The sequence below is a fragment of the Cuculus canorus genome, chromosome 1 (genome assembly GCF_017976375.1).
Source record: "Cuculus canorus isolate bCucCan1 chromosome 1, bCucCan1.pri, whole genome shotgun sequence".
In the NCBI taxonomy this organism is placed as follows: Eukaryota; Metazoa; Chordata; class Aves; order Cuculiformes; family Cuculidae; genus Cuculus; species Cuculus canorus.
In genome coordinates, this window is record NC_071401.1 from 203,913,077 (window position 1) to 204,201,434 (window position 288,358).

At 42.1% G+C, this 288,358-nt stretch overlaps 1 protein-coding gene across 5 annotated transcripts; it reads left to right on the top strand.

Annotated features, from left to right (window-relative positions):
* Positions 1-9,008: 9,008 nt before the first annotated feature.
* Positions 9,009-131,237, top strand: SFMBT2 (Scm like with four mbt domains 2). 5 transcript variants are annotated; one of them, XM_054055060.1, is made up of 21 exons: positions 9,009-9,085; positions 24,222-24,379; positions 28,845-28,939; positions 32,270-32,510; positions 60,452-60,540; positions 63,782-64,028; positions 68,409-68,506; positions 82,769-82,870; positions 83,537-83,684; positions 88,848-88,930; positions 92,788-92,914; positions 99,297-99,410; positions 100,710-100,752; positions 101,300-101,370; positions 102,530-102,669; positions 110,644-110,753; positions 119,296-119,471; positions 121,003-121,175; positions 123,107-123,355; positions 123,514-123,642; positions 125,512-131,237. In XM_054055060.1, exons 2-21 carry the CDS (start codon positions 24,274-24,276, stop codon positions 125,650-125,652), a joined length of 2,682 nt encoding a protein of 893 aa, XP_053911035.1. In that variant the 5' UTR covers positions 9,009-9,085; positions 24,222-24,273; the 3' UTR covers positions 125,653-131,237. The 5 variants fall into 5 exon arrangements, with proteins under 5 accessions (XP_053911035.1, XP_053911018.1, XP_009567279.2 ...); XM_054055043.1 differs by lacking the exon at positions 9,009-9,085 and adding an exon at positions 9,242-9,334; XM_009568984.2 differs by lacking the exon at positions 9,009-9,085 and adding an exon at positions 9,672-9,784.
* The last annotated feature ends 157,121 nt before the right edge of the window (positions 131,238-288,358 follow it).

A 288,358-nucleotide genomic window follows, 5' to 3' on the forward strand; every position in this document is an offset into this window, starting at 1 on the left:
ATGGCATTGGAGAACTGTGTAGGACAAAGGGAGTTAAATTTACCATGGGTCATACTGCCTACAGAGGAAAATCCTTCAAACAGTCTCTGAACACACTCAGGTTTCACCTCACAGGGAACTGGTTTGTTTGATCCAAAAGAAAACCTGGGAGAGAATTAATATTTATTGTGTGTAGCTGGTCAAAATTTACAGGGTAAAAGCAGCAGCTACAAGCTGGAAAAGTATTTCTCTTTTTCACAGCACAACAGAGACCATGGAAAAGTAGGGCTAGCCTGAATGTCAGAAGCTGCTCCTGCCCTGCCTCTTGGCTTTGAGGCAGGTTTTAGGAGATGGCCAGATGTGCATATTGGCCAACTGGAAAACAGGTGGACAAGAAACACAATCCAGAGATCCCACTGTCATTCTTGGCCTCCAGCCTTGCCAGTTAATTAAATCAAAAGGGAAGTTGCAATACAGTTGAACTACACAAAATCTATGTCTTATTAAATGTCACTAGTTCTCACTGACCACCTCCCATGCCATGCTTTAGGTTATCAGGTCAGAGCATAGAATCATAGAATAGTTAGGGTTGGAAGGGACCTTAAATATCATCTAGTTCCAACCCCCCTGCCATGGGCAGGGACATCCCACTAAATCCAACCTGGCCTTGAACGCCTCCAGGGATCAATTCAAGGCCAGGTTGGATGGGGCCTTGGGCAGATATAAATCGTAGAATCATGGAATGGTTTGGGTTGCAAGGGACCTTAAAGATTACCTAATTCCAACCCCCGTGCCATGGGCAGGGACACCTCCCACCAGACCAGGCTGCTCAAGACCCCGTCCAACCTGGCCTTGAGCATTTCCAGGGATGGGGCAGCCACAACTTCCCTGGGCAACCTGTGCCAGAGCCTCACCACTCTTGTGGTGAAGAATTCCTTCCTAATGTCTAATCTAAACCTTCCCCCTCCTCCAAACCAGACGGGTTGACTCACATGGCACAGCTGGGTGACTGCAACCATCTTTTTCTGCTGGCACCGTGGGCTCTGGATGAGGATGTCTGCATATAGCTAAAATCCAGCTTTTTTTCCCATGATCTTTCCTGGGTCTTTGGGTGGGTTATTGGAGAGTGCATTCTTCATTTTGCCTACTGGAGTCCAGCAAAACACAAATCACTTTTTACTGTGGGGGTACACAGGAAGGAGCTCTGTGCCTGAGGCTGAGGTTGTATTTCATCTCTCTTACAGGGATTTCTGGGCAGCCAGGATGAGTGCTGCGGATTTTCACCCTCTCTGGCTGCCTGACACGTGGCAGCAGCTACATTTTTTTTTCAACCTTGAATTTTTCAGGTTTGGCTGTGACTTTGTGACAGACACCAGAGCTGAGACTCTGCATGATTTCAGAGTGACTGCGAATTTCAAGTACAGCAGATGCTGCTATCAGACCAAATCTACTAAGGCTTCGTAAAAGCCTGGGGATGCTTGAATGTAACCAGGCATGTCCTGGGCAGGCTTATTGAGAGTCCAAAAGCATCAGAGAGAGTATCAATGTCATAATAAAAGTAGAGAATCTGAGAAACTGCCTTGAACAAAGATGATTGCCTAGAAAGTGGGGTCACTTCCACAGCTGATTGCAGCCTTTTGTGTTTCTTAAAGATGATCCTATGTTCTTGAAACCTATTGTTTGCAAAAGAATATCAAAGAATTATTTAAATTCTTAAACGTCTCTATGGACCTGCCTTTTAATTTGCCTGGATTTCAGCCTCCTACCTGTACAGTGATTCATTTCTAAAGGCAAGATTTTGAGGGAAGCAAGGATTATTCCTTCCTTTAGGTCCAAGCAGCACTGGAGCAGAATTGGGCTCTTGCTGCAAACGTCTTTTGCTGTATTTGGCACTGAAACAAAATCCACGTGCTTTGGTTCCCCAACAGCCCACAGAGAGCTCCAGGGCACAATGAAAGGCAAGTCCCAAACTGCTAACTCTGTGTAGGGACCTGCGATGGATGACCTCTACTGCGTATCCTCCAGCTTCAAATGAGAATGAGAAAACATCCCACTTAACAGGGGTGTACTTTATTTTCTGTTAAGAAAAAAATCCACCTATAGGGCTTGAAGCTGATGTGAGTCGTCATAACTGCTACCTTCCTCATCTTCATGGTCCTCTCAAGTCCTGCACATCTCAACGAGCCGCCCAGCAGCAAGCCTTTGCCAAGACTGAGGGAGAGGAAAAGCTGGAGAGCAGAAATCACCACGCTGCAGCTGAGGATTATCTCCACATGCATGTTGGCCAGGAATATTAGTTTTTAAAATCTTTCTTTTCAAGAAACCGCATTTTTAAGGTTTGTGGGTTATCAGAGGTGCGGGCAAGACCCATGAGCACATGAAGTTTTTAGAAAGATGTGGCTTCAGGAATATTTCAAAGATGTTTTTTCACTATCTCAGGAGCAAGAGGATGTGGCACAGCTGCAGAGTGGAGAAGAGGGATGTAATAGCAGAAGGGCTGCAGGATTTGCTTTGGAGCAAAAGGCTCACGGGGCTGACAAGGCTCAATTACAAGGTAAGAGATACTGACATTTTTCAGCAGTGAATCTTCCAGCAGTTCATAAAGCTGAGGCATTGCTCTTCCCTCCTTTTTAAAGAAGGGGAAACTGAGGCACAGAGACCATCTCTTATCAGCGGTCAGCCAGGGTGTAGTATCAGTCTAGAGTAAAAGCAAGGTCACCTGTAGGTAGGACATGAACTACTGAAGGGGCATGGTAGGAAATGAGGCAAAAAACCCCTACTTCATGAGAAAAAGCTCCATTTCCTTCTTTATTTATTAACCCACAGACATGCTTAGCTTGACAGAGTCCTAGTAAGGAAAATATTTATACACCTTCCCTCCTGATCCCTGGACTGAGATACTCAGTCCTGAGCTCATTATGACCTTAAATATGTTACCTATTACCTTCAATGGCATATTGTAGACTCCTCCACTCATAGGCATGCTTATTAGATGCACTTAGTAATCTGGCAGTGAAGAAATAGAAGGGTCAGCTTCTTCAAACTGAAATAAAAAATCAACTATGCTCATAGGGGCAGATGGAGATCAAGCTGAATACAATGTACATTTACACCATTGTGGAAGCCAGGACCTTTATCTGCAATTAGTGACATTTCATTCTTCATCTTCCTCCTTAACACAGAAGGAGCTATTAAAAGAATAAAAGCCATCCATAACCCATTTCACAGTCAGATTTCGAGAGATGCTTCAAAATATGTAATTTTCTTATTTGTTTTGTAAATAAAAAAATACACATTTATGTCCATTTAATTCTTCACTGTTATTTTGGGGGTGATGATGAACAGGGGCTGGAAAGAGAGAAGAGAAAGTCAAATGCACAATTACGTTTTATTATGAGAGCTGTAACACCTGAGAGTAATTTTGGCCATTACCTTCTGTCCTCTGCATCCACTCTTCCAGGTTTTGAGCAGCTTGTTAGAAATTACAAAGGGCAGATGATCGTCAGAGAAACTTGAACACAAAGCATATTATGAATGGGCTTTTGGGCTGTAGTGGGAATGCGCCAGGGCAATTCTGCCCACAACTGACCTGCTCATAGATCGATTCAGTACCAAAACCATGGAGGTTCTTTGGCGAGCTTTCAAGTCTGCTATGGAAGCAGGGCACATGGAGAGCCAGAATGGCTCAATATTTTTGATAATACGGTACAAAATTCACTCAACGCACAGCACCTACCCTAATCCTCCACCAGGGTGCTGCAGCAGTGATGGAGAATCCAGATGCGAGGCACAATTTATGTTTTTTAATAAGATATGAGCTCCTGGTCATCCTTGTCAGTTAGAAGTTTTGGTTGTGTTCTGCCATTGTGGAGACTCCTGTACTAAAGGGTGAGAAAGGAAATGGAGAAATGACTTGTTTAGCATTATAAAGTCGAGCAGAAACACCCTTGAAAGTTGAAGCTATAACCGTGTTGTGCTACTCCACTAAATAAACCAGGAGGTGTTTCCTGCTGAGGAAAAAGCCTGCAAACAATCAAAATAAATAAGGAAGCTGTTAATAAATGGCAGAAATGAGCTCGTTCTTGATATGAGAGTGATCTCTGCCATAGTGCAGGCATGATCAATAAGACTCATAGCTATGAGCCTCCGTATTGAACCTCATCGCTGTGATTTATTGGATACAACATGTGCTTCCTTTTCATTTATTGCTAAGGTGGAAGAGCTATTGTTTAGCACTGAGGCCAAGCATTCTAGGCATTCTTGAGCTGCAAATGTGATGCACTGACTTAGATTTTCCAGCTAATGTTAAAGCTAGTCATTGCCTCTCTGCTGAGTACTTACAACCCCTGTCCTGCGATTTTTAGTCAACAGACAATAAAAATAAAATTTGCTAAGCAAGTTGTAATGAAGACTGTTTTGGACTGTGGAGTTGTTGTGTGAATCTCCACATGCTGTGTGTGTCCTGGGCGGGGATCTGCAGGTCAGCTGGCACCGACAGCTCCCGTTTGAGAGGTTTTGATCACTTTGCCATGGTATCGCTTGAACTGCTGCAGGAGAAGGAGTACAGCAAGGGACCAGCTTTTTACCCCTGCAACCACTGCACACAGGGCTGGGGCTGTCAAGGAAGAGATGCAAAACGATGTGAGACCATAACCCTGTGAGCATTTTATGAATCCCAAGCCAGTAATTTCATCTCTCTTCACAGCATTTAAAAAGCAGGACTTTTACTGTGAAGCGTGACAAGGGAGTTTAAATTTTGGATTAACTTCACTTATGCTAATCTCTTCTTTAGATCATGCCTTAAACACCTGCCTTCAAAGCGCTCTGCACTCAACAGCAAATTGGACGAAAAAAGCTATCTGCAAAACTCAGCATAACTGTAGTATCGCTCTCCAGGAGATGGCACTGTGAAACTAGTCTTTCAGTATCCTAATGCCAAATTCCAGGGATCAACTTCTCTCTGAATGAGGGCTGATGAACAAAAAGAAGACAAAGGTGTGTTAGCCCTGGCCCCAAGACACAGTGCCAGCCTCAGCTGCCATGAAAAAAGGATCTTATGGTGTTTTCTCCTCTTGTACAGACTGAGTATAAGGTGGGTTGAATGCTTACACTTACAAGCTGAACTCTTTGTTGCATGGAAGGGAGAACATGTAGCTAGCTTCACTAGGAGCCCAGGATCAGTCCCACAGAGAAGAGATGTCAGAAGAATAAGTAACAAGAGCTGCACTTGGCAGTGGAGATGGCTGCTGCTGATGTCCCATTGCTGTCCTCCCTGACACCAAGCTCCTGTTGACAGTCCCCCTGCTCCAGCTGACTCTAACCTCTAACCACCCCCAAATAATCCACCAGTGCCAGCTGCACATCCTTGCCCCTTTTTGCAGTGCAGTGTAACTTGATGGCAACATCCTAAAGCAGGCAGATATCTCCCCAAAGTGGAGCCCTTTTGAGTATAAACCTGTCTGCTACCAATTAGCTTCTGGCCAGTTTGATAGCATTTATCACAGATGAACCTCCAGAACATGGGTTTTGCCATTTTACCTATAGAAAGCTTAGCTCAGATCCTACCAATTGCACTATCTGCAAGGTTAGTGGCATTCCCTGCTCATTGCAGGGGCGTTGGACTAGATGACCTTTAAGGGTCCCTTCCAACTCAAACCGTTCTATAATTCTATGATTCTATTTGCTGAAGGTTATGAACATATCTAGGCACTGTGTGCGAATAAGGATCCCATCTGAGCCCCATGTTAAGCTTGTGGAGCACTCCTGAGTCCTGAGGCAGCTGGGCCAGAAATAGATACACAAATGCACACCCATCTACAACTCCTATAATGTCCCCCAGAGCATTTATCTTTTTGAGCCAGCAGAAAAGAGAGAAATTTGGACTGTAAATGCTGTAACATCTGTGTGTGCATTTGCTTGTCTTTCTTTGTGTAGAGGATCTTTTACATCCCACCTCTCCTCCAATAAGCCGAACTTGGTGAAGATGACAGCCTGGAAAATGGGAGAGTCTATCTCGGAGATCACGAACTGCTGATATCTGATCTAAAGTAATGGGATTGGCTGAATTTCACTGGGTTGGACATGTTTCTCTTGTTCAGCTGTGGAAAACTTGGGGTGTGAACAATTATATCCTTTGAGAGTAACCATGAGAGGCAAGGGCAGACAGATGGTCATCGCAGCTTAGGTACTTGGTGCTCGGGTAAAACCCCCTTTTTATCAGTGCTGTTTGCATAAAAGTGTTTCTGTTAAAAATAACTGCAACAAAATTCAGATGAGAAACTCTCAACTTGAAATACAAAAGTTTTGGTATCACATTCCTGCCAACAGATGTGGCATTAAGCAGCATGGATAGCAGTGAAATGAACGCAGCCAAGTTGCTTTTGATCAGTTCAAGATGCATCCCTGAGGACACAGTGTCACTGAGACTAAAACTGGAGCTAAGCTCAGTGTGGTTTTTTTCACCAGGGATGCAATACATGTTGTATCTTGGGAAACTATACTGGTACAATTCAGTATTTCTCAAAGTGCCTTGTTTTTTTCCCAGTGATGGTCTAAAATCTAGTATAAAAACAGAATCTCTCAGCTATCACTGCAGTTCATGTCCACTAAACCAATTCGTATTCTCAGCTACGAGCAAGATCCAAAGTCTTTGCTGCTAACAGGAGCCGTTACAGTCATTTTCAGATCACACCTGATAAAAATCTGCACCTTTTCATTCATATCTGAAAGTCATATTGTAGCAGCCACTTAGAAAAAATTCCAAAGGGATTTTCTTCTTCAGCCTTGATTATTTTTGAGTTTTTTAAATCCACCTCTTTGGATACCATCCACAGAGCTAATTTGGATCACAAACTCTTTGTACAAGGATAATCCTTTCTTCTATATCGCTATGTATGGGGGCAAAAGCACTGTCAGTGCTTCAGAAATAGTCTCTAAATAGAAATAAAAGAGGGCAGAACAAAGAAAATCAAGGCCGAGAGGGAAGAAGAAGCTCCAGAGAGGTCAGTGGAACTGAAGCTCCTGCGCTTAAGTCTGAGTGGATATACAGCAAAACGGCATCTGGTGTTAATGGAAAGGAAACAGAGAAATATCTGAAACACTGTGAGAGCCTCTGTGCCTGTGTCCCTAAGCTGGATGGTGGTAGTGTTACCTGCCACCAGCTTTAGCTAGAAATATGCTGCAGCAAGAGGAATCTCAGTGTAACCTTATTTAAAGCAGGTTAAAAGGAGCAAGAACACTGACATCATGTTTGCAGAGCATCTTCCGTTCAAAAAGTATGTTGAAAATCTGAAATGTCACCATGCTGAAAATGTCAACCACTTCCACGATCATCTGGAGAAATGAGACTTCAACACTTCCCTGGCATCTGTTGGGTTTTCGGTCTTGTTTTGAAGTTCTGACAGTGCTCCCTTGCTGTTTTGAAATCCCATCCAACCCAAAGCCCGAAAAGTAGGAACTGCTTGATTTGTATGTCTTAAAGGAACTGCTGCAGCAGGAGTGGCTGAACCCATCTCCATGACCTTTCAGAGATAGACTGTGAATGGCAAGAAGGTGGATTGTAGTGAAGAAATGCACTGTCTGCAATATTTGCTCTTTTCTCCAGTCCTTAGTGTCTTCTCCACCAATGTATTCTAGAAAAAAACCTCACAGCCTTCTTCATCTCTACTGCTCTCCTTAGTCCTCTTCTTGCACAAACCCCCTGTTTGTGCAAGGATATGTGGAGAGTGGAAGATAAAGAGGGTGGGGAGGTACAGCAATGAAATCCCAGCAAGAACCAGTGCAAAGGGTGATTGAACTGGGACAGAGGAGAGCTGGGGTTACATTTGGGAAATCACTGCCACTGCTTTGCCACGTCCTGAGGTGCGAGACTATTCCTTCCTACAGCACTCCCCTGCTCCTGCAAGGAGGGGTGCTCACAAGATCCCTTGGAAACTTCAAATCTCGGCTCAGAAATGACCAGAGAATAGAACGTGGAGACAGCAATTGCTTCTGAGACTGTGGGGTGAGATGCAAACGTCTTAGAATTGCTAGGTTGGAAAAAACCTTTGAGATCATTAAGCCCAACTGCCCACTACTAAATCATATCCATAAGCACTTCATAACGTAACAGCCTGGGCATGGGGGCAGACACAGCAGTGTATGGGGTGAATTTCACTGTGGAAAGGAGAAAACCCAGGAGAAAACCCGCAGCAGCGATGCCCCTCCTCTCCCTTCACCTCCAGACCTGTTGAATGTGTGTGTGGTGCACCAGCCCCATCCCTGAAGGTGCTCCAAATGCACTTGAGGATGCTCCAAATGCACCCTCCTGCATTCTCAGCCCTGTCAGGGATGCGGCCCCTGTCTCCCTGCAAGAAGAACGGAGTTAGGGCTTCAAAATCCCACCCCCCTCAGGGCTGCAAGAGTAAAATTTCTGCAAAATAGCCCCACAGCCCCACTGCTGAGAAACCCGAGTGGGGAAAGCTCCGGGCACCACTGCTCAGGGCATCCCGAATAAACCCGGCTGCAGGGGATGGTTTTATCCCCATCCCACCCTGGGGGATTTTTCTGGCATCCTTGGGGGGGGAGGGGGAGGGCAGGAAAATTCAGGGCGTGGGTCATGGGCGATGGTGTCTGGTCAGACTCCCCAGCCCTGCATCAGAGGTGATTTTCTCGAAAGGGAAGCAAAAAGAATCAGGGGAAAAAAAAAATAGAAAGGAAAAAATCCCGCAGTGTGGCTGTACGTGCAAACACCCCCGCACAAGCACAGCCGCACACACCGGCATTTCACCGCAATTCCGCCGTGAATCCCCTGAAACCCCTAAAGAAAGAAAGAACCATCAAATAACCCAACGAGCAAAGGGCAGAAAGTTGTGCGGGTGCCTGCGGGGGGAGAGAGGGAGGGCTGCACACCAGTTGATTTTGCATCTTCCCTTGTGCCTTCGCCTGCTTTTTGCTTTAAATGTATTTTCTGCAACAGAGAATTGGACATTAGGAAAAAAATTAATCACCAAAAGGGTTATCAAGCACTGGAAGGAGCTGCCCGGGGGGGTGGTGGAGCCCCCATCCTTGGAGGTGTTTAAAAGACGGGTGGATGAAGTGCTCAGGGGTGTGATTTAGGAGTGGACAGGTACGGTTGGGCTTGATGATATCTCAAAAGGTCTTTTCCAACCTAAGGATTCTGTGATTCAATGAATAAACAGGTAACGCAGCAAGCGGAGGGGACGGGCGAACTGGAAAGGATGCGGTGTCTGTTTGCTTCCCTTTCTTTTCTCCATCTCCCTCCCTGGAAGTTTCTCCGCCGCACGAAATAAGGAGAGAAACCGAAATAAAAGGTTGGGGAAAGAGAAAAACCGGAGCCACAGCTCGCGCTTTGCTGGTATTTTCTCTCCCTTTTTTTATGCGAATTTATGGTATTTTCTCCCTTTTACGCTCGGGCGCTGTTATCGCTCCTCGCTGAAACCGCGGGCATCGATTTCACGAGTGGATTTCGACCGATTTTTGAGTCTATTTCCAAGGCTCGGGGGGGAGGGGGGGGCAGAACTGGGGCGATGGGTGGTTGGGATGTGATTTTTTTTTTTTTAAATTTGGTTTTTTTTTTTTTTTTTGGAAACTGCTGAAAAAGGTCTCCGAAGGAGTTGGCTGCTAAATTAAATGGGGGGGGGGGGGGGGGAAAGAAAGCCCTAAAAAAGAGTGTCAGGCATGCGCAATGCGCGGATGCCATATTGGAATCGGGCGCAGGGAGCGATCGGCTCCGCGCAGCGCAGCGCAACGCGGGGGCTCGGGAAAAAAAGGGGAAAACACCCCTAAAAAAGCCAAACTCACCCAGGTAAGGCACCGCGCCCGGCAGTTCTCCCTCCCTACTGCCATCTCCCTTCATTTTATTTATTGGATTGGGTGGAAAGAGTCGCTTTTCTCCTTGCAAGGTTTATGAAAAAGCTTTTTCGTCGAAAACATAGCAGAAAAAAGAGATGTGTGGGGTTTTATTTTATTTTTTTTATTTTATTTTTTTTTTTTGCCTTGCTAACAAAGGGGAAAAACCAGGTTGGAGTTGTCGGGAAGTGTTGTGGCGGTCGGGGCAGGGTCCCCCCCGCGGGAGATGCTGCTCCCGGCGCTGCATCCCGGGCAGGGCTCGGCGAGTTCTCACGGGCAGGGTTTGCCGTGCCCCTGAATTAACTGCAGGCGGGCAGGGGTTTTCTTTTTATCAGCCTGTCGCGGTTAGATGCTTTCATTTCTTCCCCCACCTTTTTGCTCTGTTTTTCTCTCTCTGTTGTTCCCCCCCCCCGCCCCCCCTTCTTTAAGTAACGCCTATCGTTTTGCTGCTTTCCTGGTATCAAATGTTCCTGCGACCCTCCTTTCAGATTTCCCAGGAAAGAGTTATTTTGGGTGTGCGGGTGGGTTTCTTCTGAAGCGGGAGGGAAGAAGGGAGAAAGGAAAAAAAAAAAAAAAACCAACTAGGGGAAGAAAAGAAAAGAAAGCGATCAGCTGTGCCAAAATGTGCAGCCCCTGATCTCTGCATATTTTCCCGTAGCGCTCCCGAACTGCGGTAAATGAATATTTATAACGCTTGTCAGTTCAACATGGCGGGTTAAGGTGTCTTTAAAAAAAACTGGAAATAAACATTTTGGAGAGGAGGGAAAGAGGAAAGGCGAGGTGCCACACGTTTGGTTAAACTCTCTTTTGTTGCTCGGAGGTGAATTAAAGGCGAAGGGAAGGGGATGGGTTCCGTCCTCGGGGTCCCCCCCCTGCTCCCCGCAGGACTCACTCACTGGTGGGCAGAGTAGAAGGCATTTGTGTGTGTGTGATGGGAAGAAAGGGCACGAGGACTTGGGAGCCCGATTTGCCTTTGAATGCCAAAATTTCAGAAAGGGGGGAAAGCAAACGCTGAGAGACACAGGGATGGTTTATTTTGCGTTAACGTTAGGCATGTCCTGTTGACGAGATGTCCTGTTGGAGCTGTCAAACCTTTCCCTGCTTTCCTCGGCTCGGGGATGTGTTGTTTTTTTCTTTCCCCATACCCCGTTTTTTAGCCAAAACGCTCGGAAATTGCTCCGCGTGGAAATCGGGGCTGAAAAAACCAACCGATTTTCGTACCGCAACGAGCGTCTCTTTTGCAGAGACACCCTAAAAAGCCAACGACAGCGGAGACGGCGAATCGCAGCTTTTGCAAAGCGAGCAAATGAGAGTTCGCGAGGAGTTTGCAAGGAGTTGTTTGTGCCCTTTGCAGCTGCAAATGTGTTTTCCAGGGGAATGGAGGAGCGAGGCAGCCTCAAAGGCAGGAGAAACTTCTTGTTCCCGTGCGAGGAGCATTTCATTGCTGCTGTTCTGGGATTGTTTCGCCGTGGTTGCAAAATGTTAACTTCGGAGCATCTGTGTTTTGTAGCTATGGGAGGTGATGGGAAGCTTCAGCATCACAGGCTGGCAGCGCTGGGGGTGGATGAGCCAGGATCCGGGAGGATGGATCCTGGGGGGAAAAGAGCTGATTTGCCTGCCCATTTCCCTGCATCTCTTGGAGATGCTCTCCAGAAACCCACCATGCTTTCATTTAGGAGGAGGGGTTAAAGGTGCTGTTTGCGTGCTTTGTCACACAGGTTGAAGTTTCTCCTTCTAAAAGGGCTCTGCTCCATCTCCCTACTCCATTTTCCTGCCCCCCCTCCCCCCCCAACCCCTTCTTCCTCTCCAGTCCCTGCCAAGACCAAGCTTTGCCAGCTAACTCACACAGGATATGGTGGCAGGGAGGGGGACAGAGGAGAAGACTGAGAAGATTGTGATTTCTTACCAAAATAGTCGAAAACAGCTTTAATTTTAAGCAGAGTGGCTTGGGAGGCAGCTGTCAAACAGTGATGGGACTTGGGTGGCCAAACGCAAGAGCTACGGTGGAGGTAGTGTCAGCCTGTGGAGTTTTCTGTGGGGTTGGAAGGGACAGAGCCCTTGCAAAATGAAAGCAGTATCCCCTGTGCATCTCTCTATTGCCAAGTTTGCTGCCCCTTGGACAGGACAGGTTTTAAAATCAGCTTGCGCTTCTGGTGATCCTTGGGGATGCGTAGCAGAGAGACCTGGTGTCTGAGCAGAAAAGCAGCTTCTCCTGGTTGCGTGCTGCGGTTGTGGTGATGGAGAGGGTACAAAGGACCTCTGTACCTGTCCCTCCCCTCTTCCCTCACTTCGCTTTTTTTTCTTTGCCTTGGAGGGATCTGCTTAAAAATGGAAAAAACCAGCCTAAAATGGTTCTTTCCTTGCAAACTGCACTTTCTGATGGGAACACCTCACTTTGCATCAGTATTACCTGTTCCACATTCCCCAGCCAAGATGGGGTGCTCCCCACACCCCGTGTCCTTGACTCTTTACCAGCCAGGGGACACCCGCATCAGCCAAAGGGAACCACTTTGCTCCCTCGTCTTTGCTCTGATTTCCCTTAAGGAGTGGGGTCCTGTCACTGCACGAGGTGTGTGGACACTCCTACTGCTGCACCAGTGAAGGTGCTTTAGGTTTAGCTCTGCTCACACCCTACAGACCTCCTCTGAGGACTTTTTTTCCTGCAGTGCTGGGGATTGCTGCCCAGAATTTAGTGCAATTTGCTTTTCCTCCCAAGAACCCTTTAGGTACAAATAAATTTGATTTCCTTTGCTGGGGGCAAAGGAGGAGAAGGCGCAGCAGGTTTTCTCTCAGGGTGGATTGCCTGTATGAGTAGGGATGCAAGCGGCTTTTTTTTCTCTCCAACAGATTATTTATGGAAGGGAAAAAGTATTCTCACAAGTCTAATAACTTCAGTGCTTATAAAGGATTAGGTCCTAATAACTCCTCTGATAAGATGGAGGCTCAGTGTAATCTGTTACTAAGTGAAATCTAAAAGCTATTTAAATAGATACTGCGAAGAGCTATCAAGAGACTAGTACATCGCAAACAACATGGAGATACCTTTTAACTGATTTTAGGGAGTGCAGGGGTAGTGGAATGGTAGTTGCATCACAAGCAAGACAGTATAATTTCATTTATATATTGAGAAAACATTTACAAATATTCAATATATGTTTTAAGGATGTTGCAGAGGTGGAGTGTGTTTCACACAGATGTGAGAACGTCTGTAGAGAACAGTATATAGCTATATATATTTATATCACTATGAATGATAATTGGCTGGACAAACAGTTGATGCTTTAATGGAGCATTTATTAAAAGTTTATGGTAGTGGTACTAGAAATAGAATAAACACTGCAACTGTCAGCTGTTTGGGGATGCTTTTCCCCCCACCCTTGACTTGTGCTACTGGCCTATTACATACATATATGTATTTGGAGTCACTGTTTCTGGCTGTTTTGCAGCCCTGAGGTTGCTGGCCTGATAATAATGAGAGCATCAGTGAGGGGATGTGACATTACCTTGAAGGATGTGATAGAGAAGGTGCTTTCTTGTTTCTTTAAGGACTTTTTGTGGGTGTGTGATAAAGACTTTTTGTGGAAGGATGTGATGGAGAAGGTGCTGTCTTATTTCTTTAAGGACTTTTTGTTGGTGTGTGATAAGAGGAGGTGTGGAGAGAAGGGTATGGAGAGGGGGTTCTCAAGAGTGGTGGGTGAAGGAGGTGACTATGTCCAAGTAACTAAGTAAAGGAGCTGTGGAAAGGCCCCAAACCTGGGACAAGTAGCCAGAACATGAAGCAGTGGAGCCAGAGGAGTGTTTCTGGAGGTGCACAGAGAAAATTAATGTGGCGACCACAGGGCCCACGTTTTAGAGGATCTGAAGGCAGTGGAGATGTCAGAGGTATTTTATTACGGTGAATACTGGTACAGACTATATCAGCTGCTGCAACAGGTTCCTCCGTGCTGAAAATGAAATGCAGTCGCTGTTGTTAATAGCGATGCTATTTGAAATTACTGAGTTTGTTCAGTCATCATAATGTGCTGGTCCCTGGGAATGGTTGTTTTTCTAGGATTAGAGTAGCTGATGGAACCTTGTCAATATTTAAATCTTGTGATTTGAAACTGTCGATCTTTGCACAAGAGTCATCTCTGATGAAACCAGTCAAATCCATCCTACGGGTTTTCTGCCAGAAGACTCCTCTTTATATTTTCTGTGTTTCAGGTATGACTCCTACAGTGATTAAAAGTGTTTGGGTTTGCAGGGGAATGCAGAAAGATGAGCAAAGACTCTGTCACTGACATTTTAAATAACTCCTTAAAGAGTTTATTTTGAGATTGGCCTTTTGCATGACTTAACCAAAGCATTCTTGAGAGGGCTGGTTTGGAAAATGTGTTCACAGTTACTCCATTTTTATGAATCAGAAGCATTTGCTCAAAAATTAAATAGTAATAAAAAGAAAGGATAAAAACCCCAAGCAGTTCTTGACAGCTGACCGAGAGATCGTTTCTAAGTAGGTGTGAGTCCTAAAAATGGTATTTGCAGAATCCTTGCTATTTTTACTGTCACTGATGATTCTTGCTTTCGTGATTAATACTCTTAACATAACTGGGTGACTTGTGCAAGGGAGTACTGTTTTCTTGAGTAAAGTCCTGAAACCCAGTTTTTATTTAGTGGAAAGTTTTGCGGTTATTTGCTTGGCCAGGAAGATTAATTCCCTCCACTAAAATCTAGGAGGTGACATTATCTTTGCTCCTGCAGCATAGGAGATCAGATGATTATTGAGCATCCTTAGACTTAACTAAAGAGCAGCTAAGTCCCTTGCCTGGACTAGTGGGTGGAAAACAGTAGCTTTCTTGGATGTATTAGAAGTGTCCCTTTAAAGATAGGACAAGAAAAAGATGTATTTAATTGTTTCTTGGAAGGTGTTTTGGGTAAGGTGCAGGTGTAAGACCAGACTCCACAATGCACCATTGTATGGGTGATGGTGGGGGATTAAACTTGAATGTCCTGGAGCAGCCCACCTGTTCACCATGGCATCTCTTTAGAGGCCACTTGTAGAATGAAAGAGAATCCAGTTTGCTTTTTTTCTTAGAGAAATCTGGTGGAATTGGCCCTGTAAATGTGACTTGCAGGACTCTTGAATTAAAATCTGTTGTGGAATTTAGTTCTGGATAGACCTTGGCAGGGGTCTGCTGGCTGCCCTCACATGCCCTTGGGAAAGGGAAGGGTCCACCTCTTCCTGCTGTTGTTTCTTTTTTTTTTCCCTTTGGCAAATCCTGCCAGTCAGTGAAGCTGCTTCTGGATGTAAAGTGCTGAGAGAGATCTAAGTGTGTGTAGGACTAAGCTCAAATGCTGATCAGCTGTGCTGTTTAAAATGAACCAAACAGTGCCAAGACCTAAAATTTCATTTTTCCTGAAAAGTGTTGGAATCAGATGGCAGATGTTTCCTGGTTTTCAGGTTGCATCTTGTATGTTTTTTGGAAAATGGCTCTGCCTGCTGCAAAGCACGGCGAGATCGAAGGCAGAACTGATAGCCCTGGGCGATGAGAGTTTTGACTGATGAGGAACATCTGAATTGGGCCCTAAATTAGGTCCATGAAAACAGCGTTTTGCGTTTCTCGCTGGATGACTTCTGTTGCTTGGCTGTTCAGGCGGTCTGACTGTTCGTATTTTTTCAATCCACGTGGCTGGTGTTTGGAGATGATAAGCATCAGATGAGATGTTTCAGCAGCTGTGAGTGTGAGTTACCCACCTAAAAAGCTTCCTCGTTTCAGCTCTATTTCAAACATGGAGATGTGAGAACACAGGATGTTGCAGATGGTTGATGTTGCTGCCATACTTCTTCCCTGCAGTTTTTTTGTCTATTGTAGAGGGCGTTAGTGATGTTGGTTTGGTCGTCTTCGTGGCCCTGATTTGGCTGAGAGCTTTAGAAGATGCTTAGTCTTAAATATGCCATATTCCCAAAGTGGTTGGTGTACGTTTGGTTGTTACCATGGGTAGAAGTGCTTTACTAAAGAAGAGCTTCATCATAGAAATAGCCTTTTGGATCACAGAGAAGGTGACAGCCACCTGATAGGTGACAGAGCAGCTAGAAATGGGACAGGTTAGTATCAGGAGACCTCCCCCTCCCTGGCCTGGCAACTTACGCTGACATTTATATCTATGCAAAGAGGATGTAAAATATCAGTGCTGTGACAGGAGGGGATTTTAGAGCTGCTTGGGATGAGCATCAGTAATGCAAGCGCAGGGCAGAGGCACCTGCTTGCCTTGCCTGGCTGTTCGTGGCAGCGCTGGGGAATAGTTTGGGGCTGGATTCTGTTGTCGGCATCCAAATCTGGGAGGTTCCCCCAGCCAGCTGAAAGGAGTATTGAGGACAGGATCGTACCATGCACATGTGCTGTGTGGGATGCTTCAGATAGGAACATCCAGGGTTAGCAGGGGCGATGGCAGGGGTAGAGGTGTGGCAGCAATTCCTTATCACTCTTTGTTATAGAACATCCAGCTCGATTGAGAGAAGGGAAATGTAATGAAAAAGTGCTTTTAATTACAGAGGTTTGATCTAGTTCTCAGCGATGTCTATGACAGAGGTTTGCTTGTAAGTCGCTCTCTGGGTCCTTAGGCTATATTTACACACAGGGCAGCTAAAAGTGGAATGTGTACCTAAGTCAGACATCTGTGTGCTTGCATGTCATTCATCTCTCTCTCTGTTCCCCTTTTTTTTTTCCCTTTTTTTTTTTTCCCCTTTCCTAATACTGCAAGGCTTTTCACTGTAAACAAGTTAGTTTCTCTAATTAGGTTTATTTTACTTTCCCTTGTCTTAGTTTACTGCTCTTTATCTCTGTGTGTATCCTTGACTCTGTGGTGTGATCAGAAAATTGTCTTGTGCAGCAGATCTGTCTCTGCCGGCGTAAGAAGCGTGAGGCATTCAGCAACCAGTGTGAGGAGAGAGGAGAGCAAGGACCTGCTGAGATACAGAGGGCTGTTACCACTTTGCATTATCCCTTTTCCACCCAGTGTCTTCAGAGAAGTTTGCTTGCTGTCCTTCTTCCCCTTTGGGATGGACAATCCAGACCCTCCCTGCTCTGATGGTTCCTCTAATTTCTCTTTTTTGCATGTTCTCCCTCAAGGCTTAGTAATTTATTTCCTGTGCTGGTGCACAAATAATACCAATGCTTGACTTCAAGAGCAGAAAGAGCAGTCCTGTTGACTGTCGGGAACAGGAGGGCTGGAAGGGACCTTCATGGTACAGACCATCTGTTACTCCAGGGCAGGATTAGCTATACCAAGATCTGCTTCTGGACAGATCATCATCCTAACTCCGTTAGAAATGGAGTCCGTGTGCCCTTGCCACCACGTATTCTGCTTCTTCACCAGATTCATATAATCATAGTATAATTTGGGTTGGAAGAGAACTTGAAGATCAACCAGTTCCAACCCCCCTGCCATGGGCAGGGACACTGTCCACTGGATCAGGTTGCTCAAAGCGTCATCCATCCTGTCTTGAACGCTTCCAGGGATGGGGCGTCCACAGCTTCTCTGATCAACCTGTTCTAGTGCCTTACCATCCTAACAGTAAAAAATTTCTTCCCAATATTTAGTGTAAATCTCCCCTCTTCCAGCTTAAAACCGTTCCCCTCATCCTATCCCTGCACTTCCTGATAAAGAGCCCCTCCCCAGCTTTCCTGTAGGCCCTCTCTTAAGTACTGGGAGGCTGCAATAAGGTCTTCCTGCAGCCTTCTCTTCTCTAGGCTGAACAACCCAAACTCTCTCAGCCTGTCATTCATTATATGTTAACTATTTTCTTTCTCATGCCCAAATCAAATGCCCCCTCCTGCAGTTTAAACCCAGGCCTTCCTGTTTGATCCACCAAGAACATGGAATACAGATTAAACTCTTTTCTCCATTCATCTGTCTTTTATATATTTGTATATTGTGAACGTAGCTAGTTCTCCAGATTAGATGGGATTTGTTTCTTCCACCCCAGAGTACATCTGAAGCCACGCAGCCCTGTTCAAAGCAGTAATTTGCCCCTAATGAAATCCTGTGGGGAGTTCAATATGAAAGAGAAATTGTCACTTGATGTAAGTGAAAACATTTGGTCAGGGAAGCTCTCAAATAAATAACAATAATAAAAAAAAAACAAGACAGGAATTTAGAAGAAGTGATCCTCAAAAGGTTTCCAACTGGTACTTTGTCTCAGAAGAGGGGCAGGCTCTTTCTCTAGGAGGTGAAAGCTGTTCCTTGATGAGTTCAATAGCCCTTCCAAATGAACCTCCGTTTGCTTTGTGCAGATGCTCAGGGGGTATAACTATTGTGGCAGGCTGCCACTAGCAATCCTGCATGAGGTATGGTTTTATTTAGGGACCTCTGTCTGGAGGAGCAGACTTTCTTCTCAACAACAGTGTTACTCGTGGGCATCCTCGTGTTAAATGCAGTGGGATGATTTGCAGCATTGCCTGTGAAGTAGCTTTTTTGGGGAAATTTTGACCGCATTTGTTGCCTTACATTGCCTACATGCTTTTGGAGGTGATCTCTCAGTCTTGAAGAAGGTCACCTGCATTGGTTACCTCACCTCCTGGAGTACATTGAGGATAATTTCTTAGTCCAGCTGATAGAGACCCCCACCCAAAGAGATGCAATACTGGACCTTACGGTCACCAATACAAGCGAACTCATCAGTGACGTTAGGATCGGAGGCAGCCTGGGCTGAAGTGATCATGCACTGGTGGAATTCAAGGTCCGGAGGGATATGGGACAGGTGAGGAGTATAGTCAGGACACTAAATTTCAGGAAAGCAGACTTGCAGCTCCTCAAGGAATTACTCGGTAGGACCCTCTGGGACATGGTCCTCTGAGACAGTGGAACAGAGCTGGAAAACATTTAAGGATGCTTTCCATAAAGTGCAAGAGCGCGCAGTCTCCATATGTAGAAAATTGGGCAGGAAAGGGAGGAGACCGGCATAGCTGAGTTGAGACATGCTGGTTAAAGTAAAAAAGAACAGGGAACTGCACAGGCAGTGCAAGCAGGGACAGGGAACCTGGGACGTGTATAGAGACGCTGCCTGGTTGTGTAGGGATGAAGTGGGGAAGGCCAAGGCACAGCTGGAGCTGAACTTGGCAAGGGAGGTAAAGACTGATAAGAAGGGCTTTTACAGGTATGTCAATGGAAAGAGGAAGGTCAAAGATAACCTACCTCCACTGATAGTTGGAAATGGGGATCACCTATGAACAGATGAGGAGAAGGCTGAGGTACTTAACAACCTTTTTGGCTCAGTCTTCACTAATAACTGCTCTTCTCGCCCCTCCTGGGTCACAAGACAGCAAGATGGTGATCAGGGGGTAGACCCCCTCCCACAGTAGAGGAGGATCAGGTTTGTGACCACCTGAGGAACCTGAACACATACAAGTCTTACAACAGGAAAGGGAAAAAAAGCTGTTGGAACGGGTCCAGAGGAGGCTATGAATATGATCAGAGGACTGGAGCACCTTCACTACGAGGACAGGCTGAGAGAGTTGGGCTTGTTCAGGCTGGAGAAGAGAAGGCTCAGAGGAGATCTTTTAGCAACCTTCCAGTACCTGAAGGAGGCCTATAGGAAAGCTGGAGAGGGGCTATTCATAAAGGCTTGTGGGGATAGGATGAGGGGGAACGGGTATAAACTGGAGAGGGGCAGATTTAGACTGGACATTAGGAAGAGATCTCTCACTATGAGAGTGGTGAGACACTGGCACGGGTTGCCCAGGAGGTTGTGGCTGCCCTATCTGTGGAGGTGTTCAAGCCCAGGTTGGATGAGGCCTTGGGCAGCCTGATCCAGTGGGATGTCCCTGCCCATGGCAGGGGGGTTGGAACTAGATAATGTTTAAAGACCTTTCCAATCCTAACTGTTCTGTGATTCTGTGATTAAAGGAAGGAATAGAGATCCAGACTTCCAGACCTAGAAGGAACACTATTGACTTGACTTGAGCTATAAAAATCAGAGATTGGCTGTGTTGTTATTTTCAGTGTAGTTATCCGGAAAGCTGATCTTAGTGTTTGCTGGGGCCAGGATCCACTGAGACATGGGTAGCTCCAGGCTAGAAGGCAATGGAGGCAACCAGAAGGGCTGCAGGAGCACAGTGTTGGATCAGACTCTCTCGATGAAGAGCAGAGTCCCAAAAGGAAAAGGAAATGCTCTGGAGAAGAGTGCTTGAGGGTGGGCAGGATATCAGCTTGGTATTTTTTGCCTTGACTCGCAGGTGATGCCTGGTCTTATATTGTGTCCTATTGGAGAGACAATACCTTAATGGGTCACCTGAGAAGGGAGAGAAAAGTTCAAGATCAGCCTTGTGGCAGCCAACTCTTGTGCGTCCTAGGTTTGGTGCCATGGGGCTGAGTTCCTGTTCACGCTGCTCCACAGACAGGGCCAGTACCATATGGCATCTGGGCACCTCACTTCTTCAGTTTGTATGCTGGTAAATTTGGGTGTCTGAAACTTCAGCAGGTGCTGTGCAAGTACAGGCACCTCCTGAAGACTGCTTCTCTCCTCTGAACTTTGAGTGTGTGACTTAGACCACACAAATCGTCCTTTCTCTTGGTTAGCTGCAAATAATGGACTGGATGAGGCAAATGCCACCTGAGATGGGTAGGATTGGTAGGCATGGTTTCTTGTAGTGCTGTTTCGCGAGGGCTGGCTCTACTGGAAAACCTCGAGGTGAAGTCAAGAATGGAGTCTGAAACCAAGGAATTTCCCCCCTTCCCTGCTCCCTTAAATGCATTTCATAATGTTTTTCTTTGCCTAGTGCACTGTCACCTGGAGCCTCTTTTGCTGTTGTTTACAAGCTGGCAATGTGGCTTGTGGCCCTTAATTTGGTTTCTGGTGGATAGATGTTTCTTCAGACTGATAGAGAAATTGGAGTACAGTGGTGTTCGCTGCTTGTTTAACGAGAGTGATTGCAGACCAGTTAGCGTGCAACTGTTAACAGTATGGCTGGGGACTCTGTTTGAAGTGTTAATTAGCAGAAAATAATAAGAAATGAGAAATTAATACCCTATGTCAGCTTTCTTTGCTGGTTAGTTATATCAACACCAAGACTGAGAGCTATCGTGAAGCCTGTGTTTGCATAAGAGCTTGGTCTCGTTGTTGCATAGTAGTGGGGAAATACTTAAACGCTTCCCTACCACAAAAGCTAAACTAGTCATTTCCAAAGTAAGAAGATAAACTGTAGCCTCTGCCAGATCGAGTCTTCTTGGGATGTGGATGCTCTTGACGTGGCATTTCAAAACCAAGAAGTTGTAGCTTAAGCAAAAATTGCATTAAAATAGAGTTAAACAAAAATGCTGATGACGTTGCTGAATCTCGCTGAGAGATTCTGCATTGCCCCCTTTTAATCAAAGTAGACCCAAGCCCAGCCCCAGATGTCACCACTGAGGATGGACCCCAGCAGTGCTGTAAGCACTTTGGATAGGTTCCTGCTGTTTTTCCCATCCCATTTTCAATTTCTCATAGCAAATTCCCTGACGTGGGAAAACAGGCTGTTCTCACAGATCTGGTGGCAGATTTGAGTCTTGACTGCATAAGAAACAACAAATACTGTTGTCATCTGATTGGACACATTCAGCTTTTTATCAGCTCATCATAGGAGCATCACAAGATTTAACTATGTTACCAAGAGTCTTATCATTCTTCTTGGTATTATTACCCCTGAGTTCTGTTAAAGGTGATCGATTTATTGTATTGTTTGAATTGATCTCCCTGTTTCTCTTCATCTTTTGATGTTTTTTTCAATAGACCTAGATTACCTTCCATCATTGTCTGGTCCTAGGCAAAAATTAAAACAGCTGAATCCACCCCAGGTTTAGCTTCAGCAGGCACCTCCCCTCTGCTCACATTTGACAAGCTTGATCTAAAATCTTGATACTTAACCAATTAATTATTAATGATATTTATGGAAGTATTCTCTACCAAAGGAGGTGTGTTTTTTGACTTTGAGTAGACTGATTGCTTCTAGTTTCGCAGTTAATTGAAACTTATTATACACTGGGGATAAGTGATACATATGTTCTGAGGTTAGGTACTCTCAAAATACTCATAGTGTGTAATACACTTAATTCATTAACTAGTCTCATGTCAACAAAGGGTAAAGATGAAGTGCTGTAGTGGCCATTGCAGTGGGGAAGTGATAATTATTATTTATGGAGAGCTAGAAGTATACTAAGCGCTTTGCGAAAAGACCAGCGAACATGATGCTCTCAATTGGTTTATTATCTCCTCTTTAAAAAGTATGTTTTCTCTGCATTAGCATGTTCTTTTATGGTGGGGAACATGAATTGCTGATGATCTAACTTAGCGCAACCAACCTTCAGTTGGGGGTTGCACCACTTGCCTTGATAATTTTCTTCTACCAGTGATGCTTTGTGAAACACCCATGGTTTTTAGCATGGTTTAATTGCAGTCACCACGATGCTATTGTGCTCCAGCAGACAGTTCCGCAGTGTGGATATCACGCTTAAACTTGATGTGCTTCTTGTCTTTCTCAGTTCCTCCTATAACTGTTTGTATATGGCCTTTTCCTCCTTACAGTTTTCATTGGAACAGCCTTAAAAACTGGGAACAAAAAAATCTACGACAGAGCACTCTCCCTCTTTCTATTTTATAACCACCATATCTGAGCTTTCTGAATATGCTCTCTGAGTAGTAAAAGTTGAAAAAAATCCCATAATATTTTTATAATCTTATTACCTCCTGCTTTGCCTGGCTTCTGGCAGTAAATTTTTTTCCTTCTTTTAGTCATGCTTCTTGCAGGGCATTTGAGGTCTGTGCTGCCAGCATAGTCCTCTCTGTCATGAAAGTCTTGGATTCATCCACTAATAGGGAAGACCAGTCTTCCACATTGTATAGTCTGGACACACCTGTCTTTGCTTTACCATATCTTGAATGAACATCTGGTTCCCTTTGTGCCTATAACCTGAGCTCTTGGTTTCTCTTTTCCAGTCCTCCTTTGACATCTCGTAATTCATCACCATCTCGGAGAGTTTTACTGCAAAGCTCACTCTGGAGTTCTTTTTAATCTACTCCTAAGGGTGTCTCTCTGGCTATTGCCTGTCTGGTGGCTTACTGTAGCTAGAAATATAGTTCTCATTTAGCCTGGTGTCTGTTTCAAGATCTAGTCAGTATGTATTCGCTTTCTCATATTATTTTTCATCTCTATGTATTTTTATTTCACACTGTATTTACTATGGTCATTCGCTCTAGAAGGATCTCCCCTGCCAACATAACCCGATCAACACCTGAGTTCATATTTGCCACCCTGCATGGTACTTACTGGTGCAGTTACCTTAGGTGAGTGTTCTTTCAAAAAAACAAGGGTATCCGCATTTTGCATGCAGAACTTTATTTTCTAGAGCTATTCCAGTCTCTCCCAAGTATTTTCACTTCAGTGTTCCCTCTGTTTCATTATCACAAATCTCCCCCTTTGGAATTTTAAATCTTTATGGAGTACCATATATCTCACATGGTGCTGCCATCAAAAAGTTGCAAGTCAAGGGCTGGACTACTCTTTTTTTTTTTTTTAACGTGGCTTTTGCCACCTTATGGGCTTATCCTTCCCTCTCTGTTGGTGGTACAGGGAGATGGACTGGACTTGGAGATACACCTGAGTAGTACGTTCAGTTGTGGAGTCCTCAGCACAGGAAGGACATGGATCTGATATCAGCTCCAGAGGAGGCTGCTAAGTTGATCAGAGGGCTGGAACACCTCTCATACGAGGACAGGCTGAGAGAATTTGGATTGTTCAGCCTGAAGAAGAAAAGACTCTGGGGAGACCTTATAGCGGCCTTCCAGTACTTAAGGGGGTGACAGGAAAGCTGGGAAAGGACTCTTTATCAGGGAGTGCAGGAATAGGGCAAGAAGGAATGGTTTAAAGCTGAAAGAGGGGAGATTTAAATTCATTATTAGGAAGAAATTCTTTAGTGTTGGGGTGGCGAGGCACTGGCACAGGTTGCCTGGAGAAGTTGTGGATGCTCCATCCCTGGATGCGTTCAAGACCGGTTTGGATGAGGCTTTGACCAGCCTGGTCTAGTGGAAGGTGGGGTTGGAACTGGGTGATCTTTAAGGCCCCTTCCAACCCAAACCATTCTGTGATTCTGTACAAACCTTGTGGATGCTGTTCATTACTGCGTTGTCTTCTCTGTTGTTGTTATTGCTGTATTGCTGTTATGATATTATTGCCACTAAGACCTTACGTTGTTGTTTCTCATCCAACTCGTAACTTCACCTTGGAGGAGAGAGCCGGATGGGTTGCAATCTATGTGGGATAACTTGAAAACCATTAGGAAAGGCTGAGAGGAAAGGGTTGGTGTAGGTAGAACAAATCACTCTTTTTCTTTGGTTTTTTTTTTGTTTGTTTGTTTTGTTTTTCTTTTAACTCGTCCTCTAGGTACTCCCTGCTGCAGGATGAATTAGGAAGGCAAGGCCTTTCCTCGTGAACCATGGAGACAAGGTCGTCATTCATCGCTACCATGCAAGAGACGCAACATCTCTCCCCAGAGAAGGGTCAGAGCCCGGCCAATGGCAACAGGGAGCAGTTTGATTCAGGTGAGCTCTCCTTCACACCGATGGGTTTTCCTCACTGTTACAGCTGATCACCGGTGGGGACAGCCATGTTGTCAGGTGAACGTTGGGGATGGTTGTACAGCTTGAAGACCTTTTTGTTTAGTCTTATGGATTAAACTGTGTCCCATGGTTGATGAGTTGGGAAATTTGAGTTTTTCTTCTTCTGAATCTCTTCTATAGTGTGTAGCAGCTATTCAAAATGTGAACAAAAAGTAATAGAAAACCTTTCCCAGGGCATCATGTTGTGTTCTTTCTGTTTCACTAACATTTTTTATTTTGTTGGAGTTTTGTGGTTAAAGAGAGGAAATCAACATTCAGAAATTACAGCATTTCTCCTTTGTTTTGATATTTCACCCCCATTTTCTCCAGATTTTTTTTTTTGAGTGCTTCAAGCGAGAGGGCTTCACAAACAATAGATCTGCCAGTGGAGAGCTGGTTGCATGTTGTTCTTGGGCTCGTGGGTATGACTGGATGCTCTGTAATGCTCTGGGGTGGACACCTGAAGGCGATGATTCACCGCTCTAATTTTGGGCATCATCATGGTAGATACAGAAGAGTAAGTGCTAGCTTCTGGTGATTTCTTCTGGAATTAGGTGCTTTAACTCCCATATCTGGTCTTAACAGGAAGAGACTGTATCTATTGTGAAGCTGCACATTGTGGGTAGGCCAAATCTACTTTCTTTCTGATTTCAAAATGAGAGACCTCTTGCACACCCTCTGCTGCCCATCACACCCTGGACTGAGTCAATCATCTCAGTGACCCAGCAGAAAGGTAATCCAGAAAAAAAAAGTCAGTACTTTTCTGCCAGCAATGTGTGTTGAACTGGCTGGAGGAAGAGGGAGGGCCAGAGCACGTGCTGGTGGGAATGAGACTTCTCCCAGTGGCATTGAATTGTTAATTTGGCTCAGCAATAACTTCATCATTGCTCTGTGTTTGCACAGGAGAGCTCAGCTGATGTACTTGTGGAAAACACTGAACTATCAGTCAGTTAATGTATACAATAAGGTTTGGTTTTGTGCTGTGGTCCTTGTATTGGTGCTCATATGCTTCAGTGCTTTTCCGGAGCTTGCTTCCATCTTTTAAGAGCTATTCTTGACAAAAGGATCCTGAGATGTAAATGGCAGAGGGAAGCGTGTACTTGCTTGTTTTCCTCCCAAAGGGCTGCCTAAAGTGTATTTCCATGGAAATAGATGCCCTCACCAGGGGTGAACCACTGATTCAACACTACTCAGATGTAACAGTAGCAATCTAGCGATGACTCTTCAAAAACTCTTCATACTTAGCCTTCAGTATCTTTTGTATCTTTTCTCTCCAGTGGTAGAAGGAAGGTGTACAGCAGTGTAAGACCACGTGAGTTAAACCATGAACAGTGGTCCTTGAGGTGACTTTGTAAACTTTTTAGGGTGAGTATGAGCTTTCTTGCACAGCCCCTTGAGGGATCTTCATGACTCTCCCAAGGCCATGCTGGGGGTTTGTGGTTGATTAGGTTACACGAGCCCCTGCTCCACCCCTCAGCTCCTGCTTGGTGGGCTCACTGCTTAAGCATATCAGTTCTCTGTTCACTGAAAAAGTCATGAAGGCATCTATGTGCTATAAATAAGATGGCTAAGCAGTTGTCAGTGAAGTCTGAGAAAAATCTGTGTTTCTGGAGCCACAAGTTTTGTGTCTTTTATCCTCTTTATTTCTCATAACCAAACACCCTAGGAGGCTGTTAACAGCTGGAACAGTTGCATTTTTGTAGTGTCAATGCCTGAGCACTTTAAAGCCATTGAGAGGCTCACAGATAATGACTTGTTGATTTTATTTGCCATCTTGGGCTTGTTTATACATCACCATATTGTAGGCGAGCCAGCCTCGACTCTTTTATTAAGAGAGAGCACTGAGCCTAAGTACCAATAATTGAAAAGGGAGTTGATATGTAGAATAGGCCTAATGCCAAATTTGTCATCTCACAGGGCGCTCTGTGAAATGCTGGCACCTGGGGGTTTGCAGCTCTCCAGCAGAGTCAAGACTTTGTTCTTGGAGTGCGTGACTTGAGGAGCGATGAACAGATCACCTTTGTGATAACTGCTTCTCGGCTGGGCACAATCTTTGTTGTATATTGAGAGACTTTACATTTTTCTATCTGCATTTTAATCAGGGAATCTCCAGGCAATTGAGTGAGATTGGCGAGGGGTGTCCTCAGCATTAAGGCTTTTCTGATGGATGAGGACATTTATGAACAGCTCTGTTACGCACAGAGTTAGGGTTGGATCCCTTTAGGTGGGTCTCATCCCATGGCCATGCAATCTCATGCTGGATGGCCCCTTGCCAGATTTCTAGAAGGGAATGAAGTCCAAAAAAAACCACTTCGGAAACTTACGTCCCCTTCAAAATTCTTTGTGATAAAACGAAGCAAAATAAAACACTGATACAGTGATAAATGAGTACTCTGACATTATTTTTACAGACCTTGTAAAAGTAATTTCCTGATAAAGTCTGCAGATAAAACACAGTAGAGAAGTCAGACTTGTGTCAGAGTGAAATGGATTGACAGAGAGACAGCTGCAGCTCTCGCGCTCCCTCCCTCTGGGGTCTTAAAGCCTCTCTGTATGGGTTTAGAAAGAAGAAATTTGGGTGTTACTTTCTTAAAACGGGTGCAATTTTTGTTTTGCTGGACTGTATGTGAAGGAACCTGCCAGTGGGACTGTGGAAACAATGGGGTCAGTGAGTCATGTTGGCACGTGGCAGAGGATTATGAAGTACAGGAGGACTTGTTGTATCCATAACTAGCATCTGTAATGTTAACATAAATAACGTGCTGTTGGCAAATTCTGGAGAAGATTTTGTCACCTTGGAGACATTGCTCCCTACTAAGGCTTGGGGTTATGTACTGAACTGCCTAAAAAAACCCTCCTTCCACAGCTCTGTGGAATAACTCCTGCCCTTAAGGCAACTGTGGAAAGCTGGAGAACAGGAGAGACTTGTCTGGACTCACTCAGCAGATTCGAGCAAAATATAATAGTGAAAACTGAGAATATACAGAGAGCATTTTGGGCTGAGGGAAATGCTTCATGCTCTGAAGTATCTGAGCAAAAGAGAAGAGAAAACATTCTGTACTGAATGTGCATATTTTCAGGCTGCAATCATGGAGTTGGGTTATTTCTTCTTACTGAGTTCAAATGTCATCTGGTAGCCACTTTATCATGGGAGTAAATGTTGATTCACATCTTCATATTTAAGCAGGTTAATTGGGTTTAAGGCAGTGAGTCTGACTTTAGATGATGCAGCAGCGTGAAAGGTGTTTAACAGCAATGACAGCTGAGCACTCCTCTTTGAACTCCCAGGCAGATCTCTATCCTTGATCATCTCTGTCTCAAAACCCCTCTTCTGATCCACCTTTTCCCCTTCACTGATGTATGTCGGGCTCCACAGGCAGCAAATAAAACCAATGTCTTCCCCTTTTAATAATGAGAGATTCCTATTGCACGACATAATTTTCTGGTCTTGAAAACTGGGGACCTGTAGCAATAATTGCAATAAATTAACCCTGCAGTTTTCTTCATAAAACTGTCTGGGGAGGTTTCTTAATTCAGTTTGTCATGAGTCACTTTAATTACATCATGACCATGCTGATGAATGTTTGGGCAGGTAAGGGTCTGGCGGAGTTTGCCTGATAAATGCTTATTGCAAAGAGCTCATTGCTAGACTGCAAATATTTTTGCTCTGAGGTTGAAAGTGGGTTTGTGAGATTGCTTGGGACTAAATGAAAACTATCAGATTCGGCTTATTTTCTGTAAGTGAAAGAAGATTTATTTTTAATTGTTGCTGTGATGGTTTGAGGCCTCAACTCTGCTCTATTCTGTCCAGCTATAAAAAAAACCAAGGAGTAGTAATGCCAAGTCCTTCACTGTGGGGAAGGATCCTGTTGGGTAATGGTGCAGATGGGGCAAGCATGAAATGGGGCAAGGAGAGTTGGAGGGAGCAAGAAGGCAGTAGTGATCTGCAAACACTGCTCAGCCAACAGAACTTCTAACATTATCCCCAAGGCACTGCTGTAATTAATAGAGTAGGATGACCTGGTTTTGGGGAATAAGCAAGGCCATTGCACCCTTGCCATAGCAGACAGGCAGCCACCTCGCTTGCAGCAAGAGGCATCAAATACAGAATAAAAGAGCACAATTGCCTGTTGCAGTATGATGGGTTTGTTCCCTGACTGCTGTGAAAGCAGAGCCATTTCTGTTTTCAAAGTGTTGGCTGTTAAAGTCCCAAAGTCTGCTGAAAGCATAGTAAAGATTTGGTCAAACTAGAAAAGCACAGATCTTTAAAACAAAATGTTTTCCTTAGTGTTGATGTTTATACTGGTTGCTATTGTCACCCTGAACTCTTTGACACAACTTTTGCCTTCTTTGGCTGTGTTTTAGACTGCTTTTCTTTCTTTCTTTCTTTTTTTTGCCTTTTGAACAGATGAGGGCTCCAGCATTGAGGATGCAGACTTCAACTGGGACGAGTACCTGGAGGAAACAGGAGCCAGCGCAGCTCCCCACACCTCCTTCAAACATGTATGTGCTTTGTCTGAGCTTTGTTCATATTGAGTGGGTTCCTTCTTCTGGTTTTCAGGGGTCCTTGGAAAACTGAAGTGGGTTCTGACCATTCTGGGGAGAAATTGTCCCTCTGTATCAGGCAAGCTGAGTAGGTATGGCTCCTGGCTGGTGTTAGGTGAACTTGGTTGTTTGCACCATTTGCAATCATAGCTCGGAGTGCTGTGTCTATGCCACTGCCTTATCCTCTGCCTTGGATTCAAATTTTCCATTTTTTAGTGTTTCCAATGCTTTCCTTTTGCTATTAATGCATTTTTTTCTCTTAATCTGTGTTGTCTTCTCTGTTCATTGGTGTCTCTCCTAATCTCACTAGAGTGCCTTATTTCTCCAAAGCTGTCCTCTTATTGTGAGATTTACTGACTAGCAGGGTCACTCAGCAGTAGAGTCCAGCATGGCTTGTAGGAAATCTCTTAACCTTCTGCATGGAGATGCTGTCTCAGGAGCATGAGAACCAAGTAGTTAGGTAGATGATGTTTTTCCTGGGTAAATGTGTCTTATACAGACAGTCATGGTAGTTAGAGCGTGGTCTGTGTCTGTGGTCCCTCTTAGCACAAATAGCATTCAAAGTCTCTGAAATCTTGACTGATTAAGAAAATTGGAGCAAGCTTTGAAGAAAGGACCCGGTCTGTTGTTGTTTGTGACCAGCTTCTCCATCCACCACCAGTGGTTCAATCTGTTCAGCTCCACTTGTATGATGTAGCATGAAGACATGGAACAGAAATTAAGCTGCTGTGTCAGTTCTTCATCACAGTCAGGGATGTGCATATGTGGCCATGTTGGTAGATCTTTTCCAGGACATCTTTTGTCATTCAGCCACAAGACCGTGCTGTCAGAGATGTTGAGACCTAGTGTGAAGGTGTTCTGATGCTTTCATCTAAGTAAAGCCACAAGTCATGATGGCTCTCTGTCCTCAGCTTCGATTCCCATGAGGATGCTGCTGCTTAGCCTCCTACCTGACCCATCAGATACAGGTAGCAGCCTGTTCTACTGCAGATGCTCATCAGTTTGGTTAGCTCTTGTCCTAGCTTCACGTGGCTGATCTGTGTGCTCTGGAGGATGTGAACATCTTCAGGAGGAAGAAAGGATTTTTAGTTGTGATGCTCTAGGCTGCCTTACACTGAGTCCGTTTGCTAGCAGAGATGCCCTTTGGAAACAGTGTAGTTGTGCTGTAGTGAGAGGGAAGCTTCTGAAAGAAACTTGCTAACTTTATAAGTAGTCTCTATTTGGGTCACTGCATTCATGCTGTTAAACCACCTCTGCCTTCAGGTGGTTCCTTGCCTTGTTTTGAAGGGGTAAGTATATGCAGTGATGAAAAGCCTCTTTTCCATCTACATCTGGAAAAATAATACAATCCTCCATCCTGTATTTTACATCCATTTTAACAACAATAGAGTAATGCTGGACAAAGGACTATAGGAAGAATTGGAGAGCAATGTTGAAGTTTTATTGTAGAGTTCATCCCTGGTCCAGCCGCTGTTTGGAGAGAGCATTTTATTCCAGGTTTCTACTTGGGACTCTATCCCAGATCCAAGGGAAAAGTTTGTGCTTCATGAAGCTATGAAGGATATCTTTACGTGCATGGAGATGCCAACTTCGTCCTGCTTATCCTGCTCCATTGCAAGGTCTCACAGTACCTCAATCCTAAGACTGTCAGTGTGAGACAAGTTTGTGCTCAAAACCGTCATTAGTGAGTAAGCTTCATAATCAGAAATTTGATCCTCGAAATAACCTGGGTTGGCCAGGAACCTGGAAGCTGTCAGAAAAATTATGTTGTTTCTCTCTGTTCCCTCTTTGTGTGATTTCCAGTCACAAGTCAGGGACTTCCAGAATACCGCTTTGGTCTTTATTTGTGTTGAGTTGAAGGACAAAAATGACAAATGAATGTGTATCCTGGATTATTTATGAGGACCCTCAGCATCACAAGAGCTAAGATCCTTTTTTGTGACTAAAGTCACAAAAAGTACTGTCACAGACCTCTTCCATCTGCAAAGGTCCATTCCAGCCTAAACTATTCTGTGAATCCAAGCATTGATGCTTCTGGAAGTGTCCACACAAGCAGAGGCATATGGAGTGCTGTTAACTGCAGATAATAAATCACTTTGTCTGGGAAACACTTGTATCATAAGCTGGAGTGGGATGGTTGAAGGAGTACTGCTGACATCCCAGAGGATCTCAATGTTTTCTCTGCAACTCTGTATCCTGAAGTCTGAGAAGTCCTCAAGTGGCTGAGTAGACCATATTGTATTTATCTTTGTGAAGAAAAGAGGCATTTTAATGTGTCATTTAAATGAGAGGTTAATCAGAGACAGGCTTAAACCCAGCTTTGTAATCTTCTGGTTTCAGCAGGAGATAAGGTACTAGGAAACAGGTAAGAACTTGTCCTAAAGCCATCTCGTAGGGAATACCAGGCTACATTTTTTATGGTCTTCTGAAGACAAGGCTGACACCTGAACCAGTGAACTGGCATCCACCTCTTCTCTGTCAACAACAGCTGAAGACATCTCACTGGTCCTTGGAATATATGTTGTGATGTGCCTACAGTAGACCTTGGTGTTAACTGCAGTCCATGCAGTGTCCTGGAAGGGATGCGCTGACATCTCCATTGGCCAAAGGGAAGTTACCTGTCACTGATGATATAGATGGAAATGACATCTCCGTCAGGTGTCAGGAAGTGACCCGAACCATTTGTTTCTTTCAGTGATGGGTCATACCTTATTTATTGGGGTGCTAGGAAAGTGAATCGGTTGAGGGTTTAGCTGCTGAGGATGGGTTTAGTGGAAATACTCTCCTTTGTCTGCCTGGTACAGCATTCACCCTGATGCTTGCCAAGCCTCAAGAGGTGCTTCAGTGTTGTTATATGACTAATGTAGTTAGACTTAACTCCTAGGCATGCTTAGTACCTGCCCTTCTTCCTTACATGTGTCCTGTGATTTGCCTGATGGAGCTATGCAGTTGGAAATGCAACCTGCTCTTAGTTATACTGTCTTTTTCCTATTAGTGAGATTTATGATGTGAAGATGGGTACCAGTTCTCTCTTAGATGTGGTGCATCTGAGGTTGCTGCTGCTGGAGAGCCACTTTAGAGCATGTGGGACCTTGCATAGTGAGATTTATGCCAATGAATTAGGAATGGCCCTATGATGTTGTGAAGATGATCGGATTAAGGAGTGCAATCAACTCAAGTCCTATCCTAGAGCTGCTCTTTTAAGGGCAGCATTGTGTTGTTTGGCTGCGGAAGGGAATCTCCCTGTAAAGAAGAAAAGGTAACACTATCCCTTTCTCATTTTGTAAGGTTGAAATCAGCCTTCAAAGCAGTTTCCAACCAGGGATGAAATTGGAAGTGGCCAACAAAAGCAATCCGGACACATATTGGGTAGCTACGATCATTACAACATGTGGACAGCTCTTACTGCTTCGTTACTGTGGCTATGGAGATGACCGCAGGGCGGATTTCTGGTGTGACGTGATGACAGCAGATCTTCACCCCGTTGGCTGGTGTACACAGAATAACAAGGTCCTGATGCCTCCAGATGGTGAGTTCTGTGTTTTGTTATGGTGTTGCTCTAGTATTGCGTTTGTGGTTAATCTCCAGACTTGCAGTTGATCTGGAGTGAGTACTGCAAATCCTCAGCTGGTGTTGAATGGTGCAGTCAGGGTCAAGTCCCCATGGGTCAGTGGGTGATACTGTTTGCCAGTTGGCCTCTAGCAAAGATGCTTTTGCTCTCTTTGGTAACAACAGAAGGCATTTCTGTAGGAAGCTGTCTTAACAAGGAGACTCACTGCTAAATTGAAAAGACCACGAATTTTGGTTAGGGGAGAAGATTGTCCTATTCTTGTACGAAAGAGGGCTGAAATTCATAATGAGAATAAACTGAAATAAGCAAGATCAGTGTAGGTTTTACCAAAACCAGAAGTTGGCTGTGCACTCAAGTCTATTGGCCTGAAAATTTAAAACCTTCCCTTGACAAATTCTTGCAGCTTTTAATGCCAAGGGTAGATAGACACCATTAAAGATAGCAAAATTTGGTCATCATAGGTTAAGGCATGTCCTAATTATCAGCAATGAAGTGTATAAAACCTGAATGCAAGAACAGTATGTTACTCAGTGACCCCTGTGGAACAGTTTGTTAATAATACATTTTGATCCCCAGTGTTAAGAAAAATGTGGAGTTGTTTTGGGCTGCATACAGCAATGGGATAGCTGTGTATCCTTACTACTACAGAGACAGAGCTCCAAGCAGAGGCATACTTGTCAATGCTATGCATATGTGTTCCCTCCATGTTATCCTATTTGCTCTGAATTAGGGGAAGAAGAGGTGAATATTTAGCCTCCAGCTTCTCATGCATTTAAGAAAAGTCCCGTTTAGGGATTCTACTGCTGAAGTTACTCTTTTCCTTTCTGTTGCATGTGACCACTGAAAAAAAGTCTATCTGCCATTTGTGTACCAAGTGTGATTTCTCCAGGTGTAGGTGTTGCCTGACTTCCTTCCCACTGAAGTGAGCTGTGACACCGTCTTTGAATCACAGCTGAAATGAGATTGTTACTGTCTTGCACGTGCTGAACTCTAAGCTAAACTTATCTTTTTGTTTTAGTATGTGTCTTTTGAATAAACAGAGGATTGAAATCTTGAAGACAAACATGGTGAAGAAATCTGTTGGCTTAGCACTAGTAAATCAAACTGGTGTGAGAAAGGTTAGGGATTTTATTTTATTAGTCTCTTAAACTGTCTGGTATTATGTAGATTATATTCAGTGTTACCAGAAAGGTGTACAAGTGCAATAAACTAAATCTCAAAATGCCAGGGTCAAGAGGTAAGAGATCTTATCGACTGTTGGAATAGAAAAGAATGATTATTTTATAACCAGGGGCAACTACTTTTCATGGAAATGTTGGAACTTAATCTTTTGGTTGTGACTATTTCTTGTGAATTGTCTCGCTTGAATGACTGCAAATGTGCAGTGTGTCATACTTCCTTTCTCCTCTGGCTGGGTGATGTAGCTGTATAGCAGAGTCTTATATTTGAGTAACTGCCCTGTTTTGTTTTGGTTTTTTTTCCCTCCCACCTCCATTGTCAGGGAATAAACTCTATTGAATGTGTCTTAGTGTAGTTTTCAGAAAGAATAAATTAAGGTTGTAATTTCAAGAGAGATGTAAGCATTTAAGAGCTTGAGTCGTGTTTTGGAATGAGGCATCTAAAATGCCCAGGAGGATCTGAGCCTTCAGTACTTCTCTCACTTGGAAAAGAGAGAGGTCCTAAATGTGCTCCTAGATTGCAGAGCTCCTCTGGGTCTTTTTGCACAGTGTTCAAAGATGGGTTTTCACAAGGTTGTAGCCCCCACTGGGACATCCCAGGGAAGAAGTTGAATTTTCAAGAGTGCCTCTCGTCTTCTTTAGGGAGATCTGAGCTCTGACTGGCTTTTAAAAGTAACTTGTGAGGGTTAGATTTATTGTACGCAGACATCTGGAGTTTGTGTTACGCTTAATTGCTTTGCTGATCGGTGAATGTATCTTAATAAGCCAAACTTCATTGCAATGCTGAGAATTTTAGTTGGTGAAGCTTGCAGGATCAGACTTTGCATTGGTGATAGAGAAAGTGATATTCTCCATGAGTTATGTGGAGGTTTTTTTCCTTTTTAGCATTGCACACTATTTTATTGTCAAGCTTTTGGAAGAAATGAAAGCCTGATTCTGCACATCTTAATTACAATGAAGATATCTGTTGACAAGACCGTGCAAACAGCATGGGCAGGACCAATTATATTTTGTTAGGATTTGATATTAATCGGAATGTGGAGACTTTGGCTAAAAAGCAGATTTGCCAAGAAGGACTTATTTAACAGGCAGAATACCAGCACTGGGACAATGCTCTGTTTCTGCTTACGAATCAGATTGGACTGATGAGCGCTTTTCTTATCAATGTGATGCCAGACAAGAATGGTGCAGGGTGATAGGATGAATAATTTCATTAAATGGGAGAGAGATGAGAAAAAGTGAGCCAGTTCAGTTTAGTAAATCAATAGAACTTGATTTAATGTGCAGCACACACAGAGCTTTTAAGAAGCAGCTGCCAAATAATTATTTTTTATGATCCCAATAGAAGGGAGTCATTTAATTTACAGACTGTTACATGATTATTTATTGGGTGACGTTAGTATTGCATCACGGTGCTTGTGAGCATAATGTCAAGTCATGTTATGTCCTCTCATGACATTACGGTGCAGTGCTCTAGAATAGGACTGCTCAAGCCAAATACTTGACTTTGCAATAAAATGTATTGGCTTATGAAAGGATGGTGTGAGTACGTGTGTGTCTGTGGGCTTCACCCTCCACCCTCTCCTCTCCTGCGGAAAGTCACAGGGATAAAATTGTAGTTACTCAAGCTTTGCCATTAATTATAGTTTTCTCATTACAAATCGGTGTGTAATTTGAATTGCAAACTCAACTATCCTGGCAGAATAGATCAGTTTACCATTCAAAGCAAAATGAAAATTATTTAAATTAGTTAATATAGAACTCATTTGAATGAATTGGATGTTTATTCATGAACTAGCTGAGGCAAGTGTGAAGCTGTCCTTATGGTCTGTAGCTTTGGCACTGATCAGCTCTAAAGTCACATCCTGGGACAGAGTTTTCTATTTTATTGCACATTAACTGTGGTGTAGACCAGTGGGTATCTACTGCCTGATGTTGCTGAGTGTGAAATTTTCATCCTTTCTGACAAGGTCCCTAGCAATTATAATTCATATGAGGAAGAACAACCTGCTTCACAGTTCTTTGACAGTGGCAAAGCTGTGGTGGTAGTGTAGGATTTGTTTTACTATAGGGATGGAATGTAACACAAACTTTCCGTCAGTTAGTTAAAATTTACCCATTGTAGAAATTTACCCATTAGCCTGCATAGAAACAGGGACAGCCTTTATCCCTTCTGATGTCTTAACCAAGTGGTGTCCTCCTCAGCACAGAGCAAATGCATTTGTTTTTCAACATCCTCCATCCTTTGGGATGTTTTACACGTTGAGCATTAAAAATTGAAGCCTAACTAAACTTTCCCTTACGATCAATTCCTCTAACTGTGAAAGGAAAAGAGGTCTCTTACCTCCTTTAACCTGTTATTTCCATGTGCTGTTTTCTTTTGTTGATGACAGTTGAGTTCAGGAACACATTTACTGTCGGATAGAAGAGCAGCGTGGAGAACCTGACAAGCGTAGTAGCTAAATTATGCATTGTGAACCATGTGGAGAGCAGGAACGTCTTTTGATTGACACTTGGGTGGTTTTGTACAGATTGCAGATTTACAGCTGAGCCAACAGAGCTGAATCTCTCCTGGCGCTATCTGGGATGCGCTAAAGATGCTGGACGACAAGATTATTGTGTACACTTGTAATTGCCACGGTGGTTCTGCTTTAATGTTATTGACAGATGGAAATTCAAATAGGGCATTGCTGTCTGCAGATCCATGCGGTAAACTTGAGTCTGTTCACCATGTAAACCAGGAGACAGAGGAGACTGGAGATGCAAGGAAATACAGCAGGGAGAAAAACAGGTCTAGATTTTGATTTTACAATTAACCGGTACAGATGGGAAAACCTCTCAACACCATCTATCCTTGATTTGGTGATCAAGGTGATCAATTGTAATCCGATTACATGTAGGAAAGCAGCCTTTACTTCTCTGTTACACAAATATGAAGAAGGTTAAAGCTGAAAAACCTGATCCTGGGTTGAAGTAAGTTTCCCTTGCATGGTGCTGAGCTATAAGGTGAAATATTCTGTTAAGAGTAGTGGAGTTAAAGCGTTTTGCTCACCCAGACTTCCTGCAAGGGCAAACATCATCATTTGGTCACTATTTGAAATAGGTTTTTATGTGTCACTTTGTGCCTAGATCCAGGCCAAAGGAGCAGAATTTTACTCAAATTCCAAGTGAGATTCCTTATTTTGGGCAGAGTATGGATGAAAAAAGAGATGAGAGCTGTGCACAGCAAACTGGGTTGCCTTCAAATGACAACTTGTGGTGATGGTTTTTTTGGTTGTTTTTAAAATATATATATATATATATATATATATATATAATTATCTGAATCTATCAAAGAGCCAAATACCACTCTTTGACATCAGGGGCGTGAGAAAGGGAAGAATTGGATTTGATTTGCCATGTCAAAACTTCTGGCATCAGGACTTACCAGATTCTGCATAGTCCAGAGATGGTCAGCTCTGTTGCACAGCCTATTTTTGTGCGAGATGTCAGATTAATAGATAGGTAAAAGGAATAATTTAACTTTAAGTTATTCCATTTTTTTCATTTTGTTAGTGCTCATGTGAAATCATTGGTGGATGTAGTAGGTAGATGCTGGGGCTGGGCTGCAGCAGAAAGGATTGAGAGAAAATGGGTCACAAGATAGGAACAGGAGCAGTAAGGGGGAGATGGTGAGGCAGGAGCAAAGAGAAAAGCAACCCTTGAGCAGTTACTTCCTACTTGAGGTGTGGATTTGGTGTCATTCAGATCATTCAGGTGCACAGGAGACTTGTTTGAGGGGCACATCTTAGGATAGTGGTGGAAATGTGGCCCAAGCACTCGCCTTTCAGCGTTGTTCTTGAAGGTCACTTGTGTCTGCAAAGCATGTCCACAGGTTCTTCAAAAAGCAACACAGAAATAATGTTTCTGAAAATAGATGAGGGCCTCCAGAGCTTCTCTTTCAGAAAATCATGGATGTTTTTCTCTTTCAGTGATCATGGATGTTTTTCTTTTAACCAAAGCCAAGTATCCCCTGGTGTTCTCATCCCAGAGGAAATAAAATGTAAACTGTGCCTGCGGGTCTGTGATTACAGTGCAGGTAGAGGGATCAGATGGGCAGGGTGGACTTTTCCATTTGTCTTTGTGAGGAGTTGGCTTTCCTTCCCTGACTTATCTGAGATGAGTTTGCTTTTCTGCTGGTGTAATTGAGAGCAGATCTGCCCCCCGTTTAGCTCTTTTGCTGAAGGCTCACCTGAAATATTACTTCCTAAGAGCTTGGGGCTTGAGAAAATCAGTAGGTGTTCACTGAGCTTGTGCTGTTTTACATCAGCTAAGCACTGGGCCCTCGAGCCAAGTAAAAGGAAACTTGGAAATCTTTGGCAGATTGTACTCTCAAAGTCTGTGGATATTCCTAAAGCAGGATACAGATTTTTTTTGTACCTTATTGGCCCAATCCTTATCTTCTTATCAAAACCTTCCATCAAAACCAAGTTTAGACTAACCTGATGTAAAAAGGTGGCATTTTTTCTATTTTGAATACTGCAAATGAGTCCTAGTACAGTGTTTTATGTGTGCTTTTCAAGTTGACTTTAGCAGAGTATTAATTATGCTGGGGTGACGTTAGCATAAATAACTAGTCAGCAAATAAATGTCAATTAAATATTCTGTTAGCATAGTAGGCATCTTTGTGCATTGGCGTAGAACATTTAGCGGATTATACTTAATGAGCATATGAAAAATAGCATTTTATATCTTTGCTCTCCTAATGATGACAGAGGGGAGGAGAGGAGGCAGAAATAACGCTAGCTTTGGCTAACGTGCCTGGGGTGTTTGGGTTGAAAGCTGCCCTAGCAGGAGCAATGCCCGTTGACTCCCTTTCCTCTTGGGAGCTGGCAGCAGCTGGAAATTACTAGAGCGTATCATGGCTCGGCATCTCCGCACTTGGCCCCATGTAGCCCCTCACAAGGAGAAAATATTTTCGTTACAGCACCCACGGGAGTTTTTCCCTCTCTTCCTTGACATGATGCAGATGGCTCAGTCTAGGATATGAAAATTCAAGAGTTAGCCCATTTCTCATGCTACATCAGGATAATGTTGCCTTAGAGCAAGTGCACAGGAGGGCCGTGAAGATGATCCGAGGGCTGGAGCGCCTCCCATACGACAACAGGCTGAGAGTTGGCGTTGTTCAGCCTAGAGAAGGAAAGGCTCCAGGGGGACCTTATGGTGGCCTTCCAGTACTTCCAGGGGACTACAGGAAAGCTGGGGAGGTCTCTTTATCAGAGAGTGCGGGGACGGGGTAAGGGGGAACAGTTTTAAGCTGAAAGAGGGGAGATATTAGAAAGACGTGTTTTGCTGTGGGGGATGTTGAGGCAGTGGCACAGGTTGCCCACAGAAGCTGTGGATGCCCCATCTCTGGAGGTGTTCAAGGCCATGTTGGATGAGGTTATGAGGTTTTGAGCAACCTGATTGATTGTCCCTGCCTATGGCAAGAGGCTTGGAACTGGATAATCTTTATGGTCCTTTCCAACCCAAATAATTCTATTATACTGTGGTTTTATATGACCAGGGAAATGGTCTTTTTACTACTGTATGAAATTGCAAACCTTTTGCATGTACTGCTGACTTTAGTTACTTTTTAAAGACTTAGTATTGCTAAGTAAGGCCCTTATAGGGTAAACTGAGCGTAACTGGCCCCCACGTGTCTTATGGGAATGTAAGTAGTTGTTGAGCTACTGTGCAAATGTGGTACAGCCTGGCCAGTGGGACAAGCTTTACTAAAAATTTGACTTGTAGATTTAATCAAATATAGAGTTTTTTAGCATCTCCATGTCTACTGGGCTTGAGGTCAACCTTTTCCATTTTGATTTTCCTTTTAATATAATTTTTCAGGTCTAGAGGGGTGATTGCAGAGAGCCTTGTAAGGATGAGATAATGGCAGGTTTACAAGGTGATCTTGGGAGTAAATGATTTATCCTGGTGTTCCTGTTGTAAAACTCAGACAAAGAAACACTGTGTGAGTGGGAAATGTGAGGTGTGCGCTGGTCTGGCTTTATCAGGCTGTTGTGAGTGATGGAGGCTGTTGAGGGGAAAAAAATCAAGGCTTGGTTGAACATAGGTCCTTTTGTTTCAGGTTTTTCAGGAGTATGGTGGAGGTGGTACTTAGGGAGCATACCTCACATGAAGCTCCCACCCTTGGCTCTGCAATGACTCTGTGGTTTAGGTACGTGGTGGTTGGTACTGTCAGGCTTTTTGCTGAGAGTAATACTTCTCCTGGGTTGAAGCCACATCAGCTGGGATCACTCTTTGTGCTTCTCTGTTGAGTTTTTGGTGGAACTGGCTTAGAAAGGTGTTTCTCCTCTTCAAAAGAAGAAAAAAGGTCACTGTTTTTCCTCTCAAAAATGTCAGAACAGTTGTTTCTGGGATTAAATACTCAAAGCGTTTGGAGATGCAGCAGTGCCTTATGGGATTCATATGTGGGTGTTCATCCCTCCTTGCCCGTTATCTTGGATTAGATTTCTCTAGCAAGGGTCTGGTTGCTCTTTGTGGAGTCAACGTGAGATGTCTCCTTCTTGATGCTCCATGAGGTGCTCTTGTGCCTGGGGTACGCAGCGCCTGCTGAGGGTCAGGCATTTGCAAAACCAAAGCTATGCAAGATGGTTTAGGTTTCCTGTTAAAAAAAAGCCTAAAGATTGCACATGAAGTAGGCTCTTTTTATTAAAAGCAAGAAAAGAACACACTTTAATCAAAACCTAATTTTCCTGTAGGAAGCCATTTCAGCGGAAACATAGCTAGCAAGCCTAGTTTCCAGGGATAACGGCATTTGCTTATTCTGTGTTTGTATTTATTTATGCTCTCGAACAAATGGAGTAAGGGAAGCAGGAGCAAGCTTGACCAGACAACCTGTGGCCCAGCACGGCAGGGATTCACACAGTGATTGTGGCCACTAAAACTGAGCAGGACCCTGCAGCACCCCTAAAATGTATGCTCAGCATCCATTTTTGGGGTGCTTTTTTTATTGCTCAGGATTATTTGAGGATTATTGGACGTGTACCCAGATTAGGTATCAATGCAACTTCTTAGAGAGGCGATAGTGTCAATGGTGCAGTTTTCCCTGCGCAGTCCTAGTGCAAATCCTGGATTTTTGCACACTTTTGTGTGGAAAGTATTTTTATTTATATTCTTAAGTATAACCTATTCTCATTCTTGTACTGGACTGAGCTATACAGTCAGTAAAGCTAGTATAACAATTTGACATAGTTTTACAGCTAACACAGAGGATAATATAGAGCTGTTTACACTAGCGTGTTATTAACCCAACTTTTGGAGCATGGGTTTAGTCTGTAGACTGGCTGACAGCCAAGGAAGGGTTCAAGAAGGGATTTCACCGCTGGAGTGAGGTTTGACAACACATGGCTCAGACATACCGATACTGAAATGAATGCACTTTCTGACTGCTTTTTCCCTTGCTTCAGTTGACTGTCCTGACTTTTATTTCCTTGTATTGCTACCGGCACATGGTGCCGTCCTACATGAATGAATGCTGCTGCCATTCCCATAGCAGGAACACAGTAAAGCAACAGTGTCGTTTGCAGCACTGTAATGGTCCCTTTTGGGTGGTACAGGGAAGTCTGAACTATTTTAACTACAAGTATCCTGTTATTGTGTACAAGCAACAGTGGAGCTGAGGATCAGGCTTCTTGTAATGAAAACTGAAAGCCTAATCCTTTTATAAACAATCTGGAGGGGAATGGAGGTGGGGGAACAACAAGAAGTGATTTTCCTGGACTTTGACAAGTTATAAATATATCCCGAGTGAAACCAATAGTGTAGAGCTTTATGAAAGATTTAATGAATAAATATTTCATGCCCACATGGTGCTTCTTCAGTAACGCATGCTGTTCGTAAAAAGCAATAAACAAAAAACCTCCTTCAGGGTTTGTTTGGGCTTTTAAATTAAACTAATTTAATCAACTTTTTCAGTCAAGCTTGATATTAGTTAATTTCTATACACGGTACTGTACTCAGATCTGTTTGTTTTCTCCTGATACCTGTTCTCCTCTTTGGAGGATGCTTGAATATCAAAGGGTGATGTGTTTCATCCTGCCCTTATGATGCACATCTGGATTTTCAAGGCAGAGAACACATTCTGACTTTCTCCTTATCCTACAGCTTGAAGAGTCAGCCATCCTCTACTATCACAGTTGTAGGTGTTATGGGACCCTAGGTGAGGTTTTCATTATCCAGCAAAGAGATCACTTGAGCATGATGAGAGTTTCTCAGTGCAAGCAAGCAGGCATCATTTGGGTTTTGGAAGTCTTCAGCACTCAATTTGATGCTGATTGAAGGATCAGAACTAAGCAAAAGTGCCCTGAAGTGTGGCCTCGTGTGGACAGCAAGGCTTGCTTACTTCTGCCATGGATTGCTGCACAGATTTGTGCAGGGAGTTTGCAATGCTCCTCCAGCTCAGGCTGTGGGCATGGGTGCAGTAGGGCTATTGCTTTATGGTTGGCTGTCACAGCAAATGGCTAGGAGGTGATCATGATAGGTATTAACTGTCCGTGTCTTTTCAGAGCTTTAAAAAAACCCTGAGACCCCTGATTTTCCCTGGGGAACAGCAGGACTGCATCCAATTGATTTATTTTCTCAGCAGGACCATACAAGTGAAGAGCAAATAAGACACAGTCGGGAGGTAAAGACAAGGGTGATCAGAGGAGTAAAGCTAACTGTGGGAGTGCATCAGTGGCTATGGCTCCAGAATGAGCTGAGGATCTGCTCAAACTTGGACACCGACGCACTTTTGCTGGGCTGGACGCAGGTGCATGGAATGGGGCATTTCTCAGCTTCTTTGCCATGAAAAGGAGTAAAAGTGGGTTTTTTTGGGGTTTTTTTGTCTGCTTCCCCCCAGCCACTGATCTGGAACCACTTTGTTTTTCTACTGGGCAGCTTTGGGAACTGAAATGTTTTCCTCCTGACTGGCTGCAGTACATCCCAGTGAGGTTTGTACCACACTATGGGCAGTGACAAAAAAGATTGCATCAGGAACTGCAGAAGTTTTGATTCATCGAATGCTTTAGGTTGGAAGGGACCTTTGCAAGTCCAACCTCCCTGCAGGAGCAGTGACGTCTTTAACTAGATGAGGTTGCTCAGAGCCCCCATCCAACCTGACTTTGAATGTTTGCAGGGATGGGGCCTCCAATACCTCCCTGGGCAACCTGTTCCAGTGTCTCACCACTGTTTACTCTTTGTCCTGTTTCAATAGGCTTTGCTACATTCTGTCTCCATCTTTCCTATAGGCCCCCTTTAAGTACTGGAAAGCCAATATATGGTCTCCCCAGAGCCTTCTTTGATTGTCCAAACCCACGTAGACCTGTATTTTTTTGGGGTTTGTTTTTTTTTTTTTTTGTGTTAGGCAATACATGAGATTATGTCTATATAGATCAAACCCCAAGCTTTTTGCACGGCCAAAAATCTGTGGCAAAGGCTGATGCTGCAATCCTTGCGGTAGTGCTGAGCTGCCATAGTTCATTGATCCAGCCCAGAGCGTTGGCAGAACCTATTTCTGCTGCAGCTCCTGACCTCCTGCAAGGAAAACATGTTTCAGTGGGACTCAAGCTCCATTTGGGATGCTCAAAGGGCTTAAAATGAGCAGTTGAGACCCCACGGTTTTACCTTCTGCTGCTTGCAATTCTGGTCACAGTCCGCAGGATAACACTGCAGCCGCTGCTGTGACTAAACCATTGGTTTTGGAGCTGACATTTAGTACAAGTTGTGCTGGAGGAACAAAGATGGGGGGGAAAGGAGTAATTGCAGTTTGAGGCAGGGACTGTGAATGAGAATCTATGTTTCCGAGGAAATATTGCAGGAGAAGGCTGTAAGCAAACATCGAGCTTTTCTGTGAATAGAGATTTCCTGAAATTCCGTTATTGTTTAGCAGCAGGTGAAATGGGGTGGACTTTTGGAAGGTGACTTTGAGACCACGTCAAGTGAAAACTCTGTCTGACAATTGTTGCAGAAAAACTCTTCTATCCATTGCACAAACTAGCAAAATCCTCCTCTGGAGGCATTAAAATGCTAGTGTATGGAAGGATGTAGGTTATTTTACAGTTAAAGCCCTAAAGAGGCTTGTAATAAAAAATGTGATTGAAAAGACAATAAGTTTTAGAAGTATTGACTGTGGGCCTCTGCGTTGAGCCACCATTTGACATTGACCGCTGTTGGTGCAAATCATATGAATACAGAACAATATGTGTAGCAGTTGAGATCTGTGACTTAGTGAGTTGTCACTGAGGAACAAAGTCCTTATTTGAGCAAAGATCTGTGAGCTGTGCGCCTCAGTCACGACTGTGGCACTCTCCACGCTTTGATTATCCAGCAGTGCCTGTTTGGAGTTGTTCTTCCATACTTGCACACCTCCTGGGGAATATCCTCTGTAGCTATGGAGCTAGAAGGCCCGCAGACCATAGGAAAATGGGACCTTGAAAGCATAACACTGAATGCAAACTGCTCTTTTTTTGACATGGTCAACTTAACTGATGTCCAGCTGAGTGCTTTTTTTTTTGTACAGTATGCTTTAGAAATAATGTTTGAGGGATTATAAGTAGCCGTTCATAGTAATTGCATATCATTTCCTTTCCCAGTCTCCTGTGATTTTCCCCAGAGTAGTTTTGGAATGGAAATGACATCTCTACTGTATGACTAGACCTAGGTAATAATATAATAAGTAAAACATTGATAGACTTAAATAATTCACCATTGGAAGTATCTGTGGAGACTTAAAAAGCCCTTACTATTCATATTCTACGTTAAGCACAGTTTTCAGTCTTGATATCAGAAAAGGAGGTGCTGTAGGAGCTGAGAAGGGTGAATAGCACAAGGATATGTTTCTGCAGTGGACCTTTTTTGATGTGGTTGAAGTGATGAGTGGCATTCCGTAGGGGTTGATATCGTGACCGATACAGTTCATCTTTTCTAGCAACATGGACAGTGGGATCGGGTGCATCCTAAGCAAGTTTGCTGATGACAGGAATCTGTGTGGTGTGGGCCACACACTGGAAGGAAGGGATGCCATTTAAAGTGACCTTGACAGGCTTGAGAGGTGGACCCACTTCATGAACTTCATGAAGTTTAAAAGACTCTCTTTGGAGTGAGTTCAGAGGGAGGGCCACAAAAATCATCAGTGGGTTGGACACTTCTATGAAGAAAGGCTGAGAGAGTTGGGGTTGTTCAGCTTGGGAAAGAGAAGGGTCCGGTGAGACCTCATGGCAGCCTTCTGGTGCTTAAAGGGGTCCTACAGGAAATCTGCAGAGGGACTTTTTACAATGGTATGTAGCGATAGGACAAGGAGTAATGGCTTTAAACTGGAAGAAGCCAGATTTAGATTAGATGTAAGGAAGAAAATTTTTACAATGAGGGTGATCAGGCACTGGAAGACGCCCAGGGAAGTTGTAGATGCCCCCTTCCTGGAAGTGTTCAAGGCCAGGCTGAGCAACCTGATTCAGTGGAAGGTGTCCATGCCCATGCCAAGGTAATTGGAACTGGATGATCTTTGAAGTCTCTTCCAACCCAGACTATCCTGTGATTCTATGAAGATTAAGATATGTCTCGTAGAGCTGAGAAGATATGAGAAGATTTGGCGTTTTTAAAGCAAGGACAAGTCAATGAGGCTGCTGAAATGCCTTCGGCAGAGGGTTCCTTCAGGTGCACCTATGGACACCTCAGATTTTGCTTGTGAGGAGCATGCGTATAGTGAGCTTGGGAAGCTGCTAGTGGCAGATGCATGTACCAGCATGGTCCTGAGCCAGCTGTGACTTACACTTGATTTTTCCTTCATTATGTATGATAATGTGGGCTCCCAATTGCCGTGGAAAGGGGACTTGCTTCCTGAAGCAGACCATATGTTCCTGGAGCCTGTGGAGTTAGCTGTTATGCGGTGCAGAGATTTAAGTGATGGTCCTACAAAGCATTTTCCTGATCACAATTAAAAATAAATTCCTCTAACCCAGATTTCAGATTCTGTGTGAGTTCTGGCTCTTTTGCGTGACACTGGAAGGCTTCTTCTGAATTCCAGAATGATTTGGTTTTATGTCTGTGTATGTGCTCTCATTTCTATTTGATTTTGGTTACAAAATCAAACGAAAAAAGCCAACAAGCAAATAAGCTTAAGGGCATGCTAAAACCCTTCCCGATTAATAGTTTATTTTGTGTTGTAAGGCCGAGCATCCACCTCCTGCGATTTTAGCAAAAAACCCCCACACAGTCACTGTTGGAAATAGATGAAGGAGAAAGGGGAAAGTCAGCATTTTCGTGTCATCATGTAAAAATGCAGCTACTTCCTAAAGTGCTGGACTTAATTTAGAAGATGTGTCCAGGGAAAACTTAGCCAAACTCAGGAAGCCATTCTCCTATGTATTGTACAAGTTTTACTCTGAAGGCTGTGCCATGATGAGGACAGAAGCTCAAGAGAAATCCTGTAATTCTCCTGTGCTAAGGAATACTGGCAAGGTTACTGAGTAGTCTCTGTCCATGTGAGGCATCTACAGCTTGGACATTTGAGTACTGATCCTGTCTTTTCCATAGGGTCTTCTTTGCTTTGAGCCATTCAGCTGTTGTTTTTGAACTTCTCAGACTGGGCGTCAGGAGGTGGCTCCATTTGGAAACTCTCTTTCCTTTAGAACATCTACAACATTTATTTTGAAACAAAGAAGACAAAAAAGCTTGGAGGAAACATTCTGTGCTGAAGATCATAGAACCATAGAACCATAGAATGGTTTGGGTCAGAAGGGACCTTAAAGATCATCTCGTTCCACCCCCTTGCCACAGGCAGGGACACCTCCCACTGGATCAGGTTGCTCAAAGCCTCATCCAACCTGGCCTTGAATAGCTGCAGTGATGGTGCATCAGTGACTTCTCTGGGCAATCTGTGCCAGTGTGTGACCACCCTCACAGTAAAACTTTCTAATATCTAGTCTAAATCTTCCCTCACTCAACTTAAAGCTGTTCCCCCTCATCCTGTCCCTGCAGTCCTGATAAAGAGCCCCTCCCCAACTTTCCTGTAGCCCCCATTTAAGCACTGGCAGGCTGCTTCCTTTGCTTGGTTTAGCAGGGAAGGTAGTTAGATTCGTCAGAGCATCATTGGCTCTGTTCAATATATACCAGTGTGATGAAGCTAAGGTTTTAGAATTTGAAGGAGGTTTGGAGTATTGTGGAAAATCTGCTGGCACGTCAGATCCTGCAACACATTGTTATTCTCATTTCAGATGATGCCTTGCATGATGTTCTGTGTCAATCTCTGATTCAGACCTTAACTCTTCAAAGTTTCGGGGATTTTCTTGATCCTGGGATTTATAGTTCAAGCCCTTTTCTAGTTTCAATTAAGGAAAACACGTTTAGCAAGCACAAAATGAGCCTTGATGGACTATTTCTTTGATGGTGTTGCGATGCTGATTATGAATTTACATCTTATGCTTAGGATGTTAAGCACCTCGTGGGGCCTGGCTGTGCTCAGACCGTACCATTAATTTCAGAAAGGATGTGTGATGAATGTTCATAAGGACCCTCTAGGTTCTGATTTGTGGCGCGTACGTCATCACATAGCTGAGATGCCCCAAAATGATTAAATTGGATTGGTCATTAGCAGCTGGCAAGACAATTCTGATTAATTACAGGGCGCACTACAAAGTGCAAAATGATTTTATTCTTTGTAAATCTATGTTTCTACGTCATGGGTTGTCAGAACGTGAAGTCTTGGTGAATGAGGTTTGTTGGCTATTTCTGTGACAATTTAGGAGTGTGCTGGCTAACTCTTGCATCATGGTTAGATTTCCAGTAGTGTCCAAAGCTCTGTGCATAAGCAGTGAGATTTGGAGAGAACCACCGGCAGATCCTTAGATTGCACCTAGTGCATCCTGATTTGCTGCTTGTATCTTGCAGCGCTGTTGCTCTCCAACTTGAGCACTGTGACCCCAAGCCTCCTACCTGAGTCCTGCATGGATTTTTCCACAAGATATCCCTCTGTCTCTCATCTCTGAAATGTGGCTTTGCCTTTGTGTGGTGTGTCCGGGCTGAAATTAGTAATGGCTTACTTTTTCTTTCAAATCGGTGCTTGTGTCTGCAAAAGAAGGCACAGTTTGAGACTGCCAGTCTGTGGCTGCATAGCCAGGGACATATTTCACCTATTTGTAGCTATAGCATCTAATAATCTCAGATAATGTGAGACTGGGTGCTTAAATTTTAGGTAGGTTATGCAGGGTGAGGTGAATCTGGACTTGTAGTGTTTGTGTAAGAGCAGAAAAGATAAAAAAGATGTGCTTTGGGCTATTCTTTAGGTCTCACAGGGAGCTGGTGAATTTGATAATAGGAAAAAACCCTATAACCATTATCCAAAATTTGCATCCTTCTGTACTCTTAATTGGTATTTCCCATTAGAGCTAGAGCTAGTCCAAGAAGGACTTGTCTTAATTATTCTTCTCTAATGTATTAAACAAAATGATGTATTAAACAATACAAAGCATCATCCCCACTAATTCTCATCTTTTGGTAGAAGATGGAAAATAAAGAAAACCCAAACCCAGAATGGATTTTTGGACATCACATCTCCCTACATGTGTTCTGTGTTTTGCTGCTTTTGTTGATAGTGGATATTTGCTGTAAACTGTTGGAATTTGCAGGGAAAAAAGGTAATTGTGCAGTGAACTGGTTTATGGTTTATGTAAGAACATAGTGCTGTTGTAAATTTGTTGCATTTTACAGAGCTGTCTCAGAAGAATAGCCTTCAGAAAGCGACCGCGGGATTTAGAAGTGAGAAAAGGTATGTGAGATAAGTATGTGAGATAATTGGATAGAGCTTGAAGGCGTGAGGTCAGAGCCTTGGGCACAATATTTATACTGCAATGACATCCCCTTACAAAATGGCCCATAACTTTTAGATGTTGTTATGCCACAGAATCCATTTGGGGCTGGCCTGTGAGATCCCAAATAGACAGAGCGTAAAGGTGCCTCTTGTGTCTGTCTGAAAAGGCGAGCCAAGGGGAGAGTGTTTGGTGTTTGGATCAGGGTAAGATAACCTGTAGACCTCTTTCCTCCACTAGCTCCGTGTTCTAGCATGAGAGATCTAGTGAAAGACCCCGATGCTAATTCACAACAGCTATTGACATGGTCCAGTGTGTGCCCAGTGGTGGTCAGACATACTAATTCAGGGTGTAAGCCAAGCTGATGGCTATATTGCAATAGTTCTGACTGTAGTTCTGCATGCTAGCTTGGAAAGGGATTTGTCCAGGAATTATTGCATTTTGCTTTGTAGACACATCTTTTCTTCCTCTTTCTATGTTTCTCTTCTGGAACTAGTACACATGGAGCATATGAAGTGTGATACATAGGCTTTACTAGGGTAATGATGGGCAAGCAGCATGCACGCATCCTCCCAGATGGCTTTTGAAGCTTTTGAATCAGGATCCTTTACGAGGACAGGCTGAGAGAGTTGAGATTGTTCAGCCTGGAAAAGGAAAGGCTCTGGGGAGACCTTTTAGCAGCCTTCCGGTACTTAAAGGGGGCCTGCAGGAAAACTGCAGGGAGAGAGGGCTGTATATCAGGGATTGCAAGGGTAGAACAAGAAGGATAATGGTATTAAGCTGAAAGAGGAGAGATTTAGATTAGATATTAGGAAGAAATATTTTCCTGTGAGGGGGGTGAGGCACAGGAACAGATTGCCCAGAGAAGTTGTGGCTGCCCCATCTTTAGAGGTGTTCAAGACCAGGTTGGATGAGGCTTTGAACAACCTGATCCAGTGGAAGGTGTCATTGCCTGTGGCTGAGGAGTTGGAACTGGATGATCTTTAATGTTCCTTGCAACCCAAACCATTCTATGATTCATGATTCTGTGATTTTACATAGTGTCTGTGCATCTCTGTCTACCTGCAATAGCAAATCTCTGTGCCTGCAATGATGACTAAATGTTTTTTACTCAGAGGGGCTAAAGCATGGAGCAAAAATAGCTTAGCAGCTCCCTGCCATGAGTGGTTTTGTGCAGGGAGTCTGGTGTATATACCCATGTCAACGTATGATGTATAACCAATATCCTGTAGGCACACTCTTGAGGTCTGTGACCTGGGCTGCTTCTAGCCCTTTGGTTAAGGTGCTCATTTTGCCTGGAAAACAGAGCTCTTGCAATTTTATTATTGGAGTTTTTTTAATCTCGATGGTATAAAAATAGATTTAGAAATTACAATCAAAATACCAGGTTTCCCCCTCCTTGAGTGCTCCCAAATTGCTGGTTTGACAAGGCAGTCATTAAGACTCCTGGATCTAAAGACTGGGAGTTTGAGCTCTCATCGCACATGATACACCTCTTCTGCGCACTGAGCATGGTGCTTAATGCAAGCAGAGTTAAAAATAATCAAGGAATGTACGTGGAGGCTTGGGGTTAAGTGACGAGAGCCGTGGAGTTTGGATCCTCATTTTCACAGTGAGCCGTCACCCTAATGGACATTGATACTAATGACGGGGGAACCCCTATGGTTATATGGTTTGTTCAGAGCTCTCAAACCCTGGGCGCTGCCTGGCTGCAGAAATACCTTTCAGGAATTCTATCTGTGTGTGTACACATCTGAGACCATTTAAGTCATCCATTCCTGCTTAATTTCCAAGACTGCTGTTCATAAAAATGGAATTTACTTACGTTGTACCTAGAATTGAATTGGACAGAGAGCAGTGTTATTGCTCTGTGTAAGAAGTGTACAATCTCTGTTTAAGGGAGAATGAAAATAAGAAGTTTTGGAGAAGTAGAAACTGCTTGCTGTGAGTGAAACACCTTTGTAGTTATATAAGCAAGATTCCTCTTAATTTATTGTGTAGGTAACGCAGAATAAAATTTCCCCCTTTTTACCGTGTTGGATTCTATAGCAAAATCAGAATAATAAGCTTTTATTCATGCCTACAGATACAAGAGAACAGATGACTGACCCAAGTTTGTGTCTGGAGGATCTTTTGTGTTCCCAAGTGGCCAGGCAGCTGCATTTCCCAATTCATGGGAGTATAATTGTGGGGGTTTGCATTGTTTGGTACCTAATCTGGATGACAAGGTTTCACAATTGTGTTCCAGGTGAAATTAATGTAAAAACACTTCAAAAAATAGGGTTACACATGGTCCATGCTCTGAAAAGTTGAATGTCCATCCCGGAATATTGAGGCTGGCTGGCTTCAGGTGACTGTAGTTGTGTTGAGGGTATCAGATGAATAAAGTTGTTTGCATCCCTATAAGACCAAGGGCTGGAAGAGATGATTTTCCCTCACCTCTTGCTGTCTCCCACCTTCATCTTGCCCTCCCTCTGTCCCAGTTCCTGTACTCCCAAAGGAGAACAGATCTTGGTGGTCCCTGGCTGTGCTTTCCTAAAGTCTTCTTACAGCAGAGAGATGTGACAGGTGCAAACAGAGCTGATAAATTCTCTGCTGTTCTTTATCTACATAATCTGATTGTAATTGATAGATAATGCCACCAAGATAGAGCAGACGCTTTTCCCATTATCAACACACCTCTCCTTTTTATCCCTTTTTTTTTAGTTTTAAATAATCCACTGCAAGTAGAGTATTGACTTTAACTGAAGGGAAGTAATTAATCACAGTACTTATGAGTAGATCATTTACTGCAGCTTGCAGGCAGGATGGGTACCTGAGGCTGTTGTACTCAGTCAATCAGGGTGGATTGGTATGGGTTAATGGCACCTGGGTCACCACGTTGTTGGGATTTATTAGCCAAATTTCTTTCCTGATCCTGGGCAGTTTAACTTAGAAGCAGAAAGCAGCGGCAGCTGGGTCTCAAGAAGAGTGTGTTTGTTTCTATAATGTTGGTTTTGGGGTGAAGACAATGACACCAAGCTGTGCGAGGTGGTCAGTACGCTGGCAGGAAGGGATCTCATCCAGAGGGACCTAGACAGACTTGAGAGGTGGGCTGGTGCGAACCCCGTGAAGTTCAACAAGGCCAAATACAAGGTCCTGCACCTGGGCCAGAGCAATCCCAAGCACAAATACAGGCTGGCGAGAGAATGGATTGAGAGGAACCCTGAAGAGAAGGACTTGGGAGGGCAGGTGGATGAGAAGCTCAACGTGAGTCAGCAGTGTGCACTTGCAGCCCAGAAAGCCAACTCCATCTTGCGCTGCGTCAGAAATGTGACCAGCAGGTCGAGGAAGGTGATTCTGTCCCTCTGCTCTCATGAGACCTCACTTGGAGTACCGTGTTCCGTTCTGGAGTTCTCAGCACAGGAAGGACAGGAATTTATTAGAGCAGGTCCAGAGGAGGGCCACGAAGATGATCAGGAGGCTGCAGTATTGCCCATGTTAGGACAGGCTGAGAGAATTGTTCAGCCTGGAGAAGATAAGGTGCTAGGGAGACCTTATAGTTGCCTTCCAGTACTTAAAGGAGGCCTACGGGAAAGCTGAGGAGGGGGATTTTTATCAGTTAATGATAGGATGAAGGGTAATGATTTTAAGCTGAAAGAGGGGAGACTTAGATTAGATATTAGGAAGAAATTCTCTACTGTGAGGGTGGTGTGGCACTGGCACAGGTTGCCCAGGGAAGCTGTTGGTGCCCAATCCCTGGAAGTGTTCAGGACCAGGTTGAATGGAGCTTTGAGCAGCCTAGTCCAGTGAGAGGTGTCCTTGACCATGGCAGGGGGTTGGAACTGGATGATCTTTAAGGTCCCTCCCAACCCAAACCACGCTATGATTCTCTAAGACACGTGAACCTACTGCATGGAATTGCCTTAGCAATTGCTGGTGGTGACCCTCCTGACAGTTATTTCTTGTTTGGCAGTGAGTCTTTCCAGGCTTCCTGAGCTGCGGTGAGTTAATGTAGGGGATTTCTGCAGGATTTTGCATCATTTAAAAAAAAATATCTTTCCTGTAATAGCGTCCACTCAACTTTGCTGCCCACAGACACACCCTTTGCTCCCATAGCATCCTGCATCCATGTACTGTTTCACTCATATTTCCCACAGCTGAGATGGAGCCGTAGCACAGTCTAGAGCGAGCTTCAAGAAATGAAACACAACTCTGAAACCACACTTGCTTTTTTATTGTTAAAAAGATAACAGTTAATTAAGGACTGGAGAAACCCGAGGGGATTAGTGTGCATGTCAGTGAAGGACTCTAAGAATGTTAGACAGTAAAGTCTCCTGTGAACAGTGAGACAATTTCTTTTGCACGTTAACTTCCTTGTTTTGACTGAGAGGGGGTTAAGTGGATCATTTCTGGACACCTTGAATGGCACGAGGAAGGATAACTGTTCCATTCTACTGAAATCCAGTGTAATTGCATAAAAAAACTGTAAGAGAATTCTTCAGGAGCAAACCTAATGCGTGTTGTCATGCTTTGCTCAATTTTTACTTCTCTTTTTTTCTAATCAAAGGATGCTCTTGCATGCATTATTGAGTATGCAAAGATTCAAGTCTGCGCATTTGCCCTTTCTTGAGCCGTGACCATAAAACATGTACAGCATGGGTAGTCTCCTCTTAGGAAGAGGATCTAGGTATTTTAGGCAGCCTGAAAAAACACAGGTCATCAAATGTTTTGAAGACAAAAAAATCATGTAGAATATTCTTATTAGATGAAGCAGCTTATGTGGGCTGAAAAAATAACATTAATTTGAATTTTACACATTTTCAATTACATTTATTTAAGATTATTAGGTAATTAACGGTTGTAAGAGCTAGTGGATTAATTGATAACTTAAAGCAGCATCTCACAGTGTGCAAGAGCTACTCATTCTCCTACAGCTATCACACTTCCTTCTAGCATCTGTTTATTAGGCTGAGGTAAGTTCATATGAATGGGACCACACTGTACTGCTGACTCCAGGAGTGTATTTTGAGCATGTGTATTCTTTGATGCACAGTTTCTTATAGCTTCTGCTTTCCATGAAAATTCTCTCTCTGTATAGTATTTCCTTTGAAGGCTTTCCAGATTTGAGACAGGTGTCTAGAAAGGGATGTCTGAACTCTGAAGTTACTATCTCTTGATATTTATGGCTGCATCATTAGGAAATCAGAGTAACAGCTTTTGATGCAACTTTTTCTGTTCTTTTTTTTTTCCACTGCATTTTTGTTATTTTGTGATCCCATTCAACTGCAGAACTCTGCTGGTGTGAGAACAGAAGATTGTTTGAAGCTTTAAGTAAGGAAGTCATTTGAAGCCACATTTGGCTTTTTCCAGGCAGCGCATAAAAGAACCCAAAAGGAACAGTCATTTTAACAGAAAATGGCATTGTCATTAAGTAGCTTTTTAATTATTATCATTATTGATTAATTTTATTTTGGAAATGACTAATGGGCAATGTACTAGGCATTTTTTGGTATGCAGCAGAGGGTGTTCCCTGCCCTGAAGGACTTGGGAGAGGTTCAAAAGCAGCATAATCACAGCCTCAGCCCTTTTGCACAGTCAGATCCTGGAGCCAGGACATCACTTACACCCCTGTCCCATTGCCACTTCCAGTCTGGTTCACAAGGGTATGTACAGTTCAGCAAGCCAAATGAAAATGTTTGGATTCGACTGTTTTCTGTCAAAATGCTGTTTTATCAAAATGGAAATATTTTGTGAGAACGTGTCAGTTTTGACAAATTGTTTTGATGGGTGAAGTCTAAACAAATTGTTTTAGCATTCTATGTTATTTTGATATAAAGACATCTCATTTTGACTCTGTCATTTAGACCTTTATAGCATAGTTATAACATTTTTATGTAGTGTTTTATAACATAAAAATATTGCATCAAATGTCTTATAACCTTCAAATTAAAAGACAATATCAATATTGTATATCTTTGCAGCATGCTATGTATAAGCTTTTGAAAATCTTGAATTACATGTTTAGAAAAATTATTTTTCTATGAGAACCTATTTGATTGTATTTCATAATTAAGAGAGAAGAATTGTGCAAGTCCTATCCATCTATAAGGCCTCATGTTAACTTCTTTTGTTCTTTCCAATCCTAGGGAGGGGTTAATTTTTAATAAGAATATTTGCCACTATGAGTGTTGCCACTTAGCAGATCTATCCCAAAGATTTAAAACCATTTTATAAAGCTACTTAAGATAGTGCTCTTTACGTATGAAAAAACTGAAACTCTCTTGTTTAGAGGTCGGTGGGGTCCAGTGAGGCGTCTACAGCAGAGGTGTTGACAGGTTGCTGGTAATCTTGGGTTATTATAAAATAAAACAACATGAAAGCCAGTTTTTTACAGTGATTTTTTTTTTAAAGTAGAGACAAAAATGAATACAATCTGATATTATGACTTGTCCTTGGGCCCTGTTACTGGTGGCAGCAGGTCCCATCCTCTTGGATGAGCTAATGTTAGGTTGTCCTCATGCTTGCAAACTTGCACTCAGCGTGTGCACATGGTAGGTAGATAGATGGACCTTATGGCTGGAAAGGGCAAGGGTATGTAAAGGTGTTTCTGAGGAGTAGCTTATATAGGTGCTGTAAACCCATAAAGTATTTGTGCTATTCTTTGTTTCTTTTATGGAATCATAGAATGGTTTGGGTCAGAAGGAACCTTAAAGATCATCCAGTTCCAACCCCCCTGCCATGGGCAGGGGCACGTCCCACAGGATCATGTTGCTCAAAGCCTCATCCAACCTGGCCTTGAACACCTTCAGGGATTGGACACTAACAATTTCTCTGGGCAACCTGTTCCAGTGCCTCACCAATGCATGGTGAATGCTGTAGTTCAAATTCCTGTCTTGCTGTGTTCTTTCCATTGCCTTTCAGGTTTCAAGGGTTTTCGTGTGCTTTGCGATATACTGTTCTTACAACAAAACAAATAAAAGAAAATGAGGATTTTTATATAAACCTATGACCCTGGGAGAAGTGGCTTTAAGAAAAACAGCAACTAATAGGAGACTAGATAAAATCCGCAGAGTTGGTAATGTGATAATGGTATCTCATATTCGTTGAATGAAGCGCCTTCAGTGCTTTCATGGGACCGTAAATGTTCTTTTAATCTCTTATTTCTATAGAGAGGCAAATAAATCTGAACCCATTATATGCTGTGGCTGAGGCAGGGCGCAGAAGATTTACAGGATCACAGGGGCAGACGGTGGTGCACTGAGAATGAAGCCACTGTCTTGGTTCTCAGGCATATATTAAGGGGGTTACAAGGATGCGGTGATGCAGGGTGTAGAGTACTCTGGCCTTTTTTGACCACTGCTTGCATAGTCTTCATGGTCAGCGTGCACAGTGCATGGGGAAGGGGTTGGGTTTGAATCATAGAATTATAGCACTGTGGAATGGTTTGGGGTTGGAAGGGGCCTTAAAGACCATCCAGTTCCAACCACCTTTCCGTGGGAGCCGTGGGCAGGGACACCTTCCACTAGACCAGGTTGCTCAGCTGAAAACTTGGAGCACAGTGAGTGGTGCTAATGGTGCTTTGCATATCAACCAGGGGTTGCAGGAGCTCCTGGTCCTCAGCTACTGCCGTGGTGCCCAAGTTTGGAATTGTCAGGCCGAGCCACAACTCGGAGTTGTTTGCTTGGGAAAATGAGATGAATGAGTAAAAGTGACAAAATGGTGGGGAGTTGAAAGGGGAGAGAGGAATGGGAGTCAAAAGAAGTTTGGGGCAGGGTTAATCGAGTAGAGAAAGAAGTGGAAAGAATTATTATTATTTGAGGAATGTTGGTTGCAATCCATTTTTTGATGGAGCTTGGTTTTATAACCTGTATCATGACTTCTGTGGAAGTAAATAGGATCTTAATGTGGATGAGTCCTTTTCATTTGTGCTTTAAGAATCTGCTCTAGTATCTGCCAAACTAGAAGCTGCTCTCTGAAGTGAATATTTTTTATTGAAAGAGGTAGGAGGGCTTTATATTTTCCTCCAGAAGACACAAAAGTAGTGTACTGCAAAGACTGCAGTGGAGCAGGGATTCTTGGTTTTTCCTTTTGCAGGTGTGGATAATTCTTCCAAGCTTGATTAGGAAGAGGCAAAGCCTTGGCTTAGCCTCAACCTGCCCAGCCCAAAGCCAAGTCTGGGAGTTGGTACACCGCTACAACTGCCTCTCAGAACCGTGGAGAGAAATGTAGGACCTTTCTCAGGTCTTTTTATGGTGATCTAGATCCAGGTGGATTTTCCTCTCAGTTCTTTTAGTCCTGAGTGAATGCAGTCTGAAGCAAAGCTGTTGGCTCTGCTGTGGATACACCTTGGCCCAGCAGCATGCAGATTTGGCTTCTGTTTTGGGCTGCTTTGCTTTATGGCAGGTGGTTCAGTGGCATTTTTATGCCAAGAAGATGCTTTAAAGCCTTTGGCCTTGGAGCTGCAGAGGTGCAAAACCAACCATCCACACCAGCTCTGAGATGAACTGATCCAAAGGGAACAGGTACATTTGCATACACAAGCAGCAGCTCCAAATGGGGCTGTGCTGTTGCCTGCTAAACCTGGAAAGAAAAGCAGTTATGAGAGCATTGGTGTTTTGGGAGCATTGCTTCGTATGATGCCTGCCTTGTCTTTGGGCTGTACTGTGTCTAATTTGGTGCAAGCTCCGACTGATGCTTTTAACATTTTGCCTGGTCCTCAAGAATACTTTTGCTGATATTGTGGTGATTAAGATTCACTTCATTACTACTAAAAATCAATATTTGCATTGCAGTGCCTTGAAGTGTAGTACTGAGAAGCTCGATTGTGCTCAACAGGCACAGAAAAAAGTGCAAATCCCTGTTCCTAAAACTTTCAGTGCAATCTGTTCTCTCCCATAGGTTTACACAGTCCCTTTATCGACACTACAAAAGAAAAATAAAATAAAGCAAACTCTCATGTATTAAGTTTGTTTTGGGGAGGATAGCTCTGAAACCATTTAGAAACTGACTGGAAGTAGGTTGTTTTTTCAGCTGTGTCTGCTTAGGCTGAAAACAAAAGTCACCTTGGCACTTTGCAAGCCCGTAATCGGAATTTGAATGTGGAGAGGAGTTCTGTCTTACTTAATTGTCAAAAAGCTGTGAGATGACAAGAAATTTTGGTTTTGAGAGGCATTAGAAGGGGAACTGAGTGACAGACAGCAGGACCTGTGAATCAGGCACCATTAAGGCATCTCAGATTGGGCATCTGGAAATGGAGGCTCCTGAAATCTGTTGTCAACTTGGAAAATCCTACTTTTTTTCCCTCTGTCCTGCCAGATTTGAAAGTTCGAGTTGTGTTCTTTTTATCACATTTGTCATTCCTTAGTAATGAAGCTCTGGCATTCAGAATTTCGCTGACAACTTTGTGGGTATGAGCCAAAATGAAGTTCAACTTGCACCTTTCTCTGATGCACCCAGTGCCGTTCTCAGCAGGAGGCAGAAGTCTGAATGAGAAGGAACCCAGTCTCATTCATTGTGGCAGTTACTATCTTCTCGCTGATGCAAAAATTAAGCTTGTTTTCTTTATCTTAATGTAGGTGGGGAGGAACTGGGAAGGTGTATGCAACAGGAATATTCAAAGTACCATGTATGCACCATTTCTTCTCAGGCTGTTCCTTCATCTTAAATAATGTCAAGATCATAAATCTCTGGGAAATCAGGTAAAATCAGTACTGCAAAAGACTTAGAGCAGTTCTAGGCTATCTTAGGTTTTAGTTTATAGAGGCTCAAGGCCAGCGTTTTAAAATTCATTAATTTTAACTATATCTAAATACACTTTCAGCGTAATTTAGATCCAGAAATTTAAAGTATAGTTCAAGGCACGTTGGGGGAATTGGCTTTTGGGAAAGGAGCATAACGTAGAAACATGGTACAGTTCTCTGGGCATGGCTTCTTTCTCTGTGGCCAGCTGTATGGATTGCATAAAGTATTTAGGTTATAAGCTGAGTATGGACTGGAGTCCAAGTTTGCCAAGCACTCGTGCTGGAAGCAAGCCCAGCCATGAGCATGTTTTGTGGCAATGTCATATAACTGTACTTGGGCAAACCTAGTGGTCTGTCTTTGCATTTCTTTGTTCACTTTTTTTGGCAGCAGATGGTGCGTTTTGAGAAGGCTCAGGTTTAATCTCCTGCCTGGAGGTAGCAATAGCAGTATTTCGCTTCCAGTACCTAAAGGGGGTCTTTAGGAAAGCTGGGGAGGGGCTCTTGATCAGGCAGTGCAGGGATTGAATGACAGATAATAGTTTTAAGCTGAAAGATGGGAGATTTAAAATGAAATATCAGAAAGAAATGTTTTACTGTTAGGGTGGTGAGGCGCTGGAACAGGTTGCCCAGAGAAACTGTGGATGCCCCATCCCTGGAGATATTCAAGACCAGGTTGGACCGGGCTTTGAGTAACCTGATCCAGTGGAAAATGTCCCTGCCCATGGCTGGGGGGTTGGAACTGGACGGTCTGTAATGTCCCTTCCAACCTAAACCATTCTGTTTGTGCTCACATTGCTGTTTGCACTTGCTTTCTGAAGCCCTCCTGCTGTAACCCCTGCGACTGTACCTTCTCGGAGGTCCCACAGCTGAGGCTCTGCATTGTCAAGGTATTATGGTAGCTGAAACCCATCTCTGGGAAAGGCTTAGAAGTCACAGGCACAGAGCTTGTAAAACATTTAGAAATCCCACCCTCATCTGTGTGAAAGCACGAAGTGCTTCAGATTGGGTTTCTCTTGGTTGACTAACGTAGTATTTCCCTAATGTATGGAGCAAAAGACTTAGCTTCCTTTGAGCAAAACGTGGGGGCTAGTATTGTTTAATTATTTTGGATCTACGGGGTTAATTACATCCGTTTCTGAGCTCCCCTGGGGGACAGTGGTCTTTAAACTGACATGGATCCTTTTGTTCAGATTAAATGTTTTCATTTTCAAATGCTTGTGATTTTTTCCTTCTATAGGTGTTGCTGTGCTAGCAGCAACACAACTATATCACTGTTGGTTATCTCATGCATAAGTAAGATTTTTTTGGGACAGAAAACTGTTTCTGATGTAATTTTAATTCCCACTTACAGGCAGGTGGAATGAAAATCTGGTTTCTCGGTTTCTGAATGCAAATGCACAATGCATTTGAAGAGGCAACTGAATCCCTTAAGCTGAGTTTTGTTGAATTGCCTTTTGAGGCCCAGTTTTACTGATTTCAACAAGAATTGAACCATAATTTGAGTCCCAGAGGCAACATTTATATATTTCAGTTGAGATCTTATGAAACTGTGTGGATACAGATCCCTAAAGTAACACATGCTTACAGTATTTAGCACAGAATTTATTCAAACATCTTTTTGAAATTAAATAGATGTTCCTGATAAATCCTTTTAAGTCTTTCTTCTTACAGGTGTATTGACTTGGTATCTGACATATGATGTTCTCAGGGTTGATTTTTTTTGTGCTTTGTAGGGGACAAACAGCTGGAGTTTCTGTTGTCCTGTCAAGGAACTGAAAGTTTGCACAGCTTTTTTTTTCCCCCTGAGATCATTAGTGAACATACAAAGGGAGGTTATAAATTATATCTGAGCCTTTATGGTAAGCAGGAAATGAGTAGTTACACAAGCAGTGACCAGTTTTGAATGGGAGAGATGGAGGTGATAAGCCAGGATGGTGTAAATCGCTGTCAATGGCTATAGCGGAGCAGCACCTTCCCTTATTTTTGGATATAACTATGTGCATGGGTTACCCAAGGAACTGGACAACAAACCAGCTTTTCTCCTGGTCTGAGTTGAAATTGTATCCAAAACTTTAGAGCTGGTAAACCCGGAGGAGATGTCTCTAAAATACGTATTGCAAGTCCATTGCAGTCTGCTGTGCTAAGCGTGTCTTTTCTTTCCTCGCCCTCCCCAGCAATCAAAGAGAAATACACGGACTGGACGGAGTTTCTCATACATGATTTGACTGGCGCCCGGACTGCACCTGCAAATTTACTGGAAGGCGTATGTATTAGATTGCAGTTTCTATCTGATATGATGTCACACTGTACGTGTTGCAGCAGTGTTTGTGCTCCTGATGTTTAGGACTGTGTGCTTGCAGGGTCTGTGTGCAGGCGGCAGGGTCTGATCTAGTGCTGGCCAAAAGTCAGTGGCAACATTGCCTGGATTCTGCTGGCTCTTCTTCTCCCCCTGTGATGGATAGTTTGTTTAGTCTTCAAGCTGGAGGGTGGTGCTTAGAATGTTGGGTGCTCAAAAAAGGCTCGGTGGTGGAGGAGAGCACAGACAAAGTCCATAGGGAAGAGGGCACAGCCCTTCAGTGCCCTGTTGGGTCCACCAAACTGGTGACCTGAGATTTCAAGTCAGGACACAGGTTGGAGAAGCTTTAGTAGGTCATTGTGAACACTGCCAAGTTTATTTGTATATGGAAGTAGCTCCCCCAAGGACATTCCGTCCACCTAAACACAGATTTAGCAGGAAAGTTGGGTGAGGTGGCTACAGCCATTGGTAGGCAAGAGAGAAGACAGGTCTATTTGGTTAAATGTACCCATATGACCAAGAGCCCTGTTTGTGCGGTATATTTACTTGGTGACTTGCACCTGAGGCAACCTCAACTTACCTTGTGATCCTGGGCAAAAATCCTGTAGGTTCACCTTGAAACTATGGGAGCAGGGCACCTTCTCCATTGGGACCTGCCCTGCTCTTGTGTGGATATTGTGTGAGCATTTGGAGAGGTCACAGCCCATCTGCAGGAGATGATTTTATCTGCCTGTCTGTATTTAGTCTGAGTGTGAAGGCAAGCAGGTTGTTTACCTTTGTGTAAGTGCTCATAGAATTATAGAATGCTTTGGTTTGGAAGGGCCATTTACAGGTCATCTAGTCTAATCCCCCTGCGTGAGCAGGGACATCTTCTAGATCAGGTTGCTTAGAGCCCCATCCAACCTAGCCTTGAATGTCTCCAGGGATGGAACATTTACCACCTCTCTGGGAAACTTGTTCCAGTGATTCACCACTGTCTCATGTTGGCTTTTTGGAAGCAAGTATGCATCCAGGCACCATTTTTGATCATTTTGTCCCTGGTCACTCCCACCTGCATCCTATTTCCACATGCCTGTGCAGTATGAGTTGCCTGGCAGGGAGGATTAGTAGTGTGTACCATCAAGGATTCCTCCCCTCGCCCCAATCTATTAGGTGAACAGCCCTTGCATGGCCAAAATAATGTACATCTTCATGTCTCCTGCATCTCTGTTCCTGGACCGCTCCCCGGTGGCATGCGTTAACAGCACTTGTGTGTCCAACACCCATCTCTGGTGTGTGCCAATGCCACTGTGGACCTCTCCTTCCCATTCCAAAGGCAAAGAGAGGCAGCCCCAGGCAGAATTGCAGAGAGACAAAACATTGCATTGACTTGAAACAGTTTCTGACCCCTTTTGTGGTGTTTTTTGTAATATATGTGCTTATAGTGCTGTCTGTGTCATGCAACGTATGTAACGCCCTGTCGACAGATTTGCTTTTTGTGAGTGCTGCAGATTGTTGTTGTACTGTTAAATCAATATGTAGTGATATGTTTTTTTAACCTGCTAGCTATGCATATAAAGAGTTCTTGCGTTATTGTTATTGTAAATGTTAATATTTCATGCAAGCCTGTTATTAATCTTAGCCATTCAGTTCTCAGGGGCAAGTGACAACCCATTGGCTTAAAATTTAGCACACAAATCAGAGAAGCAATATTCGCTTCTTTTTTTACAGCCAGGGATTTATTATAATAAGTTAAATCACTACACCATCGTTTCATATTAAAGAATGTTTTGTTGCAATGAAGCAATTGTATGAAAGGAAAAACCCATTAAAGTAGATTTCTATTATAATATTAAATTCTGACACTGCATTTTGCCATGAAATAATATTTGAAGAGATTATTCAGGTGCTTGTAGCTTACGCTGTAGAGGAGGTGGCAAATACATTGTTCTAAGAAGTATCTGTTAATCATAGAGCTGAGTAACACTGTACATATAAGGTTATAGTTAATTTTAATTACATTTTTGACCAAATTCTCATTCTGTTGGCAGCATTTTTGGCTTGAGAGAGATGTACTCAAAATCGGTTTTATTTTCAAAATTCAGTATGTAAGAGAACTTTTTTGAAAAATAAGGCTTTTCTTCTCTCTCTTTTTTATTTTTTCCTAGCCACTTGTAGAAAGAACCATCCCGGACTTTCTCTGATTTACAGAATTAATATTTTAAAAAAAACAGTGAAAGGTTTATATTGTTTAATTAAGTAGGAGGGGGACAAAAACATAGGACAAAATAAGTCCTTGTTTTTAATATGTTTTGGTGGTGCTTAGCATATTCTTCGGGGACCAATGCTCCCAACTCTTGGGGTATGTTTTAGTGCTACTCTTAAAGCCCTGGAATTGGGAAATCGTGAAAGAATTGGAACTTGCATTTAAAAGAAAAAACAAATCTCACTGTTACACTAGTGGAGAAAAGCTCAACAACACAGAGGTGCTTACAATCACAAAACACAACACTAAGCCTCAAAGGTATCGTTCTGCAAAGCATCTCATGGTTTTTTAATGCCTGCGGTTGGCAGCTTTGCAGGTGTAAAATTAAGCACATGTCTAAATGGGTGCAAAACTGCCATTGCAGAAAATGCTGTGAGTAAGCAAACAATATCCTTTAAACATAGAATTTGTTGGGCATGGTGGCTTTGGACCCAAGGACACTTAAGCTGATGGGAAGGGACCATTGGCTTTGGAGTAACCACCATGGACTCTTACAGCTGTGGGAGTGAAGAGTAATTTTCTCTGCATGCCATTAGGAACAAAATAAAGCCTTTGGTGGTGCTTAAAGCAGTCTTTTAGGTAAACACTGGTGTCCAGTCCTGTGATTGGTTCTTTTGAGCTGCAATCAATGAGAATTTGGTTTGAAATACTCCAGTATAACTGCACTCCGAGTTGTTCAGAAGCATCTTAAGTTGGATGTGCCATATGAGCTGTTCCACCTTTTATTATTCTTTTTTGTTGTTGTTGATGATGTCAGTTGAGAAATTAGCACAACTGTTGTTTTCTGTTTTACTTCTGAATTTGCACTTGGAAGACATTGGGTAAAATAGAAGAAGAACAGACTGTTTGCTGATCGCTTGGATGATGGTGTGAAAAACAAAAATAATCTTCTGCTGTCATCTGTTTCCTTGAGAAGTCTTCAAATAAAGTTTAAAATAAGGAGTTTTGCTTCTATTCAAACAGCCTCTGCGAGGAAAAAACCCTGTAGACCTCATTACAGTTGATTCCTTAATAGAGCTGCAGGATTCCCAGAATCCCTTTCAGTACTGGATAGTTAGTGTGGTTGAAAATGTTGGAGGAAGATTACGCCTTCGCTATGTGGGATTGGAGGAGACTGAATCCTATGACCAGTGGTTGTTTTACTTGGATTGCAGACTTCGACCAGTCGGTTGGTGTCAAGAGAATAAATACAGAATGGACCCACCTGCAGGTAAAGAGCCTCCTTAAAAATGCTATTTCCCTTTGTGACTTTTACTGGTGTTTTGAGATACTTGTGCAGCCCTTTTCTTCTTCTCTAGCATTCACATTGCTTTGACAGTAGTTTCTTGCTGTAACACAGATGGCATGTGAGAGCCATCTAATTTAGGTTCAAAATGGGTCAAGTAAACTGTACTGCATTTATTTAATAAATTTGGTTTAGCATAGCTCACTCCTGGAAGGAAGCAGTGTCCAATAAAAGCAGCTTTGTGCCACGTTCCCTCAAAAGGCAGAGCTGATGGAGTGGTCCAAGCATGTGCCTGCTAGCCTAGCCCTTTTCACTGGTGTTTTAATGGCCAAGTCTTCCTGGCCATACTGTAGGTATCTTGGTGGAGGCTTCATTGGGAGCCAGTCTGCCACTGTCCAGATCAACTTGTAAGTGATGCCTCTCAGCATATACCAGACTCCATGTGCTTTCCCCTCCCAAAACCAAATACCTCTTGTCTGTTTGTCTTACCATGGCCGCACAGATTTCTCTTTGGTAGTGGTAGAGCTCCATGAAATTTCCCGGGTCTGGAGAAAGTATTTTGGGACTGTCATGGTCCCTCTAACACAGGTCTTTTGTATTCTGCTGTAATGTTGCTGTATATCTGCCTGGGTCTTGGGTCTAAATTGTGATCTCAAATGCTTTTTGGAAGCATGTGGTTTTCTTCACTGATAGGTAGGAATCAATGTTTCCTGTCACTTCTTAATTAGATGGGAGTGATGGAGCGCATGAATACCACTCACTCTGCTGTTTTAAAGAGTATTTGTGTTGCAGAGAAACACTTTCATTGACTGTCTTTGAACCCTCTTGGCCTGTAAAGGTTTGGTGAATCGATACAGAAGTGGCCCAAATGAGATTTGCGCTTTCTCTTTGTTTATTCCATTCTCTTTATACTCTTTCCTCTTTCTATCAAGCTATGCTTCCTTCTCTATAAATTCCACACAACCTCTGCCTTTTTTTTTTATTTATTAATTCAGTTGCCTCTAAGCTTGTTATTGGACTGTTTATTTGCTGAAGTTGTTTATTTCTCTTCTTCCCTGTCCTTGATTTGACTGCTTTTTAAATTTTCCTTCTTTCTTTCTCTTGTTCTCATCTGTCTCCTCTCCTTAGCTTTTCTTTGGTTATTCACTTTTTAATGATCATTGTTCTTAATTAATTCAATGCCACAGATCGTCTTCTTGACTTTCATATGACTTATGTAGGGTGGTCGTTACTTTACATCTCCTAAAATTGTGTCTTAATGGGAGTTTGCTCAGAAAAGACCCTTTGGGTCTGAACTCTTCAGTTTTCCTACCATTCCTCTCCTGAACACTGCTCCGGAGTATGTTTCTTTGACACTTCCCTTTCTACACCTCTTCTTGTCTACCCAATTGTCAGGCTCTGCACACCACGGAGTAGCCTGTCCAAAGGAATCTGATGACTGCTTGAAGGCAGGAAGGCTGGTGGTTCCACCTCAGATGTGGTGGACTGTATCAGCCATTTAATGCACACCTAACATCGACACATTCATAAAGCACAGTGGATGAACAAAGCTTATGAGACAATTGTGATGTCATGTTAACCCAGAGGAAGAAGAGGGAAAAAGCCGAGTGGCTCATTGTAGGGGATCTATTTCAAATTAATGAGTCTACAAAAGAAATCTTGGAGCAGGCAGGCAGACAAGCAGTAGTGAGTTGTCAGGATAAGACGGTGGCAGCAGAGAGCTTGCAAGAAACCCGGGGATGAAGATGCTACGCTGCCAACTGTCAAAGATAATTTCTGAAGGACCCCAGGCCAAGAGAGCATGCCAGGGGGACAGCCCTGCCTGCTTCCTGTGGACCTGTAGGAAACAGGGTTTAGACTGGAAAAACCTTTGTTGTGTGAAAGACCTAGTATGGATCTTCTTAGGAAAGACAGACTATCTGTGGGCAGTATGTTGTTCTTTTACACGTCAAGGGTAAGACTCACCTGCCATAGTATAGGCATCAAAAAGACATTTCACTATGAGCTATTGCTCTCTCTTCATGATCAATGGAGAATTATGATTGGTGGGTCACTCAGTATTGGGGCCAGTTCTGTTCAATACCTTTATCAATGATCTGGATGAGGGGATCGAGTGCACCCTCAGCAAGTTTGCAGATGACACCAAGTTGGGTGGGAGTGTTGATCTGCTTGAGGGAACAAGGGCTCAACAGATGGATCTGGACAGGCTGGATTGATGGACTGAGGCAAATTGTGTGGGGTTCAATGAGGCTGTGCTGGGTCCTGCAGTTGGGTTGCAACAGTGCCGTACAACACTGCAGGCTTGGGGAAGAGTGGCTGGAAAGCGGCCCGGTGGAGAAGGACCTAGGGGTGTTGATTCACCACCAGCTGAATATGAGCCTGCCGTGTGTCCAGGTGGTCAAGAAGGCCAACAGCCTTGTATCAAAAATGGTGTGGCTAGCAGGAGTAGAGAAGAGATCATCCCCTTGTACTCAGTGCTGGTGAGGCCACACCTCAAATCCTGTGTTCAGTTTTGTGTCCCTCAGTACAAGAAAGATATCGAGCTGCTGCCCTTGGCAGGGGGCTGGAATTAGATGATCTTTAAGGTCTCTTCTAACTCAAACCACTCTATGATTCTACGATTCCTATGCCTCAGTGGTATCGTGGTAGAAAACGCAGGTCTGTTTTCAGCTTGCTCTGTCCGGGAAGCAAAGGAACATCCAGTGAAAACTTAGATTTTTGTTAGTTGGAACAAAAAGCTGGCTGTAGCTTGGGGAAAAATCATGCTGGATTATTTCCCTGTTTGGCGTTATTTAAGCCAAAAAGGAAGAAACAAGGCGAGTCATTTCTCTGCCTGTTCTTCAAGCCGATCAGAGCTCTGGCAAGTAAGGGAGAACTGGAGCAACAAGGCTGTAAAATAATGAACAATTAGATAAAGAGTGCACTACTTAACACTTGTGACCACTGCACATGCTGTAAACAAAGACTTGAAATGTATATTCCCATTAATAACTGAGCAGTTGAGGAATTTTAAATACCCTGAAAGGTTAGCATTTCCTTTTAAGTGTGTTTAAATTCATATGCATATTCCTTGATGTCTGTTCCGAAGTAGTGAGGTTTGATATAGTAGAAGTATAAATATATCCACTTCCAGTGAGTGATTCTACACAACCTATTTTGATAAGGTCTTAAATCTGTTGAGATCAGAGCATAAAATTCTCTTGTACTGTCAGTGCTAGGTGGAAACGGTGCTTGCCAATTCCTTTTTTTATATATATTTTTATTTCCACCTGCGGAACTGTAAGATACAGCAGTAAATCTTTGCTAGCTAATAAATATATATGGTTATTAGATGTACAGAATTTAAATGCAAATTGGGCCAAAATTGAACTGTGATGTGTGTGAAGCCAAACTGACAGAAGAAAAGCTTCACAGTGCTCATTCTGTATCAAAGTTGGAGTTTATTATTGAGCAAATGTTCATTTCCATTTTAATAATTATTGCAATCTATCTACCTATCTTGTATGTTTAAGGCCTTGATGTGAATGTTCAGCAGTAGCTTGTTATGCGTAGGATAACTGTTTTCTAGGTCAAAAGTGAATCCAGTATAATGTTCTTCTTCATAGCATTGTTTCCTACATTGTTTCCTTTGATGATTCATAGGCGTTTCACTGCACTGAACCATGAAGGGCTTGGTGATGTAATGATTTAATGATATTAAACCTATTTAAAGAAACTCACTGAAAGCAATGTGAATCTGCACAGAGATGTTGCTTAAAAGTATAATGATAAAAATTCATCGGTGTAAGTCTTTGATTTGGTGTGATGCTCTGGTTTGAGTGTGTTACCAACAAATGGGTCGGGGTAGAAATCTACCTTAAATCTCCCTTCTGTCACCTACCCCCACCCACCACAAAAAATCAACCTGCAATAAAAAAAAAAAAGGCTTTTAAATTAACAGAAGCCTTGGTAAAGGTATTTCTGCCTTTGTTCAAATATAACTAATATTGGCTGAAGACCTGAGGCTCCTCAAACTGGAGACATCAGATATTTTGAGAGCTGAAAAATCAAAGGAGAGTTTTTTGTTATTTTCAAGTAATGAGATAACACAGTTCTCGTTTCTTCAACAGAAGATGAAAGATGTGTATTTTTCTGGGTTTTACTTCAGGATATGAAACACAATCTTCCTCAAATGTGCCCCTGCTAGTTGCTTTTGTGTTAAATTTATCCACGCTGTACAGCTTGGAATATATACACTGTTCATTTTGCTTGTACTATCCATTTTTATGACACAGGAACTTAAGTCTTTCAAAAATGTTTGATCCCCAAACAGTCACCTCTCGGGGTTTTTTTGTTTATTTTTTTTCTTTGTTGTCATTGCTTTAGATATCTATTCTCTGAAGACTATATCTGAGTGGAAAAGCGCTCTGGAAAAATCCCTTAATGATGCAGCAAATTTTCCTCTTCCAATGGAAGTATTCAAGGTAAAAGATACGCGTTTTTCTTTCACTTATAGAACCCATCATGGATAAATATAATGCAGTGTTTAGCGGCTTATGTTAAACTTCTGCAGAAAAGACTGTTGCTCTAATACATCATAAGTGAGGTTTTCATATAAAAAGCATTTTTACATGTGGACTTCCCTTTATGAGAAGTGATTTCTTGCAGTCAGTGTTTTCTAGGGACTGGAGATGATCAGCGCTGATTTCACCAATGTTATTTTTAATGTGACTTATTCTGTTAGACCTGTGCAAAGGCATTGTATACAACTGTGAAATTGTAAGGTTATGGTTATAAATGTTGACATAAGCTGGACATATTTCTGTAAGCCTTGCACCAAAGTTTTCATCTGGTCACAAGGCACAGAAACCTCCTTCAGGGACCAGTAGTGGTAGTGGGAAATAATTTTGCTCCGACTTCTATGTTTTTTTCCTTCCTTTTCTCACTCTGATTTTTAATAGTTAGAGATGTGCTTCAGCCCTGAGGCACCAGCTTTAATTTCCCATCCAAATCTGCACTGCTGCTAATTATGACGGCTCCAGATAATCCTGATTTCTAGCTGTGCCTGTCTGGTTTCTAACGGTTACATCCTCACTGCAGTGTGATGGGCAGTGCAGCTGTGGGTGCCAAAGGATGCTCAGGGAGATGTGTTGAAGCGTAGCGGTGTCCCAGTGTCTCCAATGTCACCTCCTGCTTGGAGACCTGGTGGACCATAGTGGTCTCCCCACCACTGTTCCTGGCTCAACCCTCTGAGTCCCTCCCCTGCCCTTAAGCAACATTGCACTGGGAAACTCCAAAACACCCATGCGGTTGATGCAATTCACGTGTAGATGTGGCGTTTAGCGACATGGTTTACTGGTGGACTTGGCAGTGTAGGTTTATGGTTTAACAGTCTTAAAGGTCTATTCCAACCTTAATGACTCTATGATTGGAAGAAAACACGTCCCGTGCTGGCTGATATGCCACAAAACCCTAGTGCCAACTTCACCCTTTTTTCAGGTACAGACTGACAGTTTTACTGTGAGGAATCCAGGCTCCTCAGCCTGTTGAGATGCACTTGAATTAACAATATTAATTTCAGAATGCTTTGCTGGTGGCCCAGGCAGTGGCTCATTTGCTTGCAGTGTGAAAGCTCTGCTAGGCTAAAAGTGGGAAGATTTGTGAGTTGACTTTCGGCATGAATGTGGGTTTGAGAAGCCCCATGTTGTGGTGGGGGTGGCATGTGGAGAGTTTGATTCTTTGCCATTTATGTCATACAACACTTCAATCTGCCAACTCCGTTGAAGTTTGCATATGCACTTTCCAGATCAAAAAAGCATTCTGTGAGGCAGAGATTAAATCACAATAGGGAATGCCTAATGTGTAAATTTTGTTCCTGTCTATGTGAAAGAGTGAAGAATGTTTCTGATGAGGCTCATAGAACATACTTTTTTTTAAAAGTTTGTAACTATCAGCTGTTTTACTGTCTCTTCTTAGCACGCCAGACTTATACCCACTTATTTTAATTCTTGCACGAGGTTCATAAATTTTAATTCAGCAAGTCCCAGTTGCTGTGCCGTGTGCTTTGGGGGTTGCAGATATTTCCCTTAGAAGACAATGCAAAACATTGGAAGGCTTGTATGGCCCAAGAGGACAGTTACTTTGCGGCCCAGTGTGACAAAAAGGCAGGACAGAGAGTTGGAGTTGTTCAGCCTGTAGAAGAGAAGGCTCTGAGGAGACCTTATAGCAACCTTCCAGTACCTGAAAGGACTACAAGAAAGCTGGAGAGGGACTTTTTACAAAGGCTTGTGATGATAGGATGAGGGGCAATGGGTATAAACTGGAGAAGGGCAGATTTAGACCAGACATAAGGAGGAATTTCTTCACCATGGGAGTGGTTGCCAGGGGAAGTTGTGGCTGCCCCATCCCTGGAGGTGTTCAAGGCCAGGTTGGATGGGGCCTTGGGCAGCCTGATCTAATGGGACATGTCCCTGCCCATGGTAGGGGAGTGGCAACTAGATGATTTTTAAGGTCCCTTTCAACCCATACTTTCCTGTGATTCTGTGATTAGGTCAATAGGGCTTCTTATTTTTTAATGTAGAAGCTGAGCATAAAGTGTCTGGTGTTATCTAAGCCCCTGATTCTGATGCTGGGAAGGCAGGAGGATGAATAAGTTATTTTGTGCAGGCATCATTTTATTCTGCCCATTGGGTGAATTAGCCTCAGCTTGTGCCTCGTAATTAAGGAAAAAAGTAAGAGACCCTGTCCATGCCTGTGACCATGTCTTCCTCTAGTAAGGATTTAAACATAGAATCATAGAATGGTTTGGGTTGGAAGGATCCTTAAAAATCATTCAGTTCCAATCTGTTTGGTGTGAGCAGGAACACCTTCTACTTGTTCAAGTTGCTCAAAGCCTGATTGAGGCTGGCCTTGAACATCTCCAGGGATGAGGCATCCAGGACTTCTCTGGGCCACTGCCTCAGCATTCTCACAGGAAAAAAATTCTTCCTAATATCTAATCTAAATCCCCCTTCTTTCGGCTTAAAACCCTTACCCCTCATCCTATCCCTGCACTCCCTGATAAAGAGCCCTCAACATGAATTAAGGAAAGGCTTTAGGACACTATAAGAGAGGACTCCTGTCTGATCTTACAAGATAAGCTGGTATTTATGTGTGGGACCTTCATGGAGAATCTCAGATACTAGCAAAAAGTGTCATATCCAAAGGTGTCCTTTTTTTTTTTTTTTTAAAACATTTTTTAAGATTTTTTTGTATGAACACAGTGCAGAAGTAGTGTCTCTACATGATGCCTGGGGCTCTGTGCTACTGTAACTGTCATGTGTTAGATGAGATATAAAACATAGGGTTTGACAGCTGGCAACTGTTAAAGATCTTCTGGAAAGCTGGAAATGTTTACTTTGGCGGATATCGTAAACTGCACACCGAGCAATTATATTCTGCATTTTCTACATTTCCCTACAGAAATACATCACTGAGGGGAGCGTAGGTGCATGCTTCCTCTACAGGCATCAGTGGTCCCTAGGGTAAAGCACATGCACATTTGGCTGGATTATGACTTAAATTAGTGTTGTCCTTTGAGCTGTGCATGACTTTGGGCAATGTCACTTATGGGCCATCAAATTGGTCCTGGCTGGTGCCGCTGAGAAAGCAGATCCACATTTTTAGTGTGACAAGTGGGTCCTTTTATGGATCTGTCAGCCCGTTGTTGCTGTCAGCGGTGTTGCTCTTTGTGTAATAGGGCTGTATTCTGCCTGACCCCATAAATTGTGGATTTGAGACTGAATTAACAATGTTTAGAAGTGTGGCAGAGCTGAACATGCATGTGGTCGTCTTTGGCAGTAGATCCAAAAATCCATTGCGAAAGCGCAACCCTGATCCCTTCTTGGCACCCAAGGAGGGGGTATCAGCTACTAGACCACATGAACTGGTTGCAAAAATCAGGGAGAAGACTGCAAAGACGAACTTCTTTTTTTTTTTTTCTGGAGCTATTTCACACTTGGCCATATGTTGAAAGTGTTTGTAAAATGCTTTAGGATCCTCTGAGAAGGAACGTGATGTTCAACTGCCAGAAAATGCTGCTATTATATAGCTACTAAACATAGTGTTTTGCAAACTGCACCTCCTGGAATAAGTTTCTTCTTCACAAAAGCTTCTTGCAACATACCCGCTATTTTGTTGTTCTGTTCTTTTCAGAAAATATGTAGATTCTTAAAGAAAACTATATACAGACAGGATTTTCAAGGGTATTTGAATGGTTTAGGAGTACAAATCCTACTGAAAGGCTTACAATGCAAGGAGATGTTTCCTTTGCTGTTTCTGCTCTAATTCCAGGGTGCTGTGGGGATCCCCCATGCTTGGCTGGGTTCGGGTCATAGATGATGGCTTAGGCTTCAGAGGGCATCTGAAAAAATGGCCAGGGCTTTGGGTATGGATAAGTGTGGTCAAACTGTTAACTGGGACCTGGTTTCAAGTTAAATGTGATAACTTCGGCGGTGTATTTCATTGATGGCATTACTGGTGCTCTCTAAGAGAGAGCCTAGCTTCAGGAAGCTGGACTCTAAACACAGTACCTTCTGGACCTAATATTTGTGAATCAGTATGTTTTTTAGAGTTAGAGCCCTGTAGCTTGATAAGGTCAATGCTGCACACAGATCATGGGATTAAGTTACCTGGAGAGAGGCAGATAGCATCCTGGGATCTTCCCTGACATCCCGTTATACTTCCCCTGATCTCCTGTGCCATATATGTAGGTCCCATGCAGATGTTGTGGATTCTCGGGTGTCTTCCGGCTCACCCCAAACACCCCTTTTCGGGCAACTAAATCTCATCTAGGATTTAGGATGCTCATCATCTCTCCCTAGATGTTGCATATAGACATCCTGTTCCCAATTTCCTCCAACTGATATAAAGTGGGTCCTCATAACTAGCTTGGGTGGAATTATCACCAGCAACATCCCTAATCCAAACTCTGTTAAACTGCTTGAAGAACATAGATGCTTAGGAAGGACAGGTGTTGTCTAAGACAGGTGGCAATTCCAAATTTACAGTGTTTGGTCCCATTCCTTTTGTCTCTACCCTCTGGTACTCCTTAAGTTGTTGTTGTTCCTTTCTGGCTCAAAACTGTTCTCTCAGGCAAAAAAAGCTCTACGCTATGCCTAGCCCGCTGTGCCCCTTTTTCTAACTGGAGCTTTTGGATGCTTCCTGTAAGCAGTAATAGTGTTAATTAATGGTAAAACTAGTGACATAGAAGGAATCAGTTGGGAAAAATCTCTCCTAAGGTAAGGAGAGTGATGGAGGAGCCACCCAGCACCCAGGCAAGAGCTACCCCTGAAAATTCAGGATAGAGTAGTGGTTCTAGTTCTGCACTCAAAAGTATGAAGACAAATGTTAAACAGGACTCCTTCACTCCCTCTAAAATATAGTTTTTCCATCAGGTGAATTGTGCATTTTAATTTCAAGAGTAAGATGGACTATTTCTCCAAGACTTTCATCTCTTTTTGTAAAGGAGGACAACATCTCTCAGAAGTTAATAAAAGTTTCGGATGTTTTAGAGTGATTTCCTCCAGTATTTGGTATTCTAGAGAAGTTTAAGTGTAAGATAGAAAAAAACAAGGGTTACTTTCCACTCAGAGACAATCCTGACTTGCCTGTATGAATGGACTTGAGGTCCAACAGTTTTTCTGCCTTCAGCCTTCCTAATAGATGGGCATGTGCTGATGCAGTAGCTTAAAACAAACGTACTTTTGGTTTTACTTGGAAGCCAAATCCCAACATAAGCCATTCCCAGCCCCTTCATGCACTGATGGTTTGGCTGGCCCTCACTGCGCACGCTGTGCTTTAATAACCTGTGAGTCTCCATGTTGTTTGCAGGCTGCCAGATTATTTATATTCCATCTGTTCTTCCCCATCCGTAGCACTCACCAGCCCTTCTCCCTGACTGCTATTTGCCTGGCTGGGACACAGCCATGGCATCCCGATCCCTCTGCTGTTCAGCTGCCTTTTGACCCACTCCTGTCTCAGCTCATTAAAACCATTTATCTTTGTAAGACCTAATAACCATCATTAGAAATATACTGCTAAGGTCCTTATAAATGTAGTTGCCTTCACGGCTCTTGGGGGTAAGGATGGCTCCAGTATTAAAGGTAACACTTAGGTGAGATGGACTCTGGTAGTACCTTTGTGGACCAAGGAGAAGTTTTAACCTTGCTACAGCTCCCTCCTGAGCATGTGCTTTGACAGGAAGAGGGCAAGGAGGGCAATCCAAGGAGGTGAATGAAGCCAAGCCCCAACTGAAATACCCCAAAGGTCTCTTTGGCAGCACTGTATGTAAGTCAAGAGTTGGAAGAGAAATGCCAGAAAGAGTTCAAGCAGAGCAGATGGGCTGAGTGGGAGCCAGGTCCTTTACCCTTCCTTGTCCCTCTGGTGTACATTTAGCACATGTGATGTCCTTTCTCCGTTGCATGCCAGGAGTGTCTCGGAATGGTGAGACATTAGCAAAAGGGCCTGTTCCAGTTTACTTACTGCATTCTGGCTCAGTATGGGGGATTTTGTGAATGATGAACTGAGCTCTTGCCTCCTGCATCCTTGGTCATGTCATTGTTTTCCACTGAGAGGGGCTGATGTGCACGTACAACCAGAGTCTGCTCCTGTGTTGGGGGTAGGTGATACATCTTTAGATGGACAGATTTTAGGTATGATTTTTCTCAGAGAAAGCAAAAGCCAGCACTGGTCCTTAGATGTTTTGCAGGGCGGTTGCAGCCCACAGCGTACACTGAGTTTGTGCTGATCTTGCAACAAATATCACTGGAGAAGAGGAGGCTGAGGGGAGACCTTATTACTTTCGCAACTACCTAAAAGGAGGTTGTGGAGAGGAGGGAGCTGGCCTCTTCTCCCAAGTGACAGGACAAGAGGGAATGGCCTGAAGCTCCGCCAGGGGAGGTTCAGGTTGGATATCAGAAAAAAAATTCTTCACAGAAAGAGTCATTGGGCACTGGCAGAGGCTGCCCAGGGAGGTGGTCGAGTCGCCTTCCCTGGAGGTGTTTAGGGAAAGGGTGGATGAAGTGCTGAGGGACATGGTTTAGGGAGTGTTAGGAATGGTTGGACTCGATGATCCAGTGGGTCCTTTCCAACCTGGTGATTCTGTGATTCTGTGATCACTTGATCTCTCCATAGCGAACACTGCCGTAACATTGTTGAGGACAGACTCAATCCAAACAAGTGCCTGTGAGGAGTTGGTTATGATTGAGGAACTTATTTAGGGGTTTGAAAAGAGGCGCTGATGGTTTCATTTTGAGCACTCAGGTTCATGTTCTTGCCTCTGTTTTCCTTTCTGCTTGATTTTCCCACCTGTGGAATGGGACCAATGCATGTGGCACAGCAGGGATTCATTAGTGAACAATTGTGGAGTGGTGTGGCTGTAATTCTGCTGCAAGATCACAGAATCACTAGGTTGGAAAAAACCTCCTGGATCATCAAGTCCAACCATTCCTATCAAACACTAAACCATGCCCCTGAGTATCTCATCCACCCATCCTTTAAATACCTTCAGGGAAGGTGACTCAACTGCCTCCCTGGGCAGTCTGTTCCAGTGCCCCGTGACCCTTTCCATGAAAAATTTTTTCGAGATACTCAGCCTGAACCTCCCCTGATGGAGCTTGAGACCATTCCCCCTTGTCCTGTCCCCTGTCACTTGGGAGAAAAGGCCAGCTCCCTCCTCTCCACAACCTCCTTTCAGGTAGCTGTAGAGAACATTGAGGTCTCCCCTCAGCCTCCTCTTCTCCAGGCTAAACAACCCCAGTTCCCTCAGCCCCTCCTTGTAAGACTTGATCTCCAGCCCCTTCCCCAGATTTGTTGCTCTTCTCTGGACACGCTCCAGAGCCTCAACACCCTTCTTGGAGCAAGGGGCCCAGAACTGAACACAATATTCGAGGTGCAGATGTTAAAAAAAACCCCTCAGATGTTAAAAAACGATGTTAAAAAAGCCCTCAAACACACACACACACAAACCCCAAATGGATGTATATCTGTCTCTTACCTCTGCCGCCCGTATTTCTATCATCCAGGCAAATCAAAGCAGGCGCTGCGTAGGAAGGGATCTTTGCCCTAATGCCATCTGTGGCGGGCCGAGCCATACGGAGAAGGTGTATTTAGATTTAGACCGGCTACTCTGCAATGTTGCTGTTTCTATGGTAACTATTTTTTATTCAACAAGAGGAGCTTAAAATCTGTACGGCTAAATTTGATCCTAGGCAGAAGCATCTGCAGTTTTTGAGGGACTTTTCAGGAGGTGCGTTTCATAGCCGGTTCCCATGCTTGTTACTTCAGGATCATGGTATTTCCAAAGCCTCACTCCCAGCACCTTTTCCTCTTCATCGCACCCCGCATCTCTACATTTTGGTCGTCCTGTGTCTGCACTTGTCAAACCAAGGGACAATTTGCTCGCTTGTGTCTTGCCGGAGAATTTCTGTCTCCCGGCAGGGAGTATGCCTTTAGGGAAGATTGCTCCATGTTTAGCAAAGGAAGCTGATGAATCACAAACAAGACTGATTCATCTGCAAATAATGCAGAGGATTGCATTTTGGATTGTTTCTTTATTTATTTTTTCTTCTCAATTAAAAAACAAATGCCAGATTCCCGTAGAGGCAGTCTAACCACTGCTATTACTTTGTTTGTGACTAGTTACCACACATGAGCTTTGTGATTAAAATTAGGCTATTAGAAGCAGTCAGTTGCTTGGAGAATTAGAGGAAACACCGGGGGAAGCGATTTCTTTGAAAACAAAACTTAAATCAAATAATATGTTTCCAGTCATACCAGATGGAGCCCACTTCTGTGTCTTTTAGTAGTAAACCAGGAGAAATGTCATTGAAGGCAATAGCATTTCACACTGTTACAGTTGGTGAGGATTAAAGGAGGCTCAGGTCGATCATTAATATTAAGTGTTTGGTGTTTCTAATCAACCTCTCTACTTTGAAACTACTCAGCATTCAGACTTAGCTCTGAATTTTGCACAAAGTTGCAGTGTTATAAACGTTGTGATCTAACTTCCCTGGACAAAAAAATCTCTGAGTTTTAGGGTATTTGAAAATCGGAGCCTTTTCCTCTTACATATAGAATGTGTAAGCTGCTGGGCTTAAAATTAGATGAATCTGGTGTTGTAGCTTGAGCAGAATGGGCCAAAAATGAGCGTTTCACAATGTGAAAGTGATACCCTTCCTTGGGTTTGTGGACGCAGCTAGAAGCAACCAGTCCATAGTAGGACTTCCCTGAATGTCACAAAAGCGGCTTAGCCAGCTGCTCTATCTGCAGTACCCAGTACACTGTAAAATTACCTGGACACCCTTCGGTGGCAAGAATGCTGCTGTGACATGAGAAATTTAGGTTTATTTACATTTAAATGATGTTTTTTGAGTAGAAATACTCAGAAGCCAGATTTAGGGAGATGTTTTAAGTATTGGAAAGGACGGCTGACTTTGATGATTTTGAAGTATATCTGTTTCAGTTCGAGACCAAAAGCCAGTGCTTAGTGACTTTATTATTAGGACTTCAGTGTATCACCCACACAAGTACTTAATAGCAGCCTTCCAGTACTTAAAGGGGGTCTGTAGGAAAGCAGAGGAGGGACTGTATCAGGGAGTATAGCAATAGGATGAGTGGCAAGAGTTTTAAGCCGAAAGAGGGGGGATTTAGATTAGATATTAGAAAGAAATTTTGTAGTGTGAGGGTGGTGAGGCACTGGCCCAGGTTGCCCAGACAAGTTGTGTGTGCCTCATCCCTGGAGGTGTTCAAGGCCAGGTTAGATGGGGGTTTGAGCAACCTGATCCAGTGGAAGGTGTCCATGCCCATGGCAGGAAGTTTGGAACTGGTGATTTTTAAGGTCCCTTCCAACCCAAACCATTTTATGGTATTTCCCTAAAGCCTGTCTGCATTCTTACAAGTCTGAATACTCTTGCAAATCTGTTTGTGGATCTCTTTTGGAATGACATTTAGGCTCCCAAGTCACCTGACATTTTTGAAACCTGTAATGCTAGTGGCTCGTTAGTTATGAAGAAGGAAATTATGCATCTATCTCGATAACTAAAGAAGAGGGTTGGGAATTGGGAGCCTATTCTCCTTTGAGCACATTTGCTGCCTTGTTATTTGACCTTCAGATGTTCCATCTTTCTACCGTGCAGGTAATGCTGGTTGCAATGAGCTGTTGCAAAGCCCATCAGTGTTTTTGCAGAAGGGTTGCAGAAACTCGTGCTATATGAAGATAGAGATAATGATGCAGATGCGTATCAAAGTGGGGTTGTCTTTCAGGTGGCCTGGAGGGTTGCAGCCTGTGCATGCTGGCAAATTTGCAAACACGTACTGCTCTAAAACTAAGAAGCGTGGGGCTAAGCTGAATTGCTTCATGGGGTTTGTAGTGTGAACTGTGACAGACAAGGCTTTTGCCAGTGGGTTTGGGCTGTAAATGACGGACAGGAGGGTTATGCACTTTTCCATTCATTACCTGTGAGCACCATCAGAGGCTGTAATCCATCATGTTAGAGATTGTGACCCTTGGAATGAGCAGCTGTGGTGCTTGTATCATGTTATTTCATTGTACTTTCCTTGATATGATTTTTCATTTTGTTGTAAGGGACTTGTCTGTATTTGTGTCGACTGTTGCTCCAGCCTACTTAACTGCTCTCCAGCAGTTAGAGGGTATTTCCATCACTTACTCAGAGCTTCCGAACTCCGGGAAAGACAATCTGCTGGTGTAAATCTACATGGTAGTGGGGCTGCTCTTGGGAAGCACTGACTGCCAGTAGGAGTAAAGATTCACTGTAAAAGACTCCAACTCATTGAGAATATTCTGTCTATTCATCTCCATTTCGAACAAAATTGAAACTCACTTAGAGAAGTTGCGAGAAAATAATGGCTAGCGACATCCTTGTAGGTTGCTTTGAAGGCTGTGAAATAGCTGTAAAGGGTTGGATTCTGCCACCCATAATGATTTCAGGCATTTCTTTTGCTTGGCTGCAGAGCCTGGTGGGGACCAGGGGAAAGTCTCACCCCTCCAGTTCTCTTCTTGTGTCTGCTTTTATTAAACAGGCATCTTTCCTGTCAATATGAATAAAGGGAAGAGAGAGCAGTTCATTATCCAGTGTATCACTTTGAGTCTAATACTAATTAAAAGCTTTGCCTTCACTTCTGTGCAACCTATTCTTAGAAATTATGTAAATTAATTGGAGTTTTGAAGAGGAGCATATGCCAAATCCTAAGTAATTCCCTGCTGGCTGAGGCAACTCCAGCACTGGAACCGGAGAACAGCATCAGGATGTGTTTATTTTTCCTTTTGTGGCTGCAGAAATTGAAGGCTGCATTGGTAAATTTTGATGCCTCTCTTTAGCAAATATAAGAAAAGAGATGAAATAACCAGACGCTGACCACTTGCCAGAGAGATACAATACAAAGGTATTTTTTCCATGAAAGCTTTTCCGTCTCGAAAATGGCATTTAAAACAACCTTTTTACTTCTGCAGCCCTTCTCCAAACAAATGTATGTTCCTGCTTCAAAGAGGATTTTGACCCTCGAAAGGGAGATCCTATGAATTCCCCTTGAGAATTCACTCTTGCTGTTAATTTAATGGGGAAGATGTTTGCATGCTACACTGAATGAGAAGAGAAATTTGTTCCTGAGGTATAGTGCATGGAGAAAAGGAGATAAGCCTTTGAAGTAAAATAGTTTTAAATGTTATTAGCTTTTATTTTTTTTCCTACCTGACTATTTTCCCCCTTTGATAAAGGCCAAAACCAAATAGAAGGAGAAGAACTAAAGAGACTGATTCAAATGAAAGTAAGAAGCAATATGTTTTGGGGTCAGATTATTTTGGTCTCAATCAAAAAAATCATTTAAAGTTTATGAAACTACTTGCATGTTTAAAGATAAACATGATTAAGTACTTTGGTGGATCTTGGCTTATTGTGTATTGAAGCTGGATGCGAGCGTGAATTGAATCCTGGAATTTTAGATGGGAAGAGGCTGCAGTGTAAACTTGCTTCCAGGTATACATTTTGCAAAATTGCCCTTTCTTTACAACCTCAGCCTAAGGATTAAGAGGTGCCAGGTGTGGATCCTCACGCGGGAGGCAGCAGTCCGCTGTTGCAGATTCTTTTGGCTTTTGGAGATGTAAAGTTCAGTGCTGGCAAGGTCTGATTTTTACAGCCATCATGTTACCTCAGCGGAAGCCTTTTCAGTAGTAAAGATGGCAAGTTTGATAACCTGTCTGTCCAAAGCATCCCTAGTATAATACAACCTCTATGTACAAGGAGCCAGATTCAGACTGGTTCAGACTTCTATTTGATGAAACATCCTCTTTGTAAAGCTTTGTTGCAGATGGAGTGCTGCATTTCACTCATAAGAGAGAAGCAGCAATGTGTTTATCAGTCTAAAACAGCAATTTAACAGAGTTTGATTTAAAATGTGATTTAAAAGCAGTTTTACAAGGTTGTCTGGCAAGGTATACTTGATTATTTACTGTATAGAGAATAGGGTCACACAAAACTGCCAAGGAGACCCTACTTTTGAGTCACAAGGTTCAGAAAGGAGCCCCCTGCTTTCTAAACTCTTTCTCAGAGAGGGGTATAAGTGTGGCTGGATCCAGACTTAGCCCCAGACTTAGTCAGGATTTTGTCTAAAGGGTTATATATGCACAATTGGTCCTTTCTATCACTTAGCTAAGATTTCAGAATTTCAGTGCACTTATTCCCAATTTGCTTATTGAGTATCTGGCATGGTAAGGATTCTCTCAGCCTCAAGGAATAATCTTGAGAGGTGTCCCTGCTCAAGGGGAGATCCTGGTGAGCAGCCTGCTGTCATTTCAGGAGAGGTCCAAGGGCTCTTGGTCTGCGCTTGATTTATACAGTAAGATGATTGACTCGTATTTGTATGCCAACTGCAAATGCCATTTTCTTCCAAATTTAGCTTGAGTCAGACACTGACCAGCACTGTGGCCAGGTGGGCACATTACTATAGATTAGCCCTTGGCTGTTGTATTGCTACCTGTCTCCCCGGAATCCACCTTGAGCTGGTTGCAGCTATCGGACCAGATGCATCTGTCATGAGTGTCACTTGTGGTGATCACTTCATCAAAGTTATGGGAAAAGGCCAGGATCCGGGTGGGGGGAAGCACACTGTCATAATCTTCTGGAAATGGATCTCCTACAGGAAAAATTGAGAAGGGATCTTTATCGAGGAGTGCAGTGCTAGAATGAGGAGTAATGGTTTTAAGCTAAAGAGGGGACATTTACATTAGATATTAGGAAGAAGTTCCTTACTGTGAGGATGGTGAGGCGCTGGCCCAGGTTGCCCAGAAAAGTCGTGGATACCCCATCAGTCAAGGCGTTTAAAGGCCAGATTGGATGCGATTTGAGCAACCTGATCCAGTGGAAGATGTCCCTGTCCATGGCAGAGGGTTTGGAACTGAATGATCTTTAAGGTCCCTTCCAAACCAACCGATTCTATAACTACGATTCTATCTCTCTGGGACTTTAGTGTTATGGAACCTGCTATGGAACCTGTTATGGAACAAGCAAAAGTATGGCTGATGGTTGTGCTACACTGCAGGACACCCAGACTTTTGAATGTTTGCTCCTTCTTAAGCCGTTAGTTTACTGGACTCTGGGCCATTATTGCTAAATCTTCCTCAGTTTCCCCATCGGTGTATACTTCTGCTGTGAAGCTAAATCCATTATGATTTTTTTGGCTGCATTTTGGTTCTCACATAAAAGGCTCCATAACACTGTAGATTTATAAGAGGAAAATAACAATTCATTTAGCCATGGTTGGAGCTTGTAAAAATCCTTCTCTCTAATGGCAGCAGGAATGTAAGATCCCAAAATAGCAGTTGTTAAGTCTAGAAGTGAAGACACTTCTTGGGAGAGGAAAGCATAATGACATAGGACTTTGGATCAATAGAATATTATTTTAGAACAAGAATACAGCGTGTAGCAATGAATATAGATGGGAATGACATAGCTAACCACTTATTAGATAACAAAATTTCTACATGTATTTTGGAGTCATCTCTGTGTGTGTGTGTTAAATATAACATCATCTCTTTTTATGCTTGTATTGGCTAATGCACAGAGGTTTAGAAACACTGTAGGGCATTTTTATGGAATGAACACAATATATGATCATTACTCGGGAATTAGGATGCCGCCGTGTACACCTGTTAGGGGTTATGAGGAATGGAGTAATTTGATAGATTTTAAACACTAACCTGGTGACAAATCGGGGAGTTGAACCTGAAGTGCTTCTGAAGTTTGGGACTGCGTCCTGCTGCCATCTCCAAAGCTTCTGTGTGCAGTCTTCTGGGTGCAGCCAGGTTTGATCCTGGGTAAAAGTGTTGCAGAGGGCATGTACTTGAGCACAACTGCATGTCTCCCCACCAACAGGTTCTCTTGTCCACATTTGGAGTCTGAGTTCATGGTCTGGGCCATAGTCCACCTGTAGTCTCCTGGCTGGAGAAAAGACATTTCCATCTTTGCAGTACATGGAAACCAACTTAAGTCCTTATTTTGGTGCCTTGGAGGAGCCAGACGCCCATCAGGGCAAACCAGGGCCATCCAGAGCTGTTTGCATCTGTGTTGTGTATTATCCAAAACGTGATAAAATCCTCATGGACACATTTCAAATAGCTTTTCAGATATATCAGTGTCTTCTTAGTGGATGGTACTGACGCATTGTGTGTTATTTTTCCCCATCTCTTCCTACAGGACCATGCTGATTTGCGAAACCACTTCTTCACTGTGGGCATGAAGCTGGAGGCAGTGAATACGAGGGAACCATTTCATATCTGTCCTGCATCAGTGACGAAGGTGAGCTTCCAGAAAGTAAGGCTAAAAAGAGCCTTGTTGGGATTCTGTTACTGATTTCATCCGTGTTTAAGAAAACTCAAGAGTGGTACTCAGTTGTCTGGAGAACACATTAAAAGAGATATTTTAAATCCGTGGATGTTCCTAACTTATGAATTGCTTCTGTCCTGTAAGCATCTCCTGGTGACTATATATGTACTTAGATACAATGGGGATGAGTGTATCTGTCTACCGCTTCCATGCTGAAAAAGACCCCTTTTTTTACCTCTGTCTCCTCTCCATCCATATACATTTCCCTGCACATCTGGGAAACCTTTTGGAAAAAAAACCCAAACAGCTGGATGGAGGGTGTACCTGGATATTTAAGCCACACTCTAAAAGGCAAGAGAGAAGGAAAGCTGTGGGGTCTCCAGGGTTGCCTTCTCTATTTATCTGTGGGCACACCAAGTGACCATGAACTCCATCACTTTCCCTTGTCTCTGTTTACCCATCTCTAAATCTCAAGCTCTGATCTCTTTGGCAGAAACATTTTGATGCGAAGTGTTAGGTGAGAGTGGATTATTATCAGGAGTCAGTTGATTCTGGGGCCTGGATGTTTGGCTGTCCACTTTTCTTGATGTTGCAGTAAATTTAACTTCTGATTTTGTTTTCTTCTATTTTATCCCTTAGGTTTTTAACAATCATTATTTACAAGTGACCATTGATGACTTGAGACATGAACCCAGCAAAATCTCAATGCTTTGCCATGCGGATTCCTTAGGGATCTTGCCAATACAGTGGTGCCTTAAAAACGGAGTCAATCTCACACCTCCCAAGGGTTCGTATTCATTCCTGGTGATCTGCAGGTTTCCTCTGAAGGAAATTTGCCTCTTCTTTGTGGTGATTATGGACACAGTGGTGGAGTTGACAGTGGTAGATTAAGGGTTGGACTTGATGATTTCAAAGGCCTTTTCCAACCTAAATGATGCTGATTCTTACTACCTTTAAAACTGTGATGCTGTTCGCTCTTGAACCAGCTTATGCATCTCTGTAAGTACCTCAAGCCAGTGTAGCTCTCTTGAGTTACTGGGTCTGTTCTGGCTCATACCAGCTTGTGAACGTCTCTGCAAACACATCTCACTGACAGATTGATGTCAGTGTGCTTTGTAGTCTGAAGCAGCCTGCACCAAAGCCTAGCGAATTCCTGTAAAATGCATCTTAGTGATGGTTTGTGTGTGTAGAGAGCAAAAGTAGCATTAGAAGTCATGTTATACTAGAGGCATCTCCCTACTTGGTACAACACTGAGGCCACGCAGAGCTCCTAAATCTAAATCTCTTAACTAAACTCACAGCTGCCTGCTCAGAAGCATATAGGCATTTTCTTAGCTGTCTCAGAAAATCCTAGGTGAGGGCAAATTGTGAGTAGTGTTCAGGTCAGAGCCAGGAGAAACAGCTTCCAGCCATGCTATTTCCCAACTTTGTAGCAGCATAGTTAATTACTTGCAATTTCAGACAACCACCTGTGGTGCCTTAATAATATTTCTTCACTTATGAAATGTGTTGGTTCTCTAGAATTTTAGAGTTTCAAAGCTGGCAGGCTGTTGACCCTTTGCCAAAAATTGATGTTGCTTGGGAGAAAAAGAAATGCCTCAAAGAAAAATCCCACTAAATTTTGTGCACACAGATTTATCTTAATTTTGGAAAAATTATGATGCTGCCAAACCTGGGGAAGTGAAGGGTTATTCCCTGCCAGATTCAGAGTCCTCTTTTATATATCCAGAGTGTCTCTTCAGCACATGTAATTTGAAATTCCTACTAAAGTCCTGGAGTCCTGTGCGTGCAGCTGCATACAGTGCATCCATGATTACTCTGCTGCTCTTACTGAAATAAATGTGCTGCCTGGATGCTTTAGCTCCCTTCTACTTAAATCCATGCTATAGTAATGCATGTGTAAGTGCTTGCTGATATTGGCTGGAAATATTGCTAAAAATGGAAGTAAATGGAACGTTTTATTTTTCTTCCCACCCCTAATTCACATGCAGCTTCCCCCAGGCCAGCTAATTGAAGTAGACCATAGGCGAGACATTTCTCTTTACAGGGTCATGGCCTAATAATTTCCAGTCCATGCTAGTACAAAGCCTGTCTGAGATAGTGTTTTATGGGTCAAGTGCATGTGAACTCTCATTTAGATGCGAACGTTTTTAGAAGTGCTTTAGAAAGCGTCTATCATATGGGTATTTCTCAACTTGGACAATAAAGTCCAAGGGGCAGGTGGGTTTCTGGTGGGATGCCTGGTGACTGGAGTAGGAAGTATCCCCTCATTCCATTAATGAAAATAGTTTGCTTCCTGCTGTCAGATGAGAAATTCTGGAGGGAAGCTATTAAAAAAGCCATCAAGCAAGTGGCAGATAGATGCACGCTATAAACTTCCGTATTTCTTGTACTGCGTACAAGGGCTGCATGCTAAATCTGCATCTTAGCACCTCAAACAAACTCTTCCATCAGCAGACATGCTCTTTGAGTTGCTAAAATATAATCGGATATTGGAACAGTTTCTTTAAAAGAGAAAACAACCACAAAAATGCCAAACCACTAAAAACGAAGGCAAAGGGAAAGTGAGAAGCGTTCAGTACCTCATTGAGGGAGCTGGTCTCCTTTGAGCAGAATAGTAACAGCTTTGGATAAAGAAATAATCAGGACTGATACAAGAGGACTACTGAAGTGAGGAAGGCTGTGGTTTGAGCTGGCTGCTCCTGAGTGGGTCTGCACAAGGAGAAGGGAATTTCACCATATCCCTCCAAATCACTAAACAGCTCTACCTGTCCTTCTGTCCTTCTTTGCACCAGATTAAGCCTCCTGCTTCCCCAGTGCTCACACATTCCCAAACAACATCACCCTTAATAGAGCATGTATCAATAACATTTAATGTTGCTCAAATGGCTCTGCCTGTTGAAAGGCAAGAAATTCCCATGGAGCAAGCAATGACAATGGAAAAAGCCCTTTTTTATGAAGAAGATTTCTTTACTGTATTCTGTACTTGGGTTTTCTGGTTAATTTATGGTTGGCAAAGAGGTTTTCTGGTTTTAAAACTAGCTGGTTTTATTTCATCAGAACAGTGTGCCAGGTTGGGGTATTTGTGCTCAAAGTACTTTATTTGTCTGACATTTATTCTCTTGCCTTTTTGCCTATCAGGGCTTCATTGAAGCCAAACATACAGTAGATGAGTCATGAACAGGAGGTGCAAACATTTCCTACTAGAAATAGAGAGCAGTGTTTTCCTGTACAGTGCCAAAAATGAATAGCCATTTACTGCTGCTGTATAAACATTGAACAAGCGCTGTTTATATTTATTAGAGCTGGATTTATAGGCCACTTACCTTTAGAGTAACAGCCATTGTTCCTTTTTATGAACTATTAAGAAGGGGAAAAACATTTCAGAAATGGTCTTAGTTGTAAGGCTTACTAAGGAAATGCCTTTGCCAAAAACCTCTAGTACATTCATTTTGTTGTATTTGCTTCTGATTAGACTGCTGAGCTCTTCCATGCCGAGAGTTGGGAGGGCAAACACCATGAGGTTTTACATGTTTGAGGAGCAGCAGTTGAATCATGCAAGCAAAGCTTTGAATGTTGTTACTTGGGCTGAGCTTAAAGGTTAACAGTATGTGAATGTGTGTGGGTACATGGTACGTCCCCGTGGGCTAAGAGAGGTGACTTATTTCATGATGCTCCATGAAAACACCATATACAGGTCCAGACTTGTTTTAAGCCGATTCCCGAGTGTGGTCCTCTTGGAGTTAACGTTGTTAGATTCCTGAAATGGGTTATGTCAAACTCTGCAACTGCCCTTCCAGGTTTCATTCCTGCTGAACTCTACAGCAAGAGGTCTTCCAGTGATTTCAGTGGGGTAGTGACAACACAATCAAGTTTTTATGCCTCACTGAAACCTTGTCAATGTGCCTCTTCCATCCACTCTGCCGAGATCTTGTGTAGCTTGTAATTAAGATTCAAAACCTGTCCATGAAGGGTTTAAATCAGAGATGAGAGAATGTGCAAGATGGGGACAGGTTTTTCGGTCCCTGAAGGCAACGTGCTCTGGCAGCTGGAGTGGACCCCAGGTGATTTAATGCAGGCAGCTATGCTGTGGCTGTCCCCACCTGAGCCCATCATCCTGGATTCTTCTGGAGTCATTCTGGAGACTTTCATGGGGAAATTCTGCTCTTGCTGCAGGAGAGACAGATGATTTTTAGATCTGCCTGTTTCTCCATTGACTCTTTAGGAAACCCAGGTGACAGGCATGGCTTCAGGCATCTCCGTTGCAAACATCTGTATGCCAATGCATCCCCTTCTAATGCGAAGTGAGGTGCATTTCTCTTCCTGTTTTCCATTTTATTTTATGAAGCTATGAAGCTGAAAAGTATCTGGCGGACAAATAAAAAGGAAATGGAGAAGAAGCAGGAAGAAAATATGGTTGCAGAAATTGGTTGTTAAAAAAATAGTGCAACGATTTTTTTTTGTGTGTGTGTGAGAGATGTACATTCTCTATTAGCAGTTGCCCTTTTTTGCTTCCCTGCTCATGTTTATTTCTGGCTTTCCAATTACTATGCACTTTCATGCCCCATAGAGACAGGCATCTTAGCTCAAGGCTTTATCTCATTAATTTGTTTGTCATGCGTGCAATCATTAGGATTAGAAGTTCATCTTATCCCAGATACTTGGATCTTTGCAGGACGCTTTGGACTTCATTTTCAAAATTTGCACCTCTTTTTTTTGGATCTAGGTGACTGATAGGTGATTCCACTCAGTATTCTACTCCTTTTGTGCCTGCAAAATTGTCACAATTTTCATTGTCATAAATGATTCATTCCTATCTGATCTTGAGTGTTCCTTTTTGACTATCAATGAAAAAGGCATTAAGGGCTGTTCTGTGAAATGAGTCTAGTCCAGGATGCCAAGCAGAGAGATTGAGGGGAGAATTTGGCCTTTAGTTCAGTCCTGAAACTTTCCAGAGAAGGTAGTTCTGCAATAATAGTTCTGTTATTGACAGTATCATCATGGGATCCTGAATAGGATTAGCATTCATTGGTTTCAAGCGCTGTAAAATATAGACTAAGAAGCAGACCAAAAAAAAAAAACAAACCCCAAAAAGCACATAAAACTCTGTCCCAAGAGTTTACTGCCTCAGTAGCCAAGTAAAAAGAATGAATGAGAAAAAGTCTGTTTTGTCTTTTTGTTATTAGACTGTTTGAGAGATACTTATGTGAATCAATGTTGCTTCCCTTCTTTTCCTAGAAGCAGAGGCTGAAGGGATCATCTAGTTGCTGAGACTTTAGTGTGGGAGCTGGGAAATCTACATTCATTTTCCTGCTGTGCTCCAGATCTCTAAACGACCTTGGATAATATGTTTACTGTGATGGGATTCAGCTCACATATACACTGAGCTGGTGGAAAGTCACTCATGGAGGGTACATCCATATCATTGAGGAGAGAGGGGAATTTATCCCATGCTTTGAAAGAGTGGATGGATCAACTTCTAATTGTGCTGGTCCTCTCCCTGTCCACTGCTGAGGGACCCAAGATGTCCAGCTCTATAGCCCCATATTTTAAATAGCTGAGGGAAGGAGAAATAAATATATGACTATCCCCACCTGGAAGCTGGGGACAGTAGCATTTCTCAGTACTTATGAGTTTATTAAAGCCGGGAAGATGCTTGCAGGAAAGGAAAAAGGAGGAAAATAAATACGTTTTGTTACTTTTTAATAGACACCTGGAATTTTCAAAGCAAAATGTGAACTTGTGTGAGCGGAAACTGGAAAAGCATTGATGTTGGCTCTCATGGTATATAAACAGGCATCCAGAGAACTTGCCTGCTGGTATTGCACAGTTCACTGAGGCGGGATGGGATCCTCAGACACAAATGTTTATCTGCATGGGGCTCATTTTTGTGCTCTGTCTCTGGTGTGAAGTGCTGGCTGATGGCGCTTTCTGTTTTGCTATCCTACAGGTTACTCTGGCCAGGACTTTGACTGGGCAGACTACCAGAAGCAGTGTGGAGCGGAGGCAGCGCCTCATGTGTGCTTTAGAAATGTAAGTTCATTTTTTGTCTTTGTGTTGCTCCTGGTGGAACAAAATAACTTGCACAGAAAAGATTTGGGAGTTTCCCCTGACCACCATGAGTCTATCATAGGAAAGAAGCTGGAGATATGTTGCAGATCTCCATCCCTAAAAAAGAAAAATGTTATCTTACTTTGTCTGTATCTGATTCATTTAGATTTCCTACTCTTCATAACCTCTCTGCTGCCAGCAAGGTCTCAACTGGCCATTACAAGTAATTAAGTGCTATTAAAATAAAACAAACTAGGTAAAAAAATTGCATGATATCATCTGGCCGTTTTCACATTTTGTGTGTTTTCTCCAGTTCCCAGAGGTATACATTTAACTAAACCAGATATGTTAAAAGCTAAGGTTGAAACTGTTGAGCTCAGGTGAGAAGAGTGATTACCCTGCATGGATGCTCTGGTCTTTGGGACAGTTCATGTGCTTCCTTGATACAGCAACGGTGTATCTGTATCTTTATCTGACAGATATTCATCATTTGGTGAAAGGCAGATGTAGCTTTCTGCCTTTTCCAGTAACCTGGTGCTCTCCACGCTCTCATCAACTGGTGGAAGTTGAGACTCTTATCAATAACGGAAAATGTGGTGATACCTAAAATAAATAATATCTGCTCACATTTTGGAGGCTTCTTCTCTGGAGATATTCAAAAGCTGCCTGGATGCATTCCTGTGCAACCTGCCATAGGTGAACCTGCTTTGGCAGGGGGGTTGGGCTGGATGATCTCCAAAGGTCCCTTCCAACCCCCACCATTCTGTGATTCTGTGAGCGTAGAATGGTTTGCAAAATGAAGTGGTGTTGTGAATGGTGGTCGAGCAGGTTCTTCTAGGAGCTATATATCACTTTTAACTTTACTGAGAGGTCACAAGACTGGAGGACGGCATGTTTATGAAAAGCAGTATGGAGGCAGTCTCACAAAACACCACAACTTCCTTTGCATGCCACCTATGTATTACTTCCTTTGCAGCCTCCTCGTGGCCTTCCTCATCTGTGGTGGTCCAGGGGCAGCTTGGTGGTGAATTGATGAACTTGAACACTTCTGTTGATAAATTCGGAAGACCTGTATCATCAACACAGTTTGAGCTGGAAATCAAGACAGAATTAGGATTTCTTTTCCCCATTTATTTTGCTATCCTCTGGAAAAGCCTCTGCCTCAAGGGACTTGAAAGGGGCCTACAGGAAAGATGGGGAGAGGTCTCTTTATCAGGAGTAGGATGAGGGGTAATGGTTTTAAGCTGAAAAAGGGGATATTTAGATTAGATATCAGGAGAAATTTTTTTCCTGTGGGTGTGGTGAGGCACTGGCCCACGTTGCCCAGAGAAGCTGTGGCTGCCCCATCCCTGGAGGTGTTCAAGGGCACGTCGAATGGGGCTTTGAGCAACCTGATCCAGTGGGAGGTGTCCCTGCCCATGGCAGGGGACTCTGGATGATCTTCAGGGTCCCTTCCAACCCAAACCATTCTGTGATTCTAAGACTATGATTTCTGAAAGTGCTGAGGGAAGCTGAACGATACTGTATTGCACCAATAGAGTGGGACAGTTGTCACATTTCTTCTGCAAGCACCTCTCTCTTTTCTTTATACCTCTTTTCAATTTGTCAAGTAATGGATCTACGCTTTCAGCACTGGCAGCCTTGAGGATTGTCTCTGTGTAATATCCTCCAGAGATTAAATCAGTTCTAAGGACTTTTTTTTTTTTTTTAAGAAGACATTCATCAGGTGAACGTGTGTCTGTTATTCTTTCACTCTCGATAACACCTTTCTCTGCAGAGAGATGTAATCTCGCTGTTGTTGCTTGCACAACGTCTCTGGCAGGTTGGTCCATTTGTTTTGTGTCTGTGAGCACCTCTTTGATAGAAGCTGTGTTGTAAGCCTCCACCTAGTGCAGCCAGTCGCGGTGCTAGAATTGGATGTACTGTAACTGTTTCCCTGGGGGGAATATTTAACGAGGAGAGGCAGTTATGAAATTGATTGATGTGACCAAATGCTTAGTAAAATAAACTCCCAGCTAACTGTTTTGCCATTGATTCTGTATAAATTAGCCTCCAGCACTGCATTGCAATGAAAGGAGCCAGCATGGTGATAAATGACGTTTCCTTGTTAGGCAACATAAAAGGCATTTAAACCGACTCATCCTGCTTTTCTGCAGTCCTGGCCATTGGCAGCTTTTGCAGGGTGAGACTGGTCTGTGTGCTGAGCAAGGCTTGTGGCAGCCCAAGCAGTGTTTGAGACTAGCAGCATGTTATTGGAAGTGCTCGTGATGAAAAAACCACTAAATCCAGAAGTTTCTAGACTCACGAAGAGCTCCCAGTGATTGTTCAAGGTGAATTGCTCATCATGCTAGGTGCTGTACGAATAACAGAAGACTGAATTTCAGTCTGGCTTCTAATTTCTGAATGAGAGATTGGTGTCGCTTTGAATCAGTGACTATTATTAACTGTCCTAATTATTATGAGCTAGAATCTCAGCCAAAAGGGTGAAAGTTTTCATGCTATGGTGTGCAAACAGCAAAATGCGGGCACTCAGAGCTGATGTGTTGCAGAACAGGTGGGACAGAGAGGAGGAAAATACAAGGAAAGGAAGCTGTGGCATGGCCAGAGGTTCTGCATCAGTGCTTTTTAAAGACGGTGGTGGAGATATTGTGAAGGGAATGAGCTTAAGTGAAGGAAAGGGCAACAGTGGAAGGGGCAAGTGAAAGCTGAAGGTTGAAAGAGGTGAGGAGTATCTTGAGGCTTTGCTTGTGGGAAGGTTTTGCAGAGGGTTGTAGTGTTTTGGGATTCCCTTGTACTTGGCATCACTTGCAACAGCTACAAACAGGAGCTCTGGTTTGTTAGATTAAAACTGAGACATCCTGGCGCTGGTAGGAGCCGGAGGGACTGGTCAACAGCCTGCTGTTATCACTTGGCCAAATGGGTCATGAACAGGATCAGTTTGCCAAGGCATATGTAGCCTACAGCTGTGGTACTTGAATGATTTGAACTGCAGCTTCTCTCAGGCTCCCAAACTCTCAGTACAACAGTGGATGCTGCATTCTCACAGGTGCATGACCCCACATTTTGGGCCTGTTTCTGTTTTGGGGTGATGACCACTCATTTGAGGATCATTGTTGTAATATCTGGCCTGGCTTTGCTTTCACTGGAGAAGAGTGGGAGTGCAGTGAGGGGCTCAGATAACCTGCAAAAGACGTGTTTCTTTGGTGCTGTATTTAAATGTATAGAGGCACTGCTGCAGCGGTAAACATAACTGGCTCTATCTACACCCATCTGTAATCAATGAACTTACGTATGTGGAGTCTACAGAGGAGGGCCTTGTACTCTGAGCTTAAAATACTCCATGAAGAAAAGCATAATTGAATAGGTTACACTCAAATTTCTCTGGCTTCAGTCAGCCTGGGCAACTAGATATGTGAAGAAGATTCTCTGGTCTCAGGCAAGATGGGTTATTTGCTTTACCAGGTTTGTCATAGCAAGGTGAAAGATGCTCAGGCACGGAGATCTGGGAACCTCCTGTGTAATATCCCATTGGCAACAGTGGACAGAAAATGCATCACTAGCAAGCACTTGGAGCTGGTGGGAGTAACTGGTCTCTTGAGGCTTAGGGATTGGCATAAACCATGAAATACGTTGCTTCCTGATTGTTGGCATCGTTGTTTTTTCATGTGGGTGTCCAGGGCAGCTCAGATTTCTACCTGATGCCTTTGTATTCTTTAGTGTCTCCTGCAGTTCCGGTAAAAAGCAAATCATGCTAAATTTATGCTTCTCAGTGGACAGCCTAATTAAAGTCATGCAGTGCTGTGGTGCCATGCTTCACTGTTGGTCCTTAACTCTTTCAGACGTCCTTCAGCCGTGGCTTTACTAAGAACATGAAGCTGGAGGCAGTGAACCCGAAGAACCCTGCAGAGATATGCGTTGCTTCTATCACCTCAGTAAAAGGGCGGTTAATGTGGATTCACCTTGAAGGTATGTTTTGTAAAGTGTCCTTGTGCTTGTGGGGTTCAGCCACTCTCTTAATTTTGTCATTCATGCTCTGCACAAAACTGCTTCTCAAGTCTCTGCTTTTTATACTAATATGTTGTAAGGAACTATCTTCCTCTGTCCTTTCTTTGAGGGAGCTACAAGAACTTCCACCCTCCCATCCATGTAGACTCTTATCAGCATGATCTCCATTGACAATAGAAACCTCCTCACTGCCATCATGATAGACCTCCATCCTAGGAATGGATATTTGCGTCACTTGTGCAGTTCCACTGTGATTCCCAACACACTCTCATGGGATCTCCTGTCTCCCTGCAACATCCCTTCCCTTCCTGTCCTGTCCCGTCCCGTCCTTCTTTTCACCCAGGTCCATAAAAATGCTGCAATATATGCTGCTCCTCACCATCGCCATCACATGCTCACATTCCTCCTCCTTGTGACTGTAATTTCCTTTGTTGATCCAAGAGAGCTCTTGCAAAAGCTATAACTTTATATAGAGTCTAGAGAGCCATCACCCCATGGAGAACACCACCACTGTACAAGCAGTATTAGGAGAGCAGAGCATGATACAATATCAAAACTTCCATTTCCACCTCTCTTGAAATAAGGAATAGATGAGCTCATTTTTTAATATGGTTTTGCTTGTGGGACTTTCTCTATTCATCTGGGCAGGACTTCTTCAGTAAGTGTAATTTAGAACATAGCAGGGATTCTTCTCATTATTGCTTTAAAAACAGTGTTATTTGTAAAGTTGCCAGGAACAGAAAGCTGTGCTCATTTAAGTGTTTTGATAGGCGCTGTGATAAACCATATAGTTGTTTTAGCGTCTATCATTGTCACAACCCAGCTTAATTATTACCCATCAAGGTAACGGTATTGTTTGAAGCTACTCTTTCAAACCTTGAGTTTCGCTCTGAAATCAATACAAATTGAGTCAGCATCAACTGCAGTTATAATACGCTTCTTTGCGTTCTTCTGGAGAACCATGAAAATATCAGAGGCACTTTAGTGGCCCATAGTCCTGCTCATCACCATCCTCTGTAAGATCTGTGCATCTGCCTTTTGACAAATGTGTAAGGCAAGTGTGGCATCCCTTGTGTTGACAGCCCTGACACAGTCAAGAGCAAAGACTTGCTGGAACCTTTCTGTTTGTAACATAAAATGCATTTGGTTAAAGCTGTCATGATGGTTCAGGAAGACATGATGTTAAAACACCTCCACCCTTTTGTTTGTAAGCACATGCTGATATGTAGATAATGTGCAGCTCTGCTTATGCATTTCTGGTGGGTGCCACTAGATATTTCAAGGCATCCTTGAGAGACTGAGCTGATGGGAGAGCAGCATCCCTTAAACACTTGGTACGTGCAACCCCAAGAAACACAATGGCATGTTGTCTTAGTGAGCTGGGAGGGAAGCAAAGCGCAGCTCAGGGAGTAATGTATTTGTATCCCATATTCTTGAGAGGAGGAAAGGATGGAGAGAAATGAAGCTTGTGCTGAGCTCCAGGTTACAGAGTTGCCCTGTAGAGACCAAAATCAGAAAGAAACAGAGCAAGTCTTTCCTTTGCTAAAGTCAGTGGCACATACTTCCTCCTTGGAAGCTTTGTAACAGGAGATGGGAGGAAGGAAAGAAGTCACTCAGGCGACCGATATCCCATGGGGTCAGTATGCTCTCTCATGAGTAATTCTTATCGAGTGCATTGAAGCTGGACTGCTGTTTCTGCAAAAGTGGTGTAAACCCTCCAATGCAAGTTTATTTTGGCTCTTACAGGGTAAAACAGTTAGAAAAGGGTTAATGTGAGTACAAAACTTAGTTGAGTACGTGATTCCAGGAAAGAACAGGGGTCGCAACAAGGAGTTTTAGCCGAAATCCCACGTGAGATGAAATTTTAAGCCTGATCTACACGAAAGGTCGCCTTCCCCCCTCTACAAGATATTCAGCTCTGAGTATTTTGGGACTGGAAGACAGTGGAAGCCAGATTGATACTAACTGTGTTGGTTCATCATCAGCTGGCACATCACCTTCAGCATCATGCTGTATCGATTATAATAACTCAAGAAATATTTAAGGATCTGACAATGGTGTGATTTGTACGAGAGGAAAGATCTCTCTAATCAAAGCCCTCAGAGTTAGTAAAAAGATTGTCAGTTACCCCAAAATACATTGTTTGTGCTAGCAACTTGCTCTGAAATATGAGAAGGGCATATATTCAGTGGTGTTTAGCTTTACAAAAGTGGTATTATATGGCAGACAATGCTTTCCTGATGCCTCCGTGATAAATTCTATTTTCAGAGATTTATAACTCAATTGCTACCTAAAGGTTCCTCCTGACCTAAAACTTGGCAGGCCAAATCAGTCATGCTTCCTTGTGTCACTGCTGCTAAGCTACGTGGTTTCGGCTAAGATCTGGGGAGAGCAAAGCTGCAGGCGCGTGCCCAAATGCAGCAGAGGTGGGGAATGTAGGAGAGCTGGGTTCTCATCTTTCTTCTTGCCTGACATATAGCTGTCACCTCAGGCAGTTTGTCTCCCCTGCGATTATCTCCAGTGTACAGAGTAGATACTGCTTTCCATCTTTTCTTTTGGTAGAGCTGTGTGCAATAGTGGGGTTTGGACTTTTCATCTAAGAAAACTGTTTGTCTTCTGACTCGAGGTAGCAAAAGCTTGTCTGCAGCCTGTACTGGACACAGGGCAAATATTTTTGTTAAAGAGCCGGAATCAACACTTATTTGAAATTCTGCTCTCACTAATTGTCAAAACTTACACCCGCCTGGTCAAGGAATCTAACCCATTTTGGCACCTCCCCTTCTTTAATGGCCAGGTCCCTTCACTTTTATATGCAAATTTTATGAGGTTTGGGAATTCTTATTTTTATAAGGAAGAATTTCTTCACCGTGAGGGTGGTGAGGCACTGGCACAGGTTGCCCAGGGAAGCTGTGGCTGCCCTATGCCTGGAGGTGTTCAAGGCGAGGTTGGATGGGGCCTTGGGCAGCCTGATGTAGTGGGAGGTGTCCCTGCCCGTGGCAGAGGGGTTAGAACTACATGATCATTAAGGTCTCTTCCAACCCGAACTATTCTGTGATTCCCACCCTAGCTGTAATACTTCCAAAGGGACTCAATGTCCACTAAACTTTTGCCCATTGTAGTGAATAGGAAGTACCGTGTCTTGTTTTTTTAAATCAACTAGTTCTCCAGGACCCCAGTTAAGAGGCAAAGAGAGGGCTACACACTCGCATCTTGTTTTCCCCAATCTCTTTCTCCGTTTTACATTCTTAATTTCTTTAGAAGTGGTTTATCCAACTTGTCAGAAAATAAGCCTGTGTACATTTTCTCGTCTTTTGAGTTCTGATATATAGAAGCTTTACACTGGTTTTATATCTCAGTACCAGGAATAGAATGATCTGTAGTAAAAGGAAAAAATGCAAAAGACTGCAAAAATAAAAAGAAGCCTTGGCTGCTGTTGAAATACATGACTACAGTATGCACAGCGTTACGCTAAAACTAGGCATTAAAAAAAACCCCAAAACCTCAAACCCCTGCTTGCAGAGTTGTAAAATAAATGTGTCTTGAACTGTGGCATGTTTTTTGACTCCATTAATACACTATTGTTTCTGGCTGGTTATTTATATTCTGGTGGCAGCAAGACTCCCCAACTACCATGGGAGCCCATCACTGAAGACCTCGGATCCCACCATTTATCATGGGCATGTCTGAAGCTTTCATTGTTGCCCTCCCAGTTTCACTATTTGACAGCCCAAACTGCAGCCGTAAAACAGGATGCAGTAGTTAAGCAGCGTCGAGTTAGACACGAGGGAACATTGCTTAATAAATCATGCTTTGTACAGTAGCAAAACTCTGTAAACTTCAGGGTGAGCATTTAATGAGCAGCGGTATAGTTCCCCTGTGGTGGAGAAGAAGCATAGGGCTGATCCGAGGCTGTTGCACATCCCATCACTTTCTGCTACTTTATTACTCATCATCTGCATTGTTAATTTTTACTGGTTCATTTTAGATTTTAGAGCTGAAGCTTTCTGGTGTGAATTTATACAAGTAATAATGTACACTCTCTGCTCAGCCTAGGAATTTGAGGAAAACCCTTTTGTTAATCACTTCGCCAGGGATGCTTTTCATAATTTTCCCTTTGAGACTTTTCTAGAGTTGCCGCTCTATTCTGTCCATCCTGTAAGATTCACAGCAGGAGGCAGGAATTTCCTCACCCTATTTCCAGTCTCCCTATTCTCTCCTTTTCCACTCAACCTCCCAAGTCTCATGGACTCTTCTTAGTCAGAGAAGAAAGCAGCATAAAGTGCAACAAATGAAACTAATGCATCTCAAACAAGCTGTTTTCCGCTTATATGAGTGAGGTCAAATGAAGCAGGAAGATGTCAGAAGTGGGAGGCAAGGTTATTAATTGCAGAGGGAAGAAGCAATGCCAGGAAGGACAGAGTAGCTGTGAATAGGTCATGCAAGAGGAATAGTAGTGTTGCAGGAAAACAGACGTTACAGTGCTTCCTTGCTCATCAGGACAGCTGCAGCTGTAAACTTTAAAACCAAATCTTCCTGTCACGTCTGTTGTTGTTTGCAAGTAGGAAAGTACATTTGATCTATTTATTGGGTCAGAATAACACCGTAGAACAGTTGCAGTAATAAAAATAGTGGATTTTCCCAGATCTGCAGAAATTTCAGTGGTGACTGCGTTGATCACTTGCTCTGTGCTTCGTGCATGGCTTGCCACTGACTTCAGCAGCTCTCAAATGAGTTTCTTGGCTGCATTTGTGGTGCTAAGTGAAAATGTTTTGCCCGCTGGAGAGTGCAGCTGCTGTCAGTTACAAACTAAGGAGTGACCTCTTGGTATTTCCTCATGGAGGGAAATGGTTGTGTGGGGAATGCCAGCTGCTGAGACCTCACTTTGAAGTGCAGCTTCTCATTTGAGCAGGTTGTGGCTTCTGTCATGTACCTTCATCTTAGCCTCTTTTCTTCCCCATATGCTAGTGAAATGTAAACTGTATCTTCAATGTATGATCCAGGAACATGATGCAGGGCTTAGAGGAATACCATTAAGGCACCATGAATTTATGCAGACACCATGATTTCAATTTTAATTATTTCCTCCAGCAGTGTTATCACCAGCACCTATTTTCCTGCTTCCTCTGGGTTTTCATACAACCACACACTCCCTAAGTGCAGCAAGTTTATTACTAGAGAGAAGATTGATCCAAATGCTGCATCTCAGCCTTGATGCCATTCCCATCACCATTCCCGTCACAAAGTTCAATTACTGTTTCAATTACGCTGCAAACCCTTGATGAACATTCATTAGTGGGAAGTTCCCTGTAGTCATCTAGCTGTGCCCAGTCAAACACTGCTGCATTAAGCAGAAGGCAAAAATGCCGTAACAGATGCAGAGGCGAGGATGCTCCAGGGGAAACTGCTGATCCTTTGGTGTCTTTTATTAGGAGATCACCTCATGCTGGTGCTGGAGTTATAGGTCCTAGGGTGGAAATGGCAGAAGGGGGTGAAGTCCCTGGCCAGGCTGCGTCAGTGCCAACAGACTTGAATTGGAGTAATTAAAGGGTGTCTTGACCCAGGAACCAGAGTTGTTTTCAAAGAGATTTCAAAATACCTCAAAGCCAGCAGGAATATTTCCACTTGCTGCAAAGGGCTTTAAGTGTGACCCATATAAAGAAGACACTCTAAAGGAGACATAAGAAGTGAACTTGAAGAGATTTGCTTTAAGCAGAGATTTTCAGTGGGATTTTAGAGTCAGTGTTATGCCAGGGATCTCTGTACATCGGTCCCACTAGGGGATTTTATACTGCCTTTCCCTTGTTGGGTGATCTGCTCATGTTTCATGTGCAGTGAGGAGCCCTAGGAGGATTTGTGGCACCTCTAGACAGAAGAGTGGCCACCTCCCACCCTTAAAACCAGTGACTCGAGGACCAAAATACACAAAAAAGCTTCAGAGGGGCACTGGGGCATAAGGCCTATCACATCAGTTACCATCCTATTAAAGCTCGTATACACTCTTCCCAACAAGTTCTGCTAACTTACTTGTGCAACTGTCCAAAAAATCCAAGTGTTGATCAGGTCATCTTGTTGTTTAGAGTCATGCATGTTTAACCTGACTCGCTTTTGACTGCTTCACTGCACACCCTTAGAATGCTCTTAATTGGGGATTTCTCTGGAATCACACTGCACTGTAAATGCAACAGCCTTATCATTGCTGTCTGTGCAAAACTGAAGATGAAATGATGCCTGATTTTGGTGCAGGGAAGCAGATTTATTTTTACGTGTTCCATTCTTTGATTCATGATGAGTGCTCAAATCAGTATTCCCATATCTAAATTACATTATAAATTTGTGTTTATAGGTTCACAGATGCCCTCTCCAGAGTACATAGTTGATGTAGAGTCCACGGACATTTTCCCTGTTGGCTGGTGTGAAGCAAATGGTTATAACCTAACTCCACCACACAAAGCTGTTTGTAAGTACATGGAAGCATCAAGTAGCGTAGATGTCACATCCGTGGATTTTTGTCAGTCTTATGTCTATAATCCAGTTCTTGAAGCTACCAACCTAACTAGCAGACTAGTGACCAGGCTGTAAGTGTACTTTAATAAACATAATAAATTTAATTAGTGGTCAGACACCACTGCACTGCTGTTCTGCAATTTGTAGTTGTCTGTGTGATCAGCCCCTCTAAAAATGGGGTTGTTTGCACTGGGAAAGGTTGTTATGTAGTTTGGGATTGCATAGTGTGGCTTGTGGGTTTGCGGTGGAGTTGTTGGAGTTAAAGCAGGTTTTGTTGCGCTGAGCCAAGTTACCTCGGGAAGCTGAGTGAGTAAAGGGACATGGGATCTCAAATCAGAAAAATCTCCATAAAATATTGGGCAGAACGGGTATAAAGAGGCCATCCAGGAGCTCCGTCTTCAAAATAGGATTTACACCATTGAAACTGAGAAAAGCTTGCTGGCCTCTTTTGATGGAGTTTCCACCCCTTCCCAGAGTATCTGTCCTGTTATTTCACTGCCCCTACCAGCTCAGAGATTTCCTTAGGGTTCAATTTAAGTCTCTTCTGGCACAACTAAACCTATCTAAAGGTTTTTTTGTCCTGTCTCCAATGTGTATTTAGACTAATTTCTTTGTCTTCTATTTGCATTTGAAGGTGGTTCATGAGTGCTCAGTGGCTTGGTGGTGTTCTCTTGTTCTTTGCAAAAACTATCCAACCCCCACCTCAAGCCACCAGACAAAAAATTATTCTTGCTGTTTACATTAATTAACATCTGAAAGGCAAATTTTAAAATGTGTCAACTGTTTTGAAGAGTTAAATATGCTTAAGTTAGAAATCAGGCAGCCAGGGCCTAATTTGGGAGAATACTGCTACAGCAACATTATGCAGCCTTATCGCAATTTATAGCTAGGGATAAATTATGCTGGAGGTAATCACGCTTGTAAAATGCAATCTTATCCATATGTGTTTCTGTGTGGAAAAATATTTGTGTTTTTATTTTAATTTTTTTTATACTGATCCCATAAAACACGGTATTAGCATTCCAGAGGAAAGATTAAATGTATTATTACATCTTTAAAGTAGATTTTAATGATGTAGTGACTTACTTAAAAAATACCAAGAAAAGATGGTGATAGTAATTAAGTACCATTTCACTGTGTTAGAATTCATTTTATAGTCAGTGTATTTATACAGCTTTTTATGTGACATGGGTATACTTTATAGGACAGAAGGGTACAAAACAATTTGTTCTTCCTTGCTTCATTTTTGCAGTGCGAAGGAAGAGAAGAATTGCAGTTGTGCAACCAGAAAAGCAGTAAGTTTCTGTTATTTGAGGTGATATTTTTACAGGGATGCATCAAGTCTTCCAAGGGAGATAATACACTGCAGCTGAATGACTTTGCTAACTACTGCAGCAGAGTCAGCGAGGAGGTTCCTTTAAATCTGAAATGATTGTGAATATGTAAGAGAGTCTTTGCAACAGAAATACTTTACTAGCTGGGACTGCGGACGCAGTGTCTGTTGGCCAGTAAGGGAAGGTGGACTTATACCAGCAAGGCATTTCCTTATCTAGTCCTTACAATTTCTAGAAACTAGAATTTAAGGGATCTAAGTGTGAATATTTGCAGCCTGAAGGGCTAAACATCACGGATCAGAGTATGTTGTTGGAGAAGTGATGGATCTGTCTCCTTCTTCTGCAGTAATCAGGCTGTGGGCTGTGATAAGTCGTGGGACTGCATTTGATGTATATCCATTCCTTGGTCAAGGCAGGTCCTGGTGTATCTGTCAGTCCAGTCTGAAGGCTGGTTCTGACCCTTTGCCCCATCTGACTTTATTAAATATACCAAATTGTTGTTTGACAGGTTACCATCCGCAGTGCCTGTTGAGAAAATACCTCATGACCTCTGCTCAGTTCCTCAGCCAGACACAACAGGTGAGACTGCTTGACACCAGCAGAATCCTTATTTCAAGGACCCATTGCCTGTATGCAAGGGGATGAGCCCCAAAAAGGAACTGAATGTGTCGTATAGGTGGGGAGAAGGAACCACATCCTCAGAGGATGTGAGGTGGTGTGGACCCACCAACAGTATGAGTCTATATGAGACTCCATGTGAGGATCTGGTCCTCCATGTGTGAACATTGTGTTTTGCTGGGGTTATTTCAGTACCCCTGGAGCTTCTCCATTTTAGCTAACAACGTTAGGGCCAGGCTAATCAAGCCCTCGTGGAGATGGATGTGACTTTTTAATTGGCATGAATGAAATTGCTTACACCAGGACTTGGAGGGTCTCTGTGTTAGCATCAAAACTGTGTGGCATGGCTGCTAATTCTGCTAAAGGCAAATTCTGTGTCCCTTTTAGCAATGGCAGAAGACTCTTAAGAATGCAATACTTATCCAGCTGATGGTTTAAATTTTGCAGGAGGGGCAGGATTTAACTCACTTTATTTCAGCGGACACACATTGGCATCTGAGATGGAATCCCAGGACCTTATTATGATCAAAGGGGGAGAAACAGGCTTTTTTGGGGTATGATAACTAAAAGGTAGATATCTACTTGGATGCTACATGAACCACATCTAGAAGTACTCAGTTCTCTCTGTGTGCTATAAAGGAGCGCAGAGTAATTAGCCCAGACGGCTCTGTAGACCCATGTTGGGTCAGGGGAATGACACTGGAGCACTTACTGGGGTGGGCAGTGGCTAACGGGGGCTTGTAGAGCTATTCACCTGAATTTTCTCTCTTAGCTGATTGCATATTTGTGAGAGGCCACTAATATGTTCTGGTTTTGGCAAATTGGCACCTGAGTTGTGCATGTCTGTCTGCGATGCGAGTTATGAAGGAGCCTCAGGTTATGTTATAAATTAAATCCTTTCCCGATTCTCCTTTCGGTAGGGTGTGCAAATCAGTTGCTGTTAAAAGCACTTGATTTTCTAGTGTTGGATGGATTCGAGTAGCTGAGGCTTCTCTACCTCTTCCAGGGAAGACTTCTTTGTGCCTCATGTACTCTTCTCCTCACATCTAGGAGGCAGAAGGGCCCTTGATTTATTGTACAAAAGTGCTGCATACACATCAGTATTATTTTCTCCTTGCAGGTACCATCAATGGGAGATACTGCTGCCCCCAGCTCTACATCAACCACCGCTGCTTCTCAGGTCCATATTTAAACAAAGGCAGAATAGCAGAGCTACCTCAGTCTGTCGGGCCTGGCAAGTGCGTGCTCGTCCTCAAAGAGGTATGGCTCAACTATCTTTTGGGGAGACTTCAGGGGAGAATGTGGGTGATGGGTTGCCAAGCCCAGAGTTTGAAAAGAAGGCACCTAAAATTGTCCTGGAGCTCTGCAGTGGTTTCCATAAGTCAAAACTGCAAGCTGGGAAGAGAGGGTAGGTATATGCATTGTGAGTTTTGTTGGGAGTGGTGATGTTTTTGAAACATGGTGAGTTCTGTTAGTTGGGAGCAAGTTTGAGCTAGGTGTGGCTACTGCACAAGCAAAATAATGCTCTGACTGGAGCCATTGCCAGAGAGGATCTCTGTGGTTGTTGCTGTCAACCTGTCTCTCAGCAATTGGGCCAGCAGATTCATTGTGGGTGACACTTGTATGTGTGACCATGGTCTGATGGGGCCAAACCACCAGGATACAAAGCGAAGAGGACAGAAGGCCAAGCAGGGGCGTGTGTGATGTGCTGAGTGGAAGCTATGGTGTTCCCACCTCTTGCTGAATTCCATGCAGCAGGAATGGCAAAGCACCACTGTCTGTTCCCCTTTGTCCTGGTCAAAGCAGTACTTTCTTTGGGCTAAATCCAGAGTGTGGAATTCTTGCTGCTGACCTCAGAGAAAAGCTAGCTTGCTTGAGAACAATGCGTAAATATTTTCTACACATTACAGTCCAATAGTGAGATGAAAGGTGGGATGGCTACAGGTGGGAGAGTACAGCAAGATGGTACTGTTGGATAAGCAGAGTGCTGTTGGTGCCTTAGACCACATTTCAGTTTGACTTAGGTCTTCTAGAAATTTAGGTCTTACGGCTTTCTGTACTGTACCTATACGAACCCCACTTGATTGTGGATGCAGAGGCATATCTGAGCTCCTTCTACCCTTGGTGAAAGACATGGGAACTTCTTGGTCTCTATTTATCTGATGTATTTGCAAGACCTTCAGTGCATAGCTTAGGATGTTTGCAGTGGTCTGAAATGAGATGAATCCCAGCCCTCAACAGAAACACCTGACAGGTGAAATTGCCCTCAAATCACCCACCACTTTTGGAAACACTCATATGCAGTAGAGTGACTCCTGTGTTCCTGTTCACTTCCTCATCACCTGTGTGCACTGCTTTATACACAGCAGCACTGCTGTCTCACATGGTTGAAATCTGGGCATTGAAAAGAGCCCAGTGAAGCAGCTGCCTGTGCAGATGGGACACTTAGGTCTCAAAAGAAGCAAGTCAAAAATAGCCCTTAGCAGAAAAAAGGATAAAGTGATTGCAGAGCAAAAGCTGAAGTTTGAAAGCAAGTCCATAGCAACTTGCTGCCATGGAGCATTAGCAATCTGCTGCTACTTGAAAATCAGGCAATGAAAGAGCAATGTGGGGAAAACACGAAGCATGCACAATCAATGCTTATGCTAATGTTTCTTCCTTCTTTCTTCTTGGAACTTGGATTTTGAGAACATAAGTAGTGCAAAGCTTCTGCCAGGTCCTCCCCTCGTATCTTAGGGTTTTGCTGTATAGACTAACAACAGGTTCTCCCAATTCTTCAAGAATAGGACCAATTACCAGCTGTGGAAACCAATCTATTTCCTACAGAAAAGGTGTTTTCTCTTGCTCTGCATCCTTACAGAACTGCATGCTGCAGGAGCAAATAGTGGTGTCAGTGAGAGATGCGTGTCTTGATTTTGGAGACAATAATGACTTCCCAAAGAGCAGGACAATGGCAATTGCCCAGCATTGATCAGTGTTTTTTTTTGCAAGTAAATTCAAGCTTATTCTGGCCATGGAGACCAGGTCCAAATTCTGGCCAGGGTGAAGAGAACACAGGGGAAGTTCGGATTAGATATCCGGAAAAAATTCTTCACTGAAAGGGTTATCGGGCACTGAAATAGGCTGCCCAGGGAAGTGGTTGAGTCACCATCCCTGGAGATATTTTCAAGACAGGTAGATGAGGTGCTCAGGGATACGATTTAGTAGTGGATGGGTACAGTTGAACTCGATGATATCAATGGTCTTTTCTAACCAAACAATTCTATGATTCTAAGACAGACATTCAGGGTGTTGCTGCATGGGAGATACACCTGGTTCCTATCAGCTGCTGTCAGGACAAGAGAGGGGTCAGCAGCTCAGAGGACCGTGAGCAGGGGGGAAGATAAGGGTGTTCAGCGTATAGGTGAGGCAAAGAATTGGCAAAGAAGACATCCCTGCATTGAGATGAAGATTTGTGGCGGCTACTAGAGCACCCAAAAGGACTGCAGAACTGAGTGGTGAGAACAGTGCAGGAAGTATCTTCTGCAGTCCAAGACGACAGCCACAAGGCTTTGTGCAGCTGAAGAGCTCACAAGAGTCCCCGTCCCTCCAAATCCAGTCTTGGTGCTGAGCTTGATCTCTTTGTTTTGTATTACACCCTCTGAGGATGTGGCCCCAGGAATGCAAATGCATTATAATTATCTCTCTCTGACTATATAGGAAAATTGCAGGCCATTGTAAATTATGCATCAACATAACTTGTCTGGAACAGATAAATTATACATGGGCTTTACTTTGGCAACACACAGGGGAGGGTGGGAAAGACAACTCAAAACAACAGCTATGAAGGAAAAACAGAGTCAGTAGCAGTCTGGCGAGAGCTTTTAAATCACCCTGGTCTCCAGCCATAACTCACTGCCTTTAGAGATACTCTAGTTAAAAATCCGTGCCAGTCGCCAGCCACTTCACAGTGGGCAGCAGTCTCTGACCGAGATGCTGCTGTGTTTGGCACTGATGGAAATCGCAGACTAAAAACAACCAAATGAGCAACCAGCTCCTACCCTATTTGCTGGCTTGGGTTTCTTCTAAAGCAAGAAGAGACCATATGTCCTCTCCCCACTAGCACTAGGTGATAGGAGACCTTGATCTTGGTTGGGTTATCAACAGAGTAGCCCCCCATCCTCTACCTTCCTCCATGCTCAGTCATCACTGGTGTAACAAAAAAAACACAGCACAACTGTAGTTCGTGATGTTCCTCAGCCTTTTGCTCCGAGGTCTTGTCCTTCCTTATGTCCATCACTGATGCAGTGAAGCATCATCGAGGATCCAGCTCCAAATAATCTGGTGCTACCGGCCTGCACACTAGTATTAAGATAGCTGTGGGTCAGTACTGCTTGGCTCTGGATTAAACTAGGTTGGGAAATACCTTTATAGTGTGGAGTAGGAACATCTTCTGTTTGAGCATTCTGTGCTGTTTTGACCTGAGGTGTTGGGAGAGAAGCAGCATGGATAGGTTTGCTTTTGTACAGCACCTCTTTTGCTGCAGAGCAGGTATTTCTGCTGAGTTCTGTGATGCTACTGCATCTCCTTGATTTCTGCCCAGTTGCTTTGTCCTAGTGCTGGATTCAGAGGCTGTGAGTTCTGAAGGAAGGGAAATACCTTCCAGAATCATAGAAACCCTAGGTTGAAAAAGACCTGTGAGATATCAAGCCCAGCCCCCTATCTGTTCTTTATTAAATCATATCTCTAAACACTTCATCTGTCCATCTTTTAAACACCTCTAGGGATGGTGACTCAAGAACCTCCCAGGGCAGTCTGTTCCAGTGCTTGATAACCCTTTAGGTGAAGAATTTTTTCCTAATGTCCAATCTGAACCTACTGTGGTGCAGCTTGAAGCCATCCACTCTTGTCCTATCGCCTGTCACTTGGGTGAAGAGACCAACACCCACCTCTTTACAACCTCCTTTCAAGTAGTTGTAGACAGCTTCCTCCTCTCTAGGCTAAACAACCCCGGTTCCCTCAGTCACTCCTCGTATTGCTGTCCCTGAACAATATTTCCTGGAAAAAACCAAGAGAGCAATTACAACTTGCTTGGTATTACAATAAAAAATACTGATTTTCACTCTGTATGTGTGTATGTATCTGTGCATCTATGCAAAGCCTTAGGTGAGTGACAAGTAACTCTTGTGCTGTGTAGTGCCCAACGTATTTTTAAAGCATGGCTATTCATTATTCCTGATGCAAGGCTCAAGTCTCACCTAAGACCACTGGTTTATTGTAGTTTCTTTCACCCCAAGAGGCAAGTGAATTGGGAGTGCCTGTTATTTAACATTATCTGCAAAGCTTATCTCGTTCCCGAGATACTTGTTCGGAAAAGAAGTTGAAATTTGGAGCCAAATACAGTGGTGACATCAACTATTGCCATCCAACAACTGCATCTGAGCTGAAAAACAGTGACTGCAAAGTAGCTAAGATATGTAATAAAAGCTAACTTTAAGTGAAATTAAAATAAACGTGTTGTCAGCTTTAGATTTAGCTCTTGGATCAGAATATCTAAAAAATGCTTCTGAAAAGTTCTTCTATCTCTGCCAAAAACTTACCATGGCAATACTGTAAAACAAAAGGAGATGTCTTTTTAAGACTTCAGATGATCTATGACCTGCCATATCTTAGGGAAATATGCTCTAAAGATTAATTAGCCTCATTGATTACTGCTCTTACTATTTTTAAGATACTTTTATCTTTCTCTGTTTAAAAAGGAAATAGACTTAAAGGTAGCGACTGTCCAATTGATGCAAACAGGAGAAATCAGCCAGCGTTTGCAAAGGAAGGCTATTGTACTCTGCAACCTGAGTTTTTTTGGAGCACAGCATGACTTCTTAGGAGAAATTTGCATAATTAAATCATGGTGCTCAGAAGATTAAGCAGCTTATATTGAGCCTTAGATATGTGATTGAACTGGGCTGATAGCATTATCATTAGTGATCAGAAGTGGTGTTGGAATGGCATAAACCTCTATAGTCTGGAAAGATATAAACTGTATTTGTTCAAGAAGGTTCACTAACATCTTCCTCAAGACTCCTCTGTGGACTTCAGCTCATCTGTAGTAGTTCCTCCAGCTCTGGATCTGCATATTTTTGAAATGTTGTAGACTGTTGTAAGTATGTCAACACTTAAGTGCTGCAACCTTGACTACGACAAAGGCTCTCTTTTAGATCCTTGACCATCTAATGAAAGAATCCCAAAGAACACTTTTTTTCCTCTTCTTTCTCTGTCCCACAGACATCGTTATTCAAAGTAAAAGAAAATAACTGTTTCGTGTTCTGCCTGAGGCTAGCCTGGGAGTTAGGGGCTGTCCTGTTAGGAAGGAGATAGGGGCTCATATCTTTGATAGAGGGTGGAATTTGAGTTTCTCCTTAATAACAATGCTGATCATTGGGCTCTTGAACAGGAGAAGCAGTGTGAGGGTATTTTGAACTGCGTCTCATCAGTGATACCTCCTGAGAAAGCTTCATCTAGGTTTGGGACCATCAATGAAAAGGGGTGGAGAGTCAGGCTGTGTGTGAATACCAGGAAGCTGTGAGGGGAATAAAGGTGCTGAACTACCCAGTGGCATCAGACATGTTGAGAAAAGGGCCCTTGTGTGTTTGAAAATCTTAAGACACGGGAAACTTTATACCTGAGATGTCAGGTGCTTATAAGGCTGGGTGCTAGTGGTGCTGTGTGATCATACTCACTGATGTGACTCCAGACGACTTGACTCTGAAAATCAGAAGTTCAGCAGTATCAAAATAAAACCTGATAATGGCATAGCAGCAAAGGTTGGTGGTATTTTATCCACCCTGCTACTCTGAGGCACCACTGACTGCACCCAAACCATTCCTGATGGAGAGTACTCAAAATAAACTACCGAAATCTCAGACTGGTCACACTCCAGCCAAGGGAAATTTAATGAATCAGATCAAAATTTGAGCAGTCTGATGTGGGTGAAGTAACTTTCCATCTCCAGAGAAAGTTTGAAACTGGTCTGGGATTCTTCACTATTCTTGCTTAACCACAGGTAATTTTTCCACAAGAACCAATGTTCTTATTTCTCCCCAGTATTTAATAGTGTGAAATATAAAGCAATAATGTTGTTAGAAGGTAACACTGTAAACATGGTGTTGGACAGCTGTATGGTAAAATGTCAACCCAGTGACTTACTTGAGATACAGAAAAGTCAAATCCAGAGGTTTTAAAAAACATTTTTACTTCCCTTAAAGGGAAATTATGGTTCTTAGAAAACACTTTTTTCCTTTTAGACAGAGTTTAGAAGTGTACAGAGTCCTGCTGAAGACAAGCCAGCTTTGGGAAAAGTCCTCTTTGTGGGTGTCTTTGCAGGGCTGGAGTTGATTAGGTGTCTGGGATAATGTCCAGATGTGCCCACGCTGTTATGCACAGAGTTGGGGTTTCTTTACTTACTCATTTCCTAACTTTTCTGACAACTCACACAAACACCATCGCCCTGATAAAGGAGAAGGATAACAGTGTTTGTGGGAACTGGTCAGCAAGACACACCTGCTTTCTACTGCTGGCTTTCCCACCAGCAAGCAGGGTGGCTGTAGAAGTGTGTTTAAGGAGAGCTTTCCCAACAAGCTCCTACATAGGCATTAAATAATTCCCTGGATTTGCCGATCAAGAGGAGAACACATCTGATGGGTTGTGAATGAGCGTGGGAGCTACCCAGGCACTTGGTGTTTGTTGAAAACCCACCTTTGGCTTCCTCACATCATGTTTCTGTGTCAGAGGCCAATACCCCATCAGATTTTATGCTGAGAGGCAGGAAAGAAAAGGTGTTGATGAGCAGTTGGATGAGTTCAGTCAGAAGCTGTCTTTTGTTCTGTTGGAATTGGTATAACTTACTAATTAGTATAGCGTGTTGTGAGAATGGGAATGAGCTGGAGAGCTGTGGGTAAATCAGTTTTGTAGTTTCCCCTTGCTTGAGATGGGGAGTATACTTCTACCCTTCCTTATAGCATGCTTTGAGATGTACAGATGATCAGAGCCGTGTAAGATGTTTATGCTGTTACTAGCAATAACTTTAGGTCTGTCTAATTGCACTTTTTAAAAGCAGGTCAAATAATGTTTCTGAGAGCCCAATGATAAATCAGGTTTTGCTTCTAGTAAATAACCTAGTCAGGCAACTCAAACCACTGCCATTTTACGTGGTACTATGCAGCATTAAGGGGAGCCCTTGTCTGAAAATAGTTAATCCTACAAGGCTTTCAAAATACTAGAAAATCTTTAGGTTGCTGGATTAAAAAACAGGAGGAAAAAAGCCCACAAACATAAATGCTTTTCTTTTTTTTTTCAATATGACCTAGTCATTCTTTCCTTTCTGATGATCCATGTTCACAGGTGCTGGGGAAATGTAAAGCTCATTGTACTGAAATCATTTGCAGGCCCCCAAAGAATTAAGAACAGGCATTAGGTAAAGAGCTAATTTATATCAAAACCAATCCAGACTCACTGTGGGGTCATTCATGTACGTACAATGCACAGTATTCAAACACATGGTCTGGTGCTGCTAAGAGATTTATTTTTCTTGTATTTACCTCCTTAGGCCAAGTGTAGACTGTTAAAGCTTGGATTCTCCAAGCCAATAGTAGGAACCATTTTTATTCTCAGACTTTGGATTAAATGGATTGGCATATGTGTTTTGTTACACAGAGTGGACTCATACTGGGTTTCAGGCACACTTCCTGTAAACTCTTTTTATGTAGACTTCATTAATATTCTGTTAATACATTTAAGGCGTGCAGCACTCAGATGCTTAAGCATATTGCTGACCTCAAGTATGTGAATTTCCCCATTACTGTTCAGTGTGTAATTGTGTACATGACTTCGTACCTGGTTCAGCCATGAGAATTATTTCCATTTTTTATTAAATTGAACCAGTATGAATATAGAGAATGGAATCTGCTTTATGTGAAAGGCTTTCTCTTAAAGAAAAATACTGAGAAATAGGAGATCTTTGGGGTTAACGAGCAGCATTTAATGCAGTCACAATATCAGATTGTGTCATCTACAATGTGTTTGACACATTGATCCAGTCTGGAACCTCTTGTCATTGCATCTAGCAGTTACCCTGTGCAGACTTGGATCTAAAGTGGCACCTGTAAGCTGCTCCTGCCTATGCAGCATCCGGGATCTTCTTCTGTGTGGTCAAGCACTACTGTTAAATCCATTAGTGATGTGGCTTTTGTCTCTTAATAGGTTCTCAGCATGGTAATCAATGCAGCTTACAAGCCAGGGAGTGTTTTAAGAGAATTGCAGCTAGTGGAAGACCCTCAGTGGAATTTCCAAGAGGAAACACTTAAAGCAAAGTAAGTCTCCAGTGTGTGCTCTTTTACTTGGGAGGCTTCAAAAATGGAACTGGTTGGGGGGAAAGAAAAAGGAGAACAAAGGATTTTTTCTGTTGTGAGAGCTTTGCTTTTCTAATTATCACTTTGCTTCATTGAATTATTTGGCTTCTTCTATATCAACTTAAGAAATGAAATATTCACCTGAGTGGTTCATTTCTATTGTCTTTCTCCAAGCAGCCATCTAGATTTTGATGAAAAATGCCATGTTTATTCAGTAAAGTCATGAGGTTTATGATAAGCTGTTCATATAAGCTTGGCTGTTACTGAATTAACTCAATTCCTGACTTTCTAAATGTAGGAGTTTTACTGCTTTTAATATAGAGCCTGTCACTCTAATGTGGATAAAACTGGCAGGAATGAATGGCACAAGAAAAAATGCAAACAAAACAGCAAGGACCCAGTTTTAAGTAGGAGAATGATTAGGACGAATTACTGAGATCTGGGATTAAAATCAAGATTTTAGTCCTTTCTAGACTATATGCTTCAATTCTCATCTGAAAAACTCTTAAGAAAACTGTGAATCTGGCATATGCTTCCAGCTTTGACATTTACCTATTTATTTCTCCTTTATGTAATGAGCACTGCACATGAAAAGTATTTCAACAACCATTGTCTCTCTGAAAAAGGCAAGTCTCATCTAACCTCTGTCCAAAGTCTCTCCAAAGAGAAATTCTTCCCACTTTGAGACAGATGGCAATAAATAGCTCTTTGAAGACAATTTTCGCCATTGACAAGCTTAGTCACCTTGACTTTTTGAGTACTGAAGTTAAATGCTGTGAATCTTACCATCGGTACTGTACTCTGTTACTCCTTTGCAAATAAAAGCAATTTTCTCTTGGTTATTTGAAATTATTGGCTGTCAGATGTGACACTATTGATTGCTATCGTATTTGATCTTTGACCATGCAGGTATTGCAGAAAGCTCATGTTGAGGGGAGAATTGAGAACTTCTTATCTGCATAGTTGGAAACGGCTTTTCTAAAGGAGGATTGCAATTAGAAATTAAAAATTACTGGAAGATCCTTGTTTTAATTTGCTTCTTTCCCCCATGTGCAAAGTCATGGGTTTGTGTTTGTCAGTTGAAATTTTGTGGATGGAAAGCTAAAATCCATCTTTCCTCATGCAGATTCTCATGAAAAACAAGCATTGTACATGACCTGGTTTTCATTGATTCCAGACTCCCACACCTTCTACTGGCAAATATCAGATAATGCACTCCTATGGGTAATTAGCAGTTGTAGAATCAAGTTCCAGTGCCCCAGCTTGATGTTTTGTCCTGCAAAGACTTGAGCTTACAGGCATTTTCCCTGCTAGCAGTAACCATAATAGGACTTTGCTGGATTTCTCATTTAATTGTGGGGATCTGTACCATCTCGTTCATGAGTACATGGGTTACTAGAGATTGTCACTTATCTGTATCAAATCAACTGCTTATCCTCCTTCACTGTTACCTGATGTGCTAATCATACAGTAGTGAGCACCTCTGTCTCTGTTACTTTCCCCCATGATGCTTCGACCCATTCGTTCCTGTGCCTGTTTCCTCTTTCCATATATATTTAGCAGGGCAGCTGACGTGCCAGAATATACCTTATATTTGCAATATCCTGCCAGATGAAAGTATACCAGTGCATTCCAGCAAGGAGGTTTTGTATTTTATGTTGGCCAGCCAGTCACAGGCTGTGTACATGTTCCTGTATGATACTCCCAGGAGGCAACAATCTCAGCTCTTCAGTGAGTCAAGTCATCCTTCAGCTTTATCAGACTGCAGAATGGATCATTACAGGCTCAGAGCCAGGATTGCAAGTTTTGGAGTGACTTCTGAGCATATAAATGTATTCTCATTCACTGTGGCATTGTTCTCTGAGGAGACAGATCTCATGGGTCTGGACACCACCTTGTTGCTGCATGTATCTGGCTTCTAAGGTGGGACCTCTATTCGCAGAGCAGTTCTTGATGGTCATACCAGCTTGCGAGTGAGTAGGTTTGATACTTTTAAGAGTGGATGACAGAGGGTTGACGTGCCCTAAGACTGTCTGGCTATCCTAGGTTTTCCTTCTTTTTTTGCTTCCTGATTTTGCTTGAGTCGCTTTATCGAGAAGCGTATCAGGATTTTAATTGCATTTGGTTGTGCAGAAGCAGAAAAGAAAACATGCTTATGAAGTCAGATACCCTGGGATGTGCAAACAGCACATGACATGTTACATCAGGTATGACAGTCAGTTGTGCTCCAGAATCTTAAACAGAGACCTGTAATGAGCAAATGCCTGTCTCCACCAGCTTCCAGTTACACTGTCTCCCAGTGATATCTTGCTGCTAATGATGACAGCACTACAGCCAGCTGGAGCGTCTGTGCTGTAATGTGACATGTTGTGTCACCACCTTCCTTCTGATGTAAACTGACAACTTCTTGGATCTTGACAATGTTGTTGTTTGTTTGCAGCAACGGCTGCAGTAGGGTAGAGCTAAGGGGAGGGAAGAGGACGATGAATAGAAGACTGGTTTTCCCCCTGGCCCAAATGCCAAATCATGCAGTGCTGGTAGTGCATTATCTCAGTCCTAGCACAGCCTGCATGTGGTTATACTCTGCTGTCGTAAGTGACCACTGCAGAATCAATTACATTAGCCTTGTGAAGAAGATAAACAATTTAGATTGTCCAAAGAGATGTGTCTGCAGTGTGTGATGGCAGTCACTTCCCATCGGTGCTGCTGGGTCTTTGTGAAAATAGTCAAACCTGATTTACTGGTAATGATGAGTTAGAAATGTCAAGCCTTATCCTTTGAATTCCTGTGAGGGTCAGCCAAAGCTATGGGTATTCGACCTTTATAGTTTTGATGCTCAAGTTCAGTGCCTCCATCTAGATTTGACTTCCCAATTTTACATAAATTCTTGAGAGACCTTATGCTTTTTAAGGCTTTTCATTCCTAAGGACTGTAATTAGGGCTGTTTGCACTTAGCCATTTTTGCAGGACTTTGGATTTTAACAGTACCAGAGTGAGCAGAGAGTTATCTCCTGTGTCATGTACAAATCCTGGTTAGACAAAATTAGAATTGTAGAATGTCTTGAGTTGGAAGGGACTCGCAAGGATCATTGAGTCCAACTCATGTCCCTGCATAGGACAACCCCAACATTCACACTGTGTGTCTAAGGGTGTTGTCCAAATGCTTCTTGAATATTGTCAGACTTGGTGCCATGACTACATCCCTGGGGAGCCTGTTCCGGTGCTCCACCATCCTCTGAGTGAAGAATCTTTTCCTAATAACCAACCTGAACCTCCCCTGGCACATCTCCCTACCATTCCTTTGGTCAGTGGTCACCAGCAAGAAGAGATCAGCGCCTGCTCGTCCTCCGTGCATTGTGAGGAAGCTGTAGACTGCTATAAGCTCTTAGTCTCTTCTTCTTCAGACTGAACAGACCAAGTGACTTTAACCACTCCTCATATGGCTTCTCCTCTAAATGTTTCACTGATTTTGTGGCCTCCTCTGGACACTCTCCAGTAGCTTTAGATCCTTTTTTATCCTGTGGTGCCCCGAAGTGCATGCAGAACTTGAGGTGGGGCTGCACCAAGTGCAGAGTAGAGCAGGACAATCCCCTCTCTCGACTGGCTAGCAATTCTAGCGACCTTCCAGTACCTGAAGGGGGCCTACAGGAAAGCTGGAGAGGGGCTATTCATAAAGGCTTGTGGGGATAGCACCAGGGGGAATGTGTATAAACTGGAGAGGGGCAGATTTGGACTAGACATTAGGCAGAATTTCTTCACTGTGAGAGTGGTGAGGCACTGGAACAGGTTGCTCAGGAAAGTTGTGGCTGCCCCATCCTTGGCGGTGTTCAAGGCCAGGTTGAATGGGGCCTTGGGCAGCCTGATCCAGTGGGAGGTGTCCCTGCCCATGGCAGGGGGGTTGGAACTAGATGATCTTTAAAGTCCCTTCCAACCCAAACTATACTATGATTCTATGAATTCTGTGCTTGATGCACCTCAGGATGCAGTTGGCTCTTTTGGCTACCTGGTCACACTGTTGAAAGATGAGTATTCCTGGATTCCATGATCAATTGAAATTTGAGATCTGCCCAAATCCACTAGCTGAACTCTACAAATATTTACCCCCATCACAGGTACTGTTGCTTATTTATGAAGCTGCATTTCAAAGAAACTCTTTGCACTGGGAAGCTTTAGAAGACTGTTTTGAGGAGTTTGAAGTTGTCTTTACTTCAGCCTTTGCCAGCAAGAGTTGCTCTCAGGCCTTCCAGGTCCCTGTTACTGTTCGAGGGAATGAAGCATTCCCCACAGTAGATGGAAAAGAAGCTAGAAATGCTGTAAGCAAACTGGATGTGCACAAGAGCGTGGAACAAGATGGGATGCAGCCAACTCTGCTTGAGGGAACTGGCCATTGTCACTCTCTGTTATGTTTGAAAGCTGATGTTCAGGGAAGATTCCTGATGTCCGGAAAAAGGCGAATGTCACACCCTTCCTCAAGAAAGGCAAGAAGGAGAATCCAAATAACTACAGGATGTTGGCTGAATGTCCCTAGGAAGGTTATTAGGCAGATCCTTCTGGAAGCCATTCCCAAGACCTTGCAGGACCAATAGGTGACTGACAAGAACCGCCAGTGATTTATGCAGGGTGACTTGTGCCTGATATATAGAGATAGCTGGTTTGGTGGTTGAGGGAAAGGCAGTGAAAGTTGTTTACATTGATTTTAGCAAGACATTCAGCACAGTCGCCTCGTAGCATCCTTACAGCCAGGCTGTGGACAAATGGGTTAGATGCATGTGTGATGAGTGGTGAGCCGAGTGGACAATTGAACCCGAAGTATTGTGATCAATGATATGAAGTCCAAGTGGCAGCCAGTTGATGAAGGTGTTCCTCAAGGTCAGTACAAAGTTACAGCTCATATCATCTGGTTTGTCTTCTACACCATCTCTGCCACATGCTTCTTGAGGCACTGCAAGGGTGAATTACATAATTAAAGAATTGTTTAGGTTGGAAAAGACCTTTAAGATCATCAAATTGAACTGAATTTGGTTGTGTGCAGTGAGTAGCTAGTGTTTTCTGGAGATTTCTCATATTTAGCAGACTTTAAGCTGGTAAGACAAATCAGATGTTTCTTGCAAAAGAATAGATAGGAGTGGCTTTTAGCCATTGAATTGTTCAAAGTAGGATTGTCAGAACTATGAGCTGTATCCATATGATGAGACTTTTGCAGTGCGGGTCGTCTCAATGCTCTGGCTCTTTGAAGTGTCTTCGGCACAAGGCTTTCAACATCATCACACAGTGGTCCCCAGCTGGAGCTCCTGGAAGACATTTTGTTCTCATGAACGTCTGATCTATTTTCTCACCAAAGGAGACTTCAACAGAAGAATGAAATTGCCATAAATGTGCTGCTAGCTTAATATTGTTGCTCGTGGATCAGCAAAGATCCCGACTCTGTTTTTTTGTGGAAATAGTTTCAGACATAAGGTTTTCTCCAGTTTTTGGGATTTGAGAGCTGAGAACGGCAGAGAAGAAAAGAAGATTTTTTTGGCTTTAGCTGAAAAATCTTTTTAAAAAGAACTGCTTTCTAAGAAAACTGAGTATGTTTTGTTTGATACAGCTGTTTTCCAAGTCTCCAGTGCTGCCGTGCTGCACGTGCAGGTTACTTACTGCTTAAAAGTGGTTGGGAAGATAGGAATCCCTAGTATGAAAATATCTATAGCAACATCAGTACTGAATAATTTTTTGAGTGATGCTGATGGGAAGGGGTTTTCTGATTATATCCAAAGGAGCTCTTTCCACAGGGCTGTCCTAGAACAACGCAGATTACATTTGGTGATGTTTGTCTTAAAAAACTTTAATATGTGAGGAGTATGGAAAATATTACTAGAATCTGGTTTATAGCTGAAAGAGGTGCTGCCAAGGCCAAAATAATGTGAAAAATATTACTGTGCCAGTACTAACACCTTGGGTTTTTGAGACTTCTGGCTGCAGTCATCTTGATCTCCATTTTGCCATCCATTCTGTTAATTACTACGGGTATTGCATTCAAAGCAGACTGTAAAATCAGTTAGTTGTTCGTTTTTCTAGTTTTGGCTTTTTCTTTCACCAGGCACTTAAATACAATGGGTCCTTTCTGGGCAGCCAAACACAATAGGAAGCACACGGTTAGAAGAAGTCAGCCATCCTTGAATAATACCCATCAGACAGCTTTCTTAGCTTTATAAGAAAGGAGATCAAGAGGAAATTTTGATTATAATGCTTTTGCAGGGAAACAAAACCAGATGCAGTCTTTTCATCCTGGCGGCGAAAGTCAGAGCAAGGACAAATAAATGTAAGTTAAATCCAGACATAAAATGAGGCATAGGTTCATGAGGTATAGGTACAGGTACTCCTACTGCCAGGATTCTTTCAGTATGGAGACCCTTAAGGGAAGACTGGTGCTTTTCTGGAAGTGATGCTTTAGTCCAACCAAAGTTGATGGGCTTCAGGTGATGTAACACAATGAAACTCTGCAGCCTGTCACAGAAGTCAGACTTACTGACCCAGCGTTCTAGGCTATGGTTAAACTAAATGGCTCCTGGAGAAGTAATAAGGGCAGGAGTCTTCTCAAACACATTGAAAAGAAATACAGAAGGTTTATAAGTAGGTTCATTTAAATGCATGTGGAATTTGTTCTTTTAATATTAAACATTGCCAAACCCTCCTTAGCCAGCCTGCCTGTGCAGCTGTTTCATAGGGTAACTGGGATAACGGTGCTTTGTACCTGGAAAAAACTCTTTTTTCCATTTTACATCATCTGTCCAGGTCTGTCAGGATGCATGAAGAGTTGGCTAATGAAGTCATTGATTCATTCATTTGTTTAGTCATTCGTTCATTCATTCATTTAGATTAATGGATCCAAGATTGTCTCCATGACTGGGGGTCCTTGATCAGGCACCAAATGGGGTATCAGAGCCTGGTGCTTTGCAGAAATGCCCTTTTAAGTTATGGAGGAGTATTGTATTGAGGTGACATTTTGGATCAAGTCTTTTGTGACGTAAGGATGGTTGGACTGGGTTGTTCTCAGACCCAAGTTTCATTTGTATAACACTTTATGTACCACAGTTTCAAACTCTTTTCCCATACCCTAGTGTTTCAAAAAAGGTTTTAGGAGGCAGGGCCACAAAGGGTGGTTTCTCGGTTGCTTTGTGCAACTTAATAAAACCTTCAGAGAGGGAATAAGGTCTGGGCACATTCTTCATACTTTAGCTTTCAAGCCACACCTGCTTTATTTCATCTTCTCCACCTCTTTTTCTTCCTTATCTGACAAACAGCAGCTGATTCCCTACTAGGGAGCTAGGGATCTTAATACACTTGCAAATGGATTTGTCACATTTTTCCTGATGACTGTATCTTTGTCTTTCATTGCTTCCCATCCAGTAATCTTTCTTTCACTGTCTCTCCATCTTTTTCTTTTGTATGTTACTTTTCTCTTGTCTAAGCATACTGCTTTAGCAGCAGGCACTCTCACGATTGTCTCTTGCATTGCATTCCGTAGGATGCGTTAAGAGATATTTTAAAAAACCTTATCTTGTTGGTTACGATAGCTTGGTGCTGCTGTTTAATAAATTATGGGAATAATTGTTTTTTCAGTTCACATCTACAAGGTATTACAGCAGGGATGTAACTGTATCTTTCTTAACCATTTATCTCTCAGAAACACTTGACATAAAACACTGAAATAAATGGTTTAATAGCACATGGATAACAAATTTGAGAAAAACTTTTATTGCAGATGTCTGCTCTAAGCATTTCCTGTAGGAGTAATTCTCAAAGGCATGTTGCTGCTGCCCTGTTAAATAACTCGATCCTGATTAATTCCTTGGGTTTCGTATTGCCCACATCTCATAGTGGTTAAGTCATCTGGGTCCCGTATGGAGGACTGTACAGTGTCAGTCAGATAATTCTACACAGTGTGTGTATCCCAGTAACCACAGTTGGCACAATGAAACTGTGGGTTTATTGTGAGCTGGAATGTGCTATGAGACCTGCCTTGAGAAAGAAGGCAGTGGAGAAAAACAAGGGTGTACTGGGGGCTTATAGAGAGAGCCTCCAGTGCAGCCCAGACACAGAGTGGTGACCAGAAACTTATGCAAGGTATATAAACTTTTCATCAGAGGTCAATATATGAAGAGAGACCACATCCCTCTCCCCAAAACTTTACATCAATTCGTACTATGAGCTTGCTATTCTTTGTAGCATCCTTCCAAATCCTACCGTATTTTTCTTCTCTCTGTTGCCAGATTTACAGATACATCCAATCTGCACATGCTGAATCACACCTCTTGATTCATTTCGCTCTGCCTTTCCTTCCTCAAGTCCATCTGAAATGAAGCCACTAAAACAAGTAGACCTATTCTGCCTGCCTTCCTAAGAGAGACACTGCCAAAAGTCATTAGGGAAGGCATCTCTCTAATAGAGGAGAGTTGTCTGTAGCATCAAAGAACGTCACTTGATTGGTGACGTGGGGTTGTCTTGTACTCTTTTCTAGATACAGAGGGAAGACATACAGGGCAACTGTTAAGATTGTGCGGACATCGGATCAGGTAGCAGATTTCTGCAGAAGAGTCTGCGCAAAGTTGGAGTGCTGCCCCAACTTGTTCAGTCCTGTGCTCGTGGCTGAAGTCTGCCCAGAGAACTGCTCCATTCATACTAAAACCAAGTACAGTGAGTATTGGCCAAAATGTTTCTTGTTGCTATCTGGGAATCAGAGCAGTGAGAAATTGCACGAGGTAGTGATGTAAAACAGGACTTGTATAATACATTAATATTAACCTGGATTCATCTCATGTAAGAGCAGATTTTTAATCCTGACAAAGCCACCACAGACTTTGTAGTGTTCTGTACAGAGAAAAGGCATTGCAAGAAAGCTGTCCATCTCATTCTATCTTATATATCTGTTTGACAGTCATTACTTTTTGGAAGTCTTGACTTGTCTTTATATGTAAAGTTAATATAAGGAACACATAAAAGGAGCATACAGTGGTTAACTGAGATTTAAACTGCTACATATGAGACAACTTGGTTAGGTGAGATGAATACTGTCATACTTAGTGAAGAGTTTCCAGAACGCGCACCAGCACAGACGAGTGTTATGATGCTGAGGTGCTGAAGGAGTTTGGGAGCACTGACTTTCTCTCCTCGGGGTGTTTAATATTTAGACCTGTTCTTACCTATTCAGAAAGGCTGAAGTTAGGCATGTGTTCAAGACTTTTTGTTGTCGTCAGTGTTACTGGTATTACAGTTTTGTCCATAAAGGTTGCAAGAAACTAATATGTTTGTTTTAAACCAATTAGCTTCTCTTTGGCACCAGAGTAGAAGGAGAAATGGGCTCAGGGAGATACTCAGATCACTGAATATGGGTTTGTGTAGATGTCTACACCTGAGCTAGTCTCCTAGCTCCCACAGGTAGAGAATGGAGAGCTGGAGGAATATAGCTAGGGGAAGTCCAGCTGAGACTGTTTCATCTCAAAGTTGATGGTTGTATGTAGCCAGATTAATTGTTCCTCAAAACTCATTTGATTTGATTTTTGCTCAGTTCAGTTATGAACTTTGACATATATGCTAAATGCCATTTTAGTTGTCCCAGGATACCTTATCTGGTGAAGGGCAGGGTATCTCTCAGCCTCAGAGGATGCTGTAGAGCATGTGAAAAGACATCTAACACAAGTACCTAATGTAAGGTCAGAGGACTCACATCCTCAGTTTCAACAGGGGACACAAAAATAGTTGAAGGTAATGAAAACTCATTCCTTTATGCATTGAACAAACACACATAATTCAAGATAGCTGGCCCTCTGCGCTCTCTGATGAAAAAATCAGCAACATAAAGTGTATCCAAGAGTGTTAACTCATGCAGAAGAAGGGCATTAGATCAAACCTGAAACATACTGGCCTCTCTCCCTCCAAATCACTGCTTGGCTTAATGGAAGCTTTGCCTAAATACATATTCTAGGGTTAAATTCAGAACTCCTTACTCCTCACCAGTAAATGTGCATACATAAGAACTGTAACACTCGCTGCTAGTCCAACATGACATCTTATATTTACACTGGACATTTTTTCCAGATCAATTTTAAAGTTTCTCATAAAAGTGCACCTAGAGTGCAGTTCTGAATCAGTAGCAAGAAGCAAGCCAAAGTTTCCTTCTCCATTGGTGGTTAAAGGTTTTAATGAGTATTTTGCTTCATTTCTCCAGCTTATTATTATGGGAAGAGGAAAAAAATCATTAAGCCACCAATTGGGGAAAACAACAACATCAAAAGTGGACATGTTAAGCCAGCCAGGCGCAGAAAAAGGCGGAAATCCATCTTTGTGCAGAAGAAAAGGAGGTCATCAGCTGTCGATTTGAATGCTGCCGGCTCTGCAGAGGTATGTGTTGCACTGGGATATATCAGCAAGAGCTCCTTGGTGTTCTTTGTCCCCCAACCTGCATCTTCCTTTTGAGGGACTTCTCAGCTAACCTCAACACTTCCATTTTCCACTTTGAATCCCTCCTTGTTACTTTTATTATTCTAAGGTCAGACTGTTTTTATTGGGAGGCTGTGGGTACTTTTACCCTTGTGCAATCTGAGTTAGCAAATATGAGTTTTTGCTCCCATCTTCATAATGCCTACCACGTAACATGCTGCCTAAGTTTATATATTTATTTTATTTTACTTCCTTACGAGCCTGTAGGCAGGCAGATAAGCCTGTTAGGTGCGTTGCACAGCATCTAGGAGAGTGAAGGAGGTCTGTGATCCATGTCTTAAAATCTGGAAATATTATAGTAAATAATAATAACTCACGGGCCATTGTGGTTTCAAGGGCTTTTATTTTTTTCATTAATCATTTGTAATATTTTTTCATTCACAACATCAAGCAACAGAAATTCTAGAAGATTTAAAATACAAGCAATTGATTTGTGTCCCAGATATGTGGTATTTGAGAGCTCCATCTTTGCAGTATGCTGTGTGATATGACAAGATCCCAGCTTCTGCAATGACTCATATCCAAATACAACCTAGAGCAGGCTTAGTTCTGTGTGAACCATTCCCAGGTGATTTTCCCATGATAGTAATGACAAAGTTCATGTGTGATTTCCTTTCTGCAACTGAGTACCAATGATAGTGGCTTTGTGCAATGCGAGATAAAACTGATGTACTTAAATTCTCTCTACTTCAACTGTAGGGGAATATTTTAGTCTGATTTCAGTTGATTGCTTGCATCTTCATGACTTCATCTTCATTTAGGTGCAGTTCTGCTTCATTTCCTTGGATTATACCTGCTTCAAAGGAATTTAAACTCATGTTAAGCTGAAATCAAGCATGGCCCAAGTTTTTCAGCTTTTCAGCCAGTAAACTAACTTTGTTCTTTCACTTAAGACCTAAGCATATGGCTTGGATGCATGCTTGTACTTTGATCAGAGCTAAGCTGTCAAAGTCATTTGGGCCACTTAATATAGGTGAAGTTCAAATACACTGTTTCCTTGAGTTGGTGTGTGTGCTTACAAGCCCTGTGTGACAGAAATAAAGAGTACCTGGTATAATATCCTTTAAATGGAAATTTGTGCTTCACCTTCAGCAGTTAGGTGTTGGGTTGCAAGTGAGGAGATCTGGGTGAAATCCTCTGTCCTGGGTTTTATGGAAATGTCAACCGAGAAACTAAATACTACACACTTGTAGAATCATGAATCGTACAGTGGTTTGGGTTGGAAAGGATCATGAAGGTCATCTAGCCCAACTGCCTTGCAGTGAAGAGAGACATCTTCAACCAGATCAGATTGCTCAGAGCCCCATCCAACCTGACCTTGAATGTTTCCAGGGATGGAGAATGTACATCTATATATTTTTAAAAGGCACCAAAATTTCTTTCCTTTCAATACCAGTGAAACCCGTGAACATTTGAAGCAAGGTAGGGGTTTAAATTCAAGCGTATTTCTAATATTATTTCATCTCAAGCAGCCTGAGTTTCATTTTATCCTTTTAATATTTTCCATTTCCTCTTCTCAGGCACATCTGCAGTGCCACACAGTTTGAGACACAGGCCCAAAAGACGAACTTTTAATGCCAGAGAAGTTATTGCTGTTGACCTTTTGCAAGAAACAGAAAAAGGATTTGTCCACCCTGTATTATTTTCTTCTACATTTTGTAACAAATCTAAATTGAGGGCTTATCTGCTTAGCAATGTAATGAAAATGAGATGAGGCAGTTAAAATAAATGTTGCCATGGACAGGCATGGGTATGGGCATGCAGGTTAACCCAATGCCTTTTGATTTGCTGCTGTATTAATCTTTGCCATTTCTCTGATGGTCCTTGTGCAGGAGAGTGAAGATGACGAGCCAGACGCAATGGAGGATGAAACAGGAAGCGAAGAAACCAGCTCAGAACTCCGGGATGACCAGACAGATACCTCCTCTGCTGAGGTCCCCTCCACCAGACCTCGGCGAGCAGTCACCTTGCGGAGCAGCACTGAATTGGACAGACCTCCTCCCACAGAGAGAGCCCGACGAAGCCGAAGACCTCAGCCCCATTCCTACAACGAAGTGGAGAAGTGCACACAAGTCAAAGAAGTGAGTATGCCCATAAACTTCCACTCCCAATTAATAGTAATATTCTTCCTTAAATTAACCTTCAGTGACAAGCCTTCCTCCTCTGAGAAGGGCGTCCCTGCCCTGGTTCTCCACATAAGGTAGTTTTATTTACAAGAGCTTTTGGGTTTTTCTTGTAGGAAATAAAGCAAGAAGAGGAAGAGAAGCTCATCCTTGACAGTAATCCATTGGAGTGGACTGTGACTGATGTCGTGAGGTTTATTAAACTGACTGACTGTGCACCCCTGGCCAAGATATTTCAGGAGCAGGTAGAAGTTTTTATGTAACTCTGGTCTTTGTGTCTGTGGTCCTTATTCACATCACAAAAAAAAAAAAAAAAAAGAGAAGCACATACCACCTTTCTAGATGGGCCCTGAGCTTTGACCAAGAGATTATAATTAGTCTTTAAATCCCCTCAGACCAAGCTATAGCACAAATTTTGGCAAGGCATGGAAACTGTTGGAAACTTGAGTCAGAGCCTCGTCAGATCCTCAGAGAAACCCAAAACATCTCAGCCGAAGTTGCTTGTGAAAAGCAGGAGGCTGAGACCTTTCTTGTTCATGCTAAGGTTCACAGCACCATCCTGCTGTCCTGCAGGCATCGCAGTGTACTGAGAGATAGGTTATTTGGTACCTAGCAAGCTGTATCCCCTAGCCACATGGGTAACACAGTGTTTTAAAGTATCAACCTGGGAAGCAAAAAACTGCTGCTTGAGCCCCAAACTGTCTGCCTGAATTTTGGCACCAGCACCTGCACGCTTCAGATATGTAGACATATACATCCCACCTTCATCCCTCTGAAAATCTGGCAGCCAGGCCCTTGGATTACCTAATTTGAGGATATGCCAAGCATCTCCCCATTAAGCACATAGGTTTGCACAAGCAGAAGCCAGTGCTTTTCATCTCTGTATGAGTGTGTAGAATGTGTGTAGAAACAGCCGTTCCTTGGCTAATGGGTAACAGTCATTGCTGGAAGTAAAGAAGAAATCATAATTAGAAAGAATCTAGTGTAGTTAATTAGGCCACGGCCAGTGAGAGTCAGAGGTATGGCCAACTGGACATTGAACTATCTCTGATTCTTCACCATGAATAACTCTGTACCTGACTACAGCTGCCTTGACTGGGAGAAGTTGAAGTGCAAGTCTAGACCAAGGGCTGAAACAAGGCTGTAGTTGGTGCAGCGCAGCATGCTCTGACCATTTGTTAATCAGCCTGGAACAATGCCAGGGCTTGAAAGCCTACTCTGTCTCTCCTTTGCCAAGGAGTTTTATGGGGACTTTAATCAAACACAGATGACTGGAGCTTTCCTTGTGGTTTGCAAGGAAGCTCTGGTGCGATGGGCCATGCCATCAAGCTTCAGTGGGGGAAGCTTCTCAGTTAGGACTTGAGGTCTTAGTTAAGAAGAAGGTCATAAAGCCAATATAAATGCCTAACAAAATGGATTTTGTCTGGAATGCTAGTTCATGGAGTTTGATGCATAAATATGCCTAAGGGAAGGATGTGACCTCCCAAAATCCCTTCCAGTGTACACCATTCTGTTACGCAGGGACACTGGAGACTGCAAGTGCTCCACGTGGTCCAGACCGCTCTGTCTTGGTTGTTCTGTAGCTGAAGTGGAACAATGCAGGTCCTGAGTATACCAGGGGACATAGCATGGAGCAAGGCAGACATAAGCCTTTGCTGAGAAAATCATGAGCCAAAAGGGGAAGGGAAGGGTCTGATTGGCAGTGAAGCCAACATCAGTCTCTCCATGCAGCTCCCTCTTTTGTCTCCTGGTGTGCTCTATGCAGCCTTCACCTTGCTGCAGCTTCTCACTCGTGTAATGGGACTATTCGGATCTCCATGAACCCTGCAGAGTTTCTATAGAAGGTGATCCAGCATTTCAGCAGCTGGAAGGCTTTTTCCAAACTGGGGGCAAAGTGAGAGTCTGTGAAGACACACTAGATAATTTATGAAAATGCATGAGGTATCCCAGAGAAAGGAGATGGGCAGCATCAAAGAAGGAGAAAAATGTTGAGAACAAAACCACCTCTAATTTTGGGGACAAACTTCCCTTCTTGCTGCTCCGGACCTGATTATGCTTTCTGCCCTCCAGAGTCCGCAAGAAAAAAATATTTTCCCTGTTTTTTTCTTCCCCAGGACATTGATGGCCAAGCCCTTCTGTTGCTGACTCTGCCCACGGTGCAAGAATGCATGGAGCTGAAGCTTGGTCCAGCCATTAAACTGTGTCACCAGATTGAGCGAGTAAAAGTTGCTTTCTATGCACAATACGCCAACTGACTGCACTTATCCTTTCTGTTGTCCTTCTTGTTCCCTCTGTTTTTTAATATTTCAGCTTCTTCAAAGGTTTTTTTCCCTATCTCTTTTCTTTTCCAAGAACACATTGGATTGGAAGTACTGGGAATTAATCTTTAGGGAAGAAGAAAAAAACTGTAACAGAAAACTAGCAGCAAATTGAACTAATTTTTCTGTACTTGTAAAGCACACCGAAAGACTGCTGGCATCTCTCCTCGTGAGCCTTGCCAACCTGTTATGCAGTGGTGCAAGGCCAGCACGGATCAGATGGTTTGTTGTTTGTTAAAGCTGCCGATGGCAGATACATTCCCAAGGAGAAAGGTCAGACATTTCCAGATGTTGATTGTTTGTAAAGGCCAGTTTCTGGACATGAATATTTCTTTAAGCCAACTCTGACACACTCCTTTCATATTGAAATGTAAGTTATTATTTGTAGCATTACCTGAGCTTTACTGCTGATTTGATCTTAGTGATCAATGGGCTTTTTTCTCCCGCCTCTCCAGTCTTGCAAAAGGAAGAAAATGTTATACCAGTCATATGCTGTTTCTTACTTCTGAGTGATTTCTGAAGGAGGACTCAACCCGTGGTCTCTGTATGGTATCGAAGCTGCAACGAACTGACAGGAGTGCAACAAGACCTGATGTGCCATAATATGTCCTGAGATTCACTGCCTCTGCTCAATAACCTGAAAGTCTCTGTGATGGGGTCTCTACAGTTGGCATTCTCATACAAGAATATGCATGAAAGCTTTCATAGTCAAGCCTATCCTCTTAAAGCCAGGTCACTTGAGCCTCACAGGGTGCAAAAAGAAAGGCTATTCAGATTTAGTGATGAGACTGTTGAGTGAATGCTGGTTTCGTTTGCATCTTGGTGAATCTGGTTGCTAGGTGGGAATAAAAAGCATCAATCTTTTCAGGCTGCATACGCCATGGTGCTTAAGACCAGCTGAGGATCTGGCCTGTTGTCTCTACAAAGCTCCGAGACTCTCCCAGTGCCACTCTGGCTAGTGTAACTGGTTCTTTGCTTCATGCCAAGCCGGGTAAGCACCAGAGATCGTGAAGAAATTGATTGGACCCCTTGGGTTTGCCTTAGTTGTTTATAGGAAAAATATTTCCCATTTACTTTGCAGGGATATATGACCCCATTAGTCCCGTGTGTTGAGCCTGAATTTGCTGTAACTCAGAGGCTGGCGGCATCACAGTGATGTAAAATTCTCCCCAAAGCATTTTGCTATAATTTCAAAGTGCAAGTGAGTCTCTTCCTCAAAAACTGAATTAGATGGTTTGTGTTGAGTTTAAGCTGGATTTCATCGGAAACCACTGACTTCAGCACACTTCGGTTCTCAAACCATAAACAGAGCCCTGTTCCCTGGCCTTGGGGAACTCAGCTTGGAAATTCTGCGCATCTCTGTTACAGAGCTGTGATGTCAAAGCCCACTCAGTGAAGACTTCTTCAAAAAAGAATTTCTAGCCCTAAATCTGAAACCAGTTATGGCCAGATAACCACCACCTCAAGCACATACCGTATGATGACAGCAAACTTGGGTCAGATAACTCTGTTGACCACCATGTACTCAGAAGAACCAGGTGACTAACACCAGGCTATAGCTGCTGCTTTCTCCTTCATCAGTTTTCTCCTTCAGTTCCTTCGATTAAAGGGGAAAAGCCTCAGAAATAAATAGTGTGGATTACATCCGAATCTGCCCTACAGCATATGTTAGCCGAGAAGCATCAACTCCATTTGTCATGCATCACTGGGAGATATCTACTCTGGCTTTCAGTGAGTTTCCTTGAGGATTGTGGTGGGTGCAACTGCTGCAGCTTGGGCCAGATCCTGCCTGCTCCTGAGACTTCATCAAAAATTTTCTCACGTGAGAGGTCAGCAGGACTGAATCTGTTCTCAGATGTTGTGTTGTACTGAAGATCTTGTTGTTGTTCAAGTTTTAATTGACTGAGGGGAAAAGTAGACACTTCTGCATCAAATGGTTTTCTTTTGTTTTTCAGAAGTCCAGGAATGAGGTTTTGTAGTAGTGTACACATTCAAAAACTGGGTTATAGATTGTAATTTCTACTGACAGTAGCAGTGGACTGTGACCATGCAACTCGTTTGATAACTACTTCAGATCCCTCATTGAGTCCGCTAAAATGTTGCTCCTTGTTTTGTCTCTGAAGACAAAAGGATTGTGCCCATCAAAATGAGAGCACAGCTGAGAAAACCAGGGAGGGCACTTCTCCCAGCTCCTTCATACTTCAGCCCGGTCCCTCCAATGGCTGGTATAACATTTGTCAGCAGGAGATAGCTCCCGAAAGACTGCCATGAGGAGAACTGGCATATGAGGACATTTCGAGGAAGGGAAGCTTTTTGCTAAACAGCATCCCAGCAGTGATCCTTTACTTACCACGTCCACCTTCTGAGCATCCTCTGGTGCTCTGGTGTTCTTGGAGTTTCTGGCCACTGGGATTTCTCAGAGACATTTAATGCGTCCGGAGACACGTTGCAAAAGTGTCATTGTTTTCTCTCTCAGCCTTGTAACTGTAGATATTCCTATGGCAGCTAACTATTCATGGAGGCACAGTCAGGGAGCAGCCAGCTGCAGACTCTTGAGAGCAGCCGTGTCTGATGTTGGCCAAGCAGGGCATGGGTGAAGCATTGAGCCCAGCATATGGGAGTCTTTACTGATTGTTCAGGGAAGTTAAATCATATTTAAAACTCACCTATTAAAAAAAAAAAAGAGTTTTAATTGTATCTTGCGCTGGCTCTTTTATTTCCTCAGGTTCCTCTATCCTCACCCTTTGTCTTTCAATTTATTGTTCTTTGGTATCGTCTCATTTATCACACTCTGCCCTTTTGGAGAAGATAATAACCTGTGATCTTTATGCTAAAATTTCTTTGGGTGGTAAATGCTTTATTATTATGTACCGTTTAATCTGCAAGCTGGGAAAAAATAGAGAATTGGGCTACTGTTGTCTGTTGCACTGATTGCCTTCCAGAGAAGCTGGAGCTGGACTTCTTAAGACAATTTATTAAGCAAGTGGAAAATGGATGGTGTGTGCTTTAACTGGACAGTACACTTGAATTGTCACTTACAGCTTGAGCAGAGATCAGAAGGAAATTCGTGCTCTTGTCTGGACTTCATTTCAATTGTGGAATATTAGCAAGGCTTTGTAGTAATGTACTTCAAAGGAGATGTTGGAAACCTGATCTTGGTAGGGTAAAATATCACTTTACTTTGCAATGTAGAAGCATAAGCCACTGGATTTTTTTTTTTTTGGTCGAGCCCTGGTTACAAGTTAAATTGATGACATTTGTCAAGCCACATCATCTCCCCTCCCTGTTCTGAATTTGGGATCCAGGCATGAAGTTTATTGTGTTACCAGCTACAAAAGGCCACCACTGTGAAGTGCTGAACTCATGATTATACAAGACCGTTACCAAGGGCCAGGGAGCAACCTTGCAGTTGCTTTTAGGCTGTTGGATGCTGAACTTCAGCACGTGAATGCAGTCCACTTTGCTCCCATGAGAAAGGGGTGCAGACACCTGTTATTGGCTTCTTTTCAAGAATAAGCCAAAGGATGGGCATTGCTGGAGCAAAAGTAGGAGGTTGAAGAGTATGTGGTGTTCTTTTTAGTTTCAGAGCTCTTCTTCCATTTCCAGCTTGAAAACACAGCTGTCACCCACTTTCCTGTTTTGTTCTCAATGCTAGAATGATCGAACCCTGGCCTTTTCTACCTCTCAGAAGCTCAGTGGCTTCTCAGCTCTGACAAGGATTTCAGGGTCCAATGTATTAACCATATGCAGTAGCCTTTGATAGTCTGGTCCTGCAGGGTGCAAAAAAACCTCCTAGAAATTCTGTGTGCCCTCAGTAACCAGTAAAATCAGGGCAAATGGTTACACACCCTGTCCTTATTGAAACATCTAACAGATGCGTGTCCCAGTTGAGATGGCCTGACCCAGTCCAACAATGGTATTTGAACGTCTGCTAGGGTTTACAGAGTTTCTCAGTAAATCAGGCACCCAAAATCCATTCCTATTTCACTCTGGGTAAAGAGCTAATTTGCCTTAAGCTAGAAAGACACCATTCCTTGGCTTTAACCTTCAACTTTTTTCAGTCACCGGTTGTGTGGTGTGGCGCAAACACTGTGGAGCTGTTTGAAGGCAAATCAAGACACGTTTGGGCTGCCATAATCAACGTTTACTCACCTGAAAAGCCTGATTGGTCTTTTCCGGGTACAAAACTGAATTAGGCAGGACTACAGTGCCATCGTAGTGTTTTAGAAGCTCAGTACCACCAAGGCACTTCAAGTACTTTTTGCTTTTCTGGTGCAGTGTATCTGCAAAACGATGAATTTGGATTGTTCCTCCTGTTTTCAAGTTCAAGTGCCAAAAGAGAAGAACGTGCTGTAACTGAACACCATTAAAACCAGCTTTATTACATGTGGATAAATACAGTCTCAAGGGCTCCATTTTGGTGCTAATATATGTCACGCTGTACTTTCCATTGCTGGGGATTACAAAACTGATTCTGTACACCAGGAAATATTTTCTGTAATTAGCAATGTCTTGAGCATTAAGGTTTTATTTCTTCTTGTGGCTGTAGATTTTTTAACTCAGAAACACCCAACTAATACGATCTCCTCAAATCAGGTGAGTTTCAGAGAAATTTTATGCAGTATATTTATGAAAAACTTTCAAAATGTGGGGGTGTGTATATTTTTCCCTCAAAAATACTGTTCATCACATCAACTGACCTAGAACTAAGGGAGTCTGTTACTCAGAATTTGATCCAGAAGTAACTGAAGTTAGTGGAGAGGCCCTTGTCTTCACTAAATTCTTTCACATAGAAGTCAGAAAGTGTGCAGTTATTTAACATAAAATTCAAATCCGTCCTTCTCCTAGCAGGCAGAAATGCAGCTGAAATTTGAAAGATTTAACAAGAGAGGGCTCGTGTCGTTAGATGCTCATGAACTCCGAAAAAAAGGAGCAGAAGCAGTTAATATTCTTATTTATTCCTTGATACAATACTCCAGTAAAAAGTGGAAATTATCAAAATGGCTGCATTTAGAATACAAGGCAGTCATCAAAGATGAGTGTTTTACAGCCCAGTAGCCTTTTAAATGTTAACCATCCTGCAGAAGAGGAGTGAATTTACAATGGTTTGGTGCCATGAACTGAAATTCTTTTGCAGAGGAAGACACATGAACTGTACAAAACCAACATGAGCCATAGTTTTACGTACTCCTCATCTTTCTCTTGTTTTATTCTTTCATTGGAATTCTTACCTTGTAAAAGGTCGCATGTTCTTGTGATTTTAAACTCCAGCCTCTGTAATGGGCCCGTGGCACAGCATACCAGCAAAATGCTTTTTTATCCATCATGGGGGTTGGAACTAGATGATCTTGAAGGTCCCTTCCAACCCTAACTATTCTATGATTCTATGATTCTGTGATGCTGCAGATGAGTGTTTTTTGTTGACAAGTAGTTAGGTCAGGTAAGCAAAGAGGTCTTGCTTCAACAGCTTGTTAGAAGAGTCGTCTGTGCAGCCTAGAGGACAGATGCTCCCCACAGCTCACTGTGGACAGCTTTTTCCAATGATGCTGTTGCTGAATGGGCCACGTAGCCCAGGTGGTGTAATGCAGGAGATCAATTGCCATGTGGTTACCTGCCCACAGATATTCCTGGTCTTGATGACTGCCAAGGATATGGGAGAGGGGAGGGAGGGTTCCAGGGGAGAAGAGAGATTTGAGTCCTGGGCTTGAAGATGTCTTTGTGGAGAGGCATCTCTCACAACACGGGAGAACAGCTGCGGTCCATGAGCATCATTCCTGAAAGCTCTGACTTTTTCATAGCAAACATGCTTTAAGACCTGACGGGCCAGGCAAGAGGAAGGAAAAAAGCAGGCAATACACTCAGAGCTACAATGCTGAAAGGTTCATATTTTTTCCCAATCTTTCATCCTTGTTCCCAATTCCTGTGTGTCTTTTGGGTTTGGGGGCTGAAGAACCTCCTATTGCGCCTTTCATATCTCCATAGGAAATGTCAAAGGCTAAAACTTGAGCTCTTTCCCATAGAAAAAGGTGACCTTGTCCTGAGTTCAGATTCTTGGTCTATGAAACACTCTGCCCTGTGTTACGATGTGATGCAATGAAGCTCATTCCCAAGTCACCACAGCTGATTGTTGCTGTTCCAGTCTCGCAGAGGGTTATAGACGTTATATCTGATTATATGTGTAGGCATTAAATTTACCAATCTCTGTTCTACCAAATCTGGTCAGGATATGCTGACACGTGCAGTTATTCCAGCAGCCTTCACCTTCAGGGACCTGCTTGATGAAAACACTCACTTGGGAAACGGGATCATGACACTTTTGTGTACACAGGAAGGGATATCCAGTACAGCCAGGCATTTGATGCAGTATGGTCCACTAGAGATGAAAGTCTCAAGCAAAGGCTTCGAAGGGCGTCGATACTTCTCATGTTCCATGTATGGTAGGACAAGGCAGGCACTTAAGCCCTCCTGTCTCTTATAGAACAACAGAAATTAGCTCCACAGCCAGCAGTTATGGTCCATATGTGGTGATGCTCACTGGAAACCTTTGAATTGTTTTGCATTCCAGTTTGTGCAGAAGTTTTGATTCAAACTTTTGTGTATATAATCCTTTTGGTGTGTTACAAGTATATATGTATGTGTATATATGTATATATGTGTGTGTGTATATGTATGTGTATATATATACATATAAATCAATCAATGCTGGTGTTTTTACTTTTTAAAGTTCACAGGGCAAAGGGCATGTTGTTAGTTTGCTGTAAGGTTCTATTCTGTATATATGTTTTCATGTAAATAAGTGAAAATCTATATTCAGAGTTATATTTTAATTTTTATTCAAAATTAAATAAATCCCCTTTTTACTTGAAACAGTTGTAAGCCACGTTGTTAATAAAGTAAGAATAAATCATGTCTCTCTCCAGGGTAGTTTTTTATTTATTTGAGCAATGAGGGCTGTGGTTTTATGTATTCAGTTTATCCTTCAGGAGATAAAGTGAGAATGCCATGTGTTTGGCTTCACTGCTAATATCAGCTTACTTCTGTCTTGAGTGACCTCATGCATCTTCAGGGACAGGCCACAATGGATTGGTCCATTGTGGTGTTATACTCTAAAAGACGTGTCTCTGGAGGTTCCCTTTTTGTCCCTTGATGGAAGACCTGCAGTTGTCCTTAGGTTGGCCAATTCAAATCGCCCTAGTGAACTACTTCTCTTCAATGCTTTTGGAGGACATCTAGAAAAGGTGAACTGTTCATTTAGGTAAATACTAAGAGAGGCTGAACCTAAGCTGGTAGCCAGGCTACACGGCTGGGTGTAGATGGGCGTTAGGTCTGGTTGCATCCCTCACAGCACAACCGACACACAACAGTATGACTTCCAGTCAGTGCAGGTTCCTGTCCAGAGGGGTGTCTCACCTCTTTGTGCTCTCCATGGCCCACACTCTAGCCCTGATGAGCTGGCTGGATGAGATTATTGCCCTCACTGAGCCCCCAAACCTCCAGGGAGGTACAACCCATGTTCCCTGTCTGAACTCTCCATTGATGCCAAGCTGCAGGGTTTGGGTTTACGTGCCTGGAAATTCTTCCCAGAAGTGGTATGACAGAACATGAAAGTTGGTGGGTGTGGGAGAAAACACAAGAGCAACTGAGGACCTTTACAGAGAGTGACAGGGAGAAGGGTGAAAGACTGGAACAAAGGTAATGCAGTGCGCAACAGGCAAAGAAGGATGTTGTGAGAGAGGGACTGATGGTGGCAGGACAAAAATTACGGCAGAGCCACAGCATGTGAAGTAGAGACAGAAAACAAAACTTCCCAAGCAGCACAGCAGCTATGGAACATGAGGGGAGCCATCCTGCAGTGCTGGAAAAGAGCTAATAGTCGAGTCCAAAAGTTGTGCTGCAGAGGTGGTGACCTGCATTGCGAAAGAAAACCTTGTATTTCTTACGTATTTCATATAGCATCTTCTCTGCAGTTACAAGCTGTGTTGAGGAGCCCGAGTTTCAGCTTTGCAACCGAGTCCTCTTGCCTTTCAGTCCTCTGAATGGCAACCTGAATCTTACCTAGTTAGTCCTTATTTGTGGGGTTAGCTTGGCTGCAGGTTTCTTCACTCATTCCCTCTGTGAAAGTAGTGTGGTGCACACAGCAATATTGCATCCAGTGACGTGTACATGCGAGAAAGTGAGCACAGAGCCTACTGAATTAGCTAACAAGAACTCGGGTGACCCTCCTTTTGGTTTTGCTCCATCAATCCTATTTAGATGACTCTTGTGGATACAGCAAAATGGGAAAAACAAAATTGTCCCTTCCACAGTCCACCATTTCTCTTAGTTCATCAAGATTTGGCTATTCTTTAGCAGACAAAAATACAACCATGGGCAAGCACGTAGATTTAGGGTGATTTACAAAAGGGTCAAACCACTTCAAAGATTTTATTTTACGATGCCAATAAAGTCTTGGGATGGAAATCATTGCGCTACTCATTATGACACAGTAGCCATGCGTTGGGAAGGCCAAAGTACAGATAATCAGAGAAGTGACCTGTCCAAACAGCCTTAAAATAAAGCATCAGACCAATGGATAGTGATGTATGTTGACATATGGCTCGCTACACCACAGAACTCCTCACTGTGAGATGATGTAGTGAATAGGAAGGATTTATACAAGGAAATAATTCTCAGCGAAGTCTGCTGGTGACATAAAACTAAAAGAGCAAAAGCTTGAATGTTTTATGATATTCTTCAGAATCCAGAGGTGAAAATAAATCCATGTATCTCCCTGCAGCTTATTACATAGTCATTTAAAAGTAATGCAAAGGTCAGACATTGGTTTTTAAATTTCTGCCCCAGCTCAGGGAAGACATGCTCAGAACTCTGCAAAGAGCTCATTTTTGAAGGATGTAATGCAAAGTGAATTTAGTAAAACACTGGCAATATATTCCAACTGAGCTCCTTGAAATTAATGACCAACACATGAAATATGGTTGCCATATATAATTTCCTCAGGGAAAGAAAGATCTACCAGCCTTGCTTCTGACGTCACAGGCCAAAATGCTGAAGATACTTCCATTTTAATGTTGAGGTTTTGTATGCACTATTAATTTAGGAAGGATTTCTAGATACTTTACATGATTTGTAGACACAATCAAGCGCTCATGTAAGCAGCCGTATGAACACCAAGTAGTCAACTACCCTATCAAAAAACATCTACAAAAGCAAAGGTGGATTTTCAGGTCTCTGAGGAAACACTATCCTTCTTTTCTGCGTACAAAATGAACAAAAAAAAAAGTTGGTAGTTATATTTCATTCCTAGGATTTTTAAACAGACTTTCAAGACAAGTAATTATTGCTTTTAATAACCATATTGTTACTGTTACTGCTACTTTTGTTAGCATTCTTATTGCTTTTTTTAATGTCAAGATTCACGCCTTTGAGTATCAAAGACCTCCTACTGCTACAGTATTTACTTAAGAACGATACACCTCTTGCTATAGTGTCTGTACTCAATTACAATACGTTGATTTTATAACTTCATCTCAGCCAAAGCTGTAATTACACTGTCTTCTTTAATAAGTCATAAAATCTTAAACTCAGAGAAAAATAGTGCTGCAGGACACCTTGAGGTATCAGCTAGACTGTCCCCTCTACAAGGCAGCACCAATTAGACAAATCTTATTCCTATTTGACATTTTTTCAACCTGACCTTTGGATAGGTGTCATACTATGAACCCCAGCAACAAGTGATTCCCCAGCGCCTCTATAGCATATAAAGAAAAGGGATGGCATTTGGATGGTGAAACGTAATATTCCGGGGCAAAACCACTGAGCTGATGTTGCCATTGAACAGCCGTCTCATTTTGAAATGCTCAAATGACTAGTGACTAGTAGCCATTAATAAAAATAAAAGCAGAATATTCACAGTTAAGGTGGATTGAATTTCAAGTTTGGGAGGTAGAACATGTGATCCGGAGGTTACAACAGAGGATGGTACTATAGGCAACTTGCCTACAATACCCAGGGCTACCGTCATCGAACTTGAGTCTCTGGATAAGTCTGTTACAGGAATAAAACTGTGTAACACAGAGCTCCCAGCTTGCACCCAGGTAACTCAAAAGCCCACTGACTCACATCCATGCTGGCTGAAAAAATTCGAATCCAAAGCTGCAAAGGCTAAATAGTAGGGTTTGTCCAGCTATCCTTCATTGTGACTTGATGAGTCAGACAAGACCTGTTAGCCGTAAAGAAGAGTAGATGGCCTTGGTCACCAATCTCAAATAATTCTGAATCAATTGGACACTGTCTCATGCTACTTTAAGGAACGCAATAACTGTGATGTCTTTATCAATGACCTGGATGAAGGCATCGAGTGCACCCTTAGCAAGTTTGCAGATGACACTAAGCTGGGAGGAAGTGCCGATCTGCTGGAGGGTAGGGAGGCTCTGCAAAGGGATCTGAACAGGCTGGACTGCTGGGCCGAGACCAATGGCATGAGGTTTAACAAGGCCAAATGCCGGGTCCTGCACTTGGGGCACAACAACCCTATGCAGCGCTACAGACTGGGGGAAGAATGGCTGGAGAGCTGCACGGAAGAGAAGGACCTGGGGGTGCTGGTTGACAGCCGACTGAACATGAGCCAGCAGTGTGCCCAGGTGGCCAAGAAGGCCAACGGCGTCTTGGCTTGTATCAGAAATGGGGTCACCAGCAGGTCCAGGGAGGTTATTCTCCCTCTGTACTCGGCACTGGTGAGACCGTACCTGGAGTACTGTGTTCAGTTCTGGACCCCTCACCACAAGAAGGATGTTGAGGCTCTGGAGCGTGTCCAGAGAAGAGCAACAGAGCTGGTGAGGGGGCTGGAGAACAAGTCTTACGAGGAGCGGCTGAGAGAGCTGGGGTTGTTTAGCCTGGAGAAGAGGAGGCTGAGGGGAGACCTTATTACTCTCTACAACTACCTGAAAGGAGGTTGTGGAGAGGAGGGAGCTGGCCTCTTCTCCCAAGTGACAGAGGACAGGACAAGAGGGAATGGCCTGAAGCTCGTCAGGGGAGGTTCAGGTTGGATATCAGAAAAAAATTCTTCACGGAAAGAGTCATTGGGTACTGGAACAGGCTGCCCAGGGAGGTGGTCGAGTCGCCTTCCCTGGAGGTGTTTAAGGAACGGGTGGATGAAGTGCTTAGGGACATGGTTTAGGGAGTGTTAGGAATGGTTGGACTCGATGATCCAGTGGGTCCTTTCCAACCTTGTGATTCTGTGATTCTGTAATAACTGTGATGGACACGTGATGGGAATGCTTCGGCTTGCATTCCTTCCAGACATGATAGCACAATCTCCTTTTGCAGACAACTCCCATTATGTAGAGAGAGAACTAGGGAGAAGTCCTTAGCTCCTGAAAGAGCTGTTAGCTCTTCATAATGCTCTAGGCGGAATTTCCAGAGCGATGGCTCTCTGGAACCTGCTTTTCATTCCCAGAAGACATCTACCACTCCCCTGATGTAGCCCAGGATCAGCAGCAATCTTTTATTCTCTGCCCTTAACAGAGCATATAAGAGGCTGTTTTTGCTAACACCCATGCGGTGGGTTGACCTTTGGCTGGATGCTTGGTGCCCACCAAAGCTGCTCTATCACTCTCCCTCCACAACTGGACAGAGAAGAGAAAATATATTGAAATGCTCATGGGTTGAGATAAGGTCAGGGAGATCACTTACCAATTACTGTTACAGCCAAAACAGTCTCACCTTGGGAAATCAGTTTAATTCATTACTAATCAAATCCAAATAGGATAATGAGAAATAAAAGTGAATATTAAAAAAAAAAAAAAAGACCCACAAAACTTCCCCAACCCCTCCGTTTTTTCCCAGGCTTAACTTTACTTCCAAATTTCTCTACCTCCTCTCTGCCTAGCAGCACAGGGTGACAGGGAATGCAGGTTGCAGTGAATGCATCACACATTGTCTCTGCCACTCCTTCCTCCTCAGAGGGAGGACTCCTCACACTCTTCCTCTGCTCCACATGGGGTCCCTCCCACTGGACACAGTCCTCCATGAACATCTCCAATGTAGTTCTATCTTACTATAGCTTTACCTTGGGCCATCATTGATAAGACGTTAAAGTCCTTTTGTTGTAGGTGCAGATTACTCTGTTTTATATGACTCTCCTTTCCCTCAGATATGAGGGAAAGACCTCACTCTGATCCTCGTTGACAGAACCCACACAGCAGACACACATTTCTATGAAATTTTCCAGCTGATTGACATAACTGAGTTAAACATAGAGCAGCTACTATCGGCGTGTGCTTAGTCTGAGGCTTGTTCACATATGAAATATGCCCAGACATTGGAAAACCCACTTTATCTTTCCATGTGCTTCAGCTGGACATACAGAAGGAACAGCCTATCTTCATAAACCTCCTTCTCACACACATACACACACACACACACACACACACACACAGAGCACTCAGGGGATATTCCTTGCTAAGGTAATTTATAACCTCTTGTGATGAGACGTAGCAAGAGGCAAGGACTTTTTCAGGGGAGGAAAGTGTTTTTATCACTTTCGTGGACTTGTCACTGAGACCCGAAGACCTTGCAGCACTCAGGAACATTGTTCCCACTAGTTCAAGGTGAGATCACACATGGCTCTAGGGAAGAGTTTGCTGGAAGAGATCACCACATCAAAATGTTATCTTTACTCTGAAGTTCACTGTTGTTCATAGTTAGAAGAATCATCGAACAACCAGACTGTAAGTCTTCAACCTTTAGTTTGCATAAGAGCTCTGCTGAGCTCTTGAATGCAGGATTGACCTTAATTACACTTTACCAATTCAGCTTTCTACTTTGCAGCCTCCACAGCAGGAATTTACGCAGACAAGGAGGACTTGAGCATAGCAGGTCTCCAACTACAATGGTTCAATGCCCTTCTTCTGAGTGCCAGACCTTTGGCATCTCATTTTCATGCTCTGTCATGAAGATAATACGAGACAAGCACAAAAGGGGAGAGGAATTGGGAACCTACTCACCAGCTGAGTATTGCTTGCCTCTAGTATAAATGCCTCAACGCACCTATGTTAGGCTGAATTAAAGCCCTGAAGTATCACCTCATTGGGCAAAAATCCCTCATTTTGTTCTGTGCTTGTCCAGTATCTGCAATTACTTGTGTCTTGGAGTTTGACTTCATTTTTAGCCCATTTTATTAGAAGTAATAAACAATGTTAATTGTTTAATTGGAGAATACTTTCCATCAAGAACTTGGAATAAATTCACACACCTCTTTTCAGTGGGAAGTCCTGTTGTGTCCTTTCAGCACATTAACTGCTGAGACTAGGATGTTACTGCACATAACACAACGTGGCAGTGCATAATTGGAAATCCTTTTCACCGTTCTCTCTACTCAAGGGTCTACAATGCACCTCAAAAGCCAATTTTAAACCTTCCCACTCCCTCAGTTGGCTGGGAACACTGTGACCTTCAGAGAGCAGTAACTAGATCATGGCATTTCTGGGAGAAATCTGAATTTCTCCAATAGGACAATTCACTTGTGGAAGGGCAGAGCAGCAAGGAATTGGTCCAGGCTCAAATATTTGTTGGCAGTGAGGTGGGTGGAGGAAAAGATTGCGTCCACAGGTCTCAAAGAGGGTCACCACCAAGAGGTACAGAGGCAGCAATGACCAGAACCCAGAATGCATGTAATGGAGGGGTCTAGTCCATATCTCATGAAGACAGACTTTCCTCTGACTTTAAAAGGAGCTGGAGCCAGTCACGGTGCCTATTGCCTAAGAGGATGGGCCGCAGGATGGGAAGAAGAGATGGAAAGTGGGGAAGAGGCTTGAAATTTAACTGCAAACTGCTGAATGATGCACCCAAAGTTAGGGGATACTGTTCAACTGTGATTTCTCTGAAACCCCATACGTGTTCAGAAAAGTGTTTCAAAGTTTTTTTTCTGTCCTGGGAATGGATCTGATATTGCATAGGCTTTTTGAAGCTGCTTTTGGGGGGGGTCCCCCCCCCTTCTTCTTCCTTTTGTATTCCTTTAATAAGAAGCAGCTTTCTGCTTCCAATTACAACTGTTAAGCTGCAGTGTCTATATTCATGCACGTTTCTTTGTATGCGAGACTCTCCAGTCCACTGCGAAACACAAATCAGGGTATCTAATCTTTGCATTTCCTTAAATTGTTCCTTATCTGATATTGAATTAAGTAAAGGGCTTAATGTTCAAAGTGTTGTTTGGGGAGTTACTTGCACAAATTCTGTTATTGCTGTTAATGGGATTTGTGCAGATTGCTTTGAAGACGAATCCCTTAATACAGAATAAGAAAAGACATTTTAAATTGTAAATTATTTCAGATGAATCTATCTTTAATTTTTACTGATAGAACATTGGAGATGTGAGATAAAGAAGCATTTGCTGCATTATTTTGTGTATTAGTATTATTCATGGGCATGTGAAGAAAGGTTTGGTTCAGACAATCCAGTGGATACTTTGCTGAATTTTGAGAAATGGAAAGAAAGGGACTTTACATTTTGAGGTAATGAGGAAGTTTGGTAACATTTCAGAGAACGCAGAGCTGGAAAGGAATGGTCAGAAAACATTTTCTAGACATTATTTTACACTACAGACGCAATACTTGTGGAAATCTTAGTTTGCAAAGTGGGCATCTCAGCCTGGAGCTCTATAGCACTTCCATTAGTTATTACACTAATTGATAACTACCTTCATATTAATATGGGACTAGGAGCAGAAAACAGGCAAAGGGAATTCTGGCTGGTGGGACTGCAGAGAAAAAGGCTTGAGGATCCAACATCCTGCATTTTCTTGAGAAATCTCATCCCTGACTCTAGACAAGAGTCAGATCAGCTTTCTCTTATACGAGCTGAGAACAGGTAAGTTTGTGACAATCGGGCAACTTGCAGGCTGAGGCTCGCAGCCACTTAGGACACAGCAAGGCAGCACTAGGATAAGTGTTATTAATTATGCCTAGACAGAGAGCATCTCACCTGACTCCAGCCAAGGATGGAGCTAGTGATCACCTCAAGGCGTACAAGACAAGAATGAGATGGCAAACCCGAGGAAAAGTCACGTCACCTTCAAGCAGCAGCTGGCAGTGGCGCTTTAGGATCTTTCCCATAGTGACAGACACCTGTGGAGAGGCAACTGGTCAAGTCCCACATGTATATCTCTTTGTACAGCTCCACTGACTGCACCAGATACAATCATAGACACCAACACACTTGCAGACACCCACATGAAGTCTTTAGTTTTTGTGGGACAATCAAGGTTCCCACCTCTTTTGTTGTTTCTGTTGCTGAAAGAATGCATGGGGTGATAACCACCATGGTCCAGGTCCTAAGACTGATGAGCAGTTTAGTGCGAGCGTTCTCACTGCTGAACTTGCAGTGAAGATTTGTGGGCTGTTTCCTCCTCGGATCCTTGCAGCCCCCATCTTTTATCCTCTGATCTGGATAATAAAGTTGACAGAAGCTATATAAATTATAGTCTTTAGAGTATTAATTGTCTGTTTCTAAATGATTACTTACAAAATATCTCTTACATTCACATATTAGTTTTAGTGATTCATGCAGTATTATTCAACGATATCTCTTCTTGCGCCACCCAGTCTGTTTAGAGCATAAACAGGGTGGTAGCTTCTAAGCATAGATGTGTGAAGAAGTTACAGGAGAGAAAGAGTTAGTACGAACTTCTGTACTTTATGTACTTGTCATAACTGCCTACATACAGGCAGTATGGTCCACAGTATGGTCCACAGTAAACATGGAGCAATATAACACACAACCCACAAGTGAAACTTACACTATCACATTTGTGTTAGCACTCATTCTGCTTCAGCGAGTGGTCCTATCCTCTCCCTGTGTCATTTCTGCTTTCTGACTCATGCTGGCATTAGCGTGTTGGCAGTTAGAAAATTCATCTGGCTAAAGACAAACACAGATTAAAAAGCCATTTTATCTCTCAGCTGATTTATTTTCCCAATCTACCAATCTGCCTGGATGCATGACCTCTTCCACCAGTATTTTGGGATGGATATGAACAAGCACTTTGGAAGGAAAGGAGGAAAGGATCATCTTTTTCAGTTGCAAATGGATTTTACTGAATTTAAGCATGGGAGTTGCCACAGTCCTGGTGAGAAGGGCAGACACTTCCTTATGTCTCATACAGAGCAAAAGAAATGCTCTGTCTCAAACATCTTACCTGGCACTCAAGCATCCAAAAACTAAGCTCAGCAACACAAGACCAAACCCAAAGCTCTACTCGAGGTATACTATTTCATTGCATATTTGAAAGCAATACCTCAAAGACATGCAGTGGCAACGCAAAGAATTCATCGGAGGTGACACAATAATAAGCTAAGCTAATGCACTTGCGTGCCGAGTTATACAAAAATGTTTTGCAGCCCTAAATGAGTAATTCTATGGTTGATGAAGTCTGTTTAGATGTCTGTAATCTGAGGCATTCTGCTGACATGCCCATCTTTCCTTCATAAAAGCTAACCAGTCTTGCTCTACTGACCTCACTTCAGTTTTGCCACCAGCTGTCCAAGCTTTTAAGTTGGATGAAAGCTTGACATACCATGTTTTTGCTCCATTAAAATATTCTTTATTATTTCCCTCCCCCCAAAACTTGAGAAGGTTCTTCAGCACTACTCTCTAACCACCCAGTCATGTAAACACATAGTTAAATTCGAGCACCCAAATAGTTGTGAATTCTGAAGTTCTGGAAGAAGTTTCAAGGTGTTTTCTGCAGGGTTGTAAGAAATGCCTTCAGATATATCTGATATTACCAGCTATGTTAACAAGCAGGGTCTATTTATGGCTGCTTTTTTCTGGTAAAATATGTATTTTACAAATGTTTCCAAAACTACCACTTGAAATGTAGCCATCCTTACTGTGTTCTAAATTTTCATAACCTTGAGATGTTGTATCCTTCTATAATTAATGCTTTCTTCCCCCACCCCACTCCCGCAGGTTTCTCATTTCTCTCGATCAACATCACTTAATTTCAGCTCATCAGCCATCTACACCACATCTAAATTCCTTTTGCAGCCAGGGAAAGAGACAAGCTTCTCCAAAGGGCAGTTTATCTCATCTATTTAAGATCGTTAGGTAGGACAGGATGAATTGTCTTCTGTAGCAGAGGGAGATAGATGTCTTCAGACAACAACTAACTTAGTCAATGTATCTACATTTTGGAAACGTGAAGTCAGAGGAATCTCACCACAAAGTTGCTTTGGGGGTAAAAATTTATTTAGTTGACTTTGGAGTCCTAATATTTTTTCCCCACTTCCATGGCAAGTACTATTTGCAGAACTAACATAAAGAAACCATGGTCCCTTTGAAATCAAAAATCTTCATTGTGAACCAGCCCTGACATACCCTTCTGCTTAACAGAAACTGAATCAGCTTAATGCAGACTTGTTCTGAGCACAATCTCTTCTAAAATTTGCTTTTCCTTCATAGACAGCCTTACCACTTTCTGCCCAGGTGATCATCACATCAAAAATAGTTGGCATCAGCCCTTAAAAGTAGCATTTTTTCTCCCAGTCTGCAAATAGGATGTTGAAGTCTCCAGTGATAATGCCATCCTAAGGGATATTTTTCCCCTTAACAAGAACTTCTGCCCAGGTAGATGCCTAAACATGGCGATTCATCTCAGTCTCAGCACCATCTCTAGAGAACTTGTCCTACCATCCTACCCAAAAGAACTTCAGTTCAAATTGGTTCTCTGCCAGTCACGCTATATTATCTTAACATTCCTCCTTGTACTCTAACCATGTAACTCCATCTTCATTCAGTTCATTTGTGGAAAGCTGTTAACTAACTTCTCTGTCTGCATCACAGATTTATGACTATCAGAAACAGATTTCCTTTATTGCCCCATCATGGATCTGCTGCTCTTTTTTTACCCATTCGTTTCCTTAGACTCCTTATGTTAAACTCTACGATTTGTTTCTTAGCCTATGTTTATATGATCAAGATTCACAGACAGACGTGTCCTAGATCTCCAGCAGGAGCTGCACAGAGAAGTGCTGTTTCAGGGGAGTGTGCAAACAACTTCAGAAGCCTTGCTGTGAGGTGGCTTTATTCTCCCAGAGCAGCACGTTTCTCTAACACTGAAAACAGCTTGAAGAACAGAACCACATCCCAGACTCATACCTAGGAGCTGTATCTGTAAAAGACTGGATGGGCTTAGAATTGACGGTAAAACTTGCATTTTGGGGTATAGTTCATGCATTGAATCAATTCCTTACCTCTTTCTTTGACACTCCCCATCTTCTTTTCCCCATGGTATTGCTTAATCCATTCCTGTGCCCTAGTTTCTCTGTTCTTTCTTATCTCATACATTAACACCAACTATTTGCACATTTATATACACAGGAAAGCACCTTGTGAGTTTTCAGAAGGAAGTACTCAGCTGCATCTTCAGACATCTCTGAAAACCTGGCCCTGAGGCAGTAACTGTTTACTACAAGCCAAAGCAGGTACTTTGCTAAATGAAATGATTCCCTGACAACATCATTCCCAAGGGAGAGAGGGAGGAGAACAGGGACAGGATAAGAGACTTTAATTGTCTCCCTTTCCAGCAGGAAGCAAGCAGAAGGCATAATTGTTAATTGCTGTTAATTGTTAATTGCTGCCTCTTCCATCTGTAAAGCTTTCATTAGGAACTAATGAAAACTTAGAAGAGCTCGAATGCATATATTGCTCTCTAGCTCTACAACTTTTTTTCTTCTATAGCAGAAATGGGCTGTTTTCCATTGACATTTGTTTAGACCAATGCATAGAGCCTCTAGCCATGCTATGTGTTTCAACCATGCCAGAGGAGCACATCATTGTGAAGAATTTAACAGCTTCCGAAACGTGATGAGTATTTTGCTTTTATTTTGTCTCTTATTTGCACTGCTTTTTTTCATGAGCGGGGTTCTTGTCCTGTAGGAGAGCACACTGCCTAATTTTCTTCAATGAAAGTCTTTTAGTAGCAGCCGTAGAGCGCAACTCAAGGAATGTATCTCAAGACCCATTGCTGCTACAACCATCCTAGAAAGCCCCTGCTCCCAGGAGACTGAACTTGTCAGATAACCAGGGGATCATTTGATCTGCAGAGAGCCTCTATACCTTGCAAAGTAGACAAGGGAACTGCTTGATTTTGTTATTCCGCAATAAGGACACTTCCTCATATGAATCTCAGGTTTGTAGAGAACTGAAGGACAGCGGCCAACGAGCAGAACCCACTGTAACAGTACTTCAGGTCACCCATTGCTGCTCACTGTGATAACAGGACCCTGTATAAATAAGTCTAAGGGCAATTAATTTGGAGCAAGTATTAACACTAAGCTCAAAAAGGGAACCAACCAATCCATTTTTAATTCCCACCATAAGTTATTGTGGCAAAATGTTCACGCGTCTCTCTGTTGACAAACCTTGCATTTCCTCTTATGAAGCATTTTACCTCATCCAGGCTTACTAATTCATTCTTATTTTAATCAAATCTGGAGGCACTGTGCTGTATGTAGGATAGGAAGACAACAGATCATTACTGAGAGCTGTAATTCAGGACCTGCCTTACCTCCTGCCAGCCACTGTATGTATTTTGTGCATCTTTCTATCTCTTTGTCTGTAAAATGTGCAAAGTATTGCTTCCTGCATTTCAAAAATCTGTGAGTTCCTTAGTGGTGGATAACTAAATATTATGACATATGAAAGCACAGTGTATGGATATATCATAGACTTCACACTTGTATTTCACACTCTCTATTAATGTGGCACTTCATGGTGACATGATACTCACCAAAGGCTTCCTGGGAGCAGATTTGAAATTTTATTTTATTTTTTTTTTTTCAAGGCTAAAAACTGTTAAGCTCAGTGTTTATCTGCAATTGCAAGGGAAGGTGCTCAGTGAATGGTAATGATAGGTTTCTGGTTATAAAAATAGCATTTCCTATGCTGAGGAAAGAAAAAAAATACTGTATGAGATTTTTTTTCTGGCACTAAGGCAGTCAAATTGTCTTTTTAAATAGTGTGAAAATTGACAGATTGTAAAAAATAGAGAGCACAATCACCGGAGAGTGTACGATAATCTGGCAATATGGAAATTACAGATTTTAATATTTCCCCCCGAGTCAATGAAATATGCAGAGGAACAACTGAATAATACAGCAAGCTCTGTGTAATCCCTAGGTAGCTAGAGTTAGAAGATACTCGGTCCTGGTTGGTTTTTCCTTAGTTAATAGCAAATCCACCAAATTACTTCAACTGTGAAGGATAGAAAAATCCTCTCTGAAGCTCAATTGTTGTACAAAGCTGCTCTATCAAATATCCACATTTAATGATGCCCTGGTAGTTTTTGATCTTGCTGAATTCTTATTGCAACATGAAAAGTCAGTTGGCCTAAATCTGTGCAGCTGCTATCAGCATTCATTTGCCATAACGGATTTTCTTGGTGATCCATCAAACCCAGCTTTTTTTTTTTTCTCCAGCAGAAACCAGCAAGCCATCTGAAAGAGTGGGGAGGTCTGTTCCCTGAACCATGCTCACCAGCTTGCGACTGGCTTCATTTTTAAATTGAAATATATTTCTTGCAAATTTAGAAGAAATCTGAACAGACATCAGATTCAGAATTTCTCCCTCTGTGGTAACAGAACTGCGGAGTAAAAAGATCAATTCCTTCATTAAAGAGTGCAAAATATTTTGTTAACTAACATCCATCAGAAAATGACAACAGCATTCTGTTCCTGCACTGCTCAAACCTACGCTAGGAAAACAGCAGCATCAAACCAAGCAGATAGCTGTCCACAAAGCATGACTGAATGAGCTCTGCTTTTTGCTTGAGAGCTCTTTTTTCAAGAAGTTCTGTTTAGTTTCAGTGCCTGACCTGCATTTTGAATAACGGATTGCAGCAACTTCAAAATACAGCAGAAAGCTCAGCCAGACCTTGCTCAGCTCCCCAAATTCAGAAGAGAACTTCAGCATGTGCTTAATTTAAACATATACTTAGGGGTCTAAAAGGCTGAACAATACACTTATGCCTCTCTAATTAGATATTGCTCAAATGATACCGCAATACAGACCAGCGACTCAACGTGTCTTCCCCCAGTACAGGGCTAGAAGCAACTCCAGTAGGTGGAAAACCTAATTCTAACAAAGTGAGACAAGGGGGCTGTCAATACTTAAGAGTTATGCAGGTATATTCTGGACTAAACTAGGCAGGAAGGCACTGGCAGGATTGTCCAGAGAGTCCTGCAAGAAGAAGCAAAACTGCGTATTCACAGCATTGAAATCAGACCATTTTACTCAGTCCCATTTGGGTTAGCATGGAAGGAATTTGCACTGTGAGATGATACCAGTATCACTCAGGCAGATGATGTCTACAGCTCAAGAATCACCCACCCTAAATTAAAGTGGCTAAATACATCAGTAAAGGATTTTGTAATGTGCCGGGACGCAAGGTAGGGACAACATATCCATTATTGCAGAGGGGAAAGCAAGCGCCAAACAATAGCGTGGGCAGATGGGGTATGACTGCAGCTACGCGAGCTTTGATGAAGTTTCCCATGAGAAGATCTGGTCCTTTTAGCTCTACTCCACGTTTTCTAAGCTCAAGGGAGCATTGTGCGAGTCTTGAACGAGCAGTTCTCACTGGAGGCAGAGTTCAAGTGCGCCTGCCTGATTTTTTTGAAGTTTCCATTGAAAAGCTTCATGTTTCCAATAATTCTGGCTGTAATTCTCACAAATATAGGTGCTTCAGACAGAAAACTACTCCTCACACATCTTTCTTTTTAATAGCAAAATCAACCTGCTTTGCACTGTTTGGGCACAGAAGATTTCAATAACAGCTTTGAAGCAAGTTCATAATTTTCCTTGTCTCTCTCTACAAGCTCTACTTTCTTGTTAAATGTGACAGAGTTACCCCTGGATCAACAAGCTAGAACAAATATAATCCCCCAGTAACAAGAGGAGCAGACCTTTTTGGCAGGGAACAATCAATCCCTTACAGTGGCACGTGCCTAATGGATTTGTCTCTCTCATTAGCTCTGGGATCCTAATAACCACTGTGTCTGCCAAATGAGGGATGTGTTATGTCAGCCTCTTCTCCTGTCTTCTCCTCCCTTCCTTGCCTTGTCAGCAGCATGCTAATTTATGTAATCAATTCCTAGTACTGCTTAATGAATAGCTTTGAAGTCATTAGATTCATCTACTGGTAAAGGGGCTGATTGGTCAGCCTCTGAATCGTTTCCATTCTCTGAAGCTCGACAGTGTCAGCCAACATAATTGCTTTACAAACACCCTTGGGAGGCACTTGGGAAGTAGCTGCATGTTTCCCCTTTATATTTAAGTGGAAGACAAAGTGGAACAATAATAACACTTAACATTTTTACCACACTTTATATCATTAAGACGCTCCCTAAACATTAACTGATTTTTGCAGCGTGCCCAAAAGGGGAATCATTGCTTCACTTATACAGAAGAGAATCAGTAATAAAGACAGTAGTTCCCAAGCTTTTTGGATGTTGCAGCTGATGAGGTACGTTTGTGCTCAGGAAGGCTAATGGCAAACCCAGATTCACGATGTCCTTTAGTACCCAACTCCTACGGAAATCCATTGGGAATATAAGCTCTAGAATTAGAAATCGCCATTGGCTTGTGAATACTGGGAAAACATTCAAATGTTTTATGTGTGTTTCTCTTCAGGAATGCAGTCCTGACAGAAGCACACAGACAGCCACTGACAAGTTACAATTACTATGTTTTGGGGTGACAAGGGTTTGGTTTTTTTTAATCTTTGTTGACAGTTCTGTGGATGCTGTTCTCACCATCCAAATACTTTTTGATCTTCACATCCAACTCCTGACCTCCTGGCAATGGACATGGTAGTGTACAGCTAAGCTCATCTCTCCTGCATGGTGTGCAGCTGGCATAGGGAAAGGAATTGTAGAAAGGGGCCAAATGCTTGTTGAATTCCCACCCCAATGCGAAGTATGGATCCTAGCAGTGTGCTCCGACGGGACCCTGTGTGCAGACAGTTTGATGTTTGGGTCAGATACTCAAATGTGTGCTCAGCCACCCTGCCAAAGCCTTTGTAGATGGCTGGCACAACAACTGCAACACACTAATTTAGCTCAGAGATGGTAAGGAGGTGAGCTTTCCTTTCAGCTTTACTGTATGCTACCAGCAGAGCTCAATACTACTTTAATTACTCAAAAACTTTCAAATACAAACAGTTTGCTGTGCTTTATAATGTTTATTCAAAGGTTTCAGACTCCACAGCCGGCTGTGATATGTGGTGCCCTCTGGCCACACCATCTAAGTAATGACTGTGGCATTTCTGACAGAGACTAATAGCAGAAATTGCTATCAGTGTTTTCGGGAAAATACTGCAAGCCAGAAATTGGATTTCCCCCTCTCCTGCCTCCTCCTTCACTCGCTAATGAGATACTTTTTCAAAGTGCCGATGGTAAAGCTGTAAAGTGAGATGGGCAATTTATTTTCTGGGCTTGAGACCCTAGACACGGTAACATAGAATTGTTTATTTTAATGCATCATTCATATAAAATTACATGATACATTACAGGTATAGCAGGAAGACAAGTTTCAGGGACATGTAAGATAGGACATTGATGAGATGTTATAGCAAGATGAACATGAGAGGAAGGACTCCGACACTCCCATGGTCGGTGTCCATTGGTGCAAAGGACACAAAGGTGATGGAGTTGCACCCTGGATGACCAGCTCCTGTGTAGGTGTTTCCACTTACAATTGTCCAGATATTTCTGGACTGCTGCAACTTGTGTAATAGAATTGTTTTCCTCCATACTTTTCTCCATACTCTCCTCCCCTTCAAGAGTAACCTAATTTTCTGTTGCTGCTTTTCAGATTGTAGAGATATCAGTTATCTCAAATTGGATGGATATGCTTTGCTCTTAGTCTGTGGAAACTTGGGCATGCATCATCTGCAAGAAACTATTTTATAGGCATATTACTATTTTCATTAAGATAGGGATATATTAATATTTTATTGGTAAATGAATTTTTTATTAATATCTGAAGAAAAATAGAAACAGAAGATTCAAGGGTGCAAGCTTGAGCCAATCACTCTCAGTGATGCCCCTGCTGTATCCTGCCTAGTCTCTGACTTCTGCTCCAAAAGTGAACCTCTCCCAACTGTCCTGTGCCACATCAGCACCACGGGGGATCATTGCAGGTATGCTAGGAGGGCTCATACATTACTAAGAGGTAAAAGCCTGTGTTAACTTCTTGCACTTGCTGCTCAAAAACGTCCAAGGGAACCTAATACACTTATTATTTTGCAAGAAACTCCTTTTGTGCATGGTTTATTTGATTTGATCTGTAAAGGGAGACAGCAAGGCAGTTGTCACCTCTTCTTCCTGTGTAGATATCAGGTCTAACAGAGACAGTAGGTGAGTGGCGCTTGGTAACAGGTTACTGCCAAGGTTGAGATACAGGGCCCTTTTGTTTTATTCTCCATCTAAATTAGTTAGTGCAAAGAGATTCCCCTGGTGGAATATTAGTTTCAGTATTTATTTCATACCTGAGACTTTCTTATTCTTCTACTGAGCGGAACGCGCACTTTTCTCTTTCAGAGCAGGTTTTCATTCAGAGCTTGCTGTAACCTGCCTCCCCTGTTTCAGTTTATAAATCCATTCCAGGTGTCTCTTACAGCTGGCTGTGCAGAATGGATGAGTAAACGTTTGGAGGCTGACCCTTTGATCACCTTGAAAATTAGAGAGAGTGTAAACATCCATTTCAACTTAAGATGGAAATAATTTATTACTTCTTTCATAGCCAAGGGAAAAAAAAATGGTTGAGGGGAACATGGCACAATGTTCCTATGAATTACAGAATCACAGAATTACAGAATTGTTTAGGTTGGAAAAGATCTTTAAGATCATAGAATTGCCAGGAAAGATTCCTATGTATTATCAGAAATGCTTCATTCAAAGTCTTTGAGGTATAATTTGGTCATTTGTAAAAACAGGAAAGCTAGACTGAGGTGTTTTTCATAAAGAGGGGAGGGGAACAGCTCAGGGTGAATATGCTCAGGTTTTGGAGACTACAAAGACTCAGGTGTTGCCCACTGCCCCTCTGCCTGGGAGAACGTAAATGCTTCACAGTGTTCTGCCTCTGCTTTTTGCAGTCTCTCCTGCTTCTGTCTCCATAGAATTATAAAATCATTGAATGGTTTAGGTTGGAAGGGGCCTTAAAGATCACCCAATGTCCCTGCAATGGGCAGGGAAACCTTCCACTGGATCAGGTTGCTCAAAGCCTCATCCAACCTGGCCCTGAACGCCTCCAGGAATGGGACTTCCATGACTTCTCTGGACAGCCTGTGTCAGTGCCTCACCACTCCCACAGTAAAGATTTTTTTCCTAATATCTAATCTAAATACCCCCTTGTTGATCTTAAAAACATTACCCCTCTTCCTATCACTGCACTCCCTGATAAAGAGCCTTTCCATAGCATTCCTGTGAGCCCACTTTCATCTCTCTGCTTTGCCTAAAATATTCAAACATGCATTGGAGAGGGGCTGGAGGCACAGCCTTGAGGACATTAACTCCTGAGCACCAAAGGACAGTATATTCTTCAGTAGGTCCCTTAGATTTTCCCACCATTTGACTTTGTCTGGTAGGGGCATACAAGTATTGCTGAAAGCACAAGACTTATTTTGCATGGAGGACCAAAGCCTGTGGCTCTGGAAAACTGCTTAGTAACCTGTGTCAGGTTTATACTTTCTTCCATTGACTAAACTTAAAGTGAAGCAGTTCACACGCATGGTATGGTTCCAAAAGAAGAAAGCAACACTTTTCCCTGTGTTACTAGTCAGCCTTTCCATTCAGAGAAGATGAATGTGATTTCAAACCTCTGCAGGTCAAAGAAATTGAATCCCAGTCTACCACCTCACTGCCGGATTACAAGAAAATAGGTGCTGTCATGTTGGCTTTGCAAAGGACTCCAGGGTAAAATCACCTTTCAGCTGAAATGGTTCAGCAAATTCCATTGTCACAAGCAGTATTCAGTTTGCAGCTCTTACCTTGCTTTGTTCCTCTGGTAGGTCTCAAAGGCTCCTGTGGGCACTGCTTCTCTCCTGGTGAAATGAGCACTGGACTTCAAGAGACCCATTATCTGCTTCTGTTGTTATCCAATTTGAGGAAATAATTTCATATTTACACATTCACTTTTCCCAGTTTTCATTAGTTACAGTGTTAGTGTCTTCATTTAATACTTGAAATCTAAGTAAGAAATGTAAGACTAATAATTTGATAGTACTACAGCCTTGTTGTTAGGACTTAAGTAATTTAAATATCACACAGAAGCCAAAACTTCCTGATGCCGTGGCTTCAACAGTGCCTTTGAATTTCGGTAATTTAGCTATCTCTGGGGTTCCCTTTATCAAAATGTGAAGAACTCTTAGAAGTCACCCCTCAAACATAATGGAGAACAAACTCTTATGACACGTTTCCTCAAAATGCATCAAAGCACTAACCAAAGATACACTGAGTTGCAAATGAATTTCAGGTATTTATAGGGTAAAGATTTAGCAGGAGAATGTTTATCATAGAGCTTTCTTACAAAATAACTATATGCAGGACAATGTAATATTACAGAGCATATCAGAGAGACCTTTACATTAAGAATGTGATCTAGTCTCATAATGGAAATATAAGAGTTTCTGCTGATGTTTTGGAGACTGAAATGTGTTTTCCTCCCCCCTGAGCTGTTTATTTTTTCTCACTTTGCAATCTTATTTGTATCATTTCTTCTTATACAATTTTATTGTGACATCTGCTGCAAAATAAAAATGTAGCCTACAGGAAAACTTAGAATTGTGTTCCCTACAGGGCATCAGTCAGACAATAAAATAGCCATCACTAGAAAAGTGTGTTTACAAAAGCTATTATTTGTAAATAGGAAGTCCTCTTCTGGCTTGACATCCAAATCAATACATAGGGGCAACTTTTCAGATTATGTAAACTGGGTTCAGGATTGCTCTACCAATTTTTGCAAGCTGGAGATCTATTCAGGAGGTCCCCTTTCTACTACATGTTCTGAAAATATCTAAAAATACACCTCTATGGGTACGGGGTTGGTTTTTCTGACTGGTTGGTTTTTGTGCACGTGTAAGGGTCATCTTTCATTGTGTTAATCTTATCCTGTGACCAATTCCACTGACCAGCTCATGGTCTTCTCAGTGTCTGTCCAGATTTAGGCAACCATTTCTGAAAGTAATTGTAATTTAGGCTTCAATATCCTCCTTTGAAATCTATGAATAATACTCCTAAGAGGTCACAGTGGGATCGTTAATACTGGATTAGAAGCAGTTCCAAGATTACTATCACAAAGCTTTAATACATTGATTTCCTAAGCCTACTGTAGGCTTAGGAAAAGAACGAAAGCAACATGATCACCTGCTTACTAATTGGTTAGGTCCATACAGACAGTGTAGAGGAAAATGCAGGCAGATCAAAGCACAATTTTGGCAACAGACTTGCTAAACAAGTTATTGGAGCCACTTGTTATGAGGCAAAAGAAGGAAAGTCTTGCCTACAGGCCCCACTGCATGAAGAAAACCTTGACCTTTACAGACCAAGAGGAACTGGTTTGAGAAGAGGTTGCTTGGAGTTGGTAACCCTGTTCTGTTCACCTAAAGGTGAATTGAAATGAATTATACTATCGTACTGCCACGCACTGAAGCAGAACATGAACACACAACTAAAATGACATCTATCTCTGAGCTCGCAATTACAGTCAATGGAAGGAAACAAACACTTCTCAGGTACAACTTATTTTGAATGGTCAATTTGGGATGAAATGGGGTGTGCAAAACATCTGTTTGCCTCCACTGACTCGGAAAAGAGGATAGGTGACTAGTCCAGATGGAGATATCTCCATTATTGTTCTCTCAGTGGAAATGAATCTAGTTAGGATTCGGGAATACCTGACTGACCGTTTTCAGGGAGAGGTAATTAGATGAGACAGAACCCTAAATCTGTGGTTTAACTCCCATTTTTTTCCTAGTAAAATTAAAGAGAGAAAGGGTCAGTCCAGGTCAGTTACTTTAGCAACAAGTTGTAGAAGTTTGATGCCTCAAAGGAAATATGATGCAGTCAACTTTGAGTTCCTACACACTTGATTAATCTTTTTAAGCACTATTGTTGGGTACCACCTGAGATGCTGTGTGGGCATGACAGACATGACCTGAGGCTAGAGGGGACCTGTCCCAGAGACTTGTCAGGAAGCTAAGATCGGGCTTAAGTGACACTTGCTACCTCTGTTTAGGCAACTGGGTTCAGTCTCTAACTTCAAGTAGCAATGATGATCATCTCCACATGTGGGTTGACTATCTGGTTCTGTCACAGCCAGAGGAGAACTCATCATTGCAGTCCATGGACTCCTAAAAATTACTTATCTATTTCAGCAAAATGGAAGTGTTAGCATTGCTGATGATGTTCCTCTACTGACTCTGAGTGTGATAAGATTTTATGTACTCAGGTCACATGGCATTAGCTGCATGACAGTGTCTACATCCAGCCCCTGCATTTGCACATGGCAAATGTGATTTGTAAGACAGTAACTCATGTGCTCTTCTCAGCTCCAGAAGAGTACTGGGAGCTGGGTAGGACTTAGGTAAATAGAGTATAACTCAACATGTATTTTTGTGTCACTCAAAGGTGTTCATTTGCTTACCAAGAAACTTCACGGGCTTGTGACCTTTATAGTGACTTTGAAGGCTCCATAAAGAAGCTGCAGGTACTCTGCAGTGTGAGATCTGGGCATAAGATCATTCCAGCCTATTTTGTCTGCTTTAATCTCTAGTCCATCCCAATTCATCTTCTCAAGGTTATGGGTTTTTTTTAATCATATCACACAGTGTTGTTCATTATGACCACAGCTCAAATAAATCCATGTAACTCAGTGTTCGGCCAGTAATTAACTGCTCATCTGATTCTGATTGTGTCTACCAGGCTAATTGCACTAACGTCATCAAAGTTACACAAGCCTAATCAGAGTGTCTCTTCATCTGTGATAATCTACAGAAGATATATTTCTTAATCTCTTTAACTCAATTCACCCTTACACAAAACAGAGATGATGGATCAACTCTACTAGATTGAACGCAAACTGACCTAAAAAGTTCTTTCCTTCCTAACTGATGAACTTGCTGAAGGTTTTAGTCAGACACAATTTAAATCTTCTGAGAGAAACACGCCTGCAGGGCCCAAACAACTTCTTTTTTTCCCTATAGAGGAGCTGGAGACAAGAGGTGGGGGTGGCACAAGGAAAGAGGATAAATTATTCTGAAGGTATTTGGCACTGGGGATTGATGCAGGTATTTCCAGGAAGACTGGCATTGTTTCCCCTAGGATCCTAAGACTGTTACCTGAATGTAGCCATGTTGTGTCAGTTGAGATGCCTGACGATACCTTGGGGAGGACTCCAGCTAACGTTACAGAAGAGATATAGAGGAGTGGTCTATAGAGAGAGACCACTGCCAGCCCCTTTTGGCTGTCTCTGATAAAGCAGACTTGAACACCTCTGACTGCACAATTGAATCAAACCTTTAGTATCTGGGAAATCTAATACTTCTTAGAATCATAATTCACTGGGAAAATCTTCTTAACACGTAGTTGCATTCAGTTCAGTAGAGTTTGCAAAAGATTTCACCCAAGATATCAACTCTTTGACACAGGTATTTTATTTTGATAATTTTTATGCAACGGACTTAGTTACTTCAGGTCTTTAAAACATTCCATTAACTGACACAGGCTCAGACTAATGACTCCTTTTTCATAAAGGGACCTACAGGTAGGGAAACATACTTCATCAAGTTATCACCCAGTAAACTGGGCTCTTAAACTGTGAACAAACAGAAAAAGGCTCCACCGTGTGGGCTACTACAACCTCTGGTGTGCTTCTTTCATTGGTTTTAATGGGTTATGTCTTCACGGCCTGTACAGGGAACAAACTTGGAAACACATGTTACTCAAAACATAGCTAATAACCTGCACTGCCAGCTATTTTTTTCACTATTTATATCTCTGCAGCTGGAGAGTTGATCAAATCACAGAAAATGTTAAATAATGATAATAAATAAATAGGCTCTTGTTATCTGCTTTCAGCCACCCACATTCTTAGATTATTCTGAGTTGCACTTCAAAAGCCTTTGGTAATTCTGTCTGAACAGATGCAGGAATCAGTTGCATAAAGGCCAGAGTATGCAAGAGAGACAAGCAGTAAGATAACACCGCTTACTTATGTTACTTTTCCTCTTCCAGACCTAAGTCTCCTAAAACAACATCCTGCAGTTGCATCAGCATATGGTGACCTGCTTGTCTGTGAAGAAGTCCATTGTTTTTCAGTGGCTACAGATGGTATAGATTTGAATTTATCCGATCAGTTATTCAAGGCACGCGTGTTAGATGAATTCCACCCATACAAAATGCTGCTTACCATGAGCTGTTAACCCTCAGCTCCCAGTTAGGTCAATGGAGACACGAGGGCATTTCTCAAGCAGAATTCATGCGACTGATTTTAGACAATTATTTTAAATGAGGTGAATCATATTCTAAAAGTGTTTATTTCTTCCGCTGACTATAAAAGTAGTCCTGACAACTGGTTTTGTTGTAGATACTGGGAGCATCTTGATTGAGACAGATGTGTTCACTCCAGACTGACTGTGTATTCAATCTAACCTGCAAACCTTTCCAGATCAACGAACACACATATTTAACTCATTTAAAAAGCGTTACAAGTGTGCAAATAAATACTAGAAGGTTTACAAAGATGGGAGTTTGAGAGTACACAGTCTGATAAAATACTTGGGATTTTACTTTACAAAGAGCTTGAACTTAAGTTGCAAATATTTTGACATAAATAATTGCTATCTGTCTGCAAGATGAGATGTGGTTTAATACAGCTTATTGAACTAGAACAGTGATAACAGTGTTAAAAATTATATATATACCTAAAGGTAAATATATATCTATATTCAAGTTCATAGGTGATGCAATCTTGCTTTTTCTATGGTGCAGTCATAACAGTCAATTGAAAGATTAGTACCAAAGGAAAATCTTCTAACAGTGAGTTAAACTAACACTCTGTAATTTAATTAACCACTTGCTATAAATATAGAGCTGTGTAGTCTCAGACTGCAGAACTGTTGATACTAGGAGAAACACACTGTGGACTTTTCAGTGTTGTATTTTCTGAAACTTTTCTTAATGTGTTAATTGAATGAAGCTCATTGAAACACATCATATCCAGAGACTTTCCCATTTAGTTCTACTGTGGATTAGGATTTTTCCATTTAAGGCCATTTGAAATTCCAATTGGTTTCTATCAGAGCAACTTTCACTTAGAAGTAAGTTGCTGCAGCTTCCTGAGTTCCCTCAGAAATCAACTTATCCAAATCATTGCTTTAAATGGGGCAACAGTATTTAATTTCAGGCAGCCAGGAAATTGACTGTTACACATCTTTAGTAGTACAAAATTTGCTGGTAATTTCTAATTTTAAAGGTCTTTTGGAGGATTTACCAAGCCCTCAAGACTACTGTGAAGGAACACACTAAAGTGCCTGAGAGATTAAGCATAGAGGCAAATCTTGCATTAGAATAGGTCAACATGATAGATGATCCTTAAGAATTCATCCTGCTCATCAACAAAGATCTGACTAGATCAGAAACAGATCTCAACTGCTACTGAAAAATACAATTTCATGCCTTTAAATCTGATTCTGATATACCATTCTCACATAATTCTCTTTTTTCCCAACAAAATAGTATAAAAGCTTCATTGGACTGAAGAATTGAGAAACTCCTATTCCAACAAGCATATAGTTAGATGCTAAGACGAAAAAGTTCAAGTCACTGGTAGGTTAGAAGCATTTCTGTTTGCTTTTAGAGCAAGTCAAGCTTTAAAATGAAGACATTTCTTCTCTATTGCTTTTTTTTTCTATTTTCTGTAGGAAAATACTAAGTATGACTGAACACCGGCAAATCAATTCCACTTCACTCCAGAGAAGTTATGTGTTCTACCAAGACCATCATAGGAAAGGATCTGTCTTGACTGTATATATTCTTTTGTCAAGTGTTCCAAGACTGTCTTTATCTGATACATCCAGGAATTGATTATAACCCTTTGTGAAGAGTCATGGGACATGGACATTAGTAGGGAACACCATAAACACAATGCAAGGTGATCATGGAGTTGAGACAACCAAGTGGTGCAGCAAGATACGATTGTAAGGGTTGTTCGCTTTACAAATTCCACACCACTAAGCTCAGCCAACCTCGGAAAAAACTTCATTTATTCTTACAGTTCAGGCAGTTCTTTTGACAAGAAAAGATATTTTCTAACTTTATGGGAAAGAAGAAATCAGAAGCTGAATGGCGTACTTAGTCACTCTTCTGCCTGCCTGCTTCAGTTGTGTGGGGGGATCTAAGGGATGGAAAAACTACCTACTCACTCCTCATAAGAGCAAAAAATTAGAGAAGTCACTCTTAGTCTTAAAAAAGTAGCTATAACCAGACAGGTATCAGTATATCTGCCCCCTTGTCTTCTTTCTCCCAGCATTTCCTTTCCTTCTCCTGAAAATACTACCGGTCTCACTAAGAAGAATAACAAAAGCCCAAGAAAAAGGTGAATGCATCCCTGCTGCAAACTAACTACCGTGTAGATCACAGCAACGGAAAGCATCATGTCTTACGAAGATAATACAGCGCATCACACAGGACCGGGAGGCTCTTGCTGCAGGATGCAGTGGGCTCAGCTGAGTGTATTAATGATTCATGCTTACTTTGCCAGCACATAATGTATCGTAATCATACGGAACCAGAGTACAGCGGTACTTCAGACACATTTGTCCAGCTAATAGTTTGACTTCATCTGAAATGTTTCATTGGGTCACTGACCTATTAATTGTAGGCAGAGCGCAAAGGATAATGTATTGTCAATACACTCCCGAGTCAGCCTCCCTTCTTCAGTTACTAGGCAACATCCTTCAGCTTTGCACAGCACTGCTAATACTTTTCCTTTCTTCCCACTGAAAACTTAGTGATGGAGAGCATGTGTTCATGAGAGCATCAGAGGGTAAGAGATGAGGCAGAGCATGTTTTAGTTAGTTGGCTTTTTACAAGCATTAAGCAATGCACTCCTGCAATAAACAACTATGCCAGAGCTAATACTCAATAAACAGTGCGCTTTATAAGCAATTAGGGACTCACATTGTGGAACAGCCATTTCAGTGGAACGTACACTACTACTCTAACAATGCTTAGTAAGATAAGTGGCTTGTTAAAAGCATCATAATTCTCCTTTAAAAATCAATTAACAGTTTGGCGCATTTTTTTTGGTCTGTGGGCTGCTGAGTCTCTTATTCAGATAGAATGAATCCAAGGAACTGTTTCTCATGTTCTGTTCACTGGCTTCTGCTTAACCCTCAAAAGTGCAACTGGAAGCAAACCTGCAAAATAAATAAATAAAATTATACTACCATAGTCAAGTTCAGTTGTTTTTCAGCCCAAGAGACAGATGAAGATGCTCAGATGAGACAGATAAATATATTTCCTTTGGGCAAAGGAGAAGCCAGAGCACATTATAAAACCATTTCCTTTATGTTCCTAGGTAATTTTTCTTTAAAATTAAATTAATTAACAATCGCTTCCCCAAATCATGCTGGGTTAGGTAGCAGAGGTTTAGTTTAGAGAGGTTCGATTGTGATTTCTACACAAACAGGCAATATATAATCCCTCTACTGAAAATACGGAATATATCTTCCTTCTCTTCCAAAGAAGCCTGCTTCATGCAGTCCTGGGAACAGTCTATCAGGGCACCAAGCTCAGAAAGGAGGGTGAGAAAGTCATGGGAGAGGAACATGCTGGCTATGCACCTCCTCCGTCACTAGCAGGCAGGGCATTGACGAATTAAATGTCCTTCTCTTTTCGCCTCACAAAGATGGAGATGTTTCCAGTTTACAAAGGTAAAAAGCAAGAGCCCTTTTCTGCGTGAGATTGAAAACTTTCATCCTCTAAATAGTCACAGGATTATTTTTCTCAGCTGAATCTGATGCACTCCTTGTTTCTCCGTGAGCAGTGATGTGCTCTCCCTGCCACCGATTTCCTATCAGCCCCTTATAAATGCCTTCTTTCTTCCCTCCCTGATTAATTATTAAACTATTAAATCAAACGCTGCGCCCAAGAGTTTGTAAATCAAAACACAACCTCCACCTGCCTCTGCTCAAATGCTGAGCTGTGTGAGCTACAGGCTTTGCTGGAGGAAAGTCAAACACTGTTGTCTGGGAGCTTCCTTTTCACACCAGCCAGGCCTCTCAGCAAACAAATATAAGAAAAGGGAGCAGACTTTGGAAGATGATAAAGAATCATTACTGGACTTCAGTGCAGGAATTCTGTTCATATTTACAGCACGTACTAAGCATGCACTGGGTAACCAATACAGTTTGTGTGTACTTTTCAAATGCAAGTAATTGCAAAAGACTTTGTACAGACTATAATCCTGCTGGACTGTGCTGATCTCACGGGCGAATGTACACTTACACAGCAGAACCTCCGAGGTGATATAAAAGCATATTGTGCTGTTGGAGATGGGACATAAAAATGCAAAGCGAAGGATTTCAGAATCAACCTTCGGAAGGAATCATGGTATAACATGAGCTGTTTGGAGAAATTTCCAGGTATTATGCTTGGATTAAACTACCTCGAATGTTCTTTTGTCTTATCTACCATGGAAAGCTGAATGCTTCTGGGAAACAGGTGAAAAAAAAATGAATACTTTGGCTGTCTAAAAGTCAAACAGCTTAATTCCACCTATCGCCAGAGCTGCAGAGCCAGCTGGCTTTTCCCCGTCTTCCTCTCCATCCCTCAGCCTGCCCCAGAGCAAGAGAAATGCATCACATTGCAGTGTTTTTGCTTTTACAAAGCCACTTCTCCCCAAGTCCTATTTTAATCTCTACACTGTAAACTCTGACAGCAATTGAACAGACTGAAAACTGGGAGGTGGTACAATCCAAACAGGGCGCCACAGCTGCTCCAGCTGGAGGCATGTGTGTCTTTAGAACGTATCAAATTATACCCTTTGCCATCTAGAAAATACCTCTTGTCCACATAAAGAGTTTTTAATTCTGAACATAAAGTTCCTTCCACTTAAAAACAGAATGAGTGCCAAAGCTGAAGATAAATCTGCTCATATACACCCAAACTCATATATAAAAATCAACCTAATAGGCAATACCAGAGTCAATATAGAAACCTTATTCTTATGCTAAGATATATATATGAGAACACAAAGTTTGCTGAAATCACTCCCCAAAAAGTAATTTCCTCTTTCAGGTGATTACTTCTCTTCTCCTTTGTTTTCTAAATTTCTTTTTTTTTTAAAATAAACTCTAAATGGGCTTATTGTCAGGTCAGAGAGGAACTCAGCGTTGATTGAGTGATGTGATTTTGAGCAGACCAGGGACTAAAACTGGACCAAATATGTTCAGACCATTACAATACTGAAATGAAGAGAGAGATGGCTTCTTGCTGTCTGCTGCCTGGCTCCTCTGTGCTATGAATCTTTCATTGGTGCTTTTGTTTCAGCCAAGGAAGAGACAGAGAGAAAGAAATGTCACAAAAGCAATATAAAATGTAATCCTTCTAAGAGTAGTCTCGTAAAAAAAAATCAGTGTGCATATTTTATCTGTTCTAGACAACCTAATTCAATTTTCAGAATCCTGACACATTTATTTCAGGTGGGTCAGATCTTGTTCAAGAGGAATAAAAAGGCTGTTTGGGACATTGTGAGTGAAAAACAAAGATTTTCATTAGCTTCAGAGATCTTTGGAGCATGCTTCGTTGCCGAGGCAGCAAGACAAGGATCAGGCACACTGACTCTAAAACCCTTTTTATACTGACTGCTTATTAAAAAATGCATTTAAGTAACAAAATTAAAGTTTTTTAACAATTTTGCTGGGTCTCTAGCTTAGGCAAGAATTAAGCTGTCAGGTGTCACAACTTCTTTCCTTACCAGGTCCTACTGTCTTTTTTAGCCTTGGTTTGCAAAAGCAAAGCACGTGACCAAAATCCTTGCATTTTTCCTCACCTGACTCCTTTCAGTTGTTTACTTAGACATTGATTGTGCCCTGAAAAAACAACACTGGTAAGTACCAGTGGAGGCTACAAATACCAAATCCTTACTGAATGACTCCTCTCTCAAGTCCTGGTAATTGTGCACTAATGCATGACCAAGGGGATGATACCCTCAAACACAGTGAAGTATGTGTAAAGACGTCCTGTGGATGATTTATGTTGTGAGATACCATTTCCTAGAACAGTTTGTTGACACCTTTCTGAAGATAACAGTTTTCATATGTCATCGACATCCTATTCCACCAGAAGAGAGAGCCTGTGACACTCTTATAAATGACAATCTGCTACTCACATTTAGCTTTGAAAAAACACTTCCTTCATTTTAATACTGAAGGATGTTCATTCCACTGTCAATGTGATTGGTCAGAAATGTGCCTGACAAAAGCAGTAAGTATTAATGTTGATTAGTCATTCAGACTGATCTCAGTCCACTTTGATGTCCTGCCTTAGAAATTCAAATAAGAGATAAAGGCAATAGTATAAAGCCAGGGTTTCATCACCATCCCTGGAGGTGTTCAAAAAAAGTGTAGCCATGGCACGTCAGGACATGGTTTAGTAGGCATGGTGATGTTGCCTTGATGATCTTAGAATTCTTCTCCAACCTTAATGATTCCATGATTCTATGAAAACAATCTGCTATTCAGAGTGAGCATCCTTGTGGGAGCAATCACCTCTGGATTCATCCCAAAGAACACTGCAGCATTTAACAGAAGCATAGGTAATTACCCTTGGCATCCTGTCAGGCAGAAGCTTGCCACCTCTAAAATGTTCCAGTGAACTCAAAAGATAACTAAGAAAAGTTAATCTATAGGGAGTAGATGGAAATTTGCCCCTCAGGGTCTTCATGTCTAATGTAAACTATCTATTGGGTCTGAAAACTCTGAAGAAGGGTTTGAAACGCCCACTCTGAAATGACCAGATAGAAACACAGTCCACTGGGTTTGATTTGGAGTTCAGGGGATTCAACTGTGCTCCTCAGAGAATCCCTTTCCCTCTGGCAACTTTAGAGGAGCAGATGGTGACTGTGTTTTTATTAAACCCCTATGTTAACTGCTGAAATAATCCAGCTTGCGTGTATCTGGGCCCTCACAAAGACTCAACTTGCTTTTTAAATCACTAATTACCAGGGAGGATGACACTAAAAGTGCTCTGTTCTGCATGTCTGACATAATGTTGTAAACTCCCTGGGGTATATTGCAGCATCACAGTATTTGGTGAGGGGGTTTCATGGTAAGCCTCCAATTGCTGCAATCATATCAGAGTGGCCTTGTTGCCTTCTCTTCCTCTCTTCTTTCTGTCTTCCTTGTGTTCCTTCTTGTTACAAGAAAAAGCTGGAAAATGGGAACCTGGGGCATCTTGCTGCAGAGAGAGGAATTAAATCTTGCATTTCATTATTTTTAAATCAGGTGACATTTGAGCCCAATTTTTATTCTAGGAAATGACTGATATTTTTACGCTCACAGAAACCACCTCTGTCATAATCTCAGACATGGGGGTTGAAACTCAGGTGCAAGCTCATGTTATCTTTAACGTGGTTTATAATACATTGCATGGAAAATACACTGCTTTGTTAGGTGGATAAGTAGGCAAATTGGATCATATCTTTCCCATTCTGTGAATAATTACTGCAATAGTAAAACACAGCAAATCCTGCTTTGTAGTGCACACTGATAAAAAGCTCTACCACGTGCCTTCTGTTTTGAGCCAGCAACATATAGCAACAGCTCATGAAGTCTGTTATGATACCTGAAAAGCCTATGCTAAGCAAAGCTGAAATGAGATGATAAACAAAACAGAGCCTATTTTTCTCCAGTTGTGTTTAAGTGTACAGGGGCTGTCAAGGCAAGACGCACATTAGTACTTAACTGAGAATGACTTCAGAGAGCAACTCATAAACCTCCATTAATAACTCCCTGACAGCCTGGCAGTGCCGGTCTTGGCATTTATCTAACAGCAGGCCACTATTATACTGTGACAAGTTTTGCTTCTCCAGAGACCCCTAAAATACCTGTAGGATCTGGAAATGTTTGAGAAGGAAAAAGTATACCACTTCTCCCTCCTTTGCTCTAATTAGATTTATTATCATGTTTAATCCAGCGTGAATACTGCCTTATTTAGCATGACAGCTATGACTGCATATATGTTAGCTTAACCCAGTGTTAGCTTCAGTGTGAAATTATTCCTTTCCTGGTTGAAAATGAATGACACAGACTAGAAAATATCTCGTGTTGGGATCCACATTTTAGCTATAGTATGCACTCCAGATGCACAAAATGTTGCATGCTCAGGCCATGTTTGTGTTCTGTGGGTTGGGAGCAGCTGCATGCTCTCCAGGCATGAAAAACAGCAAGAAGACTTCTGAAGGTCTCCTGCAAGGATAGCAAGGATACACCTTGAGCGCCAAAGACTGATGATACTTAAAGATTAGAGACACAAAACAACTTCTACCTCATGGCCCAGGGACTATGGTCTGTTTCTTGGACAAATCCCAAACATGGTATAGACGAATCGTATGTAATGCTGGCAATCACTTATCTCCCTGAGGACAAAGACCCCATCTGCAAAATATATGGAAGGAACGTACCAGCTTAGCAAAGCTTTAATTCAGCTCATGGCTGCAACTCTTCTAATAATGACATATGACAGCTCTGTAAAAATGTTTTTAGCTGCCAAGACAAGCACTAGAAAAGGAAGGCCAAATTACGTTTGCGAATACAAGTTGAATTAGCTCCTCTACCCCTGCGCAGGTGGAATACATTTTGAGGCAGAGGGGATTTATCTTGAGCATGAGAGGGGTCTTGAGTATCTCCTGTAACAGTCCGAATCCAGAAGATCAGAGTGAAAAGTGCCTGGTGGTTAAAGAGAAAAAGAGGAAGAAACAAGGAAATGCTGATAATTCACTTTTACTTTAACTTCTTTCCCAAAGCAGAACAAGCAAACAGTCATATAATACAGGGTAAACAAGCTGAGTGTGTTTCAAACAGCTCACCGTTTCAAATAGCATGGTTGTGTCAGCTGGAGCACACCCTGCAAGACAACGGAAGTCATTCTCCTGCCTGTCCCAGGTGGCACTCCATGTCTGTTTTGGATATCACTCTTCAAGAAAGATAGTTGGGCCAATGAGAGCATTTCCAGTAATGATAATGATTATCAGAGTGACATACGCAGTTTGTAAGAACTAGTGAAAGAGGTGTAGTTACTTAGCCAAAAGAGAAAAGGTTTACGGGGAAAGCTTTAACAAGGCTGTTGCAAAGGGGAGGGAAAACATTTCTGTGTGCCAAGAGGTGTCAGAACAAGAAATTGCGGACTTCAATTTCATCAATAAATGATTAAGTTTTTTGATTCTCTCACCATCAGTTCAAGAATGGGGTAGTGGGGGGAAGCTCAGAGTACCTCACGTTCTAGTTCCTTTTAACAGAGCTGCAAGCTGAAATATAGGAGTTGATGGCTACTATAACAGAGAGATCATTGCAACATCTCCTGCCACAGCCCCAAAACCCATTCAGTTTGTCTATGATGCACATTAGTGCATCTTAGAATGTTGCTCTAAGTCCTCTAAGTGGACGTGCCCCTAAACGGACATATGGCATACATATTAGATAACCAAATACAAGCAGGCCTCAGGTTTTCTCCAGCTTTCCTCAACAGAACATTTGGGTTTTGTCCCTTTGAACCTCCCTTAGTTGGGCCTTGAGTGCCACACTGCTGCACATAACCCTGAAGTCCTCCAAAGCGCATAAATCTGCAAGAATCTGACCTCCAAATACCATGACTACTAACACCTCCGAACATATTTCCCAAAAGAGTTTTACTAAAGCTTGGAATTTGTGATCCTCATCCTACCATATATAATGTAATAATGATTTTCCATTGCTCCCAGGGAAATGAAAATACTGAATAACATCAATTAGATCCATAGTTATATCTACTGCCCATTGAAGGGAAAGAGGCATTAGGTCCCAGACATTTAGCTTCAAGAGAAGTTCTGCCTGAATCAGGATTTGAGACAGTCTTTGATGTTAGTGAAATAAAAGAGAGATCTATTTCCCTCAGGGAGGCAGAAAAATAATACCCAAAGTCTTCAGCCTGACTTTTTTTTTGTATCGCTTCTCCAGCTACTGTCTCCAGGATTCATTACAATACGCAAATACTCATACATCATTGGTTTAATATGACAACTACGATGCTTAATAAGGCTGGAAGAAACATCACTGTGACTCTATTTGAGCCTCCTAAACAATCAGTTACTGCTGAGAAGGTTACACCAGTTTTTATAGCTCAGGAGCTGATTTGCAATTTGTATTCATCCTTCATTTTGACTAGGCCAATTGTGTGTTCTATCTGCATTATCAGCTCCATAAAAATTCATTTCTATGCATAAAGATATAAGATATCTAATAATGCTTCTCCTACTTTTTATGGGTGTATTTGTGGTTTTATTTAGAACAGATTGTCTTTCTGTCCAGTTTCACTGCAGGACCTAATCCATCCTTTCTAAACCCATCGCATCAGTTTTAAAATGTATTGTTTTTACGGGAGAAATTTGTTTTTGCACAATTTATGAATTCTGAATAAAAGATGGTAAAGAAACAAAACAATTAACATGTTTGCAAACTCATTAAGTAGTAGACATGCTACAGTGACATCTGAATTGAAGATACCGATTTAACCGAAGTCTGTGTAATACCAGCCCCAGGAGCCTCAAGCACTTCAGTGACCTCTACAATTCCCAGGTGGGTTTGTTCATTTAAGTATGCTGGGAGACAGATCCAGCACTGGATTACCAAGAGGAAGACAGGAAAATACTGACCTGTCATGAGAAGGTACAAATGCAACAGCCAGATGTATGTCCAGAATAATGAGTATCACTGGGTATCCTAATAATGTGCCATCATTGATTATCTTGGCTATTTCACTAATATTCACTAAGCAAAGAGCCATGACGTTGGCAGCTCTTCCCAAATGCTTGCTGTCTCCTCAGCACAGGTCACACTTCTGTAGCAGAGGCAACTGGAGGAAACATACACTTGTGTCCTGGTAGCACTTGTCCACAGTCCAGCATCCTGAGAGAAGCTCACCTTCATGAGAAGTTTGAGGCAATGCATGAAATGCAAGAGCTGAAGTGGGAGAGTTGTTTGGTTGTGTCAGCTGAGCTGTGGAGGCAGTGACCATTAGCAAAGGGTGGGACGGACAGATGGCATCATCCAAAACGGGTAGAGGGAGGATAGCAAGAGCCCCTACTATAGCAGTGAGTGGGTATCCAGCTATGTGAGCACCAACAGAACTTGTGTAATCTCCATCTTCTCTCCTCCCTCCCTCTATTGCTTCCTTCTCTCTGCTCTCTCCCCTCCTCTTCCGTCCTTTTCTCTATTTTTTTCATCTTCCTTCCTTCTGTGCCTTATCAAAATATCTGTGCCATGGATGAGTCCTGTTTCATGATTCTTGCATATAGCGATACTGGTCAGATTATGTACAGGTAGTTTAAATAAAAAGAATTTGCTGCTTTTTCACAACTGGTGCAATGAGCTTGTTAAAATGCAGGTGTTTTGGTGTTCCTGACTACTAGATCTCAACAAACTGACTAAATATAATTTTTAATGTGTTTTCTAAACAAGGTTGCTATTGCTAGCCATGATGATAAGATAGTGATATGATAGATCCAGAGTCTGAAAAATCTTTAACAGGTATAGAATCATATTTTGATTAAAAAGTTAGACAGGTACAAAACCAGGCTGGCATGTTAAGGAGGCAGAGAAACATCTGTCTGATCTCGGCAGGTAAAAAAGAGGCAAGAATTTGTCTTCAGGCAAGAGCACTTCCACAGAAGTTCCACAGAGATCTCTGTCTGGCTTTGCATTCTTCGGTGTTCCTACAGTCTCTGTGAAATCTACTGAGCTGTATCCATACTACCTACAATACACAAGTAACAAACACACTGTGCCTACTCCTTTCTACGCAGGGAGCTACGGGCTGGCAGCCCTCTGGAGGAGCAACTTCAGTAGTTCATTTCAGTTTTGCTGTGAGATACCACAGCAGTTGTGAGGACCAACTTGGGCATGTTTGCCAAAGGCATAAAACTTAGGGATCAGTGGCTTGTACAGGGTGGGAAATAAATGTCAGCAGTCCCAAGGAGATGGAGAATCGGAGAAGGGACAGCTCCGCACCACTCATTGCTCTGGAAAAGTGACAGGTAAAGACTTAAATGACCTTCGTCCCACTAAGTCCTTCCTTGTATGAAACTTGGAAGCAACTATTTTTGTCTCACCACTGTGATCAACTTATGTCCTGCAGTGTAGTTGTGGGCTCCTCTCTTGGCTGAGCCCTTCTCCTCACTTTTTCTTTCCCACCTGCCTCAGCATCCTCCTCCTAACCCGTTCTCCAGTGTTTCTCACTAAAGTATATCCCTTTGTCCCCACAAACATCCCACTGTGGCATGGCTCTAGGAAGACTATTCTCCAGCTGGGGAGGCAAAGTGGGATCTGTCATAGGGTGGAAACAAAGTCAGAGAGAGCTTCTTTCTAAAAGATAGTCTTGCAAGTCCTCCCAAAGGGCTCACATGGAGGCAAGACAGAGCAAGGAAGCCAAAGTTTCAATATGGCCTCTTCAGATTAATAAAAGCACCTTCAGAGTTTATAACTTGTGCTGAATTGTACTTGCAAGGTTCCCCAAACTGCCTGAATGTGAGATACTGTGGTTTTCCATGCCCAAGTCTTAATACATTCTGAAGAAATCTTTGACTATACCCTCCCCTCTGAGTAAAGGAGTTTCTGAGGACCATTTAGTCCATTCCCTCCAGCTGCAAGCTGTAGAAAGTGGGATACTAAAATCAAGTTTTGTCTTGGCTACTGCTGGTTGTACTACATTTACTACAGGCTGTAAAACAGCCTTAAATATGTGAAGCAGCAAATGTAAGCACCTTAGCAAATGGGACATAAGATAAGGTTCTTCATCTGTCAGCTTCCAAGAAAAAGCTCCATGATATAAGGGCAAACAATATCAAGGAAACTGGAAGCAGAGAAAGATTTGTGAGGGATACGAGGCATATCAGGACATGATTATCCTGTCTCACTCCATCAGGCTACTGTGAGATAGCATAACTGAAAACAACTAATACTTAATCAATCCAAAAAAACCCTGAAACGAGAAGATTTTTTTATGGTGAGTTTTCCAAAGAGCCCACTTTACCAGTTTAATGAGAGCAATGATCAAATGAACAAATTACCACAGGATCAGCCTCAGAGCAAAACATGGTACACAGATGCTCTCCAAAGCAGCTTGCATACACACCTTACTACAACATATACTGCTCCATATGAACAGGAGACTATGTCCCACTGAGAAAAAGATTCACATTTTCCCTCCCTTTTACTTTTTCTTCACCTTATATCCTAAGCAAGTATAGACTTATACCTTGACTTAAACTATACCAGCTTTCATAGAATGGTTTGATTGGAAAAGACCTTTGAGATCATTTAATCCAACCACACCTGTCCACTACTAAACTGTATCTCTGAGCACCAAGCTTCCTTAAGGAATGCATGTTTATGTCTCAACGACACTGCCAAAACCACCCTGTTACAGATATTTCTCCAGAACTCACTGCAGGAACTAGTGGATTATAAATTTGGACCAATCTGCAAAGAAATGGAGTTTAGTTCTGCCAGAGTACAACCAAGAAGTTGTGGTTTACTGCCTCAGTTTCTCCACATATAAAATGGAGATCATGATACCTCTTGGAAAAGTGTTAGGGGAATCCACTCATATAAAACCACTATAGGAAGTATACATGTAGGAAGCATGGATGTTATTAATAATGTAGTAAACTGTGTGGTACATTAAGCTACAAACAACGTGGACGATGGGGACAGACTATTTGCCTGTTCCCAGTACTGATAAACACAAAGTGTGACACCAGAAGTAGCAACCTCCTCCACAGTGGATGACAACAATGATGAAAACTGGCTTCCATCCTTGTGAAGCCACACGGCAGAAGAAATAGTGACAAGTGCTGGAAAATGCCTTTGACTGGTAACAGCTGAGATGTGGTTTTGTCCAGTTGCCATTGTGTGTATAGTATCCCTTTCTCTCCTTCACTCCCTTACCTCTTCCATAATCTTATTCTTAATTTGAGAAAAGATCCTGAGAAATAAACATGGTGAAGAGGTGGAGGTGTGTCATCGGGAGGGGGGATATTCAGCATTTTTGTCTAAGCCTGAGCTGGAGAAATGATGTTAACACATCTGGAACAGAAGAAGGAAAATCAGCATTACTAGGGAGGCTCTGCTGGTTAAGAAATGGGAAGCAACTCCATAGAAGATAAATGAAGACGTTAGAGATTATTTACTTCCAGAACGTTTATTGTTTGAATACATACATACACCCCATCTATTTTTGTTTGCTCCAGTATGCATGGCAGTCCTCCCTGTCGGAGCATGACATTGTTGCATCTGTCATCATTTCCTCCAATATATCATGAGGAACAGCTTCTTGAAATGCAGTGCTTGGGCCCGGATCAGGCGGATGGTCAAAAGCAATCCGCTCCCAATGCTAGTTCCAATAACGGGACCTCTCCATCACATCTCATTTCATGGAGCAAGGTACAAGCCTTGTATGATTCACATGAACTCATTGGAAGTGGTCTTGCGATCACCATCATAAAACCCAATAAAGTAAACATTTCCCAAATAACTCTTTTCACCTTCTGTTCTCATATCAGGGCATTTCCATGATATGAGCAACGTTATTTCCGAGCAAACGACGGAGAGAAAAAGAAAAATACAGCATCTGTTATGAACACTGATGTTGTCAAGACTTTAATAGGATGTGAAATACTCAGTAGAAAATCGTGCAGAGTCCGGGCACGGGTGGGTACATGAGATTCGTTTCCTAAGATGGGTCTTTCATTGACAAATTTGGCTTGGTATTTAGTGAACCAGGGGTTAACTTCAGCTTTTCTCTCCTCAAGTAGGAGGAAAGAGGATCCAAATATGACTGCTGACTTTGATGGAAAGGACTTTAGATCATTTCAATGGACTGGAGCTAGAGAACATCTACACCATCATGGACCAGCAGCTGGAGGCTAGGCAGGGTACTCAAGGATAGCTCAAACAACAATGGATCAGTGATAAGGATACCTTCCAGCCCATGAAGATGTATTTTAAAGTGACTTAAGTCATTCTAGATGGCTGAGTGTGGTGACGTGAATTACAGAATCACAGAATGGTTGAAGTTCAAAGAGACTTGCCCAAGCCTCCTGTGCCAGCAAGACTACTTTCCCAGCAGCAGGTCTAGATGGCTTTTGAATATGTCTAAAGAAGGAGACTCCACAACCACTCTGGGCAACCTATGCCAGTGCTTAATCACCCTCACAGTACAAAAGTGTTTCCAGATATGCTGAGGGAGCCTCCTATGCCTCAGTTTCTGCCCATTGCCTCTTGTCCTGCAACTGGGCATCACTGAAAATAACCTGGCTCCATTGGCTTTGCACCCTCCCTTCATGTATTTATACACATTGATAAGCCCCCTCTGAGCTCTTTCCTCTCTAGGCTGAACAGTCCCAGCTCCCTCAGCCTTTGCTTACAGGGCAGAGGCTCCACACCCTTCATTGCCTTCGTGGCCCTTTGTAGGTCTCTACGCAGTACGTCCCTGTCTCTTTTTTGTACTGGGGAGCCCAGAGCTGGTCACAGTACTACAGGTGTGGCCACACCACTGCTGAATAGTGGGGAAGTATCACCTTCCTGAACCCACTGGCAATTCTTTGTCTAATGCAGCCAGAATACCATTTGCCTTCTTCACTGTAAGGCCACAGTGTTTTCTCATGTTCAACTCGGTGTACCAGGAGCTCTAACTCCTTTTTTGACATCTTTATCCCCAAAACTATAACACAAGCTCAGGCTTCCACTTCATATATATACACTTTTAGTGCAGATGCCAAAATCAAGGTGGCTGAATAATGTCTTCTGGCATGGTTATTCTGTCTACCAGCAAATTAAATTGCTCTGTATTGAGCCATGTTAGACTTGCACTCAACATTGAAGGGATTGAGAGCAGCCTACAGAGAAGGACCTGTGGGTACTGGTGGATGAAAATTTGGACACGAGCCGGCAATGTGTGCTCACAGCCCAGAAAGCCATCTATATCCTGGACTGCATTAAAAAAAGTGTGGCCAGCAATAGGACAAGGGGTAATGGTTTTAAACTAAAAGAAGGTAGAGTTAGAGTAGACACATGGAAGAAATTTTTTATGCTGAGGTTGATGAAACACTGCAACAGGTTGCCCAGAGAGGTGGAAGATGGTCCATCCCTGGAAGCATTCAAGGCCAGGTTGGACAGGGCTCTGAGCAACTTGATCTAGTTGAAGATGTCCCTGCTCATCACAGGGAGGTTTGGACCAGGTGACATTTAAAGGTCCTTTCTAACCCAAACTATTGCATGATTATGTGATTCTGTGATTGTCAGAGTACAGATCTGCCTGGGAACAGTTAAAGTATCTTGACAATATTCCCCACCATTCTAGCAACAGCGGCCAGGAATGTCTGCATTGCTTGATCTCTTCCTATGTTGTCGTCAACAAACAAAATCACCTCCTAGATAATAATACATTGCAGGGATGTTCCAGTAACAAGGATGTGTTCTTTAGTCATGAATTTAAAAGGCTTACTTTGGTTCAATCTTCTCAGATTGACAAAGAAAAGGATGATTCATCAACAGTTCGTTTTTCCACCCAATTTGTTCCTTGTTATTTTTAATGAGCTTTTGAAAGCAAGCAAAAACATGGAGAAGAGATGAATTTATGTATAAAACCAAAACAAAAAATCCCAAGCCCAGCAGCTGAAAGTTAACTGAGTTTAGTAACTAATAGAATAAATAGATGGAAGAAAAGCTGAATCATCCTAAAAGGCAGTGAAAGGAAATTGGTTTTGTGTTTTAGAACAGAAACAGTCCACTTGAAATGGTTACAGCCAAGGTTCTGAAAGAATACAATTACTTTACCACACCTTTGCTCAAGGCTGTGCTAGCTAACACTCACAAAGCCCCCAGTCTGCCAGCAGACACCTTGTGCTGTTCTGCACAGTTTTGTGTTTGCAACCCTTTTGCCTGACAAGATGACAGCTCCAACTGCTGCACAGAATTGCTTAGAAAGGGTTTTCACAGGGAGAAATCTTCCCTGGACTTCAGGAAAAAAAGCTGCTCCTGGCTTCAGCAATCCCTTGACATAGCTTGATAATCAAGAAGGCCATCTTGAAGTCGGTTTGAATTTTTTTTGCCTGGATTTTAGGTTTTGGAAGAAGTGTTTGAAAAACTGAATTGGAAAAACTGAGGACATGTATGGTTTTGTCTGTACTTCGCCCACTTTCATAAAATCAGATACATGTAGCCAGTAGAAGAGTTTCTGCAATATGAGAGATATATTTCATAGAATAATAGAATGGTTTGGGTTGGAAGGAACTACTAACGGTCATCTGGTCCAAAGGTCACCCGGTCCAACTCCCTCTCAGTGAGCAGGGACATGTTCAACTTGATCATGTTGCTCAGAGCCCTGCCAACGTGTCTTTGAATGTTTCCAGGGATGGGGTTTCTACCACCACTCTTCTACTACCACTTTCTTTCCTTCTATGCTACATAATCTTTAGTGTTTCTATCTTTCAGGTATATATCTTCTAATCACTTATGCTGTAACCAGTTTTTCTGTGCATGTGAATGATTCACATCATCTGAAAGTCAAGTCAAGTCCGTAACTGATAGTTGAATGTCAGAATGGAGACGTGGCATTCATGGCTAAACTGATCCATTTTGAGTGACAAATTTAGGCCATCTTACTTATAATGGTAAGATTTTATTTGTAGGTATACTTGTAAGCAAGTATACCTACAAATACAAGTAAGTAAGCATACAACTCCGTAGAATGAATGAACAGGAGGGAAAGTGGTGTTCATCTACATTAAATTCTGGCATTCATCATATAGGAGCATTTAGTCCACATGAAAGCACAATTAATGTTAGTAACATTAATAACAATGTGCTCAGCGAATACAGGAATCTGAGGGCACACTATAATGCACCTAATACAAAAGCCTAAAAATAAATGCTGTTCAATCAATCCAGCCCATAGGCAGCATGATGAGAAAAATTTGCTTTGATAAGCCTACTCCAAATGTAGCCTAAACCACCATAGTTACTGTATTTTCAGTGAGATTTCCTTGACTTTACACTATTTTCAACACAATTCAAAGTGGAAACCATAATACTCAGTAAATGAGACATCCAACAGGGATATTCTCACCACGTCAGGACCCAGACAACAAAGTCTATTAGCGAGACTAGATAAGGCTCATGAGACTTGACAGCTGCCCTACTCACTCACTCACAGAAGATGCACCTTAATAGTAATGTAATTACAGACAATTTTGCAAAGTCTTATTCCTCTGCTTATTAAAGTGAAATAAAAGCTGCTAGAAAAGGGGAATATATTTGTATTTATCTTTCCAGCAGGTTTCATCTCTTGTCTGCCTCATTCCAGTCTTTTTCTTTCCAAGAAAAGAGTAATTTAGAGGATCATAACATCACGGAAAATTACTGACTGAAAGGATTCTATTATAAATTAGTAGTTGAACTTTAGAAGGTTTGTATGGTCGCACCATCATGTACGCATTCACACAACTGTCCTCTTTACTGTTATCCATTTATTCTACATATGCCATGGATGAATCTATAAATAAACCCAACATATGTCCAATGCCTTGTCTTTTTCCTAGATCTTATACATTTCTTTTCTCTTTCTGCTTCTTTTTCCTGCAGGTACCTTGGTTAAATACTCACCTGCACTTTGGACAACACCAACCCAATCAAAATGATGACTGGTTTCTCCTTTTACAGCAGCCCTATGCTGGACATGAGTTTATATTCCCTGTGTCTCACATTAGCTCACGTATCCTCTTATTTTGATGGTTTCACAGTTGGATTGAACTAGTTGAATGGCATATGTTTTTTGAAAAGGGGAGGAAAAGTGAAAAGAGCAGAGATGATGAGGGTGGAGCAGAGAAAAGGGAGCTTTGCCAATGTCAGACTTCTCCATCAGCAGCAAGGTTCATTCAGCTTCTCATGGGACATCACCCTTCATCTTCAACTGTCAGTTTACCATTTGCCTTATTTAAATACCTGGAAGGAACATCTCTCTCATACTTCATCCAGAAGCATGTGGGTCCTTAATGGCCAGAAGCACTGTGGTGTCCCCATTGCTTTCAAACTTGGGACCTTAAATCTTGTTGCCAACTGTATTTTCTATTATTCAGCCACTGGAATAAAGAAAACCAAAAATAGTACATGAATAAAGCCAGAGGCCAGAACTCCCTCCTAGGAAAGGGGTCTTGCTTCTGGAGTACTGCTCCCACTATTGATGATTTTCTTTATGACCTAGAGGTCAAAAGGACCCAACCTTTCTATGCAGGAGGAATGGGTACCTTTTTTCACCCAGAAGACCCGAATGCAGGGAAAGTGTCCCTGGGAGAGCAGGAGAAATGGGGTTTTGGATCATTCCACTTCACAAAGAGAACCTGTCTCATGTTTCTTGGATGGGAACTCTACCTCGAAGTGTTGTTTGAAAATCAAAAAGAATTTTATGGGTATCTGAGTCTATGGGTATCTAGCTAATGGGGCTAAGTGTTCCCAAGGCAATGTGCCAAAGACACTGGCACAGGGGAATACCTGGTCACTGATCCCTACCAGGCTTCTTTATTCATTGTGTACCATCCTGCCTGGGCAATTTGGACATGTGAAAGGCACAGAATTAAGTGCAGGAAGATTAAAATCACAGATGTAGGCACCTCATGAGTTCAAGTGTCTTTGGGTCGTGTTGCAGCTCAGAAGATGTTTCCAGAATAGACTTCCAAAGTAGGTCGGTGTCAAAGCTGGGGTCTAACCCTAGACCCCAGTCATATCTTAATTAAAAGTTTTTACTTAGATCATGTCCCTGTTGCTTCAGAGCTTTGGTAGCAATAGTACCTGCAAATAAAACACTCCCCTATTCTCTCAGGTGCAAAATCTGTCCTAAAATATCCACTGAGCATCATTGCTGATGCAGAGTGTCTGTAATCTTCCTCCCCCCGCCAAAACTGCTGAAGGGTCTCTTTATTTACAGTTTATGAAGCATCTGGAATTTTGTGAGGATGACTATCACCACACAAATGGGCATTAGAATTATTGTCATTCAGAGTGGAATCAGCTCTGTAGTGTTTTACAGGTTTTTTTTGGTTTTTTTTTTTTCTCTATACAGTAGGGCTGTTTCACCACTTGGCAATGTTAAACTTTTCTACATTCTTCTGTTTATCCTTTGTTTTCTGTCACTGGTAAGGCACTATTTTCTCCTACAGACACTAAGCTGTGGCTCACCAGGATGGCACCCATCATTGAACCATAAAATTACACAATGGTTTGTGTTGGAAGGGAACTTAAAGATCATCCAGTTCCACCTCCCACTGGATCAGGTTGCTCAAAGCCTTCCACTGGATCAGGTTGCTCAAAGGCTCGTCCAACCTAGCCTTGAACACCTTCAGGGACTCAGCATCCATGACTTCCCTGGGCAACCTGTTCTAATACCTCACCATCCTCACAGTAAAAAAGTTCTTCCTAAAATCCAATCTAAATCTTCTCTCTTTCAGCTTAAAAACATTACACCTCACCCTGTCACTGCAGTCCCTGATAAAGAGCTTCTCCCCAGCTTTCCTAGAGGCCCCCTTTGAGTTCTGGAAGAAGTACTTGTTTCTAATTAGATGAACAAGGCCTTTCCAGTTAAAAACCTTTTTTATGTACATAAAAATTTAGGGAGCTTTGTGACATACTTACATTTTCCTTTTGGACTGCTGAGAAAGTACTGCTTTTGGAAAAAGCTTAACAAGTATTTTTCTGCTGGTGTATGGCCTGATGGAGCTGGTAGTTTTAGCTCCATTTTCACCAATAAAACGTTCTCTTAAAAGGACTGCATTTCCACTAAGGAACTGTGCTGATTTCCCACCAGACAAGTGAAGTGGTGGGTCCTGGACATTACACTATCTTGTAATTAGCATGTAATTATTACAAGCAGGAAGCCTGGTCGAGGAGAGTGGGGGAAATATATTTCTGTTTTAACTACAGTTCCCATAAGACCATATGCTGCTGTGAGTAAACAAAGTTGAATGTTGACATGACTCAAAACAAAACCTTTCAGCAAACCAAAAGGAAAGGTTTTGATTTCAGGCATGTTGAAACATTTCTCTTCTGCTGAAAATGTCAAGAAGAGCATTTGACATCTGTTGTGTTTTGACCTTTCCAAATTGAATTTCTTTGTCACTCCCTCATCCATTCAGTAAAAGGAAAAACACATATTTCTTTCATCCTGATGTGAGGGGAAAGAGAAAACAGAAATATCTATATAGAATTTGCCATGGAGGGACATTTTTCATGGAGGTTTCACTTAGCTCTTTATGAAAAACCTTAGTCTAAATTAAAATGTCCCTTTCTGCTTTGGGTACCTGCAGAGGACTTGTTCTGAGATTAGCACAGCAAGGAGCAGAGGATAAAGCAGCAAGTGTGATCCCAAGAGACTGAGCCTCTTGCCAGGGCACCCCTGAGCTTCTTCATCTCTGAGCATGCGATGCAGAGGTAAATAACACCACTCCTACCTTTATATTCCTGCAGCACCTATATAGATTATATGTTTTCCTCCTTCTCAGTCCTTTCCCCTTGCTGCTATCTCTTGTGACATGTTGTCTAATATATTCTTTGTATATCTAGTACAAAATTGAATAAATGTCCTTAAAGTTACTTTCATCTTAACGTCTTCATTATTTTCATGTCAGAAGTGTCTCAACAAGGAAATTCAAGTTTGGGTGAGCTCACAGACTTTTTTTTTCACTCATAAGATATGAACAAACCATCTGGCACAGTTAAGCCACTCAGCATGATCCTAAAACAAAGAAAAATACTGCTGATGTTGTTTCATTGTTTAAAATAGACATTTTTGGAGCATGGATTACTTTGATTTAAACCTTCTAGCTCTTTTCTGTTAAACCCTTGTCTATGGATACAAGCCCCTTTGTGGCTCCATATAGCCTTAAGAAACTGTCTCTTTATTAATAGTACACACTAAATATATACAGTGACTATTTAGGTGAGATGTATCATTCTAAAGTCCATTTAAATTAGCATTGAAGCTAATCAGGGATCTCAGTGCCCAGTGGTTTTCTACTGTAGACTCAGATAAGACAGTGTCACCATTCCTAAACATCATGAGGTTGAGTATGAGTGTTTAAGACTTTGTTCATGAGCCATAATGGTGCCTGTGGAGGGACAGAGGTCTCAACAGTCCTGAGGAAGAAACAGTTGAAGCACTGATGGCTTGGTGAAAAGCTTGACATGAGTTTTCTCTTGGCATTTTTTCGCACAGGAATTATTCAGCTGTATTTTGTGTTCTCCTGTCAAAGTAAATCCGAGAAGATGGGAGGTTTCGTGAGATGTGATTGATGCTCCTTCTTCGGAGAAGTCTGGGGAGAGGACTGTCCTCTCTTTGAAATGCTGTGTTACATTAAGCAAATAACTTTGTCCTTAATGGGGACTTGTGAGAAAGAGTGATCTCTGGTAAGCAAAGGAAATAAAGCTGGAGCTGAATTTGTGTGGATGTGCATTAAAAGCTTTTAGATTTCACAAGGGCTGAAGCCCACCACTCCAGGCTGTGACCTACCCTACAAGAACTGACGATAGGGAAAATGGACTCTGAATACAGAAAGTCCATTTACTGACTGCACCTAGATTTCCTTCCTGGTTTTCTGAAACAACTGGAACTGATCATTGATTGGAAAAAGTTTGCTTACGTACACTGATAATCCCCTGTGCTATGCAGTCATATTCGTGCAACAAGCTGACTGGTTCCAATGGAGTAATTCTAATGAACCAGAGCTTTTACCATCAGACCATGACACCAGTTTCTAATAACCGAAGGAGATGTTGCATTAAAATTCACATTCTACCACTGGTAGATCTCTGACTAAGTCTAAGAAAATATATGGTGTCACTAAAAAGCCCTGGCCTTTTTTCATGTGATCCAAAATTGCATAACAATCACAGCAATTTTACTTTTAATATCAAATGGCACTAATATGGCTAGGAAAACCCAAAGGACCATGCTGATTTACTGGTTCTCATGAACCCATCACAGGCTCATCATTCAATAGACTGTCTTTTAAACATGGCCACTGTGCTCAATTAGTAACATGAAAAAATTCAATTCCATTTCCCCCCTCCAGTCTTGGAAAATATATGACATGAAAGGATTTTATCACCTGCGCTGTGAATAATATCGTGTACTGGATGTGATTAAACGTCCAGATGGTTTCATCCCTGCTTCCAAACTATCTGACCCATAAAAGATCCATAAGGAGAAAGGATGTGTTTTCAACATAGAAACCTATTCCAAAGCATTTATTAGTTTCTATTTGCTTTACAAAAGTCCACGGAGCCTGGATGGAGGCAGCTATAGAAAAAGGATTCCTTAATTACAGTGTGGTCTCTGCAAAGTCAAGGGTAGTTTGTAGCAGAGAGCTGGATCCTGAGCTGCATTAAGAAAAACATTGCTAGCAAGTTGATGGAGGTGATCTTTCACTTCTGCTCAGCAGTGATGAGGCTACACCTGGTGTCTCGTGTCCAGTTATAGGCTCCTCAGTAGAAGAAACATGTATGTACTGGAGCAAGCCATTGCAGAGCCAGGCAGATGAGTAAGAGATTGCAGCATCTGCCGTGCAAGATGCTGAGAGAGCTGAGACTGTTCAGCCTGGAGTAAAGAAAGCTCAGGAGGATCTCAGCAGGTCTGTAGAAATATGTAAAGGGTGAATAAAGCAGAGGGAGCTAGGCTTCTCACAGATTTGCCCAGTGACTGGACAAGAGGCAAGGGATGCAAACTGAAGCATGTGAAATTGTTTAAACTTAAGGAAAGTCTTATGTCATGAGGATAATAGAGCACTGGAAGTTATTTTCCAGAAAGCTTGTGGTGTCTCCATATCTGGAGATATTTAAAGACCTACTAGACATGGTGTTGAGCAGACCTGTGGTAGGTGACCCTGCTCTGAACAGGGGAGGTGCACTGGACATTCTCTAGAGATCTCTTCCAACCTCAATGATTCTGTGAAGATGAGGGATGCAGAGCTTCTTCCAAATGGTGTGCATTGTTACCAAAACAAATCATTTTTTAGCATTGATGAAAGAGTTTTCCTGCAGCATGGAAAAGTTTTCTTGAAATATTAGCTCTCAGGGGGATGCAGAAGAAAGGTTTACACATTTAAAATGTGCTTACAGGAAATGGAGGAATGCTTAAGGATTCTGTTGCAACCAGCTTTGCTGCGTGTTGCAGTTCCACTTGCCTTCTTCGGGCATCTGCTCCTGTGTGATTGCATTTTTATCTTTTTCAAAAGGGCAGATGGTATTCTTTTTTCCTGTGTGCATAATTAAAGGAACACAAAACAAACTCATCTAAAGATACTAATTAATTCCTTTTCCTAATAGATTGCAGGCAGCCTATTAATATTATTCACTCCTGGGACTAAGAGTCTGTTAGCAAAATCTTCCTCCTTGTGCTGCTTTTCCTTCTCCCGTGGTGACACTGGTGAAGTGATCCACCACATCCCTTCTCAACATAGTCATAATGTAAGAAGCTGGAGGTAGGTCTGCATTAGGGCTGATCTCAGTGATAGGCTGACCACCCTTTTCTTCATTTGTTAAAAGCTATTCAACTTGGGTCCCCTCATCACCCTTTCTAGCTTTGATAGTCTGTATTTAAGTGGTCATGATGCTGCTTGGGTTAGGTAATAGCTGAGGACTGTGTTGCTCCTAGGTCTACACACATTTATAACCAATTTGATCTATCTATTTTTCTTGGGAAATGTGTAACAAAGGAGAGGAAGTTTAATTGTTCTTCTTTTTATATATATGTATTTTTATATATACACATTAATAAAAAGAGGAGATAAAAAATGCATTTGGATGGCTCCAAGTGATTGTCAGCTCTATTATAATTACCCAATTAAAGAGGTGATAATGAACCCAGACTTGAAATGCTGGAGGGAGAAAAGGAGGGTGTCACTGGGAACTCAACTTTTGTTTCATCCTAAATCTTTATTGTAAAGGAATCACCTGTCAGGAAGTCTGCTGAGGAGCGAGCAGCTCCTCACTGCAGCACTGTGATCACAGAAAAAGAGTGGAACAAAAGCAGCAGTGACAGATTCAGGTAAGGCAATATCCACCCCAGGAAATTTAAGCAGTCCAGGGGCTTTTTGAGGAGCCCATCCATGCTCAGGGCAAGGAGGTGCAGCCTTAGCTGAGAACTTCAAATGGGAGCTGTGTTTTTTCCAGATACAAAGTGTTTTTAGTATTTAGAGTGTGGGTTTTGTTTTTCAGAGTGCTGGACAGAAGTTAATCCACTCGCTCTGTGTTCATCTGTTTTGTCGTAGCAGCTCTGCTGCAAAGAACCTGGCATATTTTGTCACCGCAGTGCCTTAAGGGTTGGTAGGATTCTGGTTTACAGTGACACAAGTATAGCCTGGAGGTCATGGGAAATGATCCCTCCTTTTTTATTTGGCATTTGTGAGACCAAATCTCCAGTTTGGGGCAAGAAAGACACTGATAAAATAGAAGTGAGTCCCATGAGAGGGGAGCAGTTGCCTTGGTCAGAAAGGCTGAGGGATGTGGGCTTGTTCAGCCTGGAAAAGAGAAGGCTTCAAGAAGAATCTCACTACCATTTTCCATTATGTACAGGGAGGTCATGAAGAAGACAGAGCAAGGCTCTTCATGGAGGAATTTTGAGATAGATAAGAAAATGGAAAGAAATTGAAAGAGTTGAAATCCTGACTAGTTACATGGATTTCTTCTTCCCCTTCCCTCCTCTATGATGATAATCAAACATTAAAATAGGGACCCAGTGAGTCTGTAGGTCTCCAAGCTTGGAGGTTTTCATGACTTGGCTGGATAAAGCCTTCATGAGGTCCCTTCCATATGAATTATCCCATGTTTCTATGAAATCTTGCCAAACCACACCTTTTGTCGATGAGATTCAAGCCTTTGGCTTCTGCTCTGAGCCCTCAGAGGTGTTTCCATGTTGTGCAAAGACAGTGTGGGAGCATACCATTATCCTGCTCCAGGGTCAGCACATTGACAAGTTTGTAACAGGCTGGCATGAAGGCTCATGCTGTTGGGATCCTAGACTGCACCTGATAGGCTTGGCTTCCTTTGTGATCTTATTGCATGACTTTCGATGGCTCTTTCTCCACCCCAAGACACATTATACCAGACATACACCCTGCCATATAGGATGGTACATGCTGCTTATCCTTTAGGGAAGCACATACTTGTGAGACTTGCTGTGTAGACCACAAGACCATGTGTGGCCAGGCCACATGAAAACACTTGATAAACGTAGGGTATATTCCTCTTCCCACCTTTCAGGATCCCAACGCCCACTTCTGTATTCAACCAAATTGAATATTGCATCTGAAAAGTAGCCAACCCTTCATATTCCCTCAACTTGATCCTTCTGGAAGTTTATTTCTGTGAGGATTATCCACTTTGGGAACTACAAATCCCATCAGTGATCAGTGCGTAAGGAGTGTGGTTGCACTGGACTTCAGAAGCCCACGTGAACAGCCAGATAAAACGGATGAATCCTGCCTTCTGAGAGACAAAGAAGAAAGCATCTTATTAAATTCTTCCAGCTTTTGATACTTGCAAAAATGTATTTCTTTTCATATGATCCTCATTGCTGGATTTCAGTCGTATTCAAAGATGACAAAATGAAAAACATCAAATGATAAATCAAAACAAGTGTAACACAAAAGCCTGAGGGATACAGAGCTGACAACAGATGATCATAGAAGAAAGTGATCAAATTCTTGCTTATTCCAGAAAAAACAGCCTAACTAAGAAATATTTCCTAAATATGTGTGTAAATGACACAAAAAAATTTAGATTGATCACTTTTACTGGATATTGTATGACAAAAATTTCAGTTTATTAGAATACTAACCAGCCTGTTCTTAATTTTCCAGGGTGATTATTACTAATATACATATATAAATATTTTAAAATGTGTTGAACTAGGTGAAGACTGAGCAACTAACAAATCAATTTCTTATTAGGTTACACCAGAAAACGGAGTGTTCAGAACCATTTGTTAATATTAGGTGCATCAATCTTGGTTCCATCAAACAATCAATTTCCCTGTGAAAGGAAGACAATGTTAAAAAGAAAGAAAAAGAGAGGAGAAAAAAAATACCCTGAAACAAGCGACAGCATGCAGGCTAAATCTAAATGATTGTTGTTCCACTGTAGAGGACATAGCTACCCTGTTTTTTCTTTTTTGTGTGTGTTCTCATTTTCTTGTCTTTTTTTCAGGAGCTGCTGTTGTAGCTCATTATAATGACAATTGGCTTAAAAGTGTTAAGAGGAAAAGATAAATCACTTCTGAAATGCGTTTTGAAGCGGCTTAGTTAATACAGGGAGGCTCGCAACACTCGCTGCAGTTATTTCCTAGATGATAGATTGGTTTTGTCTTGTCTCTGATCTGTTGAGGGACTTCTTCTGCTCTCATGAAGGCAGTAGAGGAATATCCAGTGAGGGAAGAAGGTATCTGCTCTGGGCAGCCCTGGAAGGAGGTGTCCTGAGGGTTTCGATTGGATATTAGGAAAAATTTCTTTATTGAGAGAGTGGTGAAGCATTGGAACAGGATGCCCAGGGAAGTAGTGGATTCACCATCCCTGGTGGTGTACAAGAAACATTTAAACATGGCACTCTGGGACATGGTTTAGTAGTCACGGTGGTGTTGGGCTGATAGTTGGACTTGATGATGTTAGAGTTCTTTTCCAACCTTAATGATTCTATGAGGCAAAGCAGATATCATGGCAGATGGAGAGTCTCCGTGGAAGCCTGGAGCATATTCAGGGGTTGTGGAGAACATACTGATTCTCTCCGATTCAAAAAGGAAGAACATGTGCTTAGCTGTGGCACAGCAGCCTATGTAGACAACAGCTTAAGTAGATCTCTAGATTGTGCAACTTGAAGAGGGCTTTAACTGAAAACGCACACTGGGTCTTCATGGAGGATTCTCAAGGAGGGTGAAGGAAAACGTGTCCGAAGCACAATGGCCACTGATGGGACATCTTTTCTCTTCTTATTTGTTCTATTTAAAAAGACCTGATCTGATTTTATGATTTTACTAATCAGCCATTCAGTTGGCATTCTAATGTTTCTCCTGTCAGTGTGATGAAAATGAGACTCCTGAGTACTGACAAAAAAAAAGTTAATCACAGATTCCCAGGCAAATTCTAGCATGAGGACTCTAAATTTGAAGGACTTTCAAATAGCCACCTTCTAGCTCATGACTAAAGCACTAAGTGATGTCTACATTTTTTTTAAACCTTGAAGAGGAACAGTTGGGGATCCAAGGAAGGAATTCACAATGGACATGTGTACACCTCGACATTCCTTATTTTCAATGAAAACCACAGTGTATGTGTCCATCCACATGCACACACGCGTTATTGTACATTTTACTTAATGCAGTGCAGAATTATTAAAAAGGTGTATATCAAAGTGTTCTGCTTTCAGGAAGGGTTCAGAAATTGACAAATGTTACTACTTCTCTTTAGAGAAATAAATTAAATTGTACATTACAGTTAATCAGGATCACCAGTTAAGTGCATGTATATACTGCTGCAGTGATGAATGACTTAATATAAATTACATGAATGTACTAAACCAGAGACAAAAACCAAACAGTAGATTAGTGATGGCATCTCTCTATTAAAGCTGAATTATACCTCAGCTGCAATGCCTACTGCTTTTGTCCAGTTGAATCTTAAAGTCCTCACTCTGGGGCCCCACAGAGTAGTCCAGTGGCCACAGAAGGGTGTCTGAGTTATAGCACTGGTGTCCCAGCTGTGGCTGAAGGTGCTGTGCAGAAATATCCAGAACTCAGTTCACATGGGCAGAAATCAAGTAAGAATGAGGAGGAACAAACCCCTCCATGATGGATAGACATGAGTCCAAAGGAAGAATGGTCCAAAGTGGCTATGACCAAGAAGAGTTGATGTCTTGTCTCTCTTGCTCTTGGTGTCCATCCAGGATGCTTGCTGGAACTTAAACCTGCTGGAATTTAGACCTGCTTTGCCTTGTACTCTGCTCTTCCCTTGGAGCAACCTCTGAAACTAACCTTTGTGAGTGTAAATGGCTGAAAACAGCAGTCTCTCATAGCCTAAAAGATTAAATATTGGCCCTGCAGTTCATACCCTTTGGTTAAATTGTGTTTGTCTCTACTCCTCCTATTTCTTCTGTTCTCCACTTAACTGAGCCAAGTCATACATGCCTTTTCAAACCCTTGTGCACCTACCCAGCCAGGTGTCAGGTCATTTCTACTCCTTCTCAGAGCATCTCCATTTCACTAATGAATGCTTGAAAGCTTGGCTCTGTTCAGCCTTTTAAGTCTTTAAGGGAAATATTTTAAGGGCAAACAACCTGAAACATCCAGGGCCTGAAAAGTTGAGGCTACAACACACATAAACTCCCTGTTGCCCTAACCATAACAGCAGGCTTCCCCAACTACTCTCCAGCATGGAACGCATCTCAGCTTTTGACTCTGCTTGTCTAGAAGCACCAGTCTTCTCACATTGCTTTTCCCAAACTCCACTTGCTCCCCTCCACCTCGAGATGGACCATTCTACTCCTGCATTTAACTCTGCATTTTGCATGGTGGTATCCATTTGTCAGCTTTGGGATAGGTACTTTACAGTAATCCAGCATTCAGCCTGACAGTGATACACCAAACACTTGGACCACGCTGAGAAGAGTGCTGTGCATGGAGTTCTGGCCATGAGGACATCCAGGGCATACACCAGCGTGTGAATGTCTAAATAGTCTGATGAGGTAGTTTTCCAACAACCTTGCTCACCAAAGCAGCCGTCAGGCAGCAGGTGGGAGCTGGATGACGAGCTGAACATTGATAGAGATGGATGTGAGGTTTGCAGCTGTTTCTGATGATTCACCACGGTGCAGCAGCTGGCAGCACAAGGATCACCAGCCTAGAAAGGACCAATGTTCTTTCAATAGGCAACCATGAGTTTTCCAGCTTGGCTCCTTATAGCTGAACTACTTTTAACACAGTAACAATGTGTTAGCTAACCTTCAGCTACCCAAATATGTGCCCAGGAACCCCCACTACATCTGTGTCTGCTGTGGCACCACTTCAGTTCCCAAGCTAATTTAGGCACCCACAGCAAGCACCAACTCCATCTCTTGGTGTAAACCTTGTCTGTGTAATCCCAGAATTCCTTCTCTGCCTTTGATGTTTCAGATTTGACGCAGTTTAACACAGTTTCTTGTTTCTCACAGCATTCTGCTTCAGAAACCATCAGCCTCTGGACTGGACAGGCACACACTCTCCTGGGTTGAAAACTGGTTGGATGGCCGGGCCCAGAGAGTGGTGGTAAATGGAGTTAACTCCAGCTGGAGGCCAGTCACAAGTGGGGTTTGCGGATGACACTAAGCTGGATGGAAATGTGAATCTGCTGGAGGGTAGGGAGGCTCTGCAAAGGGATCTGAACAGGCTGGACCGCTGGGCTGAGACCAATGGCATGAGGTTTAACAAGGCCAAATGCCGGGTCCTGCACCTGGGGCACAACCACCCTATGGAGTGCTACAGACTAGAAGTCTGTCTAGAAAGTTGCCTGGAGAAGAAGGACCTGGGGGTGTTGGTTGACACCCAACTGAACATGAGCCAGCAGTGTGCCCAGGTGGCCAAGAAGGCCGATGGCATCTTGGCTTGTATCAGAAACAATGTGACCAGCAGGTCCAGGGAGGTTATTCTCCTTCTGTACTTGGCACTGGTGAGACTACACCTTGAGTACTGTGTTCAGTTCTGGGCCCCTCACCACAAGAAGGATGTTGAGGCTCTGGAGTGTGTCCAGAGAAGAGCAACGAAGCTGGTGAGGGGGCTGGAGAACAAGTCGTACGAGGAGCGGCTGAGAGAGCTGGGGTTGTTTAGCCTGGAGAAGAGGAGGCTGAGGGGAGACCTTATTGCTCTCTACAACTACCTGAAAGGAGGTTGTAGAGGGGAGGAGGCTGGCCTCTTCTCCTAAGTGACTGAGGACAGGACAAGGGGGAATGGCCTCAAGCTCTGCTGGGGAGGTTCAGGCTGGACATCAGGAAAAAATTTTTCACAGAAAGGGTCATTGGGCACTGGCAGAGGCTGCCCGGGGAGGTGGTCGAGTCACCTTCCCTGGAGGTGTTTAAGGGACAGGTGGATGAGGTGCTGAGGGGCATGGTTTAGGGATTGTTAAGAATGTTTGGGCCCGATGATCCAGTGGGTCCTTTCCAACCTAGTAATTCTATGATATGCTTTTTCTTCAGCTGCATCTCACTCGTTATTCCTGATATTCCTAACCTCTTCCCTTCCCTTGTTATTTCTCTGCCCTTACTGTTGCTCCACTCAGTTTGGTTATTATCACTACCTGTTATTTTCTTTATTATTAACGAAGTCCAGACCAAATCACCACCATCTCCAAGCTATCTCCTTTTTATTCCAGTCCTAGATGACAAACATTTCTTTTGGTTTACAGCCTCACAGCCAGGACAATGCCTCCCTCTGAGTTGATTTGAATGAGTTTTGCTTCAAGAAGGATTTCCCAAGAGATGTTAGGAAGTGCTTCTGTAACTGTGGCAATACAAATAGATGCACTGTAACAGCCACGGACATTTCACACTGTCTTGGGGGTAAATGTGTCTGCTGCAGTGAAGCAAGCGGAGCTTGAGCTAAGCTAAGCTTCAAATGGAACTGGGAAACTGTGTACTAATTAGTTAATTGTCTGAAGAATGCTGCATCCTATTGGCTGGATTTAACACATAAACTGACCTTCATGTTGGGAGCAGGGAAAGATGAGGTGGAGGGAAGGCTTTGCAAAGCTATAGACCTTGTTAATCTCAATTTTCCCTTCACTTATCCTAGCATTATGTTGACAAGAGGCTGACTGATGTTACTTTGTACTCAGGAATATTGTTCAAGCATAAAATTGGAAGTGAAGTCTGAATCATATCTTTCGTTCATGCTCTGCTATGACTTCAGTTTGCTTTATTGTGAAAAGACAGTGTGAGTCACTGACTCAAACAAGTATCCCTTTTTTAAACCAGAAAAACACATGTTTTTGGAGAGAGACAGAGAAATCTACATATAACCAAGACACTTGTGACTGGCCTATATAACTTGAATCCCAGCACAACTAGAAACTGTTTTTTATGTCAACACAACACAGTGACTCATCCACTTTGTGGTGAGCTACTCTTCTGGTCAAATAGATCTTCTCTTCTGGTCAAACAGATCTTCTCTTCTCTTCTTTTCTCTTCTTTTCTCTTCTTTTCTCTTCTTTTCTTTTCTCTTCTTTTCTCTTCTCTTCTCTTCTCTTCTCTTCTCTTCTCTTCTCTTCTCTTCTCTTCTCTTCTCTTCTCTTTTGTTTTACTCCCTCAAACACACAGAGCTCCCATAGTATACTTTTCAGAGAAATCAGAACATATTGAAGTTACTATTGTTTTAATCTGAACTTTTTTTGGGAAAAAAAACCCTCTAAATTTTTGGCGGATGGAAAGAAAAGCTTTACAGCTTTCCTGGCATTTGGAGTTTTGAGCTGTTTTCTGATAACATGATGCAGAGGGATTGGGAGGGGTCTGTAGTGTGAAGCAGAACAAAGATCACAATAATGAGGGCATGACATTAGCTTGGCAGTATGAACTCTGTGATAATGTGTAGAATTTTCAAATGGAGAGAATTAAATTTTTGCCAAAGTCAGAATGAATTGAGTAGGGGTAGGAGGGTGGGAAAAGGTAAGTCCTGAAGACAGGGGATAATAGCTTAGAGAATTTTCTGTACTTAGGGAATAGCTCATTCATCTGAAAAAGAGTGGAGAAAACCATGGAAATTACCTAAGAAATAAAATATGTGTACATATAGTGAGGGCGAGAACTTAAACTGATGTCAGGGAAATCACAGTAGAAGAATAAGTGATGATTAGAGCCTCTCTTATTCTGCAGACCTGCCAATATTACATCTTCACAAAGCACAGTAGTAATTTACACCATTGAAAAATATAAAGGACCAGATTTCTTCTGTGTGCAACGCCAGGAAGGGTCAAACAAGACTAGGTACTAGTGCTATTTCTGATTGACCTAGTCTCTATAATTCTGTACACAAAATGCTTGCAGTATTTAATCAGAGATTAGGATCAAGATTATTATGTCTCATTCTGTTTATGGCAAATTTCAGTAATACCATTCAAACAGCAGTCTTCAAGCCTGAGTTTTTCTATACAATAAAAAAGCAACCATCTGCCCAGAACATTGTTTCATTCATGAAGAGTCTGATTTTTGGAGATATGGGTGATAAATATTGAGCACCTTTCAAAAACTGAGGTTCCAAAAGATCCTGCCTTGAAAATCCCTGCCATCCATCTCTTTGCATGTCCTCAAACATGCAGAATTCTGTGCTTGAAAAGCTTTAACAAGAAGAGCTTAGGCACCTGATTCCCACAGAAAAACATCTGATGTGGAGTGCCACTCCCCTTTTGCATTTGCCCACTTTATCCTTCCTAAACAGATTATAATGAGTGATTTTAATATTCCAATCATGCAAATTTTCCCCCAAGATTTCAATAATGCCACCAAGGTCTAGTGTATACTCATAAATGAGCTATTCCAGTTCCAATTCTTGTTTATTACTCAGACTCCAGGCATTAGAGTATAGGCAATTAAAAAATTTCTTCTCTTCGCATCCCTCGGCACCTTGATTAATTTTGTTCTTGACATCTTAATTTCATGTTAAATGAATACTTATTCGTTCCTGCCTTTCTGCCTTCCTCTTTTCTTAGTTTAACACTCTCCTGACTACTCAGCTTGATACCTTGAAGAATCTTTTGTGATGACGGAGACTGTTGAAACTCTATGGCTTTCTCTTCTCACCAAAGCAGGTCATTGCATTTCTTACCACCACAAATATCTGCTTCACTCTACTTAAGTCTAACAGTGTTTCTTTTCCAGAGATTTTTGCCTTCCTCTGCTCAGAAATCAGACCTCTAGACAGAAGATTCATCTGTAACATCCAGGAACTCTTCAGCCACCTTCAGTCTGTCTTTTAGATCATAAAGAGTGTGCACCACCAGCGATGGGAACCTTATGCCCAGTCACCCATGCAGTAGTACATTATGATGGGTTCTGGAAGAAAACAGCAAATTACTCCTTTGTCTCAGGGAAATTTAATTTTGTTCCTAACACAGTGTCTTTGTGACAGTTGGTGGAATTCTTGTGGTCAAATGTAGACGCTTCAGAGGTAAATTTCTTCATCTCTACCATTAGAGACAGAAGAGAGAAATAAGACCTTCAGGGGAGAAATTAATCTGAATTAGGGTAGATGAATCATGTCTGGAAAATGCTCATTGCTCTCTACAGATTAGGATGAACACTTCCGCTGTAGTTTTCTGTAATTGAGACCTATAAAGCACTCCTGGGGTAATTTCTACCCCATGACTCGGCACTGCAAACAGCATTTCAGGCCCTTGCAGTTTCATTTCAGGATCTCTGTCCTGAGATACCCTCAAGCTTGTGAAAGTGCATTCAGAGAGCATATTATATTAGAGACCATATAGAAACACAGTCAGAGGCAGCGTATTGTCCTGGGCAACTGTAATCTAAATGAAAACTTCTATTCCTATCTCTTTCCTGGCCTGGCATAATCATAGTATCATAGAATAGTTAGAGTTGGGAGGGACTTTAAAGATCATCTAGTTCCAACCCCCCTTGCCATGAGCAGGGACACTTCCCAATAGATCAGGCTGGCCAACGCCCCATCCAACCTGGCCTTGAACACCTCCAGGGATGGGGCATCCAGAACTGCCTTGGGCAACCTATTCCAGTGCCTCACCACTCTCGTAGTGCAGAAATTCTTCCTATGTCTAGTCTAAACCTGCCCCTCTCCAGTTTATACGCATTGCCTCTCATTCTATCACTACAAACCTTTCTGAACAGTCCCTCTCCAGTTTTCTTGTAGCCCCTTCAGGTACTGGAAGGTCACTATAAGATCTCCTCAGAGCCTTCTCTTCTCTAGCTCTCTGATCATCTTTGTAGCCTCCTCTGGACCCATTCCAACAGTTCCATCTCCTTCTTATGCTGAGGATTCCAGAACTCACACCATACTCCAGATGAGGTCTCACAAGTGAGGAATTATGCAGAATAACTTCTAAATCTTTGAAACTATTCTTCCAGACCATGACCGTTTCTCTGTCTGACCATTTGAAATATTGAAAAACTGCAGATATACCATATGGAAAGCAAGCTAAATTAAAAATAGAGCATATCCCATCACTGATGTGGGATCTCCAAGCCAGCCATTTCCACTGATAGAAGCCTATTGTGGGGTATGGCCATTGTGATCGACGCTAATAAATGTGGGGTGCTGAGATGGTGTAATGACCAGCCTACACAGAGAAGGAGTGTTCCCAGCAGAAATGTGGAGAAGAGCATCAGTGTGGGACGTGCCCTTAGAGCTGCCTGCCTGCCCTGTGTTATTAGCTGGGATGTAGAAAGAACCAGGTTAAGCAACTAGTTTGTGTTTGCTGCAAAGTAGATATATGTGAGCTGCTGGTGTTCTGTTTAAATGCGTGCTTCTGGGAGAGCCACAGCAGATTAAGTTGCCAACCTGCGGCTGTGATTTACCTTGACCTGAGTTAATTTGTGCGTGTACTGATTAGAAGTGCCCACGAAGTCCACAGCCATAGCTCAGCTGAAGGGACAGCCAGATCACCCTACATCTGTTGTTCCTTGGAAACTGTTCCTTTTTCTGTCTGGATTTTTTCTTTAAGATGGGGTTTAAAGATTTTTTTTGCAAGTTTTTTGTCTGGGGCGAAGCAGATGTCCCTGGAACCATCTCACAGAAATACAGCTGGTAGAAGCAGAGGTTTTAAACTGTTTCAGCTGTGCAAATATGAATATTTCCATGATCATTCGCTTTTTGGCCCTAAACTTTTGTATTTTATCCTAATTTAATGCTCAAACTTCTACTGGTGAAGTTCAAATTGGAATCTGTCCTTTTTGCTCCAAGGAGCCCAGACTTGCAGATGAGTCTCTGGAGACTTAAGCCAAGATCAGCTCATGATTTTTCTTGCTCATATTTCTGGTGATTGAGATGTGAAGAGCTTGTTTCAGTGGGGTGGGATTCATCTCATCTAGCTTTTATTGTGGGACTTAGCTTGCTTTAGATTAAGATGTCTAAATCTCAATGTCTCCATTGATGTGTCTCTGTGAAAGTTGTGACTCTAAATTCCCAAGACAGTCAATGTAAATGTATGATGGCATCCAGTCTAAGCATGGGGTCTAATGCTGGCTCTGGTTGCCCGGAGTATCCTCCTGGCCTCCAGCAACACTCTAAGAGGGCAAGAGTCTCCCCTAAATCCCAGCAGCATCTCTCAGTCCCGTGTGGGCACCTCTGATTCTTCATAGCATTTCAAATGGCACTCCAAATCCATGGTTTGTGGTTAAACTAAAGTGCAACATTCATCTAGGAAAATAGCTTCTATTTCTAGTTCTTTTTTTTTTTTGCAAAAGAAGGGTCAGTAATATTTTTTTCCCTGTTCATTCCATGTTTTGTTCCTCTTGCCTGCGTGAGGCCCATTAGAGCACTGATGTTCTCAACATTCTCAGACCTCATTTGGGGTCTGATCCTGGCTGAAACTATAAGGCATGCAGTTATTAGTGAGTCCTATTATATCTGCATCTGTGTTCATGAAGGAAAAAGCTCCTGGAACCATGCACACAGCAGTACTGCAACAGCCAAAGAGAGGTTACAGTAAACACAGAGGAAAATCAATGCAGTCACAGGGAACACTTGAGCCTTTTCTGAAACAGATCCTCCATCTTCACAAGTTAGAAATGCTTTGGCAATGTAACACCAGAAACCACAAGACTGTAACCTAGAAAACTGTTTTTAAAGCAATTAAGTCAAACTGTGCTACATGGTGTTAATTTAGAATTTCAATTAGTGCATACAATTTGCTATCAGCTTAGTCCAAGTCATTTTCTGAAACCAAAGCTACCCCTTGCTTGACTGTTCCCTTGAACAATATGAAGATGGAAGCAATTTGTTAGCATAATCTGATTTAATATGATGGTTAATGGTTTTCAGAAAAAAGTATGGATTGGGTTTGTCAGCCTGATTATATCTAAAGCATGAACAAGGAAGGAACTGGCTATTTCAGCTAGCTTGATCAATGCCAGTTTGCAGGACCTAAGCTGCTCCTTGGTATTTCCAGGGTAAATTTAAAGTAGCTTAACTTTATTAGCAAAGTGTAGGATAGGTATGTTTAGTTGTCTAAGCCAGTTAGAGCTGCCCCTTCCAGAGGTGAATCCTGTTTCTATTTGTATGATGCAGCGATGGCTGCACGGCTCCCTCGTTCAGATGGAGACTGCATTCCCCTAAACGCATCCTATCACTTGTTTTGGTATTCACACCCTGACTATGGAGAACCTGCACCCAATTTATCTTGCTTTGCCCTCCTAGGAGAACTGCTGGCTTTGCAAATCAATTCATCAAGAGACTGGGGTGTTTCAGTTGTGGGTTTTTTTTTGGTTCAGCTTTGCAGGATTGTCATTACATCAGTGGCTCTTGTCTCAATCATTGTTGATGGCTGACCCTACATCCTGCAGTGCAAGAAAGAAAGCTTGTACACAGCATCCAGAAGGTCAATTTTTCTGAATACCCTTTTCTACTCTCTCCCTTGGCCAGCAGTTTTACCACGACTCATGTAAATATTGACATTTGCCAGTGACTTGCCTTTGTGCTTTCATTCTCTGCTCAAAAGGCTCGATGTTTTTCTTCTGAGTTTGCCCAGACTTTTTGCTAGCTTATTTCTTTTACCCAGCCATTCTCTGAACAGCCTGTAAGAAATAAAACCCCTTTTGTGGAGGCTTCTTTCTTTTTTTTTCTTTTTTTTTTTTTTTTTTTTGGAAATGTTAACTCCCTGCACAGATATTCTGGGAACTTTTCACTGTTCTTTTGCTGCGTGACACAAGAAACTAAAAGAGAAACATTATCTCTTCGAGGCAGCAAGTCATTGTACTTGCTTCTAAAAGCTGATCTTGTTTTGTTTGACTTGCTAGCTGTTTTATTCTGACAGTGATGCACTGGAATATCTTTGTGCTAGCTCGGTTGCACTTGTTTTCCTTCCTTTTAATGCCACTTCTCTTGCAGTAGGGCTGTCCTCACCATGAGTAAACCTATCAGCATCTGGCCCTATAATAATGACTTGTTATGAAATAAAAATTAATCAAGCATTGAGATTATTGCACAGCATTTCCCAGGACTTATTATCAAGAGTGATTGTGCAGACATGTTGTTGCATGAGGGTAGATTGCAGTTTGGTTGGAATTAACTCACAACAGCTGCTTTATTACTGTGATGTATTATTATTTATGTAGGATGAAAGATGTGAAAGGCACTTGAGCAAAACAGATCTCTGTACAGAGCAGTTTATGCTCTTAGGGAGAGGCAAGGCTGGAGCAGATGACAATAAAAAAGGGAATGGAACATGTATTGCCTCAGTTAAGTCCATGAACTTTAGCAGAGACTTTCTTTCTCCTATGCTCTTGTTCTTCCTTATTTAAAGAACAGTTATAAGCAGCACTAATCAAGTAGGTGAAGGGTCAAAAGCTTTTCTTTAATAGCATTTAAGTATTTCTTGTTTAACTTTCTCCCTGTGGACCCAAGCACTCAGATCTAGCCAAGTTTCACTCAACTGAGGAGCCAAAGAAAGCAGATAAAAGAGGCAAAGAGGGATTTATGTCAGAGGAACAGCAAATACATTTTCATGAGATACAATTATTTAGCACAAGAGTACATATTTAGCATCTTAAAATATAGTTAAGCTGTATGTTGATCTTTACTCTGGAGCCATATTACTCAGCTACTTGTACAAATCCTGTAAGATAACAGAAGGTGCTAAACAAGTAACTGAAAAAAAAATAAAGATAGTCAGTTGTGGCTGAAAAGGATATGTGGTGGCCCCGCCCAGAAAGATGCGCATGAGGTTTGGTTTGTTGTTTTCCAAAAGGACATATAGGTCTGACTAAAATGACTGAAACACTCTGTGATAGGGTACCAACATCCTCTGTTTGCCGGAGAGGGATATGTGTGTGTACCACTGTTTGTTATCAGTGGAAAAGTTGTTAGGACAGGAAGAAACAAACACAGGATGAGTGACATCTGGGGAGCCGGTTACAAAGTGTCTGGGTACCAGAATCTTGAAAAATTTGGGAGTAAGAATTATAACCCCTGATGGAGGAAATGTTGGATGCCAGAAGTGATTCAGTCCAAGGTGTATTTACGTGAAATAGATTCTCTAATATTCACAGTCCACTAAATATCCTTCTTACCTGTGAAAAAACCTTCCAGATCCACTCATCTGCTACCTTCCACCTCCATATATTCGCCATACTCCCTTGATAGTTCACGCTGTACCCTGCCCCAATATTTTTCTTTATGGATGCATTTTATTATGTCTTTTGCTCAAAATATGTAAAGGGATCTGCTATCAGCTGCACCTTATCTTTCCTCAGAAGAGTTTTTAGCTTTTAAGGATGCTTAAAACATGCCAGGGACAAAATGGGATATCAAGAACCAATTTCAATTATAGTGTGTGAGGTGGTTTCCCAGCAACAAGAGTATTTAAAAGCAACAAAAATTAACATACCTTAAAAAAAAGAAGTAGAAACAGCCACTGATTTTCACAGTGTAATATTTTGTATTCATTAAACTATATTTTCCGAACATTACTTCTGATTCAAGGCATAACCCCAACTCATCTTGAAATCACGTTTCCCCTTTTTTTCACTGAAAAGTACTTAATAGTTTGCAAAGAGTGGAAAAGAAAACAGAGGGAAAGATAGAGACTGAAGAGACCAGTAACAATTTTTTGGAGCTAAGCTATTGACTCCTCCCTTGCTGGAATAGCAAAACTCAATTGCTTGCTCCAGGAATAATCCCTTCTCCTTTAGGATCCAACTACTCTTTTAAAGCATAGAAATAAATATTCAATCTGAAAATTGCCTTTTTCCCTCCTTATGATCCTTTAGTCATCCCCACTGTACATCCATCCCTCCCTTTTCTGTCTGGAAACTTCAGTTTCTCTCCGAAAGCTTTGGCTTGACAGATAAATCCAAAAGAATTTGTGCTCTGCAAAAAGCCTGTTGTAAAACAGAGTTGATAAATTACAAATGTTGTGTCCCTGAGCAGGTAGTACAGATTTTACCTGCACGGGGGGGAATCATAGAATGGTTTGAATTATAGAATGGTTAGAGTTGGAAGGGACCTTAAAGATCACCTTGTTCCAACCCCGCTGCCATGGTCAAGGACACCTTCCAGGCTGCTCAAAGCCCCATCCAACCTGGCCTAAGGATATCAGTAGAGACCAGTAACACCCACAACATCCCAGTAAGCTCCAGTGCAAGAAGAAACTGGGACAGGAGGGTGATTTTTTTATGTCCCTTTTACTTGAAGAGTTTATAGTATTTTAGCGGCTCATGTCCCTTAACACCTTATATTTGATGACCAATATGTGTGGCAGTGACGCCCCATTTGTACAGGTCTAAGAGAGGGCAAAAATGAGGAGGCAGAATTGTGTCCTACCCAACTATAGGCATCTATAATGTAGAAACTTCCATGGAGGCAGGTCTCTTTCCAGAAATGATACTGAGACTAGAGGATCCTGAAGTGACCGTCCTCTAAGGGCACAGTGACACAAAAGTGGCTGCATCAGGCTAGAAGGAAAGACTAAGCACACCTTGACTCTGACAGTGAGAAAAGCAGATGCCTATGGTGATACTTCACAGGTATACATAAAAATGAAGCTTAACATTGAACTGCTTTGAACAAAGAGTTTCTGGTCAGCTGAAAACTGAAAATGAAACTCGTAAACCTCTGAAATTTATTTCCCAGTCATTTTTATTCCTCCAAAGAATTTCTCTTACTCAGGAAAACGTTTTCATTTTCAGCCCAAGTTGGACCAGAAGAGCAGTCCCATGCACTTGTATGCTCTTGGTTTACATTTTCAAAGAGTAGACATCAAAGGCATCTGTTACCTTGCACGATATCAGCAGGACATAGATCACTCACACAGCAAGCGCTGTCCTGACAGCATCAAACTTTGGCATTTTGGGATGTGCAGAGATAATTTTGGTTAAACTGCTTTGTCTGGGCTGTTGGATATCCAAAAACACTGGCCAAATGCTCAAATTCCATTCTTCCCCCCTGGTGTGAACAGCAATTCTGAGTGAATAAGGGAAGATATATCAAGAAAAGCTGTTGGAGAATGAATGTAACCAGAGGAATGGAGACTATAAATATTTTGGGGTTTGGAAGATTCCTGACTGCCTGATGAAAAGCCAGGGTTAAGCAGTTTTATCTCCTTGCATTAGTTCCAGTAGCAGGACAAAATGACATGCCACATGGTTGAGTAAATGCACTGGCTTGTACCTCCTCAAATATAGATTTTTTTTTTTAAGCAGTCACAGCTTGCTCCAAGTGTGAGGATCTAACAAAGGTTTGAGCCACTTGCCTGTATATAGGAGCCTTTTTGCAGATAAAATGCTGCTTGAGACATCCTTGTACAGCTGACGTGTGCAGCTTGGGACCTGTAGGAGCCCTGTACTGCCTGCAACAGTAGCTGAAGGCCAAGTAAGACCTCTCAGTTTCTCTACACACCTACTTTTGGGTAACTGGATTGAATCCCCCAAGGTGAGAGTCTGAATCCTGGCCTGATCTTCTGTGTTTATTACAGTGGTGGTCTTGGAGAAGATGAAGTGGCAGTCAAAAAAGCTACAAAACCTAATGAAATCACAGAGATTAAAGTGGATGTAGACAGCTGCCTTTCCCCATGCCTGCAAATAGCTGAGAGGAGACCCTGGAGAAACCCATAAGCTCAGATTCTCAAGAGGCGAACCGTCAGCAGAAAGCCACTGGGACTAAGATATTTGCAATTTAAATGGATTGAAATCAAAGGCAAAGGGCATGAAGAACTGATCAGAAAGAAACTAACTTCTAAAGTTTGTTCTTCAAAAAAAAATGGTTACTTGAACTAACTGCTGCCATCTCTTAGTTCACCAAGTCCTCTTAGCGAAGGCCATTCCATGCAAAACCACTCAAATACCGATATTTCACTTACAGTACTGAGTGACAAAAATCCCTCTAAAACATTTGTTACCCTCATGTCACTTTGTCACTTGCTCATGGCCCCTTCTGATGTCTGTATCTCGCTGCAGTGGCAGTGAGATAGAGGAGCTTTCTGTCATAATCAGTGTTTATTCACTGCTGTCTGCCAGGCCATCTCTGAAGTTGGATTTCTCCATGGATCCAGCCATCCAAGCCTGGAATTGGATTTCCACCAGAATTTTCAGTCCAGAGGAGAAAAAAGTGATAGAAAGCAAGGAATGCAAGTTCTCTCAGAGCCATGGCAGTTGTGTGAAGTTGGGTTTGACTGAATGATGGAGACTCTTGGTCCTCGGTACATCAGGGCCACTGTGGGGAGCTTTCTCAAGGCTGATGCATCAAGTCCTCAGGAACCAAGAACCATGACCACCAAGAAGCATTCAGCCAGCATTATTACCCTTTGTCCCTTATATTTTTTTCTGAAATAGGGAATTGAAACTAATAATAAATCCAGCTTTCATAAAGTTGGCTGCTGTCCTGCGTTATTTCCAGTGGAGTAGATGATGTGTGCAAAGATTAAATGGTTTCTGAAATGGATCAGGGTGATGGGAAGCTGAGACTTATGGAGGAGGGAATGGGAGGCCGCAGCAGAAATTAGGAATGTGGGGAAAGAAAAGCTGCTGGGATGCAAAAGTAAATGGGAGAAGGACTCCGAAAGATTGCAGTTGTAGTTGGTTGATGGCTGGGCCCACAGAGTGGTGGTAAATGGAGTTAACTCCAGCTGGAGGCCAGTTAAAAGTGGGGTTCCCCAGAGTTCAGTGCTGGGTCCAGCCCTGTTCAATGTTTTTCTCAATGACCTGGATGAAGGCATGGAGTGCACCCTTAGCAAGTTTGCGGATGACACTAAGCTGGGTAGAAGTGTGAATCTGATGGAGGGTAGGAAGGCTCTGCAAAGGGATCTGAACAGGCTGGACCGCTGGGCTGAGACCAATGGCATGAGGTTTAACAAGGCCAAATGCCAGGTCCTGCACTTGGGGCACAACCACCCTATGGAGTGCTACAGACTAGGAGAAGTCTGTCTAGAAAGCTGCCTGGAGAAGAAGGACCTGGGATTGTTGGTTGACAGCCAACTGAACATGAGCCAGCAGTCTGCCCAGGTGGCTGTGGCCAAGAAGGCCAATGGCATCTTGGCTTGTATCAGAAACGGTGTGACCAGCAGGTCCAGGGAGGTTATTCTCCCTCTGTACTCGGCACTGGTGAGACCACACCTTGAGTGTTGTGTTCAGTTCTGGACCCCTCACCGCAAGAAGGATGTTGAGGCTCTGGAGTGTGTCCAGAGAAGAGCAACGAAGCTGGTGAGGGGGCTGGAGAACAAGTCGTACGAGGAGCGGCTGAGAGAGCTGGGGTTGTTTAGCCTGGAGAAGAGGAGGCTGAGGAGAGACCTTATTGCTCTCTACAACTACCTGAAAGGAGGTTGTAGAGGGGAGGAGGCTGGCCTCTTCTCCCAAGTGACTGAGGACAGGACAAGGGGGAATGGCCTCAAGCTCCACCAGGGGACGTTCAGGCTGGACATTAGGAAAAAATTTTTCACGGAAAGGGTCATTGGGCATTGGAATAGGCTGCCCAGGGAGGTGGTCAAGTCAACTTCCCTGGGGGTGTTTAAGGGACAGGTGGATGAGGTGCTGAGGGGCATGGTTTAGGGATTGTTAAGAATGGTTGGACTCGATGATCCAGTGGGTCCTTTCCAACCTGGTGATTCTATGATTCTATGATATACAAGAGCAATTGGTGGAAGTTTTATGAAGGACTCTGAATTCAATTGCTTCTGAGACATTTTAAATATATGATGCAGAATTAATTTATTAAGGAACACTTCAAAAATCTTAAGATAATAATAGTGTGAGGCAGCCATAACGTGTTTTTTTTTTTAACCATCAGTCTGGAAATGTGGAAGAGGCATCCTTACACATAAAACAATTCACTGAATTGAAAAATCTTCACTGAAAAATAACAGATGTTAAAAGGTAGCAAAGTGCAGATGAGTGTGCCCAAGGGGTTGATTTCTCACACTGAAATTTTGTCATGGATATTTTCATGGAGTAGGGGAGTCAAAGGCAGCTCTTGGCTATGAAGACAGGTGATGGGCTGCAGGAACTGGACCCAACCCCCGCCTACAACACCTTAGGGCTGCAGAGTCACTTCTGGTCATGCATGCTGGTGGAGAGGCTGTCACCTTGTAGGAGTATGGAAAGACCCTTGCACAAAGAGTGAGAAGATGGAAAGCACCAGCACCTGGGAAAAGCTGAATATCCCCACTCCCAGACTAGGATAGTATAAATTATTTTACCCTCATCCTCCAAACCACTAAAGTTGTTTTTTTGGCTATAGAGTGGAGAAGGAGTTAAACATATTGCAAAGCTGGCTGAAAAAAAAAAAAAAAGATGAAAAAACAGCACTGATGTTTCTGCTGTTTGATCTTGCTGTTTGGGTGAGTTTTGATCTCTCAGTGTAACTGAGACAAACGATTCTTATCTGTTGAGGTTGGCAGTACAGGGGAGCAATCTGCACATCAGCTGCCTCAGCTGGCTGAATAGAATATGAGGAGTTAAATACATTCACATTTATGGCCTCTGGCTTCATTAGTAAATTACTGTATAATGAACCAGTACATAGTAGTTTTCCTATTTTCTTCCATGTCTAATGCCAGGCTAGTCTCTTATCCATAGTCTTGTTTTACAGTGCAGCCAACCTATTGCTATGACAGGCAGCAGCCTGGTCCCTCTTAGGTTCAATGTGAGCTGACCTGAACCTTAAAAGTGGAGGTGTAAGGAAACGCAACATTGGTTGTGCTGGAGAGAAGCGTTCAATCATTTCATTAACCCTGATAATGTTTCAAACGAAGACCTTAATGGTTCAATCAATAATTCAGCCTGTGATCAGTTCGTTAGTCAGTCTCAAATGCTTTTCTTTTCATAGGGTACTCCCAGAGGGATCATGAACTGTTACTCATAAGCAGTAATTTGGAGGAGGTGCAAAGCATGACTTCTGGGTTTTACTTTGCATCTTTCTGACAACCGCAGTCTCTTCCCTGTCTCCTGAGACAGCTGCTGGATGATTTACTCCAGCTAAGTCCTCTATGCCCCACTAGTCTGGCATTTCTCAACAAGTTATTTGAGTGTTCATTCTTGTCCTTAGTGCTTTGCAGGATAAATGAGTCTCTGAGTGAGCTGATGGGACCCCACATTCAGCTTTGATGTTTCCTCACGGACTTCCCTAAACTCTGCGTCTGCTTCAGCTCCGAATGAAGACCATGCAGTATAATGTGATGGGACCAATCACAACCCACCATTGCATCCTTGGAGCTCATGAGTGCAGCTCAGCTACATGTCATTTCAGTGCAGGTTCCCAGATGCCTGGAAATGCCCATGAAGACACCTCTAAACTACCTCTGCCCCTTTGCCAGGACCGGGGTCTGACCTTCCCCCTTATTCTTACTTTTTCTTCTCCCCTTCAGCAAAGGTTTCTTGCTAACTGAGAAAGGACTGTCAGATACCTGATTAAGGAACACTTGGAACAAAAACCCTTGAGAGAGGTCCACATCCAGCAGGCACAGGGCACTGCTCTGCTCTTTGATGGCACTCTGCCCAAAGGAAGGCGGGCAACAGGAACATGCATGAGGTGGATGCAAGACAGTATAACAATTTCTTTGTGCAATTTCAGCTGTAGTAAATAGGGATGCTCCCTTTCTGCTTTATTGTGTAGAATTTTATCTTCTGGTTTTGACACTTATTAATTTTCCACTTATTAGGCTGCCTGTGAGATTTTCATTGCCGGGGCTTTTTTTATTATTATTATTTAAAAGAACAGTGCATGCAGAGTTTTCTTTGTCACATTAAATGCACTGAGCAAATATAGTCCCTGAAACAGGAGATTTTATCTAGGAAACTCAGATGAAATTCCGTGGCTGACAGTTGTTCAAATGAGCCCTCGCTGCCAGACTACAATAGCAAACAATATTCTTCATTCCCTTTACCTTTTCTTCATTATGCATCAGAGGGAAGAGAGGGAGAGAAAAGCAGAGTCATCCTGGCATTGCATTTATTCCACTGCGGTGACTTCACTGCACACAAGTAACAGAGCATCCACGCTGAGCACAACACTTAGCAGTGAGATTACACCTTGGGTATAATACGTTGCGTGACCTGTTCCAGGTTGCAATGACTTGCTAAGTCAGCTAATTTCTTTTCCTTGTACTTACACGGCAGGAGAGCATGTAAGAAATGAATGGAGATTCTCTTCCTTCCCAGAAGTCCTCACTCTTGCTGGCATAGGCTAAGATAGCCTGGAGTTAATGTACCTGAGCACCAGGACAGCTTTCTAAAGCACGTGCTCTATTCTCTATGGCATAAGTAATATTGTAAGGGGAAAAGGAGGCTCAGCCTTGTCTGTTAGCATAGTCTTCACGTGGTTCTTAATGAAAGCAACCGCATTACTTTTAGGAAGAGCTGAATTATGGAGATTTGTGGGTGGTCAGAGCAGAGTGGGGTAACACACTCAGCCCATCCTGAGGGCACAAAATGAAGAGCTTAAAGAGCATCGGGCTTTGGACTGAGGCGATCAATCAGTGTGAGGAAGAGGGATTAAAGTATGAGGTGGGTCTGAGTGTATGAATGGCTCAGGTTTACACTTAGCGAGCAGGATAGACATTCACTTAGAGCTGTTATATCTAAATATAGCATCCCTGTAACTGATGTGCCCACTTCAAGTAAGAGATGGGGCTAAAATTGCAATGGCAAAAGGAAAGTCTCCAGTGGGAGGTAAAGCTTACATACTCAAAGCATATCCAGCCTTCACACCTATGGGTCTGATTCTCATTTACAGACAGGCCTCTCGTTTTTCAGAACATGTCAGGGCTTCAAAGCAAGGTACATGTACTGGCTCCTCCCTCGAGGCCCCCCTCTGTAACAGTGTTAAATGGCTTTCACATGAAAGAGAAAAGGGCTTCGCCAGACTTCCAACCCTTTCCTTTTGTATTTTGCCAAAACCCACAACCACATAGCCAAGAGGACTGGAACTGAACTCATTCCATGACCCCTACCTGAGTCTAATAAAATGTGCAATGATTTGGATGAGAAATAGTGTCTGTGTGACAGATCACAAACAATGTCATCAGAGAGACGAGATGGTGGTAGGGACAGGGAAGAATATCAAACATTTTGCTTCCTTATCCTCATCTCTCACAAAACATGCTTTGATTGTTTTCATAACAGGAACTGGCAAAGCTCAACATATTAATTACGATTGTTATCCAAAGCTAAAAGTGTTAAGAAAGAGTGCTAGAAAACCTGGCTCCAGGTGCCGAGTATGGTGGGCCCACAGGAGAAAAGGCTGTGATCATGATAATCAGACCTAAATTACAAAGCATATCCCCCAAAACAATGTGAAGAAAGGCCCATGATCAACAGAGTACAAAGATACTTCCATAGGAAGCTTTCATAGCTGTTGTTTAATCTGTGGCAGAAGTGTGTTTGTAGCATGGAAGAAGATGCTAGCAGAGGTTCCCAATCCAAGATAGCAAATTTGTACAATATCAGTATGAATCTAAGTTTAAGTCACCATCTCTAGTGCTTTCACTGAAAGACAAGCATCTCCTGCCTGGTCTACCCAGGTAAGTCTGAATATTCTTTACAATGATATCAGTAGCAATTTTCAGTTAACAGGTCAGGAAATTGAGGTATCAAGGGAGATTGACTTGCCTGAGGAGTTCTAACAGGCCTAGGACAGAGGGCTATAATTGAGGTCTCTTGAGCTCCACACAATGCTCTGTATCTTCTCTGTAGAGCCAAATATACATGAAAGACTTTGTTGGAGTCTGAAATCTTCAGCAAAAGCTGATGGAGGATGGACTGTGTGACTAGCGATACATGTTCCCAAGCAATGCAGATCCCTGGGAACAACAGCGTAACTAATGATCAATTCATGTTAATACACATCTTTGCTGTCCCAGCTCAGATCATGTTGGGACAAATCCTATCAGGACACAGTCTTAATTCTTCAAACTTCAGGCAACACAGGGAGCTGTGCTGCACTGTGAGATGGAGGCAGAGGCAGCAGGTGACACTCCTCATTGGTGTTGATAGATGCCAGGGCTTACAGCCAGGGATGTCTTGGAGATGTCTGGGAGACAGGTTCAAATGAGACACAGCTGCTCCTCTTTTCTTCCTGGCTGGCTGGGTACGAAATCAGTACTGCTCTGTACAGCATGCTTGAGTCACTTTGCCGGTTTAACTTTTCTTGTACATGGAGGGTTGTGGTTTTTTGGGGGAGGTGGTTTTGCACCACTGGATGTTTGGCATCCTGGTCAAAACCACCATCTATTAACTCCCCTGGCCAAATACTGCATGCCAGAAACTCCTGGAATTTTTTTGGCCATCCATCTGAAAAAGCGTGCTCAAAATCCCTAGCCTGGAAAGACTTGTATAAGACTTTTAAGATCATTGATTCTGTGACATAAATACAGATATAGCAGAACATATGAGGAAGCCAGCAGGAGTTTTTCAAATGAACTGAAGGTCTTTCATCCTTCTGAACAGATGACCTGTGCTTTCGGGTATTTGGAAAGCATCTCACAGCCTTTGCCTTCTCCATCTTGTTGCTTTGACCATAGAGCTGGGACATTTATTGCTGACTTCTGAGCCTCATCCTAATCACAAACCTAATCGTTGCCTCTTCTTTGGCTCCTCAGCCCCATCTCGGCACTGATTCAGAGATGAAGCACACAGAGTCCACACACATTCCTCACCTGATCTTTGCTCCATGGCCACCATTCAGGGAGGATATCCCTCACAAGCTGACAAACACACCTGCAAATGGTTTCTGCAGGCTGCCTGGGCAGTTTTGCCCCTCTTAAACCATGCCAATTTTTTTCACTGTTCCTCCACTCACTCTTGGATCCACACTGAAGACATTTACGTCAAGTTTTGCTTTAATTCTGCCCCTAAGGGCTCAGACAGGGTGGAAGAGAGTTCTAAGGACGAGGCACTTTGTAGCAATACTATTATTATTTTACTTGTGTATGTTTTCCCCTTCTGCTAGATTTGTTTTCACTCCAACTATATTTCTTTGAACGTGAAGAATTTTTTTCTTCCTCCTTGTTTTCCTTTTGGTCCTATCGTCTGTTTAAAAGCAAAGTCATCAATAATTTTAGATGAAATGTATTTGCTGTAACTCTCCAGGATAACATGGTTTGAATGTTTTGATTGATTTATGTCTATAAAAACAAACTCCATCAGCCATTTTTTTCTGTAGAAACCTTTGTTTTCTTTAAAGGTATGAGCCCTGTGCCTCATTAGTCTCTCAAGCTTTCCTTTTGGTACCTGTTGTGTTTCACACATTTTTATAAGCTGTCTGCCTCTAATAAATGAAATTATGCTTCAGTTGTAAAGTGTTCCCATAAGCAATCAAAGAAATGCTGCCTTGTAGTCTCTGAAAATAAGCACCATCAGTACCATTGTCACATCATCAAGATGTAACACAGACTGGTTATTAATTTTATGCTACTCTGACAGTTCGGGTGGTGCAACATTTCTAAAAACCCGGTGCTGGAGGAATCAAAGAATTGAGGATCAGCGTATACCAGGCTGGGTTGCTCGGCACTACTATATTATGGCTGATTATTAGGTAGAAAGGTGTCTTGCTTCAGCATAAGCTCCTGAGTAATTTCCCTCAAGGGTGAGAAGCTGAAATCAAATGAATTAAAAGTGGAAATCACATGCAGGTTTATTATCACGACATAAAATGATCAGCGTGAGTTACAAGATCTGTGACAGCATCTTCAGGGAACTCCGGAGAAGTTCAACTAAACCTCCTTTGGGATCCACAGGCAAGTAGAAACTTGTTTGCTTTTGCTCGTTTCTTGTTTTAAAGAGAGAGAATGAAAGGATTGTGTTTTTCCTGGGGCATCTTCGGGTCAAATGAGAAGATGAATGCAGCTGCGTAAGTGTACTCTGGTCTGCACTTGTATCACACATAGGATGTAATCTGGAGGAAGAAGACAGACCACCTCATGATGTACAGCATTATTCACTTTCAGATGTACCCAGACTGGCAGCACCCCATTTTTCTTGCACTGATGTTACATCCACTGATGACAACTTTGAATTTATTTTGAATTGATTTTTAGATATCTCTCCCAGGTTCACGGCAATATTCAGTAGCAAAGTTTGGGATGTGACACCCTTTGGTTTCACCACCTTTCCCTAAGGTTGCACCATCCAATGCCATATTGATACCTAAAGCTTTCTGCTGTTATCCATGTTGCAGTCACTGCAGCTTTGAGTGCAAGATAACCATGAGAGACACATGCTAGCTCTGAGAGCTTTGGGCACCAGTCATTTTGAGCAGAAACAGCCTCAAAAGACCAGAAAAGCAGCACAGTAGGTAAGTGACAGAGCAGAAATATCACTCAGGGCAATGTGAGGCACTGCACTGAGTTGTCCTCAACATTTAAATGACTTTTATCTGAGCTCCAGGTTGGTGATCCTTATTTATATATAAATCTTTTTGCCTTTTTCTTTTCAAATGGAGGTAAGGCAGAAGGGAAGGCAGAGAGGAGCTCAGCATTCAAAACTCCTCTCTACTTGCATGCACATTGCATTGCTAAAACCAACATTGTATGTGGTTCCGCAGGATCAAATTTATAGTCAGATTGCTTAGTAATTAGAAGAAACATATATCTCAATGGTAAAAGAGAAAACCTTACTTACTCCGATTTACCCCATTGTAACCCATCCTGGGAAGCAGCAAAGCATCAGATAGCTCTGATTATTTACAGGTACATATTTATATAGAGGGAGAGAGAGAGGGCAGATAGCAATTCCTTTATTTCCCCACTCCCTCTTTCTGCTTGGAAGCCTATTTACAAACACACAGCCAAAATCCTATTCAGAAATCAGTGATTGTGTTCATTGTTCCAAAACATGTAATAACAAAGGCAAGCAGCGACTGCGTTAGTGAAGCTGTAACAGTTTAAGATGCTCAAACAGGAGAGGAACGGGAAGAGCAGCAAATAATTGTCATTAACTAAAGACGGCAGAGAGCTGTAAATCACGAAGTCGTGCACTCTGCTAGTCTTGCATCTTTGTTGAGCTTCTGTAACACCTTTGATATGTCATCAGGACCTATGATTTAGCCACAATTCGTAATAGATGGGCTAGAACCTGCTGATTTCTGCAGCAAAATTCACATTTATTTTGCGGTGACTGAATTGGATTTTCTGGAGCCACGTGCCACTCTGATGCAGAGTTCCCACAACGCTTGTGTATAGTGGCCCAACCAGGTACACCTCTTGGTTTGCTCTAGGGAAAGGACATCCTAGGCTTGATTCAATGACTTCATTGAACAGGCATATGTTGTGTCCCCATTGCATGGATTGTAACAAACCATCATGGGATGTAGAGGCCCTGCAGAATCATCAAAATAGCAGTTCTTCCAGTGTTTTGGTCAGGAGCAGGGTTAGCACAGGGTTAGATAGGATATAACAGAAAGCTTCAGCTTCTTGCTAAGACATCTAATGGGTGGTATGCCCATCTAGCAGCACTTGAGCTGGCTGGCAAACCTCCGGTGTAGTCTGTAGAGGGAAAGAGTTTGGTCCAGTTTCCTCAACACAGCTGCCCTGAGCCTGTTATTATAGTGTCCAGCCTGGTTCCCAGAAGGGTGCAGTCTCCCATAGATCCTGCCACACCAGGCCTGTAAAGATGTATCAGATGCTTCCGTGATATCTCGAGTAATGTTAGATGCTTCTGTCAAGACAAATGATTTGAGCCCTTTGCTTTTTTCCCCTGTGCTGCTCCCATCTAATATCCCCTTTTGCACTTCATTGTGTTCCCTTCTATCAATGGAAAGAAGGTCCAGTCTCAAGGAGCTGCTCTGGTTAAAGCCATTTACACGTTTTGGTTCCTTGGAGTTATTCAGAGAGTTTCCTACACGAAGGAGGAACATCAGGACGTACACTTTGTGCTGACCCATCCGCCCAGCAGAGCAATTAAAATGAGAATTGTGAATGACTAATATTGTTTTAAAAACACAGCACAACCTCTGATGTGAAACAGCAGCAGGAATGGACTTGTCAGGCACTATTAGTTTCTAATTTTGTTTTTCAATAAAACAGGGAAAGAAGGAGTGTTTACAAGCAAAACGGTCTGTTCTCTAGTCAAAATACTCTGTCTGATTATGCTCTGGGACCAAGCAATTAACAATGATCAAAGAGCGTATTTGTCGTTAAAAGTTAATGGGGATAAAAAATCACTATATTGATATTTTTTTTGCTGTTTATTTGCTCCAGAAATAAAACTAGTTTGGTTTGGGTTTTTTTGCTGTTATTGCTCCAGAAATAAAACCATAATTTGACAGTATCTCACAATATAAACCTTATCACAGTTTGGTTGCTTTTCTTTGGGGGCAGAAGGTGGTTTTTGCCTCAAAGCAAAAAAAAAGGTGAAATAAGGAAAATTCTTGAATTAACCCTAATTTTGCCTGCACCTGTCTTTTACTTTTAAAAGAGGATCCACAAATTTTTTGGTCAGGTTTACAGATCACACGGGGTAGTTAGTTCAATTACAGCAGGAAAAGAGTAATTCTGGGAACTAATTAAATACGCTGGTTAATTGGATTAATAATTACCTTGCATATGTAAAAAGAGATTTTATGTTTGCACAGGCAATTTTTATCAGGATTCTCTCCGGATTAAAAAAAATCATGCTCATAAATGATTTTTTTCAAATAGTGAGATAATTTTGCCTTGGTCGTGACTAAACTTTGGAGGCAGAAGCTTTCTGCTTCTCTCAGAAGGTAATTTAAATAAAATAAAGATTTTGCTTTCTTTCTTTTTCTGCACGCTCACCTAGAGTCACTCTAGGGAAGAGAGAAAAGCAAAGCATGTTGTAATCTGCAGAAATCAGAAGACAATGGAAAAATCTGTTTTTAAGCATTTTTGGGAGGTGGGAACAAATTGCCATGGCAACTCTCTAAACGGATATGTCTTCGTGGAAATCATGCTGTTCTCTTGAAAAGTGAGATGCATAATACAACGAGCACTTGAAAGTTATCTTTGAAAGGCATGTGTACAGGAAAATCAGAAATATTTTATAAATTCAAACTTATGAAACATTCATGCTGATTCACTAATGTTTCTCACAGCAATTACTCTACCCAAAGACAGGAGCTGAATAACCTTGCCATGTACGTGTGCTTTTTTAAGCATGCTTTGTGGTTGGACTGATCTGGTCTATCAGCTCCTTTCGTCTGCTTCGCAAGTGCTCAGTCTCTTGCTATCAGTATGTAAGTTGCTACTAATTCAGATGATCGTTAAATCAGAGCCTGACTTATTTAACCCATTTCTTACACCCTTTCTTCTTCTGAAAGGTTGTGTCAGTCATCATTTTCTGACCAGCAACATCAGTGCCATCAGCGTGCTACAGAGAGTGGGATGACAGAGAGGAGTATTTGGCCTAATAATTGGACTTGGAATCGGATTAGCCTAGAGAAATGGAGACTGAGGGGAGACCTTATCGCTGTCTACAACTATCTGAAAGGAGGTTGTAGCTAGGTGGGTATCGGTTTCCTCTCCCACGTAACAAGTGATAGGACGAGAGGAAGTGGCCTCTCGTTGCACCAGGGGAGGTTTAGGTTAGATATCAGGAAAAAAATTCTTCACTGAAAGAGTTATTTGGCACTGGATCAGACTGCCCAGAGAATTGTTTGAGCCACCATCCCTGGATATATTTAATAGATGGGTAGATTAAATGCTCAGTGATATGGTTTAGTAGTGGACAGGTACACCTGGACTTGATGATCTCAAAGGTCTTTTCCAACCAACCAGTTCTATCATTCTATGACTCTAAGATGGTTTGAGGCATCTAGTCACTCTAAAGGTTGTATTTTGCTCACAAATTGAAGGATTCTCATCCTGGCAGAATAAGTAAGTGTCCTCTGCCTGTATTAGCAACATGAGGAGTAATTGCTATAGGATATTTTTTTCCTAAGCCTCCAGCATGAAATATAAATAAAATAAATTAGAGTTTAACTAGTACAAATATAGAAGGGGAAATAAACCATAAGCATTCGGTTTTATCCCCAAGATGGAGCTGCCTTCATGCATTTTTTCCTTACTTGTTTGTTTGTTCCTGACTTTCCTTACTTGTTTTGTTTACTTCTTTGCTTTCTAGGTGGATTTTAGTTGCTGTAGCCATGCTCTGAGCTGGACAGAAAGGGTACATCTGATCAGGAACAGCCTACCTCACAGCAGAGCATGTCACCTTCTGTAAATCCTGTCAGGCTGATTCTGTCCAAGGCTGAAACAACCCTACGCGTGACCATGACCCTGTGCAGTGACTCCGTGGCACTGGGGCTCTGAGATGGATATTCTCTCTGTGCATGTGTGTGAACAGAAAAAATCCCCTGGTTGAGGGAAGAAAGATGCTCTGAATTATTTGGCCCATGCAAATGGGCATTCTTTTCTCTTTAGCTACTCCCAGTTTGTTCTGGCGTAGACACCTCCATCGAGGTTAATGGCTTTATATCTGCTTCCTGCAAGGGGTTGTCAGCTCCAAGGTGCAACTTTCAGGTACGAGAAATGGGTTTATGTGAGGAAGGGTCTCCAACCACTTGTGTCTAGTGGGGAAGAAATCAGCAAGATTCAGAAAGGTTAACGATGAAAGACTCATTTGTACCTGCATGCAGTTTTACATGACCGAAAGAGTGGCCAAACATTGGAACAAGCTGGCCAAGGAAGTGGTGGAGACTCCTTCCCTGGAGGTGTTCAAGAGATGTATGGTTGTGACACTTTGGGTCATGGTTTAGTAGGCATGGTGGTGTTGGGCTGGAGGTTGGACTGGATTAACTTAGAGGTCTTTTCCAACCTGAATGATCTAAGATTCTATGACCAAAAAATAGCTTTCATATACATTCTAAAGAAGAGTTAAAAATACTCTTTAGGAAATCCTCCATTACATGCATTACAGGAGTTTTCTGGGATAGTGAGGACAGGACAAGTTTGTGTCAGTGATCCTGGCAGAGCCAAGACAGAGATCAAGGTGTTAAACAGCCAAAGAAGGTTTATAATTCAGTGACATTTCTTCTGATAAAGCAGTGTTTAATCTGGCAGCTACAGGAACTGGAGTGTGACATGAGCGTGAGGCCAGGAAATATAAAATGAAGTAATCACCCTGAAGAAGCAAATGTTTTGAATAACACATGATGCTGGAAATGTTCAATGCCACATCAAATCCTGTTGGTCAGTGCTACATATCAGCCATTTGCATTAATTTAAGTATTATTGAGAGAATTTAGGACAAAAATATTTCATCAGTGCCTATAGCAGCATGAATACATATTATTGATAAAGAATTTCTCCAGCAACCTCAATATTTATGGGATTTGATGTTGACACACGAGAAATTACAGTTTTAACAGTGATGATTTGAAAATGCTATGGGAGAGAAGTTGAAAACAGGTCAAAGAGCTTATATAGGTCAAGATCATGAATGTGATCAAAAGAGCAAGAGTTTTTAGAAAAGGGCCCTGGATTAAAATCAGAATTATTAGAAAGAGGATACATAGATGGTGAAAGAAAAGACAGTATCTTGTAATATGGGGAGAGTGAATTTTGACCCTGCAGATACTTGAAAAAATATTATTTCTTAAAAAATAAAAGGAAGACAAGTTTGCAAGTGCAGGACTCAAGTCTTGGGAGTTTCGAGCTTCATTCCTGAAAGTGCACCAGGAATACCCAAATAATAACATACCCTGGTTGTCCCACTGAAAGTGTCCTCCTGGAGGCCGAGGGCTGAGCCCAGGTATCTTCCTGACAGCTAAATGGGAAGGCTGATCGCTCTTTGCTCAGGTTTTCTGTCTGCAAGAAGAGGGGGAAGATCTGAATTGGAAATATGTGCTGGAGCAGCACATGGGGTCTGTGGAACACAGGTGCTAAATGAAGTCTTATTATCACCAGAGACAATTGGAGCAGGGACCCCCAGAGGGCAGTGAAGCAAAGAGACCCATGCGACTTCTGTGGCAGCATTCTTCTTCCCAGTGAAGACCTCGGTGACTTTGTATTTTCATCCTGGTTTGAGTTCATACCATCCCCACCATCACTCCTGCACCTTCCCCAGGGTATTGCCATCTTTCCCTCTCTTGTAGGTTACACTGCAAACATCATAAACAACTCAACCCTTCCTTCCTTGGGACAACATTTTACTATGCTTGAGAAAAGGTTTGAAAAAGTGGAACGTCGCATTAACATTAACATATTGTTATCCTTATTCCACAAAGAAAAAATCGAGGCAGAAAAAAATAATGTAGTAAATAAAAAATAATAAAGACAGGCTGACACTCCCTTTTGAGTTGAGTTTCTTTTATCTAACGTTAGCCATCTGAAAATGAGGCATCTGGCCTAGTGCAGACATCTGGACTCTCTCAATAGTCAGTAGAGAGAAGCAGTTTCAGAGGTGATTTATCACAGCTCTTCACAGGGCATGAATTGCCCCAGAAAGCTCCACCAGCTGCAGAAGGAACCCAGATGACAAGCTTAGCATGGATACCCACCTGTTAACTGGCAGGAATTGGTCAAGAAAAATCCAGTCTTTGCTTTCTATGATTTACAAAAAACATCATGGGCAATAATGTTCCACTGTATGATATGACCAAAGCTGAAATAAGATGGCTTTTGTTGATCGCAGGCAAGTAGACGTAGAATTATCATCGAATAAGTGAAAGAAAGGTGACTGCTAGTATAAAGCCACAGACAGCTCAGCTAGAAACTGGCACTAGTTACCTATGAACACAGACACTTTACTGAGTCTTTTTTCTTTCTTCAGGAGATCAGTTAAATGTCATCACAGTTGTCAAAAACTGTCCTCATCTCCACAGCTGAAGCATCCAGGGACCGTGCTCAGGACATCAAAACCCTCGCTTGTGCTCTGCTGTCATTATTACAGCTGTTGCCCTGGGCTTTGTGGTGGATCGTGCAGATAGAGAAGGTCAGAATACAGGTGAAGATGAGAGAGGCTGTCCCAAGCTGAAGTCAGTGATGCTTTATCTTTACAGTGCTTGGCCACTAAATTCAACAGGGTGTAGACTGGTCAGATGTTGCTCTGAGATGCCCACAGGAAGGGATAACTTCCTGGCATACAGGATGCTTGTACAGAGCATGATTTCAACGGCTCCGCTGTGAGCAGGTGTGGTTTGACCAGATGATCTAACCTTTTCATTCCTCATCAAGCTTCCCAGTGCCCTAGGAAGGTCAAACCACCAGTGTGTGGTGCCTAACACCTACTACCTGGTGCCTCAGCTTAATCTTCTCTCATTGAAGGGCTACCACTGGAGCCCTCAGCAAAACTCTGTGTCCCTGCTGTGCAGAGGGAGGAAGGAATAATGCTGTGTGTGCAAGTGTACACCTTATCCCATTCCAGGACAAAACTGTGAGTGTGATAACTGTACTTACCTTTCCTGGGGAATTCAGGGCAAATGCAAAGCCCTTTGCAGTGGAATTCACTCCTTAAAGCTATCAGGCTTTGGATTAAGGCCATCAGCCTCAAAACTACCTCCTCCTTGCCTCTAAGTGAGCACATTTATCCTAGTTCCCAAGTGAGACAAATTACAATTCAATTTTTTAAATTTATTTTTTCCACAGATAGTTGCTCTGGTGTCTGTTCAGGAGAATGTGTGCTTCTCTTTAAGTCACATTAAGACTCCAAACCTGCCAAACTATCCAAGAAGAAGCAGGGAAAAAAATAAATGCAGAGGTATACTTTATGCCCTTCATCTCAGCTATTTTTCCTTGAAGAAGACCATCTTTGAGTCCTGTATTATTGTACCTCCCTGTTTAATGACCCTTCTAATGCATTGCTATCAGGTAATGCCATCTGTATGTGGGCAAACGTGCTCACTCGTCTGTTTACTCAGCATAAATTAGCTTTATTTAAAGTTTAATGGAAGTTACATCTATTTGGACATCTGTACTTAACTGATTACTGGCCACGTTGGGCCGCCTGGTGGTTCTGCGTGAACTTGCCAGCTGCTATGAAATGATAAGAGTCTGACATATGTTAGGAGCCAGCAACAATCACAGTCAGGGACTACATTTTTTTTTTTCCTTTTAAATATTTCTGAGCTGGCAGCTAATAGCAGCATGAAGAAATCCACCAGCTTTCCCCAACTGCCTCCTCCACCTCCGTGCGTGTCTCTGCTGTCAATCCAAACCCTTTCAGAAGCACATAAAAAATCCCCCCTTAGGAGCCAGTGAACTTCTTTGTACATACTATTAAATCCACGTACATTTTGCTACCGATTTCATGCACTTCTGTCCCTAGAAAGCCTGAGACCATCTCAGCTCATCAGCACCTGCAACTGATTTGGAAAGTTGCTGCCATCTATAGATAGGTATGAGCACTTGCTACCGCAGTTATAGAAGTGAGAGAAGGGAAAATGCAGAAAGAAGAGAGGTGTAGGTGTCTGAAGAACTATCTCACCACGCTGTACCTTGGGTTCTGTGTACTCCTCTCTCTGGCAACAGTCAAATGCAGAGGGATGCACTTAAAAGTAGCAGAAGACAAATGAGAGATAAAGCTGCTCCCTGACTCCAGGCTGCCAGAAGTTGGCTCATGCCCCACTCCAACGATAACGATAGATTCTCTCTATACTTCTCTGCTGAAATGTATAGTCTCAAAAAAAAAAAAAAATCCAGCCATGGAACTAGATGCTTTCCAGACACTTCTAGTTTTACATCTCTTCCTGATGTTTTTCAACTGATGGATGTGATCTATCTAGACTTCTGTAAAGCCTTTGACACAGTCTCCCACAGCATCCTTCTCTCTAAATTGGAGAGATATGGATTTGATGGGGGGATGGTAAGGTGGATAAAAAACTAGTTGGATGGTCGTATTCAAAGAGCAGTGGTCAATGGTTCAAAGTCCAGATGGAGATCTGTGACAAGTGGTGTCCCTCAGGGGTCCGTACTGGGACCAGTGTTGTTTAATACCTTTATCAACGATATTGACAGTGAGATTGAGTGCATCCTCAGCAAGTTTGCGGATGACACCAAGCTGAGTGGTGTAGTTGCCACACCGGAAGGACGGGATGTCATCCAGAGGGACCTGGACAGACTGGAGAAGTGGGCATCTGAGAACCTCATGAGGTTCAACAAGGCCAAGTGTAAGGTCCTACACCTGGGTTGGGGCAATCCCCATTTTAAGTACACGATGGGGGATGATATGCTTGAGAGCAGCCCTGCAGAGAAGAACTTGGGGTGCTGATCGATGAGAAGCTCGACATGAGCCAGCAATGTGTACTCGCAGCCCAGAAGGCCAACCGTATCCTGGGCTGCATCAAAAGAAGCATGGCCAGCAGGGCGAGGGAAGTGATTCTGCCCCTCTATTCCTCCCTTGTGAGACCTCATCTGGAATATTGTGTCCAGTTCTGGAATTCTGAATATAAGAAGGATATGGAGCTGTTGGAACGGGTTCAGAAGAGGAGGGCTACAAAGGTGATTGGAGGGCTGGAGCACCTTCCCTATGAGGAGAGACTGAGAGAATGTGGCTTGTTCAGCCTGGAGAAGAGAAGGCTCAGCGGAGATCTTCTAGCGACCTTCCAGTACCTGAAAGGGGCCTACAACAAAGCTGGAAAGGGACTATTCGTAAAAGCTTGTGGGGATAGGACCAGGGTGAATGGGTATAAACTGGAGAGGGGCTGATTTAGAGTGGACATTAGGAAGAATTTCTTCACCATGAGAGTGGTGAGGCACTGGAACATGTTGCCCAGGGAAGCTGTGGCTGCCCCATCCCTGGAGGTGTTCAAGGCCACGTTGGATGTGGCCTTGGGCAGCCTGATCTAGTGGGAGGTGTCCCTGCCCATGGCAGGGGGGGTTAGAGTTAGATGATCTTTAAGGTCCCTTCCAACCCTTACTATACTATGATACTATGAAAATGCTTTCTTTCTCCTGAAAGTTGCATGGAGATGTTCTCTGCAAAATGAGCAGAGAACTTGCTGTTATTTCTCAATTACTTTTCAGCACTATCTCCCATCCTGCTATAGACAGACACTCAGTTGGACAAGACTTAGTTGGGACATAAGCCCAGCCTAACCTATTTGTCATCTCTATACGTATGGTCTTCACTGGTCTCTCATGCTAATAAGTAGAGTTAAGAGCCACAGCAGCCTGGGCATTAGGGAGGATCAGTCTGGAGCCTTTCAGGGGAGACATTTCTGCTTATGTCTATGATGAAATGGCTCTGTTGTCTGTTTTTGTTTTCTGTCTGTGTTTGTTTGAAATGGCTCGAGATAGGTTTCTGTATGGAGGTGACAGTGATGAGTGTTTCTGAGTGGTTCTGCATGTGGACATAGATAAGTTTAATGGCACTGAACATAACTTTGGAGCTGTTGTTTTAGACAATGCGAGAAAGAAAAAAGCATGTCTGTCTGAGTCAGGGTCTTGAAAACCAGGGTGGGACAGAAGCACATCTTGGACTGTGACTGCATGTAATGTACTATGAATTGTGGTACATAAAATGAAGAGTTTATTTCCTTGAAGTATAATGGTTAGAGTGTGTCTTAGAGAGTGTAGCTGTCTAGATAGGAAACAAGTATGCTTGGGTTAATCAGATCTCCACTACTGGTGCTCCTGATGGCTTTTCTGCCAGTGCAATTGTGGAGCTGGATCTTGAGAAGCAGTGCATGTAATCAAGTCACTTTGAGAACATTCTGTGATCGTTCCTTATAGCACTCAAAGCATACAACAATGTTATCAGAGAAATTGGCCAGGATTTAATAAAATTTACTTGTATGCTTAGAGTATTTTTATCCATGTTTTCTCTGCCTTTAAGGGAGATGATCAGGCTGGAAAATACAGACAGTGGCCTGTGGATCCAGGGTTTCCTTCTGGACTTCTTAGTGCATCCATTCCTACATGCATAGGATGTTCTCAAATGCCTAATAAATATTATATAGCCCTCTGAAAAAATACAGCCTAAGAAATAATATTATTCAAGTTACAAAACCAGACACTTAAAAGTTAGGAAAGCAGAATGGATGAAGAATCAGCAGAAATTACTTCAGGCAAAGACCTTTCTAAGTTTGAAAAGACCTCAGCAATAAAGGCTTTTGCAACCTGTGCAGCATGCACAATGCTCAGCCTCATCTTCATGTGTGGCATAGGCTTTTTTTGATATGCCAAAATGCGTTGCAGCCTGCATCTTTACTGAATCTCAGCAGTGCACTTAGAGGCTGCCCCATGTCCACAGAAAAGTGAAATGAAATAACTCATTATGGGTCACATCACTGTTAAGCCATACAAACACCAAACATCTTGGAACTCTGATTTTGTTCCGTGCCTTTCCTCCCATAACCTAGTGTTTGCTGTACTGCCAACTGAAATATATCTTGGAAGATACAGTTTATCTGGGAAGACTAGGGCCTGGAAATCCTAGATTTCAGTAGTCCTAATTAAAAGCTTATTTGTGAGTGCAGATGCCAACCCGATATCAACTGCTGCAGCTCCGCTAGAGCCAGTGGAGCTACTCTGCTTAACACTCGTGGCAGGTAGCCACATCTATGGTGTAAGATCTATTGTGCTTTCCTTGCCCATGGCAGGGGTGTTGGAACCGGATGATCTTTGAGGTCTCTTCCAAACCAAATCATTCTATGATTCGATGATAAGATCAAAGAATTTGGCCCTTATGATCTCTGAAATTTAATTAAACCTCTGTGCTACAAAGAGCGTTGTGGACCTTTCAGACTCCATACCCTGCCATTCCATGGATTTCAGGTTAATATACTAATACAGAGTGCCCTAAATTTAGCTCTCATTTAGAAAATGAGATAACATTATTCTTCGGTGTGTGCTTTGGTAGGCAAAAAGGATGACAATGCAGACTCTGCTGTTTGAGGGTATTTTTGTGTCTCATCTTCCACTGAAGAAGACCAAATATCAAATAAAATCTCAGCATTGACCTGGCTAGATGAAGGAAAGTTGTATGAATCCCCCTGAATCTGCACTTGTTCCAGAGCGGCGTGTGAGATTTACCCTTCTTTACAGAGGAGATGTGCTGCTGGCAGAATAGATAGTGACTTTAATTTGACTGGACAACATTTGCTACTGAAGAAAACTCTACTGAGTATAAAGAAAGACATTTTATGAAAAGCTTCTTTACTTTTCCTCTCAGTTTCTAGGATTCCTTTAATCCTTTCATACTTAACTAATTTCTCTCAGGATGAGATGATTAGTTTCTTATGTTTCATAAACTGTCTGGTACAAATTTAGCCCTGGAGAAAACAGCTGTCAGCTTGGATTTGTTGTGGGTATCTGCTAGCCTTGATGGCTGGATTTTACTTAGGTCCCAAAGCTGCTCCTGTTTAAATGACAATTCGTGGAGCTCCCTGGAAGCAGATCCAGGCTTAGGCTGGGTTTCCGAAAATAAACTCCTAAAATCCCATTGTAAAGCTTCATAATTACTGACCTCTATCAAAGTGGATTGAGTCTTGGTGAGAAGTAGCAGCAATCTACTCTCAAAAATCAGAGCAGGCACATACCTAGTTACCATGGATTTAAAGAGTTTAATATCAGGCAACCATTTCTGGAAATCTTAGTGGAGTGGAAAAGACACCAAAACAGCCTGTGTACGCTGGAAGCAGAGAGGCCCATAGTTTCCAGTTGAAAAATATCCCAAAGGAGGAAACCTTTGTGTTTCAGGGGTCAAACCAGCCTCTGCCTCATGGATGCTGACCTGCAGGATGTGGGCCATGAGTGAATATGAGGTATGCTCTTTGGAGCTTCTGAAGCAGGGATGAACCATCATAGATTGATGGAAGAGGGATCACTGTGTTTATTTCTCAGGGTGCAAGAACTCTTCCCTGCTTGTGCAACCCCATGCGGAGTGCTGAGACTCATGGGACAATTTCCACCACCTGCCTCTGCTCTGACTTCAGAAATCTTCCTCCTTGTCGCCCTGAAGAACTCATGAATTTCTGTCACACTCAGCCACAGAAAGACTCTGGTCGGAGACAGAAAGGATCAGAAAAGCTTCCTACCTTTCTGTCTTAAATAGAAGAAAATTTATCATTGGAGATTTAGTCCATCACTGTCCATTGCAGCTTTCTTTGCCTCCTTTAGCCTTTATGGTGTGAGACAAATACAGATTACATGTCATGGCTCCTCTCTTTCTAGTGACACAGAAAATTACTTATATTTACTGTTATGATTAAGATGCCATATGTTGTGTTTCATCATATGGCTGTGTGTAGTGATAGATGTTTGCACCTTAAGGACTGGATGTCTGTAAATACACCTTTCCATTCTAAGTTTGTATAGAGTAGCCTGATGTCTACATTCCTATTTTTCATCTTCATAGTAGAACTGGTGCAACATAAACACAACCAGCCTTGCTGCATAGGAAAATATAAAACAGGGTTAGCAAATGTATTCGTGTGTGAGAGAGAGAAGACAGAGGCAGAAAGGGAGGTGGAAAATAATGGTGTGTACACACACCTGCACAGACAGGGCTAGATTTTTGCTAAAGCTTATGGTGGTATCAATCTGGAATAACCCTGTTGATATCATCACAACGACATGAAGAGTAAAATAAATTCATAATCGTGTTGTAATATAATTACAGTTCCAATTACTTAAATATACAGATGCACACACCTTCCCCTTCTTCCCCTGCATACTCATTCCTGCTTAATTTCTGAGCAACTTGGAAATGAAAACTGTTACTGGATGATAATAATTCTTGGAACATATTCTAGAGTTACAGGTACTGGGCAGTTTTTTATGGAGTCTCTGATGGAGGTCAGACAGTGCGTGTTTAAAGAAGGAGCTGCAATTTCTAGAAGGCATAGAAAGTTAGCAGGTCCATTAGTTCAGAGCACCTGAGGATCAGGGCCTTTGTTGGAGGCTTTTTCAGGTCCTGTGCTTTGCATGAGGCAGACTAGTTAACTGTTGTAATCTTGTTCATGAGTATTGGTCTGTTGACAGCAATTAATTTACGTTATAGCAGGAGAAATTATAGGTAAATCAAGTTGGGGTTTTTTTTTTCCTAAACTAAACATAGAGGATTAAATTAGCTATGGACCAAAAATCCAAGCCATTTGTACTCCTGTTTTAGTTTTAATGTTCTAGTTGAAATGACAGCTCATTCTTAAAGAGCTTTGAATGAAGAATTTTTTGTCTCTATGAATTTAACGTATTCTTATTTAAAAAATTAATTAAACTGTGATCTCTTCATCCAGTATTAAATCACACAGAGCTTATTGACATAAGCAGAAAAACCCTATATTTTGGAAATACTGTGAAACCACTCTACAAATAAACCTGTTCTTTAAGCCAGGGATATTTGCCAGGGAGAAAATATTTTTTTCCTATCAGAGAAGAGAATTTATTATTTTTAACATTCAGAAATCATGAGCTTTTAAGTTACATTGTTAGCCTAAAAGTTATAATATTTTTGCATTTTAAATACTATTTTCTTCTTATTTACCCTCTGCTTTTTGCTTCTAATGCTTGTGTTCTTTCACTTCTTTTCTCAATTTATAAACTCATCTGTTATAAAAAGTAACTCAGGTCTATCACACAATCAGATGTCTCCAGGGGACCCGAGCTTTAAGACCAAATTACTCTTATATCACCATCAGAGTCACTCTACTATCTCTTGAGAATTGGAACACTATCTCAGCAAATGACAACCGGAGTTTCTGAGCCATGGATTACAAATAATCTGCTCTCCAAAATGTGCTACAGAGTTCAGCGTGATGACTTGCACTGACTCTGACTGTCCCGTGTGAACGCAATGGTTTGTCACTAGCGGGTAGTTTGGGTAACAGTCCTGAAGGTGCCCCTTCGATACACAGTGATTTTACCCAGCCCCATTTTTGGTTGTGCTCTCATCACACCAACCATTTCTATTGTTATATTTATGGCTTGTATCACATCCCACAGCCTCAGACAATCTCAGACTCCTCATCCTCCAAGTATGCAAGCTGAACTCCTGCTGAAACCACCTGGATACAAACAATATTTTCAGGGACGCACCAGTCTTCGTGTCATAGAGAAGTAAAGCAGCCCACGGCAAATCAGTCCCCATTTTCTAGCATTAACTCTGAGGTCACTCACTGTTGCTTTGCACAAAATCCTGACCCTGAATGCCAGAGGAAAGCCTCCTCTGGGCTATAGTGGCTTTGCTTCTCCTTTATCCCAGGGTTCAATCACGTTGCCTAAGCAAAGTATCTAAGGATTTGCAAGGTGCCTCAGATTGTACAAGATACTCACATGAGGCTGGACCTGAAATGGGACATATGTGGAACATATACACTTACAAAACATCATCTCAAAGTCCCAAGGCGAATTTTGTAGTCCTACTGTCCTTTTATTTGTATATCTGCAATACTTAGCAACTTCAACGGGTTATGATTTCCTTACTGTAGACAGTATACCATGAAGAGGTAAGAGACAGCCTTTAACCAACTGATCCTTCAGTTTAAGCTAGAAAAACATAGGATAACTCTGAACCTATTCTGAAGATATAGATGTGATGGAGATCATTAGAATCATAGAATGGTTTGGGTAGGAAGGGACATTGAAGATCATCTACTTCTAAGCCCTCTGCTATTGGCAGGGACACCTTCCACTAGATCAGGTTGCTCACGTCTCTTTTTCCTCCACTGGACACCACCCAGGCTTCTGTTGGAGTCCTATGCACGTTTGGGCTTCACACTGCTGGTCTAGACCACCTTGAAAGAAGCATAGCGAAAGATCATGAGTTTTTAAGAAGAGAAGGAAGATAATGTTGTTTCATCTACAGAAGAGAAAGCTGAAGGGGAAATTTGGTGACAGTTTTCAAACTCTTAAAAGATTAGAATAAATTCTGGGTTTGACTCTTTAGGGTATAATAAGAAACCATTGGTTTGAACGCAGAAATAGTTTACAAAACCCAGAAACATTGGAATGCACTGTGTCTGGGAAGCAATCCCTGCCTCTAGAGAATTTAAAACAGATTGGACCAATGATTGTCAGGGTTGGTTTATATATGATGGATTTAGGTGGGAATGGACTAAATAACCTGTTAAGGTCTTTCCTTGTCCTATTTTGTACCTTCCTAATAAAATGATTCACCTACAAAGAACTGAGTTCACCAACGCTTAACTGGATATATGATATTTTTACTCAAATTCATCAATCTTGAGTGCAGATATCTTACCAGCACTTGGGAAGAACGCCTTAAGGATCTAGCTTGACATTACTGTATGAGTAATTAGTGAGTTAATTAAAGTTTACAAAATATTTTCATATCTTCAGAGAAGTGCCATGTTCAGGAGAAAGGTATTATTATTGTGTAACATGAGGAGCAACTGAGTGCTATAGTAAAACATAGGACATACAGCAACAAAGAAACGAAAGCACCAGAGCCCTGACAGTGTAACAAATATCGAATTTGTTGACAAGGAAAGAGGTGGAGAAAAAGATTAGAAACATATGAAAACGTCTAAAATCAGTGAAAAGAACCAATTTATTGTCAGTAACCTCTTTGTCAAGGAATATTGCCGTACAATCCAGTGGTAGGGTAAATTAAGCAGAGTGCAACTCTGGGAAATGGCAGGTGCTCACCTAGCTAATAGAAATACTGAATAAAAACAAACCCCCATCTGACTATTTATTTGATTCTTTGAAGATAATAAAAGCAAGTACCTGGCCCAGAATGTTAACTTGATAAGGAATCTTTATACAGTTTACCTGTCATGTAAATAATGAATTGTTTCTCTTCACGTGGCTTTTTCAGTTTATTAGTTGTTTCCATTAGACAACAGCTATATCCTCAGAGATCTGCAGGGATTTGCCTTTAATAACAGCATGGCCTTCATCTTTTTCCTTTTCAAATTAGATTTTGATCCATGCTCCCTTTCTTCTGGTTGCACGAAGGAACGAGGATCTGTCCCGGCGGGAACAGATCTGTTTGCCATGGGAGAATCACTTTGTAGCTCTCAGCTATGCCCCGATCTAGCAACTCACTGAGCAAATAAAGCTCCCAGCCCCAAGCAATGTGCAGGTGGTGGGGGGGATCGGTAGGGAAGCTGCATAGAGGGGGCGGGAGGTGGTATTTCCATACAAGAAATGACTTTCTTTTTGTATTCCTTTTCGTGGTCCCTCCCCACCGAAACATAGCTCCAGAGGATCTTCAGCAGCTTTGTTGAAGGACATCCCTGTTGTCCCCGCTGAACTTTTGGCTTCAGTGAAATGGGACCATAAAGAAGATAAACCTGAACTGTTCAGTTGAAACAAGCCAGTTGGATGGGAATTGTTTTTAATCAACAGCAAAGTGATATAGTGCAGCAAACCTGACAGAAGCGACCTGTGCAACCGCTAAGAATGTTACTTTAGTGAATTATCCAATACAGTTAAGAGATGCTTAGAAAATTAATGTGTAAAGTAGCTAAACTACCATAGAAAACACGTTTAACAGGGTAATTATCTGCTACTCTCCCAGGGTGATGTTTTTGTGATCTTTTCATCCAACTTCTGCTAAGTACCATTGCAATAGGACAGTAAACAATACTTTCACTGTAATGACAAAGAATATTAACTCTTTAATAGGACTGCTGTAACTTTTCCATAAACATTTCAGTGTGCGTGGTCAATAAGAAGCTTGGCAAGGACTGTAAGTATTCATCTTAGTCAAATATGGGAGTCAGCAATCCTTAATCAGGATAAAGCACTGTACACACCATCAAATAGAAGTTACACTGCATCAGTTTACATCAAATGAGAATCCATCCCTGGACTTAACTCCAGGTATCCTGTCTGTCTCTGATTAAAAGACATCCACTTGAAGACCCAATCTAGGTTACAAACCTTCACAGCAGTTATAAAACCAGAGTTACACACCTTGATGCTGAAGCCTTCTGGCCATGTTACGGAGCCTGCTGGAAGGGGAAGAGCCCTGCCCATCACCAGCAAGTGGGAACCATAATCAGAGTCATTAGACTCAAATATGTTCCTCTGGAAAGGAACTGAAGTGTTGTCCTTTGTGTTAAATTAATGGCTGCAGCTACAGTTAAAAGCCCATCATTTACATAGCGCACAGGAACACTCATCTCACTGTGGGGAAAAATAGAACCCTTGGCTGGGTGTCAAGGTTTTAAGCACGAAGGCATGTATATCCTTTCAGCTGGTTGGTTGTACCATCTCCTCACATCCTCACCTCTCTGATCCCCCAGCTGAAGCTGAGCTGCTAGTAGTGAGGAGAGTCATGCACATCCCCCAAGGCTGATAATTTTCTCTCACCTTCCAGCATGGTTTAGGTGGTCCATATGCTTGGGCCAATGGCCCTCTGGCAGGTCACTCTGATCTGCCATGTATTACATGTGAAACAGATGTTGCAGCTGTGACTGACAGCAGAACCAGAAATCTCCCTTTTCCAAGTCAGGAAGAGCAAAAGGGAAAAAGGAGAGTCCTAGCCACAATCTTTCATGGGTATAAACTGGAGAGGGGCTGATTTAGACTGGACATTAGGAAGAATTTCTTCACCATGACAGTGGTGAGACAGTGGAACAGGTTGCCCAGGTCAGTATGGAGGCAGGGAAGGCAATGGATCTATGGAGCAAAAGCAAAATCTCTTCCTCCTAAGCATTTCTTTGGGCTCTCTCATCATTATCTGAGTATACTGGGACTGTTAATCCACCTTCCTTCATCACCCTGTTGGATGATATAGGTGTTTTAGCATTCCCTGCAGGTGTTTAGCATTCCCTACAGGGAATGCTAAAATATATGCCTTTTTTACAGACTGAGGAGAAAAACCTAAATTCATAGAGGTACTTAAACTCCTAAATTATGCAGATTTCTACATGTTTGCGGATTAAGACCAAACTTATCTCATCCAAGGTGAAGTGAGAGACTTTTATGGCATAGATAGGATGAGGAAATCAAACAGTGGTTTCCTGACTGGTCCTTGGTCATCATAGTTTTAGCATATGGGGTGATATTTTTCCCACAAAGAGAAGGCTTGGAGGAAGGATTGTGCCCAGTCTCAGACTAAGCCCACAGCAACCTGATCCAGTGGGACATGTCCCTGCCCATGGCAGCGGGGTTGGAACTAGATGATCTTTAAGGTCCCTTCCAGCCCAAACTACTCTGTAATTCTATAATTCTATGATTCTATGATTCTATGATGATGACAGTGCTATCTTGTTGCTCAGTGAGCCCCACTGCCTCCCAGCTCCTCACCAGCCATGAAGAACATCTCCTGGAGTAACTGCTCACATCTCCAGCTTAAAAAAAGAAAGCAGTATAAATCATTTAGAAACATATTACTAAGCTTATTATAAGGCATTATAACAAATTAGAACGAATGGTGTTGTTTAATAACAAGAGTTCTGTTACAAGATACTATCCCCACGTGTGTCACCATGACTCTAGCTAGCTGGCTGCTGTAAGAGTAGGTAAGAATGATTGATCAGCTTGCTTTTTTCTTATTCTGATTATAAAGGAAGGCAGCTTGGATTCAGAATATTAAACTCCACTATAAAATACATTATTAATCTGTACAGTAACCCTCTTTTTACAGCCTTATGCCAGTTTATTGCTACAGTATCCTTCTGAATGTGACATTAATAAAACTAGTGCAATAACACAGCCTCTAAATTGGTAGTTATTGGTAATGAGGGAGCGATTTAGTAGTGGGGTTTGTTGGCAAAACTGAAGGCCCATTATTAGTCTGATGGTTGATTAATTAGCAATTATTCACTATCTGATTTGTGACCCAGCCCACTGTTTTCAGAGATATTCTCACAAATATGCAAATTTTAAGCTATTAGTGAACAGAAGTACAACCTACTGTGCAGCCTAAACAAGGATTTTAGGTTCAAAAGCAAGTAGCAAGACTCCTCACCATCCCTTCCATAATCTGATGCTATGAAATGTCAGGAATCTCCATATTCCTGATAGTATGGGAATACCCAAGTCTGGCACTTGTGAAATTGTCCCTGATCTCTCCCCAGAGATGTGTCCTTCTGCCCCTGATTATGAAACATCTGTGAGCAGCTTTCCACACCTCAGATACAGATCTGCAGCATCCCATGCAGAACATGGGAAAGGCATAGCCAGGGCTCCCAGACCCTTTGCCTTGGCATACCACTGGTATCTCCAGCATCCCTCCAGCTCAGCATGCCATATGCCAGACACAGCAGATTGACTCCTTCATTGCTCCCCAGGGTATCTCCATTCCCATGTCAACACAATTAAACGATGCCGTTCCTCTGCCTAAGCTGTCAGCAGATCAGGAGCTTCTTTAGCATGGAGAGATGCTCCACGGTGATGTGGAGGAACTGGGCAAAAAAAGAAGAAAAGGAAGAGCTAATGGCAACAGGCAGGTGGTTTGTTCAAGATATTTTTATACGAAGATGAATTTTTGGGAGGTTCTGAAGTCATCAGATCATAGAAACATAGAATTGTTTGGGTTGGAAGGGACATTAAAGATCATCCAATTACACCCCCCCCAGGACGGGCAGGGACACCATGTATAGGCAAAGTTCACTGAAGGAGCTGCTAACAGGGGAGCGTGTGGGACATCACTTTCCCCTAGGAATGTTCTCCTCATTGTTAATACCTTTAGATCTGCAAACTGCATTTTAATAACTCAGGTAAATATTTTGGCCTTTATAGATGAAATTTTGATTCCATGCAAAATCCATTGTGATAAATCAAAAGAATTAATATAATCAATGCCTAAATAGCGTTTATGTTGCATTTATGAACAGACCTTATCATCTGCATTTTATTAATTTTTTAAAAAAATATTTTCAGCAGAGTTTCATGTCCGCAGCAGCAGCAGTAAAAAATTCTGTAGCATCTGGACATCTTCCCAGGCTATTTTGCCTACTTAACCATGAATAATTTTCCTAAGTTTCTAAATGTTCTGTTAATGTCTGTTATTTTTCAAAAAATAGGAACGCCTGATCTTGTCAAGACTGTTATGAACAAAATAACAAAACAATGTTAACTTGGAAGCTTTTAGAATATTTTTGAATGTTTTGCCCAACAAAAAATACCAATGTTCTTTCCTTGATATCACTGGAGACATGATATCACCAAGGGTACTTGGATGATCTTTCATGTGAGGAGTGCTCCAAAAGATATTGGATCCCTAATACTGTTTCTGCTCCCAGCCCCTCGCCAAGGAGCTTTGACAGTTCCAGCCCCACCAGAAAATGTGAAATGCCAGTCGCAAACAAGAAAAAACAATAAATATTTGCATGCTTATGTGTTCATTGCAGACATAACTTTATTGGTACTTGATAAAATACAGCTGAAGCTTGCCGTGATGTCATTGAGTTAGTTTCTCTCTGAGGATGTGACCAGGGTTAATATCTCTCTGAGGTGCACACTGTGCATGGAGTATAATAACCGGCAATCTCAGGAATACAATTTTTTTGAAGACTATTGACCATCTGAGGAGGTCAAGATCAAATAAGCTCAATTAACCGTTGAGGGGGGGAGGGGGGTTCAGTGAGTTTGACTCTGACCCATCAAGCTAAAACAGAGACAGAAAGCCACAGGCTGATTTCATCCTGCGGTCGAGAGGCCACATGCATATGTTCTCATGTGAGAATCAAAAGAGGGATCCTTACAAAGTCCAAACCTGCTAGCAATTCGTTGTTCCTTTCAAACCCGTATTCCCTCTGGTATGATGGAAGAAGATGACCAGCAAATGTTAAGAATTATCCTGCTTTCAGAAGTTCTTGATCATTCCTTTAAGTCTTGTGTTTTATTTAATCTACTTTTCATTTAATCATAGGCTGCTTTTTAACCTTGCTTACATTTTGAAAATGAGAAAAACGGGATTCAGGAAAGCATAAACATATTTCCCAATATTACACACTGAAATCCATCTGTTCTGTCTCATGGATTTGGGGCTAAAGAACAAGCTGAGTTTGATGACATCAACATTTTGTGTTGCTCATATACTTTACAAAGCATGTGCACTGCAGGGTGCACATAAACCTCTCTCAATCCTGTGTTTAAAAATAAAATCATTTACATTTACATCCCTTCCATAACGACCTTACAAATCCAGAGAGACAGAAGAGTCACAGTCCATTAACATCTTCTCTAAGCAGACTTATTGTCTAATGCTCTGATAACCATCCCATGTGACAAAGGCATTCAGGTCCAACAAATGAACAGCTGCCAGACTTTACTACCTTATCAAACCATTGAAAACTCCCTCACAATTTCTTTATAAAGGAAAATCATTTCACATAACAGATTACTTCCACTACTGTTACATCTTCAGTAAACCTCCTGACTGGCAAACCCAGTTCCTTTCTCCTTATGCAACCATGATGGAGAGGAAATGCTACCAAGGCCAATAAATGCCAACGAGCATTGAATAAGCTTATTCCAGAGGTGTGTAATTATTCAACGAATCCCAAGCTCACATCAGACTGCAGAATCTTAGGAAGGGAAAATAGTTTCCCTGGATACAAGGTTTTAAGTCTCATCTGATGAAATGATGCCTCATAGAAGACAATTCAATCAGGAGTTTTCTGCAGGCTAATCAAAGAAGAGCTGTTATTTCTTCTCTGTTCTGCAGCTAAAACAACTCTTGCTCCGTGTGCAAAGCGTGTGTCAGAGAGATATAGGAGGGAGAAGGCCTACAGCCAGAGGCTGCGAAGGAAGGAGATGAAGGGGTTAGAGTAAAACGAGTGTTTACTGACTTTCAAAGTGTTTCTGCGTTAGCTGCAGGCTCAGGAAAGGGTGTTACTATTATCGTGCATTGCAGTTGAAGGTAAGAGTGCCTGTTTTCAGGCTGTTTTCTGAAGATATTAACGGTTGCTGAGTTGTAAAAAAAGACCACGGTACAACCTTACGGGTTTTGAAATCTGAGATGAAAAAGGAGACAGAGGGGAGTTCAAAGTGATAACACCCCACGGCTTATATCTTGCTATCTAGCGGAAGCATAGTGATAGACGCCGGTAGGGACTGCCTGTTGATCAGCAAACTGAAGAAAGTCTTGGATGATACTGATATAGGTTCTTTTAAATCCTTTTTCATCTCCTTCAAAGTCATATTTCCCCCTTTCCATTTCAACTCTCCTCATATCTGTTCTTGTAAACATATTTCACAGATGTATGTCAGGAAAGAAGTAGATAAAGCTCATACAGATTTGGAGCAGAGGATCAACCAGAAGACCTCTGAATGCCTTACTAGCCCTGTGATACTGTAAGCCAGCAAATTCCTTAACATGTTTTTGAATGGCATAATAAATTTGATGTTGAATAATTGAAATCAGTTTTAAGGTCCATAGTCAGTGATGTCAGAGTCAAGACTAACACCTGTGATAAACTTTGCTGTTATTATAGGAGATCATTGCCTAGGAAATATGTAGAAGAGCCCACAAGAACATTTCAGCTACACATTGTTTACATTTGCACGTACACACAGAATTTACAAATTCTAAAGAGAGGCAGTTAGGGAATTTTATTGTTGTGGTTGTGTTTTAAAATTATTACTTTTAATCTTCCCCAGTGGAACGCAGAAGTGGGAAGGTTGGTGGTGACGTGATCCAGTGCATTGACCTAGCTGCTACATTTTGTCTTTCTCCTATTTTCTATGTCTGCATCTGCCTGTTGTTTTTTGGCTTTGACTTTGATTGATGCCTTCTTTGACTGAACTGAGGGGGAATGTACCACTTACAGGGCACTGACTGCTCTACATATTTCTATTTCCTTTGTCTTTTTCCTCTCTTCTTCTTCACTCCACTTTTTATTAGATGATGTTCTCATTTCCCATGTTTTCCCTCTCCCTCATCGAAATACTTACATGGACAGCAAGCTGAGTGTTTTCTGGTAACACGTTGGTTTATTCCTTATCTGACATAATTATCAGTGTTACTAATGGGTGCCAGGCAATTGCCTAAGTGAAAAATGCTGGGAGTAATCAGCTAGTAATGTCTTTTGAAGTCCATTGGACTGAAACTATTTATATTAGCTGAGTATTGGCACCATTTAATTCATCAAGCTCCAATTTGTCAAACCTGGATGGTCAAATTTGTAGTTTATGCCCTTATCTCAATTGTATCTTTGTATCCATTGAGTGAGTGGCATGATTTCTAACTCTCCAACTGAAATGACCAATAAACACCTTATTACTGGAACACTTCTGATTATGGTTGAAGATGACAATGACTGACTTGTTGCTTTGTCACTTCGCAGACTCTCATGTGCTGCCTTACAGTATCTCTTTCAGTGTTGCCATTTTCCAGCTTCTTGCCCTGAACTGAGGCCAATAGTTTTCCAATCCGGATAGAACAGTTCATTTTTGTGAAGGATAAAATTGTTTCTGTAAAGAAAGTGAGGAAACAAGCTTCCAGAAGAATGAAACGTCATGCGATCATATGACCTAGGTACAGTCAATATCACCTGTAGAAAACTGCACGGACTTGTTGGCTTATCGACACCTGTACTACTTTCTTGTGTTTACAAAGTTCAGTTAACTGCACACTCGGTAAAAAAAGGAACCAGAGAATTGTAAACCAACAGATGGTGCACTGAATAAGTAAGACAAACCCAACAAAACCTAAAGAAATGGCATGAATCAGACCTAGTCATAGACTAAAAGTCATTAGATACAAATTCTAATAATTAAAATCAAATTTGTTTTGGTTGGGGTTTTTGGGGGGGGATTTTTTGTTGTTTTTTTTTTTTTTTCTGCATCAATCACCTTGGCTTTCTAATCAGCATTATTACCTTTTCTCTGGTCTTCACAGCACAATGCAGTGGACATGAACAACACCACTGCAAGATGCTGCTCTATGAACACAACACTGAATTCTTAAGAATATGTCAAAGTCTCTGGAAAGATTTATTCCATGAGAAGACACTTTGAAGACTCTTGTCTTAACCCATCTGGTTCCACCAGGTCTATCTGTGCAAGATAAATAAAACCTCAGAAGGCATAGCCAGTAGTCCACAGCTTCACCCACCTAAGCTGTTCTGGTCTCTTGAGAGCTGAATTTCCTTTCAGGATAAGGTTTCCCTTTATTACCTTGTGCTTTCTTTTTTTTTTCCTTGGTATAGGCTTCGTCCAGCTCACCAGAACAAAATACTCTTCAAAAATTAGTCATTTTAGACCATAATGACCAATAGAAGTTGCTCTGATAACAGTGTTCTGGGTAACCCTAGAAAGGAATGGCAAACTCTTGTTTGGAATACATAATACATATATTACTCATTGAAAAGGAGGGTATTATGGAACTTAGCAATGAACCTCCCACAGGGGATGAATACACTCTAGCTGTGAAAAGTGCCATCATTTTACATCTCAGGAATTCAACTTGTTGTCAGATAAGGAACTGGTGATAGTACAACTTCTGACAGTGTGTGCCAAGTGGGAAACTGAGCAGCCACTGAGGCAATTTCTAGCTAGAATGAATGTCATTCCATGTTCCCAAACCAGCTTCTAGAAATGGAAGCTCACCACATCTTCGAAGCAGTGTGTGTGCAGAATAAGCGAGCACATTCACAAAATGAGAAGCTGTGACGTGATCATTTGCTGGAAGCAAAGAAGAACAAAAGGAGGTTGAATTTAGCAAATCACTGAAGAAGACCAAAACTCTGCAGGGCAGTTCAACATCTCCTAGAAAGGACCCTGTTGTATTCAAAAGATACATCTCTGTGACAGAAACTACAATGCAGTCTTTGGAGTAGCTGTAGACTGAGACATGAATAATGGAACAAACAGAAAAGACAAAAATGGAGCTTCAGGAAAGGAGCTAAATTTCTAAATTAGTTATTTTGGGCAGATTGCCTCCTCTCCTCCCATAGTAAACCACTCCTAGTATTATCTCATTGAAGGCAACAGGATGATTTAGGAGTAAAGGCACATGAAGAAATTGATAAAGAGATCAGAATATGGTCTTCTGTTTAAGAGAAAAGATGCTAAGATGAAATAAAGGGAATCCGAGAGGGTTAAGATCAATGAACAGACATGGGAAGAGAAATGTAGCATGCTAACCACTTCTTGGCATCCTAAATTCACTTTCTTCACCTGTTGTTTTATGTATTTCCAGCATAAGATACATGAAGAATGGTTGATAAGGAGGAAACCTCAACAACTAATAGGGGTAACTTTTTGTACTGTTTTAGTACTGTGTTTTTTACACTATACAATCCAGTTTTGGTGAACACAGTGGTTTAAGGTCAGTGATACAGATCTTTTAAACTTTTAAGGCTAAAATTTCAGAGGCTGCTACAGTGACATTTGGAGTGGAGTCAATCGAAGTTGCTTTTTTGCATTCAAATTCTACCTGCAGACCACACTCCTCCATTTGTGAGCTGAAGAAAAGAAGGAACAAACATGTGTGATTTGTCTTCTATATATCTAGGCAGTCACTATATTGACAGACCCATCTGAGCTAGTTATCTAAACTATTTTGTCAATGGAGAGAAGAAAATACTTCTATAAATGTGATTCATGCCATCTATCTAAACATCTACATTAGAATGAGATGACTCATACCCTAAAGATGACTACAAAGGGAGTCATGGGTTGTGTGGGTAGTGGACAGTCAGCATCAGGTGAGATGGAGCTCACATCTAGAGCACAAAAACATGGGTACTTTTGTTTTCCAGACCACAGGTACTAAGTCTTTGGGTCAAAGAGTCAGGTTCATGCTGCTACTGCGTTTACATGGCAGCAAGACTGGGTTTAAGGACTGCAAGGTTTCTGTAAGCCTGTGGAATTTGTCAAGAAAGCAGATTCAAATCTTGGGATCTGATATCTTTCCATCAATTCTGACTCAACTGCTGCCCAGTGATAATCTACCTACACACTAAACCAACCCCATCGGGTACCAGCCATCTTTTCAGTCATGCCAAACATCATGTAGAATCAAGTCAAAATCTGCTGGAGATGGATAGGCTCAAAAAAAAAAGCCTATGATTTAGGTCAACTTTCATATAAAATATGAAAATTTTCTGTCTAGTGTGTGGATCACAAAAATGCCTCAAATATCTATTCAGGTTTTAAATTACACTGCATTTTCAGGAAAAAAAAAAAAAAAAAAAAAAAAAGAAGAGGAGATTCCTGTGTTTCAAACCACCACGTTCTTGTTTTGGGAACAAGAACCGTCTCACAGTAAGGAAAGCGAGGGCTTGCACTGTGCTCTGATTCATCGCCCTTCAAAAGGTCACGTGGGCTATCCGACGTGAAAGGAACCCACTAACTTGAAGGGTTTCACGAAATCCCCAGTTTTGGCTAAAAGACACTCCTTGAACACAGACAAATCGCTGGTAACCCTTTCATTTAGCTTTGATTTGGTGAATAGGCAGACACTTCACCTGAATGGACAGAGAATGGGCTGTCATAACAGACAACCCTTTTAATATAGTGTCCTGAAGGGACCTTAAATATTCCACAGTAAGACACTGTGCAGACATAAGACAGAGGCTGTTGCTCTCTCAAGACTTACCTTGGTTTCAGCAGAATTAGTGAGTGTATACAGAAGATTTGAGGGGAAGAATAGCCTCCTATTCACATCACCCTAAATTACTGCTAAACTTGAATCTGCCAGCATAACATACCTCAATCTGGTGCTACCAAACAGGACATTCAGAGAGGTGGTGGGTTCTTCATTCAAGAAGGACTTTTGTTGGCTAGACAAAGGCACAGATCACCTGTCAGAGTTGGCAACGGTCCTTAGATAAAGCCATTTAAAGTGTTTATTGTCCTGTATTGCTCACCTGTTGTTCTAATGCATTAGAAATCTATTGGTAAGGATCTGTGTTTTCTCAGCCTGGTTAAAGAACCAAAACCAGGAACAGTTCTTTCTAACCTAGATAAGTACACCTTGGCTTGCAATGAGGAGATGCCAACAGGGTCAGGGAACCCACTGGATCATACCTTTTCCCAGCACACGTGTGCACAACACACACACACATCCTCTCTGTCAGGTTGCTTTGCCACCTGGGATTTCATGAGCCCCGAGAAACATTTCAGGTCCATAAGAGAGGTAAGTAAACTCTGTGTCTGCCTTCACAGCACAGAGGAAAGTTGGCAAATGGCCCAGGCAATCAGAATAAGAAAATAAAATGGCAATCCCTCAGGGAGAGTTGAATATTCAGATTGTTTTCCTATATTTGAGCTGCTCCATATGCAAGAGGAGTGAGGCAGGGAGAATCAGCCTCCAAGAACTGTTTGGTCAGTCCTCAGTATTCTTCATCTCCCTAGTCAGGAATTGTTTTCCCTCTGTTGAGGAATAATTACTGCTTTTAGTAGGCAGATTTACATGTTTTAAATAATCATTGGCTTTCTAGGAAGAGATTCCCAGGGCTTGAAAAGATCTCATGCATGTTCAGAGTCAGAGTGGGAAAGCTTCCATTCTCCCACTGAAACAGCCTGTCTTGTGGGATGTTCCCTCTCCTGGAGTGGACATTCACTCTCTTTCCTATTTTTTTGAGACTTTTAATTTAACACAATGTGAGACTAAGTGGAATGAAGCAATCTTGATTCATTTTTTATGTTCTGTAAGTTAAGCAAACTGACTTCTCTTACTGGACTGCTGATGAAGTCTGGGCCACAAGAGAGCATGTTACAATTGTTTACCAAAAGAAATATGTATTTTTTCCCCCTTTTAATGTGTTCAAATAGTTCAGAGTACCTAACATTTAACTAAGCAGTTGCTGCTCTTAATGTGAATACTTGCCTCATAGCATCAGTGTAATGACTGAGATCAGAAGCCAGCAAGAGGGGAAAAAGCTCATGAAAAATGAAACCCACTTCCCCCTTATCACTGAACAACCATCCAATTTTGCTCCAGGCACTGTATTTTTTTTTGTTTCTTACTTCGCATCTGCTTGCTAAGGATAAATAGCACATACAGAGTGTTCAATGGCTTGAAATTGTGAAAGGTGAATGATTTTTCTGTGTAGAAGTGTATCTTGTGAATGCCCAGCTGAAAACACTTCTCAATAACCCCCTTTTGATCTGGTGTAACCTGCTGGACTTTACTCCTGCCGTCTCACTCATCACACAGACTCTTTGCTGGCTGATGAGTGCATTGATATGATCTCAGCCCCCCTGTTCCTCCCTCCCTTTCCCCATGGGACACAAAGAAAACCTCAACATTACTGGCCAGTGCAGTGGCTGTGGAAAGGAGATACTGAGTCTTTTCATGAAACCCCCTACATGACTTTTAACAGGGAAGATTTCTGTCTGTGTCATGCAACATCCTGGAACAGAAGGTACTCAAAGTGGATCCTGACCCTTCATGTGACGCACAGACCTACCTCCCAGACATAAAATTACTCCAGTGTGTTGGAAGTAGCAGCTCAGCTTATGTCTGGCAAAGGTCAAATAGAAACAGGTCAGAAATGAGCTAAGAAACTTCTACATCTCCAGGTCCTGAGCAAAGATCAGTGGACTTGGGTTGCCCTATTAATATAAACAATATAATTAAGCAGAGTTCCCAAGATTTCCTCTCCTTTCTGTACACTACCTCCAGGGAAAGAGCAATGTCACTCCATCTCATCAAGGACTTCAGAATTATCAGTGTATTGTTTACAGCAAGTGAGTGGCAAATAAGATCCTTGCAGATGTCTGCCATTCCCTTTCCATTCACAAGCCCCAGAAGTGCCCATGAAGACATAGTTGTAAAGTCAGTTTTGATAATACATAATTCAGTGCCTTCAATTCGGCCCTCAAGGCAAATGTGGTATTTTATATAATGGCTTTACTCACGAGGGGGATATTAATTGCATCTTCCTAGCTGGTTGCTCAGAGCTACAACTTCATGTGCATGAGGCAGACTCCCCTTAGGAGTCTTGATTTTTGTCAGAACAATCTGAAATTGTGTCCATGTCATTTATTGTTACAACAACAACAACTGAGCAGCCTATATAAAATACAAATCTAGGTCCATTTAAAACCGATATGCTTTATTGCTGCTATGAGCAGCATGTTTTAATGAAAGTGAAAGAATAGATGTCGGTAGTATTTGCCTGGTGTAATTTTGGAACACTTGGCTATAGACAGGGAAGGTTCTGAGGAAGATAATTGTGGACATATTGCAAATGGCCATTCTTTTACTTATTCATTCACACTTTCATTTGGCCCTTGGGGTTTGTAGGGAAATTAAAATGACAAAAGCAGAACAGGATGACTCAAGTAACCCCTGCTGTCCAAGCTGTCATGTTTCAATAAAGCCACTTACCTAACAAAGGATTTTTCACATAAATATTCACTGCTGTCCATACAAAGAAACATTATCCTACCTGGCTGGAAAGCTCAATGAGGTGATCATCCACGAGGGTCTAAGGAATTTGTCTAATAGACAAAAGCAGAAAGTTTCTAGATTATGCATTTGTTATATCATCATCTCACATTAAAGCCCCGGTCACAGCTGGGCTCCTTATCTGCTAGGTGCTATACAAGCACAGAAAGAGTAAGAAATGGTCCTTCCCTCTGAACTGTGATGAAGCTGTTGCAGCTCCTTGTTACTTCTTTACAGAAGATTTTGGGAGGTGCCAAGCTACCAGAAAATGGCCCCATGTGACTTGCAGAGCACAGGACCTTCAGTCCCTCTGGGGGAAAATATGCTGTGTGCCTCTGCCAGTGAGCTCTCCACCCAGCATCAGCATAGGTGCCTTTTATTCCCCTCCCGCTGCAAGTAAAATAGCTTATTTTGAAAACAAGTTAGCTTTTCAATGAAAAATCAGTGAATTGAAGTAGTTTTTTCATGATGTACCCCTGGGGGGTTTCATCAGCTTTTCCCTAGGAGTATCACTAAAAACATGAACTAATTTTTATGCATGTTTTGTTTAACCCAGGCTGGCTTTTTTTTATAAGAAAATATGATTTCTCAAGTGAAGGAGAATCAGACTCTTCCATGAGGGTTGGAAATGATGGAGCCTAAATTGCTGTGTCCTATGTGCTTACTCCTCTTCACTAGATTAAGCCCAGCTCCTTGCCTCTGTTCTCCACGACGTGAGTGCCTCCAAATCTCTGTTGTGTCTTCTAGTTCCACCTGTACTCCACCACTCTCCTTGTTCTCCTATTTCCTCTGTTATTCCCCACTTATTTTGCCCTCCAGTTCATTGTTGGGAGGTGGTTTCATACAAGCTAAATTATCAGCACTGTGGTAGTCCACAACTACAGCCTTTAGTTGAGTATTTTTCACTTTGCTGATTTTTGCAGCAAAAGAATAAATGTAGGAATTTAAATATCCCTTTGTCTAACGTGGTTGGAAATGGCTGATAGGAAAAGAGATATCAACAACTCTGGGAGAAAGGATGTAGAGTATGATCACTTAAGTCTCTAGTAACATCTAGAAAGAATGGGGAGCCACCTAAGAAATGGTCCAGTCTTTCGCATTGAGAGATTTACTTGAATTTTTACTTTTCAGATTTTGTTACCTGCCCTGCTTCTGCCTTCATCTGGCATAAAGATCAGAGAGGTGAAGAGTAGTCAGAATTGCTGCATATCTGTGTGTTTCAACAAGACTGATGAGAGTTGCCTAAGAACCAAAAAACTAATTTTGTTCTACCCATCAATAGCACAAGAAAATATCCTCCTTTTATAGGCAGATTGCCAAGATATAGGTTGGAAAGCATTGCATTCCCTCACTGATCCATTCTTATTTACAGTTTTGCTGCACCTAATGAAGCTCAGAAAAGGGACATAAATCCATGCTTAGACCAAGACACTGACTTTGGGCAGGTGTGCCAATAAATGATTTAACCAAAGAGTTGGATTTGAGTAACACATGTGAATATACCCTTATTCTCCATCCCTTCACTGAAGACCTCACCAATAAATGGAATTACAAATTGCAGAAATCTAGCAAACTGTGATATAATGCAATGCTGACATTACTGCCAGTTACCAAACCACATCATGTCAGTCCCGTCAATGAATAAGAAAATCAAACCCAAATGTGAGATCTTCCGTGAGGTCTAGAACTTCACCCCTCCAGTGTGAAACAGTCACTGTGGCCATCTGAGGTACAGGTAAATCTTGTAAAACCGAGGTGAGGATAGCAAAGTGTTGCAATAACAAAAAAAACACAAATCCTTCATTGCCTGCTTCTTTACCAGGTGAGATGTTCTCATAAAAACATAGAATGATAGAATGGTTTGCGTTGGAAGGATCCAACCCCCTTGCCATGGGTCAGGTCACCTTTCCCTGGGCCAGGTTGCTCAAAGCTTCATCCAGCCTGGCCTTGAATACTGCCAGGGGTGGAGTTCCACAATTTCTCTGGGCAACCTGTTCCAGTGTCTTACCACCCTTACCGCAAAAAATTTCCTGCTCTCACAGCTTGTATTTGCTCAGAACAACAACAGCACTTTCACATGGGGTGGATAAAAAAGATTCCTCTTTCTTTTTGATATGCCCACACTCACACACCTGCTCTGATGTACCACCAGGAAGCCTAAAAGTATCCTGCCAAAACTCAGGAGTTTCATATCCTCAACTCCCTTCTCACGCTAAGTGGCTGGTAGCTTGGGTTTCTCCTCTTCTGTAATCCTTTAACAGGATGAATTGCTGTTTTGAGTTTAAAGAGGCCATGAAGTAGCAGAAGACTGGAAGAAAAAAGGATCTATTTGGATCAGTCCAAACATTCCCTCTTCTTCTGACTCTGGCCAGGAGCAAGGACCTTGAGGAAGAGACACAAGAAATGTGTTTGGGGCCTTGGGCAGCCCTACCTAGTGGGAGGTGGCCCTGCCCATTGCAGGGAGATTGGAGCTAGATGATATTTAAGGTCCCTTCCAACCCAAATCATTCTATGATTCTGTTCTATGATTCTATGATGCAAAGACCCATGGAAAATTATTCCTCCCTGATATAGTGACCCAGTTTCCAGCAAATGACAGTGTCGGAATTTCCTGAGCTTAGGCCACACGGCTATAGAGCTCCACTGAACTAGGAGTTGGATGGAGGCTTGTCCATGTCTTACACTGATGGAGCCTGGGCTAGCCCTTTCTGTGCTCAGTGGGCTGCTAAATCTCAGTGATTTTGCATCAAGAACATGACCTCAGTTCTTCCCTATCCAGGACAAATCTCCAAAACCTGTGACTGGCTGCAAATCTGATCTCCCATCCTTTGCCTTTCTCATCTCTAAGATGCCACGTTCAATGTCTCAGACAGTGTCTCCTTGGGGCACGTGAGGGGCCGGTGTCACATCCACCAGATGAGAGAGATTTGCTATTTCAGAGGTAATCCCTTGGTGTAAAGCAGGTGTCTCTGCACTCCTAGCACAGGTGCTCCAAAGCTTAGTCACAATGGTCCAACACTGGAGATAGCCCAGCAGATCTGAAGATGTTTCTTTCTGTCAGGAATTCTGAGTCTTTAAGGGCTTTCACAGAAACGAAAATGGATTGAAGAGGCTGCCTAGAAATTGCGTATGGGAAAGGAAGAAAGCTCAATTCCCTACGAATTTCAGCAATGGAAGCACCTTCATAAAATATTCATTCCCACTTTGAATATTATATAACAACTGTTAGCGAATGATTCATGCCACGTGTCATTTACTCACCAACTGCACAGATTGTTTATAAATATGTTATAGTCTATCTTTGGAAATATAAATGACTGTAATTAAAGAATCCTGTTTTTAAGTCTGGTGAAGTTAGTTAACTGTGGCATAATGTTTACTGAATACTGTTTTAAAATACCTTGTAAAAGGTCTTTACATATTCATGGGGCCGCTGCTTATACCTTGCTGTTGGGGACTGCAATTTGTTTTTCCAGCTATGGTGCTAAAGAAGGGCTTTAGATCATGGGTACAGCTTAAAATGCATGCTAACTAAATCTGATTTTCTGTTTCTGTTGATTACAGTGGACCAAGTCCTCTGTGGGCATAAATCTGCTTACTTAACTCAATATATTAACCCAAATGGAACACAAAATGCAACATGCAGCTGAGGTGATACTAAACATGATGTAGTACCTCTGAAGAGGCTTCTTGGACCAACCCATATCTGAAAAAAAATCTAGGAATGGATGAAGTTTTGTTGCTCCTAAATGAAGGACGTTGTTGTTTAAAGGATGGCTGGGAAGTCAAAAGACTGAATTATTGAAAAGAGGTATCACAGCTTCCATGAAAGTTTTTGTTGAAAAAATCCCTCTTTGTAAATGTTAAGAAGTTTTTCCTCTTATCAAGTTGCTTTAAATATTTCTTCTCTGGTTCATCACTGGAGTCATCTGTCAAAGGAGCCACAGTTCAAAACAGGATGTGATAAACTTAGTGCTGGGATGGACAAGTTCTGCTTTGGACCTCCTGTATTGCTCTTTAGGAGCAGCACTGCAGTTTAATTCTACCAAGTCTGGTTGTTTATTGCCTCTGGGACAGAGTACAACTCTCCTCACCCTCCAGCTCACACTCAAGCCACTGTGCAGGAAGGGGTTGTGTTCTTCTGGGGTCAGGAAATAATATTGATGTCATCAATTTTCCTCAGTATTTTTCATTTCTTGAGTGCCTGCATCTGGGATGATGGGTGTGCTTTGGCAATATTTCCAGCCTAGCTAGAAGTGTACAGAAGTTCAACCTCCTTAAACTGCCAGATTACTTCGGCAGAGTAAGCAATTCAGAAATGTAAAACTAAATATCAAAGTTAAAATTTAAGTTTCGAGTCTTTTGCAGCTCTGTTTATGTTTCCAGCTCAATGTCATAGCAGCTCTTAAAGCTTCCAAACAGCACTTCATCATCAGGGCCGTAATGTTAACAACATGGAAAAATGCTTTTCTTGAAATCTTTTTATTTCAGTTACTTTTAAATCGGACAGTTTTAATGGTGAAGTCTGGGATTATCCAGATATCTCCTCTGCTTTAAACAGCGCTAGTTTCAAACCCTGGTGGCCCAAATAAGAAGAGGTCATAAATGCGTATAGGAGTATTATCTTGGATTTGGGTTTTGTTTGGTTTTCATTTGCTTTAAAGAAAAGCAGAGAGAAGAGTAGGGAACATTAAGGAAAAGCCTTGTTTTGAAGCATCATGTTTGAGGCACAAATGTTAATCGGTAAAGCCAAGTAAATGACAAAATTGTGCTTGTCCGTGTCTGGTCTTGTATACAAAAAACACGCTTGGGAGAGCAGCTATCCAAATAGGCTGAGACAAATTGGACTGTAAAAAGCATGTAGAACAGGGGAGAGAGGAAAAGGGCTGCAAGATGTGGCAGTGAGAGGCATGACTGGTGGGCAGGGAGGCATCTTTCAAATTTTTGCCCTGAGCATAGCCTGTAATATTGGAAGTTGACAAAAGGAATTTAAGTAGGACAGTAATGCTTTCCAGCTTCCTTCGTGCCACAAGTGCAATTATACTGGCAGCCATGATCAGGGATGGATATCCCTCAGCAGAACTTCTCTTCATCTCATTGCTAGCAGTCATAAGGCATCTTCCTGCACTGGCCATCCCCTCTGGATAGCTGAGGCCAAGGACATGGGCACGATTGCAATCAGTCAAAGAGGAGAGATTTCAATTTAATTTCATTTCCACTTCTCACTTGAGCTGTTAACGCTTGGGAAGGGCTTTTAATAAAATGGGACAAACAGTGATCTCATTTGCCATAACTAACACTATCGTTACAGATGCTCCATCTGATTCCAGGCACAGAAGAACAGAGGATTATTGGATTAATTCTAGTCTCATAATTGATTCACTCAGGGTTTAGTCTGCTTGTAAAGCAAGATAAGATCTTAATATTGCGCATTCAGCACAACGACCACTTGCCTTTCAGAGCAGCCTCTAATTTCTGAGAGTGATTAACTCATACCACATCCCCAGTTTGGCACAGTCCCAAACTGTGGGGAAATTTGGAGCAGCATCCAGACTTTGCAGCTGGCTTTTATCTAAAGGAGGGGCCTGGCTATTTTCATGGGCATTTACTATTAAGGCAACGTTACTCTCTAGACCTGGACACAAGTATGAATTTGATCATATATCAATAAAAGGAGAGATTGTTCCAAGAGAGGTTATAACTCCATAAATGATTTGGCACAGGGAAAGGCTGAAAACAGTGCAGTTGAAGGTGTGATGGGGAACAAAAATATTCATATTCCATACTAATACCAGGCCTGGATGTAGAATGTGGGGATGGACATATAGACACATTGATTGCTATCAAGGTTAGAACCTGGACACAGTTAACGATTACCTATGTACCACTGATGATGTGGAAAACATTTCTGGCTGTTTATAGAAGAATTTGTCAGTGTGCCCCACCATGTCACATGTACTATCCACCTGAAAACCTTTCATCTAGCCAACTCAACGCATCTCAATGGAAGCATGAACAAGAACAGCTGTCAAAATGCATTTCTATAAGACATTGCAATGGGTCTGTCATCCACAGCACTCTTTTCTCTGTCTGTAGCCTCTTATTCTGCTGTGTTTCTATTAACATTTTAAGCTTTTTGGAAAGGAAATACACATGTCCGTTTGTTTTCACACCACCTACTGCAATAGGCGTAGGCAACACTCATACAAAGTCTTTCTCAGAACTAAGTATTTCCAGCCACAAGTTTCAGCCTCGATGCACAGAGATGACTGAACTTCTCTGAAGGCTAAAACTTTGGTAAGATGTGCCAAGGGGAACTACACGTATACTCAGTGAGCTACATCTGGGCTCTGACCCTGGCAGGCAGTGAAGTGTCGAGTTATGCATACAGATGTGTTTATTACAAATTGTAATGTCATGTAACTTGTTCATGGAGTGAGGTGTCCTGAATCCTCCAGTTTAATAGAAAGAAATGGGAACCAAGACAACTTTTTTCCTGGACCAGAAGTGATTTCCCTGTTGAGAAGGCAAGTCAAGACCTTGTGAAGCTAGAGACAGTGGGAGTGAATGAGTGAGAGTGTGAGATAAACTCCTAGGGTAACTGCTCTAATATTGTTGGTTCTTCAATAAATCGCAGAACCCAGATTTATGACAGACTGTCCTTTACTCTATCTCACCCATGACATCCTCTCATTTGACCTCCAAAATCTGTGAGTTCAATCCCATCCCAAACTTTAACAACAGCTCCTCAGTTGCTGCTGCTGTTGGAGGACACTCACATAACCCAGACAAGGCCTCTGCAGTAACAAGAGTCAGCATCTGACTCAGAGAATTTCAGTTCCAACAGGAGATGTAGAGAGTCCCCTAGAAAGGGTGTATAGGGCAAAAGATGTGGGAGGGTGAGGGGGAACAATAGGGTGACAACAATGCAGTTGCCATGTCTGCTCCCTGCTCCCAGGCCCACAACACATCCATTGCCTTTACTTTGCACCTCTCCAGAGCAGAGGTGATGCTACCTACAAAGGAGGCAGGGCAGTAATATGCTGGTTTTTTCCTCCCAACACCCTATCAGCAGCTTCTTTCTACTTCCCAGTACTTTGCAAAGCCACATGTCCATACGTTTGCGTGGGAGGATCTCTGTGCCTTGGGATGTGCACGGACATAGAAGAAGACTGTACAGGCTATGGGGTACCTAACTCTGGGAGAAGGTGGAGAAGAAGGTACCCAAAACTTCAACATGGCCTGTGTTATCTTCCTTATCTAGGGCCTGGAGAACAGAACAGGGGTGAGAGAAAATAAGGGGCTTCCTTTTACCTATTACTCCTAAAACCTCAGCGCCAACAGGATCATGATATCTGACAGCGTACAAATCCTCTTCTGTGGCGTGTCATTCTTATGAAAAGGTATCTTCTATCAAGGCCATCTAGGTTACACACAACCCTGTGAAGGAACCAACATCACTGAGGCTTCATGCAGTAAGATCACACCAAAATGTCTACTGAGGAATAAAGACCACTCTGTTGAATCTCCAACCACTTCATGGCTATGCCTTCACCATTCTTCTATCTCCCTTTCGTCTTTTCCTACATCCCTCTGAGCTGAATTCTATTTGCTTTGACATTGACACCCACCTTGCCAACATGTGGTTTAATAAAATTACTCTGCCCCTTGTCCCTTTCTGAAACAGATTACTCAAGTATTTTAATTATAGTGCTGGTAATTAGAAACATTAGTGAATGTAGCTTCATTTAAATAGAGGCCAGAGGACTATCTTCTCCCCTAGATACATCCCCAACCATTTTAGTTGCTCCTGAAATGTTACTCGAGGCTAGCAAGAAGACCGTTAGTTACTATGAGATGACTTCTGAAAAGATGCAGTGTCCCTAGCATGAGTGGGGACTAGGTGACCGGAGATGTTATTTTATACCTTCTTTTGTACTTACATAAAAAATAGAAATACTGGTGACAGCATAGGGATCAGCTCTTTACAGGCTAAGCATCTACATCCCTCAAAATAACTCCTAAATTCAAGTATTGAACCTTTTAAGAGGTTCATAGTGATTTCCACTTAATTTCTGAGTGCAGGGTTCATAAGCAGTAGTCACGAAGGACTTGGAAGCTGGGGAGGAGTCTTTAACATAAAAGAGGAAATAAGAAGAGTTAGAGGGCAGACACAGGATCAGTAAGTCTGATTGCCAGATGTAATAACGAGGGCACTTCAATGGAAAATCCTGCTTCCCTGTGGGCCATGCAGCTACCTGGTTGGACATTTCACACCATTGACTGAAAGTTTTTAAAGACACTCCTTTGTCTTGTTAGAAACAGTACGCACATGAACCAGAGGAAGCTGGCAGCTTCCACATAATTTAATTGGGCAGGAGAGGGGCTCAAAACAAACTGATATCAGATGAGACCTTTTTAAAAAAGGTCCTTAGGTTTTTTTTCAACCTAACATTTTCCTAAAGAGGTACTTTTTGAGTGACTGCGCTATGAGACTCAAAATAATTATCATTGGAATGAGATATATCGGAGTTGTTCACATTAATTCTTACAATTGGACTTTAGTATGACTCTAGTTGTGATTTGCTGTGGGAAACTTTTGTACAGTACAGACTGGCTCCAAATCACATCAATTCGTTTCACTGCTGAGGGTTCAAAGCAAACTTTAAGTGGCACCTGCAGTTCCAGTGTCCTGCACCAAGAGAACCTGATACTACTTGACCATGTCCTTTGTGATGCTCTTTGCACTTATGCTAGATGGCAGTGCATCCTTAGTGCTGTTAAGAGCAATGGACTATGACGTGTGTTTACTTTGTACCTGCTCCTGCTCTGAGGAAGGAAAGACCTCACTAGATGGAAAGAAAGGAGGAAAAGAAATCAAACTGATTTTTACAGATACAGATGTTGACCTCTAAGAACATAAAAATATTTTTCAGACTGACTTAGAGTAAATTCTCAGTCTTCATGAAGCTGCAGAAGCATTGTCAGGAACTGCAGGGCTAAGCAAATGATGCCTCGATGATGCCAAGGAGATGGTTTCAACCTAAGAAACTCTAATGAGGTTTGACAAAGACATAGACATAATCTCAAAGTGCTTCACTAGAAGATGAATCATTTGAACTTTCAAAGCGATGGTGTTGGAAACAGATTCATCCCAGCCAGCATCCACACAGAATGAATCCATTAAAGACTTTGCCATCAAATGGCATGACTTTGTTTGTCCAGCCCCAGATATCTCATTAACACATCTGCAAAGTTTTGTTGCTATTGCCCTTTGATCAGGACAACTTTTACGAGTGTTTCTTCATGGAGTCTGAATATAAGCCAAGTAACAAACACTAAGCATGTGTGACTGCAACATGTCTTGCCATTCAGATGGTAATACTTTAGACAGAAAGGCGAGGGCAAAGATAGGGAATGTATCCCAGATGACAACTGTTGGCAGAAACTTTGCAACTTGGACAAAGAGTATTGTCTTTTTGTTACTACCCATGCAGTGAATATAAAGATCGTGGTTACGATACTAAGCCTTGATCGTACAAAAACTCTTGAACATGAGTAACTGAATACACAAATACATTCTAATTAAGTACAGGTTGTCCCATGATTACCTACAGCTCTCAGCTAGCATAAGTCCCTTACACTGAGTGTGTAGGTACTTGTTTTGGCTTCCATCACTACCTACATAGATAAGAAACATAAGCAGATTAGGTACAAGAGACATGGCTATGCCTGAGATCATGCAAGAAATCACTGTTTAAGCTATGAGAATTCCCACATGGGCGGACTTGCCGATAAGAGCTGTTTACATGAGGGTTCATATACACGAGCAAGAAATAGGTTTTCTGTCATACAAGTTCCAGCTGGTATGTTGCATGCAATACACATGTGATTATGTCCATCTCTCCCAATGACTGGAGATGCTTCAAGTCACAACATCTGGGCAGGCTGTGGACGTATCTCTCTCCTTTGTCTTCATTGGCTTCTGTGCACTGAGGTGGTTAAGGCACAGAAGTTCTCAGATCCTCTGCAAAACCCTCCTAGCATCAAACATCTCAATTCATATTGAAACCATCGCTGTTCAAGAATGTAGCCAGGCTTCTGTTTTCTTTCTCAGTGTGCAGGTACTGAGTGTACATATGTGTGGGAACAAATTACTCAAAACGTCCCAGCTGCCAAATGAGTCATGAGCTAGGTTGGGTTTCTGTGCTAATTTCAAGGTAGATTTGCATTACTAGAGGAAAAGATCAGAGTTTTAAGGGAAATAGGTTGTTTTGGTCCAACCTCCCCGAGTGAATTGAGGATGTTCTATTCCTACCATGAACAATGCAACTGGGTGGGAGGAAGGAAATTCATGGGCTCGCAAAAAGGCCTGGCTTTGGTAGGGGCATTTTTAATTCCCTGCCTGACTACAGTTGAGTTGAATGCCCCAGGAAACTCACGTACTCACATCCTTATAGATGTTCATTGACCAGCTCGTGTAGAAAACAACAGGGACTGCATGTCTTGTCAATAAAGATCTTGATGTCTTTGTTTAGAAGAGTTTCAAACTTTGGCAGAAATATTCCAAATTTTAAAATAAATGGCTAACTTTTACATAAATTACAGACATGCAAAACCAAAGTGTTAGAGAGCATGAAGTCACCAAACAGTAGGAAAATGAGAGACACTACTGTAACCACTATACAGAATAGTTACTAAAACAGGCCAGAGTACAAAATGTTTTCAGGATTCCTTGTCAAATCGCCTTATTTCGCTGAGACTAGAAGAAATCCACTTTGGATTCAAGTAAAATGTTTTTTTCTATTTTAGTCAAAACAATATAACCAAACCTTAGCAGAAATGGTAGTTTGAGAGTCTTGAAATGAAATGTTTTAGTAATTTTTCATTAATCGTTTTGACTCATGTGAGATCTTTCTGCAAAACATATCCATGCATCAGTTAGAAAGGCTGTCAAAAACATTGTGAGTCAGGAAACTCCCACATGAGGGAAAGTCCATTTTCCCTCGTTTTAGATGTCTTCATGTAAGCAGTGGTTAGTATTTCTTCTAGGGCATATCCCTCAAGAAAGAGAGGAAAACAAAAGGTCGGTTTCATATAGAAGGGAACTCGGAAAGTCTTTTCATAGCAATCACTTTCTGTTTATGATTTTATTTACCCAAGTCTGAAGGCAGAATTCATGTGTAGGGTAAAAGACAAAATTATGACGAGTGGTTTTGGCTCTGTGTTTAATGATGTGCTGTCAGAGTCAGTAGCTTCTGCCTATCTTGGTAGTACCTGAAATTCTCTGATGTTAAGTGAAAAGGATTTAGGATATTGATCCAGTTTTCAGTGGACAAATGTCATTACCTCTGAATTACAGACATCACAGCTGGTCTGACTGCAAGTGGCCTAATACTGAGAGCTGGCTTTAAGTGACTGTGGAAACTAATTTGTCAGTGACACAGCTGGTCTAGAGAAATACCGACATATGTCTCCATCTTCAGTGAGGATCACAATCAGGTGAGCAGAGTGACTTGAAAGAGCCATTTAAAAAACACATTCCAAGCACAGTTACTCAAATATGAGTAAGACCTACTTTGCAAAGTCAGAGAATAGAATTCACTGACTACTGCAGCATTCCCTTAGCTGTGGGAAACTTCAGATCTTCACATCAAGCTCGTTTCATAAAAGCATTCTACAGCAATAATAAGATTTCTCACCTCACAGGTACTGTCATCAGTTAACTGTTACACATGTAAATATTAGCTGTTTTCTCCCAATTAAATGTAAGCTTTACAAGGAAGAAAAGCAAATGCGCATCCACATGGCATCCAGCAAGAATCACTGCACGAATTATTAAAAACCAGCATTCAAAACCTTTCCTTTCTGGGAGCAAAGACTTTCTAAGATGGATGTTACCCATAAAGCCTGTTTTGAAGTTATATCCATTTCAGCACTTATCTATCTACCCATTCATTACCCATCTGTTTAGTACTCCTTCCTGGTTTTGAACTCAACCTTGCATTCTAACCCCACTAGAAAGAATAGAGTTCAGCCTTAATTTTTTATGGGATTGAGATGACATCTTTCATGATTTTACTGAGAGTTTACACAGTTTCCCAGAGCTCAGCAGTCGGCAATAGTTCAAGGGTGTCATAGATTCTGGGAATTATCATTCCAAATTGTAAACAGTAGAATGGATAAGTTGTACCATTTGCCTTCACTTGCTGGATAAATTTTGCTAGGAGGTATGTGATGGTGGCCCTTATCGACTTTGCGGGCTGGTCACATAGGACTTACAGTTCCAGTGTCACCTAGATGAGAAATTTTCTTTCTTTGCTCTGTCACTAAAGCCATTTTGCAGGGTGAAGAGAGGAATAGGTGTATTTTGGGTGATGGTAGCAATGCAAGAGTATTCTGCTTGCTGTTGACTCTGCAACGAAAACACCAGGGAATATTTGGCTTCCTTGGTTGACATTTGGCCCAAGAAATAATAAAGAATAGGAATTTCATTGTAAGGTCATTGAAGTCAATGGAAACTCCACCTTCACTTTTGGACTTCAGTTGCATTTCATCTGCACACAGTTGACGAATTTTCAGACCAGGGCTATGGTCTTTCATATTTCCATGCAGACCGTGCACTGAATAAAATTGCTCATCTGAGTCAGCAGTGCGCTGGAGTCCTTTTCTCCAGAACAATATCATGGAGAGATGTGTCATACCTGTGAATCTCTTTTTTGTCAGGAATATCCAAATGAGACGGTCTGGCAGATACACAAAGAGCTTTTCTTTCATGGAAAAGATGGAATGAATGAAGATGAGTCATTGAGTGCTTGGCTTGTGGTAACCAAACATGCACCACTTCATCTTTTGGATTGATGTCAAAGTGGCAACTTGGCTGAGCCAAGAATGTCACATTCATATTCCAAGTGGCAGAAAACCACTGTTGGTCGTACTGCAAGACAGGACTCCAATGTCTCAGTATGTCCAAAAATATCAATGCACACCCGTGTATACATGTCTTGAGGACAGGTCTTATCAAAATCGGTTGGGGGAACCCCAACAAAGTTTAAAGTCAGAGTCTTTAATTCATCTAGAAATAGAAACCCACCTCTTCATCTACCTTTTCCCAAATCAGCCCTCTCCAGTGCTGCTCTTACTTTCTGTGGTCTCCTAATTTCACCTTCACTGCTTCATAAAATCTGGACCCCTTCTATCAGCTCTCTTTAACCCAACCATTTAGTCTTATTTCTCCTAGAAACAAAGTCCCTGGAAGGGCTGATATCACCACAAAGCCTAGAGTAGAGCATGGAGCTGCCTCACTTCACACAAGCACCTCTTACCACATGTCAAATGACCCATGGGAACGGCTCTTGTGCTAATCCTTATTTCGTGGCCATGTAAGGCACGGATCCTTCACAGTATAAAGGCAGCATCATATGGGCAATTATAGCAGAGCTGCTAATGCATAGTGAATTAATGGACAAGAATGACACAAAAGCATGCCATGAGTTTCTTTATATCTTAAATTGTTTCAGCATCTCTGTGCAGATGTTCACACCTACAAAGAGATACATATACAGGTTGTAGCAACAGAAGCCTCCTGTATACCTTCTCCAAAGGTGTCTTCAGTCCTGCAGGCACTAAACGGTGACAGCAGCTCAATTACACACCAATGCAGAACTCTTTTACAGTGATCTGGGACCCACTGTTCTGTCACTGACCCTCTCTTTGAAGATCTACAGGACTGAAAATCAAGTTGTGAAGGAAATGAAACAAACAACTAACAGCCTTGATAATTTAAACAGGCTTGCCTTCATCTCAATACCTGCTGCTCCATGGAGAGTTCTGAGTAAAGTTTATTGCTCACATAGACTTTGTTTCCTCACACAAATCAAACCAATCTATACCCGTTGGTGATTTGTGGTCTATCTCCCCGCTACATGGAATAATTTGTGGCAGTATCACTCTTCTTTGTACTTTTCAGCATTCAGTTGTCATTCCAGATCCTCTATTATTTGACAATTACAATTCAACTGTCTCAGCAAATACACTTTTATTTTAAAATCTTCTCTGTTTTTTTTAAATTTCATTTGCATGGAGGCTATATGTTGCTTTCAGAAAGGAAGAAGGCCATCAAGAATAACGTTGAACCTAAAGGCACATTTATAGCAAGCTACTAGGTACTTAATAGAAGTTTAAATAACTAGTTTATCAGACCAATGTAAATGGTAGAGGCTGTAAAAAAATCATTAAAACGCCTTTTCTTAAAAACAGATTGTTCAAATAAGAATTTTACAAAGGTTTAATCCAGTTAATTTTAAAAAATTCCTTTCCATTGCATTAAAATGTGCAAAAAAACCCCGAAGTATTATTTTATTATTCTGCAGAAATGCCCTATGGGATATTTAGTGTAGTTGTCTCTTTTTACATTCTTCTCTGCAGATCAAAACAACCTGGAGTGGGGTTTACAGTTCATTCTGTCTAGCATTCTGAGGAGTGCTTTTTATGCCCCAAATGCTGTTCCCATTCTGCTCTTCTGCAAGGAGTCTTCATGTCATATCCTGAGGCATATAGGAAAACAAGGAAGCCTACTGAATGTGAGAAAGTAATGTTCTGGTAGTTCATGCCCAAAGGCAGTGCTAAAGCAATTAGGAAGTGACTATTGCTTATTCAAAATAAAAATGGTATTGCAATTTTCATACAAATATTTCATCATTTCTAGCCAAGAACATTATTTCACAACTTTGCACCCATCTCTGATATCTATAGCTTGCTCATAGCATCGTTATACAACTAGAACAGCACTAAAAACAATTAACTAGTCTTTTGTAAAGGCAGCCCCTAGACTAAGTGAGATCAATAGGATTTGAAAACATGCAAGATAGATTTTGGTCAAAAGTCTCTGAGGTCATGCAGTAACAAAACACCTGGGAGTTGCCTGGAAGATTTCTGACTCTGATGATTCTGAGTTTCTTGTTTGTTTCTCTCCTGTGAGTCAACTTTCTGCCTCAGGGACCATTTAGAGCCTGGCTGGCCATTGGGTTATGACCCTGTGTTCCAATGTTTGTTGTATAAACACAGCAAAATCAGGGCTATATTGTGGCAGGCTAAAAAGGACAATTTTACAACCATTCATTAGGCTTTTTAAAAATTTCAGGTCGTGTCATAGATTTGCACGTGGATTCAGCCGATTCCTCCTCTCAGAATAGTTGGGAAGATGAGCTGGTGGGAGTGTGGGTGTGGGAGTTGAAAGGTAGGAGAAGTTTAATCATCTTTTCCCAAATTTGTTTTTACTAGCCAGAGGATTTTGTAGATAGCAGATGATAAATCCCTAGCAACACAAGCCCCTGACAGATGGTGTTAAATGGTTTTGAGAATATTTCAAAATCTGCCCTACTTTTTATTCCCCAAATGTTGTTCCCTTTCTGCTTTCTTTTTTATACAGAATTTCCCTACACTGTCTCCCACATTCTCATTTGTGTTATAATTTATGCTTCCTTATGTTCCAAACCAGAATCCAAATCACCCGTTTAAAAGGAGAAACAACCTGCTGAATTTTAAAGCTGGTTCTTTTCCACCCGCCGGGCTGGTTATCAAATGTGAAAGGAAAGAGGCTGATCTGAATTCACTTTCCCTTTTCCAGAAAGGATTATGTGGGTACAGTGCCATATGTAAATCAAGAGAGAGCTTGCAACTAGACCCATTCTGCACAGAAACCAGCTAATTTGCCTTTCACATGAACTTCAATGAGTAAAGGCTGTGTATCCCTGAACGAGGAGCAGTTCTTCAATATCAAGCAAAGAAACATAAAAATAAAAGATTAAAGGAATCCGTTAGAATGAGTCCAGAGGAGGGCCACAAAGATGATCAGAAGGCTGGAGCACCTCCGCTCTGAGAACAGGCTGAGAGAGTTGGAATTGTTCAGCGTGAAGAAGAGGTGACTCTAGGGAGATGTTATAGTAGTCTTCCTGTACTGAAAGGGGGCTACAGGAAAGCTGGAGAGGGGCTCTTATCAGGGAGTGCAGTGACAGGACGAGGGGTAATGGCTTAAAGGTGAAAGAGGGGAGATTTAGATTAGATATTAGGAAGACATTTTTCACTGTAAGGGTGTTGAGGCACTGGAACAGGTTGTCTAGAGAAGTGATGGATGCCTCCATCCCTGGAGGTGTACAAGGCCAGGTTGGATGAGGCTTTGAGCAACTACTAGAAGTGGAAGGTGTCGCTGTTCATGGCAGGGGGATTGGAACTGGATGATCTTCAAGATCTCATACAACTCAAGCCATGGTATGATTCTGTGATGCTATGATTCTATGAAAGAGTGTTGGAGAAATTAGCTTTTACAACTTGCTTTAAAAAGTGCAGTGCTTAGGGGTACGGAAAATGTCCTGATCAGCCTTTCAAGAGGTTCCTTAACGGGTTCTAATTTCCTTTCAGATCTAGTGCCACTTTATTCTTGCAGACACGTTCCAAAGTCCAAACACTGAAACAACGGATGATGCACTGACAAAACCCCAAAACAACACCATCTATAAAGGGCACATCCTTTTGTATTGATATGGAACATACAGGACTTGTTATGGTTCCACAGAAGGACAGTATTCTCTGTACCTTCATCAGTGCTGATTAGTGACCTCATCCTAAAGCAAAGGAAGATCAGAACATAATTACCATCCTTCTGCTGGAGGCTCTCTTTCCTTGTCCATGGAGATTTGTTCCAATTACAGATCTCAGAGCAACTGCCTTTTACTGATCCCGTAGATGGCAAAGGTAGACCTCACCTTTTATTCAAGGCTCAACTGTGTGCAAACCAAGGAAAACCCACAGCAGTAAATAAGCTTTCAGGGGTTTAGGTCCACAATATCAGAAAATAAAGTTACACCAGACAAAGTACACTGGCTCCCTACCAACAAAAAAAAAAAAAAAAAGGAATCTCACATTTCACATAGCCAGGTTTTTCTCTTTTCCCACCTCTGGTCACATGCTGGTGTTACATATATTTTACCAGTTCATCGGACGATGCTGAGAAACAGTGTAACTCCTTAATCTGGCAGAACACAAACCTTCCTCTCCATCGTTCCTTCCAGAAAAAGAGATAATGAGGTCTATCCGTTGGCTAAGCAAGCTAAGAAGGGGCAAAACAGTGTGATAAGCAACAGCACCAATACACAGGAGGAGAGGCAAGAGAACAGGACAGAAGAACTGGCAGCAGGAAAGAGAATATGAGAAGAAAGTGTGTGAAAGATCCTGCCTTTTCATGACAGCTCAGATGTTCCTGTACTCACACCCCAAATGTGACCATGAAACACATTTCTTTGTTCCTGCTTTTACTTTGTTGCTTACACTGCTAAGTCTGGAAATCAGTTAACTGCAACAAGGAACTTGCACTTTTAAGACCAGCCTTTCCCCATATGGATCCGGAAGCAACTAAGTTTACTTAGTTGGTGGACTTGAGTTTTCAAAATATGAAGACATCTTTGAGTCTAAAATAACTGCCCTTCAGGGCAAGAACACTGAATATTTATGGATCCCTGAAGAGATTGTTAAAGAGCTCACAGCTGACAGCATTTTAATAGGATGCCTGAACTAGATCCCTGCCTATTTTCCAGCAAATGACTGGGAATGCTTGCTAATAGGCAGAAATAAACACATAAACTTGTTTTCTACTTATAGATGACTATTAAAGACCTAATTAAAAGCTGCACCTAGTGACCTTTTTCTAGGTGGACCCTCCCTTGGTTCAGACAGAGATGTAGTTATGTTTCGCTGGAGATAACTGCCCTGTTGACTGCACAGGGAGCAGGGCTGGCAGTCTTGGAGAGCACAACTTGTGCCTCAAAGGCTCTTTAGTTCAGCTAAAGAGCTAAAAAACTCTGTCTGAATACGTGCCTCATAGGAGAATGCCAGGCTGGTGGCTGCCTGTGCATATGTCCCTGCTGACTCCTTTGTGTCCATACATATGCCATGCTGCAAATCCACCTAGTCCCCAAAAATTGACTGCAGGTACCCAGCCCCAAAGACCTTCTGAATGGGAATTCACTTGTGTCACCTTGCAGCTGTGGCCTCTGTATCTTTCCCTGCACAGCAGTCACCGTTATAGGCTCCTTAGGTTTGCTTTACCTACCCAGGTATCATTGTCTGCCGGTGCAGATAATGTTATGTAATTACTTAGGCAACACTGGAGAGGATTTAGGGTGACCACTGTGTTGCAGCAACCATTTTATTCAATGGCCACAAGAACTCCATCAGGAATGAAGATTCATGGACACCTCACCTGGAGAACGGCATTCAGTTCTGGAGTCCTCAGCATAGGAAGGACACGGATTTATCAGAGTGAGTCCAGAGAATGGACCTCCTATTCCACAAAGATGATCTGAGGGCTGCAGCACCTCCCATATGAGGACAAGCAGAGAGATTTGGGGTTGTTCATGAAGAAGAAGAGGTAGCTCTGGAGAGATCTTATAGCAGTCCTCCGGTACTTAAGGAGGGCCTACAGGAAAGCTGTAGAGAGGATCTTTGTCAGTGGGTGCAGGGATAGGATGAGGAGAATCACAGAATCACAGAATCATAGAATCGTTTGGCTTGGAAGGGACCTTAAAGACCATCTAATTTCAACCCTCCTGCCATGGGCAAGGACATCTCCCACTAGACCAGGCTTCCAAAGACCCCATCCCACCCGGCCTTGAACACGTCCAGGAATGGGGCAGCCACAATGGAGGAATGATTTTAAGATGAGAGATGGGAGATTTAGATAAGATATCATGAAGAAAGTTTTTATTGTAAGGGTGGTGAGGCACTGACACAGGTCCCCCACAGAAGCTGTGGCTGCCCCATCCCTGGAGGTGTTCCAGGCTGGGTTGCATGGGGCTTTGAGCAACCTGATCTTTAAGATCCCTTGTAACTCAAACCATTCAATGATTCTGTTTTGCTTCTATGTATTAGAATATGATTTATTTTGGTTTCAATGTGTAAGATGTTGTAAGATATGTGAAATGAAGAAAAATATGCTCAGAAGGAGGCACATAATAAAAAAACAGTGCTTTGTAACCTGTAACGCAATATTAGAGTCGGTTAAACACTTTACTATAGTTAAACACTTTTCTGCATTTCCCAAACACTTACTGGGAACATAATTTGCAGAAAGCAGCAGTTTTTGAGTTCCCACATAGCAAACATACTTTTTTTTCCCCTTTGTGGGGAATGATCTTCCCTTTATTGGGTAAATCTTGTATGAGGAACAGAGATAACAAAAATCAACCTAGTAAACAACCAACCAAGCAAAAATCTTAGTGGGGTTAGACATGCCCACTCTGAAATTCACCTATCAAACAATAATTGGCTGACTTCTGAAATCAAGAGAGTGAACAGAGACAAAAAAGCCTCAAATCACTGCAAAGAGATGCCTGAGTCCTCTCATTGCTTCATAGAGGTTAGTCTGTTCCTGTTTAGAGCTCACACGTGGCTTAAAGCTAAGTAAGTCTTGATGTTAATTTTGCACTTAGGCTCAAATAAGTAAACACAGAAGAAGGATATAAAAAGGATCTGTTAGGTGACCTCACTGTATGAGATCAGTGTCAGTGCAAAGATCCTCAGGACACTATGAGGAAGCAATTTCATCTCTGCTTTGCTCTTTCTGCAGAACTGCCGGTTACATCCCGCTAACCCAGGTGCTTAGCTGGGTTAAGCATTGCTGCCTTAGGCTCTCTCATCTCTCGGACCAGCTGCCAGATACACATTAAAGACAGTTTTGACTCATAACAAAAGGGCAGATCAACCCTAAGAATGTCATTGCTCTACCAAACCGTTATGTTTCTGAGAAAACAAATTGCAAGGATGTATGGTATCAAGAGGAGGTAGAAAATAAAAACCTATTCACAAAACCTTGGTGAGTGAGTAACATCATCTCAATAGCTCAGCGACAGACATACCCAAGCATTTATGCAAATGTCAGACATCATGTGTGAACGAGAGGTTACTCAGTAGCATAACCTGAAACGTTTATTGCAAGAGAAACATTAACTTCCATGTCAGTGTGGGACTGTGAGTAATTTAGGATTTTTTTATAGCTCAAGTCATGATTGATTGAGTCATATAAAAATACCAATACCCTGTATCTCCTTCATCTGAGACAGAGGATTTAGTTTCTTTTTTTCTTTTGGCCTCGAATTTCTAACTGACAGAAAAACTTAAAATGGATCTTGATTTTTGTTTGTTTCTTTTCATCATGGGATGAGGCAGTTGGTGAAGAGTGACAACATGAGATGCAGGTTGTACTGAGCAAAAATGCTGTCTAGCCTGTCCTAAACCGATAAAGCAGTTAGGACATTGGCAATATTAGACCTGCTTTTTGCACAGATAAGAGTATTGTTTTTGAAATGATGTATTGAAATAGTCCTGGAATAGTAGATCTTCCACTGAAAGTCATTGCTTCATCCGGGACTATGGTCCACGAGACTCTCCTTTGTATTTTCAAGCTGTTGTGCAAAACCAAATCAAGCACAGCAATTTGCAGATTCTTCAGTTCTAACATGTATGAACCACAGGTAATGTAGAGTTAACAGAGATCTGTGATGGCTCAGAGGTCTGAGAGCCACTGACACAGGTAATGCCTCAATTTCACTCAGGGCCTTATCAAAAGACACTGGCAATGAAAGAGGAGGTACTGATTTGAAAGGGTTTGGGGTTTTTTTTTTTTCCAGAGGTGAAAATAAGAAGTAAATAACAAAAGCTGTCTCTACACTGATATGACTTTCAGATGACTGAGCCCCAGCTACAGGCTCCAACCCTTCTTATAGCTGCAGAGATTCAGACAAGACTTCCTGGTGGCCTCCTGCAGCTAGAAGAGTTCAGATTCTAACCCAAACACCGCAGGGTGGCATCACTGGTTGGTGAGATCTCATATTGCTGAGATACAGAGTTTGTGAGAAAAATATATCTTCTTCAGCACCTTTTAACTGAAGATGAGTGTGTTGGCAGAAGTGACAATGAAGCAGTACTTTTTAAGTGAAGATATTAAACAAAAAAACTTCTGAGGGGTAATGATGGAAGGGAAAGAAATTAATTAGAGCTAGCAGTCAGCTACCTGGGTCAGGAGGGTTAATGGGATCTGGAGAAAGGTAAGCACTCTCCACATGGACATAATTATGTCAGGGACTTGACTATCAACCTACTCAAAAGGAGGCCACCAGATTTGCCACACCATTGTGCTCTAAGTTTGCAGATTCACACCAGCCTAACCCAGTCTAATCATTGGTGGCTGTAGTCCTTCTCCATCCTATTCCTCTTTCAGCTGTCCATTCCCTTTGGAACAAACCCATCAGACCCCTTTGCTCCTCTATGTGAGAGTAATAGTCCAGGAGTAACTTTAGTGTCATTAAAAAGGGAATTGTTTTTGGAGTATGAGCTTGGCATATGGTCACCCTGATTTTGCATAAATTCGTGCAGGATCTAAGAGTGTGGTAGGATTGCATGACCTTCCCAGTCCTATTCCCTCCTGTACATGGACACTTGTGCTTCTGTAAGCACACAAGTTATATCTATACTTGCAAGCAAAAGGGGGTAGAGCATGGGGTTTGAGCTGTGTCTTGTGATCATCTATGCTTTTTATTTGCTGGAATATTTGATGTGGTTTCAGCTACTCATGAAAGATGTGCAGGGCCATAGACAGCTCCTGGGACACAAGTCGAGTGAGGTGTTGTTCAGAAAAAAAGGGTTTAGTCCTGTGGACCTGAACTGGTCTGCACTGCTCACTCTCCCCCCCTGCCCATGGAGTGGTCTCTAGCTCATTTTATTTACTATTAAAGGATGTGATCCAGACATAAGCTGGTGGCGCTGTGCAAATTCTAGCACGAAAGAGGGAGCCGGTCTTTCACTTTGCGTAAAACCTCCTCTAGGCTGGAGAAAGTAATTCTAGGTTAAATAATGGGAACAGCAAAGACCAATGCCATAAAACACCAGGAAAGCAAGATATACTATGAGTATGTCTTGTGAAAGAAAGATCTACATATTACAGTGGTTTCTTAGCAAGAAGTTTCCGCAAGAAGTTTTGGATGTCTTTTGGAAAAGGGGACAAGTTTTGCTGAGGTTGAAATATTCATTTAGACAGAGATGGCTTAAAACAGAAATCTCTCCATGATTTAAAGGTCACTGTAACACTCAGAATGTTAGAAAACATGCATAGATGAAAGGGAAACTACCTACATTGCAGGAACGGTTTCCAGGTCCTTTTGAAATTGCACAGAAACTGTCAGAGTTTCTGTATGAGGTCAAGTAAGAAGGGCAAAGAAAGAGCTACATTAAACGTTTTAAATGGTCAAAACCCAAAGAGGATCAGCAGTTCAGCAGTTTTCTTTTAGGTTGTCATATGAAAGAGACCTAATTTGAGCAACCTAGAATCAAGTTAGTGCAGCGATGTTGTATTACCTGCTTCTAGTAATGCGAACAAGGTGGAATAGCATGGAAACCAGTGTGAAGACTGGAAGTTTTCGTAGAATCATAGACTCATTTAGGTTGGAAAAGACTCTTAAGATCGTAAGCCCATCTCCCAAGTTCATTACTAAACCATGTCCCTAAGTGTCACATCTACACATCTTTCAAATACCTTTAAGGATGGTGACTCAAACATTTTCCCTGGGCAGCCTGTTCCAGTGCTTGACAACCCTTTCAATGAAGAATTTTTTTCTAATATCCAGTCTAAACCTCCCCTGGCACAAGCTGAGGCCATTTCCTCTCATAATATCACTTGTTACTTAGGAGAGGAGACCAACACCCACATTTCAGGTAGTTGTAGAGAGCAACAAGATCTCCCCTCAGCTTTCTTTTTTTCTAGGCTAAACAACCTCAATTCCCTCAGTTGCTCCTTATAAGATTTGTGCTCCAGACCTTTCACCAGCTTTGCTGTCCTCCAGACATGCTCCAGTAGCTCAATGTCCTTCTTGTACTGAGGGACCCAAACCTGAGCACAGTATTTAACTGCAGCCTCAGCAGTGCCGAGTACAGAGGAACGACCCCTTCCCTAGGTCTGCTGGTCACACTATTTTTGATACAAGCCAGGATTCCACTAACCTTCTTGGTCATCTGGGCATGTTGCTGGCTCATATTCAGCCAACTGTGGACCAACAATCCAAGGTACTATTCCACCTAGCGGCTTTCCAGCCATTCATTCCAAATCCTGTTATGTTGCATGGAGTTGTTGTGACCCAAGTGCAGGACCTGGCGCTGAGCCTTGTTGAATTTCATACAATTGGCCATGGCCCATTGGTCCAGCCTGCCCAGATCCTTCCATAGAGCCTTCCTTCCCTCAACCAGATCAAAGCTCCTGCCCATTGGTGTCGTTTGCAAACTTGATGAGGGTGCCTTAAGGAAGGTCCAGGTAAAAGAAGTTGAAGGCATGTTCTTCAGGGAGATGAAGGGCAGGAGTTCTTTTGACCTTTGTTCATGGCCAAGTATCCCCAAGTTTTGGGTCTGTGAGGAGGAATGGGCCTATCTCTCAGCATTAGAAGTGTTTGACCAGCTTTTAATTAAATAGCTGAGAGGGTTTATCTACTTGTAAGAGTGAGTCTTTGTCACAGGGAGCAGGATGAGACACTGACTGCCACATTTAGGTTGACATCAGCTCCTCTACAACACATGCATTCTCCCTCTCAAAGAAGAAAATCTCCAGGCTTTGAAAATAACCTATTTCTCTCCTAAACTAGAAGAGGTTTGGATGGCTACTCATATAGTGATGCCTAGGTTAGATATACAAAGTTAGATAGGTTCCATCCCTAGGAGCTGGTAAGTTGCAAGTAGAAGCACTTTTGTTGTGCTCCGCTAAGGAAACGGAACACGAATGCTGAGGTGATGACAATACAATGAGTTCTGGGTCAAGAATGGTGTTTCCATGGCGCAGTAACAAAAATAGTAATTTTAACAGGAGATAAGTGCTTAAAAAAGACTCAACTCTAGTGTCTGAATGAGCCTAAGAACCTAAAAACTGCTCTCATGAATCAGGCCAAGTCAATGAGCCCAGTGTTGTGTCAGGATTTTTTTCTTGAGGTGAATTACTGTGATCCTTTTCGAATCCATGAGAAGTCAAGGGTTTTCTTTGGTAGCCTATGTTGAGGTATTAAAATCTGGCTGTATTTTAATAGTGATAAAGACAGTCACTTAAAGGAAATCTTTAGCATTTGATAAAGACCATGGATGGTCGTTTTCTTACTTAACAGAAGAAGCTTGCAAATATTCAAGCAGAGAAAGACCTGAGCTGATAATGTCTCAGACTCTCATGGCCTGAATTCCATTGCTTTGGTCTAAGTAAAGACAATTTTGTTGAAAAAATTAGACTTCCTTCAGTTTTTCTGTATCTCATTAAAAAATTTTAATGCATATGTGGAGAATATGCATGGATCCTCCTTCACATCAATTCTGCCCCAAGGTAACTTCTTTAAACCTAATGGAGTTATTTCTGATTACTGTTGAGAAGTTGAGTGTTGTTGGTCACTTTAACCTTTTGCCATGATGTGCTGGGTGTTGGGTGGTGCCATTTCTCTAGATACGACCTGCATCTTAATGAGAATTGTATAAATTACAGTAAATATCATCTACTTATCAGCAGTTAGAGCCAAGTTGTGTAATGGCAACCTAGTCAAATTCTGTCTATGGCATCCACTGAATAGTTTCATTTCTTCTCCAGGCTGTTTAGGTAGAAAACAGAGATGGTTGTAAACAGAGGGAAAGAAACGCAAGCATTTTGTGCTGTTCTATTAAAGGAAACATAGCTATATCAAAAGTTTCACTCAAACCATGAGATCGTTTTTCAGAATTTGATTGCTGACTGCCAAATGGATGTGGTAGCACTTGAGCACCTGGGACTAAGTACCTGTAGGGGCAGCCAGGAGGATGATAAACCTTAAAGTAAGCAAGTCTTGAAAGTCAGCCTTGGGGTTGTTACATCCTAGACACCCTAAGAAACTCTAATGCACAAGTGAAGAAGGTGTGTGGGAGGAAAGGCGAGGAGTCCAGTCTGATCCTCAGACAGATACACAAGCTGAGTAGCACAAAAATAACACTGAAAGTGTCTCTCTCGATAAGCAGTACCACTTGTAGAGGACAAACAGCGATGATACTTCCTGAGAAAAGCAGAGTGCCAGGTGTGATTGCGTAACTCATAAATTCTCAAAATTATACTCATCAAGGCAGTTCTTTTGACTTTTTTAAAAAGCTTCTCTTATTCCATGTTGTCGGAAAGAACTGTGAAGAAGATGTGGCCAAAAGTGAACATAGTGGGCATCTAGGAGCTGTGACCACATTCCAGCCTAGTGAATCTGATCAGACCACAAAGAATCATGGAATCATTTAGGTTGGAAAAGACCATTAAGATCATGGAGTCCAACCGTAAACCTAACAATCCCAACTCCAACACTTAATCCTGCCCCTAAGCACCACATCTATACATCTTTTAAATACCTCCAGAGGAGTTGACTCAACTACTTTCCCTGGGCAGCCTGCCCTAGTGCTTGTCAACCTTTCTGGTGAAGAAAGTTTTCCTAATATCCAATCTAAAGTTCCCCTTGTGCAACTTGAGGCCATTTCCTCCTGTCTTATCACATCATAAGAAATTACTCATTCTGTGTTATGGCTTGGGGGACTTTGTCATCTGATTTATTCCGAGGTCTGATAGGAACAGGGAGGTCTTAATCATTCAGGCTTTAGCTTCAGCTGAGCTTCCAAAAGATCATGAGACTGGCAGAGCAGGGTGGCCACTGTATTCTACAACCTATTTTATCAGAGAGTCTTTTCTTTATAGAATCTAAATCTGTTCAAGCTTCTTGATGGTACCAAAGATAAACAAACTCCCTGGGAGAACAATTTAACTCTGTGTACCAAAAATCTCTGACCTAATTTTTGGCTACTTGGCAGTCTAACTCAAATTTCGGGCTGAGTTCTGCCACATGTATATTGGAGATGCAGTAAATAGCAGTTGGAAAACTGAATTTTCCCCAATATTGATTCTCCATAGTGTACAGGGCTGGTCTATCCATCTGTGGATGCACTTAAGTTGGATGATATTTGTGATGGATCTGGTAAAACTCTGTGCAAAACTATCAGTGTGAACGTGAAATCCTTCCCAGAGAGCAGTGCTCAGTTCAAGCTTAATCAGGAACCTTAATACACCCTACCTGCTACCTCTTCTTATTTTGAGTGAGTGTTCACAATGTGCAGTAGCAAAGGACCTATTTTGTTATACGACCTATAGCAAGCATTACCCAGATGGGTGCAGTTCACCTTGGTGGTTTTAGAAGTCATTCCAAACTGACAGCTAATGCTTCCCAAAGGAAGGGGGGGGGGTAAATTGCCATGCACAGAAGTCCTTTTCTGGCTCTAAATCATCCTGCTGAGATGCAGTGATCCAATCACAAATCCTGTTAGCTCAGGAGAAATCAATACCTAATGTTTCTATACCTTTAAATTACACATGGACACGCAGACACAAGCATTAAAATTGTTTACATGTATATTTAGTGAAGTGTCCATCTAAGTACACATCTATTTTTAATATATACGTCAATGTATGTGTCACACAGCTTCATTAAATTAGGTATTTTAGACTGGTAGAAACACATATACCTCTGTATGATATAGGTATACCTCCCTCTTTCTATCTATATATGTATATATATGACTTGTAGGCAATCTTGTAGAAATTAGTGCTTGATTCTTCTGCTTTATAATGTGATGCAGTTGATTTCCTCTACTTACCTGGGAGAGGCTGAGAAGAGGGCGTTCAAGCCCCTTTTGCAGTTGCCCAGGTTTTAGGCTCGTATTCTTATTGAATAGGAAAGTTTGCCTGCCCAGCTAGTTTCTTACTGGAAGGACCAGGGGGAGGAAACTCTTGATCACTGGATGCAAAACCAATGGATTTTGACATTAAGGTGTATTTCGCTGTGTCTTGACTTAGCATGTCATTTCTGAGCTAGCCTAATTAAAGACCTTGTTAGCACAAATGACATTGTATTCATAGAATCATAGAATCATAGAATAGTTGGGGTTGGAAGAGACCTTAAAGATTATCTAGTTCCTACCCTCCTGCCATGGGCAGGGACACCTCACTAGATCAGGCTGCCCAAGGCCCCATCCAACGTGGCCTTGAACCCCTCCAGGGATGGGGCAGCCACAACTTCCCTGGGCAACCTCTGCCAGTGCGTCACCACTCTCATAGCGAAGAAATTCTTCCTAATGTCCAGTCTAAATCAGCCTCTCTCCAGTTTATACCCACTTCCCCCTGGTCCTATCTCCACAAGCCTTTATGAACATCCCCTCTCCAGCTTTCCTGTAGGCCCACTTCAGGTACTGGAATGTCACTATATAATCTCCTCAGAGTCTTCTCTTCTCCAGGCTGAACAAGCCAAATTTTTTCAGCCTGTCCTCGTAGGGAAGGTGCTCCAGCCTGCCCTCCGATCATCTTTGTAGCCCTCCTCTGGACCCGTTCCAACAGCTCCATATCCTTCTTATGTTAAGGATTCCAGAACTGGACACAGTATTCCAGATGAGGTCTCACAAGAGAGGAATAGAGAGGCAGAATCACTTCCCTCAACCTGCTGGCCACAGTTCTTTTGATGCAGCCCAGGACACAGTTGGCCTTCTGGGCTGCGAGCACACATTGCCGGCTCATGTCGAGTTTCTCATTGACCAGCACCCCAAGTTCTTCTCTGCAGGGCTGCTCTCAAGCACATCATACCCATCGTGTACTGAAAATGAGGATTGCCCAGACCCAGGTGCAGGACCTTACCCTTGGCCTTATTGAACCTCATGAGGTTCTCACAGGCCCACTTCTCCAGCCTGTCCAGGTCCCTCTGGATGACATCCCGTCCTTCCAGTGTGGCAACTACACCACTCAGCTTGGTGTCATCCACAAACTTGCTGAGAGTGCACTCAATCTCACTGTCAATATCATCGATAAAGATATTAAACAGCACTGATCCCAGTACAGACTCCTGAGGGACACCACTTGTCATGCATCTCCATCTGGACTTTGAGCCATTGTCCAGATTCAGTTGACACCTGTACAGGAGAGTCTCTAAAGCTGAATTCAGTGGAGAAATATATACTTTCCTGAAGCAATTCTGTCCTCCAGAAGTCACAGAGTATGGAGAGTTTTCTAAAACAATTGCTATTAAGATTTGTTTCCTTAAGAAAGTCTGTCCGTTCTATAAAGGAAAACAGTTCCTTGTTTTTAGCACTCCCCATGGTGAGCTTGACACGAGGTTCTGTAAGCTTAGCTACAGATGTGGCATATTCACTTTATGTCAGTGTGTCAGAAAACACACCAGAAAGTTTCTTTGGCTTAATAACTGGATGAAAACTTCTGTTGACACAAGATTTGCTCTCGAGAAATTATTCTGACACAACACCCATGGTAGCTGCATGATAGGGGCATAAAGGTCCAGGACTTTTCTGAAATGCATACCCAAAAGCACAGTTTCACCCCCTGATTTACCTAAGTTGTTAGTCATCATGAAAAATTCTCTTTCTTTTAGGCAGTTGAAACTTTGCCTTTTTTTATATACTTCTAAAGTTAAAGCCAGTTAAACTCAGTGTATTTGATATGCAGGCAGCAGAACTACACTGCTACTGTGACAAAGGTCAATTTTCTCCTGTTGAAAAGCCCTGAGAAATTTTTCTGTGAGATTGGAGTGAAGAAAAGCATCATAACGTAGCAGAAAGCACTTCAGTTTAAAAAAAAAAATCAAAAACTCCTGAGAAACAATACCTGAAATCTGCAATAGTTTCACTATCCTCAGGCACTCGGGATTTAGTGTATCAAAACAACTGTGTTTTGTGCTTTTAACAAGTGAATTTTACTTTCTGGTCCATGGGTTTCTCCTCATGTGCCAACAACATAAAACGTGATTAGGAAAATTAATCCTTTAGTTAGATGACCAGAATTTGATTAGACAGGGCTCTTCCACTCAAAAACTTTCAGGAGTCCTTAAATCAAAAACCGAGAAATCTGCAAATTAGGCAACAGATCCTGGTACTAGATTGAATTTTCTCTAAGTTCAGCTTTATCAAACTTGCTCAGTTCTGATCAGTTCATAAAATCTCTGATTTATATTCATGTACAAGAAAGAAAGAAGCAAATTTCAGTGGCTGTAAGGATCCACTATGAGTCAGAGCACAGTAGAGTTGGCTTCCATCGAGGCAAACAGAACTAATGGAGAGGGCAGTGGAAGAGGTCTGAAGGGAGGCATTTAATATTTTCATAAGATGATTTCATGAGTCCTTCTCGGGATTGTATGTACACTGGTCAGGTTCTTGAGGAGCAGTTCCCTCATAGCATCAGCAAAAAAGCAATGCCAGAGACCTGCACTTGGGATCTAACTTCAGACACTTGCAGCAAGCCATGATGTGGTCAAAACCAGCCACATTTTGAAGACTTCCATATCCACTTCTTAATGCAGAGACTCTTGTAGAAATGTAGGTATCTACAGAGCACGCAGAGAGAGGACATTACTGCGGCTGTGATTACATCCCTTACTTACAAGATGTTTTTTTGTGGTGTTTATGTCTCTTTCATGTGTTGTGCTGCATGTTTCAAGGTAGGCACCAGGAAGGCAGCGGGACTATGCCCCACTAAACAGAGCATGGGAATGGAAATTAATGATTTAAGTATTTTTTTTTCCCTCCGGGTTGTCATCAATTCACATAACAAAGCAAATCTAACTGGAATTAAACAACGTGATGTCAACAGAAAATCTTCAGCTACTACATCAGCCCTAAATGAGCTTAAATGATTTTCTTTCTCCTTCTGACTTAATGATATCAGTCTTATAATCAACACTATGCTTCTCACCTATCTGCTACAGTGCTGAAGATGAAAGTGTGGCAACATATCTCAGCACCTTGTGACCTGGATCCACCAATGCTAAGACTGAGCATATGCTGGGATCCCCCAGCTGGGATAATTAAAAAGGATTTAATAAAGAAACATCATCTCTGAAGAGCTAAGCTTATCCTGCCAGAGGTAAAGAGGGTGAGTCTCTCGAGAAGTAGATATTAGCTGCCTCACAAGCCTCAGGAGGCTATCTAGACTTTGACAACAGATAAATGCCATTTGTGGGAGAGAAAATTCTGTGTCCAGTCTAAGTCACCAAGTGACTTAGAATCTGTCAAAGATAAAAGGAGGATTTTTTTTTTCCCGTGAAATTAACCACAGGTGCTGCCATGTTCTTACATGACCCACTAAGAGCGTCGTTGACGTAACATTGAGATGGGACCTCCAGTGAAATGGGCCAAGTGTATAACTTAGATTTGATCTCAAATGGCAAAGTTCCTCACTTCCTTCATTTTAAGGGTAAATTCATTATGTTGATAACCCCAGGAAAAGATTAATATAGTATCTGCTAATCTCAGCATCATTGGAAGATGCTTGCTGAGCCAAACCATTGAATTTGGGATGCTCCATTCTTTGTATTATAAGAACACATTGTGTCCAGAGAAAGGAAAATGTTAGTTGCTCTGAAGTGTATTTGTCCTGTTTTGCAGTTGCTGCTGATTGACATGTCACTTGTCTACACAAACACATGGGACCATACTAGGAGTTTTGCTGGATGGATTGAAGGCACTGGTCTTCAGCTTGACCTCTGGCAGAACTTGAAGCTATGGAAGGTCTCCAAGTGCACCAAACTGTAGAGTTGGATGTGTCAGTCCGGTGTTTTGCCTGTAATGTGAGGAAGTATGTGCACAGAGGCCTTAACTAAGCCATTTCAGGTACCAATCTCAATGAAACCATCACGACTCTCATCCACTTATTTTTATCTTCTTTTTTTTTTTTTTTTGCCTTACCCTTCCTAAAAAAAACACAAGAGATATGCTCTGCTTATTTCTCGATGATTATTTAATTGCCGTGTTATACCAGAGCAGTGATGTCCTCTCCCTGTTTCTCTACATGTCAGGTCACATGTTCAACCTGTTTCTACGTTCTACGGTGTGAATAATCCTTCAAGTTGGAAATGGGTGCAGTAACCAGAGTAACTATAGTAACTACACTACTCTGATGCAGCGAGAAATGTCTGAGGTGAGACAGAGAATGAACAATCATCTGCAGAAACAAGTGACAAAAATCAAGTGGATTGCATCTGGTCTTTGCAGTCAGTTAACTTGAACAAGTTATTGAAACAACAACAACAACAGCAAAAAGAGTTAAACAACATTATAAAGATTTAGAAGGTAAATAAGCCTGTGATTTTATTATCCAGATATTTCAATTTCATGGAGAGAAAAGCTAAGAGGAAGGTCTGAGGTCTATGGAACTGAGCTCATGAAAAGGTAGAGAACCACTAATATTTTTGATATTTTCTTTACACTTTATGGTGATTCATTATTATGGAGAATTTCTTTACTAGCTTATGATTTATTCATCTGGCACTCATATTTTTCAATGTAGTAGAAAATGAATATATAAAGTTAGGAAAGTTTTCACAGCAAACAATATGTAGAAAACAGAGAAACGGCAAACCAGAAAATCCAAGGCTAGACCTTGTAGAGATGTTAAATGCAGTCTTTATTTTACAGAGATTTATTATGCAGTCTAAGTGAATATATTTCTGCTACAATTCAAATGATAGAAGAAATACTTACATTTGCTCATGAACCACTCTCTCCACCAGTGTAAAACAGTTTCTTTTCAGGGATGCCAGTATACTCTATCTGAACCTCTTGACTTCGAAGTGGAATATACAAGTATTCAATAAGAGAAAGGTATCTATTATTCAGCACTGAAATGGGAAAAAGAGACCAACCATTTTGGCAAATCCAGGAAATGTTCAGTTCCTTCAAATTTTGTCCTCAGCTTATCTCAGGCTGGAATTTATTAGCCATGACATGTGTCATTATGTCAACTGAGGTTGCCTGAGGTATTTCGGTACTCAAATAATTAGTTATCTGCTATTTCCACCTATTTATAGATATTGTAAATACCCATTTTATTGGATATGCGTGGTCTTCAAATGATGCAACAGTAACTGCTTCAGTTACTTAGCATTTTGTGTATGTTTAACCTTTTGTGTCTTTGTATCTTGCCAAGATCCCTGTTTCATGTATCACATGAAGTTAATGAGGGATAAGAGCAGACTGACATTAAATCAGAAAAAGACAGATTTTCAAAGGATATAGATGGTGGGATTGTGGTATAACTTGATGATAAACATGGTCAGTTGTGCGAGGAGTAATCCTGGCTTTTATTTGCATTTCTCAACAACATTTCAAAACCAAAGGACATCACTCAGAAAGGAATTTTCAAGCAGAGCTCGAGGAACACATGACTTTTGCTGAAGGAATAAATTGATTGAGAGATATGAAAGAGTGCTGCCAAGAGAAGGAACTGCATCACATTTAATTTACACAGCTTGGGCTAAACTTCATAATGTCTTTAAAGCTATGTCTTGCCTTACTAGAAAATAAAATGGGTGAGGGCCAATTTCTGGCTCTCAGGGAAATTATGTGGCACCTGAACTCTCTTCCTCTGTACCTCAGGTAGGCTGGCCTCTTCTGTACCATATCTGCACAGTGGTCATCATCATGTGAGACCCAGCACAGGGCGAAGACAGTACAAGAGCATCCAAATAATCACTCAGTCTGGCCCAAGTAATCTCTTGTCTCTTTTAGTATACTAGCAAAGACACAGCCTGAGAGACACAGCACTGGGAAGGTAACGGATGCTGGGCTACTCTTTGTAATCCTCTCATACCCTTCTCCTAAGACATAGTTCATACAACCCTCTGCACTTATGGCCTTGCTTTTCTCCTGGCATCTGCGTGAGACCTAAAGTCCAGCTGACGTCTTCCCTTTTCCCTCTGCAGCTACAAAAGAAACAGTTTATTCTCACCATGGTGACAAAGTTTTGATGTTATTTTCTACAGTAGCAGGATTGTGTATCCTGGACAAAACAAAGAACTATCTGGCTTTTCTGAACTCTATTTAAAATAATGAGCCTGGCTGCAAAAGTTAAAGACTGATCATACAGCAGCTTCCTTCATTCCAAACATTACTGCTGTCTCTGGTCCAGTTCCAACTAAGATGGCTGAGTGCCAGGAACATGAAAAAAAATGGATATTAGCATTGCTTTATAATGAGATTTTTCTTTCATAATAAAAATTGCAGGATATTCCACATGTTCAAAATATTTTGGGTGAGATCTCGAGTCTAAGTTGGAAACTGAACTGAAGTCACTCCATTCTACCCTGTATTGTGCATTGTTGCCCTAATTAAGTAACAAATTGCTGCATATGGCCAAGTATTTTTGCTTACTGTTTGCTTGGATACAAATAGCCAGAAGCAGTGTGGAACTGGAACCTGTTTGTTGTCCCTGAGGTTAGAATTGGGATCAGACCCTCATCAATCCAACCTCATCTACATGATCAGGTCATGAGTGATGCTGTAGTACCTTAACTACAGCTATAAACCAGCAGTGGAAGCAGGCAGCCGGTCATTCTCTGGAGAGAAGCACTGACAGAAGTTGCATTTTAATATCTGATTTTACACCATTGTTCCTTGTTTAATCAGATCAACACAGATAGGGCTGATCAGGCTGGCAGAAAAAAAAATTCATAATCAACCCTGAACAAACACGTTTGTTGAAAAGCAACTGTTTGGCGGATTATGTGATGTTGCAGTAAGTAAGTGCATAGCTTAATTTTATGGTTTCCATGGAAACCATCAAAATGAAAGGTAAAGGAGTTCAGCATTCTTGGCTCTGAGGAGCAAATCTCTTCATTGAGACGTGCGTTTGGAGAAGCGGGGATTTTGTCGGTCTCGCCTGACTTCAGAGCAAAGGAAAGCTTTTGCAAGCTGTGGAAGAGAACCGGTCTGCGAGGTGAGTATGCCATTCCCAGCCATGGCTGGGCTGCACAAGTGCCTCACATGCACATAAGGCCATGAATTTTACATGTGAGGTGACCAGCTAGAGATCCCAGCCGTGCTCACGTGGGCTCTCAGTGTGACAGTGGGCGGTTTGTTTTCCATGGAAACTTTTTGCTGATAGAAAAGCACCTATTCTCATCTCACTCAGGAATAAAAAAAAAAAGGAAAGAAAGCAACAGAGCTGTTAAGGCTCACTGTAGAAGGAAAGGTTTTCTAGCTATTTCTGTTAGTTTGGAGGAACACCAGAGTTACTTTTGCTCTCCTCTCTGCTGGGAGTTACACCTGCAAATCTCTGGGGTGCTAACACTCCAACTCCTACTCACCTTAGTGCGTGCGTCCTTGGATGTGGTGGTTGAAGTCTGTGATTATATTTAATGGAAGACGGAAACAGGTTTGAGAATGGGCTTATGCAGGTCAAACCACGAGCCCTCCCGTAGCTTTGTCTCAAACACAGAAACTGGTGGATGGAGGGGTTGTAACACACTGACATAACCTCTCCAGGCAAGATGGGCAAGAATAAGGTTCACTTTGTCTCTCTCCATCCAAAGAGTGACAGGAAATGGCCAGAAACTACCTTACAGCAAGAGCAAAGGCAGTACAGTAGGGACAATGAGCATGTGTGGTCCAGAGCAATCCTAGACCTGCATTTAACAGACAATGTTAACGCACCTTCAACAAATTAATTGCTTTATTTTAATTATATAACAATGTAATATAATATCACGTGTCCTAAGAAGTATTTATTAGTGTTCTAGCAATAGCTGTTAGGACTGCATCAGTACTAAAACCTTGTACCATAAAGTTGATGCAAACAACTCAAAAGAAAAATGAAAGGAGAACTCCACAAGCAAGAGTGATGATGTTTTGTTAATGAGGGAAATAGCTTATTCTTTCTTTCAAAGACCAACATGGGGATAGGACCAGGGGGTACAGGTATAAACTGGAGAGGGGCAGATATAGACTGGACATTATGAAGGATTTCTTTGCCATGAGAGTGATGAGGCACTGGCAGAGGTTGCCCAGGGATGTTGTGGCTGCCCTATCCCTGGAGGTGTTCAAGGCCAGGTTGGATGGGACCTTGGGCAGCCTGATCTAGTGGGACATGACCCTGCCCATGGCACAGGGATTAGAACTAAATGATCTTTAAGGTCCCTTCCAACCCTAACTATTCTATGATTCTCATATTTCTCTTCTAGGTGATTATGGTCAGCCTGGTCTAGTGGGAGGTGTCCCTGTGAAGCATCCTGCTCCCTGTTGGTCCCATGTCCTAACATATCTTTCTTGGAGTGTGGCATAGGATCTCGGTGCCCGAAATCCTTTGAGTATCTGGTCTGTAACATATATGCTTATGGTTACTATTTAAAAAGGCTGAAAATAACCCACTGAAGCAGATGTGCAAGTATTTTGATCTTTATTTGTATAATCTATATACCAACTTGTCTGTAGTGTAACTCTGATGCCTGAGGAGTGCAAATATTTAATTCTGACACGGGTTTTCCTGCTCTAAGACAGCCTCATGGGGATTTTTTATTCTGATGACACATTTTGGTGCATCGTTCAGTATTACTGCACTCTCGTCTCCTCTTCTGCTGCTAGCTCTCTTCTTGTCATTCTGCTAATGTATTAAAGATTGTAAATACATGAGGCTCAAGCTCACATGATGACCTGGTGTAAAAGATGGGATCTGAAATTCAGGTCAAACAGCTTTGAGCACTAGAGATCAGAGTTGTCTTCAAGTACAATAATCTTTGCAGCTCTCCTTGTAACCTCTACTTCTTTTCTTGAGGCTTTAGGAGAAGTAGCAGCAACCTGCTCCCTGCTTGCACCTTTCGTAGCTCTCCTGACGTAGATCAGGACCACCAAGGAGGCTGAGCAAACACAGGGAGTCTCGTAAAACATCATACAAGCAGGTATGCCGCATCCTTAAATGCCCCATGAAAAAGTGAATTCCCCATCCCTGTTCCAGTAGCCTTTTTCACTGTGGATTTTCATCCATTTCCACTCAGCAAAGCAACCAGGGGTGGCGCCACCACAGACATACTGATAGAAAAACAGTATCAGTTAGCAGAGATGAGCAGGTCCTACAGTGTCCTAGAAGTTTATCTTCACACAGCCTTCAGTTCCTAAAAGCCAGTTTTAACACACTTTGTGCACCAAGGCTGTATGAAGCCTGAACTAACAGGTGGCAGACTAATCAGGTTTTTCTTCATATGCTTCCCTAAAGATTCACCAACAATGCCCCAAATTTAATCTAAATCCACAGAATCCCTTCCTAGGAGGAACTACATATGTTATGAAGGGAGCTTCAAGAGGATTAGGTGTCTCTAGCAAGGTTGTTCTTGAGCAGATGGCTTTCTGTGGTAAGCTAAAGAATTATTAGAGCTAATGAAAGGATCCCAAAGAGATATCTAAATTTTCTGTATGTCAAAACCCATGTGTCCTTCAGCCTGTCCTTTTGGATCTGTATTGCCCTGCAGAACAGACCAGCCCTTCACGGAGGACCACCTCCATAAAAACACTCTCTCTGCACTTCTCTTGCTGATTGAGTTTATTCCAATCTGTGCTTTAAGAGCAGATGTAGCAGAGGAGACAAAAGTCTTTTATATGAGCAATTGTTCTTGCTTCTTAATATTGAAGACCAGTTGCATCGCCCTGAATTGTCAAGTGTTGCGCTGCTTCAGTGTAAGTGGGTTTGGGTTTTTTTTTTTATCATCTCAAATGTGCAATTAATCAAACTTCCTCTTCCATTCCTGGTAAAAACAGTGTTAGACAGTAGCAACAAAACTGTTTCTAGGGCTTGGGCACTGACACCAACACATCTGTGTGTCAAAAACCGAAACTGCGTTCCTATTTGCATAGATTAAAACGAAGTTAATGAAAAAGATGCCTGAAAGAAAGCTAACGATACTCTGTACTTATAGCAGTGCACTTCCAAGCCAACCTAAAATGAACACCCAAAGTGAACCTGCCAAGAATGGTGTCAGTAGGAGATTGCCACCCACTGGTACTGCTGTGGAGTACTTGAGGAGGCTGTCTCTGAAATGCTACAATGGATTTGTGCTTGACTGGTGTTGGAGACAGACAACCAAGTCAGTACAGAGTCCGGACTGTTCTAGAAAAGTCATTCTTGCATTATCTTACCTCCCTTTAGGAGCAGCTTTTAGTTATTCAAAGAGTGCAAAAGGGCCTTGGGGTGAAACATATCTGCTTGTTGAAGGCACCAATATCTTAACCGAGCTATGCCTTCCCACTCACTCTTGAACAGAGCAACACAAAGGCATGCATCAGGCCACATGATGAGGCCACAGTTTGGCATCTCTCCTTACAACACTAGGATGTTGCCCCTCAAAACGCAGCTCCCCTTCATGCAAAAACCTCTCCTTCCATGGCAGAGATGGGACTTCACCATCTACCTGCCTCTCCAGTAAATGAAGTGTTACAAATACCCCCCAAGGTGACTGTTTCTGCTTTTGTCTTGTGTTATGGATGTGTCCCTTTGCCTGATGTGATTCTACATTGTCCTGTTGCCCAAAGTCCAGGGTAATTCTTCTGGCCACCAAGTGCTCAGCCCCCATTTCTGGTCCTCTCTCATTGGTTAAGAATGGCATGAAGCTAACAGCGCTTAAGAAACTCCCGGACGTTTCTGTGAGATGGAGTACAAGTACCAAAGAGATACTATTTTAGATGATCACACTCAACTCCAAATGCTTTCCATTTAGTAAGTTTCCCAAACAGAGGCCACAGATGGTAATTGTAGAGGTGAGGGTGTTTGTGACTCTACCTAGTCTGGCTTCACCGACCAACTTGATTTTATTGATGGGAGCTATTCTCATCCATATGATGGATGTTTTGCCAAGAAAAATTAGATCTTATGTTTGCACAGTCCTCAATGGAATACCTGCTCCTGCTGCAAAACATTTGCTGCCAGATATTAATGCAGGAGATCTCTTTGGGCAGTGGCATTATTAAACAGCATGGGGAGAATTTTGCAACCAGAATCCACCTTAATATTGATAGGTTCATATGAACAGATGTCTCCTTGCTTCTCGCACAATGTGTTATCAGATTAGATAAGCAGCAGCCTTAATTAGAAGCATACTATATGTCAGTACAAAAAGCCTCATTTGGAGGTGTAAATCCCTGCAGTGCGGAGATCCTGATCTGTCTCCTCCACAGTATCATCTACTGTAAGCAAGACACTTTTGTCCAAACATTTTTTTACTTAAAAAATGCATTTACCCTTATTTTCAAGATGAGACAGGACACTTGGTAGAATGTAGGCTTGCCCAAAATCAAAGAGAAAACCATCATACATCAGAAAAAGGAATTCAGGTCCATGATCTTTAAGTGCTAGGATGGCCCTGAAAGTCCCCCATTATTGCACTAAGTCAACACCAGATATGGTACTAATGGTGCAGTGTTGGGATGGTGAAAGTGAATTCTTGTTTCTGGGTAAGACTACCCCAACTTTATTCTGCTCTTGCTGTGAATATTAGAAAGCTACTCTTCACTATCTACCCTTGCGGCCCCCACAGGTATAGTTTTTTCCTTCTTCTAAGGAATAGTCTCTGAAAGAAAACTTGGCAATGTAAATGATGGGGAAAGGGCAAGAGGAGAGAGATATTTAGCACCAATTAATTCTGTAAGGTGGGGAACAGTGTATTTTAGCTTTAGTAAGAAGTCTTTTTTCTACTGCTCCTGGCTGGATTGTCAGAAGAGCAGAGTTTTGATGTAGGTAGCTCAACTTATCTCATATTTCCAAACCAAGACTTCAGTACAATCTTCTCCTGCCCATCAGCACTATCCTGTCTATGCCCAATTCTCTTCCCACTCAGAGACATTCTGATCCCCATGAGTTTTCTTGCACAGGAACAAGTTTATGCACATCAACAACTCTGTAATAACCATTCTACAAGCTTTTGTCTATCCCACATTATGTCATTCAATACCTGAAAGACTCGGGATAAGTAGAAGCTATCTGAGCATTTATCACACTAGACTGCAATCAAGGAAAGCGAGTCAAAGTATTGTATGTTTTGTTTGGATGTGAGGCTGGAGATACTCCTTATAAGGAGAGAAATATTTGTAACCCATAGGAGCAAACCTCAGTTTGAAGGTAAGAAGCTGCATTAAGTTTGAAGAGGAGAAAAGTCCGGTGTGACCTTCAGTCAGAATGGAAGCATCCTCCCAGATGCACCTTTCAGTGTCAGCACATAAGGATCAGGAGCAAGCTCCAACGAAGCATTTGAGACCTCTAACTAAGGAGGAGGCAGAATTTGTCATCTCCATTAGACTATGATCCAGCAGAGCTCTCTTTTCTGCTGGGATTGCTTAGGCTTGATTGATGTTCTGCTCCTGATGTGAAGACTTCTTTGTTTCTCCATATCCTTGAAATTACTCTAAGCTCAATAAATGCTGCCAGGGCCCCCTAACACATCCTGATAGTTGTGAGCTGTCTGTAAAGCACAGTCACAGCTCCCGCTGACTTTTAAACTGTAAATGAATGGGGAAGGGAGGCAGTTCTTGTTTCTTTTTTAACCAGAGGTTGATACCTTGAGGTGCCTGTAGAAAGCCAATAAAACCAGTAGTGGGCAGGTCTAACATATTATATTGCAAGAGACAGTCCTGTAGCTAGTTGCAGTTTTCTCACAGCTACTGCCTGGATTTGGCCAGGCAATATTATGATCTGCAGCTCTTCATGTTCTGGAATGGGCTCAGAGAGCCTAAAAATGGAAATATTCATCCTTGGAAATGTTCAAGGCCAGGCTACATGGAGCTCAGGCAACCTGATCTAGTTAAAGATATCCCTGCTTCTGCAGGAGGGTTGGTCTAGATGATCTATAGAGGTCTCTTCCAACCCAAAGCATTCCATGGTTCCACATTTCAGTAATCACATTCATGGTCATGACTCTTCATTTGAGAAGGTTTGCTTAACTCGCACTCAACCCCGCAGGAATGCATGTAGATGCCTTGGGTTAAAGTCCTTGTGCTGAGCTTGTGCAGTGTTGCTTCGGCAGCAAAGGTTCTTCTGGACCTTGAACAACACTTCTAGTGTGTGTTTCGAGATACAAATCCAAGAAATAGCTCTGTACAGAGCCAGGTGAGTCTAAGAAGAACTTGTGGGGAGGTCTGAAGGACTCATGAAAGCATATAATCTGATCATGGGCTGAACTGACACTGGAAGCAAACTTGCTGCATTTGCACAGCTTTGCCTTGAGATAATGAACCTGGTAGACAGAAGTGGCCTGAGCAGAGCCAGCTTTGTTCTTCCGTTGTAGTTTATCTACCTATATATCTCTTGCTATGATTATCTCTGCAATCCAGATTTCATTTCTTCTCTGGCAAGTTTCCAAAGCCTGGGGTGTTTTTCTTGGAAATATTAGGATTTGATGCTTACCTTGGGTGAGTCCTTGGAAGGACACTGTCCCTTATCTCAGAGAGCATCTAAGATTTGCTGTTTATTTGGGTTTGTTTTCTTTTTAATCTAAACTGATTTCTTACTCCATGTCTGTAGCAACCCCGTCAGCTCCTTTACAAACGCACTGAGACTTTACAAATAACATGGAAAGAAAGTTGGGTCCTCTTAGACTTTCAGAAAAGGTTTGTTCTTTTGAATAATATTTAGAATGCATTCACATTTCCAAAGTCTCTGCAGTTACAAAAGAGTTCACAGATGCCAGGAAGGCATCAGCTCTTTCAGTCTCTTTTTATCTTCTGTTCTTCATGCAGAGCATAGGAGAGTGTGTAGGGATCAGCATAATTTCCCATCATCCTGAAACTAGAGCAAAATGGTAGTTAGTGGCTAATGGTTTCTCTGCTGACCAGGTGCTAAATGTCCTTTCAGAAGAGTTGAACGGTTTCACCTCCCACCAAAGACAAGGCAAGGTGAAGATGCTCAGCTCCTTTGCCGGATGGACTCCCTGGTTTCCAAGGCAACTGTTCTTCAGCAAGATTTAATGAGAAGGTGGGGAGATCCATGAGGCCCTTTGAACATGCAGGGGAACAGAGAGGTTACAGAAATACAGACTGTGCTTTTTGGAGGAAAAGGACAAGCAAGTGGACTGAATAGACAATAAGTTTTTTGACATTTTAATGGGTTAACACGATATTGCAGAAAATGACCTGAATAAAGTGGCTTGATCCCCATAGAGAAAAATAAAATAAAATAAGTATAATGGAAAGAGGAACCATAGAAGCCTGAAATGTGGATTTATTTAAACTGCCTTAATGGAAGTGAAAGGAACAAGTTACATCCCTTGTTACAGCCTCTTAACAGCAGCTGGTCTCAAAATGAATTGGAAAAAAATGTATCTGTGATAACCTGACACAGAAAAGCTGGTTGGGTAAGCTCCATAAAACACAACCTTTATAGCGGTGTCACAAATAAGAAGCTATTTGCGAGAGATGTTACAGCACAGGCAACAGGTGCATCTTGTTCTAACCTCAAGCAGTGTCATCTGTTACATGAAAAACGGAACTGTTGTTTGTACCCAAAAGGTCTCAGATCATGTTTACGCTGTTCTATGCATTTTTGCACCCTAGAATTTTCCTTTTTTTTTGTAACATGAATAGACTAAATTTAACTGTAAGAAAGTCCTGGTAAATGTAAAGATCTATCTGTCCTCTGTGCGGCACAGCAGAATTAAGCAAATATGAACATTTGAGTCTATAAGAAATATGCTATTTTAATACTTTTCTCCTTGTAATTTAGATACAAAATTGAAACAGTTCACCTTTTTCATCAGAATAAAGTCTGAGCCTTTTCAATTTATTATTAGAAAACTTATCTATTTAAAGTCAGCCTTGACACGAAAGTGGCTCCGTCCATTACATCTCAAAAGATTTGAACAAACTATGGGAATAATTGCTTTTGCAAAATTTTCTTTTGGGGGATGAAGGAAGGAGTGGCTTATTGGTCAAACTGGGAGAAGGAAAAGTGATATTTTTTTAAATTAATTAAAGAGAGAGATTTTCAGTCAAAACATTTTGTGTGGGTGATGTAGTGCTTTTAATGATCTTCCTAATGCTTTTAAATGAACTATTGCTGATTTCAGACTTGAAATCCATTTTTTTTTCCAACAGAAAAGTACGAATATTCAAAATGTTGAAATGAAACATTCTGGCTGGAGTTCAGCTGGAAAAATAAAAAACAGAATTTTTGACCAAAGCCTCTTCACGAGGTCCACTCAGTCACAAATAATACCAGCCCTATTATCACCCTCTGCTACCTCAGAATTAGGTTTCAGTAAATAAAGTGTTCATCCAGCTTTAAAATAAAAGCCAGAGCTTTGACCTCATGAGAGAAAGCTGGTGAGGGGGCTGGACAGCAAGTCTTACGAGGAGGGGCTGACGGGACTGGGGTTGCTTAGCCTTGATAAGAGGAGGCTGAGGAGAGACCTTATTGCTCTCTACAACTCCCTGAAAAGAGGTTTTAGGGAGGAGGGTGCCGGCTTCTTCTCCCAAGTGACAGGTGAATAGGACAAGGTGGGACAGCCTCAAGCTGCACCAGGGGAGGTTCAGACTGGATATGAAGAAAAAATTTTTCACAGAAAGGGTCATGGGGCACTGGCAGAGGCTGCCCAGGGAGGTGGTAGAGTCCCCATCCCTGGAGGTATTTAAAAGATGGGTAGATGAGGTGTTCAGGGACATGGTTTAGTGGCAGATGGGAATGCTTGGACTCGATGATCCAAGAGGTCTTTTCCAACCTGGTGATTCTATGAGTCTATGACTTACGCCAGGTGGATGTCACCCTGCTTTCTTCACAGTCAGAGAAAGATGGGGACCCAGTACACCCAGAGGCTCATGCAGGCTTCAGCACTCTATCTTTCAGTTTGTAGGTCAGGCTTTGTCTCCTTTGTTTCTAATCTGGTATTTCATCTGTTTGTGTGGAAAGATCCTTGTTAAGAGTTCCAAAGAAAGTGCCATGCTTTAATACAGTCGTCTTAGGGACAGAAGGAAGTGAACAATTATCCCTTCTAATACAATGCTGAAGGTCATAATTTTAGCATCTATGAAATGTTTTGGCCTTGTCAGCACTTTTTGCTCATGTACCTTTATAGGTGACTTTAAAAGGGTGTCTCCAACCATAAAGTTCTCCCTGTCTTTAATCTTATCGACTGATTTCTTGAATGTTATAGCCAAGATCACTTGACTGATTCAGCTTACAAAGTCCTACTGGGAAAGAGTATTTATGGCAGTCCCAGCAAGGACAACCAAATTAACTGTAGCAAGCAGCCAGCCCGAAGAAGAAATAAAATGAAGGAGTAAGATAATTTGGAACAAAATGTAAAAGAAGCACAAATCATTTAATAAAGTTTTTGCCTGGAGGAAACGTTCCAAGCAGCTGAACATCAAGACAGCTGAAGGGAAAGAGGTCAATTGTGTTTAGACACAATATGTACATTTTAGCTTTTAAAGTGATCATTTGTCAAACTTTATGGGGCAGATTCTTTCCTCAGTTTAACTGATATTGGAATTCAACTCATTAAAATAAGATTTTGTCTTTAGTAGACAGGAAGGCGGAGGGAGAGATTTATTTTAAGGAAACCATGTAACATTATCCAAAGTGGAATGATAATTGGGAAATAGAGTGTGAACAGGAATCACAATGGACTAGCTCTGCTTTATCAAAATGTATAGCAAAGAAACTACAAATATTTCTATTTCTTTAGCAGGTTGCTTCGTTAGGTTCAACATTATATTGTTTACATTCCTCTCATTGTATTCAGAAATCTAAGTCCAGGCACAGATAATAGCAGCATTGGAGTCCAGAAGACAAGTGGTAAGAAGAACAAATATTATCCTCTTCTTTTCAGAATAAAACAGCTTTTTTCTCCAGTACTTTAGATGAAAACCTGACGGTCACATCTAAGTTGAAAAAAAGAAACAACCTCCACCCTCCTCCAGACAAGGGAAAAGGGACAAGCTCACTTTAACCTGAGCTCAAGACACACTGTAAGTCAATGACAGGAAAAATGAGAGTAGTTCATTTACAAAGACTTCCTTTTTTTCTAATCACTGGAAAAATCAGTGATTTTTTTTTCTCTATGCAATATTTTTTATTGCAATAACTTGCTAATAAACTCTGTTTCTTTGATTAAAAAAGCTAGAGCTGAAGATCATTCATTCCACCTCAAGGTGAGGTGCCATGGTCTACAGCAGAAAGCAGAGAGTTATGCATGAGACATCTATGCTGCAAGATTTTAGCATGCTTTTATTCATCCTGTTTTACATCTTCCTGAGTTCCTCCTTCTCTAAAATGAAAAGAAGTCAAATTCGCTTTTACATTAAGAGATGTCATCAACTTTATTACCCAAGCAAGACCAGGACTACTCACAGAATTCAGAGAACTGTACAGCAGAGAATAAGATGGTCTGAGTGCGCCTTAATGGGTCTCTCCTCGTCTCTCCCCTCTCTTTCTGCCCCAGAAATTTGACTTAGTGCTGTGAGAGGGCTGAAAGGAAAACTCATCACAACAAACAAGTGTGAAGGGCCATGACTGATACATGTGGCAGCTGATTCTGCAGAGAAAAATGCCACCAAAAATGACCTTTACACTGCACCACCCTGCTTCTCTTCTTGGAGGTATGGGTGGTTGGGAGAAAGCGGTGTTAAGTACCCTCCAAATTCTCTTTCTCTTCCAGAATATGTTGGCATAAGACTGGGTGCACAGGGTCCTCACTGACAGTTCTGTGACATACCCAGTTTCCCCTGGGTCTCGTAAAATCTGTTCCTGTATCTTCCCGGCTTTCAACAAGGCTCTCGCTTCAAGATAACCTCTCTTTTGCCTGGAGACACACATTCTATAGCTAAGTGATACATGTGGACCTCTGTACGGGCAAAAGAAAGGTCCTAGGTCTATGATGTTGCTGGAGGGATTGTCTCAGCCCCTTAGCTGACGATCCGTATGTGCCAGGACCATGTCCATACACACACGCACTGGGATAAGAGACACTTGAGAAGTTCCTAAGATACATGTATGGAAGGGCTGTACCCTACAACTTCTACCAGAAGGGTCAGGCCATGGAGAACTCAAGCTGCCTTTCTCAGAAGTGACCCGTCTTCGCACAAGTAAAGACATTTCAGCAAGAAAGTCTTCATGTCCAAGGAAATTGTTCATCAGAGGAAAGGCTATGGAATACTGAACAGACATGTCAAGGCTTAGCAGTGACTTACTTGCTGCAAATTTGCCCCCTTTCTGGGCCACCAGGAAGCAGCTACTGAAAGTCACATTAATTTGAGAAGGCTTTGCTGGCCATAAATCATGTGGCCATTCATAGGAAGGGGTCAACTCCTGAAGCTACGGTGGCTTTTCCTACCTCCTCCTGGAGCTGCATAATCAGAGTGGCATCATAGGTGAATTTCTGATCGTAGGAAGGAGGGCAAACTCTGCTAGAAATCCATGGAGGAGTGAAGAGCTCTCCCAGGGAAGAAATGAAAGCAAACAGTGTCGCTACAAAGCCAAATCCTCCTGTTACCCTCTTGCCCATTTCCCTGTTGAAGATATCATGTGTGCATTTTCTCTTTGAGGCCAATTTTTATTTAATGTCACAAAGATGTGCTGCTTGGAGAGAGCCTGAATCCTTTGAACTCTTAATTAGTGACGAGGGGGGTACTCTCTCCCACTGCTCACAGACTCACAACCCACATCTGGGTGTGCCAGCTTCCCCATGCACTTTTGGGGAATAAGGATACCCTTGAGACTATGAAATGAAAGCAAAGCAATCTAGGAAGCCTCAGATCTGAACCCGCACTAAGTTGCTGAGAAACAGCAGTTTAGTTATGCTGATTTTTTTTTTTAATTGACAAAGCCCTCCATCCTTTGATCTTTGAAGGGCATGTTTATCCAACATTGTTCTTTGCAGCCATACTGCTTCTGGTTACAAATTGTGGGAGTCATGTTCTGTTTCAATGAAACAATAGGATTTAATTATTAGCAGTCTTCAAAGACAAATGCGATGCTTACAGTCTTCTCTGATTACAAGGTCAGAGCAGCAGATCAGTAGCTGGGAAACACCATGGTTGAACAATCTTGTTTACATTATTCTGGGGGGGAAAAAAAAGGGTGCAATTCTTAATTTTAAATCCACATTTCTTCAAATTTTCTGTATTTGTTAAAAAAAAAGCAATCAGCATATAAATCAGGAGCTTGATTGGGTTTCACTTCTTCAACCTTATTCAAGGTTGGTTGTCTTTATGAGTTGCTTGCATTGTGTTTGAATGCTAAATTCAGGAACAGAGAGGTGTAGTTCTGTGGACAGCTATGGCCAGGACATCAAACAAGGTGATAAAAAATGCTCATTCGGCTTTAAAGATGGGAAGTTGTTATCTTTATCACTTAAAAAGGCAAGAAAAAAATAGGAACGTACTGTCTATTCAGAAGTGTATCTTAGTACAAAATTATGGTAGGTATGGCATTAAGACGTTTACATGGGTGATGGATTCTTCATTACCAGTGGTTTTACGAATGTTAGGTAAACACCTTTCCGGAGCATTTTTGGGAGAGATCTTTCTACTGTAGATATGTGAGTACAGATTGCTACAGTGAAACTTGTCTCAGATTGCTTAGCATTAAAAAATCTTTGTGCTATCATAACCAAGGAATATCAACTTCCACTACTAATAATTGCAGTTCCTAATCAGTTATTTAGGCATATGTGTCACTTCAAGCACAAGAAGTGCTGAGTCTATGCACCAGTGAGACCATTCAATTAATGATAAATCATCTTAGATAGCAGTCTCTGGAGAGGCCTTCTCTTATCTGTAAAAAAATAGAGGTATTCCAGACTAAAAGCCTAACTCTTAGACCAATAAAAAAATCGAGATAAATCTGAAACTCAGCCTACGAATTGGTGAGCATTTCCAACTCATTTTAACTTCAAGTTTTGCATAGGTAATCTGCTGATTCTCTTTAATTTCCTTTTCTCTTATCTCTTAATAAAACAAAAGCTGAAGACATCAGATGAGGAGCACAGAATACAAGTTAAGCCCAAACAAAGGAATAAAAATAACTGCAAAAGACCCTTAACTCAGAAGCAGGGCTATTGTAGACAAATATTCCACTGAATTGGAATCATCTTTATGTAGTTGCAGGTTTTTATCATTGAGCAAGAAGTGGAAATTCCTTTGACCATCCTGCTGTTGTAATAACACCAGTTGAGAAGATAAATGCTCTTCCTGGATGGTGGCAGAATTTATCATCCACACCGTGGAGCCCAACAAAGACTTTGTCCACTGGGCCAGAGGTCTCTTTCTAACCTAGTTTTCAGCACTAAGTGGCACTCAATGCTACTCCTTAAGGGATAAGTGAGAAGCAAGACCAGATCCTTGCCTGGAAAAACATGGTGCAGAGTGTAAAATGAGCCCTAGACCCCCATGGGGGAAATAAATGAGCAGAGTTATGCAGAGCACTTCAAAGAAGTTGAAGCCAGGGCAAAATTCACTCTCTGGGACAGGTGCCACCTAAGGTGTAAAGAATGGCAAACATTAGGTAGAAGAAAGCAATAAAGCTTTGGAGATCATGTGGTCAACTGAAACGCTGGTCTTGCCAAGCCTGACTTACCATGTGTCTACTGATTCAGACCATTGCCTTTCCTCTTTGCATTGATGGAGAGTTCTCAATTTATAACTTTTCTTGTTTCCAACAGAAAGAAATAGGAAATTTCAAGACTGCGCATCATAGACTGAAGTTTTAGGAAGGGGAGGTGAGTTATGCTGACACTGAGGGCCTTTAAAGTGAGGTACGATGTCTCCCAAGTGTTTCCTTAGCTTGCCTGGGTACAGTAGCAGAAGTCAAGGCATGAAAGTAATTTAAGGGTGCAACAACTGACATGTCTTTGAGTTTTCAGGCTGGTAAGTGGTTTGCAGAGGATTATTTCTAGATCATGATAATAGGCATATGTTCATAATTTCCACTGAGATTAGCACCTTTTCCCACCTCCTTTTTCGTCTTTCGAAATCTTTGGACCTGTTTGAAGATCTCATATAGCATAATATCTTGTTCTGGGATTACTTCCACTGACCTGTAGGTTAGAGGAAATCAGGTTAAAGAAAATCAGGTAATTAAGGTCCCGATCTGCTGAGGATTCTTTACTCATTAGCTGCCCAAAGCTTAGTCCAGCAATTAACATTATATTCCCAATGCAACTGTCAGAGTAAATCATGTTAAGGATTTGAATTTAACATACTGAGACTGTTCCAGCACCGCTGGTGCCCCAAGACTCTGTATTTCTGTTTCAGGAGGTGAACTCCCCAAATCAGAATTCCTGGTTTGGATTGTAATTCTGTGACAAAAGGCAGGATAAAACTGTAAGATAAGCAAAATCCCCATTTATATTTTTCACCATGAAATAATAGCCGGACGATGTCTGGGTTTTGTTTGGTCAGGCTTTTCCTTACTGTATGTTTTGTCTTAGAGGGCTCCTGTGATGTAAAGCAGCCGCATTCCACACAGCATCTCTCATAATCCCCAATGAGATCATATTAAAGATTACAGCAACAGGCAGCATTACTGTTTTATACACTTGCAGTCATTTTCCCCCAGTGATTTGATGATGTATTTGTTTGTGATGGGCTTGGTCACTGTGTGTGAGGTTGTTGAACCTCACGGGGTGAATAATTACTCTTAGTATATTTGACCAGGACACAGATCTGTGTGCAATTACTATCCCATTTACTGACATGACCAAGGGCAGATGAATCAACTATTTTTCTTTTCCAAGCTCTTAAGCTCCTAAATCTCACTTATCTCAATGCTTAAAATTAACGTAAATGTTGGCTTTTGGGCACAGATCACCCTACCAATTTTGGAGTACCTACCTGAGGGTGTGATTTCCTAAGATCCCTCTCCACTGCTGAAGAAAACAGCTATTTTCAAAAGACAGTGCACAGTACCCAAGAGCTCACTGTCTCCTTGGTCTGTAGAGGTGCCTTGTACGCCAGAAATGCACCCTTAGTCCAGCACATAAAGTAAAATGGAAATTAAATGGGCCTTTTTATCAGAATTCATCTTCCTTGATTTAAGATGGCTGAAATGGGATTCTTGAACCCGCCACCCTCAGCTCATCGTGTAGTCAATGAGGAGACTCACCTTGTTGCTTAGCTCACCTTAGCCACCTTTTCTGGGCTCCTTTTAGGCAGCTGAAGTGAATCCAACTACATGGTAATTAATATTTAATTAGGATCAGCCAGAACAAATTCATAGGTAAAATACACTGCTCTGACCAAAAAGCTTCAGTCTGAATAAGCAGCAGCGCAGATGTGCAGAATTGCTTATGATGGATAATGGACAAAGTTAACAAGAAACCAAAGTCAAAGCGATGAATAGAGTGCGGCTGAGAGCAGGAAGGAGGCAGTGTTTATATTTGTAGGCTAAAGAAAAATTATTTAATTATACCCACTTGAAAAAAAAGTCAGAATCATGGCCGATAAACAGTCTCTTGCAGGCTTTTACTTTCAAAATCCAAATATATTTTTATTTTCATATCCATTGACAAGCTTCCTTAGGCTGGAACTAGAGAACATTTCTAACACACTTCCCTCTTCCCTCATTCTCAATATACTCGCCGTCAGGAAACAAGGAGAATGGGCATATTTGAAATGCCTGTGTCAGCACTTCAACGGGAAGAATGAAAGTGTAAAACCACTGCAAGAACATATGCAAGTGATAGCAAACACCCTATAAAACTGAATGAGAGAAAAGAAAGGAATATCCAGAGATAATTTGGTGGGCGGTGAATTTAGCTAGACAGCAGGCAAAAATCCAAGACAACCTTTGTCTTAGTCATAACAGTGAAATGTGCACTCTATCTAATTACAGTCACTTTGGGGGTTTTTATGGGGACTATTTATCAGGCATTCGCTTGGGCTGACGGACAGTTTATGCTATCCCAACAGTATTTATTTATGGCAGGGATTAGGAAGAGACAGTGCCAAACACTGAATAAATGTTTGCTGCCCTCCTGTGTACAACTGCAAAAAGACACACGCAAGGATGCGAGAGCCCCGGATTTGTCGCTCAAGATTTTCATCTCCCAGAGGGATGGCTGGCGTGGAATGCCTGTTATGTATTTACCCCTGATTTGCATTAGTGAATCATCCACAAGTTGATCCAGATTTCTGCTAATGGATCTGGGCCCTTGTTCTTCCACCATCTGCTTGTTGTATCCATTACTTGTCATATATTTAGATACCATTTGTTGCACCATGTGTGCAGTGGAGAAAAAGGGCTGCGGGTGGAAGGCTCTTCCTTGATCATGCACTGTGAGAGCAGACACAAGACAGATCGGTTCGAAGCCAGCATCGGCAGCCTTGAAGTTGGCCAGACAGCCCTGTGCTATGGCTCACTCCCTGTATGTAACATTGGAGGAATGGGTAGTTATTTCCATGAGGAGAATGATAAACCAAAGAAATCACCAGCCCAAGGAATGCTTGCCCTTTCCACGACTGGAGGTGTTTTTTATAGACGCCTTTAGTTCATATCTTCAAGAACTGCTTACATAGAGTTCTTCCTCTCTTGGCACAGCAGGTAGTTCAGTGGATCACTGACCTTCAGCCCTCTTCTCTGAGGATTCTCTATGACTTTCTTTGCAACACAGTTATCAGAAAATCATAGAATGGTTTGGGTTGGAAGGTGCCTTACAGATCATCTTGTTCCAACACCCCTGCTGTGGGCAGGGACACCTTCCACTAGATCAGGTTGCTCATGGCCTCATCCAGCCTGGCCTTGAACACCTCCAGGGATGGGGCATCCACGACTTTTCTGGGCAACATGTTCCAGTGCCTCACCACGCTCATAGGAAAAAGTTTCTTCCTAATATCTCATCTAAATCACCCCTTTTTCATCTTAAAATGCTTCCCCCTCGTCCTTTCCCTGCATTCCCTGAAAAAGAGTCCCTCCTCAGCTTTCCAATAGGCCCCATTGAAGTACTGGAAGGCTCCTATAAGGTCTATCCGATGGCTTCTCTTTTCCAGGCTAAACAACACCAGCTCAGCCTGTTCTCATAAGGGAAGTGCTCCAGCCTGCTGATCATCTTCATGGTCCTCCTCTGGGCTCACTCTAACAGATCCATGTCCTTCTGACCTTCCATGAAATGGAATGAAATTAAAGGAAATGAGAAAAAAAATCAGATGAATGAAAACTGAATGTTTTATTTGTTCATTTCTGACTGTATATTATAGTACAGTTATGTGCTTACACAAGCACAAATCGAGGTGTAGGATTATTGGTTTTGTGGTGACTATTTGGCATATTTGTCTTGGCACTGTTTGGCATTATTTATTACATTTAAATGTCATTGCAAGTTGGTTTTATCAAACCTACATCTATGCTTCTTGAGTTTATTGTTAAAAATTAACTTCTTACTACACAACCCGTGATCTGAGAGAATTATATTGGAATACAGCAAAACAAAGTCACTATAAACTTGCCAGGTAATAAGTGAACATTCCTGTATTGATGTACTTTTAACTCAGTGCAAGCAAATTTCCTAGATCTAAATTTTCCTTACTTACATTCCGACAAAACTGGAAAATGAGGATAAACACCAAAAAAATGTTGCAGTACGGTATGCAAAACAAATCTCTTCAGTCAAAGCTGTGCAGAGAATCAAAAGTCTTCCTTTTGTTTAATGAAAATGTGGGGAATTTATTTTATTCAAGCCAGCTCCTTTCTGTATGATTTTGGCTCTAGAAAGCAAGCGGATTTTGTTAGTTCTCAAGGTCCTCTTTGAGGAACATGAGACCAAACCTTGTTCTCAGCTATGCTCTACTCCCTGGCTTCAGCTGAGTGATTCCAATAAGAAATCAAGTCATATGGGTGTGCTCAGTGAAATAGAACAGCCTGGTCCAAGAATCCAATGGTCCCAAAATGACCTTAACAAGGATGAGCGATAAAGAAAACCCACAACACAGGGGCATAGGTTTTCCTCCTTGTTCCTGCATGGTTAGACTCAATGCAAGCGTTTTGTCACAAATGTATCTGAAATGAAAAGACAATAAAATTTATACACTTCTTTTTTTTTCAGGCCTCCAAAGCCGCAGGTTAGGGAGATTTCTTTTTTA

Bases quoted from the DNA above. Each gene is read 5' to 3' on its own strand.
- SFMBT2 (XM_054055060.1), top strand. From the start codon at position 24,274: ATGGAGACAAGGTCGTCATTCATCGCTACCATGCAAGAGACGCAACAT. The intron at 102,670-110,643 runs GTATGGCTCAAC...GTCTCTTAATAG, and splicing joins GCGTGCTCGTCCTCAAAGAG to GTTCTCAGCATGGTAATCAA. The intron at 123,643-125,511 runs GTAGAAGTTTTT...TTTCTTCCCCAG, and splicing joins CCAAGATATTTCAGGAGCAG to GACATTGATGGCCAAGCCCT.